At 39.3% G+C, this 213,210-nt stretch overlaps 1 protein-coding gene across 1 annotated transcript; it reads left to right on the plus strand.

Annotated features, from left to right (window-relative positions):
• Positions 1–25,481: 25,481 nt before the first annotated feature.
• ADAMTSL1 (ADAMTS like 1) lies at positions 25,482–206,142 on the plus strand. The gene is given in 30 exon segments (XM_034072780.1): positions 25,482–25,838; positions 43,638–43,765; positions 57,769–57,814; positions 68,055–68,291; positions 82,589–82,715; positions 88,195–88,269; positions 91,234–91,391; positions 102,593–102,704; positions 103,616–103,754; positions 113,116–113,166; positions 117,857–118,061; positions 119,337–119,484; positions 123,386–123,467; positions 133,338–133,359; positions 133,361–133,643; positions 136,662–136,791; positions 149,110–149,320; positions 157,385–157,564; positions 162,798–162,951; positions 164,330–165,467; positions 171,152–171,279; positions 174,256–174,384; positions 181,147–181,326; positions 183,157–183,291; positions 194,955–195,155; positions 196,219–196,399; positions 199,078–199,285; positions 202,794–202,903; positions 203,858–204,078; positions 205,568–206,142. Coding segments are annotated over 30 exon segments (5,283 nt in total). The 5' UTR covers positions 25,482–25,781; the 3' UTR covers positions 205,675–206,142.
• The last annotated feature ends 7,068 nt before the right edge of the window (positions 206,143–213,210 follow it).

The following is a 213,210-nucleotide window of genomic DNA, read 5'->3' on the forward strand; positions in this document are numbered from 1 at the left end:
GCCTCAAGTTGCATGAGAGGAGGTTCAGATTGGATATTAGGGAAAATTCTTTACTGAAAGGGTTGTCAAGCATCAGAACAAGCTGCCCAGGGAAGTGGCTGAGTGGCTATCCCTGGATGTATTAAAAACTTGTAGATGCAACACTTAGGGACATGGCTTTGTGGTGGAGTTGGCAGTGCTGGACTTAGAGTTGGACTTGATGATCTTAAAGGTCTTTTCTAACCTAAATAAATCTGTGAGTCTCTTCTCTTACATATGAATGTTTAGTTAAAATTTTCTTATTTTACTAAAACCTGTGGATCCGCTGCCTTTCAAGGGCCAATCCTGATTGTCCTGTTTTTATTAAATGATATTATGCTATATTTCATGTAGTGTTTGAGTCTCCTCTGAGTACATAATTGTTTTTTCTAACTTTTTCCTCTAGAATTGGTGAGGGTAACAAATAAAGGGTAACAAATTTTATCAGCTTAACTGTTCCAGAATTTTTCAGCCCAGTTCAGAAATTTTCAGTGGGATCATATTTAACTGATGACAAATAAAGCTCAGAATCACACAATACTTCTCTGTAAGTTCCTTTTTAACATTTGAGACTGTGGAAACTGTGTACATCTATAATACTTAAGCACAAACAGGTACAATATGCTCAGTTTAAAATTGTTTTGCCTACAGAACTAAGTTATTTTTAGAACTGCAATGAATGAACACGTGTATAAAAAATGTTTTGGTACATAAGACTAACATTATAAAGTAAACATTATAATTGTTGCAGAATTGGGTAGGCATTTATGACTTCAAGGAACCACAAAAACCAAAAGGAACATTGACATTTGAATGCTGAGAAAAAGAAGTGGATAACAGTTTGGGGTTTTTTTCTGTCAGGACAATATTTGCTCTTTTTTTCTCCCTATACATATATGATTGATATACAGTATCACACTCTTTTGTGTTTCCCATTATCCTGCACTTCAGTGGTTTTAGACATTCATATCAGTAAAGCTTCAGGTCAGGATAGACAAGGATTACTCAACTAGGTGGAACTAATGCGGAACAAAAGCTCATAAAGATCCGTGATCTCAAATTAATAGCTGAAGTAATATAAATGTGAAAAAAACCCACCCTGAATTAATCAGCATATGTGCCTATAAGAGTCAGTTTTTTGTTTTTTCACATCTGCAAGCTGAATCATGAAGTACAGCATGCGCAAGCATTACCTGGATTTGTGATGCTCCTTGCAGGATGTCAGTCCTATGAACAAGAATGGCGTATCTCAAGACATGAATATAGATTTTTCTTCTGTGACAGATACAACTTAGTCTTATGTCAAAGCAAACCATGCTCATTTTCCTCTAAATACAAGCACTTCTATATCTCAATATATATCTATATCTGTTATCAATGCAGATATGAACTAATCAAAATTCATGATGTTTTATCTGTCATAATCGTTTAAAGCTTTCAGGAAGAGCAGACTGAGTACTGGTTTACATCTGTGGTTTTACAGCACCATGTGTGGGCAAAAAATGTAGTAAGAGATTTACTAATTGAAAGTAGGAGATTAATTTCGCAAATACTATGGCACATATCACACGTAACCTCCATGTTAGAGATTAAATATGACAATGAAGTAAGTAGCATTCACAAAATTGCACAGCAAGGGAGAATAATTTGCCAGAATTATTAGGCAATAGTCTTTCCCCTCAGCAGCCCATGTCTGAGTTCACCACTGTTCAGAATTACAAGATGAGGTAACTAGAACATCCCGAGGAAACTCTTTTACCTAACTTTTTTGTTACCCTGCTCTGCTGGGGCTTCTGGGACACAGGCAGAAGCCTGCAGGCAACTCTGTGGTAGGCAAGGAGTCCACATCCAGGGGCAGCATACTTGGTAGGGCTGCCCTGGGACGACAGTTTTAAGAAAGATACGATCTTTGGTGCTCAGTTCTGGATGGCAGGACTTCCTCTAAGGCAAAATTTTAGGAGTCCAAGCTCATGACCAAGCTCATGAAATAAGCAGGAAGAATCTAAGTGTCAGCTGACCATTGATGGAATGACATTTTTAATGAAGATATATTCCTGTGTTTTCCTACTGATACATTTTGGTATCCATAGTGTATGCATTTCTCCACACCCCAGCATCATAGGGTCATTTATAACAACATGTTACTTTGTATTATGTTATGTTGAATTGTAATCTGTTTTCTTGAACTTAGAAGTTTCACATAATATGTAAAAATGTCACTGTGCCTGCTGTTCTCCAAATATAACTGAAAAGATAGGTATGCTAATTCAAAGGATTAATATTTCAGCTACTGCTTTTCTCCATTAGCTCTGTAATATGCATTTCTTTGAGTCTTAAAACTCTGTCACAATAAATCAAAAGCAACATACTTTTTTGTAGAGGTTTGCAAATAATTTTTCCCTGCTATATGTTGTACATCAAGTTCTGATCTCATCAAATTGCACAAAAGTTTACTGAAAGAAATTTTCCGTATGCATATAAGTAAATAGTTTTGTGTCCATTCCTGCTAGAGTGCCGGAACTATTTGGGGCACTATTACACAACTGTGCTTGGAATTCACAAGTTTAGACTTTCTAAATTTGACTTAATGTCTTTTGCAGCCTCCACCACATATTGTATTACTTTTTGCAAAAACTTTGTTTTCCTTACTTAATAAATGACTGCATTGTGGTATAATGGAAATTTCTACCATCTTCAAAAAAGCGCTTTACATTCTTCCTTGGGAGGAATTTTTGTGTGGTGGGGGTAGGAAAAATGAATGTTGGATGGGGGGAGGGGGGGGTGATGTATTTAAATTAAATTACATATCTGCTTTCCTAGTTCTCTAGCCACTATTTTATTTAAAGCTGAATCACACAGAAGCCTTTAGGGTAGCTCTTTCAGTTCTGTGAAGTAAGGTAAATGCTTCAGGTTTCACATGAAAAAAAAAACTTTATGGGCTTTACATATCCTTTTGGATTTGCTTCTGTGAGCCTTTCATATACTAAACTTCAACTGATGTGGATGGAAATTCCACATATGGAGGCCCTTGCTTTTCACATGTTTTTCCCTCTCTTTCAAATATGCAGGAATGTGTGCATTGTACTAGTGTTTTATGAATTTTATGACTATTTCCAGAGCTAGCTCCAGACTTCTCAGCAGTGAAAGTAAAACCTTCCCTTCCCCCATTCCTCATGGATAAAGGCAGAATTATTTTATTCTCATTCTTAGGTCAGCAAAATTTGATTATCTCATGGCATCCATGTGGCTTCTGGAAGAGGGAAGAGGAGGAGAGCCATCCTGGGTCAGTCAGGGAGCAAGGGACTGCAAAGGGTCAGTGGGTCTGGTCACGCCTTGCTGTCTCCCTTTTTCTCTCTCCTCACACTCTCCTCCAGCTGCAGCATTCCTCCCTTCTCAACACCCTTGATTCTGCTGTATCTGGAAAAAAAAAACCCCAAACTATAGAAAATCTCTATAATTTGAGACACAATAAAAGGTATAAGGAAAGTGAATTAGTAAGAAAAGCAATCTAATGATAAATAGATATATTAAATAATTATTTAGGGAATTTTTTCAGAAGACCAGTGAAAGAATATGTGGAACTGTGTCAAGGATTAAAAAATACAGACAGTCTAGATTCTTGATACAGACAATCAAGACACTTCTTTTGAATGGTCATAAAAAAAGGAAAACTGCAGTCATTGAAAAAGGAGGTTCACCTTAAAATCTGTATTCAAACAAAAATATTGGAGTAGTGAATTCCTAAAGCTGGTGTGTAGCAGTCATAAATTAATACTGTTGATGACTTGCACATCACCGAAGTCATAGACATTCTTTAAGTTTTTAACATTTTATATGGGTGTTTTTTCCACATTGTTTCTCACACTGTTCAATACCAAATTGTTTAGACATTCTATACATACGTTCCTTGTTTGCTTTTATTAAGCTAAATGTTTTATAGTGATGCCTCCCACAAAATTTCCTCATAATATGCCATCAAGCAGAATTTTACTTTAGAAGGGGATAGGCATTACATTATGAATATTCCTTCAAGTATATATCATGCCAGTTCAACACATCAGTTGTCATTTAAAATAAATCTGTAACTATAGGATGTGAGTAGTCATGAAATAATAAAGTTCCTGTTCATTTAAAGAGGCTCTGCATATACTAATTCCCACCACATCTCCAGAGCAACACCATAGTAAACTGGCTTCTGAACAGCACTGCCAACTTTTAACCCCAGCGAAGGGGGCAACACATGACCAATAGATGTGTTTTGAAACAGCTGGAAAGGACTAGCATTGAAAAGAATTGTATTCATGCAGAAGCATGAAAAATGGCTTACTTGTCTCTCCACTCTGAGTTTTAAATCTTTTCCTCATTGTTCCTTTTCTCTTTTCCTTTCTTGAGCTCTTCAGGGAAACAAAATGAAAATCTGGCAAAATGTGACAGTTGCTTTGGAAGTATCTGCTGTTTTGGTTAACACCTGAGTAATAATCTGTAAAATATTTTCAGCTAATTTTGATTTAGGGAACAGGAATTACAGTATCTAGACTACTAAATTAATGTTAATCTAACAGGGGTATAAAAATATCTCATTGTCCTTATGTGTCAGCAGCCATTCTGGTAAGGTTAACATTTATCCATCATGACAGGTGATGGATTTTATTTTTGCACTTTTCTTCATAGGTGTAAAAAGCAGAGGAACCTCATAGATTATTTTATAGAGTAGGTAGGTTTGGCCTCGCACTCTTGTGTGTTGTATACTGAAAGCACAATAAAGAAGAGGCACATCCCATAAACCAGTATTTTGTAGACTTTCAAATTAAGAATACACCCAGGAGCTGCAGTTCCTGTGAACAGCAAATATCTCATTTCTATTAAAACCAGTTGCATGCTGTGAGAGGATCTCATTTCCTAAGTGCATACTCTTGGAGCTCTCTTCAGCTGGGCAGTAAGCAGCACAAGTTCCCCAAGCTGCCATTGGATTCTGCAGGAGCTGATGAATTTATGTCTGTGTCAGCCAAGAAAAGAATCAAGCTCTTTCTTTGAGGGTCTCAAGAGATTAACAAAATATGCAGAAAAGTAGAATAATATTTGCAATAAGTTTACTCTGCTTACTTCTTTTTTTAAATTTCTGCTTTGATCTAAGCAGAAACAGCAGGCAAACCATCTGTATCTAGCTATCCAGTTATCAGAAACTGAGGGATCCTGACAGTCTCCCTTATTTTTTGTGGTGATATTTTTAGTCATTAATTTTTCACTGCTAAGTATTGATTTCTCTGTGAATTCAGTTGAGTTTTTCTGTAGCAGCATGACCATTAGAAACCATCAGAAACTAGGCTGGAGAGCCTTGTTCTCTCAGTGCTGCTTACAAAAATCATTGTAACCTTTGACTTTAGACTGGAGCCTTAGGACTCCTGCTTTGTGCTGTAATCCCCATTTTTCCTGCCCAGTATCTCGTTTTGAATGTTCAGCTATTTTCTTTTGTGAGAAGCCAGCCTCCTTCCCTACAGGCTGTTTTGTCTTCGATGGAGAGGTCTTGTAGCAGACTCCTTTTTCTAGTCTTCTCCAGCCAGATGATGATCCCTGATGTTCCCTGGGCCTCCTTGATCCAGCACTGCCACCTCTGTCTAGAGGGCGGGAAGGAGGAGTGAAGAGTCACTTCAAGTGGTATCAATTTGTTGAAACAGCCGGACTAGGCAAAGTCCATCTTTGAAAATTTTGCTTTCCATCATTTGCTTGCCAACAGATGACCTCCATTTGCAAAGAGTTAAGATACTAGCAAAGATCACTCATTTCTGAGGTCTTGAGTTTTGTTTTGGTGTTTGTTTCTTTTGCTGTTGTTTGTTTTTTACTTTGTTGTTTGTGTTATCTGGAAACATTAGACAGGTATTCTGTGAATCTCTCTGGTTTGAACCAATACAAGTCCTCAACTATTATGCAACATTGATTCTGGTGATGCAGATGATCTAATGTCATGCTCTTGTTTCTGTATGAATCCCCACCTTTCTTCTGTTCTGTGTCAGTGTCTTTAGAGGAAAAGAAGGAAAAAAAGCAGAAGAATATTATAAGGAAGCTTGAAAGAGTTGAAGCATGCAAAGAAAGACTCTGCCTATTAGAATACTAATCAAGCAGCAAGAAACTATTATCTTACAAAAATACTCCTGCAGATTGGCTTTATTTCATAAATAACTGTGAAGGGGTTTTTTTTTGTGAGGTGATGGGGTTGTACTGAATTTTCTCTGTTTACATTTATTTTAGGTTTCTTTTTCTGGTTTTGTTCTTCTGAGCAAAGAAAAGCATAACAAAAACAGAAGACTTTTTAGTTGAGCTTACAAATGAAACTGTATCAGTATAATTATCAGCAGTCTGTAAACTTGCAGTCTGTGTACTTGGCATTGCAGGCAGAGAACAAAATGTGCTCTGCTCCAGAGCTTTAGATATGGAGTGCCTCAGGTCTTAAATGAACTGTAGTAGTAAGTCACTGGAGTTGAGCAAACGTCTGTGAGGCAGGCTTTTCCTACTTCTACAAGTATTTTCAAACTCCTAGGTCTTCAACAAAGAATGATGTCTAAGCAGGAAACTACTTCTGTTGACTAGGACAAAATCTGTGGGTAGGGTCCCTATGCCTATTGACTTGATTTAGGTTCCTCTGAAGTCAAAAACACAGGCTACTCTTATCACTGAAAATTGACATTGAAAATTACATGCTCCCAGCTGTTAATTGTGCTACTCTCAGAGAAGGGAACGGATGCAATTCTCATGGTACTTAACCACCTTCTCTGGAATCTTGAATTCTTTGAAAAAGGACAAGGGTAGAAGAAAAGGGCTCATTAAGGATCCCATTATAAGAGTTTTGCTGTCCACTTTTCAACTTGAACCCTTTTGTTGTTTTCACCCGGGGAAACAAATGTGCAGACCTTACCAAGAAAGCCACCTGGGCTAGCATAGTAGCTTGTCACTCATTTTAAACAGCTGGGATTAATCCAGTCCAGTAAAAATAAATTAATAAAGCTATTTTCACTTTCTTAATGGTAGGGATACATTCATCTACTGCCTATCGTCTTTCTGCTCCCTCAGATGGAGCAGATCTCTAACAACTTTTGCCCTTCCTGAGGTACCGAGGGGACATTTCAGGGTGGTGGTGGAGCTTGACTGCCAATGTGCCTGAGGGCACACCCCTTCACAGGGGTGAGTCTTTCTTTCTGTCCAGTAGGACTTTGGGGGTTCATTCTTGACTGTCTCTTTAGTTTTTCTTCCCTATATCCTCTCCGCATTGTTTCATGTCTTCTTGTTGTTCTCCATCCGATCTTTTTGACATAACCTAGAGGAGGCTGCTGGCCTCTCTGCAGTGGTCAGCTGCTAATCTGGATACTGAGCCACGCCATCAGCATTATCAGACAATTGCTCTTTCCTCTGGCACATACTTCAGAAGTACACCTGCAGAGAGAGATGCAGTATTCATCCCTGACTGGCTTAGTAGTGGCCCATTTCAGGACCATTGTGGGAATGAGGGAGTGTAAAGCAAAGTAGAGTGGCTTAAAATTTCAAATTTACACAGATAAGCTGCTTCTTATAAACCAGCAGTTGTGCCTAAAAGCATGTGCAGTCTGTATGAGAGAACATGCATTAACATAACGTGGATCCAACAGCATTTCCTACCTAGCAAATGGAACACATACCTTAAAATGTATGAAAGCAATCACCATGATGACTCCTTGCTACAACTCTGCGCTGTGCTCAGAGCTCCTCACTGTCAATAAGGAATGTTGCTTCTTACAGGCATGCCATTAAATATCTTGTAAGTTTTTAAACAGTTCTGCCCACAGAACTTAATATGCAGACTTCATGGCACTAAAAATACTGATGATGTAGTTTGCAGATTACTGGATGTTGTGGTTGTAAATCTGTTGTCATGCAAATGCCTAGTTTATCCTGTTTACAAAAGCAGTTACTTTTTCATTAAACTCTGGGGCTGTATTCTGAAGATAAAGCATTCTTTCCAAAGAAGCTTATAACTGTAAATATTTAGCAAGGGTATAACAAGTGTATATAGCCTGATCCTATGCTGTTCAGTGCATTTTCAGAAGAATTCAGTATCTCATATCCAGGCATTTAGGCAGACATGTCAGGTCAATGAAAAGAACGAACTGTGCAAACACAGGCCACCATCTCTTAAAAATCCACTTTACAGAGATGCATTTCAATGCCAATGAATATACCTTTGCAAATCCTCTGGGTCAGGCACCAGCATGTGTCAGTTACACGAGTGTCTGATATCTTGGCTCAGGACTTTTTTGGGGAATACGGCTTGTTATGTTCCCTGAAGCTGTATTAGTTTCTCCAGTGGTGATAGACAGGAAGGAAGCAGGATAAATCCCAGCAAGCGATGACACACACACACATTGAGAGAGCATATATTCATACGCTTTCAAAAAATAATGGAAAGTTTTCAGTCACACAAGACACTTAAAAAGTCTTGTGGTGTAGAAGCCAGTAACTGTGTCTCTAATGCTGGAAAATCTGGTGCTATTTATTCCAAGATGTATTGGTTTATGGTTACCAAGTAGATGCAACTGAATCCTCTATATACTCCTCTACCTCCTGGGTCGTCTTTATGAGACTAGTAAAATTAAGATCAGGTCAGTCAAGATTACTTAAACTGCTGGTTTTGTCCATTATCCTTGACATAGAGCCTTATGTCTTCTTCTTATTAAGGATCAATTAATGATCCTCTGAAGTGCAATTGACCATACATATTCCTCACAGATCCAGTGAGTACTACTGTTTGGAAAATTCTCATTGTAATGGAAATAGAAAGAAATTTTAAGATACTGGACATATTTGTGCAGAATATTATCATCATCTCACATGATGTTTAATTAAACTCACAGTTGTTTCTCCCTAATGAAGCTGCACTTGAATTATTTTCTCTTCTGGCAATAGCCTTGAATAACATGTGAGTTTTTTCATGTGTGGTTCAGTATATCAGCAAGCTCTGTCTATCCAGCTCTAGCCCAGTGTTTTGTGAAACAATGGCAGTACAGTGTACATGTTGCATGGTGATGTTCAGGCAAAATGTTCAGACTCAGTGTTCCCCACAGTAGAAGGAAACATACAACAAGCAGAAGAAAAATAGAGGTGGAAAAGAATGCCTTTTTCCTCAGGTAGTGAATCTCTTCTGAAGAGTAGGACTCTGCCCTGAAGAATACCCACTCTATTCTTACTAGGGAAATTTGGCAGGCCAGAGAGCACTGCTATTTTTTATTATGCAGTAAAAAGTACTTTTCCTTCTTAACTCTTCTTAAAATAGAGGGGAGACTTAATTATTTTTCTTGCACAAGGGAAGTGGTAAAACTACTGCTGTATTCACGTTTCAGGAGAAGAAAATAAAGCCAAGGCGGAGAAAATTCAAACCAGTAACATAACCAGCATTTTACCAAATGCTGCATGAGTTACCAGCTTCCTAAAGGGAGATCTGGGTACCCGTTCAACATTAAAAATTTTATCTTGATGTTACACACATTTAAAATTAATTTGTTTTTATTTTATCCCACCATGTCACTACAGAGGGTGTAATGGTAGATTTTACCTTCCTGGATATCAGACAATAAATAATCAAAGCTGTCATTTAATTAAAGTACACTTGACCAGAATTACTTCAAACACAAAGTATATGACATCTGGACATATGGTTAAAAGAATTTTCTGTATCTCCCATTAAGCCAGTTAGGCAGAGAGTGGTTTGATGAACACTGACCAGCATCTTGACACTTTCAGAGAATCCTCATGTGATTTTAAGCATACTATGCCCCTCACTTCCCTCTCATATTCTGACATCTGAAAGTGGAAAATAAAAGATACTTCTGAATCACATGGTGGTAACCAAGCTAATGGGTATGCATACCTGTAAATTTCAGTTTAGTGTGACTCACACCAAAGAAACTGGTTAATTTTGTAGTTTGTCGGACACTTGGCACAGCAATCCTAAAATACACATTACATTCATCAGATGAGCCTCACCAGTATGTGGTCTCTTTTTCATTGAGGTGGATGTGTCTTTGCAGGAGCTGCCCCTAACTGTGGATATCACAATATCCCAATAGTGGGGTTAATGGCATACAGTTCACTTCTCAGCCTGCATTTTAAAGACCAATAAAAGACTGCCTGTCAGTTAATGGAAACAAAGCTGTATTAGGCAAAAAGACCTTATAAATTTAAAGCCTAATGATTAAAAATGGCACTGTAGAAGATGTATTAAAGACATGTAAAACCTTTGGTGTTATCGCCTCTGCTGCTAAATCATACTACAAAACATGATACAAAAAAAATGATTGCTTTATCCTTACCTGTTGCTTTTGCACAGCATTTTTGAGCAGTTTTTCTCTCCCCACCAGATAAAGGTTTTAGTTAGTACATATCTTTCTGAATGTCCAGATACTTACAGGTTTTAGAAAGCTGAGCTTTTGATGTACTTCATACAGATAAGGAAACATATATTATAGTATACTCTATTAGGTATATAATGCTATATTGCTATATTAGTACGAAAGTTGTTATTTCACTTCTAGCTTCTTCCAGCTCACCTGCATTAGCTATTCAACTGATGATGGCATCATAGGAAGTTATTGAAGAGCTAACAGTATTTTATAATGCAGTAACATGTCAGTTACTCTTTGTCTGTATAGTGAAGGCCTGTGCTCATAAATGTTGAAGAATTATAAAAACAAAAAAAAAACTAAAACAAACAAAAAAAACTCAAAACCAACCTATTCTTGCAATTCACAGAGAAGATACAATGCAAACATGCAATACAAATGTCTGCTCTACTTTATCTTTTACTCTGAACTTTGACAGAAAAATAGGTCCGTACATATGTGGTGAAAATGGGGAAAGGAGAGAGGAAAAGGCAGAAGTAACACATAGTAGGGAAAGGTAAATCTTTATACATAAATAACACTGTAAAACCGCAGTAAGCATTTATGATTGGCTACATATTCTGTTGTATAGTTTAGATACAGTTCCTTCTTACTACATCAAAGCTTCCTATAGAAGAATGACTTTTAGCTAATAGTCCTGTTGTACTCTTTTGCTGTAAAAAGACATACCCCAGCACAAGAATATCTATTCTCAACTCCAGTGATGTTGTGCAGGCAAATAAGATTACAGACCCAAGTGGCCAGAATAACTGTTAAAGATATATAAAGGCAAATCGTATAAATCAGAACTCGACTAAAAGAAAGAAGATAAAGCCAAAACCTGCATTAAGATAACTCCATAAAACTCATTATAAATTAAATGTAGAAAAGATTATGTGGTGCATCATGAAGTAAGTATCCATTTCGGAAGATAAATTGCTTAAATAAAGCAAATGGTACCTGGTGACAGACAAATTATAATGATGGTTCTGAGAGAGCTGTTTTTAAAGTTATATGAAGATATTTTTGTTATAGCTATGACTTCAGATAAGATGCTAGATAGTGCAGAAATAAAGGCCTGTCATAAACTGTCATATGAAGTAGGTAAAAAAGCACCGATTCTCAGAGAATCTGTGACATACAAAAATTATGGGACTATAAGTTCCTCTTTTGCAAATAAAGGGAGTCCTTTCATTCTTTTGTATTTCTTGTAATTATTTTGTGCTTCAGGTTTAAGGCATTCATGATGAAACAAGATACTTGACGACAGGAGACTGTCATGAGAATTCATCTTGTAAATGGTGTTTGCAGCTAAAGCTCTGAATTATAGTAGGATGCAGGACTCAGTCTTACATGCTTTTCCCATGAAAAAATGTTGGCACAGCAGGCTTTGAACCATTGGCCATGTGAATAAATGATGGTTCTAAATAATTTAGTCCTGAAATTCAGTTAAAGAACAATTGTTCCCTTATTTGCTGACAGTTACTGGAAATCAGAGGTGCAATAGAACCAAATTGTTTGGCTTTTGATTCTCAGTGACTGCAGCCAAGTCTTGTGTACTTACCCAGGCAGCATTATATGCTGTCCTCTGAACATGTCCTTTCTTTTTTTTTTTGTTATGTATTTTGATTAGTTTGATCAAAACAGACTTTGTGTGGGATTTAGAAGTGGATACTAAGATCTTGTGTGACTGAGAAGCTTAGTTTTTTACTGATTAAATGTGATGAGGTTTATTTGTGAATGCTCCTTATATTCCACTGCTCAGAAATTTGTCTCTACTGCAGTAATTGATTTGATTGGAGAATCACATCATTCTCATTCAAAGGGGCAGTTTAATACACTTAGTCAAGATAGTTGCCTTCAGTTCCTCAGGAAGTATTTGACATATATAGTGCTATGGTCATCATGAAAGGCTTTAATTTTTTAATTCAGATTATATGAGCATACATTGGATTACATGATAAAACAAATTATGATGTTGACTAATTGTCATACAAATTAAGATTTTTCTCCAATTTTTATCTGGTTTAGTTTGTAAAAGACCCTGTTGAGTTCACTTTCATTATCCCTGATTTCTTCCATGAATTAGTGAAGGCTTAGGGTCCTTAAGATTATACCATTTAACCACCTGCCTGGCTCAGTGCAAGCTACTCATGTGTTTACTGGCCATGATTGCTCTTTAAATGTTTTTTAAAGTAGTCTTTTCTGTGAAGGTTCAGTCCACATGTGGATTTGAATTCTGAGTTGCCAACTGTCATGAATTCAAACTAGAAGGTCAGTGCATCCTACCAGATGTAAATCCAGGAAATAAAAACTATTTCTTTTTTTTTCACCTGTTTCTCTGATAGTGAGAATATTTTCTGCTTAGCTTGAAAGGAGAATACTATCTGTCTTGTTTCACTTCTTTCTGTATTTCTACCATTTTGAAACTGTTTAATCCATCAAGTACAAACTGCTGCTCTTTGCATCATGAGCTGCAGTACTAAGAAATTTAATATGGAACACGATAGCCTACTAGTTATTAACATTATAATTTCTTCCAGTATTTTACTGGATGCTTATAAATACATTTTTGTTACAACATAATAGTGCATTCATGGTCACGATTGTATACAGATAGGAGCTGTTCACTTTTCTCAAGTATTTGCAAGAAACATAAACAAAAACCATATGTTTCAAATATTTCACTGAATACTTTTTTCCACTTCTGTGCATGTGTTGCAGCCATTTGAGCCCTGTGCTGTTTCAAAATCCGACCACTTACCCCCATGTTTTTAACATATTCTGTATCTTTCTATAGTTTTAAATGTGCTTATATTTTTGAATGTGCTTTGTGCTCTAAACCAGAGATTTTTTTTTCCAAAGCACTGATCCTAAATTCTTCTCCATCTCTGTGACAATCATGACAACAATATTACTTCCAGCTTTTAAAAATATCATTAGGTGGTTTTGTGCTATAATCCTTGATGTTTGTCTGCATTGTCTGTTAATTAACTTGGCCAACTTGGGGGTGAGTACTTTGTGCCTTTGGCTTGGAGTACCCCAGTGTGACTCAGTGGGTGCTCCATCCACATGGCATCTTCACTAGTGTTTTGATATTCAAAACCCTCTCGCTAAGAAATAAGGTTTTCCCCACTGCTTAAATATCTTCCTGGCTCAATGTTTCAAAATATGCTTTGTGCTGTCCAGACATTCTCATTAATTGCTAGCACAAGAGATGGGCCAAAACCCAAAAACTTTGAATCCAACTTCTCTCCTTCTTCCACATTCCTCTTCTTCGAAACTTTGGAAAACTGAATCCAGACACACAGCCGAGTATCAAAAATTGGCCAAACCCCAATCCCACCTCCTCCACCTTAGGTGTTTTCCAAATCCTGATCCAAACTGTACTTCTTCGCTTTCTTTTCTTCCTCTTTTATTCATAAGATTATTAAGACTTGCATATTCTTTCCTTGATGACAGTTTCACCTAATTAATTTTAAGTTTGCTCAGAACAGTTTAAGACTGCCAGTAGAATCTGAATTTTTTATAAGAAAAGGAAAGTAGAATCAAATCCCATTTTCATTACAAAAGCTAAAAGCTATGTACAAATGGTCTATTGCCATAGAAGTAAGATAAGACAAGGCAAAAGCCTGGTGAATTAGAGATCCAAAGAGGTTAAAAATTGTGTGAGGTTTTTGTCTTGTTTTGTTTTGTTTTGTTTGGTTTGGTTTGGTTTGTTTCCTTCATAAAGCTCCAACTGACTTCCAGCTGGAGTGGTTTGCAAAATTGTAGTGCTGCTCCTGCAATATTCAAAAGCAGTATCATAGGCTCCAAGTGTTGCTGTGTAATATCTCTAAAATAAGAAGCTTCATAGCTCAAATTATGAGACTTCCAACAATTGCATGCAAAACTGTTTGTATCTGCTGTGAGTATCTAAGCCTTTAGAGATCGTGTTTTCTCATTTTTTGCCAATGGTAAGCCCAAAACTTGTTATGAAAAGTGAAACTCACATACTAACCTGATGTCTGAGGCTCAGCCTGTGAGTTAAAAACCCAGTCATGACAATGAAACTGGTCATGGATTTGCAAGTGTTCATAGAGTCATAGAATCACAGAATGGTTTGGGTTGGAAAGGACCTTAAGATCATCTAGTTCCAACCCCCCTGCCATGGGCAGGGATGCCTTACACTAAACCATGACATGCATGGTTCAACTGGCCTTGAACACTGCCAGGGAGGGAGCATTTATCATCTTTTTGGGAGCCTATTCCAGTGCCTCACCATACACATGGTAAAAAGCTTCTTCCTTATACCTAATTTGAACTTCCTGTTTAAGTTTGAAACCATTACCCCTTGTCCTATTATTACAGTCCCTAATGAATAGTCCCTCACCAGCATCCTTGTAGGCCCCCCTTCAGATACTGGAAGGCTGCTATGAGGTCTCCATGCAGCCTTCTCTTCTCCAGGTTGAACAGCCCCAACTTTCTCAGCCTGTCTTCATATGGGAGGTGCTCCAGTCCCCTGATCATCCTCATGGCCCTCCTCTGGACTTGTTCCAACTGTTCCATGTCCTTTTTATGTTGAGGACACCAGAACTGCACACAATACTCCAAGTGAGGTCTCACAAGAGCAGAGCAGAGGGGCAGGATCACCACCTTTGACCTGCTGGTCATGCTCCTTTTGATGCAGCCCAGGATACGGTTGGCTTTCTGGTCTGCGAGCGCACACTGAAGCCAGCTCATGTTCATTTTCTCATCAATCAGCACCCCCAAGTCCTTCTCCACAGGGCTGCTCTGAATTTCTTCTCTGCCCAACCTGTAGCTGTGCCTGGGATTGCTCTGACTCAGATGCAGGACTTTGCACTTGGCTTGATTGAACTTCATGAGGTTGGCATTGGCCTGTCTCTTAGACGTTTCAAGGTCCCTCTGGATGGCATTCCTTCCTTCTACTTATCGACTTAACCACAAAGCTTGGTGTCATCGGCAAACTTGCTTAGGGTGCACTCAATTCCTCTCACCATGTCGCTGACAAAGATGTTGAACAGGATTGGCCTGAGGGACACCACTCGTTCCTGGTCTTCAGCTGGACATTGAGCCACTAACCACATCTCTCTGTGTATGGCCATACAGCCAGTTCTTTATCTGCTGGATGGTCCATCCATGAAATATTTGTGTCTCCAGGTTAGGAACAATAATGGCTGTCAGTGTAGAACAGGGCTGTTACTTGCTTGCAGTTCATTCCAAGATCTCAGTGTGTTTTCTAAGGTAATGGAAGCGCTCTGCTGTTAATGTCCAATTTATTGAAATATTGCTCACAGTGTATTTCTTTTTTTGCCATATGTAGTTAAATGAAATTTACCCTAATGTGATTTCTCATGGAACTAGCCAACATATTGCCCCATGTAGCTAAGGCTGCAAGTTTGCTTCTTCAGAGATATTGTACACTTCTGTGCCCTGTTATGTAAAGTCATCAGCGAGTTGGTTAATGTTTCTGTACCTTCAGAGCCCTGTTTGTAAAACATAAAACCAATATTTCCTGTATTTTGTGGGCTGTTGAGAGACTATGGCATGCAAACAAATATTAGAGCAAGTAGAGACACAGCTGAATGGGAGGCAAGAGGTACAAAAACACTGGATATACACAAATTTCACAGGCTTCTGAAAGCAGACTTGAAAAGGAATGTGCAGTAACACTACATAAGGGTAATGGGTTTTGTGTGAGGGAATAAAAAAAAAGGAGATTCGCATTCCAGTGTGAGAGTGTAAGTGGCCCAGAGCCATGTGTGAGCCCACTCACAGACAGGCACTTGGAAAGTTCTAAAAGTAGGATTCCATTTTAGTCTTATCACAAAAGCATGTTCAGTGGTTGAGGGCTGAGTATCAAGGGTATGTAAGTGGCATCATGGGAAAAGAATATGCCTGAGAGAGAAACAGTTTTTGAAGAATGATGGGTATGTACTTGTCTGTCTTACCTGGGATTCTCTGTCAAAACAGAAAGAGGAAGCAATTTTGCATATGCTGGTGCAGATTTTTGCTGTTGTAAGTCAGATCTCAAGCATGTCAGTTCAAGATCTTTGGCTCATCTGCTAAATTACCACACCCTTCCAACAAAAAAAAAATATGAATATGATGTTAAATCATTGTGAAAAACACTTCAAGAGGTTTTATTTTTCTGAGATTTTAGTTTAGATTTTTCTGCTGCCAGAGGGCTTTTACTGAAGAACAACAGGTATCTTAAGCTCAACAAGAGCCAGCAGTATGTACTTGCAGCCCAGAAAGCCAACCATATCCTGGGCTGCATCAAATGAAGCATAACCAGCAGGATGAGGGATGGGATTCTCCCTCTCTGCTCTGCTGTCATCAGACCCCACATGCAGGACTGCATTCAGCTCTGAGGCTCCCAACACAAGAGGGGTATGGAAGAGCTGGAGCACCTCTCCTGTGAAGACAGATTAAGAGAGTTGGGTTTATTCAGCCCAGAGAATAGAAGGCTCAGGAGAGACCTTAGAGCAGCTTCTAATACCTAAAGGGGGCTTAGAAGAAATCTGGAGGACATTTTACAAGGGCATGTTGGGATAAGACAAGTGGGAATGGCTTTAAGCTGAAAGTGAGTGATTTAAATTAGATACTAGGAAAAAAATTGTTTACTATGAGGATGGTGAGACAATGGCACAGATTGCCCAGAGAAGTTGTGGCTGCCTCATCCTGGCAGTGTTCAAGGCCAAGTTGGACAGGGCTTTAAACAATCTGGTCTAGTGGAAGATTCCCTGCCCACAGCACGGTGACTGGAACCAAAAGATCTTTAAGGTCCCTTCCAACCCAAACCATTCTGTGATTCTATGGTATGGCCCAGCACAAGCAATCCAGGAGGTTTCTCGATTGTGTAGAAGACAACTTCCTTCTGCAAGCAATAGAGGAGCCAACAAGAAGAGGTGCCATGCTTCCCCTCATGCTCACCAACAGGGAAGGGCTTGTTGGAAATGTGACTCTCCAGGGAAGTCTTGGATGCAGTGATCACAAGATGGTCGAATTCAAGGTCCTCAAGACAGTGAGAAGAGCGTGCAGTAAGCTCACTGCCCTGGACTTCAAGAGAGCAGACTTTGGCCTCTTCAGGAACCTGCTTAGCAAGGTTCCGTGGGATATAGCCCTTGAGTGTAAGGGGGCCCAAGGCTCTTGGTTAATATTCAAGGTTCACCTGCTACAAGCTCAGGAGTGTTGCATCCTGACTAGAAGGAAGTGCGGCAGGAGGGCCAGGAGACCTCCTTGGATGAATAAGGAGCTGCTGAGAAAAATTCACAAGACAAAAGAGGCTTATAAAAGGTGGAAACAAGGACAAGTGGCCTGGGATGAATACAGGGATGTTGTCAGGGTAGTTAGGGACCAAGTTAGGAAAGCTAAGACCCAATTGGAGCTAAACTTGGCTAGGGATGTTAAAGATAACAGCAATGGATTTTATAGGTATGTAGCAGCTAAAAAACAGACTAAGGAAAATGTAGGCCCCCTCCAGAAGCTTTCGGGAGAACTGGCTACACAGGACTTGGAGAAGGCTGAGGTTCTGAATGGCTTCTTTGCCTTCGTCTTCACTGGCAAAGGCTCTGACCGCAGCACCCAAGTCTTGGGAGGCAGATGCAGGGACTGTGAAAATTTAGACCTTGGGCCCACTGTACATGAGGATCTGACCATCTTAAGAACCTGAAAGTACACAAGCCCATGGGCCATGATGAAATCCATCCACGGGTCCTGAAGGAGCTGGCGAATGAAGTTGCAAAATCACTGGCCATCTTATTTGAAAAATCATGGCAGTCAGGTGAAGTTCCTGATGACTGGAAAAAGGGAAATATAACCCCCATTTTCAAGAAGGGGAAAATGGATGACCCGGGGAATTACAGTCCAGTCAGTCTCACCTCTGTGCCTGGCAAAATCTTGGAGCAGATTCTCTTGGAAGGCATGCTAGGGTACATGAAAAACAACAAGGTGCTTGGTGACAGCCAGCATGGCTTTCCTAGGGGGAAATCCTGCCTGACCAATTTGCTGGCCTTCTATGATGGGGCTACAGAACTGATGGACAGGGGTGGAGCAGTTGATGTCATCTACCTGGACTTCTGCAAAGCATTCGATACTGTCCCACACGACATCCTTGTCTCTAAATTGGAGAGACATCAATTTGATAGGTGGAACACTCGGTGGATAAATGACTGGATGGCCGCACGCAAAGAATTGTGGTCAGTGGGTCAAAGTTTGGCTGGAAACCAGTAAGGAGTGGTGTTCCTCAGGGATCGGTGTTGGGACTGGCCTTGTTCAACATCTTTGTTGGTGACATGGACAGTGGGATTGAGTGTGCCCTCAGCAAGTTTGCTGATGACACCAAACCGTGTGGTTTAGTTGATTTGCTGGAGGGAATCCAGAGGGACCTTGACACGCTTGTGAGGTGGTCTGATGCCAACCTCATGAAGTTTAACCATGCCAAGTGCAAGGTCCTACACCTGAGTGGGAGCAATCCCAGGCACAGCTACAGGTTGGGCAGAGAAGAGATTCAGAGCAGCCCTGTGGAGAAGGACTTGGGGGTGTTAGTCAATGAGAAAATGAACATGAGCTGGCTTCAGTGTGCACTCACAGCCCAGAAAGCCAACTGTATCCTGGGCTGCTTCAAAAGGAGCGTGACCAGCAGGTCAAAGGAGGTGATCCTGCCCCTCTACTCTGCTCTTGTGAGACCTCACTTCGAGTATTGTGTGCAGTTCTGCACACAACATAAAAAGGACATAGAAGTGTTGGAACAAGTCCAGAGGAGGGCCACAAGGATAATCAGGGGACTGGAGCACCTCCCATATGAAGACAGGCTGAGAAAGTTGGGGCTGTTTTGCCTGGAGAAGAGAAGGCTTCGTGGATACCTCATGGCAGCCTTCCAGTATCTGAAGGAGGCCTATAAGGATGCTGATGAAGGACTCTTCATTAGGGATTGTAGTGATAGGACAAGGGGTAACAGGTTCTAACATAGACAGCAGAAGTTTAGACTGGATATAAGGAAGAAATTCTTTACTGTAAGGGGTGGTGAGGTACTGGAATGGGTTGCCCAGGGAGGTAGTGAATGCTCCATCCTTGGCAGTGTTCAAGGCTAGGTTAGATGAAGCCTTGTGTGGCATGCTTTAGTGTGAGGTGTCCCTGCCCATGGCAGGGGAATTGGAACTAGATGATCTTAAGATCCTTTCCAACCCTAACTATTCTATGATTCTACAATTCTATGATTCTATCTAAATTCACAAGGTAAATGGTGACAGTCTAGCATGGGAAGTGGGTGAAGTCTTTGTAGCTCATCAGTGACTGCAGTTAAACTTCTAGGTAGAAGCAGTTCTCACATACAAATTCACCATATCTGTTCCCACAATTCCTGCAGAGGAAGCAATTGTTCAGCGGTCAGCTTCAATGATGAAAGCTCAAAATTCATGTTTCATGTGAAAGCATCTCATCAGTTGGATTTCTGCCCAGCTAAATAAAATTGGTTAAGCAGTGTTAATCTTGAGACCTGAGTGGTAGTCTCCTCAAATGATAAGGTTGCTGTTGTTGCTGAAAACAGAGAGGTCACAGCACACCAGTTCTGAGGTGACCCCAATGTGCTGCAGTCCTCATGGCAACCAGTCCCTCATGCATGGCAAAGACTGAATGATTCCGAAGGCTGAAATATCTGTCTATTGACCTTCTAGGTGTGAATGAGGATGTTCATGGTGCTCAAAACTATGTTGTTCCTGCTATCATATGCTTGAATTTTATCTCAAGTTGGAGTTGTAGGTAAAGATTTTGTGTGTATCAGCACCTTAAATTTTCAGGAAAGCACTTTCATAATCATAGGTCATGTACATCTGGGTGAGTTTTACCTAGGCAGTACAGAATATTGCAGTCCTTATATTTTTTTTTCAGGCTCATAAGAAATAAAACCCCAACCAATCAACCAAACAAAACAAAAACCACAAGGAAACAAAACAAAACAAGATCTGTTAACTGAAAATGTAAAAAGAATAAAAAATCCTACAGACCTAATGGAAAAAGAGGTCCAACCTCAAGGAGACAGGTGGCTTCTGAGTGAAAACTGTAATATATTATCCCCAAGAAGATGAGCTCCAGAGTTCACTCTTTCCTGCCACAAAGCATATAGATGTTAACAGTTTTCTTCTGCCTACACCTGTGTTTTCCAAATCAAGTATTGTTAAATCTGTAGAGCTTAAAATACTGCTTCAGACACTGTCCTTTCTTTACATTCGTATAATCTGCCGTAGGTGTAGCATCAATAACCAGCCCTGCTTCTCACAAAAAGATTTAATTTAAACACCTGGCAAGGTGAAGAATCGGAAATAATGACCAGTTCAGATAGCTGAAGGGGTAATTTTCAGGACAGGGTGTAGCATGTATTTACTCATTTGCTCTCCCCTAAGATGGTGAAGGGCTTATGTTTGTACTATAAGAGTTTGAAGGTGACATATTTGCATATCTATAACTCACAAGGTGATATTGGATGCAATCCTGGACTCACCAATCTCCAGTATCAATCTTGCAAATGATCTTAAAGGACTCAGGACTTCATCTGTAGCATTAAGATTCTACTGACAACAACCTCTATTACTGGTGAAACAAAGTGCTGGGTATAGTAGGCACCATTCATATAAGCTAACACATCATTTAAAGTTTCAGCTATTGCTTCTGCTGCAGTTAGAAGTCTTTTATTGCTCTGAATTCTTGCATTCATTTAGGGTTCATGACAGAGAAATTTTGCAGATGAACAGGGCCTGGGGCTTTACACCTTTTGGGCAATCTTACCAGAAGGGCATATTTTCCTTCTTACCATAGGTTTTATCTTTCAGTATGTATGCAATCCAAAAAGAAATACACCCACCCCCAAACTAATATTCCATATCTAGAATGACCTTTCAGCAAGGTAGATTTGCTCCTTGCAAAATGCATATGTACAGTATAACAAAACCATGGATCTGAACAGCAGTGTAGAGGAATGGTAAGCTCAAGAACACTTGCAGGCACTTCATGCCTTAAAGTAATTTTTCAGTAAAACTATACTTCTTTTTCAGTTCATTTTTTTTCAGTTCAGAATAATTCAAATGAGCCTTTAAGTAGATGCAACACTGCACTGTAGAAATTGGCAGACATTGGGCATGACTACTCATTAAAGCTATATGCAAGAATTTGAGTAGACCTTTGCTTTGGATTGATTCATGTGAGTTTCCATTCCTTGAATTTCACTTTGATTTCTAGGTCAAATATGTGCAGAAAACTGAAACCCAAACTCTTCAAAGTATTACATTCATGTGGTTTCATTAAAAAATTACGGGGTTTGCATGAGTTTGTTGTGAAAACAAAATTCAAGCTGCATTTTAGAATCTGGCATGGATTTTAAATGTGTAACAAAATGTCAGGTCTGGTGAATTTTGTAAAACTTACAAGGCTATTATGAACCTCTTACTGCTCTGCTCCCAATTAAACGTTACATACCTTGAATAAACAAAGGTCCTTATAGCTAAAACACCTTTTCAACATGTCTGAACATTTCAGGTCACATAATTTGGTAACATTACTGCAAGACCTTCAACTTGCTACAAGAAAGACATTAAAGTGTGGGAGCATGTACAAAGAAGGGCAGTGAAGGTGGTGAAGATTCTAGGGAACAATTCTTATGAGGAGCAGCTGAGAGAACTAGTATTGTTTAGTATGCAGAAAAGGAGGTTGAGGGGAGAACTTACCAATCTCTCTCTACAACTATCTGAATGGAGATTGTAGCAAGATGGGTGTTCATCTCTTCTCCCAAGTAACAAGTGGTAGCACAAGAGGAAATGGCCTCATGTTGCACCACAGGAGGGTTAGATTGGTTATTAGGAAAAATTTCCTCACCAAAAGTGTTATTAAGCATCGAAACAGGCTGCCCAGGGAAGTGGCTGAGTGACCATGCCTGAAGGTATAATCATAGAACCATAGAACAGTTAGGGTTGAAAAGGATCTTAAGATCATCTAGTTCCAATTCCCCTGCTATGGGCAGGGACACCTCACACTAAAGCATGCCACACAAGGCTTCATCCAACCTGGTCTTGAACACTGCCAGGGATGGGGCATTCACTACCTCCCTGGGCAACCCATTCCAGTACCTCACCACCCCTTACAGTAAAGAATTTCTTCCTTATATCCAGTCTAAACTTCTGCTGTCTATGTTAGAACCTGTTACCCCTTGTCCTGTCACTACAGTTCCTAATGAAAAGTCCCTCACCAGCATCCTTGTAGGCCCCTTTCAGATACTGGAAGGCTGCCATGAGGTTTCCATGAAGCCTTCTCTTCTCCAGGCTGAATAGCATCAACTTTCTCAACCTATCTTCATACGGGGGGGTGCTCCAGTTCCCTGATCATCCTCATGGCCCTCCTCTGGACTTGTTCCAACTGTTCCATGTCCTTTTTATGTTGAGGACACCAGAACTCCACACAATACTCCAAGTGAGGTCTCACAAGAGCAGAGTAGAGGGGCAGGATCACCTCCTTTGACCTGCTGGTCACGCTCCTTTTGAAGCAGCCCAGGATACGGTTGGCTTTCTGGGCTGTGAGCACACACTGAAGGCTCATGTTCATTTTCTCATTGACTAACACCCCCAAGTCGTTCTCCACAGGGCTGCTCTGAATTTCCTTTTTGTCCAACCTGTAGCTGTGCCTGGGTATATAGATGATGCGTAGGTGTTGTCCTTACGAATGTGCTTTCGTGGTGGACTTGGCAGTATTAGGTTAACAGTTGCACTTGATGATCTGACAGCTCTTTTCAACCTAAATTATTCTATGATTAGCTTCCTTCTCTTATCATTATTCTCCATGCAAAATTCTCACCAGCTGCAATGAGAGGTGCATGAGCAGAACCATGGCAGGATACATGGAATCAAAGTATTATCTAATTATTCCAGCCTAGATGATTTAGTTGACTGTTGAGACTTCTGTGCTGATAAGAAGAATCTCCAAAATTTCCTTTAAAGAACCTCACAATTTCCAAAGTTGAAGAAGACATGTTGAAAATCATGAGATCTGAAATGAGCTCATGTTATGGGGGGGGGGGGGTGGGAAGGGGGGGAGGGATGGAGGATGGGAGGTGTGGGATGTAGAGAAAAAGGAAAGCATATTATGAAAATGTTCTTCCGAGTTGTTTTAGCCACTGTAAGTCACATGATCACAATTGCAACATTTTAGTTCTTAAAAATAAAGCAGTCATATCAACAGTGTTCTTGGGGCAAAAGAACAGAGTAGAGAAAAGACACAGCAGTGGTCAGCAGATGTGTGGAAAAAAATCCTTTTGTGCAACTCTGAGGTGTGTATTGATACTGCTGGTGAAGAACAGAATTTGGGGACTTTGTGTGGTGATGGTGGTGGTGTTATTTATAAAAGGTGGAATAGACTTTTCATAGATTCATGTGTTTAGTTTCCTGAGTTTTCCCTCTTCTGAGCCATAAGGTGGTGCAAAGTTGTCCATCCCTCCCTTCGCTTCTGGGAAGTGATCTCTGAAGTTGCTGTGTGAGGGGATTTGGACTCATAAAGGACTCACTGATAGCAGAGAAAACTTAGTACCCATTTTAGGTCTTCCTCACCCCAGCTACATTCAGTCAACCTAGCTGGTTTTTCACTGTAGCTTTTTTGCTACACTGAGCCTTTTCAGTCTTCCCGTCCCTGTTTCCTTGCCTGCCAAATCCAAAGGTACCCAACCAAGATACTTCTGGCCTGTGCAAGCTGAAATCTCTTTCTCCACTGTTCCTAACTACTTTCATTTCTTGTTCCAAATTTTTCTCTTCAGCCTAATTAATTTCCAAAGCCCGTGTGGAAGAATGCCAATTTCATTTCCCAAGCCCAGCTCTTTCTAGTTTATCTCTTTCCTATCTTGGCCTTCAGATGTCTTTAGTATTTATTTTCTTGATTCTGTTATGCCAAGACAGACCCTCTTCTTCCCTCCTATCTGATTTCTCAGCATAGGAAACTCCCTTTTTGTCACCTCAATTCCTTCCCCCTTGCAAACTTTGTATCACTCTCCATCTGCTTTTCCAGCTTTTCCTCTAGGCTATTTTTCATTTCAACTGCTGTGCAGTTCTCTTAAATGGTCTGTAGTCTACACTTACTCCCTTTTCCTTTCAGTCCCCAGTCCTGGTGCCCTTGTCAGAGTTCTACTTTCCTCTGCTACCCTCTGACTTCAGTCACTTTTCAGGCTCATTGCTAGCAATCTGTTCTCCACCCCTAAAACACATGTACGTTATTTTTCTCCTTCATTGCCTGAGCTTACTTGGGTACCACAGTCAAGAGCTTAGGAAGACAGGGCTTTTTACATGTCCATCTGGATGTAGCATGCTCTTCAGCACCGTAATGTTGCATCTGCCAGAGATGTCCAGCTCACCCCCATGTGGGAGAATGCCCACGTTGAGAAAGATTTCTTGGATGCAGTTTGCAATTTCTACTTCAGAAAATAAAATTAACAGACACACACACATAAAAAAAAAGAAAAAAAAAAAAAGAAAAACTGGAGACCTCAGGTAATGCAGGATGATAGGCAAGAATCATGAGCAGAATGAGAGCAGTGATTTGAAACTCTTGTCTATCAAAGGCAGAGTTCCTGGCTTTCCTGAAATCTGTGGATCCTTGTCTTTCTGTGAAAAATTCTTCCTCCTGTAAGCTTACTTTCCTTCTGATAGGGAATAGAGTATTTTTAAAATTTCCTCCCAGAATAAAAAAGTAGTGACAGAAAGACTATAACTTTGTCCTGTTAGAAAAATTCCGGCTTTACAATTTCAGAGCAGGGTCAGACTCCCTTACTGCTAAAAGAATGGCATAAAAGGGTTCCAGAGAACATTTTTCTGTCTTTGGTGCCTTTTATGGCATATGCTATGTATTGATGCAGATTAAATTTCCCTCCTGTCTGGAACAATGCACACTCAGGAGGAGAGCTACTGACCTAGCAAGCGAGCAGCTTACGGCAAGTGGTGGAGCAGAACTCGTGGAGGGTGGCTAGCTGAAGGCAGAGCACTCTGTTCAGCTGTGCCATTCTGCCTTTCTCCTCCTCCTTCTTCTCCTCCTCCTCCCTCTCTGTGTCTCTTTAGTTCCCCTCTGTCTTTCACTGCTATGCTTTCCCGGACCCCTTGGCTTTGTTGTGCTGCATGTCTGACTAGCAGGAGGGGAATTGGCTGCTCCTCGGCTTGGTGAGCGCTTCCCCGCAGCTCCAACCCACCCACCCACGCCTGGGTCAGGAAATGTGAGCAGGGCTGATAGAGGCGGAGAAGCGGGGCTGAAGGTTCGCACCAGCGCTGGATGTGACAACAGGCAGCTGAGCACTTCGCAGCTTGTGCGGTGTCCCCCAGGGCCGGCAAAGACCCAGCCATGGAGGGCTGCCTCTGGACAACTGCTGGCACGCTGCTTCTGGCTTCCCTCATCCTGGTAAATGCCATTTCTTTCCTGCAAAAATGTATTGCTTGCAGCTAATACTGTATCTGTGTGTATATATGTGGATGGGTATGGTTTTAAGCTGTAAGATTGCAGTTTTGAGAAACACTGTTTTGAGAAAATCATGTAAATCTTATCCTATCTAAAGCATTACAGGCTTGGAGCCTTGATATTGCGGGTTGCTGCAGGTAGAACCAAGTTGACGTTGGCATCAGCTTTATAAAGTTGAAAAGCAGCGACCTGTGAATGGCGATTTAACCGCTTTGGGTTTAGAGAAGAGCTGTTTCTCCCTCTTTAAATCAAACTATATCACACTGTAATGTTCCAGAAATTTTCTTCCTTCCTAAAAAAATAATATATATACAAGTGGAAAGGAGAAAATATTTTTCAGTTGTGCATATTCAGAGAAACCATGTACAGCATGTACTGAACTTTTTCCTGCAGTCAGCTTAAGTGAGCCCTCATTACTGCTGTGACTCATTACAAGAAGTTTATACCAACTTTTGGAAGATATGTAATGTGATATCTGGTATACGTCAGGGCTGTAAAGTTGATGGTTACTATACTATTTTCTTGCATATTTCCCATGATTATATGGATAGGATGCTCTGTAGCTGAGAGCTGTAGCTCTGCTCTTTGATTGATATTAAATGTGCCATTTTGACTCAGACTTAATTTTATAAGTATGGGCCATGTTTGCTATCAGAAAATCTTCAGTAAGAATATTCATATGCACACATCTGACACCATAGTCATCTTGGCATATATATATATATATTGTCTTTTTCTGAAAATTTGACTGAGTGTAGTAATCCACATAGCAAAGAATCTTAAAGAAGTGTATGAGCTTTATAGCAGCTTATGTCTTCTTATTTCTCTGTGTACAACAATCTATGGTAATCACTGTGAACTAATCTTAGCACATTTTTTAATAGCCACATGGGGACATAAACACTGGAATAACCCTATTTAAATTGCTTATTAAAAGTTATTGTATGATTAAAAAAAAACGCAAACCCACTACTTTTTGAATTAAGAATCACTGAATACTAATTAATCACTAGAAATAAAAATGCTATCTGGATTGATCTTAAAGTTTTTTTTCATTTAAAAGTCTATTTTCCATTTAAAATACTGAATTCACACAAAATGGCATCAAGTTAACATAGATTCTCTTTCACTTATGAAAATTAGAAGTTTATAGCCTGATGACTGTAATATATTATGAGCCAAACATGTAGTCATATTTAAGGGAATATCAACAGGACATACGACTCAACAAGGCTGTGTAAGAACTGCAGCATTTGGCCTCATATTCAGTTCATACTTATAACATTTGTACTTCAATCTACTGCTTCTGAATTAAGTTCTCAGTCCTAATTCACGAAAATAAATGGTACATTCTGATGCCAACTATTATGCATTATATTCCATACTATACTATTTTGTATTCTTATGACTCACCCTGCCTCAGGAGATTTCCCCCCCACACCTCCCAACAAATCTCTTTGCGCCTTAAGAATAGTGATGTGAAGCAAGTTTAACTTTTTTTTTTTTTTTTTTTTTTTAATCAGGCCATTCTTTTTGCTCCTTCCATACTCAGGAAAATCACTTGCTTTAAGCAGGAGGTTAAGTAAACATGCAAGAACTTGACCTAGAGCCGGGGTAGAGATAAGTTGTAGGATAACTTGGTGCACATGTTACTATTGCAGTTTATTGCAACATGAGTTCACACTGGGCATGGTAGGATGTTTGTGGATGTTTTTGAGACAGAAAAGAGGCCTTATAGCTATTAGCCTTTAGTCAAGTAGGTGGAATGAGTTTGACAACTATGACAATCAGCATTTGGATTTATGTGTTTCACCTTGCATCTCTAAAATCCCTGTCTTACACTGAGCAACACAAGCAGCCAGCAGACGTGTAGCGCTCTAGTAACATCAGCAGAAGTTCATAGTTGTAAGCTCTAAGTCTAGGTAACAAGCATTTACAGGATTAGTCACAATAATTTATCTAACTTATTTAACTTATTTAACTCTTCAGTAAGACACTAGAGCAAAGTAGCACCTAAAGTCTTTGTTTGACATCCTTGCCCCAGTAAGGAAGATGCATAGCCCAGACACATACAGAGCCCATGTACACATTATATAAGGGGGGGTACAAGCCTACAGGCAGCATCAGCAATAGCATCTCCTGCTCCTCTTGTTAGCCAGCAGATACATTGACTTCAGGGCAGACTGCCTGGAGTGCTGCAGTAGTTAGTATTGCTCACTTCTCCACCAGGGTTCTTAACCTTGCTCAGGAGAAATTGTATTCATTTTCACTATGAGTGATGCTCGAGTAAGGTCTGGGGAGTCAGTAGTTTATTTGTTAACTATTCTAGAACTTACTCCATTCTCAGACCCCTGTTTCCCTGATGTAAATGGCAGTTAGGTAAATTCACAGATAATTTTGAAAATTTGAGCCATAACATGGTACACCTGTCTTGAGAAAGTAGCATTAGACAGAAAGCAACTTGAAAAGACAGCTTCTCTCTTTCCAAAATGGGACTTGGTTTTTGGAGACTTTTGCTTATTGCTCTGTGAATTTCTTCATGCTACAGACCTGTTAGCACACAACTTTGAGGAGAAACAGAAGAAAGCAGGCATTCTGTTCCGAAGATTTCCTCTTCTAATGGTTTAAATATATATGTTATATATTTTTTTATTTATGTTGCCTATATATACATATTTATATATTTTTAAATATATATATAAAAGTAAAAGCCTAACACAAGCAAATCACAGTTGTTCAACAGGAAATGTAGCCAAAACTATAACCAGCCATGTGTTCATCTGAACATAACTCAAGTCACTTCACTTCAGAAGGGCATTTAATCACATGTGCATTTGTTATTTGCATCTTTTCCAGCAGCTTTTTTTAGCTCTCTCTCTTGCCATTGCATTATTTACAGAAATAACACTAGGAACTGTAATAAAGTACATGTGTTTTTCTGCAGGATTTCTTTCTTTTGCTGTGCTAATTTGTACATGGAAAATAGTCAAATACAATAGTCCATTCCTTCCAGGCTCTTTGGCGTTACATCCCCCTATTATCTAGCTGGGTCTGTCTTGGATGACCACAAGCACAATTAGAAAGTGGAATGAATACAATGTTTCTTGTTTACATCTGAATGTACAAAGCTTGACATTTTTTCCTTTCATGTGTAGATAGGTCTACTTTCTGCTGTATGTCTGCTCCTGTTTCTATAACTGCAGCTGTATAGAGGAAAATATTTCCTGTACAGATCCAATGTGCACACATATATTTCCATCCGTTGTCAAGTATATGTACAGACTGACACTTGGTCACATCAGTTGGGTAAAGATGAGCTAAAATACAGAGTTCAGCTATACAAAGCTAAGATATATTCATGTGACAGAGTGTAAAATTTCTCACCATTGTGATTTGTGACTGCTGCTGTACTTCTGATGCTTCATGTGTATAAAAGTAAATGATTTAGTATGTGGAAGTCTAGATGCTACTAGGTGTGTATACTTATGACATCTTACATGAACCTCAAATCGTGTGTTTGGACTTAATTTACTGATCTCTTGCTTCAGTTGCTTGGGTTTTTTTAAGTACATCATTAGTTTACTCTTTTTCTACCAAGTGCAAAGGCATGGATGAGCTGAGCTAAGATTGTGTGATGGAATTTTTTTCTTTTGGACTTTATTCAATAGAAGTCAGTACTTAATGTAAGTTGTTGACCTATTGGTCTGCTTCATCAGTGTCAGTAAAGTTAAATACATTTTGTTCTAATGACTTTTATTGGATTCACACGTCTGACAGCATGACAAAAAAAGTCTGAAATTAAACACGATGATGAGTCTGAAGATTAGAATACACTCATATTCATTATAATATGCTCAGTCATGGATCTGTCAGATGGACAAACTCATATACTCAGAAGGTTCATGACTCAATGTAAAGCATAAGTAGTCCACATGCCCAGACAACTAAGTCTTAGAAGAGGGCTATCAATCTGTCCATGCCCGAATTTTCACTGAAGCAAACAAAAACTTAATCATAGAATATTTAGGGTTGGAAAGGACCTTAAGATCATCTAGTTTCAACCCCCCTGCCTGTGGGGGGGACACACCTCACACTAAATGTGTAAATGTGTTGTTAACCATCCAAATACAACCTTGTGTTTTCTGTTGTCTTGTCAAATCTACAGATGGCACTGTTGTTTCTATTCCTTTTCATAGCCACTTTCTTAAGCTTGTAAGAAAATTTAGAGCTGTAGTAATAATTATGTGGATGAAAAGTGGGAAATTGAAATTTGTTGCCACAGTCATGTGTTCTCTCCTATGAGGAAATAAAGCAGAGTAATAAGATCATCCTTATAGAAACAATCAGAAAGCTGAAGATAGTTGAAAAACAAGTAAGTACACATCAAGCACCAGATGCTATGGTATCAGGATGGGGAGCAGGAAAAGGAGGAAATTACTTGTTCTAGCCAAGTCAAGGATAGTTATGAAAAAGGTCTTCTCATGCAGTGTACAGCACCTAATCAAAAGCTGGCATGGAATGCCTAATTCTATCAGATATCAGATACTCTGGTATGAAACACAACTTCTTCCTAACTGATACAGGAATAGATAACTTTAGCTTTCAGCATCTCCATATTTTCATATCAGCCAATGGACAGTAGGCTTGTCTTACCAACTAGCTGGCCAGCTTTGATTATTCAAGGTCTTATAACATTCCTCAAATGTATGTTCAGATAAAATAGAGGAAATAAGCAAGAGATATACATTTTATGGAGTGATGGAAAATCTTCTCTAAGATTTTAGCCCTGTGTACTGTTGAATACGAATCAATACTAGTCAATGCTTATTGCAGTCTATTAATTTAGATATTTTTTTGTCTAACAGAATGTAAAGCATTTCATCGTAGGTCTGAGATTTTCCATCTCATAAGAGACACTGTACATGTTCAGACCTACTTTAATTGGACTAAATTTTTCTTTGTGCACACAGGACAAAGAATGAGGGTTGTCTATTGGGCATTATCAATACTAAAAAGATTTAAGGGCTGGTATCATGGTTTGAAAGATGCTACTTGCAAATGTTTTGCTTGTTGTTCACAAATTATTGTATGCAGTCTCTTACCTGTTTCTGTTGAAGGCTTTCTCATAATTGTATGAGGACATCAGCCTTCAAAGTTCTTGCCTTTCTTTTTGGAAGTGGGAAATATCATTCTCAGGATACTGTTATTACAAACATAATGGTTCATAAGCGCAATATTAACTGAGATTTAAGAGCAAACTTCTCATCTATATAAATTGATTTGCCTCTGTTAACTGCAGTACAGCTGTAGCAAATTTCACCTGCTTAGACTTTGTATTAAAGTCTTTGTATTTAAAAAGTTTCCATTTTGATCTTTTACATGTCATGCACAAGAGCAATTAAAATACCTCCATAAAGCATTGGTCATTAATATCTCCTTATGAAGCCCCTGAGTGCCCAATTTATCTTGCTTTCAAAATAAGACCTTTACTGGGTGCTGTGGGTTTGTCGTGGCCTGAATCTGAGTATACATATTAAAGCTTACTATAGGCCAAGGTCTTCTCTCTGCTTCACTGACTGAGATGTTACCATATCAGAAATTACTAACTCTAGGTGCATTTCCAGCTTCTTACTTTTTTTTTTCTCCCTTTAAGTCCACTGGTTAGAATTTCATTTCATATATAAGCATTTTTTCTTTTCTGTATGCTGCCAGAACCCAACTTTTCCAAATTTCTTATAAAAGTAGCTAAAGTTGTGGTGAAATTGGAAGTCTGTGTAGACAGGGTACCAGGGAGGGGAAAGCTCTGTGTATACTGGGATTTAATCTGCTTCCAAGGCAATCATATGTAGAAATCTTAATAGTTCTGCCACCTGTGAATTATTTGGACACTGCTTATAGGCTTATTCTACCATACATTAATCTTCACAGTTTCCATTTTCGTTTTCACTGTCTTTATACAAATTCCTTCCAAAGCTTCAAACTTTTAGAGATTGCCCTGAGATTTCTGCCTTTCAGGGGCTTCTTGTAGAGCAAGTTCAGCAGAGAGGGTGTCAGGGCAGAGGGGAGGGGGTGTGTGATAATGTAAGACATCCTGAAATAAATTCCAAGAGTGCTCAAGAAATGAGACAGGAAATTACATGCAACTTATTATAAATTCAAACTGTCCCATAAAATAAATATAACTCGTTTCCATATGAATGTACTGTACGAGTGTCAAGTTTCCCCTTCCAGCTTTGTTGGATATAATCTCAGTCCCTGTTTGAAGTTTGCTAGTGTATTGTTCAGATCCTGCGCTGTATCAACAGACTCAGATATGAAAAGGAATAAAGGAAGCAATAAGGTCCCCTACTGTTCTGGTGCTGGCATTTGATTAGTGGATTATTTATTTATTTACTTACTTACTGGCTTATTTAAATCCCAGTATTTCTTTCAGCCTGGACTGTTAAAAGCATCCGCTGTTGAAGACAAGTATAACTGCCCTTAACAAGCTCAGGGCTGCCTTTTATTTTTTGATTTTGGTATGTGGGTGGATTATGATTGTAAATGTGCTTTGGATATAACATTTTCACGGTTTCTGTAACCTTTTAAAAGAATGGGGGATTTTCAAGTTACTGTGCTATCACAAGTATGTTCCTCAAAAGCCTAGCTAGGGCCATGTTTTGAAGATAAAAGATCTGATTTAGCTGAAGGGAAGAGGGAGGTGATTCAATAATAATCTCTGAAACTGAAAACTTGAGCTCCCACAGTTTAATTATGCTTTGCTAATCCAAACTTTAGCAGTGTCATCATTCTACAATGGCCTCAGTCATCCATTAGTGCTGATGAGCACCAGGACAAGAGGGAGTGATTTATCACAATTTATCATAACTGAAGACTGGCATAGAAAGGAATGCATACCATTTCTGTGCAGCATACTGGCTCCAAAGTGTTTGTGTATCTTTTATTTGGTGAAAGCAACAGAAACATTAATATTTTCATCACCTGTGATCTTAGAGGGCAGAGGAAACCAGCAGCAGCCTATATCCTGAAAGTGCTTAAGTCCTTCTGGAGCACCTCTCCTACAAAGACAGGCTGAGAGAGTTGGGATCTTTCAGTCCAACTTCAGTAGAGAAGAGGCTCAGGAGAAGACCTTATAACAGTCTTTCAGTTCCTAAAGGGGACCTACAAGAAATCTGGAGAGGAACTTTCCACAAGAGCATCTAGTGACAGGACAAGGGGGAATAGCTTTAAAGTGACAAAGGGGAGGTTAAATATTAGGAAAAAAATCTTCACTTTGAAGATGGTGAGGTGCTGGCATGGGTTGCCCAGAGAGGCTGTGGCTGCCCCCCATCCTTGGCAGTGTTCAAGTACAGGTTGGGTGGTGCTTTGAGCAACCTGGTCTAGTGGAAGGTGGTTGGAACTAGGTGATCTTTAAAGTCTATTCCAACCCAAACCATTCTGTGATTCTATAATTTTATGAAAAGAAAAAAAAAAAAAGGAAAAAAAACCCAAACTCTACCCTGGCACTACAAACTCAACAATTGAGTGTATTTTCTTTTAAATAAACATAGTAATTAATTTGAGATCAATTGCAGGGTGATAAAGGGGGAAATAAAACTGTCAGATAAATTCTGAATTTTGTAGTTAATTCCTAGGGGTCCCATGATCACTTTTCCTGTCTTCCCTATATATTTTGTTATGAGATGGGATCTTGATCTCTCTCCATAATTTATTTACTTATTTACTTCTCCTTCTTCCCTTCTTCCCTGTTCTTTCCTCCCCCCCCCCGTCCTTTCCTCCCTCCCTTCCTCATTTCCTCCCTCCCTCTCTCCCTCCCTCCCTTATTTTCCCCCTCCTTCCCTCCCTTCCTTCCTGCTTCTCTCCCTCCCTCCCTCCTGTTTTCTCTTCCTTTCTTCCCCTTTTTCTCTCTCCCTCCCTGTATTTTTACATAAATATTTCCCTTTCAATTTTCAGTTCTCCTGACTCCACTGAGGCTTAATGTTTCAACCCTTGATATGGCCCCTTATTGTTAAAATAAACACATACACAGCACCGTGAGGTAACTGAGGGAGATGGCAGATCATCAGAAGAGGCTTCATTTATTTTGAATATAACTCATAATTGCAGATGTTTATCTGAAATTACACAAATCTTTGAAGAGGTCTTCTCTCTCCTCTGTAATGCCTTCTGATCAGAGCGCTGTATTCCTGCTGCAACCTAAGGCATCTTTACATAATGCTCTGAACTGTTCATGAGGAGGCTGAGCCATCTTACTTCTTACAAATCTGTTAAAGTCTATGCTGTTGTGACAAGGTCTTCTAGCTCAGACTTTCAGAGAGTTTCTAAATCCAGTCCACATGGGGGTTTAGTGCACATAAGATGACCCACTGTTGGATGTTGTGACCTGCACAGGGAGGTAAGCTGCATGAATATCTGAACCTTAAGGTCTGTTTAATAAAGCAATAAAAATATGGCTAATATACTATTAATATACTTAAGTATATTACCCTATTTGTGGAGACAACGGCTCACCTGTGGAGACAACGGCTCACCTGTGGAGCTGGAATTGTCAGCTGCACATTGGCTGTTTTTTGTTGAAGCTGACAAACACAGCCCAGCCAGCACAAAGTTTCACTCCTCACCACTTAGAAAACACTTGGCATGCAACAGGCCTTGTCACAGATAGCAGTTAACAGTTTTACTTTTCTCTCTTTTTCTTTCTGTGTGCCTTGCAAGCTCTTTCCGCAGCTGCAGTTCTTGCTATGTGGAAGACAAACCCAAAGTCCTCAAATGTGAGATGCACTTTTAAACCCGTGTTGTTGGGTGGGCTCCGAATTCTGGAAAGCGATTTCACCCATTCTGCCTCTTAATCAGTCCTAGCCTCAAAAACCTTTCTGAAGTGAATTAGGCAACATATTCTGAGGCTGAGCCAGCTTGGACCTGCTCTGTATTGGATCGCCCATGCCTGGTGTTCACACCAGCACAGCAGGATTTAAATACAACGGGGTGTTGTAACTCGGGTCTGTGAAAGCAAGAAAGCAAACCCTTGTATTCACATCACTCTCCTGGTGTATATTTTCATATGGGTAAGTGCAGTGAGAGATAGGACTGATCTGAGTTTTATAAGGCACTGTTATAAAATGTTACAGGGAGTGCAGTGTACAGCGTGTTTAAGTGATATGGTGTCAGCTCCATCCTCTGCCAGCAACCCATACCCCCAGCTGGCTGCTGCCCTTTTAGAAGAAGAAATGAGCTCACGTTTGGAACATTTCTCCTGGGATACAACTCCCAGTCTAGGTTTAGGAATGGCTGTTCAGCTCCTTTAGCCCTGAGATGGCTGTACATCACTGCTTCCCAGTTTCATTGCAGATTAGAAGCTGTGTATTCATTATAAATTTTAAGAGACTGCGTATATACAACTGTAGGACTTCCTTCAGAGCAGAAAGAATCCCATGGGACTATGGGGAAAGCGCTGGCAATGTTTTTATCATTCAGAGAACACTTGATGTGCAGAGCTAATGACTGTCAAACGGTATAAGTGTCCACTACACTGAGACTACAGATATTTCTGTTTTCAAGAGAAAATAGTGTTCAGTGTGACACTTTGTCCTTATTACTTGTGCAATGACCATATCAGGTCATACATGAGTAGGAAGGTAGGAGTGATTATTTTCCCCTGGATGAATCTTTGCTTTCCTGTGCAAAATGAAAACATGCTGTAATTTTCCTTTTTCTGTTCCCTTAGTAATGAGACTGACTCGCATGACTGTGCTTGTTAAAAGAAGACAAAAAAGAAACTTGGTGCTGACAAGGACTAACACAGCAAAGTTTTACTTATGCCCCTGGGAACCAAGCTAGCTGCATGCATGTCAGGTGTCTGTGTTCATGGAAGCTGAATAAGAACTGAAAAACTGCGAGAGAATATCTCAGTGAGATTTCTTCTTCTCCCCTTTTTAATCAAGGTGTCTTCCCCTTTTGTCTAAATGATGGATCCTGAAGAAAGGGTAAATTAAAAACTACCCAGGAGGAGATTTTGACTTTTGTTTATTCCTTTTTAAGAGGCTGAAAAAGAAAAAAAAATAATCCTGGCCCATTTATCTGCACTAGCAAAGCCTAAGCATACAGTAATTACCCAAAGTACAGTATATACCCTCACATGTGTGTGCTCCTGTGCCAGCACCTTTCTTGGGGTGTGGAGTCGCTCAGATCAATGATTCCTGTGCCAGGGATTTTCCATAGGAAATACACACTTTATTCCCCCAAAGGCCTTTTTCTTGGTCTTGCAAGTGCAAACGAGGCAAAAATTCCTCAGTTCATTTCCAAGACTGTGTAAAGTGGCCAATGGGCACAAGCCCCCACACCCTGTAAGAGGGAGCTGCTTCTCCCCAGGGAGCAGGGAAACCAGTGTACAAGGTATAGCTACTTCTGCATCAAAACATCTAGTGCTCATTGCAGCTACTTTTCTTTCCAGGTTGTTTGCCAGAGAAATCAGTATTCTGTAGTTTGAACAGCTCTGTAGACATCTTTTTGAATTGGCCACATGGAACAGCATGCAGTTCATCAGTAATTGCACTTGTGGTTGCTGAGCATCTCATGTGCAATAAACAGCTTTGGCAACTTGGGCACAGGGGCGTTTTCTTTCTTCATCTTCTTTTAACTTCTGTGAGAGCAGAACTCCCATTACTTTGTTAAGAATGCCAGGTAGGCAGGTTTTTCCAGCTTGAGTGGTCCTTCTGGAGGGTGGCAGGTCTGGAGGCTGAAATCCTCTTTCGTCTTTACAGTGACAATAATGAGAAGTCAAGCTATCTACCACAGTAGCTAAACAGTGTTTTTTCATCCGGACTTGGAACCAGCCCCTGTGGTAAAAGAAAATAGGTCGGTGTTCATTCCTGTTAAGTCCTTGGTTATATTGCTAAGGCTGGTCAGGGACCTCTGCGTTCAAGAGGTGCATGAAGTAGGCAGATACCTGTTTGGAGCGGAGGACCACTATTGTCATGGGAATCCCAATGCTTCCAGGGAATTATGCTCCTCACAAGGATAAGGCTTATTTTAACAAGCCCTTTCTTCAGTATGGTACAGTTATTTTGGAAAAGTGGATGTGCTCAGTCATACAGTACTGGTTAAAAAAATGTACAACTCTCTGACTAGATGTTTCTAGTACATGTTTCTTGTACATTGCAAACTGGACGTGTCAGAATATTTTGCTTATGATGTTTCCAAGATATTCACTCTGAAAAGTTTCAACAGCTAGTCAGGAATGTCTTGCATGTTAACATTTTGATAGTAATTACCAATATTAATTCAACTGGCTGTGATTTTGTTCTGCCTTGCCTTCCTTCAAAAGCCAGAGATTTCCAGGCAATTTCCCATATGAGCTGTAGTCCAGCTGTTACCTTGGATGAAATGCAACAAAGATACACAACATTGTGCAAATGAAATCTTATAAACCATATATTTACACTGGTTGAAGTTTTGAAATAAATGTTTCTCAAAAAGAGATGAGGTCTCTGGCCTTGTCTCCTGGTGTTACACACCTACTACGTAAGTGCTGAGAGCAGTTTCTTCTGGTTTGTTGCAGACAGCATTTCAGTACTGTGTGAAGTATATATTTGTTGTCAGTGACAAACTAACATCAAAGAATGATCAGGGATCACTCAAAGAAGGAGAACGTATGGATTGGCAAGAATTCATGTAGGGATACACTTGGATGTGTCTGAAAAGGGAGAGCAGAAAGGCCACATAATAAGGAAAAATACTGCTTTTCTGTCTCTAATATCATTTTCACAGTAGCAGAAGACAAGTTTAGGCAATGGCCTCAGAGGAGCCTTGCATATTGTCACTGACAGTTCATCATACCCCTGAACAGTGGGAATATGATAAGAACCAGATGATTTAAATTTCTTAAACAAACCCAGTGTTGCATATCATCTGAGAAATAGCTGTGGCTTAAAGGCTGTATCAATTCCATAGTCCAACAAGAGGTTAGCTGCATTTTCCACTATCAGTATTGCTGTTTAACCTAGGGAATATACTTTGTGCTTGAAAAAATACTACTTTTGCAATGTTTTGCTGAATGGGGAAGAAGACTGGAACCCTCAGAAACTGAGAGGCAATTAAACAACATGAACTGCATTTAGACACATTGCATATATGTCACAGTGTGACAGTGCCAAATAGTTAGATTCTGTAAGGATACCACAGTTCGAAACAAAATTTTAAATTCAATTCCAGTACATGTCCAAGACTGATTTTCTTAAGGCTGCACTCCTTTCTTAAGTCCCAGGAAACGAACACAGGTCTTGCTACTTTTCATGTTCCTCCCTCTGTGCAGCCACATGTGTACACACAGGGTCTTAGAAGAAACATGGTTCTTTCATGAGAGATTCAGCTCCTGAATGGCCAGGAAGCTGTTGTGATTTTAGCAGATGTGACAGTTATCGTGATTTTTTACATACTCTCACAGAGAGTTTAAATTATTCCTGTGTACTGTGTGTTAATGGTGAGGGTATGAAAGACCTGTTGTTCATCTCCTGGTCTGAATATAACATGAATGCCTGACAACTCTTTAATATAGTCATAAATCACTATTAGACACTGATGCAGGATTTATTTTTTTTAGCATAAAATTGGATACCATGCTCTTTTAGTCTTACGTGATTATGTCAGATTATTTTAATTTATAAAAAATCCTCTGTTCAGTTCACAGTTTAAAGCCTTTTTTTTTCCCTGTTGCAAGCATCTTAACCTGAGTGCCCTAACCACTGACAGTAATTTCATTTTGTACACATGATCCTTTTTTGCTTTCTTATCCAAAAGCAGAACATGTTCCTTCTCTTTCCTATTAGAGAAATCTTTCGGGAGTTCTAAAGCTCATTTCTTCCAGAGCTGCTGTGTTGCTTGGTAGCGGATCACCCTCAGGTTAGGTGTGTCTTAGTGGGTAGAAATTATTAATTTGTCATATAAAATACTTTAGAAAAATCTGTTCCAGACAGTGACTTCTTAGCTAATAATGGTATATATCTTCTGAAGCTGCAATAAACAATCTTCATGTTTAAAATGATTTTTCAGGCATTGGTAGAATTTCAAACTCAATCTTAACTGTGTAGTTTACAGGAGGGAAAACCACTCTATTTTCTTTAACATTAAACATGGATGGAGTTGAAATGAATTATGTTTATTCCACTTGTTAAAAGAAAACTTGGAACCTGTTCCAGCTTGAGATCACATGCTTTCTGGGAATATATGGGTCTTATAACAAATCTTGGAATGCAAATAACAGGCACATGGCTCTCCTCCGGGTGGGAGTACAATTTATTTCAGAAAAAACTGGACCCTAAGACTGTCTGGCTTTGCTGATCCTTATAATTTGTGATGAGGTAAGAGTACTTGGTTCACATGACTTTACCTTGCAACCTTTTTTAATTATGTCTTTGGGCTTCCAACCAGTGGTGAGTGATCCAGACAAGCACCCATTTACAGTTTGAAGATATTTGTTTCCATATAAACTAAAAGCACAGACACACATATTCTTTTTAGAAGACTAAAAGTGCAAACACACATTTTTGTTTTATAAACAATACCCTTCAGAAAGCAGTCAGCTGAAATAACCTCAGTAAATTGGTTTGTTGTTCCTCTTATCTGACACGTTAATGTTAATGAGATTGTGTCCTAGAAGGATGGATCACATCTGGCCATAGTCAGAATTTGTTCATTTATGTTATTTGCATTTTTACATTTACCCTTGCAATTATTGTGTTGAAGTGAAATTCTTTTGCACTTAATAAAGGTAGGATAATCTGAGAGTGTAAAATAATTGTTATACACTTATTAGGCAAATCCAGTATCATCTTTCACAGTCTAAATTAATTTAAATAAAATTAAATGAAACTAAATTATATCATACTAAATGTTACAACAACAAGAAACTAGTTCAGTTAACCCATCTAAACTATTTTCCAAAAGCTGTTCTTCAGAATGAAGTACTACATGTGTTTAAAATGCTACTGTGAACTGTGTACCATGAAGCAAAATGAAAATGGAGGTTAGCTACACCATAGAACAATCATTTTATGTAGCATATCTGGCAACCTCCATTTGGCAAATGTGCTAAGATAAGACAGCATGAAGTGCTTCAGGAGAGCTCTTTGAAGAAAGCTTGCCTCCTGCATGCTTCATTTAGTTCCCTTCTCATTCACAGGATTTATTTAATTAATAATTAAAAAAAAATCTTTACAAATTGTGTTGGGTGCTCTTTTAATGTTCTGCTGCTGAACCTGTTTAATTTGATGGAGTTTACGTTTGACCTCAGCATGCTTTGGACCAGATCCTAAAGGTCTTTCAAACTGGTTGACCTTCTTTGTGTCAGAAGGCCAAATAGACTCAACTCCACTTACATGTCATTTCTGTATTTGCCTTTTAAAATACTCTGGTTTAAAAAAAAGAGCACTTGTACCATTGAAGGGTCCATGAGCAGGACATGAGCAATACAGCAGACCATTGTGCAATGCTGTTGAGATGTGGCTGGATGGCCAGTCTGGTGTGCTGTTGGCCCTGCACCTGACCCTTGCCACTCACTGAGCATTTCCTTTCAAAAGAAATAACCATATTTGGTGTGTTTGCCAAGCAGAAAATCCTTTCTTTTTTAACCTATCCTGCCAAAGAAACTGATTCATTTTTCAAGATCAACTTTATACTGTACCTCGATGAAAACAATAATGGGAAGAGAGGGAAAGAAGACAAAATGGCTGGACAGGTGACCTGCACATCTTAATTTTATTTTTTTTTCCTTTAAACAGTACCTCCAAAGAAATTTGCCAATTTAGCCCACAGTCTGAGACGACTTAAGCAGATTTAACATGATCATCTTTCATTTAGTTACCACTAATTCTTGTACCAGTATTATCTCAGAGTAGTATCAAGCTTTTGGAAGGAATATAATGACATAATTGCTCTGTCAACTTGAGTAAGGTAAATACTGATCCATGAGCTAATGACTTACTTCAGGGCAGGAAGAATCCCATGTAACCTTGGGAACAGCATTGGCAACGTTTTAATCTTTCAGATATGTGAAAATAGGGACCAAGGTGCAAATGTATATAACACTGAGATTACGGGCTTTCTGTTTTCAAGAGAATGGAGTTCAGTGCAAGACTTTGGCCTTCTAATTGAGTTGAGTAGAGAGACAGCTAGTAACAGACAGGGGCTTTAACTTCAGCTAGTCTTATGCCTAGCTGTTTATTCAGTGTCACCGATTACACTAGTAGGTGAACTGCAACTCCCTTGCAGAATTTTATATGAACAAATGGTTTCCACATTCTCATTATTAATGATTATCATATATAATGCATCCTGGTTTCTTAAAGTATACTGAATAGTTAACCTTTTACCTTGGTAAATCCCAATTAACACACATTTCTTATGCTAATGTATCAGACTTAGTCCTTCACTCTACAGACACAGGCCGTAGAGTACCTTGTGTGACAAATTCAGTATCTCCCATAGACAAATATTGAAACTCGTTACAGCCCTAAACCATTGCTGACATTTTCTGGTTTTGCCTGTTAATAACAACATTCAAGGCTGGTATATTTGACCAAGTTTTAGATTTAATGACAAAACTTTTAGAGAGCTTCACTGAAGGGAAAGTTGTTTCAGTTGAGCTATCTCTGTGTCTCAAATAGTATTGAAAGTTAAAGTTGATTCCTTTAATATTGGCTAACAATAATGCCTGCTGATATCTATCTGTTGAAGATGTACCATGAAAGTCTCCCTCACATAGTTGTTGTGCCTTATTTATTCCAAATACATACAGTTAGAAATGCTATTTACCAGATGCTGGTTCATAGTGCAAAACAGGTGTGAAGGAGAGCACTGCCTTTTCTCCATCAGATACAGGCATTTTCCATGCACCTTTGCATGCTTCTGTATGTTATTCAGTTTCTTAGAGCAAAATCATATTGTCTGCAAGAGACAATATCTATCTAAATGGTTAAATAACTTGAGACCCTATAGATCTATGTTTCTGATGTGCATTTGCATGCATGAAAATGAAATGCTGAATATATGCATGACTGCATTGTTTGAGACAGGTACTGCTGTACATTTATGAGCTAATCCTAGAAGAGCTGCTGCTTCCTTATAAAATTTGGTGCTTCTTTATAGTTCTTTAACTTAACTTCTAAAAGTTCTGTGCACCCAGCCACTAGCATTAAGAATAGCACTGCCTATGTCTGTGACTCACATTGGAGAACTCCAGCTCTTCAGGTAGTGTGCATTTTCTTTTGTAATAAAATACACTGGTTTATCCCTAGCAAATAGTAGTAATAAAACAATTACGTATTCAGAGGGACCTTGACACACTTGTGAGGTGGGCTGATGCCAACCTCATGAAGTTTAACTATGACAAGTGCAAGGTCCTACACCTGGGTCAGAGCAATCCCAGGCACAGGTACAGGTTGGGCAAAAAGGAAATTCATGGTAGTCCTGCGGAGAAGGACTTGGGGGTGTTAGTCAATGAGAAAAAGAACATGAGCCAGCAGTGTGCGCTTGCAGCCCAGGATACCGCTTGCAGCCCAGAAAGCCAACTGTATCCTGGGCTGCATCAAAAGGAGCGTGACCAGCAGGTCAAAGGAGGTGATCCTGCCCCTCTACTCTGCTCTCGTGAGACCTCACTTGGAGTATTGTGTTCAGTTCTGGTGTCCTCAACATAAAAAGGACATGGTGCTGTTAGAACATGTCCAGAGGAGGGCCACGAGGATGATCAGGGGACTGGAGCACCTCCCATATGAAGACATCCTGAGAAAGTTGGGGCTGTTCAGGCTGGAGAAGAGAAGGCTGCATGGAGACCTCATAGCAGCCTTCCAGTATCTGAAGGGGGCCTACAGGGATGCTGGGGAGGGACTGTTCATTAGGGGCTGTAGTGATAGGACAAGGGGTAATGGGTTGAAACTTAAACAGGCGAGGTTTAGATTGGATATAAGGAAGAAATTCTTTCCTGTTAAGGTGGTGAGGTACTGGAATGGGTTGCCCAGGGAGGTAGTGAATGCTCCATCCCTGGTAGTGTTCAAGACCAGGTTGGATGAAGCCTTGGGTGATTCTATGATTCTATGATTCTAGGTAATCTTTGTCCAGAAAGTTTTATAGGAGATCTTTGGACAGATATATAATGATAGTTTCAGTGCCTTATGGTGAGTGCATGAAAGTTGCTATGTTGAATGCCTTTGTGTCATGGTGATTCACTACAGAATCATAGAATCAATAGTTAGGGTTGGAAAGGACCTTAAGATCATCTAGTTCCAACCCCCTGCCATGGGCAGGGACACCTCACACTAAACCATATCACACAAGGCTTCAATCATGTTGTCATTCTGTTTTTCCTCAAGAGCACCTTAGAAGGCCCTTTCACAGTTCCTAACACAGCAACAAAACTTTGAAACACAATTTCTAATGTTTAGAGTACGCCACCTCTTCCTTTTAATCAGGAAAAATCCCATGCCTCACTATTGTCCAAAGTGCTCTTTTGTAATTATCACCAGTCTCGAACTGAGACAGAGTATGATACTCAAAGGATGAAAACAAATTCATATAGCAACTCCTACTACAAGAACTGGCTGCCAATCAGTAGGAATGTCAGAGAATAACAGATCTATTTGGTGCTTTCCATGACCAAGATATCCACTAAAAAGAAAGTTTAAACTAGCCACAGTATTTTTTTTTTGTCCTTTAAATGACTTTTCCTGATTTTTTGATTTCTTCGCTCCTCAGAGCTCCAGAACAACTCGTTCCGAGGAAGACCAAGACTCACTGTGGGATGCCTGGGGCTCGTGGAGCGAATGTTCACGCACTTGTGGAGGAGGGGCTTCATATTCACTGAGACGCTGCCTGAGCAGCAAGTAAGTGGGTGAATGCTTTTTACGTTACTGATGGGAGAATTCAACTTACTCATATGTGCCCAACTTACTCATATGTGTCAGACCATAAGAAGTAATCAGTTGAGGTCCTGAGCTAAATTGAAATTTCCAGCTCAGTGCCAAAAACTTATGGTAGCATGGTTCATTATTTATTCAGGCAAGCAGCCAATATGTTTGATAAGGAAACACCCTTTTAAAATATAGTGAGAACCTATGGAGATACAAAAGTTGCTTGGACAGCTTGCAAGGCTGCCAGCTACTAAAAAGTGAAACTCCCTACAGTTTCACTATTTAAGCAGTAAGACTTTTCACACTTGTACCAGATTACAGCTAATTCACTTGGTTTAGGCCTCCATTAAAACAACACTGAACCTATGAAAGTATCAAACAGACCCAGCATGGCATCCTGAGCTATATAACAAAGAAGGATAATTATGCTGAGGCTATCTTAAGAATTAAATTTCAGGCAGGAGGTCTTCCATACCAGCAAACCCTCCCCAGCAGGCAGAAGCAAAATTGCCCAGTACAAAGGTGAATTCTGGGTACCCAGACAGCCACCTGAGATTTTATTTCCCCCCAGTTACTAGCTTGAAATAGAACATGAACAAGCCATCTGACATCATTTCCACCTTATAGTATATGTAAGTTTTGCCTGCAAAATATTTCTGACAAATATTATTTCTGTCTACTTTAGCTGCAGTAAACATGGTATATGTGATGTTAACAGATTTCTGTTTAAGAATAGGAAAGAAAAGTCCAGGCCCAATCTTTGTGGCTTACTGACATCTCTGATAATCTTATATATCATAGTGTTAAAAATGTAATGCAATTTTTCATCCTGCATGTTTCTTTTGTATTTTCTTTCATGCGCTTATAAAACTATTCTTAATAAAACAGTACACTCCAAATTGTTTCCTATATCTGACATTTTAAAATGTGATGCTCTTCAGTGAGGACAATAAACAGCACAAGCCATTGAGCCATAAGATCAGAATAGAATATTATGTTCCTTAGCTTTAACTGTGGACAGTTTGGAGTCCTAGTTTCAGCAATTATTAGTGGACAAAAGTCTGCTGGAAGGAGAAAAGATAGGCAAAGACATCTACTGAAACCAGTGGAAAAAAAGGTATTTTCCTATTCCATTCCATGGAAATAAAAGTGCAGTAATTTGGGTTTTAAATGTGGGGACAAATTCTCATCCCTTGTTAGTTCCTTTTTATGCAGTGGTTTTGCAAACACTTTGAAATCAGGAATTTCTGTAATAAGAACTGCCAGTCCTTTTCAGAGTTGGGAAAATAAGTGACTTTCTGTATGTTACTTTAATGTAAACATGAATCGAGGCATATCAGGAGATCTGAATAATACAAGAGCTTGCTGACTACACCTCTGCTCTCTCACTGACAGCTGTTTGTAGAGGAGAAAAATACTGGATCCCCACAACACTAGCAGTAGTAGTAGTCATAGTGCTCTGTAGTGTGTGAGTATAAACCACTCCCTCTGGGCAAGGTTTCCCCATCTGTTTCTTTTTGATTCTTATATTATTCAGGATGTCCCTGAAGCTACCCCACTGAAACAGGGAATAAACTGATAATTCATTGTCCCATCAGTACACAAGCAATGCTTCCTGCCTTAAGAAACTAAATGCAAATTTTGACCCATTCAGACATGGAAGCCCCATGTCCAGAATAGGATGCAGGGGCTTTATTAGGTGCACAAGTCCTGCTAGTTAGTAAATAATAAACATCAAAATTTGTCCTGGAATTAGCAGAGTACCAAATGTGTGATAGTTTTAACTTTTTCCTGGTCTGCATGCAATTGCTAATTAAGTAAAGGTTTTAAATGAGTAATGTATGTACTAGGCAAACATTTTAAGTCACTAAGAAAAAGGCACAGAGGGAGCAGCGAAAGAAATCCAGACTCTGAAGGTCTGTAAATAAGCCTGTACATATGAGTATGTCAAACCTGGCAAGTTTAGAACAAAATGTCCACCTCTCTGGGACAATGTGGTGATTGGTACAGTTTATCCTTGTATTTGCTGTGTATAATTTAATGTCAGCATGAATGAAGATACTAGATGCTTCTGGCAAACAAAAACTGGCAACATATTTAGATGTTTTGGGACAAATTAATCCTAAACATTTCTCAGCCTAGGAAGAATGTTCATAATGTCTTCTATCTTTTAGTTCTCTATGAGGTGACGTTCAGACTGCTACATGAAAAGAGAGATGTCAGTGTATCTACTTTGAAGAAATGCAAATTCTAATTGTCCATTCCTAAACACTATTAGTGTAAGCAGCAAAATAAAGGAAACCAGTTTTCTTTCCAGCTCTTGTTTGCCAAAGTTATGTTAGTGCTTGTGTTGTTTGTTTTGGGAAGATGTTTTGTGTTACGCCTTTGCAGCTGTGATGAAAGAATGGAAAGTGTTAGCGAGAAATTCTATTTTCTAGTATTTTAGATGGTAAACATTTAAGGGTAGGGGCTGTTCAGCAGTACATTTCATTAGAACAACTCATCTTGATTATGCTAGGGACATTTAGCATGACAGCGATATATGTAAATATAAATATTAAATACAAATAAATATGACAACCAGAGTTGTCAGCCCGAGTAAACCATGCATTCTGGTATCCCATACTGACAGCAAGAAGCACAGTGTAACTCTGGTGGCAGAATAAGCCCCAGGAAAATAAAGTTTTGCTAATTAGTAGTTAAAGACAAGGCTAAACCTCAAAGCATGAGACTTCGTGCTCTTTGTCAGCATTAGCTCTTTATAACTTCAGATATCCTTGTTATTTACACAAAAAGACAGACCCCCTTTTGATATTACAGTTGTTTGTCTCAACTCACTTGGAAATTAATCTCCAAAGTTAATTATGTATTGCATAAAAGAGTATTTAGTTCTATCATTCCAGAGTTTTGCCCTTCAATTTCAGGGTCGGGTTGTTTGGTTTTGGTTTTTTTTTGGGGGGTGGTGGTAGTAGGGTTTTTTGGGAGGCAAGGAGGGAGGCTGGAGATTTGAGGAGGGGGGTTTATACAAAGCTCAGGAAAGAGTAACTCCTCACCTGTCTCCTCTCCACCATGAGCTACCATGAAGCATTACTGTTCTGCTATTCAAAACCTGTAGAGAAGAGAACCACAGACCATTCCTGTTTTTCTTGAGGGCCAAACACCAACTGTTCTGCCTCAACAGTGAGATGAGTTTTGTTAGCTACTGGATACTTTGGCTGTAGGGATGCTGGAAATACATAGATAGAGCATGTGGAAAGACACTTCAATACGGTTTTTACCCTCTTCCTTGCAGTCTGGATAGTATTTGTTGTGGTCTGTCTAATGCACAGCACACCTGGAATTTTGCATTCAGAATAGTAATTGATAGTACTCACATACCTTCAATCCAGATATTAATAAATACATATGTTGGTTCAAAGAAACTTGAACAGAGTAATAAGTAGCTGATTGCTTGTTACTTATACAAAATTCATGTGCATTTATTTCATTTCCTTGTATCAGAATACATTTTTAAATCATAAAAGAAACTATAAATTTTCATATGCTAAGTTCACCCATCCTGGTCCTAAAAATATTCTCTGTGTGCTAGAATTGCGCTTTGCATATTGACAAGTACTGCAGTAGCATCAGTGGTGTTCTACTGTCCCTAGTCTTTTAAGCAGGAAGATAATCGTGATTTTTTTTCCTATCATCTTCCAAACTATACATCACTTTCTAGTAAAGTAACATTGTAGGTAGCATATGAGCAAGATGTCCTAGAGTTTTGGAAATTATTTTAGCAGGTAACAAATAAGTAGCCTTATTTCAATCTGCTTAGAATCCTTATCTGTTGCTGCTCTTCCCAGCTGAAGCATGAATCAGGGTACAGTTTGTGTGAGTTGATAGAACAGTGCTAAGGTGGCTATGAAGTCTCATGGATACTTCATCTGGCTAAAGGGGTCAAAGTCTGAGATCATCACTCTTACCTCTGGAAAACCATGTATAAACTGCTGAATAGAGTGGAGGTTTTTCTCCATTAGATGAGAGATGTATGTTTAGTAGCAGAAGAAAGTCAGCATTAACAAAAAAAAATCCAAAACAACAACAGGAAAACCAAAACCACCCCCCCCCCCCCGCCAAAACAACAACAAAAACCAAACACACACACACACCCCCAAAAAAACCCAAAACAGATAAACAAACAAAAGCCTACAACAACAACGAAACACCAAGAAAGGAAAAAAGAGGGAACATGCATGGGAGAGTCACAATGATACAATGCCAGATTTGTTTAGATGCTTGGTATTGTCTCTATTACTTGCTGGAATACATTTTTTACCCCACTTTTCAAATGCCTCCTTCTTTCCTTCAGCTCATGGCTGTCTTTTGTTAATGCAAGCAAGTTAATGCACTGGTATGGAATATACTTTCTACCAACTCTGCTTGCTAAATTAGCTGAAGTAAATGATTCACTAGCTGGGTTTTTCACCCCAGTGTGACTGCATTGTGCAGGACGAAAACAGTAAACCTGCATGAATGACTCTCAGTTTTACTGCTATTTGACTTGGTTGATCAATAAAATAGCCACCAAGACGTACCTTTGGAGGTTAGGCTTAATAAACTAGCTAAACTAGCTTGATTTAGGTCAATTTTATGCTGTGGAAATTTCACACCATCAAGACCAGTGTTGTAATCTGTAGAGTGATTGGGTGGTCTTTGGAGAACCAGTTAGCCACATTGTGCTGATTCTCCTAATTTCAGGCTTCTGCACCTCAGTGAAGTAGCTAAAAAGATAGAAATGTTTTTCTAGAAGTTTTCCCATGTAATCCATTTCTACAGATGCCGCTGGGTTATCTCACCCAAACAGTCTGTGTTCGACCAAATAGTAGTTAGCTTTCCTAACAAAAAAGTTGATTAAGCCTTCTTCTGGATAATTGCCATTCAAAGTCCAGGTTCACTGGAAGAGCTCTTGTATATTCATTATTCTTTCAGTAAATATGTTCTGGAAATTAAATGAAAAAGAATTAAATCAGCCAGGCCTTTGCATGATGAATAGTTCTTGAAAGCCTTACTATGTATAAGAAAGAAGATAAGGTGTGATTCTCTAAAGGCCCAAGCAATAGATTGCACATAAGAAAGCAGAGGCATTTCAGTAGAGCTGGTCTAACAGGCGATTCAGACCCGAGTTCAAGCTTTCTCAAAACATGGGGAACTTAGGTTCCTCTTCAGCACATATTTTGTTGGGTTTTGGGTTTGTTTTTTTGGGGTTTCTTTTTTTTTTTTTGTAAAGACCGGCTGCAAAACTTGGACCCAAATCTGAGCTCAGGCATGTTCCAATCTGGGGTGTCAGTACTTTTGGGCCTGCAGTATGTTCTAGATGCTATCTTTCTGATACAGCAGGCCAGGTGAGATTTAATAGTGTATTTTGTTTCCACCTGGACCATAAAGAGACCTCTTGCTGTTGTTTTCTGAAAGGCAGCTTTTCAATTCTTGCTTTTTTTTCTGCCTTTCCTAGCTAGTGAGCAACTGAAAAACATTTACAAATGTAATTGCTTTCTGTATATCTACAATATGTGTTAAATGTGCAAATTTAAAATTACTTTTAATATCTTAAGGAAACAAAAAATACTGCAGTGACAAGCAAACATAAGAGACTAAATGCATGAAAATAAACAGTAGTCAAAAGCATTCTAAAAAATTTTTCTTGTTCTCTTTTTTTTTCTCTAATTTGATTTTTGTTATTTTCACTGGACTAGACAGTCATCTTTTACTGAGAGTTTAGGAAGAATCATTTAATGCCTAAGCTGTTTCTAAGCTGTTAGAAAATAACATTCAGTGACTCTGAATAATGCAAAGAAGAATTTGGAAGCAAAAAATTATAATAAACTCTATTTTGTTGAGCAATTTGTACAGCAGAAGTCCAATATCTGCCTTATGTTCCAGTAAATATAATGTCAACCTTAAATTCCAAGGTTAGCAGAAGCTACCCAGAGTAAGGGCTTTGAGTGTTGGAGCACTGCTGGAGCTGAAGCTGATAATTTTTGCATAATATTCCCAACAAAATTCTCAAATCTGAACTGTTCCACTCATCAAGCTTTCAGAACTAAAAATGAAATTGTGACATAAGCCTAATCATACCTTTAGAAGGAAAGGCTTATCTCTGTGAGACCAATAGATTAGCTTTCTCTAGGCCCTAGGGTATTTTGGATCGACTGCTACAGATAGTCAACTTAGTATCTCAGAAGCTGAGCTACCTACCTTTAGGTTACTTTAGTTATTTCTTGCAGCATAGCTTACAGTATAAACAAAATCTTGGAAGGGATTCAACACAATTTCAACAATAATCAGGTAGCCATAAACAAGTAGCTGTTCTGTAATTATATCACCAAGAAAGAGACTTAATCTTTAAGAAACACTATTTACTTGTCCTTCAAATTCCTAAACAGTCAGGTTGTGATTTAGGCTAAGTATTAAACAGACTTTTTTTCCTTTCTTTTTTCTAACACCATCCCTTTGATATAATGTGTAGAATCATAGAATCATAGAGTGGTTTGCGTTGGAAAGGACCTTAAGATCATCCAGTCCCAACCCCTGCCCATACACTAAACCTTGTCACCCAAGACTCTATCCAGCCTGCCCTTGAGCACTGCCAGGGGTGGAGCATTCACAACTTCCTTGGGCAACCTGTTCCAGTGCCTCACCACTCTCACAGTAAAGAAATTCTTCCTTATATCTAACCTAAACCTCCCCTGTTTAAGTTTAAACCTGTTACCCCTTGTCCTATCATTACAGTCCCTAATGAAGAGTTCCTCCCCAGCATCCAGTATAGTCATATTCCACGTGTGTATAGCCATATTCCATTTGTTTGGTTCCAATGAATTTACTCTAGATACACAGCAGAGTTTCAAAGACTAAAGTCCAGTATGATGACTTTTCGTTACCTTCATACACATCCTATTTATATAAATGATGGCCAATATTTATTTTATTATAGAATCATTGTACAGTTTGGGTTGGAAAGGACCTTTGAAAATGATCTAGTCCAACCTGACCTCGAACACTGCCAGGGATGTGGCATCAACAACTTCTCTGGGCAACCTGTTCCAGTGCCTCACCACCTGCACCGTAAAAAACTTCTTGTGTCCTTATGTTCCTTATCCACCCTCTTTCAGTTTAAAAACATTGCCTATTGTCCTGTCAGTACAGGCCTCAGTAGAAAGTCTTTCTCCATCTTTCATACAAGCTCCCTTTATCTATTAAAAAGCTGCAGTAAGGTCTCCATAAGCCTTCTTTTTTCCAGTCTGAATCATAGACTTAGAATCACAGAATACCTCAAGTTGGAAAGCACCCATAAGGATCATCGAATCCATCTCTGTTAAAATGAGGACTCCTTAAAACTAAACCATACGACTAAGATGATCCTTGAACTCTAACAGGTTTGGTGTCACAACCACTTCCTCAGGAGCCTATCCCAGTGACCAACCACTCTCAGTGATGACCCCTTCCCTAATGTCCAACCTGAACTTCCCCTGATGCAGCTTCATTCTATTTCCTCATGACCTACCACTGGTCACCAGAAAGAGAAGATCAGCATCTCACTCTCCACTGCATCCCTTGAGGCTGTAGACAGTCATGTGGTGACACCTCAGCCTTCTCCATGCTGAACCTCAGCCACTTCTCATAAGTCTTGCACTTGAGACCTTTCACCATCTTGGTCAAACTCTGGACAAACTCTAATAGTTTGTTGTCCTTGTACTGAGGCACCCCCAGCTGCATTCAGTACTCAAGGTGGGGCTGCACCAGGGCACTGCAGACTCGGACAGTCACCTCCCTTGATCAGGTAGTGATGCTGTGCTGGATGCACCCCAGGACACAGTTGGCTCTTTCAGCTGCCAGGGCATGCTGCTGCCTCATATTGAGTATGCCATCAATCCAAACACCCATGCGTCTTTCCATGGGGCTGCTTTCCACCCTCTCATCCCCCAGTTTTACATACAACTGGGATTACTCAATCCCGGATAGAGAATCCAGCACTTGCTACTGTTAAATTTCATATGGTTGGTGATTGCCCATCTCTAGTCTAGATCTCTCTGGAAGGCATCTCTACCTACTAGGGATTCCACAGCTTCTCCTAATTTAATATCACTGGCAAATTTACTCCATGTACAATTGATTCCTGCATCCAGAGGATTTATAAAAATGTTGAAAAGCACTGACCATAAAATTGAGCCCTGGGCAGCACCACTACTGACTGGTCACCAACCTGATGTGACACCATTTTTATACATCTTTTCAAATCGTTGTCAATTGAGTGGTGTTGACATGAAATTGGGCAGAACCAAACAGACAGTTTGGAAACCTAAACTCATAAAGTCAATGTAATCCTGATATGTCTTCCTTTTCCATAGCAATCTGGTATCTGTGGCCTTCCCACACATTTTCATTATAGGAAAAAGGACGTACTGAACGAAGATTTTTTTTTTCCACAGACAAGAACTAAACCAGAAATTGTACTGACATTCAAAGGAGATCATAAAACACTGTGCAACATTTGGGAGAGAGATTGAGGAAGACAGATACAAGATGGTATTACTGTGTATGTATCACAGCTTCATGCCTGCTGGCACCCGAGAGAGGGGAGGACTGACACCTCCTGCCTAAGATCTCCTGGGAGGAGAAAGACCCACAGCATACTTTTTCTCACAGATACAGTGCAGAAACCAGCACGTATCCCAGAAAATGACTGTCAAGGGCTGTGAAAATAAAGAAGATTAGGATTGTTCAACATTATGTCAGCTTTCAAGCCCCTGTAGCAAACAGTTGCATCAAAATTCACATCCACAAAAATAACCTACCTCTGCTCATAGATGCTTGGGGACTTGTTTTTTAAGAAAAGCATTTCAAACTTTGATGACTGCTGAGAGTGGCAGGAGTTAATGAAGTCCTCCTCTGCATATTCCTTTCATCGTCTTTGGTAATTACAGATAAAGACAACTTTGGCATGGGGTTGCTATTCTTTCTGTCATGGATTATTGCAAGGCTTCTAACTCTAGCTGAGCACAAATACACATCTACTTTAGACCTTTGAGGGGGGAAACTTGAACTAAGCCACTCTACAAACCAGAGCCTGGAGAAATAAATACCAGAAGTTTGGGTTGTTTACATTAAGGAGAAGTGAATATTTTAATATATTAAAACTTGTTAACCTGTTTAAGAAACTTTACTGCAAAAAAAGTGACTACATTTGAAGAATGAAATATGATTCCAAATAGCTTGCTTTTCTTTCATATTCACATTATAATAATTACCTATCAAGGCAAAATTTCAGCTACTTTTTTCCTCTGCAAAATCCCCTGCAGTTTATAGATAACAGAGAGGACTAGAATACCTCTTACTGCTCCCAGTCTTTGTGTGTTTTCCAAGATTAATTTTCCATTTTGAGTGACTTTTGACTTTTCTAACTGGCTATGTTCTCTTTGATTATCTGAATTCTCATTTAGACCCTGAAGAAGGGATGTGTAGTGACTGTACCTCATAACATGGTCTCACTTCTCTGCTGTGGTTCTTCCCCTTGAAATGCTCTGTGCCGTGGCATTCTGCCAATACCCACACAGAGATACGGGACTTGCCTTAGGAGAAAACCTAGCCTGGCCTGGTGTCGTGTAAGATGCTGTGTATTTCAGTCAAGCAGGATTAAGTTCACTAGGTAATTTCAGTTTACATATTTTGAGCATAGACAGGGTCAGAAACAGAATTTATTTTTAGAAATCAAAATATATGTCCCTGAAAAGCTGCATTTTTTTTCCCTCCTACAAGTCCATGATTTTGAATCCAAAATCTGTACTTGAGCTTAAGAGAATCTGCAATACTGTCCTGATGCAGCACAGTTCTGAAACACAAGCAGTACTTTGCAACTCTATTATGAAAATATGTCAGCTCAGGCTGAAAGAAGTTTGCCTGCTTTTGATTGACGGTTGATAACTGGGAAACTAATGATATTAAACAACAAAACCCCAGAGTTTGATCTTGGAGGGGTGACAAGTAAAGTTTTGCAAAAGTGGTTCCTAGTGTTCATGAGTCATCACACTGCTAGCTGCATCCAGAACTGCCCACATTTTTCTGGAACAAACCCAGCTAATAGCCAAAAAGGGTGAATTGGAATTAAAAATTGGAAAGCTCTGTGGCATTATTCTAATTAAAGTACCTATTCTTTTCCCTAGTGCAAAGAATAAGTCACAAGCAAATGTTATTTTTCATTTCAAAACAGGCAATATAAAGAAATTGAGAAAAGAAGAAAATGTGAAGCAGCTGATATAAAGGAAGTTTAAATTTCCCTGGCAGTTCAGTGGTTCTGAGATTAATAAATTAGAGTACTTGAAATAGTGCTAACAGCAGGTCTGTGTGAAGCAAAGAGATGTCTGTTGGGTTGTATGGCATTATTGAGAGACAGATGGGACATGTATCAAGATTCAGCAAGCTGTTCAGTGTGATGCACAAGGGCTGCAGTAGGACTGCTTGAATCTGCATAATATACTTTTTTTCTCTGCTACATATCAGTGTAAAACAAGAGTAACGCTGTTGAATGTAGTAGAGGACAAACAGGTTTGGCCTGCACCACAGTAGTTGTACCAGCTTGCCTGTATTGCTTAGAAATGACTGGGATAGTGGTGGTGGAGGGGGTTCTTGGGGATTTTTTAGAGTTTTTTTTTAATTCAGAGCCTATTCTGAATGCAATTTTTATAATTGTATTGTGTCGTGGTTTAAACTAAATCTGCACAGTTGCCCCTTTGTTTCCCCTCCCCCCCTCACCTTCCCACTCCCGGAGGGATGGGAAGGAGAGCCAGAGGAATACAACTCCCATGGATCGAGGTAAAATCAGTCCAGCAATCAAGGTATAACAGAAATCACTACCGGTACCAATAACAAATCAATGTTAGAGGAGACAAACAGAGAGGGAGAATACGATACCACCCGCCGCCACGAGGCCGGCCCGGAAGAGAGAGCGAGCTTCCCCCCTCCCCTCCTAGCCAGCTTCCAGTTGCCTCTCCGAACCCAGCCCGGCGTGTTAACCCCTTCCCTTCCGGCCAGCTTCCAGTACCCTCCCCGAGCAGGATGTGCTGTGGTATGGAATACCTCCCCGACTAGCCCAGACCAGGCACCCTATCTCCCCCTCCTCCCTGGCAGAGCATGAGCTGAACCCATGACATATTGCTAAGTGTTTTGTTTCCTAGCTTTTCTGTTCACACTTTTCACTCCTGCGCATGTTTGCAATAATTAGAATTTACTTGAATTAATTATATAACATTACGAAAGCATTGAATTGGTGGTATTTCTATCATGCTTTTAGTAGCATCCGTTATATGACAGATAGTGCATAACAGAGTATGTTATATTTCTGCTTATAATTCTTCTGGAAAACTGATAGAGTTTATTTTCTCATTTATCTTTTCTTGTGATCATTTACATAGAATCATAGAATAGTTAGAGTTGGAAAGGACCTCAAGATCATCTAGTTCCAATCCCCCTGCCATAGGCAGGGACACCTCATACTAAACCATGCCAGGCAAGGCTTTGTCCAACTGGGCCTTGAACACTGCCAGGGATGGAGCATTCACAACCTCCCCAGGCAACCCATTCCAGTACCTCACCACCCTAACAGGAAAGAATTTCTTCCTTATATCCAATCTAAACCTCCCCTGTTTAAGTTTCAACCCATTACCCCTTGTCCTATCACTACAGCCCCTAATGAACAGTCCCTCCCCAGCATCCCTGTAGGCCCCCTTCAGATACTGGAAGGCTGCTATGAGGTCTCCACGCAGCCTTCTCTTCTCCAGCCTGAACAGCCCCAACTTTCTCAGGATGTCTTCATATGGGAGGTGCTCCAAACCCCTGATCATCCTCGTGGCCCTCCTCTGGACTTGTTCCAACAGTTCCATGTCCTTTTTATGTTGATGACACCAGAACTGTACACAATACTCCAAGTGAGGTCTCACAAGAGCAGAGTAGAGGGGTACGATCGCCTCCTTTGACCTGCTGGTCACGTTCCTTTTGATGCAGCCCAGGATATGGTTGGCTTTTTGGGTTTAAGCGCACACTGAAGCCAGCTCATGTTCATTTTCTCATCAATCAGCACGCCCAGGTTGTTCTCTGCAGGGCTGCTCTGAATCTTTTCTCTCCCCAACCTGTAACTGTGCCTGGGATTGCTCCCACCCAGGTGTAGGAACTTGCAATTGGCATGGTTAAACTTCATGAGGTTGGCATCAGACCACCTCACAAGTGTGTTAAGGTCCCTCTGGATGGCATTCCTTCCCTCCAACGTACCAACCGAACCACACAGCTTGGTGTCATCGGCAAACTTGCTGAGGGCACACTCAATCCCACTGTCCATGTCATCCACAAAGACGTTAAACAAAACCAGTCCCAACACCAGTCCCTGAGGGACACCACTCATTACTGGTCTCCAGCTGGACATTGAGTCATTGACCACAGCTCTCTGCTTGAGGCCATCCAGCCAGTTCTTTATCCATTGAGTGGTCCACCTATCAAAATAATGTCTCTCCAATTTAGAGACAAGGATGTCATGTGGGACAGTGTTGAACACTTTGCACAAGTCCAGGTAGATGACGTCAACTGCTCTACCCCTGTTTGTCAGTTCTGTAGCCCCATCATAGAAGGCCACTAAATTGGTCAGGCAGGATTTCCCCTTAGTGAAGCCATGCTGGCTGTCACCAAGCATCTGTGATATCACTGTGATATGTTTGCAAAACTGTAGTTTGCCCTGATTTTTGAACTCAAATGTGTAATTTACTACCGGAAGAATTTCACAATAAAGTCTTGTGGATAAAGGTGAGAGGAAGGATGACTTCAAAAATTTAAAGGACTATTCAGTATATTTTAGGGTTAACTCAGTATGGGAAAAAATCTTTTGAATAAAGGAAAAGAAGGAAAAAAGAACAACACAAACGCATGCTGATCTTGTCCTTTCTCTTGGATAGTTCAAAATGGTTCAGATTCAAAAATTCAGTCTTGATAGCCATTTAGTCCTCAAGAAATATGTGCTTGTTAAAACCTAGCAAAAAAAAAAAAGAAAAAGAAAGGGGGAAGGGGAAGTTGTGAAATTAAGAATTTAAGAATGTAAGGAGTTCTGTTCTTTTGAAGGATAATCTTTAAAATCAAAACTCTGCATTCTGAATTAGATTGAGTACCTCCTCAGAATATGCTGCCTAAACTCATAAAACACATGAAACTTCATGTCAAATGGAGGTCAAATACTCAGAATACACACTGCTGAACACTAAAAAGATAGCTGGGTGTTGACCTTTCTTCTGGGAGTCCTGCCAACATCAAGGATGGTATGGGTCTGCTGGGGGTGAAAAGGAGGAGAGCCATGGAGAACACAAGTCAGGGCAGTCCTCTCCTTGACCTCAGCTGGGCTCAGCTTCTCTTTGGATGTTGCTGGGCAGCAGGGATCTGGGAGTTCATGGGGCTGGTGCATTGGAGAGAAGTTTTATGCTTTCCTCCTTCCCTCATATCAAATTGGAAAAAGTCAGTCCTGCTATTGCTGCAGACAGATTTCCTTCCTCCCAGCACGGTGCTCCCCAGCAGGCAAAGCCTGGCTGCTCAGACTGTCATTGCTAACTTGTGTGCCTGGGTAGATGTGGAGCTGTGCCTTGTGAAATCAGTGTGGATAGCTGGGAGGCATGGAGCATTGGTAGTGTGATTCAGATGTTGATTTCCAGCTAAATTCCATTGTCCAACATCATTGATAATCTGATGCCACCTTCTCAAAAGTAATTTTTAAAGCAAAGGTCAGAAACTGAGGAATTATAGAATATAATTGTATGCCTGTATAGAGACAGAGAGCCTTTTACTTCAGAGAAAATGGGGGGGGAGGGGGGGACAGAGATCTTTGTAGGAAAGATGCTGACACAGTAAGTATTATGTGTTTGCATTTCATATTAAGCTGTTAATGGTTTGGTTTTAATTTTTGGACACAGGATCTGTGAAGGGAGAAACATCCGGTACAGGACGTGCAGTAATGTGGTAAGTGAAGTATAGCTTTGATATGATACAAATAATCACGAACAACAGTCATAGCCATATTAATGAAATAATTTGGTAACATGACAATGAGAATATTGTAGCTACCTAAATTGCCTTCGTGCCACAGGACCTTTTGTCAGTGTATTTTAAAAATGGAGAGATTATGGCATAGCATAATGCTAAAACTGTTTGGGAGGAATTGCAGTCACAGCCTTTCCAAATAGAGAGAAACTTCAGAGTTGCTCTTTACAACTTCCCTGGCAGAATCAAGACCGCTCATGTTCCCAGTACTACTTTGGTAACCAGCTGGTTTATATTGGGCAGTCTGTCAGGCTGGAAAATTAAGCTGTTAAAGGACTGAAGACAAATCAGTAAGTATATGTTTCTGTTCACCTGTGCCCTCCCAGCATTGTTATTTTGTTGCAAGTCTTAGAAAAGAAATTTTAAATAGCCTGCACCAGCATTTTGGCCTTTCCAAAGGCTCTCACTTGGGTTTATATATGGTGAATATTGTTTTCAATACAATAAAATAAGAAACTTTAACTTCTGTGCTCACAAAAGTGAAAGTGTGTTTTCACTGGTGAAAATGGAAATAAAGATTTTCATGCGGAAAGCTTTATTGGGTGCCAAGAATAATAAAAGCTCTCAAATTACATGGAGAAATGTCAGTTTTACCAGTAAAGATGGAAAATGAAATCAAACGTGCACTGGGCCAAACTCTCTCATGCCTGATGGGGACATATTAAGAAGCCTTTCAATAGATGCTTTGTCTAAAAAAGTTTTAAAGTTTAAGTTAAAAACCTGAATACATTCCCTCATATTTGCCTTATATTTTCTTCAGTAGACCACAGTTTGCAATGAAAGAACCTGCTTCTGTCCGAGCTGTAGTCTCCCATGCAGCAAGATTTCTCACACTTCTTTCTCTGAAATTTCTTATGGGTGTAACCTCTGGCTTCCTATCAGTCTAAACATCTGCTTCACTTACTGACAACAGCTAGAGGAATCAATAAATGGGTCTTCTGGTTGATTAATAGTCTAATTACATCTCTGAGGCACTAAGGCTACACCACAATTGTGGAGGGAATATGAATGTTGATTTGTGCCAGTCAAATTGAGTGTTGTAACACACACACACACAAAAAAACAACCAAACCAACCAAAGCCAAACTGTTAAAGGCTAATTGGACTAAATTAGACTACAGTTAACTGATCAGTTCTGTTTGAGTTTGTGAAATCATATGTGTTGAGACAATCACCTTCCCATTTTGACCTTTGTGTATGCTAAAAGCAGTGAGACAAACAAGCATCCTTTTCTGCTGCCAGTTTCTGGATGACCCTGGTTAGTGGACAGAGTTTTACCTGTGTTACAACACCTATTTTGTAATCACTGAACTTAACTTTCCAAGATAAAGAACAGTTTTTAAAATGTTATTTTTTAGCTCATGTTCTGTTTTGGAAATGTGCATCTGAACAGTTTTCCTTCAAAATAAAACCTTGCATAGTTTTGTCAGGCAATTCCTTTACATACCTTGTATTTGGCAATACTGGCTCCAGACTTTCCAATGTAGCAGTGAGGCATGCAGCTGTAAAACTCAATTACTTCGTACCAAGTTTTCTTGGGTCCAGTAATCAAAACTGAAAATTCAAAAGTGCTTTGCTGTGCTGAAATCAGTGACAGTTGTGCTGCTGATTTATGAAGACCCAGGACAGCATTTAAGATTTTAACCCCTTTTTCAGAGAGGGTAGATTGTGCTACATTGTTCTTTTCCTACATAAAAGAATTAATTCTTAATAAAAGGATTAAATGAGTTTTAATTTCTTCCTTTTAGTAAATTTGCAAAACTAGCAGTAAATCAAACTAATCTCAAGCTTATGACTGCATCATACTTTGACCAGGCCCTCCAAATTCTGTTTTATGTCATGGGGAAAGTACTTGATTGTATCCATTTCATAGACATTTGATTTCAGAGGACAGTATTTGCTTTTTTAAAAATATGATTGAGATGTTCTGCCTTTTCACTTATCATCTTTACTAATCTGAGATAATGTGCACCAGTACTCAAAACATCAGTCGGTGCGAGGGCACTGCCACCATGACCTGTATCAGTACTTGTGGTAGGATCCTGCCACAGCCATGGTGATTCTCAGCCCATGTTTCTGGGGCTAGGCACCATTTCAAAATACCTTGTGCAGCACCAGTGGAAGCCTTAGGCAATTTGGGAATCCCAGATGTACATCTCTGCTGAAATCCATTCTGTTACTGAATGGTGTAGCTGTACTACTGAAGTACTATTTGTCTCTTTCAGAATAGTAAAACAAAATCATATGCTTTCTCTTTAATGGAAGTCTGTCTTTGTCTCCAGAGTCCAAGGATACATACACACAAATTGGAGCTTGAAAACAACTCATTAACCCCATGGCTTGTTGTAGAATTCTTCAATGAAGAAGACATAGAATACTGTATTTTTGTTAACTCAGACTTTGCCTCTTAAGATTTCATCCACAAAGACTCTGAAAATCAGCATGACAATAATTTCAGGCTCAGTGAGACCTTCGTTTTCATCTGTTAGATGACTTGTCTGTTACATGAAAGGAAAATGAAAGCAAATCCCCCCACTCCTCCTCTGTAAATAAAGCTAGCTATCATGCATTGTGGAAAATTTCTTCTTTATTCTTGTGGAAATCATCAAGTCCTTAAATAAGAGTTTTCATTGCAATTAGTTTGTTCATAACTTGAAGACATTATTGTTCATAAAATAATCAGTCTTTTCATGTTCTGAAAACTGTCTTTCTTTAAACTGACATGTTTTTATTTACATGACTGTCCTCTTAAAGAAAGGATGTGGAGTCATACTAAAAGCAAACTCTTTATTTCAAAGGTGAAATTGGAGAATGGGAAGAATACTTCTTGGAATCTGGCAATGAACACATTTTCATAGACACTATCATTTGCAAGATTTTGCTACAGCTGGTTTTAATTCATCCTGAAATTAAATTACAGGGTGGAGGGGAGGAGAGGAATGAGATAAAGAAAAATGGAAGCAAGGGGAGAGAGTGGCATGTCTGTTTCTTCAGCAATCTATGTTATTCTAGGGATTCTGAACCATTTTAAGTAGTACAGACTGTAAGAGGGGTTGATATTGCTGTCTATAAAGCTTCTGAACAGTCCTTAAAAGAACAAATCCAGTCCAGTATCTTCACCACTTGCATTGCCTGGTGTTGATCAGAAACTGGAAACACTTTGGGTATGAAACCACATGTGTAAATAGTAAAAGAAGGAATGAGGGAATCTGAAGATGATTTAGGGTTGAATTGCATCTGCTTTTTTTCTTCTTACTTTTCATATTGACTCCAAGCATGTTTCCAGCCATTTTAGAATATATTCATGGGATAGAGAGAGAGGGAGTAATTTGTTTTTCTTTAGAAAATTACTCTGAATACAATAAAAATATGTTTTTGCATCTAGCTGTGTTGTTGTGCTAAACATTATTCAAAACAAACAAAAGATATTTCCAAACTGCAAATAGGATTTTTCAAGTGGTTTGTTAGTTTTTTTTTCAAGTTAGAATGCTCTATGTTCCTTCTTCTGTGCACGTCCCTAGTCACCAGATCTTCTCCAGGTTTTGCACCAGAATGTCTTGCCATCTCATCTGCACTTTCTTTTCCTATTTACTTGCTTATACCTGCCAGCATGATGATGAACGCTACATATAAAGCAGCTCATGAGATTTTGCTCTTTGACATGAAAATAAGCAATGCTGGAGGCTGCACAACATTACTAGCTCTTTCAACAAGGTTTACAGCAGTTAGCCTAAGATAAAATTTGTAGATGCTACATCACATTAATCAGACCACCAAACCTCATAAACACCACCTGCAGCTCTTTTTCATATATACCTCACTTTCTTCTCACTTGGCTGAAATACCAGCTGTGATGACATCCTCCATTTTTTGGCTTGCATTCAGACAAGCTACTTCCATCCCTGTTTCTAATCAGCTCATGCTTCATTTTATACACAATAGCCCTGATACTTGCAACCTTACTTTTGACAAAATGACACTATCTTCTTTCCATGACACTATCTTCTTTCCATGCACTGAAGGCTAGCCTGTTGTAAAGTGTCAAACTTTTTATAAGTGTGTAAATCTCTAGAAACATTGTCTTGTGCATATGAAAAGCATTATCACCAGGTAGAACTTTTTCAGAGACACAAAAATGATTATCAGGATTTAATTTTCTACCCTTTGGTACTAGAAATACCATCTGAAGTCTTCTGCAGTCAAACCTCAAACACCACAGTTTGCATTTTGCAATTAAAAAAAAATGGTATAAATACTACACATATGTTCTTAGGGACATCAGATTCACTTCACATCTGGTTACTTTATAAGTGACAATTCTTCCAAACTCAGATCACTTATTGTAACTACAGTCGGTTTATAAAAATGCTGAATTTTAATATCTTTACTAACTACAATCTCATTTCCAAATGGGTGCATTTTAAAACTTCAGTGTGTCATCTAGGAATTATTTATTTGCATTGAAAACCAAATGATTTTAGTATATTCCTAATGTTAGCAGCCTTGACTTCTGGATTTTCTATGTTTTCAGCAAGCAGAACAAAAAAATACCCTAAAAACTACTGCAACTTTTTAATGTAAATACATAAAGAATCTTTGTAGACCAAACATCTGTATCACTTCCATCACAGTGGCATTTCAGGACTCGGCTCAGGATTCTTCAAGACTGTGGATGACTCACAGATTTAAATTCGATATTACTGATAATAATAATTTTTATTATTTTAATATCTCTTTTCAGTCTGCCAGTGTGTTACCTATGGTGCTTTTAGGGAAGTGTAATCTAATATTTGTATTTGTATTAGTTTTTGACTGAAATATTCAGAAGTTTTTCAAGCCAAAATAAGTTATTCTATCTGCTGTCAATGTTTCACTTACTATTTAGAAGATATGAACAAAGAAAATTTTAAAATGGCATGAAGGGCTACATATTGAATTATTTGCTCTCTAACATGGGTATATACTTTAAAAGAAGAAAATAAGGTGCTTTTTTGTCAAAATTCTTTTTATAAACATTTCTAACGACAACTGTTCATGGAGGTTTAGATTTATACTTCACTTGACTGTTTTAGCCCTCATCTCCACTCCATGTTTATTTAATACAGAGTGGAAGCATCTGCTGGCATTCCCCCATTTACTTTGTTCATATTATTTCTCTCATACTTCTCTCTGTCAAATATTGCAGTGTCTTGGGGTTGTCGTAGAAAGCTATAGTATGAGCCCCTCTGTATCTAAACAGCTAAGCATCATCCTAACCTATTTAGAAGTTCACAGGAATACACTAGTGAAAAATCTGGCTGCAAAAAACTTTATTCAAGCAGGGCTCTCAACAATGCTTCAAGGTCAACTGGAGTTAACATTAAAACCATATATCTCCTAAGTCTCTGTATTTTCATCTTAAGTTCTTATTTAGTCTTGGTCAAGCCTCTACTGGAGGACCTCAGGCTTTCTTTCCCAGTAGGGAAATTGGTGCAGCTGAAATGCTGTGTGTACTTCATGGAACCGGTTCAATAAGCTGTTCTGTCAGATGCTGCACAGAGTAGTCCAATTGTAAGTCATTTTTTGAGCAGAGGAAAAGCTCCAGGTATAGTAAATCATTCTTGGCCTCTGCAAATATACAAGCACATATATTGTAAACTGTTTTAAGGTTCCTCGTCTGTTTCCATCTATAGCAGCTTAGATATGATCTTCCACATTTCACCCTCTAAGTAAACTTTAAAAAGCCTGACCCTCTTTGTCCCGTGAAATTTGATCTACCTATCACCATCAAAGGACATCTGGGATTCATCTTATCTTTTCCACTGGTTTGTTGATTAATAGCAATTGTTTTGAATGGGATTCAAACATGGCAAAACTCTGTGGACCTTATGAATTACCATAGGGTCAAATAGGAGGTCAAGTTAAACAAAAAAAACCAACTAAATGTGAGGAAGCAAATGAAGCTGTAGTAATATGACCAACATTAGGTTCTTAAGAAGTGAAGATGTAACTCCTGTGTTTATTTTAAAATAGGTTTCGTACCTCAAAGGAGTTTCTGATCATCTTTAAAATGACACATATCTTCAATCCAGAGGAGGAAATCTTGTCCCGATAGGATGAATGGAGATTATAGGTATCCATCACAGCTTCAGTCTTTCAGGAATATCTCATGAGCCTTCATGCTAAAGGTCATGTAGCAGCTGTCTAGGACTCCTGGGGTTAGAGGAACAGTTGTTTCCTATTCACTGGAAATTTTCTTCCCTAAAAAGTCTCAATGAATGAGAAGCTTGAAGATAAATGGGCTTAGACAAGACTTTCAAGATGATCAGTTCTTTCTGATTCTTCAAGGAGTGCAGTGACAATGGTTCGTCATGTCTGCAGGGGCCCATAGATAATTTCAAAAAGAAAACAAAACCAATAGAATTTGAATATAACACCAAAGCTGGAGTAACCTGAAGCAGAACTGTATTGCTTTTGTGGCGAGGTACCAGTGCTGACACATGCTCTAAGCCAAACACAGGCTATGCAGATGTGGTTAGCAAAATACTTTGCAGAACTACATAACCCATGCAAAGATATGCTACACCACTACACTGACTTGGCCCATAACTTCTGGTTGTCTCAAAGTGTGGGCATACTCTTGTCTATCAGTCTGCTGTGCAGATAGACAAACTACATACTGTTAGATAGCTTCCAGGATGAGACCCTTAGGTGGAGTAGAATGTAACTTCACTCACATCAATTAAATAGTGCTAGCTGGCAGCTCTGAAGGATACCCTTCCACCAAGACCCATGTGAACATTGAAAACATGCTAATTTTCTTAATTTTGGGGGTTTTTTTCTTTTGTTTTTTCTTTTTTTCTGACTTTCTTCTGTCCATGAGCCAGCACTGAAGAAACAAGGCATGGGAAAAATGCCTCAAAACAGCAAAGCTCTTATATAGAGGCGTGCGAAGTGTTTTGTAGAAAATAGAAATTTGCTGCTTGAACAAATACGCAACAAAACACTGGCTTTGCCTTATCTGTTATTTCAGCAACTAGACTATTCATTTATAGATTGTAAGCTTATATCTGTCTTTCATTATATAATTGCACAAAGAAGTTCTGATCACTAGTGACATACAGTATAAACAATAAATTGTGAGTTTAAAAAGAGAAAAAAAAACATGGAAAGAAATTAATAAGTAGTGCTAAGTTCTATACAGTTTCTACTTTTTCAGTCTCAGTGACCTGTGTCTAATGATGGGTACTTTTTTTAATATTGTCCATTGGTATAAAAAAATATATGTTACAAAGTCTTATGCAGCTATTATGGATGTAGGTGCAAGTACATGTGCTCTCTTAACTGAAAGGAAAGTTCTCCTCTTGAGGTAAAGGGATATTTAAGGCCTTCAGATAGATCTAGGACTTGGAATTTCAGCAGGAGTAAAGTGGTAGGCCAGGCTGTGACCCTTTTTCGTATCTGCGTGCCAAGAGAAGTATGCATGTCTGCATTTCTGACTGCTTGAATGTATTCTTCGAATGGCTTCAAGTTTCACATGAAAACTTTTTTAAACACAAGGTCTACTATTTAAATCCATTGTTTTATTTTGATCATGATATCAAAGACTGGAAGTATTTAACATCAGTCCTGGTCACCTGCCGTGTCCTGAAAACTTGTTATGTTGACGGTACATTTTTTTCTTTCTTTGATTTAAAAATAAAATCCAATACAACAAACATAGTATTGAATACTGCACAAAGTAGGATTATGAACTCTTTAGGTTTTGTGCTTTACTGGGTCTTTCTGTCTTTGTAAAAATAAAGCTATTGAAAGCCAGGAAGTTTTGAAGGTAGAGCCAAGCTTGAACCAAACAAGAGGATTGGCTTGCATCTCCGCAACAAGCCTAAGCCAAGCCAACAGACCTGACTGTGTTCATTTATGGGGAGTAAAAATCAGAGAAGGTTATGCACCAAAGATTTTGTGGGAGGAAATGTGGCCATATTGTTCTTCTGTGTCTGTTCCCTTCTCTATTTGAAAATAGAGCTAAAACAGATACTGGGTCAATATGTAACTGTCTTGTTCATTCTGTTTAAAAGCAGAACATAAAGACCACTTCTCCTTGAGTTAATAGCTATAGAGGAATAATGAATTTCCCACATAATTTTCTGTTCTCTTCACTCTGTGCTGCTGTCCATAGTTTGTCTCATGTGAACAGGTTGCCCAGATCAGAAAAAGGACCTGATTGCCTCAAAATTTTCCTAGAGATTTTAAAATCAAACTGAAATACTTTCAGTTTCTATTTTGCTTTCTTCTTTTTTAATCTTCCGCAACATATGATTAAAAACCTGTCTGTCATCTAAGTCCTCCAGCACTAAAATTCCAGTTATGAGCTTGTACTTTCAACCTCCACTTTCAAGAAGGATCAGTGAGCTCTCCTCAAAAATCAGGATTATTGCTCTTTGATACATATTCTTCTATGACAGGATTTAGCCCAGATTTATTTATGTATTTATTTGTTTCTCTTTTATGCCTTATCCATTTAACCTTTTGTAGCAGGAACACTGTTACCTTGTACTTAGACAGCAGAACTTCTGACTGGAGCCTGACCCACTGGTTTTGGCTTGTATCCCATTCAAATATAAGGCAAATTAACTGAAAATTTGCTCTGATGGTACAATACAAATTGGGCTTAAAGCCACATTGCCACTACACGGTGAGCGAGAACCTGGATTGGTTATTGTGGGTTTGAGCCAAAGGTATACAAATGGAAAATTCATAGCCAAGACTTCGACAATTTATATCCAAAGGAGTCTTTGAAAGCTCAGTTGTTAAGGCAGGTTTTATTTTAGACTTTAATGCTCAACAACAATCCTTTGATATCATAAAACGTTATGCAGCCCCCATGCCAGTTGTATTGAAAGCTGTAATAGTCTGCCCTATTAGAAACAGCAGAAAAGTGTTAATGAATGAAGGTGTAGAAAAAGGCCTGAAAAATAGAAGTGATTATTTAAATCTCAGAGGACATATTTTGTCTCAGTAGCAGCAAGACTTTCCTAGCTTAGAGTATAAGAAAACCTGTGAATGAAGTCGTCACTAATAATACTTGAATGTCTATAGGATGAAGTAGTTTGAGGATATAGAATACAAGCATTGTAAAAGGATATTGTCTAGTTATGTGGTTGTATATACATACAAATACTTCCCTATCAAGTCTATAGTAGACATCTATGACTCTCTAAAAATAAAAAGAATGTTACAGTCCTCAAGCAAAGTTTACAACAGGTATTCATTTCACCTCATATTTGACCAGGTATCACTGAGGAGCAGATTTCCTTACAGCAGCAAGGTGGAGGACTATGGGACTTCAATAATCTGAGGCAGCCATATTGCCAATTTTTACATTTTTGTCACAGTTCATATTCTTTTAATGCTTTTACTAAAGCTTACCTTCTCTATTCCTGTAATTGTGTAAGAAATTCTGGTTATTTTAAAAAAAAAAAAAACAAAACAACAATTAATCTCTAGTCTTTGTGATTGCTTGTACAGGAAAACTTGAAACGCTGTTCTTCAAGGATCAAAAAATAGAAAGGAAATAAAAAGAACTCATGTTAATTTTGCCTGAAGCCTATTGAGAACTTGACTCATGGTTTTCAATGCCAAACAATGGCAAGTGGGGACAAGAAGGGCTTCACATTCTCATCAACAAGAAACTATGCAGTATGAGTGGTCTTTGGTTTTTGTATCAGGTGTACTGAGTTCAGAGTAGGGTTTGTATGTCTCACAAACCTCCTGAAGGATTAAGAAAGGGGCTTTTTAACAGTCCTCCCAGGAAAATAATAGTAAGTTGCTAGTTATTCAAATTATGAAAACTTAGGTTAAAGAAATACAAACATGTATCACATTTTTTGGTTCTTGTTACTCTACCAACTGATGAAGCAAAAAAAAAAAAAAAAGAAAAACAAAAGCTAGGGAGGAGATATGCTCAAATAAACAAACAAATAATGTAATTCTCTCTTCTTTCTCTTCAGTTGCAGAGGAAAATTTGTCTGGAAAAGACTGGCTGTGCACACACATTTCTCCACATATGTGCACAAGTGGAGATTCAGGAACAGCATGTCAGGGCTGTGGTTAATACACCTACAGTTCATTACGACTGGCTGTCCTAACATACCTGCTAATCTTTTCCTCTTTTCTTTAGGACTGTCCACCAGAAGCAGGTGATTTTCGTGCCCAGCAGTGCTCTGCTCACAATGACGTCAAGTACCAGGGACAGTTTTATGAATGGCTTCCTGTCTCTAATGACCTGGACAACCCATGCTCGCTGAAGTGCCAGGCCAAAGGAACAGCTCTTGTTGTGGAGCTGGCACCAAAGGTTCTGGATGGGACCCGATGCTACACTGAATCACTGGACATGTGCATCAGTGGCTTGTGCCAAGTAAGGACAGAAGCCCTACCCTAAAGCCTTTCCTCATGACCTTCCCCCCTCAGTTCTCTCATGTGCCTACTCTCCTCCTTCATACTTGTATCATTTTAGCATCTTCATTTTAATTATCTGTTTTCATTCTCTTAAGTTGACTTCTGTCTTGCTTGGAAGACGTGTACAAATTCAAATGTTATTTTCTCATTTTATGCTGTTTCCTTGTTTCTTTCTGTGGTTTTGGTTTTTTGGGTTTTGGTTTCTTTTGTTTGGGGGGGAGTGGAGGGGGAGGTTGAGGAAAGTGTTATCAGGTTTTGTATTATCAGCAGCAGATCTCATTTGAAAGCACCATAAAAAAATAATGGGTTAGCATCTAGTTTGGATATAAGTTTTGTAAGCCCATGAAATTACATTATCTTTGAGGATTATTGCTCCCTGGAAGTCCCAAACCACACAGCAGAAGATGAAGTACTAAACTATGAAACTGGAAAATCTGCTATTGATTTGCCATAGGATTAAGTAAGCTGCTATGTCTTTACACCTCAGCTTCCCTGTTTGCTGAACAGAGTGAATGGAAATCTACTCATCATTCAGCCAATTTATTTGCATCCTAATGTGTTTCTATATGGCTTTTGTGCTTTTAGTTATATTTTCTTCTCTTTTGAACCTATCTGCATCAGAGTTTAGTCATCTGAACTACATGTAGCTGTTGATGGAGGGAAGGAAATCTGCATCATCTGCTTTTAATACAGAACACAGCCGAATATCAATCAGAAAAGGCTGAATCTAGATTCATGTTTTAGTGCCCTGTCTCTTTCCCATCTATGTAGACTTGATGTGGTTTTGGCCTTCTATTGTATTTTCAGCCACTTTTTATACCTTTAGAAGTCTTTCTCCCTGTTTCTTCTCTTTGATTTTCTGTTCTGAGCCAGAAGCAGTCCTGCAGTAAATGAATCAGAGTAGACAGTTACAGGGGCTAATCTCACTTGTGATCTGAAGAAAACAATCATCTAGACCTCTTGACCTCAGCCAAGTGCACAAGTTTCCCTAAATTCTGGATTGCTTAATGACCCACTCTAATTATAGCTCTAATAGCAGGATTAGATCCAACGATGAAAAAGTTGGTCATTTCTGAGATCTTTAAGTAAGTTTGCTACTACAAAAAGGTAGTTCAGGAATGGAGAAAACACTTTTGTTTCTTCTTCCAAGACTGTCCATCTTTCTCTATTGCATTCTTTCAATTTTACGGGTTGCTAGTTAAACACAGATGTATACCAGAAATGCCTATCTTAATGTCTCCTATTTATGATAATATTATATTTCTCTTTACACATCTACTACCAAACACTACTAGAGGTACTTTTTAACTTCTCTGATTTATCAGTTCTTAAAGATTGAACTGCATAGTCGGTTCAAGTCAGTTAGTAATAAACTTAGTTTCCTTAGCAAATTTTTACAGAGAGTGAAAAGTACTTGTAGCAAAAGCAGTCAGTCTATGGACCCCAGTATATTATGGACAGAGCATGAAAATCAGTGATCTAAAAAAAAAAAAAAAAGAGAAAGGATGATTTCATAAGGTGCAATGGCTTGCTACAGCATTGTCTTTGAAGTCAGCATGGCGATAGAATTGTAGCCAACAATACTCAGCTGAATTTCGAAAGCTATTGTTTGTATCAAGCTGAGGCAGTGAATGCATTGAATATTTTGCCAGATAGTTTCGTGCAGCTTGTTCACAATAAAACATGGGCTTTTTTCAAATCTTAGCTTTAAGTTTTGTTGCTTACTATGTTGGTATTACTTATTTGTGTGTGTTGTTATAAATCTGTGATAGGTAAAGAAATTGATTGTCAGTTGAGAATCACCAATTCTAAAAATATTTTTAATGCAAACTTTTCTGCAGTGAAGATATATTTTGTTAAGTGATTTTTGTCACTGTGTAGTTACCAAATTATTATGTTATATACATATATATACTTATATGTCTATATATACACACGTGTGTGCTTCCAGTTTTATTTCATGAGAAATAAAAGCCACACTGGCTGGTGCATAATGTCAGAAGAGTGGGAAAAATCCTCTCTCCTTTAAATAGTTGACTGTGCTATATTGTCTGTCTATCATGATTTCAGCATGGATAGTTTCTCTTGTCCCTTCTGTTTATAAGCATTGTTGTATGGATCCTTTCCTGTTTACAGCTCAGCCCAAAATATACAACTAATCAGGTTACAGTGTCACTTAAACCTGTGTTCAGTGTGTGGCTTTTGTACTCACTAGCAGAGAGAACTTGCTTGATACAAGTAAAATACATATTTTAAAGAACATAGACTAGGTTTCCACCTCAGCAGGCTCTTAAAGTCCCATGAAAGTGCCTTGGTCCTCAGACGTCTCTGTGGGATGTGCCTGGAGCACTGCTGCAGAAATTGGCCTAGGCCTATGGCCATTCCTAGTCATTGCTTAGCCTGGGAGATGATTTATTTGCATGACCTCCTTGCACCGTTCAGGTCAACTCCAGTTTTGAGGAAAGAGAAGGCAGGAAGTCTTTCCCACTCTATCTGAAGTTCTGGAAGCAACTGGCCTACATTACTCCACCCTGCAACACTCATTGCTGTAATATTCAAGACTGTTCTTATCTGTGCTTGCCACCAGTAACACTGAGCATCACATGCTTATTTTGACAAGATCCCACTTCCAGCACTTTAATTTGTCATATTATATAACAGTGAAAACTCTGTCAGAAACTTCTAGAAGGAGATTTTTACCTGTGTTGCTGTTTTACATTCACACAGGAGGACTGAAATTGCCTGTCATTTGCCTGTTTGATGGCAAAGTAGAGAATCAAATGCCTTTATTCTGTTAATTCTCTACAAACAAGCATCATTTGTGTTTCTACCAATGTGTATTCATTTTCAAAGGCGTTTAATCTCCCATGACAGCTTCTAAGAATGATCTTTTTCTTCTACCAAGGCTATGTTGGGGGAGGGGAGCATCATTCCATCCCAACATACCCGGTCAGTTGCTAGCACCTATAATAAATACTCTGAGCAATGTAGTAATATTCTAGCCACTCCAGCCACTGAGCCGGCTTCATTTGGAGCTCGGATCAGATGCCTCTATACAAATGCCAGTAGCATGGGGAATAAACAAGAGGAATTAGAGATGTGGGCACATCTACAGGGCTATGATATAATAGGCATCACCAAAACATGGTGGGATGGCTCCTTTGACTGGAGTGTTGGAATGGAAGGTTATAGGCTTTTTAGAAAAGACAGGCCCGGTAGGAGGGGAGGGGGAGTTGCCCTTTATGTTAGAGATAGGCTGGAGAGTATGGAACTCTCCTTGGGGACAGGTGATCAGTTAGCAGGAAGTTTGTGGGTCAGGGTTAAGGGGAAATCGGTGATGGGACACATTACTGTGGGGATATGTTACAGACTGCCTGATCAAGAGGAACCTGTGGATGAAGAACACTACAGACAAATAAAAAAAGCCTCATGCTCACAGGCCCTTATTCTCATGGGGGACTTCAACCACCCTGACATCTGTTGGGGTGACGGTATGGCCTGGCACAAGCAATCCAGGAGGTTTCTCGATTGTGTGGAAGACAACTTCCTTCTGCAAGCAATAAAGGAGCCGACGAGGAGAGGTGCCCTGCTTGACCTCGTGCTCACCAACAGGGAAGGGCTTGTTGGAAATGTGACGCTCCAGGGAAGTCTTGGATGCAGTGATCATGAGATGGTCGAATTCGAGGTCCTCAAGACAGTGGGAAGAGCGTACAGTAAGCTCACTGCCCTGGGCTTCAAGAGAGCAGACTTTGGCCCCTTCAGGAACCTGCTTAGCAAGGTTCCATGGGATATAGCCCTTGAGTGTAAGGGGGCCCAAGGCTCTTGGTTAATATTCAAGGTTCACCTGCTACAAGCTCAGGAGTGTTGCATCCTGACCAGAAGGAAGTGCAGCAGGAGGGCCAGGAGACCTCCTTGGATGGATAAGGAGCTGCTGAGGAAAAATTACAGGAAAAAAGAGGCTTATAAAAGGTGGAAGCAAGGACAGGCAGCCTGGAATGAATACAGGGATGTTGTCAGGGTAGTTAGGGACCAAGTTAGGAAAGCTAAGACCCAATTGGAGCTAAACTTGGCTAGGGATGTTAAAGATAACAGCAAAGGATTTTATAGGTATGTAGCAGCTAAAAAACAGCCTAGGGACAACATAGGCCCCCTCCAGAAGCTTTCGGGAGAACTGGCTACACAGGACTTGGAGAAGGCTGAGGTTCTGAATGGCTTCTTTGCCTTCGTCTTCACTGGCAAAGGCTCTGACCGCAGCACCCAAGTCTTGGAGGGCAGATGCAGGGACTGCGAAAACTTAGACCTTGAGCCCACTGTAGGAGAGGATCTGGTTCAAGACCATCTTAAGAACCTGAACGTACACAAGTCCATGGGCCCTGATGAAATCCATCTGCGGGTCCTGAAGGAGCTGGCGAATGAAGTTGCAAAATCACTGGCCATCTTATTTGAAAAATCATGGCAGTCAGGTGAAGTTCCTGATGACTGGAAAAAGGGAAATATAACCCTATAACCCCCATTTTCAAGAAGGGGAAAATGGATGACCCGGGGAATTACAGACCAGTCAGTCTCACCTCTGTGCCTGGCAAAATCTTGGAGCAGATTCTCTTGGAAGGCATGCTAGAGCACATGAAAAACAACAAGGTTCTTGGTGACAGCCAGCATGGCTTTACTAGGGGAAAATCCTGCCTGACCAATTTGGTGGCCTTCTATGACAGGGCTACAAATGTGATGGATGGGGTGGAGCAGCTGATGTCATCTATCTGGACTTGTGCAAAGCCTTCGACACTGTCCCACATGACATCCTTGTCTCTAAATTGGAGTGTCATCCATTTGATAGGTGCACCACTGTGTGGATAAAGAACTGGCTGGATGGTTGCACTCAAAGAGTCAATGTCTGGCTGGAGACCAGTAACGAGTGGTGTCCCTCAGGGATCGGTGTTGGGACTGGTTTTGTTTAACGTCTTTGTGGATGACATGGACAGTGGGATTGAGTGTGCCCTCAGCAAGTTTGCCAATGACACCAAGCTGTGTGGTTCGGTTGATACGCTAGAGGAAAAAAATGCCATCCAGAGGGACCTTGACACACTTGTGAGGTGGGCTGATGCCAACCTCATGAAGTTTAACCATGACAAGTGCAAGGTCCTACACCTGGGTCAGAGCAATCCCAGGCACAGGTACAGGTTGGGCAAAAAGGAAATTCATGGTAGTCCTGCGGAGAAGGACTTGGGGGTGTTGGTCAATGAGAAAATGAACATGAGCCAGCTTCAGTGTGCACTCACAGCCCAGAAAGCCAACCGTATCCTGGGCTGCATCAAGAGGAGCGTGACCAGCAGGTCAAAGGAGGTGATCCTGCCCCCCTACTCTGCTCTCGGGAGACCTCACTTGGAGTATTGTGTTCAGTTCTGGTGTCCTCAACATAAAAAGGACGTGGTGCTGTTAGAACATGTCCAGAGGAGGGCCACGAGGATGATCAGGGGACTGGAGCACCTCCCATATGAAGACAGGCTGAGAAAGTTGGGGCTGTTCAGCCTGGAGAAGAGAAGGCTGCGTGGAGACCTCATAGCAGCCTTCCAGTATCTGAAGGGGGCCTACAGGGATGCCGGGGAGGGACTATTCATTAGGAACTGTAGTGACAGGACATGGGGTAATGGGTTGAAACTTAAACAGCAGAGGTTTAGACTGGATCTAAGGAAGAAATTCCTTACTTTAAGGGTGGTGAGGTACTGGAATGGGTTGCCCGGGGAGGTTGTGAATGTTCCATCCCTGGCAGTGTTCCAGGCCAGGTTGGATAAAGCCTTGGGTGGCATGGTTTAGTGTGAGGTGTCCCTGCCCATGGCAGAGGGGTTGGAACTAGATGATCTTGAGGTCCTTTCCAATCCTAACTATTCTCTGATTCTATGATTCTATGACTGAAGTCAGGTTAAAACAAAGGAAACCATTACAGGAAAAAAATACTAGGTATTTAGATGTTGCTGGGATTTCAGTCTCCTGTAGTTCACCTAGTTCTGGCTCCTATTTGTTGCTTTTCTTTTTTTAAGTACTAAAACACCAGAAGAAAAATGCAAGAGATACAATAATAACTTTATTATTTAGGAAAGATGGTGGCCACTTTTCTTCAGACAGGTAAAAAGCATTATAACAGGATGAGTTCTAAGTTGACTTTCAATTTAGCCCAGCCCTTTGGCATTATGATTAAAGTAGCTTTTCAGTTTCTGATGTCTTCATCAAGCTTCTTGGCCTAAATACTCAAAAAGAGTTATTCTTTTTTTTTTTTTTAGAGTGTATTGAAACCTTGATGCCTTCTGGGGACATAACATTTCAGAAAGTACTGAATTCTTGATTTCTGATGGTCAGGTCCTTTCAAACTGTGTCAAGCTGAACAGCTGAACTGCTGTTTCAACTTTTTGTCTAATACTCTCCATCCTCTTCTATCTCATATTCTGTGAATAATAAATTTTTATTTTGTTTTCTTGTTGATGAGTATCATTGTAATGCAATGAAAGAAATAGCATTACCCCCACCATATCTTTCCATCACACAGAAAGGAGTGGGGTGGAAGACATTATGACACATAAGTGTAATAGACAAATGTTTAAATTGCTATCTTCGTGCCAGGTACCAACATTTTTGTGTCAGACAGTGGTGAGGAAACAGGGATATGTCTGTTGTATGAAAGAATCTGTATTTGCATTATTAGACCTCCACTCCCCTGCTCGGAGCCATTATTTTTCTGCTTTATGGTACCAAGGAGATTGGCACCACTGAACAGATATTTGTCCTAGTCTTTCAGCAGAAACAATACCTGCTGTTACTCCCAAGTAGACAAACTGTCTATTGTAGGTATGCCTTTGACCAGCAGCACACAGAGCACCTCCCTTTGCTGGGGTGGGAAGCACATTGTGATTTGGGAGCTTAGCAAAAAGAAGATATTCCAAAGAGCAGTTTGGACACTCAAGAGAGCTCTTTTACAGTTACCATGAAGTCCTCTGTGTACATGTGTTTCCTTAGCACACCGAAAAATCTAAGGTATGTTGAGTGGCACAGAGAATTTAGTGCTGCAAGATGTTAGCGTGTCCACACTTGGCTGGGCATTTTAAGAGTGTCCCCCCATGCCCCAAATAGATGTGTTGTTCTCACTGAAGACTGTGGCAAAGCTTTCAATTAGTGTGCAAATCCAGAGCATGGGGGCCACAGGCATTTTAACTAGTTTCCCCTGTCATCCCAAGTGTCTTCTCATCGAGCCCGCATGCATTCCTCTTACACTGGTTAGAATACCACACAGACTAAGCAGTTTCAGCAGGGGGCTGGGGACATGCAGTCTCTCTCAAGTATTTGAGCTGTGGGTGAAGTCTGTTCCTTGATAACACAGATTATGTGACTGCCCTGAATTACCAGCAAGTCTGTGCTGGCACTGTTAGTAGGAAAGCACTGCAGCTGCATCCCCATTGATCCAGCCGACAGAGGACAGGCTCCTGTCAACAAAAGAAGCCTGTCTGAGAGAAGGAAGCTCGTACACCCAACACAAGAGAGGTCTGAGTGGCAGTATCAAGCATGTCATGAAGTTACCAGAGCTAACAAAGAATCATAGTCAAATATAATGTGTCACAAGTGCCAATTAAACGCTTTTACAGTCTAGTGCTTCATCATTTAAGAGGATGGGTCTAGAGGGCAGACTTCATTAACTTTACTTTTGCTTTCTCAAGCACATTGTTCTGAGGGAGCTGAGTGAGAGCTGCCTTGATGAGTTTTGACTTATAATGGCTTTTGCAATCACCCTCTGTTGTAATATTTTCATATTCTACAAAACCTAGCAAATCTTTTCCCTGGCAATGCTAAGTAAGTGATCTGTTTAGACAGTATGTGTGACTTTATGAGAAAATCAAGCATTTCAATAAAAACCTGCTATAGAGCACTGACTAAAGAAATGAGGGATTTTTGGTTTCTTTCAATCACAACACACAAGAATAAAGCAGAAACTTTTTCTTACTCTGACAGAATATGGACATGTGAACACAAATCCAGACAAAACCAAATAAAACTGTGAATTGGATAGGTGAATATAAATAATCACAAAAGCCTCTTTTTTTCCTCTTGTCATCTGTTTATAAACTCTTGAAATTTAATTCTGTTTAAATGTTGCTCCTTACAGAACAGCAGCCTTTTGATTCCTATATCATCAGAGAGTGAAATAGGTATGGCTTTGTTTCCACATCTGTGGGCTCCTGTGTTGGCCCAAACAATAAATTGGTTGGTTATGTATGACTGAATCTGAAAAAAAAAATCAATCTTTTTTAAGTAAGAAGATTCCTTCTGTCAAAATTTGCATATAAGGATAAGACTTGCATTTTTTCCACATCCAAAATTTTAATGCCTCTACAAATCCTCATTTAAAAGTTGTAGCTTTTAAGTTTATTTGTTTCTTTTTAAATTAAGGGTTGTTTCAGAATGAGGTTACAGTTACCCTTTTCTCTGAGGAAAACCTGAGAAATTCTGAGGAATTTCTCTTGAGTTCCTTCTGCTGCTGGGCGTTCGCAGTTTGGTTCTAGAACTTTGTCCGAAACACTGATTCTTAAAGTACTGTGTGAGCCTCCATGAGGGTTTTTGTCTGGGTTTAAAAACAGTAGTAGCAGACAACCCTGTCTAGCTGGGAATATTGGGTATGGGGCAGATACCAAGCAGGATCTGCATTTCCAGTGGATCAGTGGTACATAAGGCAACAAGCAAAGACAAATCACTGAGCTGGCCAGCCACACAGTGTGTTGGAAGGTGGATCTCTGTCACTCCAGTCGTTCTGTTTAACAATTAGGCTACTTATCAGTGACTGAAATTTGTTTACACTGCCTGAAATGGTTGCAGGTTTTGTTTGGCTTAAGTGCCAAGTGAGTACATTGATTGCATATGTCACTGGGGCTACTGTTAACAGCACAGTCGCAAATTGCCTTGACATTGTAAAAATCATCTTATGGTCTTCAATTACAATTGCTGACTATGGTGTGCTTTTAACTAAATTCCTTGGGACATAGGAGGGTCCTGCCCAGCTGCACATGACTGCCTGTCACGGAACAATGTCAGTAGGCTGTGCCAAAAAAATACTGAGGCTGTGAACTCTCGTCATAAGGTGTCAGTGAATTGAAGGGCAGATATCACTTCAGCAGGAGTTGCGAGTCCTTTCATCACAGACACCAATCCAATTCCAGTTTGCTGTACAGCTCATAGCTGTTCTCTCCACAGTAATTTAAGTGTACAACAGTAATTCGTCCTGATTATAAAACAGGATTTGGACCCAGTTGAAACAGTGGCTCTGATCCAAAACTTTCTTCAGTTGAGTAGTGGCAATCAACACAAGTTCCAGATTGAGCCCCAGATTGGTATATGTGTGAAGAGCAACTTTGTTTTCTTCGGATTCTCAGAATTTCTTCTGTTTGAACTGCAGACGTGCCCTTTGAAAACCAGAGAGATTTATTTATAATTGGCTAGATTTGCAAGCTTGCTTTATTACATTATTTCCTGCCCAGAGTTTCTTAATACTGAATAGAAATTATTATGAAAACTTCTTACTTCAGGGCATTTCTAGGCTAGCAGGGCTGAAGCAAAACCTGTCATTGCTGGTCCAGTTTTATTTCTGGAAAAATCTGCTAAACTGAGCCAGAGTTCAAGGGGAACACATACATACATAACATTCATGCACGCACTCAGTAAGTTAGTTCCAACTCCTGTTGTGAGACTTTTAACTTAATGTTTTTAAACTATACATGAACAGCTGCTTTGTTAACTTGACGAACGTCTTTTTTCTTGCAGTGTCCTGTAAAGATTATTTTGCAAATGTATGTCACAGTCAGGAATGTCCCTATTTTTCTGTTTTCCCAACTCACTGGCTGCTAGTGGAGTAAAAGTGTTTTTGGAGGTCGGAATCACAGTCAGCTTGAAGTGTGGGATTTCAGCCTAAAATGTAGTATGGAATCTTTACCTCTGAGCAGAACTGTAGCATATAATGCCAGAAAACAATTCAGGCTTGGCCAAGCAGTGATTAGCTGCTATTATTTTGGCTTTTGTTACCAACTTTTTATGCTAAACCAGTAAGAAGAATAAAAAAAATCAGGTCATTCTAGAGAGGATAAAGAAAGTGAGGGAGCTGGTACTTACCTTTGATTTCATGGTACTGGATGTGTGACATCTTCCATATACTGAGAGATCTCCAGAGCTCTGCATGATCTTCCTTTACTATTGTAAGGGCCTTTACCCACAACAGCAACAAGCTTCACAGGCACAGCTTTAGAAATATGCAAGAGCTCCATCCAAAGCCTATTGTGCATTTTCTAGATGTTAATGGGGTTTCGATTAGATTGTCAGGGAACTTAGTGAAGCTGCTTCTGATGTTTTGTGTGGTAACAATCTGCAGGTCAAGCCTCTGACCGCACTTCAGCAGTTTGAAACTCTAAAGGTCTCAGTGTGGAAAGTCTGTGCTCAATTAGCCTGCTTTAAGGGGAGGAGGCTTAACAGGCAATAGAAATGAGTATAAAACTGCTTACTTAAGAACATTTCTAGGCACAATTTGTTGCAGTAATCCATTTTTTGTTCCTGTTGGGGGCTTCCTTCCCAGCCCTTTATGGATTGAAAAAGACTTCATCTCCCTAAGCCCTGCAGGATAAATTAAGATCAGGACAAGAATGCATTGGAAAAGGAAGTTTCCATCCCACAGAAACTTCAGAATTTCAACACTGGTTCTAGTTTCAAACCAAGATGAGGAGTTGACATTTCAAAGCTTTACAGAGAGTGAAATATTCCCCAGACCTCTGATTCAAAGATGTCACTATTTTGTTTCAAATTGTGTCCACCAAACCTTTACTCTGAGCTGCACATTAGAGATACAATATCCCTATTCACTCCTTTGCTTAGCAAACTGATGAAACATTTCCTTCTGTGGTGCTTACTTTCATGACGAGTCCTTAAGCACCCCCCAGTCAGATGAGTATGCCCATGGGTTAGAGTCTCAGCAGGCTTTCCTACCTCTGCAACATAAGCAAATCTACTTTTCCTGATGGCTGGGTCTCCCCTAGAGTGTCACATCTTCAGCATCCCTGGTAACAGGCATTCCAAAATACGGAAAATCTAAAAATTCCTTCCTATGTTTCATGCATTTTTCAGGTGAATGCTGAAAGAAAAAATTCTGCCTTCCTGCTCCTTGCTAACTCTGTGCATATTTCTGGGGTGATGGTGACATATTTTCACCCATATATTAATCTTCTGAAGCAGTTCTCTACAGCCTTGAAGGAGAGGGAAAATAATATAATGGAAATTATATATTCTGAACTCAGAAAAACACATTTCTTCTGCTCATAGAGACGGAAGTTACTATTCTCATAACTATTTTTTTTCAGGAGCACTTTTATATTTCCTTTTCTGATCTTTTACTTTCATAAGGGTCCGTCCTACATAATGTTTCCAAGTGAGAGCTACTACAAGGTAATATAAGAGATTTAGAGCAGGGATTTTCATTTTAAAGAATCAGTGACTCCATTGCAAACACTAGCAGCCTTTTACTAAATGTAGTTACCCCTAAAAGATGGAAGAAATATTTCCCTAGGTAGTGAAGAAAAGAAAAAAAAACACCAGTGATCTTGGAAACATTGTTTATTTAGGAGTTGATTAATCATTCATAAGGATTTTATTTTTAACAAAAAAGAGAAAAAAGCTCTGCAGAAACCTTGGGGAGAAATAGGAAATTTAATTAATTTCATCAAAATTTCTAATAGGATAAAATGATCTGAGAGACTACCAAGTACAGGAAGATTAAAACATACTTTGTTCATACCACTCAAGTTTTGGTGTTCATTAGAGGTCTTCATTTTGCTCATTTTTCCATTTCAGCAAAAGAAATATTTTTATACTGTACACTGGCAATAAGTGTCCAACTCAAAATGAGCAATGAACCTCAATATAACTTCCTTTCACACCTGAGACTTTCCTGGCAGTTTCCTCCACAAGTTGTGACTTAGCTTCAAATTACTCGATTTATAAGTTAACTTTAATCAGACTACAGCTTATGGCAACATGTTAGCTGATGATTCATAAAGTTAAAAAGGCTTTAAACTAGTGAAGGCTGGCTTTGAAATTGGTGGCCTCATACCTGGATTTAAGATTCAGCCCTTTTTGTATCCAGGCAGTTCATATGTTTTTTTCAAAATAGGCAAAGGCATACAGATTTGTGTACAACTCTAGACTAAATTGCTTAGTGAACATAAAATATGTTATGAGCAGATATGAAAGGGAATTCCAGCCTTTCCTCTGATGCCTTGGTGCCTCAGCAAGACCTTTCTCACTGTGGGTGCTAGTAAGCTGTAATATGCTGAAGGAAATAAAGCTGATTTATAGGTATTATGTCATAGAGTTTTCAAATCATGCAGGTGACTTTTTATTCACGTCTTGTCTATACAAGGATATTCATAAATTTTAAAGCCAACCAGTCTCTGTATACCAGCTTCTGTAGGGGTATTCTTATTCAGAAAAAAACAGACCTAAGTTTTACATGGTATCACTGATGTAATTTATGTATCTGTACTTGGAAGCTCTGTATGGAGTACTCACAGTCAGGATAATCTTAACTTTGCTTCAGCTATCTAACCATTATTGTAGTGCTATTTCTGATATGATAAAATGTCTCTTGGAGTCTTGATATGACTAGGTTTTCAGGGAAATGTATCATTTATGCATGACCATTAGTCCATTCACCCTCATTAATTCCCCTGGAGACACTATACTATAATGCAGAAGCATTGAAGACTGACCCAGTTCTGACCCAGTAGAAGTGGATAAAGTTGAAGAATTTTGATGATAGCTTTCATCGCGCCTGAGACTAAACCTATAATGATTTAAATTAAATTTATTATACTATCAACATAACAGATAACCAAAGAAAGGGCTATTGTGCCACTAGTAAAATAATGATGTTAGAAATGGGTATTAAATTGCTAAAAGTAAACACTGGGTATTAATCCAAGCCTACATTTTCACAGGCAAGTGAACAGCAAGTGTCAAACTCAGAAGTACGTCTCACCCTAGCAGAGGTGTGCAGCTCTGCATGCTAGATTTGCACAAATAAGTAATATTGGTCTCAGTATTTAAGTAGGCAAGTTACACATGCAGGTTTTATGACTCTGCATAGTAAGTATTCTATTTGTTCTTATAAGTTTGTAGGACTCAACTCTCTGATTTAACTGAAACGCACAGATGCAGGAAAACTAAAGCTGAAATAGGCACTTCATTTAAAATTCCCTGTCTTAATATATACTTTGGCTTAGAGTCCTAGAGCAAACTCCTCAGAAGCAGAATTTATACGCAAATATTTTTTCATTACTTACTGTGTATGCCAGAATGTTAGAAAGCCTTTTATTTTCCAGTGTATATGTAAATAATTATAACATTATCTCAACTTGCTGAATTTCTTGGTTTTCAATTATGTGCAAAATTCATAACTTCAATACAGAAACCTAAGTTCAAACAAAAGGCCTGCATTTAGTAATATGATAAATGTATATTCAATTTCTTTAATTTTAAATTAATTTAATTATAAATTTATATTTTATTCTCCTTAGAACTGTATTTTTTGCAAACTGGGAAGCCTAGTTCATCCATTCAACTTTTTAAGTTTTGAACTGAACAATATGCATATAAGCATAAAACCAGTTTCAGAGCAGATAATTGCACTTCTGACTTTCAGTTCTTTGTTTTAACCATTCTTTCCTATTTATCATACCTTTAACAATGTCAGAACACAGGCAGTGATAGCGTGGAATAAGATTATTGTCAAACATAATTAAAACCACATGATTTTCCTAACTGCAGAGCAGGTAAAATTTCACTGAGATCTCAGCCATGTTGCCATTTATCTGTGCTGCTCTTTATTTTTATCTGTCCACTCTATATCTGTTATTTATCTCAAGCATTTTTCGTTTTGAAACTATAATAAATGAATTTTTTTTTGTGTCTGTCCAATAAATGTTCACAATGCCCTAAAAAACAATCTCAAACAATACTCTTTCTCTGGACTGCAAAAGCCATTGAGTACTAACCTGCTCGCTACCTCACATCTGAGCTCAGTTCAAACTCCCAGCCAGATTCGCTCAGCCTCTTTCATTGCTAAGGCACTTTACAGCCACCCAAAGATGCCTAGAGAGTTTAGTGGCAAGTAGTTGCAGAGATGGCTCGAGCAGTCAGTCAGTAGGTGCTCACGTTGAACTGCACATCTTTCTTTCTTGCCAGATCGTTGGCTGTGACCACCAGCTGGGAAGTGCTGTCAAGGAAGACAACTGTGGGGTCTGCAATGGTGATGGGACCACCTGCCGGCTGGTTCGAGGCCAGTATAAGTCCCAGCTCTCAGCAAATAAACGTAAGCTGTCCCTTCTGGTCAAGTGCCATCTTCCCCTCAGTGAAATACACATTTCCTGCAAGTTACACTTCACTCTTTCTCAGGCAGTTGCGTGGTCATGGTCAGTCTGGTTTTCCCCACAGGTTCTTCTCTCATGGGTTAAATTAGGCTTGCTTAGACTACAGCTCTGGCTGTGGGGGTGGACACAGGATTGTGGGAAGATGCACCAATAAATTTCCCATCTCTGTTAGCTAGTTGCTTTGCAAGGAGCTGCGGAATGAGAAGAACTGCCTCTACTCATTCTGGTCTGGCTGTACAGCTGGCTAGGCATAGGACATAGTCAACACTGCTCTAAACAGTGGTTTATGCTGCTCTGTGGCAGAGGGGCACCCTGAGGGGGGTGCTGCCAACATGGCAGAGTATTCCCTCGCAGACCTATGCCCACAGCATGTCTGCTGCATGCTGAGTGTACTGACTCAGTTGTGGGGTGCTCTGAGGTGCCTGAGTTGTCAGGAGGTGGCTACATGGGCGGGTATCTGCCCAGACAGATATGGGCTTACCTGCACACTGAGACAACTTCAACTCAGAGTGGTAAAGAGCATTAGTGTGCCCCAGTGACAGGGTTAGTGTATCCTGGACTCCAGTCAGGCTTTTCTCCTTGGTTACAGCACCACAGATGGAGCTATAGTTTTAGGAGGAGAGATGGGACACGTTTGGGTAGTTTGAAGGAAGGGTAAAAAGATAGGAAGGAAGGATGGAAGGAAGGAGAGAAGGAGGCAGGGAGGGAAGAAGGGAGGCAGGGATAGTTCTCATAAGAGTTCCTTTGCTGAGACAGAACTGCACGTTAGAGGGAAAAGGAAATATTTCACAAAGATTTAGGAATGTAATTTCACCTCATTGTTACTGTTTCTGCAATGTGAATTGATTCAGAAATCTCCAGGCTATTTGAAAGAACACAGTATTTGTGAACTTTCTTGGCAAATATGTCTTCTTATAAGAATAATTCATTGCTTTTCAGTTGCTTTGTGGTAGGAAGGTGCTCCTTTCTCCTCTACTGAGGATAAAGACACTAAATATTATGCACAGTACTAAAATTTTAGTAAAATATAGTCTCTACATCGAATGGTATGTCATATAGCTAGAATGGTATGTAGAGGTAGAAGAGCAGATGGCAAAAAGCATGGTATTAGAGTGAGACAAATGTGAAAAAAATGTCAGAGAATGAATAGTTTAGACATATTTGCATGCCTAATTGTTAATCAAAACTGACGTAGCTAATCAGATTTTGTATGCACCCTGTATAAAACCCGTGGCATTATTCTCTCCTTTGCTGTAGACATACATGTACTTAGGCAACACAGTACAAATTTCAAATATACCAAAAGTAAGTGCTCATTTAAATTGTCTTTTTACAGTTTTAAAGGCAAACTTATGGATTTCCTTCACCTGTATGAATTAATATGAACTCTTTTTGTGTTTTGCTTTCAAACAGTTTATAGAATCATAGAATAGTTTATATACATGCTGTGAAAATTTGAGATTTTAAATTTCGAAAAGCTTTTAAAAATCTGTTTATTTTCTGCATTAATCTTCACCAGGGTTGTTTAAATACCTGTCACTTTGGCACTTTTTCTGTGTCAGCATCTTGCTAATTTGTCACTGTAAATGTAGCTACATTAGCATATCTGGGATCAGAGCCTGATATACTTTTTGGAATGACTGGTTTATGTTTGATGAGTCAATAGTTTAATTCCCAGCTATCTCTACAATCCTCATTTCTCAAGAATTAATGTTATGTTTTGTCCATGGTGTGAACTAGGCATTAAAAGTCTATGTGAGCCAGACTGCCATTCAACATAAGAAAAATCAGAAGGGGTATATGCAGCAGTGACCAGATATCAGTGGAGGTGTTCTGTGGACTCACTTGGAATTTTTGTTTGCCTAACAGAGCACAGCATTCAAGTTTGAGCACTGTGCGAATGAAACTGGACAGTGACCTTTATTCCAGTGCTTTCCCAATAGTTTTTAAGTTGTTTGTATCTCAAAACCACCCCAGGTACAGGGTTGAGCTCATCAAACTCAATTAATTTTCTCTTGGTGGCATTATCCAGTTCACTTCTCCATGCTGTTTACGTGAGAAGGATAGGAGCATAGGAGAAGAATACTACTAGAAAGAAATTCAGAGCTTTTAAACACTTAACATTTGCTATGGGAACAGCTTCTTCAGTATTTATAAGCGTATATATCTCTCCCAGTGGCCTCAGAAAGAGTAGCATAGCAGGGCAGGAGGCAATGTAATGTTGAATTTTCTCCTGCATTTTTGTGAAAAGGGAAGCACCTCTGTCTACGCTCTTTTTTCTATTAAATAAAATAAAGTAAAATAAAACAGAAATATAATTTTTTCTTAGTTCTAAACTTGTGTGTTTCAATCTTTTTAAGTCAGCAAAAAGAGAATCTTTCCTTTTTTTTTGTATCTCCTTTTGGAAAGAGTGTATGTATCTTCCTATGGAGATAAGCTATATTTAAGCATGCTTCTCTGTATTCACCAGGGATCTGGAGAGCTTATCCCACAAGTGGTGGGTGAAGTCTGCTAATAGCCTTGTGAAAAGCTACTATTTCATTAAAAAAAAAGGATTGATATCTACTACTGAAATAAATTACATTTGAAAGAGAATTATCGAAATAACTATGCTGAGATAGAATAGATTCTTACCTGATTAGTAATCAGATTGTCATGATTTTCAAAACCAGATACAGTTCCAGATTTCAGTTGAATATCAGTAGTAACGGGGAAATAGAAACAAATCCATTTTTTATCATTAAAACTGACAGACCATATGGACAACATCCATATTCAAAATCCCAAACCAGAAGAAGTTTATCTGTCATGGGAATCTGATGTATGTACCTGACATGTAACCTTTACCTTAATTATTGCACTTTCTTCGCAGCCCTAGGCCACTGTTCTTTCAGTTATCTGGGACTCTCCCTCACCACCCTGTGCATCCCCTTGAGAGAAACCGACCACCCATTAATAATTTGTGCCTTTTCTTCAGAGTGCATCACACAGCTGCTCCACAATCTGCCTGTCTGCTTATTGTTAGAAGGAGCTGTGACTAAATATTACCATGCTTAATTCCACATCTCGTCACGGGAAATGTCTCCTTCTTATCATTGTTAACCTCTGGAAATCATCCTTCAGTCCCTACTGCTTCTGCTTGTAAAAGCAGGAAGCACTGTGATAAGCATAAATCCCACTGAGATTTACATATCGCACAAAGTGTATTAGGATTTCAAATGGAGAGAAATGACAAAATCAGGTGAAATATAGTCCCAGCAATACCCTGGAGCAGAAGAGACATACTACAAATACGTAGTATATAAGGTGCATGATGTGCGTATGTGACATATCAGTGAGTGGTTAACTCTCCAGCACAGAGCTCATAGCTGAGAGACAGTCAAATACAATAATGACATGAGACTGTCTTTAAATAAGACTTGTAAAAAGACCATTAATATTTTTTGAAAAATTGAAGTTCCTTTTTTTTCCAGGCTCATTCCAATAAACATGATATATATATTATGCAGAAAAATGATGTGTCACACTCACGGGTTTTTTTCCCCAAAATGGATAAAGTGTATTTATCCTACTAGGTATCTTGAATGTGACTGCCAGAATGGTACCAATGAAATCAGCATTAGAATAGTAATATTTAAAGAATTTTGTGAAACTTGAATATTTGTCCTTTCAAAAGGAAAATTCAAATTCTGTGTAAAAATGAAGGATGGCTACCTTGGGCAATCAATATAATACCCAAGATGTGCATAAGCAGAATGTGTGCTGAATAGAGTTCAGGCCCAATGCTATAGAAGTCTTAGGAGATGCTGAAATTTCTGGATATATTAGGGAAACCTCTCAAATCAGATTTTGAAAAAGGTGACAAAACTCAGAAGAGCCTGGGCTTCATCTCTATGCAATTCTTGTGACATTCAGAGATTTATCAGACTGCTTACATTTACCCCTTCACTTCTAGGATATTAAGAGGTCACAAAAGTATAGCTATTTTATCCCACAAAGCTCTCCAATATAAAAGTGGCAGAAATAAAAGTGGCAGAAATTCCTATGGCACTTGACTGAATTTAAAATTTAAAGGGTTTATAGTTCACATTTTCAAGACATAGGGTTGAATGAATGAACGTAGGTTTTAGAAGTCCCTGTTTCCTGTAGCTTTCATTTTTTTCTGTTGTCTCAATTTTTTACATAAAATGACAACATTAATAACTATTTTGCTGGTAATTGAGAATGCTGATCTAGCTAGGCTGGAACAGTTATGCCAGTTTGGTCTGATCAGAAACCGAAGGCCCCATCTCATATGTTTGGATGAAAGATAATATGTTTTTATGGGTTGAGTTAGACTTACCTGATGACAAAGCAATGCATTGCTTTGGGAAGAGAGCTATAGTTCTTGCTAGCAGTCATTGCATGACAGGTGTGAGCAGCAATAATGAACAGATAACAAAAGAGGCTTAATTCCTCTCATACTTATCACCTCCCCCCCAAAAAAAATCCTGTTAGGCGTGCATACTTTTTCTTTCCCAACTTCTAATTATAGGAGAAGGCAAAAAGGATAGGGAAAGGTGAGTGTAGAACCTAGGCATGCTGGGTAATCTAGGTCAGTGTTCTGTGGGTACTAACTCCACAACCCAGGCAGAGAATTAGGAACATTTTCTAGCATCTATCCACACCTTTCTTTCCTGTCTCCCTTTGGGAAATTACTGAGGTTGCTGTCTCTTTAGAATTGCTGACCAAACCAACTTTTACAGCAGCATGTGACCTACATTCTAATTCACACCTCATTTTAAATCCAATTGGCAAAGCTTCCAAGGACTTCACAGGTGCAAGATCCTTCTCTAAGACCTGTTTACAGTCTAATGGGCTTCTGTTTTTCAAGGGACTTTCTGTTCATGATGTGGAAAAGAAAGGAGATTTATAGCACTTCTAAACATTAAAATAAAAGGTGTGAAAGGGAAGGCATGCCTGAGGGAAGTGGGAGATCATCACAAAGCATGGGCAGGGTTGTGAAGAAGCTGTAGTGTTCAACTGGTAAAGAGTCCAATGAAGGAATGGGCGCTTCTGGTTTAACATCAGAATAGGCTTACGCTTCTCTACTTCACCAGAAACATCAATTCAAAAGTCATGGAAGAGATTTAAGTGGACCTATGGTGAAATGGAAAGCTATTGAGATTGAAATCCAAAAATGATTGTGAAGGAGTTGATACTAAAGAAAACCAACAGGTTTGGGTTTTTCCAAGTAGAAGGTTCTTATCACGTTTAAGTTCTTCTACAGATTTGTGATGTTCTCTCATAATTCATAGAGTTGTTTAATTGGTCTAAAAGCTTTACTTTTGACTGACTTGTAAACACCTCTTTCACTGCTTGTTTGAAAACAGATGAGAATTTCTTTGCTTGTTTACTCCATGCATTTTTGTCTTCCCACAGTGGATGATACAGTGGTTGCTATTCCCTATGGAAGCAGGCAAATTCGCCTCATGCTGAAAGGACCCGATCATTTATGTAAGCAGAGGAAGTTAGTGTACATTTTTTTATGAAAGTCTTGCTAACCCGCAATGTTCTGTTTTCACTGTGGTATCTGATTTCACTCTCTCAGATCACTGATTTTGACACAGGGATGAATCCTGCCCTCAGAAGTTCTCCAAGGACCTATTTACATCAGTGTTACACGCTCTTCAGAGCAGAGCTTAGCCAACATTGCAGAATCATTTGTCCCTACATAATTTCTCAGTCATTTCTGTTTGCTTGTCCTTCGGCTGGCTCACTTGGTGCCAAGTGCTTTTGTTACAAATTAATAAAATATATCCTACTGAGTAAAGAAATATTGAGAACAGTGAAGTATAAGCTTCCCTACAGCTGAGCTTAGCCATTAAGCTGCTCATAACTTTAACATACGTTTCTGTTTTGATAATCTCTCTTACTCCGTAGATGGACACAAATGCACACATACACAAATGTGATCAGAAACAGCGTGCAAAAGACAAACCCTGCTCCTTAGTAGTGATGCTGCTTATTGCTAGAGTTAAGACCAATGAGTGCTGCTAGCTCATCACTTCATAGATATAACACTTGCCTGCTTTGTCTGACAGGGAGCTCTATAGCCCAACAGTTGTGTATGCCTCTACTCCAGGAGAAGGGTTGCAGGATTTGAGAACACTCCAGGAGAGCTGAAGGCAGATTCATTTATTTCATTAATAGAAACTCCGTGAATCCCTCTCTCTGACTTTATAATGCAGTAGCTGCTCACAAGCTGCTCCTTATTTCATCAGCAGCAAATGGACATTACAGTGTTGGTAAATGGGGTTTACTGCCAGGAAAGACACAAACTGTACTGCATAACCTCTTAGAAGCACAAACTATTGTAAGATAAGCAGGTTTCCTGTTTTCTTTTTCCAAAACATAATAGCAGTTTCCTGTAGTACAGACCAGTTAGAGTCCTTTAACCTTGTCAGTATAAATAAAAACATTAGTGTCAGAAAGGAGGTGAAATACCAAACTATTTCCACCCTCTCCAGATTTCTTTCACCCAAAGAGCTTCTACTGAGTGGCAAAATGAGGGTAGGTTTATCAGTCCTGTTCTGTAGCTCACTGCTTGTGTTAAGGAAACAGTGGGCACACCATAATCTTTTAATGGTTCTTTAGATTTAGGGCTATGAATAAAGAATAGCAAATTACAGGTTATAAACTAAGAAAAAAAATATATTATGCTTTTCTTACAAGTTCAGTTGCTGCCTGCACTTCAATTTTTGAGTGGCTCTTTGGGTATTCCTGAGCTGCTCTAGAATGGTTGTTACTACTTTCCCAGTAAATGACTTGCACTAATCCTTTCTCTCCTGTCTTCTTTCCCAGTATAGATGCTCTCTTCCAAGTTAGAAAAATTTCATACTTTTATTATTTTTTCAGTGAAATTGAGCTATAACACAGCTTAGAGAGAAATGAGGTTTTAGAAGGAGAGATAAATCTAAAGCTGTCTTCACTCAAGCCATATCACATTTTACAACAAAAAGATTTGAATGAGTGAGGTCTGCCCGAGACACAGATTGAGGTTTAGATTAACTGCTCTGTGTAAACATTAATAACTACAAATACATCTCTTTCTTGTTTCAGATGTCTCCATGAATCTTTCTGTTCACCCATCAAAGGATTTTATATATGCATGAGATAAAATAAGTTGAGGGGGAGGGAGTATTTTGCCCTATGAACTTTGATTGTGGGAGAAGTTAACAGGAGGCCGACAAGTCTTAAAACCATCTTTATTCCTGATGCACGCAGTCTTGTCCAGAAATAAATATATGGCCGAGTACATCACAAAAGAGGAGACTAGCCTCACTGAAAATGAAAGAATTCATTAACATGGAGCAAATTCTAAGTGTACTGCCCCAGCAACTTCCTTCATGAAATAATTCCCATAAGCCATCCTGAAAAATAGTCTCATTATTGCAATTATCTTTTTCCACCGAATTAACAACTTAATAGGTGCTAATAAAAACATTTTTCCCACTTACTGTCTCTGAAACTATTATTCCATAACAGATTAATAGTATGTCCACATCTAATTAAGATTTTGCCTTAGCTTCTTCTTTGTGTGGGAGATTTTATGCATAATTTCCCAGATATATGTGAAAACATTAGTTTTACAATCCTTCATGATGAAATGTGTTGTCGTTTTGAAATAACTACCAGAAACTGGTCATTGGTGAACATGCTGTATAACATAATTTGGAGTTTGTGAGGAGGTTGGCTAGGTGATAGAACAGATCTGTTTTCAGTTTCTTTCTATTTAATCAATTATTTAATATGGTTTTTATGATTTAGCAATCAAAAGTAACTGCCACAAAGCAGTATCATAATGAATGCCTAGTTTTGGGGATCTGTGGATGCAGAGAGATACAGAGGGAGAGCTCAGGAGCGTTCAGCACTCCCTATTCTGCTGGAATGGATCAGACTCTTTCTGGAGAGGGGAAAGGATTGCAGTCATACTGATTTTCTTTCCTGGCTGTCTTGCTTTCAGTTAATTGTCTACCACAGCAACACGTGGGTAGTGACTGACCTTTGAACTAAAAGAGGGAACAGCAAATTAACAAAGACAGCACTCGTGGGTGAAGGTCTGAGTCATGATCCACATAGGAGAGTGACTTACTAAGAGTGAGTTAAATAACCGCAAATATGCCTAACTAGGAATGGATTAATATGTCTGGAAGAAAGTAAAAACATGACCTGTTGGTGAGAACATGAATGTGGATCTAGAAACTAAGGGTTGAACAAAGCCAAAAAGCAGATGGAGAAGAAATAATGAACATGGAAGTATAGAAATGTGAATGAACTGTGGAAAAGAACAAAAAAGTTGCATTATCACTAATTTAGGAGGCAAATCTTTACCATTCCTGTTTTGTGTTGGGGCTCTTTTCTGCTCTTACTACAAATTATAATGCTCTAGTTTCCAGTTAATTTGTTTGCATTTGTCAGATTTGGAAACCAGGACTCTCCAAGGTGCAAAGGGTGAAAATAGCCTCAGCTCCACAGGCTCCTTCCTCATGGAGAATTCTAGCATCAACTTCCAGAAGTTACCTGACAAGGAGATATTAAGAATACCTGGTCCTCTCAATGCAGACTTCACTATCAAGGTAAGGGTCATTGGTCATTGACCTCTTACAGCAACAAAAAATAAAACAAGATGTATAAGAATGATTAAAGAGATTTTCCTAGACCTTCGTTTTCCAGTAGACATTTACCAGAAAGCCTAGCTCTTGAACTCCGTGAAATTCTTTATAGTTAAATATCTGATAACAGTCCTTGGGAAAAAAAGACTGAGTTTATGCCAAGAAAGGCATAACCAATGTGTGCACTAAAGAGGAAAGATGAACTCATTACAAGAAAAGGCAGATACTTTCTGTATATGCTATTGAGGTATATATAAATCAGTGACATACAGCTTGCTTCATCTGTGCAAGTAAAAAGAAAGAAACCCTGTGTCTTTGTCCCATAATTTCTGGGGTTTATACTAGTGTTATTGCACAGAAGACTGTAAGGGAGTGGAGACTGAGGTCCCCAAGCTCAAAAATAAATGAGATGACTTTGCTTGAGAAGTCATGGTGTCATTTTGAAGTTCTGCTTTGTGTTGTACTGGCAATAAAAATAAAATTGTTTCCTCCCGTTAAAACATTTCTGTTCTTCCAGGTAATATAAAACACATTGCTGGAAAAAATACACACATTCTGTGGGAAAACACACATACAAAACCGAACATTTGGGAATTACAATAAAGCAAATCCTTTTCCAGTAGATCCAAGGAACTTGAAGGTTTTCACCTGTAAAACTCTAAAACCTGCATCATTTCCAGGACTACATACATTTTTCACTATGGGCCCCAGAGATAGATGACATTTGGTTTAACCTAGAGCTGATGGCAGCTAGAAGTTTAACAGTAAACTGAAAAATGCAATACATGATTATGTTGGGTTAAGCTGGTCTGGGCTGGAATGGGTTAGCTTGGGAAGCAGCAGAGCCCTATGGACTGTCCCTTACTCATCTTGGTAAGTTAGCAGCACAAAATGCAAGCAGATGTTATCTGGACTGGTTCACAAGGAGAAGCCTGACCTGAAGAATGCATTCCCTTCTCTTTGAAGGTCATAATGAAAATGCCTTAATAAAAGAGATGCTGGTCAATTCAAAGTGCCTAAACCACTTTTACCTATATTACAGATGATGTACATCAGTGAGATGTAATCAGAATTGTTCACTGTCTACGAATGCAAGGTAGCCTGGTTCATTAGAACATACTTGTTGGGGACGGATGGTCATGTATACCAATGGCCCTGAAATGGTAACATCAGGATTGGGCTGTGTTCCTGTTATTTCTACTGTTACCTTTTATGACAAGGAAAAAACCTTTATCACTTGGTCCTTGCATTTCCTTCTCTATCTAGCAAGGTAAGAACTATTGGTTGAACTAAAGGCAGTACCCTACTTGTATGATGACTACATGGTCAATATGAGAGAGCAAGCTGGATTAGGCACAGGTGGAAGAGACACTGCTGAGTGAAGAGTAAATTATTTTACTAGTTCTGTCATGTGCTTGCACCTTTTCAAAGTCAGATTAGCATGCAACAAAGATATTCTAAGCTATTTAGTGGGATTTTTTTTAACAATTTTTTTTCGCTTCTGAATATTTTGCTAGATTTTTTTGGATATAGAAGTGTACATACAAAAAAAGACTAATATAGGAGAACCAAAATGCATGCATATCTCTCAGTTATGTCAGGCTTGTCAACTGCTTTCCATCCTTACTATAGCCTTCATCTTGTGAAAGTGAATAACTTTTAAAAAAAAAATTAAATTAAAGGCTTTTCTGTAGTATTAGCAAGTTTTCCTTATGGAGTGGAATCTTTCTGGTTGTCCAGACTTAACTTCCTGGGACAAAGCAGTTTTTATGAGAACAGATGTAAATGAACTTGTAGGTGTAACGAAACTCTAATTTTAGGATCATTGTCTCTAAAATGACTGCTACAATGATTTTCAATTGACTCTGAATGCTCTTATTCAGAGATGTCAGCTTAGACACCTGGATATAATTCAGAAGTAGAAAATTCATGTGGGACTTGGCATTTGAATTTCTTTATTGGTGACATGGAGTGCTTCAAAATTGCATTAAGAAACCTCATGCTGTTTCTGTATGAGCTGAGTTGTATAATTTCTATATTTCTGACTTTGTAATAATCAGTGGTACATTCCTCATGTGCTAAACTCTTGGCAATCTTTTCACAAGATATGTAAATGAAAAAAATATCAGTAAAACAGCTCTCATTTAAAAAAATTAAGATGTTATCTCAGAAGAAGAACTGGAGTTTTTATATTCATAGTTTGACAATTATATATCCCCATTATAAACTTCTAATGTTTGAAAGGCAGAATAGCTGGAAAAAATGCCAGCAAACTTAAATTCCACTTGAAATTTGTTCCTACATCCTGAGTATTTCCCTAGTTTGAGGTTTTAATGCAAAATTCAGATTCACGTACATAGAAACACCTTGTTTCTACAGAAAAACAAAATGTTATGTTTGATGAAATCCTTGTGAAATTAAGGTCAGTTTCACTTGGAAATCTTTCTGGCTGACACTGTGCTCTAGAGAACAAGGTGGTAATATCACACAAGGGGGCCTTGTCCTTTATTGGCAGAGCTGCCACTGATCTGCTGTGCTGCCAAGGTCACATATTTACCTGCCTGTGCTAAAAAGTCTCTTCTTTTGATAATGTCCATTTCAGACACAACGTAGAGAAACCTTGAGGAATTGTTCCATTGCATGCATTTGCACTCCTCCAAACAGGATGAATCAGTACTCTAAGCTGGGTCTATACTGGATAATGTAATGCTGACAGTCAGCCCTGGTTGTCTGTTTAAAGCAAGTAGCACTGCAAATATAAATGACTTGAGCTAACAGTCTTACTGAAACAGCTGGTAGGAATTTCCAGGGAAGGGTTAGGGCTGGCAAAGCACAGCCTGTTAAGTTTTGCTTTACATGCTGTGCTTTTTGCATAGCTAGGGCCCTTGCCCTATGGCTGAGGTGTGAGTCAGCAAAGACTAGTGGATTTAAGAGAAGGTCTAGAAAAGGGTGTTGAACATACTTGGGGCTGGTTTGGAGCAAAAGCCACTGCTGGCCTAGATATAGACTAGACTAAATTAGGTTTATGTTGATTTTCAATCCCTTATATCATGATGAAGGTTTGTTCATAGGACCTGCATGGGCCAACAGCTTTGCATCAAGGATGTATAGGGTTGGATTGGATAAATGTTTCTCTGGATGATGTCAGAGGTATTTGAATTAAGATTGGATTTGTATTGATACTGTCTTTTGTACTGCTAGGGCTGACAAGCTTTGATTAAGGGCTGCTGCCAGAAGAGACTGGTTTTTTTTTTCATGCTGTTGGCTGGAGATACTGCTGGCTGATTTAGAAATGGTACAGACTGGGTTCCCATGAGCAGTTACTGCTCAGATTAGGATTTTGACCACCTGTTGTCCAAAAAGTCATAACATAGACCTCAAAAATGTATGCTAAGTTATGCAGTGCTCTACAGTGAGCCAGACAATTCTTATCTCTGTTGTGATCTAGCACTGGCAGGAACTGCTGGCAAGAGAAATGCATTTACTTAGAGTACAGGTTAACAAAAGAAAATAAGGTTGGGACTAAACATCCTGGGATTTGCAAGGGCAAGCAGGAGATAATACATGTGCAGGCAGCCAACTGGAATAGAGGTTCATGGGCCATATCAGACTGGGGCCAGGATTGGATTTAATAATCACTTCTGAACAAGGACCATACAGCGATTTACCTTGTGGAGTAAAATGAGAAATTATTTCAATACTCATGTTAGGGCAGAAGCCAAAAGATGCAAATCTTCTCTAGCAGCAAGGGCCTACTGTTCATGGCTGGCTCACTGTTGAATTTTAGAGAGATTATCATATGAGGATTGGGAGTGATGACAGTGTGGGTCTTTGTAATTTACTTCTGATACTGGCAAGGGTTTCCAGAGATTATGCCTTGTATTTGGGAGAAGGCTGCAGGTCAGGCAGGAATTGTGAAGGATCTAGTCTTGGAAGCACTGGCAGATCAGGGTTTGGATGGGACTCCAGAAGCAGGTGAGCTGAAATTAAGGCTGAGCACACAGAAAAGTTTAGTTGTGACGGAGTCAGTTTTTTGTGTTATCAAGGTCAAATGACCAAAACACTTTGTTTAATCTAGGAGGCTTTTGCAATATAGTCCTTTCATCATAAAATAATACTAGTTCTTGAGATATGTGTCTTCCTGAGGTCACGTCTGTAAAGTGCATATTGAACTTAGCTGGAAGTACTTCTGTAACATGGTCTGTGTCACTAGCTTTTATCAACCTATGGTTGCATCCAATACGTTGTTTTTGCAGTAGTCATAGAAATCACCAATTCTGATTTCCTGATTCACAAAAACTATATAACTGTTGTAATAATGTCTAGGTCAAGCTCACAAGTAATGACCAGCCTGAAAAGAGACCTAATCATTATTTATCTTGATTAGATCTTGTGACAAGTTCAGAAAAATTCTACCATTTTTCTTGGCAAATGTAGTAAAACTTATAGAGAGCCATGTAGTAGTCTTTTTGAAAACAATATACAGATTCTATTTCATATCTACTTTTTTTTTTCTTTCTATTCCATAATTAGGATTGGAAAGGACCTTAAGGTCACCTAGTTACAACCCCTCTGCCATGGGCAGGGACATACACACTAGACCATGTCACCCAAGGCCCTGTCCAACCTGGCCTTGAACACTACCAAGGATGGAGCATTTACCACTTCTTTGGTCAACCTGTTACAGTGCCTCGCCACCCTCACAGTAGAGAAATTCCTCGTTATATCCAATCTAAAATTCTCCTGCTTAAGTTTGATCCTATTACCCCTTCTTCTGTCATTACAGCCAGCATCCTTACAGGACCCTTCCAGATACTGGAAGGCTGCTATGAGGTCTCCATGCAGCCTTCTCTTCTCCAGGCTGAACAGCCCCAACTTTCTCAGACTGTCTTCATACAGGACGTGCTCCAGCCCCCTGATATCCTCTCAGCCCTCCTCTGCACTTGCTCTAACAGTTCCATGTCCTTCTTATATTGAAGACACCAGAACTGCAAACAGTACTCCAAGTGTGGCCTCATGAGAATTTCAATTAGTAGTTCTTAGAACATGATCATTCTCTTAATCAATGTGTTTCATCTATAAATGCTGTCCTCCAGTCACTTTAGTAATTTGAGCCTTTGTGGTCAGACCATAACTAATTTAATTTGCTTGTTTGCGTGAGCACTAGTTCAAATGCATTATTCAGATTTTCCTTCTCTGTTAGGTCTGTTATTTGTCAGGTGTTTCACTGTAAGTTAATATTGTATAAAAAATACTGCTTTCTCTCTACTTTCTACCTTGTATTTAAAAAATAAATTAAAATCATTCCTTCAAATTGAATATAGGTTAGATATTTCCCTGCTTATTGCAGAGGGTGTGGACCAGATGACCTTTGAAGGTCCCTTCCAATTCAAACTATTTTGTGATTCTGTAATAAATACATCAGAACCGCTGTATTAGGTCAAGCAATAGTCTGCTTCACTCAGGTTTCTATTACAGAGAGGAACTGATTTCAGATACTGAAAGGAAGAGTACAAGAAACAGGTTAAGGTTATGCTCTGTTTATGGGCATTGCTTCTTTATTCTCATGTTGCATTTGTACTTTTCTGTCTAATGATTCAAATGAGCCAGTCTTCAGGGTTTTCTGTAAGTCCATTTTGTGCTATATTTGGCCTTCTGTCAACATTTAGCTCATGGGATGAGTTCCACAATGAACTATGCACTTTGTGAAATAAGGAATACATCTCATTTTTAAAACATTGGTGCAATATTTTTACTGATGTTTTCTGGGTGGGAAAATATTCCCACTCTGAGAAACAGGGAATTATTGCCCCTTTTCCCCATTACTTCTATATTTGAGATCTCTGACATTATCATTAGCTCTTTGCTAGTGTCCTACTTTATCTAATCTTTACTTTTATCATAGATCGTCCATACAAGGTTTATCCTTATTTCACTTCTCTGTCCTTTTTCTAGTTCCATTGTGCTTGTATATTCATCACTTTTATAGCATACATAAACATGTAATCTGTGACTAATATTGAAATATACAAATGCATGGTTTGAAAATATCCAATTCCTAGAAATAAGTGTACAGTTTAATAAAAGGTAATTAGATTATTTAATATTTATTTAATATAAATTGAATAATTATATTATATATAAATATATATGTTGAACAACAGTTAGCTACACATAATGATCAATACACAAATGTGTTCTCCTTGGCTGTGTTCTCTCCTTTTTTATTCTTTTCTGTAATATTCTATTAATTTTTTTAACTGTTGCTGCACACTGAGCTGATCATTTCAAAGGAATTCCTATAACAACCCTACTACCAGCCTGAATGCTGGTAGCAAATGTGGAGGACATTTACATGTATAACTAGCATATAAAATTAATTCTTTTGTCCCACAAGCCTTAATTCACTTGAATGTAGTCTGCCAAAGTTTCAAGTACTTTCAAAGGCAATTTCATTTTTAGTTATCATTTATATATAATTTTTCACTTTAGCAAGCTTGGTCAGCTCATGGTTGACCTTTTATCCTGTTCCTCTGGGGATCTGGCTAACAACTCGTGCCCTGGCAAACATCCCTTAGGTATTTCACATGTCCTTTTTTCATTCCAGGAACAGGTTATAGGACCATTCCCTGTTACCTAGTCGTTTGTCCATAGGAGGATCTTCTTAACTCATGTGAATTTTGTCTAGGACTTTTGATAAGTCACTTAGAAGAAAAATGGTACCTAAGTTACCTTTATCAGTATTCCTCATGAACCTTCAGCAGAGCAAGCTACAATGCTCAGAAAGCATAGCCCTTCTCAAGCACCCAAATTTGAGTTCTGTTCTTTATTTTCATTTTATCTACTGACTCCATAACAGACATAAAGATTATTGGTCTGCAGTTTCATGCATCCCTTCTAAAAAATGTGAAAGTAAAAAAAAAAGTTAAATATCTAAAAAATTTTCTATCTATTTTCTTGTGGCTTGAAAAATAGGCCAAATATGTTCACACATGATTTGTATTCCTGCGCTCTTCATGCTTTGAAAATACTGGGTAAATTCTTTTTGGATGTGGAGATGTATTACCATTATTCTTACATACTTCTTTAGAATACTGCTGATCTGAAGTCTACTGACAGGTTTTAATTTGAGGCAATAGACACAGTTTCATAGGTATATGGTTTGTTTGTTTGTTTTAATGCTCTGGCAAATTGCTATTTTGAACTTTTTCTGCAACTTTTTTCTAGCATCATATATGAATTCCCCAAGTCTATCTAATTCAGAAATCAGTCAGTTTTAAGGACTATGAAATTTTGATGCCAGGTTGTTCAGCATTCATCATTTTAACACATATTTCTGTTATGAATTTGTTAATGATTTTTGTGTCAAATGTTGCCTTTTTAGAATCACAGAATCATAGATTGGTTTGGCTTGGAAAAGACCTTAAGATCATTTAGTTCCAAACCCTTACCATGGGCAGGGGCACCACACACTAGAACAAGTTGCTCAAGGTCCCATCTTAACCCCAGTTTATTTTTCTGTCATTTAGAAGATTTCAACACTGAACTACTCATTAATAAATCAAACCTGATGATTTGGGATTTGGCATTTGCAGAAATCATTTGTGCTAATAACATGTAAAAATCCATTATAACATTTTAATAAGCATGGTGGCATGGCTAAATCATAATATACCAGATCAAAGTTTGCAAGACAAAAGATGGTATGCAATAATAATTCCCTTTTCCTAACCCCAGTCTGGGACACACACAAGAAAGAAGTGGTCTTTCCTCCTCCTCCAACACACACAATTTCATAAGATTAGAACATCTCATTGAATACATTTTTATGGCTTAACCCTACAATTAACGTTGATGACTGCTTGATTATCACTGCTCATTAAATTTCACAACTGCTGCCAAAATCAAGCATGAAATGGTTGGGCTTTAGAGGATTTTGCTTGTTTGGTTGATTTTATGTGAACTAATCAAATTTGTGTCTATAAGAAAAACAACATAATACAAAAGCAAAGTCATATACTGCAGTCTGATAGAGCTGACAGATCAGAATATTTCAAAATGTTTATGGTGCTTTCATGTTCAAATTATGAGTCTGCTGTTTTTATTCAAAATTCTGTAGTTATCCCCCAAATCAATACTGCATTTTGTCAATCCCATACCTGAGCAATAGCTTGTGCCTCTGTTGCACCATCCCAGACAGCAATTTACAAAATCAATTTTAAAAAGCAGGGTACAAGCAATGTTTTTTTTTGTTTGGCTTTTTTTTTTCTGAGGTTTTTCTACAAAGAAAAAGGATTTTTTAGTGACTGTAGGACAGACAGTTAATTTTTGGTGGATAGTCTGAGGATTCTAATTTTAACCAACTCTTTATAACACTGGTGGTATCCTCTTGGCTCTTACAAAATGGTGAGGGCTGCTCTGATGTTTGGAATACTCCAAACTCCCCTGAAACCTAAAGGAATTCAAGGATACTCTCTAGGAGGCTGCAATGCACACATGCAGGGTTGAGTGCTCTGCAAGTCTGTGGTACTTCTGCTGTTTGATACTGTAAACCTAGATAGGATTTTATTTGCAAGCACAATGAAAAATTGTCACTTTTTCTGAGTCAGTGACAAAAATGACTACTAAAATTACAGTTAGAGAACTAACTAAAGATTTTCAAGCATTGACCATCTCTTTTTATAGCTCTGGCATTTCTCATAACAAGCAGGGTATTGCAAATGCTACAAGAGTAAAAAAATTCACCATACTCTAGAGCAGGGAGTATTTCAATGTGTGGAAGTTGGCCCTGTTCAGCAAATCCAGGGTACTTCTTAAAGCATTTAGCTATCAAGTCTCACTTCGAGTTTTGCGAGGCTCAGGCAGCCACTAATATTTTCTCCTGGATCAAGATGTTAGCTTTAAGAAACTGTCAAACAAAATCAAAAAGAAATTTTTGCTGTGTGGAGTCACTATATATTGTTCCTCTTCTGCTTACAGTACTCCTTAAAAAAATAAATGAAACTGTGCCTGCTTCTTTCATTTGCATGTTTTGTGCCATTTTAGCTCATGGCTGTAGCTCATTGTAATTCTTTCCCACCTATGTTGTTATCATGGCTGCATGTGTGACTTCAGGCTGAAAAAGATGCACATCTGTCTTTTCTCTGTGTCAAAACAGGCAGATAATTCTGCAGACATGCAGGAATAGTCTGGAGGGGGAGAAACTCTTCCATCCTCCTGATTTTATTTTTACCTTTTTTTTTATGTGAATGCTTTTTCCTTCTCTTCCTTTTATAGTAGGCTCTATGTGAGCTCTTGTTCTGTTCTTCATGATTCACTGAAGATCATACTGCTGAGTAGATCTTCTGAGTTTAAGAATCACTGATGATACTTGAAAAACAGAGTAAAAGCAGAATTCCCAGTGAATATTTTTCTGCACATTCAGATCAGAGACCTCCCTGAATGGCTTCCAGCACAACAGAACATTTTTCCCAAGAATGCGTGAGGCTTTCATAAGGCCAGAAAGACCCTTCTAAAGTGTGTGACTAATGCACTATCCCTGAACAAGGAATAAGATATCCTGTTTTTGGCACACAGTCTTAAATGATACTAATCCATGCAAAAGGCTTCCCATTTGCTGAAGATGCTGTATTGCTACAGCTGTATGTTTTTTGTGTTGGGAATTTATGTCACTGTTTACTCATATTAGAAAAGGGCAGCCTTGGTCTCAGTGGGCTAGATCTCTTACAGACATCAAGATAACCTGCATTATTTTTTCCTTCCTCCTTCTTTTCAAGACATAGTTTGATTTGTAATCATGTTTCTGTCCATCTACAGAGGAAAACAAAACAAACAACTCAGATTATACTGTTCAGCTCAATTTGTTGTATTTTTGCTTCTGTTTCACAGTCTGCTCTTTGACCATGTCTCTTGGTGTTTGGAAAGACAGAAAAGGAAACACAGATTGAAAAATAGTGTTCCCAAAGCATGGCAATATGTTCCAAACATCGGAAAAGAAAAAGGAGGCAGTGATGAAACATTTTAAGCTACCGGAAAAAAAAAAACAACAAAAAACAAAAAAAAACCAGGGAGGGTTGCTCCTCAAGAAGGTTCCATCTTTTCTGATTGTGGTTTGGAAGTTTTTTCTCCAGTAATAGCATCATGCCATTGATGTAAAAGTGCCCAAGCAACACAGATATATTATATACTAGGGCAAATAATTGACTAGAAGAGGCTTTTAGTAGCAGTATTATTGTTTCTCCCTTGCCAGCTATTCATGCAGAGTCTTAGAGGTAAAGACAAGGGATACCCAGCAGAGATTTTAAAGTCCCCATAACTGTATTAATCAGCACAGATATCAAATAGGAAGGTGTTTTTTCCTGGGCCAGGTACAAGTGGTACTGCTTTAGCAGTGTGAAGGTCTTTTTTCTTATTGCATTTCTTTCACTGCAAACTCTTGTTTACGTGGGAATTCCATTCAGAATACAAAGCACTAGAAGGTCAAGTGACTAGTAAGATAGAAGTGCTTGTAAGCTGTAAATAATGCTATTCAAAGATGTACAGCCAAAAGTCCATGCCTATGACTGAAAGAAGCATTTTTGCAGCCAGAATTAAGTAAGCAGAAGGATTACTTATAAGTACCACAATAATGAGTACCACAAAGAAGAATAAAAGAGAGACTCACCTCAGAAACAAAGCATCATAAATTAGAACTTGTCTGTTTTTTTATTTCCCACAGTGCAGCCTCCCATTTTTCACTCTGAACTATCTAATATATTATACATGGTCTCAGAAGGTGTTTGGGCAATATTAACGATCTAAAATCTATGTCAATGTTGCAGGGACAGCAGGTAGTGGTAGTTTCTGATGGATTAAAGAACAGTCCGTATCATCTGTCCCCATAAAATTATTCAGTAGCACTAACTATGTGTTTACCATGCATTCATTGTTTCAGAACATGGTTTCTGAATGGTCAGAAATGGCATTGATTATGCCGAGAGATTTATTTGGCTGTTTTGAAGCTAAGATTTTGACAGTAATCTGTACTCTGGTTTGTGCATTTCATTTTTATATTGCAAAATAACTCTAGTATTTCACATGTTTCAAAAACTGCAAGATGCATGTGGCAGAATGCTTCCTTGTGATAGTTACGTCAGGTTCACTCTTTGGCATTACATCTCTTTCAGATCCGCTATGCTGGTGCTGCCGACAGTTCAGTTCAGTTTGTCTTCTACCAGCCTATTGTTCACCGATGGAGGGAAACTGATTTTTTTCCTTGTTCAGCATCTTGTGGAGGAGGTAATGAATTACCACCATATTCCAGAAACAGTCATCTGTGTACAGGTTCTGTCCCAGATTCTGCACTGAGATTTTCACCTTTAAAAGGGCAAAATCAGAAAATGAACGTAGTTACATCTAAACTAGAGAAGGAATGTAGCAACAGTGATAGTAGCTTGTAGATTTTTTAGCATCATACCAGGCTCTGTACATAAAACATATTTTGATATTCATGACTGCATTTAATGCTACTGTTGTTAAACATAAAGGCTGATGGGATTCAGGGCAACTTTGTAATCAGAAGATATCTCCATTTGTCCCTGTTCCTGTGAGCAGCTTTATTGACTATTGAGGTTAAACTCCAGCTGGTAACTCAGCACTACATAGCCACTTGCTCACACCCCACCTACTCACCTCAAGTTCGGGATGGGGAGGACAATAGGAAGAATGTAAAACCCATGGGTTGAGATAAGAACAGCTTTATAGCTAACATAAAGTACAATATAATAATATAATTATGATGATGATGGTAACAACAACAACAATAATAATAATAATAATAATAATGGAAATAACAAAGAGAGAGATATAAAAATAAAAAGGCAAAGAAAAAACAATAAACATGAGTGATGCACAATGCAGTTACTCACCACCCACTGACAGATACCCAGCCTGACCAGAACAATCATTGCTCCCTTCCATGTGAATCCCCCTAGTTTATATACTGGGCATGATGTGCTGTGGTATGGCAGACCCCTTCAGCTAGTTTGGGCTGCATGTCCTGTCTCTGCTCCCTCCTGGCTTCTTGTGTCCCTCCCCACTGGCAGAGCATGAGACTGAAAAGTCCTTGATCACAGAACTTACATGTACTGCAGAGAGAGACAGGAAGAATACCATCACACACATATTATTTTTTTCACTGTGTATTGCAGGTTATCAACTAACATCTGCTGAATGTTTTGATTTGAGAAGCAGCCGGGTAGTAGCAGATCAATACTGTCACTATTATCCTGAAAATATCAAGCCAAAGCCAAAACTTCAAGAGTGTAATCTGGATCCTTGTCCTGCAAGGTCAGTCAGCTCTAATTTTAAAAGAGACTGGTATCTAAAGGAAGAAGTAGGAAAAGATTCTGTTGCTATTGCTTACAGTGTTACTTAGCCTATGTATTTCAATGTCTTTCTCATCCTGAGGATGTACTGAGTAGGAAAAGACCTCTGTTTAGCACCTCCACATTGCACAAACTGATTTGAAATGGTTGTTTCTTCCTATCAGATGCTGGTTTGCCTCATTGAGCATTATAAAGTGTGAGAAAATGAATTATACCATGCCATGATCAATGTAGGTCTCTAAAACGTTAGTGAGACAAGAAAAATATTCTTGGTGTAAAAATGTTGTGAAATGGTTTTTATCACAATTAGAGACATTATTTTTATGGGGTATTTTAAATTTTCTCCTAATAAAAAGAATACTTGCAGTCATGGCAGCAGGTAAGAATGTAGTGCATGAATTTTTATCAATAATGTTTGGTCCCTCAAATAAGATGCCTTTCTGCTCCCCTGCCAGGCATTCTTCTTCAGAAGATTAATAGTAAAAATAGTGAGATCACAGAGTGAGATTTCTCATGAATAAGAAAAGGAACAATATCACAAAAACTGCCAGTCCTTTCTTGCACTGATTCCCTTTAACTTCACGGGAAGTCAGTCTGAGGCCCCTCATAAACCACAAACACATATTTGTAATCTAAACCTTTTGGTCCTCTTGTGTGGCTTTGGTAAAAGATGGTCAAGTGCAACACAGCAGTCATGCATGCAAGGGTGCCCTAAAGCCATTTTTTCACCTGTTCTTTTCCCTCTGGACTAGTTTTGATAAAGTGAGTTCAAGCAAGTGTCACCTAAAGAGTTGTGATGGCCATTCAGATTGGTGGAAATTGGCACAGGGAAAAGTCCTAGACAGGACAATGTTGCTTTGGGGATCTATGTGACTATGTATCCACCTGACTGAGCATGATTACTTACCAAACCAGGTATACCATCCTCAGACTAGCTAGGCATTATCAGAGCAAAACAAATCATGCCAACCCCAAGATAGTTTTTACCTCTTCTAGAAAGTTTCATTGAAGTTCACTGACCTTTCATAACTGAAGTTAACACTCAAGTTTCTTTGTCACTGAAGACACATTTACCCAGAGCACATGGCATTTGCAATACTTCTGTGTTTACCAGAACAAAGGAATTACATAACAGTAATTTTGTTTCCAAATAATTAAAAGCCAGAAATGTTTCTATAGAGTTTTAAATTTGAAGTGAAAATGTCCCATAATTAAAAAGTAGAAACATCAGATCTCAAAATCCAACTTCATTTCAGCTGTATTGTAAATTCTTTAAGTTATAGACTTTATCATACAGTTCATTAGGATGCATTAAGGATATAATATGAAGAATGCAGCTTCACTAGCACTTTGTGAAAAGTGTTTCCTGTTGAGAATCTGCTCAGAAGTGATTTTTCAACTTAGAGATTCTTTCCCACAATTCAGTAAGACTGTGTTTTCCTTTAGCAATACTTTTTCAAGTTCAGTATCTGGCTTTTCTTGTTCTAGTACTTTCTACAAAACAAAACAGAACAAAACAAAACCAAACAAACAAAAAAAAACCCCAAACCACCACGAAACAAAACCAACCAAACAAAACAACTAGCTGCAGCTACAAATCTTACCATAATAAAGCTCTTGCATTTTTTCTTCAGTGATTTTCTTAGATCAAAAGCAGTTTCTTTGAATTGTTTGAGACTTAAGTCAGCAAAGTAGAGGCCAGGTATGATCAGATAAGAGGCCTGAATATCAGAGTCTCAATGGTGTGAATTGACATGGAACCTGTCTGTTAGATACACTCTCACAGTACCAATGAGGAAGTAATTTTATATAGCTGATTTTTTGTTGGGGTTTGTTTTGGGTTGGTTTATTGGTTTGGTTTTTTTTTTGGGGGGGGGGGGATGGGGTAAGGGGTAGCTTAATCTGCTATTTAAGAAAAAAAAAATGTTCTGAGTTAAATATGCAATTTATCTTTGGAATTTGTACTGTGAATATTTTCCATACTTCTCCCAATAATTTTAAATGACATATTCTCAAATGGTAAGACAGATGTCAGGATGGTACATGGAAGGAAAAGGGGAGGAAGGTGAAATAACAGCTGGAAAGATGTCAGGAAGAAATTTTTGTTTTATATAAGACATAACAAGGCAAAGTTGTTGATACAAATACCCTGAGGGGAGGGAGAGTTATTTAGAAGTACAGCTATGTTGTCCCATGGTACAAGCTGTAACAGAGGGGAACTGGCTCTTTTTGGAAACATCCTCCCAGAATGCCAAATTGCAAATTATTATTTTCAAAAGTGCCTTTACAAAGAATTGCAAGAATCAACAACCCAGACAGAAAACCAGAGGAAATCTGTGGTAACTTCTGGAATTCTGATGCTTTCTTATGGTCAGGAAGAGGGTAGGTGAAGCAGAACGGGGTCAGAAGTGTGAGTGAGCAAGCTCTGCAATGTCTTTGCTGTGCAGGAGCCACTCTGCTCTGCCTGTATAAAACAAAGATGTTAATTTTTCCATTGAGGCATAGCTGATTAGTGGTTGCTGACTGTTCCTATAGTATGTCAATGAACGCCACAGAAAATAATCATGGAAATCCACAGTGGCACTGACTAAAGCAACTGAGAGGGGTTACTAGAGGAGAGCTTACAATAAAATTTTCAGCAAAGAGCAGGCTGAAAGAAAAGTTTAAATGAATACCAGGGGTATTGTGGGGCCTGCAATTATTTGCCTCTTCAGCCTTAGTGCATAAAAACATTTTACTTTTTTACGGTTATTATGGCAATAATTAGCATCATTGCTGGCCTCATGAGTAGCAAATAAAGCTTAGAATGAATGAATGTGAAAAATTAATCAATTTTTTTTTTCTGGAAACACAGTTTCTTACATACTCAGAGGAGACTCAGTGGGTGAAAGGTTATTTCTCAAACGTATATGGTTTATACATGTTCCTTTTCTGGGTTAAGTAAAGGTGGCCTGTCCACCTAAGTAAGGCCAGTAATTAGTGTCTTGCACTTCATGACACCAAATCCTTTTTCATCCCTACACACTAAAAATGCCCGGTCCAGCCTCTCTCATTGACCTTCCTTGGGATCCATCTCCTGCGTTAGAAAAACGGGAAAAAATCTGTTCTGTTTATTTACAGTCCATTAAGATGTTACAACAGTCCATATTCAACTGGCAAATATATGTGTAATATCTACTAATGTAACGCCCAGTTTGATCTAGTCCACCCACCTTCTATGTGGCAAAATCAAATATTATGGTTTCACATGTTTAAGTAACTGCAAATCTTTTAACAATCCAAAACTTCACAGACTGATATCCTAATATCTTCTAATGAAAGGTCAGTAGAATTTTTTCCTGCTTTGAGAAAATGTCTGTTTAGATTTGATTTAGCTGGGTATTAGGACAACTCTGAGGTGCTATAAGCTGAAGATACTATTTATTTCATAACTCAAAGACATTCTTCAAAAAAAACCAGTTTTTACAAATCTGAAAAAGGCTTTTACCCCACTCGTCATTCTTCTACTCACTGGGATATTCTCTGAAGCAACATCAGTGCTGCTTCCAGAGTTCATCTTTAGCTTCTAACTGGCATTCCAAGCTGCACTGTTCTGCATTTTTACCAATTTCCTCTAATTTTGCATATCTCTGCTGCATGTTAATGTGGGGTTTTCTTAGTCACAAAATCTCCTGGTGTTTTTACCAGGAGATTCCAATGGTGTATGAAGATTTATAAAAGCATCTTCAGCAAAGATTCTAACTCCATGAAGCAGCTGTATCAAAAGTTTCATGTTAGCAAGCTTCTAACATGTGGGTTTCTTTTTACCACTTTGCCAATAATGCCAGTCTTGCCTGCACAGGCAAAAATCTTGGAATTTGCCTAGAGCATTATTTTTAAGCCTACCACCAGAAATAATGTTAGTACCCGTGGAAAATTCTTGGAGAAAATCTCCAGTTCAAGCAAGACTTTCAACACTTAAGAACCTGAAAGAATTCTCAGATATCCACAGTTTATTAAGTTTTTCGGGAAAAAAAAAAAAAAAAGACTCCTTATTCATCAAAGTTTTTATTTTGGCATCCTCTATTTTGGCATTTCACTACTCATGCTGATTGATGAGGGAGGCAGGCATCAACAAAGAGAAATTTAAATTAAATATGCTTTGGGGTTGTTAATTTTTAGTTAATCTAACAAGAATAATGAATTACAAGTAAAAGCACAGAAAAAAACTGCTAGGCTATTATGGCCATTCAAAGTACTCCTGAGCAGTAGTAAGTCCCCTGTGTATTTGGAGATGTCAAAGTGTACACAATTTCCTGAGCAAAGGAACACACGTGCATTATAACTTTTGTACATTTCCTGCAAGAGAGAAAGAGGTAGTATTGAGTAAATATGCATGATTAAAAGACAACGTAGAGTATCCTCTTAATAAGTAACAGATGTCTCTTCACTGTAAATTGGCAGCTGAAACAGGAAATTGCCAAACACATACTTTTTTTGTTTGTTATCTGGTTCCCTAGAGGTATATTACATAGGGGATATAAACCAAGTATCACATCAATGCAGCATTCTCATTTTCAGTACATTTTTTCTGGAAGATGAACAGAACTGGAGAGCTGGTATGTTCCTGAAAAGACAAGCTGCACTTTCTGATTTACACAGTAGCAGGCATGGATCTGCAGTGATGAGAGGGGTCTGAGACACAGTGACTCATTTATTGTTATTGCCCTCTATTGGACCATATGATAGATTTAAACTTTGTTTTGGATGCCCTTTCACATAAAATATCCCATAGATAACACAGATACTGGGCCTTTTGACAGTATCCCAGCATGGATGTGGGTCACTGGTCATGACAATGACAATGCCCTTTCCTCATCTCTGCTTCAGGCAAATAGTAATTTCTGTAGATGTGCATTTTTTTTACTTCAGTTCTTAATTTGTTACAGGGTGCTGAGAAAGCCTCTCTGAACCTTGGTTGCCTCTGATTGCTGAGCCTGGTCTCAATTTCTGCAGAGAAATTTAAACTTAGCCAACCATAGGCACATGGATGATCCTAAAGACAGTGAAAGATAGACATTTTGGGGAAGATTTTAGGCATCAAAGCAGGAGGGTGAACAAACCTTTTTCATCAGCATGGTTGAAGTTGCATGTGCTGGAAAAGTGAGACAGCTATTAGCAAAAAGTATGCTGCCTGCAAATGAAAAAACAGTCAACAAACATTAGTAATCCCAAATGTATATTTATGGAGGGTGTTTTTGAAACAGTTCAGAATTTAGCAAGGAACTACCATGGTTGCCAGAGAAATAAGCTGAAGTGATGTATTATGCATGAAAAAGGGATGTAAAAGGGAGTTTAGGAGGCCAAGAACAGTTCAGAAGAGCAAGAAAGGAACCATCAGACAAATTATCAGGAAGGCTGAGTTGGACATCGTGATACATTCAAGTAGAAATGGCAGTACCTATGCCTCCAGGTACAGGAGTTGTGGTTAGAGAAGGAGCTGACAGCAGATGCTGCCTCAGCTGTCAAAATCTTATCTTTTGTGATGATCTTTTTCAGATCTTCCAAAAGTTTCCTTTCACTTAATGAATTAGATGTCCACAGCCCACTTAGCTGCTTCAATTTTTTATTATTATTTGCTGATTGCTATTAACATCTTGGGCATACTCTGGATCATTGCTTAGATGGCATAGTCCCTGCCACGGAGACCTTCACTCTCAAGATTGACAGATTTCAGTGAGCCACCATCAGGAAAGATGTATAGCAGCTTCAGCCACCTGGGAGTGCTGCAGCTGCAGCATTGCAGATATGAAACCCCCAGGAAAACAGAGCCCATAGCAGAAGTGAAGGCTATGAGCCAGAAGCATGCTAGTGTCCTGTAGAGGCTAGGTATTGGCATGGCAGTGTGCAGGAGCACCAGCACCTGAGCAGCAGGCTGCCCTACCCACACCTGCCCATCCTCTGCACATTGTCCCCAGGCAGGGTTAGACCACTCTGAGGCATCTCAGGGGGATATGTCCTTTCTCTCTGCTGACTCTTCTTCCAGCGGGAAAAGTTTCTTGGCTCAGCAGGTGACTGGCCTGAGAGCTGTGGAGCTGTGAGCATGCAGAAGAGGGAGGTAGGAAGTTCTGGCACCTTGTCTGAGGCAGTCATTGAGGAGATACAGGAGAAAGGCATTTGCGCATGTTGTTTGTGCTAAAAGGGTAGTTTACAGAGGAAGAGGAGCTACTACCAGGGTCTCATGCCAAGTGCTACTTTCAAGGAATTCAGCGGTGGGCATCCATCCCATGGGAAAGCCAACTCTTTGCAGAGATGGCAGACCTGATTGCAGCACACCCATCTCTGGCATGTGTGGTTCCTGCTTCAGCTGGACATATGCCTTGGAAGAGCAACAGTACTGAAGCTGCCAGCACTCCAGACGAAAACAAGCCAATCTGCAGAGTATGTGCTACAACTTGTTGGTCTGAAATGCATGGAAGATTTCAGATATATGAGACTCAGCATCTCTTCAGAATAATTTGCTTTGTACTCCTGCTTCTGCGAGAGTAGATTTACTCATAGTTTTGTGAGAGTGAGTCCTGTTATCTACTCCCTCATCAGCCAGAAATCTCAGTGTAGTGAGGGAATTATTATTTGCTCTGTTCATTTAGCACACCATCCCCTTTGCATTGTCTGAATAATGTACAGTGAACAAAGTCCATAGATTAGATCTTTTTCAGTCTTATAAAAGTATGTTGGAATGATAGACTCATAGAATTTAAACAACTTTTTCCAGTCAGAAAGTACAGGTTTATACCAAAGTAACCTCTAAGATGTTTTCAATGTAATCTCTAAAAGGTTTTTTACATAAGTAACTTAGTCTTGGAGTGGGGTTTTTTTTGGAACACACATCAAAAAACACACTAGACTAGATTGGAAAGATGCAGTTGCTGTTAATGGTACAATGACCATCTGTTAGGTTGTATCTCCAAGATGACTTTTAAAGTCACAAATTAAGCCATTTTGTATTATTGTGGAGGTCTTTTTCCTCTCTGTGACTATGGGACTTATGTTGTTAGGGATCATTATCTGGCACTAACAGAATGAGAGCCTTTGGCAGCCCCTCTTATATGCACAAGGCCAGCATCAGTAATTCTGTAGATCTCTATACCATTTACAGAAATGCAGTTTATGTTTGCAAAATTCTTTGAGAGTCAAACCTTTCCAATGACAATATTAATCTAGTGCTTTGTAAACGTTATTTAATCTTCACAACAGTGTTTGGATGTGGTATGGTTATTTCCATTGGAACGGCCTTAGATATTATGCATTCTAATGCATGTAGACCTGGATTATGCATACAGATCATGCTTATTAGAAAGAAAACATTTCTCACCGCAATGAGTGAGAAATGTTTTGAAATCTGTTTCTTTCTTAGGCAGTAGATGCTTTTATAGTATAATTATTTCATTTCTGAATGTGGTGGTATATTAATCTTTTTTCCAACTTCTCTTCAGCAAGCTGATGAGCTGGAAAGTGCAAAAGGCTTTGGAATGGAACTTCAACAGCATTAGTTGGAGAATCAGGGAGACAGCAGAGATCCCCAAAAGCATGACCAAAGAAACCTCAGGAAAAGTCCTCTTCCATCTTAAAATACTAGTACCTCATTTCTCACACTTCTTGAGGCATTTACCCATCAAGCTAAATCTGAAAAGACTTCTTCATTGGCTATACTCTAAATAACCCATTTGTCTTCTCCAAAGTTTCTGAGTTCCAGAATTGCCTCTCCTAGATTTTTGTGGAGAGGCAGCTCTCTGAAGTGCAAATATGTATACTCATGCAGAGTCCTCCTGTGATGACAGAGGCTGCTAATCTTAAAGCTAACTGTCTAGTCCCCATCACACACTCCCAGGGCTCCAGTGTCTTCCCTTGCTTTAGCTGGAAAATTCCAGCACATTGAGCTGGCACTGACTCCTCACTGTGAAAACACAATGGGATCCATTCTGCTATCGTGGATAAGTTATGCACATAAAAACTCTATTGACTGAAAGGAGAATAGACCCCTTTGCCGTTAGGATAAGAATTCTTTGAATGCATACAGTGTTTTTCAGTGAACTGTACTGAGGATGGTGAGTGCTTTCTCCCTTCCTTCTCTTTTGCTAATTCCCCCTTGCAGAAATATGTAGCAGCCTCTTCTATCTGTAGAGCTTCATCTCTCTGTAGCTTGGGTAGGGACACAGTTTGTATAGTCATGCAGTTGGCATTCACTCTTTAATGATTCTGCCCACCTGCCCCATCCAAGTCCTCTGTTGCACAGTGGCTTTGATGAAACGATGAAACTGACAGATGAGGTCCTCTGGTGTCATTTATTCAATATTAATAGGTATGCCTGATTGATAACTTGGAGACAACATGGTTAGAGGTACTTTGAGTCAAAGTCTATGAAGCATGCAGACAAAAGATGAAATTCCAGACTAGCAATTCAGGGAGACACTGTTGCTGCCAACAAGTCAAGTGACATCCATCTCACACAAACTGGCATGATAATGGTTCAGATAATTGCTACGTCTTCTCTATGCTATAGCCTTCTATAACGTTTAGATGTTACATTATTTAGATATTATACCAATAAACACTACAGCAAACCAAGCTAACCAATCACGACAACACCAAAAAAATCCAACCAACTTCACATGTTACTCTTCTCTCCAGTTCTTTCTTTCTTCCAGAAAAAAAAAACAAATAGAGGCAGGTTCTGAAGATGAATGAAATTGGACTGATTTAAGGTGGAGAGACAAAAATTAAAGATTTGAACTCTTGCACTGTGATTCTTCAGATTTCTAATCCCAGCCGGTGTAAAAGCAGAAATTTTTATCTGGTGGGCAGAAACAACCATAGATAAATTAGGAAAATATAAATAACTCGATATAAAATAAACATAAATAACTTGATCTAGACCTCTTTGAAGCAGATAAAAGTTCTATTGTCTTCAGTGACTTTTTATACAAGCTCCAAGACAGTATTAAGTATAGACTTTTTTTTTAATGGCAGATAGTGACCTCATAAATTTAAATTATATTTGAACAACTCATTTGGATCACTTCTGGTAATGGATTGCTACTTAGTCAAACAGTAATATAGTCATAAGAATAAAGGATTAATTGGTAGTTTATTCTTTGAACAACTCATAAGCAGTACGATAAGATCACAAGCTTTGGTTTAAATGTGATAGCAACTTAGGTAAAATATCTTGTTTGGGCTTTTTTTTTATATTGATTAAAAGAACTTGAATAATGTAATCATTTAGTGTTTATTTTATTATGTATACCTTCTACTCAGAGGGTTGGCATTATTGTTCCTAACAGTGATGGATACAAGCAGATCATGCCCTATGACCTCTACCATCCCCTTCCTCGGTATGTAAAACCGTCAAACAAATGCTAGGATTAACAAACACATTTTCTTATTTTTTCCTCTTCTCTGATTTTCCGCTTTGCTCTCAAACTAAGTTAACAGATGCTGCTTTTCTCTTGCTCTGAACTCCTGCAGAATAACTAGAGATGTTCAAGTCTTGACCTGTTATAAATTTTGTGGATGCAGAACTGAAACAGTATTCTAGCTAAAACAGCAATGCAGACTTACTGTCTGGTCCCTTTCTTCCTCTCCCCATGCTCCATTCCCAACTCCTCTTTTCTCTCACACCTTTCCTTTTTCTTCCCTTTACACATTTCTGAACAGAACTGTAACCATTGATTTTGTAATGAGCTATCAGACTTTCTGTCTTGAATTGCTGCTTCTTGCATGCTTATAAATTGTGAGATTTTGGGTAGTATCAGTGTTGTGTTCTGATCCTGCAAACCCGTGCTAATGCATTCCCCAGGTGTATTAATCCATTAGCTTTTCTAAGAAATCAGAGATCAGGAATAGGGTGAAGGCCTGTTTGTATCATTATCTCACAATTAAAATGCCTTTAATCAGAGAATCGTAGAATCATAGAATTATTAGGGTTGGAAAGGACCATAAGGTAATTTAGTTTCAACCCCCCTGCCATGGGCAGGGGCACCTCACACTAGACCATATTGCCCAAGGCTCTGTCCAACCTGGCATTGAACACTACCAGGGATAGAACATTTACCACATTTTTGTGCATCCTGTTCCATATAAGATTTGAAATTCTCATGAAAATAATCTCATAGTAATTGCTCTTACAGCAGTGAATAAGAATGATGCTGATAAAAATGCTTGGTATCTGAAGGATAACAACCTTTTGGTTTTGAAATACCACCTGGATGTGTATTGTGCTGTGTTTTCTTCTTCATGAATTTATTGTGTCATAGAGGATGAAATCACAGAAATAACCCCCTAGGCAACTTGTTTGTCTCATCCTCAACATAAAAAGGACATGGTACTGTTAGAACAAGTTCAGAGGAGGGCCATGAGGATGATCAGGGGACTGGAGCACCTCCCATATGAAGACAGGCTGAGAAAGCTGGGGCTGTTCAGCCTGGAGAAGAGAAGGCTGCGTGGAGACCTCATAGCAGCCTTCCAGTATCTGAAGGGGGCCTACAGGGATGCTGGGGAGGGACTGTTCATTAGGGGCTGTAGTGATAGGACAAGGGGTAACGGGTTGAAACTTAAACAGCAGAGGTTTAGATTGGATATAAGGAAGAAATTCTTTACTGTGAGAGTGGTAAGGTGCTGGAATGGGCTGGCCAGGGAGGTTGTGAATGCTCCATCCCTGGCAGTGTTCCAGGCCAGGTTGGATAAAGCCTTGGATGATATGGTTTAGTGTGAGGTGTCCCTGCCCATGGCAGGAGGGTTGGAACTAGATGATCTTAAGGTCATTTCCAACCCTAAATATTCTATGATTCTATGCTAGTGAGGAGACAACCTCCCTCAAACCATGGTGAGGCCTAATGCAGAGATCTTTCAGCATCAGTTTGCAAACGCGGCATATTTCCCATTCAAGAGCCCCAAGCTAAATCATGGACCCACCCCAAACTATGAGTGAGAACACAAGGAGGAGAGCAGCTTACTTGACAAGCTTTGCCACTGCCACTCATATTCACACCCATTACAAATGATCCATGTCACTTGGATTAGGCTTTTCTCTTCCTTAGTTAAGTGCTTATGATTATGTACACGTGGTCATTATTACCAAATACTCACAAGATACATTTAAAAAATGTATCCCTGCATCTAATTCCTTTTCTTTGGAAAACATTTTTCTGTTCTTTACTTTTTAAAAAATCACATACATATATCCTAACCTCAAAAAAATAAACCTCTGTTAGTAAGGAGTATAGAGGCTACAATATTAATACAGGCTTTTAACACTCTAGCTTTGAATAAAACAGATTTTATTACAGTTGTGTACAAAGGGTATCTACATTGACAAAAGACAGAGAACAATTTTATATCAGAGAATGTTTCAGCAGTACTTAACAGTGGATGAACTGTATTTAAGGAAATGCATCCAGAGCTGGCAGCTAGGCAGAGTCTTTTTTACTGCTGAACAAAATCCAAAATAAAGGATCGAAATGCCCTGAGGTATTTGGCTTTCAGTACCACTGAAAGAAAAAGAAAAAAATTGTTCCCTGAAAATGATCAAAAGGCTGAGACTGTTTCTCAAGCTGTTCTGGATTTTGGTCTCACCCTGTTGCAGTTCCCTTACATCCACTCCTGACGCTGTACTATTCACCTTTAACACCCCCTCCCCACAGAATCAATTGCTCAGGCTGCAACTTGCTGGCTGGGACCTCCACCCTCCTTTTTCCCTCTGCTATTTCACTGTTGCTTCCCCATATCTCTTCTCCAAACCTCAGAGGCAGTGGAAACTGAGCAGTCCACGAGGCTGACATGAGCCAGGGCTAAGTCAGGGGGATAAAAAAATCATTCCTCTGCACCTGCAGAGCTTAGGCAAAAAAAACCCAAACAAACAAACAGAAAAACCCCAACCAAACCAGAGAATCCCTGGTTGCATTACCTGCATTATGTCTGAGACTGGCACCTAATACAAATGACAAAGGAGAGCAACAAACACCACAGAAGGGGAGAGCAAATCTGGCAAGACTACTTTGCAGGATTTCCAGGCTGCAATCTCTCAGTCCTGAATTTTATCACAAAGAGTGAAAGGTATGGTTCAGAAGATACAGTGCTTCTTTTTAATACATCATCAGTTCCTTTCACAAATTCTTGGTCAATGTTGCAACTTTCATATCTAGAGAGGACCTGAGACACCTGCTTTAAGAGTAGTGCAACAGATAAACTTCACCTCTATCCTACACTTGCATAAAGACTCAGGACCAAACCTGCCTGCCTACGCTTCAGCTGCTCGGTAATGTCAAGGTTGCCTAGGGTATTTGGAAACTTGTCTCAAAGACTCCAGGGAGTCATCACTGTTTATGATTGGGAAAAGCTGACTCAGGCAGGCTGCAGCCATATCTGCTGTTCATGGGTTTCAGTCTGAGACCTCTTCATTTAGATCTGTGGTAGTGAAAAACCTTAGCTGTATGCTGGGAAACTTGTTCAGCAGAGCCACAGGTAACACACATGAACTAAAAACATTGCTAAAATTACTCATTTGTGACATAATGTGGCTTGTGCTGGGCACATAATAATGGATATGGCTGGTGTAAATATTGTTTCACCACTTGTGATAAGTCATAGAATTAATCAGTGGCTTTACCATTCATAAACAGCTATTAGCATAAGCCATTTCACGTGAGTTTTATGGCACTTCCAGCCAGTAGCCAGGTGTGGATAGTGCTTACATATACTGGAACTGATAAGAAAAAGATAGATTGATATGATGAAAAATGAGAGGGAAAAATATTTTTTTTCATATTGCTATACAATCTTTGAGATCTTGTAACTGTTACTTAATAAAAATAATTCCTTTAATTGGGACATAAAATATCTCACCTTTCACATTTTTTGCTTTTGCCTGAAAGAGGAAACAAGTAGGGTTTTTCTAAAACAAACAAACAAAAAAAACCCTGAGACTTCCCCCCTAAACTAAACAACCAAAAAAAACCCCGGTTTTTAAGGAAAAAAAAAAACAAAAAACAAAAAACAAAAAACAAAATCAACTTATGAGCAAAATAATTGTTTTAAGCAGTATTTCTAAAGACGTTATGAAAGGACATTTTTTGGGGGGAAAAAAAAACAAAACAAAAACACACAACAAAAAACACCACCACCAACAACAAAAACTACAAAAAAGATTTTGTGGAATATTTTTAGGAAGATAGAACATGCATTTTTATACCATCAGACCATCAGGCATGTGCAGGATTACAATGATCCCAGATCTCTGTGTCAATGGCTTGAATATAAGAGAGGAAATACCAAACTACTTTACGTGGACAGACATGTACATTTATGGAACAATACATACATTATGGTATATGCATCACTGTAATAAAGGATTATTCTCATAAGTATGCATACCTCTCAGAAAATGCACATTGTTGTGTGGGTTTGTCATTACAATCTCAAATGGCATTTGTAAAGAAAATATGGTTCCTCAGTCCCCCTCACTGCCTCAACTGTAAGGAAACAAGATCCATGTGGTTTATCCATTGGAGGCCACACATCCCATCAGTATAGTCATGTCTTCTTTTTAGTAATTTCCTCCAATCTTTTCCTTTTCCTCAACTAACTCAGTTGTTTCCCTGGAAAGAAATGCCGCTGTTTCCCTGTATGTTCATGCAAAAGGAGCATTAACTTCACAGCACACTGAGTTTCCAGTGATTTGTTTCAAAGATTCCTCAGAAAATGACAAATTGTGAAGATACTAAAATCTCATCAATTGAAAAAAAAAAAAAGAAAGAATGAAGTTAAAAGTATTTAGAATTTCTGTGGTCATAGTCACTGGGTTAGTGGGAGAGAGATTTCATATTACTAATCTGTGACTTGAAGACAGAAGCCATGAGAGTGTTTTGCTGTTATGGCCACTTCTGAAAATACATATATGATTAAATTTTGCTGGCATTAATCAGAAAAAAAATCCCTCCTACAGACAGCAGTTTATGCATTTGTGGGGTGCGGGTGGGGATGGAGGCAGCAGGTATTCCTTTTCCTGATGCCTCTTTGTTTTCCCAGATGGGAAAGTACACCCTGGACTGCCTGTTCCTCATCCTGTGGAGGGGGTATTCAAAGCCGCAGTGTCTCATGTGTGGAAGAAGACATTCAGGGACATATCAGCCCTGTGGAAGAATGGAAATGCATGTACACTCCAAAGATGCCTGTTGTCCAACCTTGCAATATATTTGATTGCCCGAAATGGCTTGCTCAGGAATGGTCTCCGGTAATCAACTTAGCTTTGTTGGTTTTATATTCAACACAGTAAGAATACGTCTTAACTTACAGTTTACTGAGCTTGTGGAAGTCTGAACATTCACTACTTTCATTCCTTATTACTGTAACCTCTCTTTTAAATTAGGTAATTTGTCTAACCACAAAGTAAATACTTAGGAATAATGTAGTTGTAAGATTAACATGATTAAGGAGAACGATGAAAAAGAAAACAGATCTGTAATGTTAATTAGTGACTTTCTACTAATAACAATCTGGGAACATAAATGGCATGCACAAAACAAAATCAGTAAGCATGTAATAGTGTATCTTTATTACAGCTTTTCAGCCATAAATTGAACATCATGAGTTGCTGAGAAACTTCTATGAATACATAAAGCCACAAATGGCTCCGCTGTTTGATGCTTGTAGTTGTCCCTAACTCATCTTTCCTTTTGCACAGAAGTAAATGCCTTTGGGATGTCTTTCTACAAAAGTAGAAAAGTACTTTGAGTTCGTACATAAAGACTTAATCTTCTATGCTGATTCTTACCACTGCAGTTTCTTAGCAAATTAAATGAGTTTCAAAAGCTAAATTAGCTCACCTACAGATGAGGGGTTTTTGACTGATTGCCAAGTGTTTTTAATTTCCAGATAAAAGCCACTAAGGGCAAGTAATATGGGTGGTATCTATAGCCCTCCTCACTGTTTCATAGTTTTGAATCCTGTACAGGCGATCACTTCTGAAACAAAATGTATAAGAGATATGGAGAGGGGACTGAATTTATGTCCCTTACAAAAAACAACAGCAAAAAAAAAAAAAAAACCTTAAGAAATTGTCTGAGGGAAGAAAACACAGTTTCCCATTCTGTTTGGTGCCATGTTTCAAAATAGGTAAGTATCTCCCCTGTTAACCCATAAGCCCAAGTACTTTGTCCAAGCAAAGCAAAGTGGTTCCAGATGAAACTGACAGGGAGTTACTGAGCATATCCAATATGGGACGGATGGCCACAAGCCAAGTACCAATGCTGCAAGAGTGACAGTGAAAGAGAAATCCAACAGCAAAATGTCCAAACCAAGTTAATGTGCAGAGCAAAAAGGCAAAACTTACAATTTCATACTGGATCCATCACTACCAAATACCATGAATAGTTTATATTCAAGGTTGGGTGTTTCTGCCTCATGTTTTGGTCTCTGATATACACATACTTCTATATGCATATTCCCTTTTATTTATCACTCCTGTGAGATATCACACACACCTTTTGTTTTTCCTTTTTTTTCACAGTGCACCGTGACCTGTGGACAAGGCCTCCGATATCGTGTAGTCCTTTGCATTGATCACAGGGGGATGCATACAGGAGGCTGTACTCCTAAAACAAAGCCACACATAAAAGAAGAATGCATTGTACCCACTCCTTGTTACAAACCCAAAGGTAATGAGGCAATGGGTTCTCATAAATTTTTCAGAGCTCCTTCACATTGAGCAGTTGGGGCTTTTTTGTTGCTAGTAGCATTGTTTCCACCTGCACTAAGTTGTTAAATTGCACCTTTATGGCCTGCCATTCCTATTCCAGTTTGCCTGCTAGCAACTTGGAGTGAATGTTGGCCCTTTCCTCTTTCTTGCAAGCTCTAGATCTTTCCCTGGTAATTTGTGGTCCAGCAGACCAAGAAGTAGAAATGTAAATTTGACCGTAGTGTAAGCAGGTTTCACCTCACTGACTGTGTCTGGGCTAAATTTACCCTGTATTTTAAAAGGAATCAAATACATTAGTAACATTTATGGTAGATAAACCATAATTTTAAAGTACGTGTTCTTAACTTTGAGCTTGAAACAAGTCAGAAACAGGCATGGTATGTCCCAGCATGAAGTTCCTCCTACTAGCAAGGCGGCAAAGTTTGAGAGACTGCTAGACTTGAAGCATCTTATTGGCAGGGGTACTCAGAATTTGTATAGAAATGTTTTTTGACTTGGGCCTCAGAGAGTAATACTGGGGTAAATCCTCCATATTTTGTTGAGAAGGAGAAAATACATCTGCAGCTGTTTGGAGGTTCTTATGGAATGTTAGTAGAAGTCCTGGAGACTGGATTGGACTAATGGGCAGTGGCCAGGTGCATAAAACACAGGGTTTTGACTATTTCTACAGGTATATAACCATGCATATGTTTGTGCATGTATACAGTTCTATTGATAGAACCACAGTGTCCATGCGCTAAGTTATAGAAACTCTGGGATGCAGCGATAAAGATGAACTTAATTTCCCTAAAGTAGAGACTTGAACCCCACAACAAGAAGAAATAAATTCCTTTTTAAAAATGAATTGCTATCCTGATACTTACTAAGAACAGTTATAGTGAAGCCTTGTGAAATAAGAGTGACCTGTGACCTTGATCTGATAAAGGATGCAACAGTGAAATCAGGAATTTTAATTTCTCCACTTAGTGGATGGTGATGGGCACCCTTGCCAAGTTTCAAGATTTTAGTTTTTCTGGGCCATGAGAATTTGCTGTCTCTGCCAGCCACCAGAGTGGTGAAACCCAGACACAGGTCCTCTGGGGAGCAATGGGTATGTTTGCACTGTATTTTGCTGTCCAACATGAGCTCACTTGGTCCACCTTCCAAGATTAAAAAAAAAAAAAGTCCCTGTGGCTGTGTTAGCATGACTGAGCCTCCTACAGAGATGAAGTGGGTTTAGGCTCAGTCAATCAGCTTCCCTTATGGGGCTTCATCTGTTTATGGTGTTCAGAGCACAGGTAAAGCAAGATCCTATCTGCCTGCAACATACAGCGTAAGTAAAATGTAGTAAGACACAAAAAAATCACATGTTGCAAACCTGCAACTAACTTCTGACTGGGGAACCTGAGAGGGGTGCAAAACCAGCTAGAAAATCTTTGCTTGCCTGCATCTGTCAAGTCTTTTCCAATGGGGCCTGTCTGGGAACAAAGTAAATTGCTGTTTGCTGGAAGCTCACCCTTGAAAGAGAGTGATACCTTTACTCTCAATAACCGCTTGTGCTGCTCTTTGCACTACATACATGATTATTTTCTGATTGTGCATAATTTTTTTTTCCATGGGATTGAAAGTCCTACATAAAACATACTGATTTGCTTTTACTCCTCATCTTGGTTCTGTAATGCTCTCACAGTTTTCCCTCCATAATGCAAGGGATAGTGTTCAAAGACCCATGTGCCTGAAAGCTGAGTCATACTTTCAGAAGTGAGTTGAACTAGATGATGTCCAGAGGCCTCTTCCAATCCAAATTATTCTATTTATGTGCTGGAATTTTGTCCTTTTTGTTTCACAAATCTAGAGTTAGAAATTTCTAGCACTAGGGGTAGCAAAGGATATCTCCCCCATGAAATGCTTGAAGCTTTTTTGTTCTGGAGCTGGATTAACAAGAAGCAGAGCAATCTTCCAAGCTGACTGAAGCAGCAAGACCAAAAATGTGAATTCTCTCTTCTTTTAACACATTGTGCTAAACAGAACTAGAATGCAAAGAGTTCATTTGATTTCTTTCATTTTACTTTATTTAAGCACTGAAGAACTTTACTCTGCACTAAAAGTGAGAAAACAGGATAGCTCTGGATTAAGCAGTGATTTTCAATTTTAATAGAGAAGGTGTATTCATCTAATACAAGTTTCTGTATAATAAATTATTTACATGCTCTTACTAGAACTGTTTTATAAAAGGAGATATTTCACTTTTATCTCCAAAGGTGAAAATTCCTCCTTAGTTTATATTAAGAGTGCTTTATGTTTTGGTTTTTTTTTTGTCACAGCACACTGCACAACATCAACATTTTTAATCCTCTAACAAATTTTACAGTGTAGAAAATAATTAACTACACCACTAAAAAAGCAAAGTTGTTAAAAAAGTCACATAACAGGCAATGGTACACAAGAGCTTTTGCTTTTTACAAGCATTTGCAACCAAGCAAAACAGCACAGAAGATCTGGGTTTCCAAAACCTATAAAACAAGCTACAGAACCTATAAATAAAAATATCTTCTACATATTTTGGATAACAAATGCAGCAAAATATAGAATAAACTAAGAGCTATGCTGGTAAATAATCATTTTTAAATGGCACTAATAAATATGTCAAAGTAAGAGCTTGGCAAGCTAGTTCCGAGACACATAGTAATCCTATTACTGTCCCTTTTTCCTCAGTGAATAACTTGCTCCAAGAAAATTTGCTTCACTAAAGTTGCAGTAGCTGTGAAACCAAGTTGTAAGCTGTTGCTCTTCTACAATACAACTGACAGATGGGAAATTTTGTGTCCATATGTGAAATGTTTACTGTTGTCCACAACACTCATAGAAACTTCCAAGTTATTGTGAGCAACATTAATCTGCTCCTGTTGTCACGTACAAATACATGGATTACATAAACCCAAAAGGCTTAGGTGATTTGTGAGTGGCAAATAAATCTGGCGCTGGTTCTCCTCAGTTGTCTGACTCTCATCCCCTTTTATTTGTGTTTTTTCCCCTGATTCTAGCCCAGAACATTTTGTTGAAATTTAGAGATCCTTCTCAAATTGTAGTGCCAAATTTGCTCTCACTTTATACCTCTGTAGAGCTAAAACAGCTCCACTGCCTTCAGCTCAAATACTATACTTTGACACTGCATGAAAGGAGAGTTTGGCTCATGTAGCAGCATGGCCCTGCACTCCCCAGAGCAGAGCAGCTCATTTATGCTGCATGCACATCCTGGAGGGGAAGAAAAGCAGCTCTACTGTTTTCCATCAGAAATGACATAAAAAGTATCAAGGTCATTCTTTTAAATCCACATAGCTGATGAAGTGATAAAGTTGAAAAGCATAGCTGGGTCATTTTATTACTCTTTCTCTGTTCTGTGGTATCACTCATCAAATCAGGGGTTTCTTCCTTTTGTAATCTATCAAAAACTAGCTTAATGTGTCTTCTGAAGTTCTAAAATTTAAGGGTAAACACAGGGATTTTATACATTTTGCCTTTGCAGGGTCAGTGGAGGCCTGTTACACTTGGAAGGCACCCTACAAAAAATACTTTCCAAAGTAACTACTTTTACAGCTCAGTTGTATAGTCTGAAAAGTGATTTAATTTGCCTTTCTGACTTAATAAGACTTTCTAGCTGCAACAATGAACTATGGGATCATATAACCTTGTAAGCATTATACCCCAGGTGACAAAAACTAGGCTCTTTCTCTCTCTCCTGCTCTCTTTTCTCTTTCTTCTTTATGCTCAGCCTCCATTTGGATGAAGGTACATGTGCATCACAGAGAGATGGGAGGCTGGCATATATAGCAGCATTACTGCATGCTTCCAACTTTCACATGCTTGTGTTTGTTCCATAGAGAAACTTCCTGTGGAAGCAAAGTTGCCGTGGTATAAGCAGGCTCAAGAACTGGAGGAAGGAGCAGTGGTGTCTGAAGAACCATCGTAAGTCTTAAAAATTCTCTTCTATCAGGTTCTCATGATGTGGGGTTTGTGGCTTGTGCTGAACTGAAATAGTCTCTTGAAATTTTATTTGGCTTTCATTTAGAGTGTAAAGGCTAAGCCAAGGCCTGAGGAAATCAGTGAGCTTAAATCTGTGTTACTTTCAGGTACAAGGAGACAGAATTCAAGAGGGAAAATGTAGATTTAATTTGAGCAAATATATGCATGTTTAATTTAAGGTCATTTACAATAATATTATAGTGACAGTCTGTCTACCTACATAGCTATATGCTTGCCAATACCACTGTAGCTCCACAGCTCAACACATTTATTTATTCTTCCAATACCCCTGTGAAGAAAGAGCTAAAATACAGGGCAGACAGGACAATTTCCCCTCTCCTCTGCCCAGCAAATATGTAGTAGCAGCAAATAAAATCAGCTAACTTTAGCAGAAAATAAACTAAAAACCTCAGTCCTATGGTTTGGATTACCTTACCACCTACCTCATAATTTCAGAGATTTTCTCCTCCCTGCTTTTCTATTTACTTCATGGTCTTTGCCCAGGCACCTTTGCAAGATCTCAGTCAGCACCTTGTACCCCCTTAGTAGCTTTTCCTCCTGCTGCAGACCCTCTTGGACGGCAGGTTGGCCTACATATATATGTTGACACTTCCTTTGCATGTGAGCTGCCTGAAATGATGGAAATTGTACATTTTCCTCTTAAATGCATAAAATTATCTCTTCCCTTAACTGTAAGTTTTCTCTTTCCTATTAATTTGTTTTCTGTTTTGTGAAGAAATAACCATTGAGATAGAAAGAGGCATAAGATAGTTAGAGGTAATCATGACAAAAAAAGTATTACAATAAAAAGCTGGAAAAGAGCACTTCCGCTTAGAGTTTAATACCTGGCATTTCAAGATATCAATAAGAAAATCTGACTGCATGAATCTGGCCTGGTGTAGTCAGGTTCTTCACACAGTGCCATTGAAAATGCAGCTTAGCAGTTCCTACTTGTGCTCCATTTTGTTAATAGCGGGACTGTAGAAGAAGTTTAAAAAAAAAACAACTGGTTTTAAAACACCCTCAGAATTTCATTCAGAGTTGAGTTTTATTGTCATTTATAGATAATTAGTCTTCCTCAGCCTAATAAAATTGCAATGAAAAAGAAGCTGCAGCAAAACTGGTGCACCATATATAACTTTAGCAATAAGACTGAGAAACTAAAAATAGTATTATTGTTATGCTTTGATTTTTTTTATTCTGTAACTGTGATAAATACATGGTGTAATTGCTATCTCTGTACAGAGCTTTAACCTGTATCTGGTTCATAGTGGCTGACAATACAACATCATTCATTGCAACTACAGCTGAGTATTGGACTAAAAGCATTGTTCATTATGCAATATAATTGCAGGTTCGGCATGGTTAATTTGAGTTTAAGTAATTTGAAACTGAAACATTGTAATAGAGCTAGAGCCATATATAATAAAGCTCTGAAAATAAAAATTATTTCAATCCAGGTGCCATACATATACATAAACACATACACACATGTGTACATGCACATATATACACATATATACAAATGCACATATTCATATGTGTGTATATATATACTAGTAGAGACATAGCATCTAATATGGGCTGTTTAACTGTTTCCAGTGTTCCATAGATTTTGTAAGTTCATTCATTCAGAGTCAAAACCTAGAAAATTCAGTATTTGTGAACATTAATTTTTCATTTGTAAATGTGGTTTATTTTCTTATGATTTTCTTCTGAAGACTGCTGAACCTCTTATCTAAATACGTATTTATCAAACTGTAGGCAACCCCTGGAAGCATACGTAAATTACGATGTATTATCAGGAAGTTTATTGAAAGGGATCATACTGATAATGTGCTCATTGGAACAATTTGTTACACAAGACAATTTTTTGATAAATTTTGTCAACAATGTTGGCAATACTGTAGAAAACAGATATAGTAATATGCATATATATATGAATACAGGTAGCTTTCAATTTTAACAAAAAGGGGGTTGTAGAGAATAGGCATAACATGCAGGGAAAGAAGAGGCTTTTATTTATCATGATGCGTATTTTAATAAAATATTCTGGAAAACCTGATGGGTTTACTTGTGATATTAAAACAGACACTGAGAGATATAAAATAAAAGGTATTTAAGAATTTTAGATGTTTTTAGTGCATCTGTGACACTTCCTTACTTTATAGTTCACTTCTCTGTTGCAAAAAAAGACCCTGTTCCACAAAGACATCCTCATCTTTTTAACCCATTTCATACAACATTTCAGTGATACCGGTGGGGTACTAATATATCAGTTATATGTATCCAACATCTAGTTGGACACAGTCCAGACTAGATTCCTTCTGCCATGAGTTGACATTTTATATATTTTTTTCTCTCTCTCTGCAAAGCACAGCTCTGGGAACATGTATAATTGTTATTTTAAGCTAATGAGAAATCAGCATGACATTAAATTCAAGTCTAGATTTTTATATGTGTTGACTAAAACTGAAATAAAGGGCACAAAGTCAAGATCTTTATGCAAACTTTCCCAGAGCTCGGAGATACCCATGCCTTGTGTTTAGATTCACATGATTTTAGTGATAAGGCATGAAACAGAAAGACCAAACAAAAACTTAGAAAACTTGTGCTGAAAAAGCCATCCATGCACTCCCCATCTATAAATTGTAATAGTCATCTGCATATTGTTCCAGAATATCTAATCTGTTGACAGTGACTTGAGAAGTGAACTTCCTCATAAAATTGGTTCTGGTGCCTCACTATTAATAGTGGTTTTCAGTAATGTTTGCCTTTAAACAGTTACTCATTTTAGGTCCTGGTTATCTGATTGTTTATATCATTACATACAGTTTTTTGTAAAAAAATGAGACAAAACATTCAGAACTCACCAATATACAATCAACAATCAACTTTGATGCCAGTTTTAGACTACTGTTTGTCTTCATTTGGCTGTGTAGGGATTTTGAATACACCAACAAGTTGAAAAGCAGGGTATATTACATAATAATGCACCTTTTAGCCCGTGTTTCTGCACCTCTGCAGGTTCAATTTAATATTCCATGGCCTACCATGCTGAGAGATGTCAAACTATCACCCACATATTTTGGATGAATAATCAGTCCAGAGTGTAGGTGCATGCTAGATTGAAGGTTGGAACAGTTTTTAAATGTTAGATCAAACACTAGTAGGTGTAAGACAGTGTGTCATGTGATCAGCTATTTTGCTGACTGTGAATTGTAGTAACTAGAACATGACCATCAATTTCTTACTGTCTTACACCTGCGTGTGATGTAGAATTTTCCTGGGTTCAGCAGTAGCAGTCATTTTTCTCCTTCTTAGTAGCTGGCGCAGTGCTGTGGTTTGGACTTTCAGCCTGGGAACAGTGCTGATAACACCAATGTTTTCAGTTGTTGCTCAGTAATGTTTAGTCTGACCAAGGACTTTCTGAGTCTCAGGATCTGCCAAGGAGGAGGGGAAGCTGGGAGGAAGAAGAGACAGGACACCTGACCTAACTAGCCAAAGAGGTATTCCTTACCACAGTACATCATGCCCACTATGTAAACTGGAGGCAGTCACCGAGAAGGGTGAGATCACTGCTTGGGTCAGGCTGGGTTTACATTTCCTGTTGTCCTTCTCTAAGCTTATTCTTGAGTGGAAGTTTAAAAGCTAAAGCTGAGAGTTTTCAGCAGATTTCTTCCATGCATTGAGACCTCACATTTGTGAATCTCTGCCTTGCTGTCTTGTGACTTCTATGAGTTTCTGTTGAACGCAATTTTTGACATGAAATTGCATACTATGAGTTATAAAGTTACACTTATTGTCCTTCTACCTCCGATTTGTGATCATTTTCTAAAGTGTGCTGCTACCGCAGCAGATGCCTCATTTTTATTCCATCTGCACGTACTGCCTTCCATTATTTATTTCTTCAGGAATTTCGAACAGAAGCAAGTCTTACAGTTCAATTTTGACTGTTTATGTCTATCTGTCAGTTGCCTTCCTCTTCTCTTAGTTATGTCTGAATTTATTCCAATTAGCTGAATTTGACAGAAATATAAAGTTATCCTAGAGAATTTTACCTCTCTGTCAAATTTCATTGATATACACCAGGAAATTCTGCAGAAGTTTTTTCCAAATATTTCACTGAAATAAATGACTAAGTAGAAAACTGACAACCTACAATTCCCCAGTTGAATAAAGGTTTTCTAAAAGAGTTTGGTCCTTTAGAAACCTTTAAGAGATACCAGAGAATCCATTTGGACACTTAGCCTTCAAATACAGACATGTGTTTAATTGGTCTTCACCAGTTCTGCTGCCCAAAGAATTAATCATAACTAGTCCAGCCACTTGAAGGCTAGAAGGAATAATTATGTTTGAGTTTTCTGACCTGCTGCACCCCTAGATGTGATCAGTTAAATATCAATTGCTAACATAACTACTATGAAATACTCTAAATTGGTTGGTTAAGAAAGTACTGTAATCTTTGTGAGGACAAAGGTTTAGAGTAAGGAGTCCTTGCTGTCCTGTGTTGTACAGATTATTCTCCTATTGCTCTTCACCTCTGAAGTTACCGTTCAACAGGCTATAGAAGTAGAGGGAGAAGCCACAGTATCTTTTTGTCTGACTCTGACTGGAGCTCTTTTTGTCTGACTCTGACTGGAGCTCATTACACCAGCACAGCATGACAGCCAGAGTCAGAAAGAGCAGCAGTCATGATTAAAAAAGTAGGAGTTTTTCTGTGTATAATGAGATTGGGTTTATGGGTGATAGAGGGTTGTTTAAAAGATTTCTGTCTCTAACTCTTGAAGAATTCTTTTGAATGTTAACATCACACCCAGCTTTTAACATGCTGCTATAAATAACCCTGGTGCTAGCCATAAAAAGAAGGAGGAGGGAAAAGAGCAAACAATAATGTCTGGATGCCAGATGGCACCATCATAGTAATGGGGCCAGTTCAGTAAAAAACAAAAGGAAATTCCTGCATCAGTGGGGGGACAAAGCCCTCAGGGAACTAGGTGTGGCAGAGTCACCCAGTATCTCTTTCATACTTTTCAGCAGGTATTTATGTTTCCAAAGACACATAAGCCATTTTTTTTTTGTTTTCCCTGTTAAATAGTTTTTATCACCATGTTTATATTTGCTTCACAAGTTAATAAGTAATTATAAAACTTCCTACAGATATTTTACTTTAAAAATAAAGCATGTTATAATTATTGGATTGCCAAAAAAGCCTGGGGACACATAGAGATACTGTTCACCTATTGCTTGTCCGCTCCAGTGTCAGGCAATGAAGAGGAAGAAGGAAGTTTATGGAAACTTCTCCATATTAAGGTCTAATGGCAAAAAAAATGAACTATGTATGCGATCAGTCAAAGATCAGCAATGCAGCAGTCTAACATGAGGTAACAATTTTTATCTGTTGATTCAAGGAACCTCTTTAGACAGTCACCTCTACTCAAGATTTATGTGTAATGTATACAGGGCAGAAGTAGTTACCTTACCCTGGGGAGAAAGGCAGTGGTGAATTTATGGAGAGCAGCAACAGTATAGAATGGTGTGACACAAAGCTGAAAGATGACATTCACACTGAACTGAAAAAAAGCTATAGAAGGACAGATTGTAATCACTCAGACTGGAACTGCATCTATGCAAACGGTGCTGATGCCTTTACTTTGTAGTTGGAGTCTTGAGATTTTATTGATGAGTGGGCATGACCTATTTCACTTCTTTGAACAACAATACCAGCAGCTACCCAGTGCTGTGTATGAGCGTCCTGTGATGTTATCCATACCTTACGGGTCCTGTGGAAAGGTGGCCTCTCCTGGAGAAAAAGGACTGGTTGCACTTCAGCTGGAGACAAGCAGTCTGGAAGTCTGAGCTCAGTTCTAGTTCTATTACAGAAAATTCCTAAGCCTTTGAATAAACCACTGAGCATTTTATTTCACCATCAGTATCTGTTTTTAGATGTCTTAATAGGTGGATGTCTGTGCCTTTGAACACTCAGTCTTACTCGTGTGTGCAGTTCTCAAAGCTTCAGTGTTTGTCTGAACCATGGATTTACCGAACAATTAATTTAAAAACAAAAAACAAAACCAAAGCATTAAGCAATAAAAATTAAGTGCAATATGTGATTAAGTAGCAATGAACAAAATGAACTATTTTTCTCCACAGCTCAAAGGACATCAGTCTATATACAGTTGGGTTTTTTTACTTCATCGCACACATTGTAGGAGCACAAGTCTGAGCCAGAAGAGGTTTTGGCTATTTACATTAAGTGTTCTGCAGATCTTCACAAAACTCAGCAGTGCTTTCCATGGGTCTCATCCTGAACCCGCTATAACCTACTGTGGGATATCTCCCATTGATAAGCACTAACTCTGTGCTTCTCCTTTTCTGACTTTCTCAATTCCATGTATGTGTCCATATGGGGGTGAATATACACCGGTCCTTAGTTGTGCCCAGAGATTTAAGAAAAAAGAATAATTTTCCCAAGGGTGTCCACTGCCATTGTAATTGCTGTTCACAAATTTTGACATCACTTTTGTTTGCTGCCTTTATGTACAGGTAATCATTGCATAGCACATTTTAGTCTACAATACCTCTTATATAATTTTAAAAGAGGACTTCTTTCAAAAACACTAGACACACTATTGTCTAAAAGGGGCATTCTCTTGTGTAAACATGAATAATAATATATACAAGTGCAAATAGTCCTTGCAAAATTGAGCTAGGCAAATGGTATCTACTCAGTTTTCATGTGTGGATGAAATTCTGTGGACAGCTGCAATTCACTTGTATTTGCAGGTTTATTGGCTGTGAAGCCTGAAGGCTGAACTGCTGTGCATTTTACATTTGACCAATATTTTGTATTATATGCTTTATGTACAAACACGGTAAGCTGGTGTTTCAATCATATTAAAATTTCCTTAAAATATATTTCCAGTAATTTTAGTACACTACAAAATAAATGAGCCAAAACTAGCTCAGTACCACACCTGAATAACTCCTGCAGAAATTCAGCAATGTCAGTAGCATTACATTTCTTCTGTTCCTAGAACACATTTTGCAGCCCAGCATACACTAATGTGCACCTGACAAATGATGCAACAGTAGTCCCTTCAGCTGAACAGAATCTTGGGCAAATTGTGAAACCTTGGCAGCTAAGAAAACCCACTGAAAACTACAATGCCTTTTTGAAATTCAGAACTCCCTATTTTGCAAGGATGTTCATACATGGGAAAAGATTGCTGATCCACCACTATAAAAGTGCTCACAGGCCAAGAAACAAGTATATATGTTACAACTGTGCTGTAACATAGTTGGCACTCCAGCAGTTGAGCAACAGCAAACATGGTTAAGTCAGTCATAAGAAAAAAGGGTTATGATCCTTATTGCAGCTTTCACTTTTCCACCTTGTAGTGATCTCTCTAAAATAGGAGCAAATATTCATCAGAACTACCAGAAGACACACTGCTGTTCTTTTCTCCTTTGGGGAAGAATCATTATGTCTGTTGTGCAGAGGAATAAAAGATGATCTTTGATGTAACGGGAACATGCTAGTCACTGAGAAGTACGCTAAGAGGCAAGAGGCACATTTTTATTTTTAATTTTCACAGCTGTTAGCACAATTGGGTTCTGCTGACAGCTCCTACTGTCACATTCTAGAACTAGTTATTACCTTTGTCTTAGTAGGGTTGTTATTATGGGGGCTATTATTACAGTGGGAATTAATTAAACAACATGCAATAACAACTGAAACACCTCCATCATTTCCTGTTTTCTAAAAAAGAAATTACTTCCCAATGAATCTATTCCACTACTTCCATTCTCAAGAAACTGAGATGTTAGTTTACAGAAAGCACAATACTGTGCAGTGAATGGTACACTATCTGCAAATAAACTTAAACCCATTGAACTGACTGCTTTTTAGTCACATACTTTTTGTGTTTCGTGCTCACCATTTGGCAACAATCATTAACAACCCCAAAAATATATTTGAGAGCATATGCAATTTCCTGGGTTTAGGATGATAGAAAATTTAGAACCATTGATATTATACATTCACATTGCATAAATGTTCAGTATGTAATGTCAAGTCCTACATAAAGATTTAGTTTGCAAGGTCTTCCCCCCTTTTTTTCTGCTTGCAATTCTTTTGATTCTATCAATTCCCTCATCAGCAGCAAACAGTTATATTGGAATTAAAATACATTTTCCAATTTATTGCTTAAAATATAGAAACTAGGCCTAGAAAGCTGAATAAAATATAATTTCCTGAAGGTATTTCAGTGTTTTCATTATGACTAGTTGCTGACTAGGGTAAAATAATATGTGGCATTTATAGATCAAGCCTCATTTCAAAAAGGATACAATCTGCCTTAATAATGTCCCTACTTCCCTTTTCTTTCTTCTTTCATTTGTTCCTGTGTTTGTATACGTGATATACATAATGTGTAAATATTCTGAATATACAATGTATTCCTGGATTTCTAAATAGGCAATTTTAATACCTAGCAAAGTATCATCCCTCTTGGTTTGGAACACAGCAGCTCTTCAGCAAAGCACAGATACAAACCAATTCATAATGTTAAAAAAAAATATAAGTAAGACTGCGTCTGATGAAGACCAGTGCTTTTTTTCTACCTCTAAGTTTGTCAATTTAAGAAGCTATACATTTAAAGTAATCAAAATATCTAAGTCACAGTGGCTGATATAGACTGTAACAGATTTCCCATTTCAAAATAATATTGTGGCAGTTGCTCATCTTTAGATAAACAAGAGGAATAGCCCACCTATACTATTAAAGAGTATAATCCTTTCAAAATGAAGGGTATCATCATTGACCCATCTTTTCACCTAAGTTGTCACAGAGTGGGGAAATGGCATTACTTTGTATCATTAGTGTCTCAAGGGCTTTGCTCCAGAAAGGATTTTTGCAATCTTTGTAGCAGCATTATAAACATTTTGAAATGTTCCAACAGTACATGCAATCCATTTCTATTACTTCCTGTTTATGGTGCTATAATGGTGTATATCAGCTTTATAGCAAGATGTTACTAACACCCACAAAAAGTGGGTAGAGTGATGCATATTCTCTGCTCTAGGAGGCTGTGCTGTTCCAATCTGGGGTCCTGGTACATACACATGCTGGTATGTGGGTGGAGTGCATATTGTAATGGTTGCTGTGCGGTGCTTTAATTGAAGTATGCATGGGCTTTCAGAGGCAAATATAATTTGGAGCATGTAAGAGTTCCTAATTACTAAGAAAAGAGCAACAGCCGGAGAAATCCAGAGTAGAAATGGAACACTCTTTTTTATTGAAAAGAGAAATTAGATGTCCTAGGGAAGAAAAAAAAAAAGTCAGCTAAAGAAACGCTGTTTTTTTTCTTTAAGGTTTAAATGGTTACTGCAATACAGGAACAATGATTGAATTTATTTTCCCTGTAATACTGTTAGCTAATAACAGCAGCATGCTCAATACTTACTAGTGATATAACTGTGATATTAACTAAGACAAAGATGATTTGTGTTGAATACTAGCAAAAAGTAGCTAGTCAAATCATGATGCACATTGGGAGATTGCAGGATGCCTTGCACTGAGACCTTCTAGGATCACAGCAGGTGCCCTAAGCATGTATATTTCTTCCTGGATACTTGAGAATGTTTCCACTGTTCAACACTATGGCTTTTATGTGTATAATTTAATAGGCCTATGATGATGTGAAACATTTATTTCTCATTGAACAGAATTTGACCTGGACAGGAATATATTGCTTTTGCTTGTTTGGCTGTTTCTGGACACAACTTGCCTTGCTCTCTTCCTCCCACAGGTTTTATTCCTGAGGCTTGGGTCCACCTGTAGTGTCACCTGTGGAGTGGGCAGCCAAGTGCGGCTTGTGAAATGTCAAGTGCTCCTCTCTTTCTCTCAGTCTGTGGCTGACTTGCCTATCGATGAGTGTGAGGGTCCCAAGCCTGTGTCTCAGAGAGCCTGTTACAGTGGTCCCTGCAATGGGGAGGCCACTGAATATACCCCAGAGGAATCTGAGCTGCTGTATGGCAGCTTGCAGGAGTTTGATGAGCTCTATGACTGGGAGTATGAGGGCTTTACAGAGTGTTCGGAGTCCTGTGGAGGAGGTAAGTGTGAAACATTTCTGTGATGGATTTGATTTCCCTCTTCAAGCATGTGCTTTTCAGTTAACACCCATAGTCATGCTGCTTTGCTATGCTGTTTACATTCATAGAATCATTTAGGTTGGAAAAGACCTGTAGGATCATCAAGTCCAACCACAAGATCATTGAGTCCAACCATATTTGGAAAACTGTGGACAAAAACTGTGGGAAAGAAAAAAAACATGTACACAACATATTTTATCCCAGGACTTTCAGGGTCTATGCTCAGGCTGCCACCAAGTGATCAATGTATTACATATTTCTGTTTCTTTACATAAGCTTATTACTTGAAAGGCACTCATGCACTCAAGCAAAAAAGCTGAACGTTAAAGTGGTCTGGTGATACAGGCTAAGAGTCACCTGCCATTTCAGGTTTTATTGATTGATTTCTACTGTGTACGTATAAACATGTGGAAATAAATTTTCCTCTCATAGCAGATGTGTTAAATTATCGATATTCTAAGGGCTCAGCTGGTTCCCTAACTCCTAAGTGCCATTATCTCCAATCCCAGGGAAAAAGAAAACATATGGTAAAAAAGCGCTAATGGTGTGATTGTCTGAAACTAGCAGCCTTGGATCTTGGAGTTTCTCAAAGTTAATCAAGGTCTCAGGTTCCACATGTTACAGACTATTAATGCACAGTTCTCTGATATCTTTTTTTTTCCCTATCGTTTTGTTTAGCTAATTCTGAGAAATATAAACAATGCGGTATTTTTTATATTGAACCTGGACTTCTCCAGCTTTTTACATTACAAGTTGTAGTCTATTTTAAAAAAGGATTACTATAGATAAATACAGAATAGATACTGTAGAACTGGAAACCACTTAGCACTTTAGGAATGTCTAGTAGTGTGATCTGTACAGATTCACCAGTTACAATCAGTTACAAACTTAAAAACCACATATAGTAGAAAATTATGCAAAGATTTTCTGTTCCTCTTAGCTTGATGGCAGCGGCCTGTGTTTAGAGCAGGTCAAAGAGGACTGTCAGATCACTGCCACTATTGTTTCGTTTCATACATTAAAAATACAGCATTAGTGTATGCTAAGTGGTGACGAACAGTGACTTTGCAACAGGAATATTTGTCATACATGAAGGCTACTAGTGAGGAGTAACCATTTGTTCCACATTGTGAATACTGAAACCTGAATACCTTCTGCAAATATTACCCTGAAATGAAGTAACTTCTTTGAATATACTGGCTGTGTAGCTTTCAAATATAACTCACAGAGGTGTTATGACAGGGATGTTTTGCTTTGTAAATTTAATCTCTTTCAATTGCTAGCAAAAATTATTAGCTAAGATTTCTTTCTGTGTGACATCAACCTCCAAAATTTCCAGATTAGCAGATATTTTTTGTAGCCATCAGTGAAAGACTGGTCAGACTAATTTCATTGGGTCTGGAGTCTCCAGAGAAGACACTAGACAGATGCAGAACTAACCTTTCACCTTCCAGAAGTAGCAACCAGAAGGAATTAATCATTTCACTATGCAGATGGTGGCTCCATTTCCCAGAGCTGTCATTGAATATCATGTGGCATTTATTCTATTCTGATAAACACAGAAAATCTCAGTTGATGGCATTTTGAAAGTAAACTTAAACTGCCTAGATTCATGTCTCACCTTTACACGCTTTTATTCTGTGATTTCCTATTGAGACCTGATTTCTTTTTTTCAGGGAAAGCAATTCTAAAGCAGGCAGCTTTTTGTTCTGTTAACACTGTGTAGTAAATACTGTTTAGAATTCAGTTACTTCACAAACAAATTTCCTGAAGTTCATACATTTTTTTAAATTATCTCTGTATTATGAGACCTTGGAAGGATAATTGAAATTCTTATGTTCTCTAAATATTTACGGATCCATCCTTCATTTAAAGCTTATAATTGTTTGATGCGTTGACCTGTCAAAACCAGAGAGATAGTTGTTATCAGCGTGCTGTGACATGCTCAATGCAAGATTCAAGGAGAAGCTGAAGAAAGAGATTTGGAGCACTCTTTTTTCTTCTGGAGCAAGCCACTGGCTCATGTGCTAGAGCCAGAAACTTCTGTCAATACACAGTCCAGCAACTGTTCAATTCAGGCAGTAGCCTTTTTCGTCAATACCCATCCTGTCAGGCAAGATTATGGGTTCTATGAGTACCTTTAAGAGATTAACAAATTTAAGATCATGGCTATATGCATTTGATAAAACAAACCATCAGTGACAGAGAAATTGAGAGGATGCTGAATTTAATACCTTACAGGTTTGTGTCTTCAGTTTAGTTGCAGGTCTGTAGATGCAAAAGTGTAACAGAGCAGCTGACTTGCCTGACCTTGTTGACTTTACTTTTGCAATCATTCTGTTGCTTTAAAATACAGGATGCCAAAGTCAAAACCATCTTCACGCTTTAGTCTGTGTGACTGACAAATAATCAGCCTCACTGCTCTTTATTTGTCACAGGCTCATTCATAGTGAGAGGATGAGTCACTGGAAAACACTGGACAATTTTGTGTGAATGAACCTAGGGACTTTTCACTGTAATGGAGACACCTGGTGAGACTGACAGCAGGGATAAATAAAATCACCAAATCTTGTATGATGTTTTGATCAGGTGATATCCTAGCTGTCTGAGGAACAGGATACAAAAAAGTGCAGTAAGCAAGAGTTAAGAGATTAGAAAGAAGAAAAGAGATGTGATTTTCCACACTCGGGTACACTGTGCCATGAAACGTCCCCCTTTGGCAGGCACTCATACGATACTCCCAAAAAGACCGCCAGGCAGAGCACTTAGATGGGGGCAGCAAAGGCTTCACTGACATGTGGGAAGCAGCCTCCTCCCTCTCTGCAGCAGGGCTGCAGACCCCGAGCTGGCAGCGCTGGGTTTGAGGCTGTGCTTCCCTGCATGCCACAGCCCCAGTGCAGCGCCACTGGCCCATTGCTGCCCGTGGCTGCCCCTCCAGGTACATAGAGCTGGCTGTGACTGTGTATTTTTTGTGTGCAGGTGTCCAGGAGGCTGTGGTGACCTGCCTGAACAAACAAACCAGGGAGACTGCAGATGAGACGCTGTGTGTAACCAGCCGTCGTCCTCCACAGCTGCTGAAAGCCTGTAGCCTGGATCCCTGCCCCCCAAGGTAAGCTTCGTATATCTTAGGCATATATGTTTTTTTCCAGACTTAAGAGAGATGTGATCACTGCTGAAGCTGAGAAGCTGACCTTCAAGCTCCCCATGAATCTGAGACATTGGTGCCAGGGATGCTTGGATTTGGATATTGGATCTGGGCATTCTTGAAATGATTCCTGGAGTAAAATGCTCGGATGAGCAATAGTATATAAGGAGTTAATGCTTTGCAATAAATGGCTTTTTGTCTGATCATATTGGTCTCTGACTGAGTCCGTTCCGTGGCAAATGAGAGCCTGAGATGCCTCCCCAGGTTGCAGTATCACAGACTCGGCTGTCTGAGCTCAGCAGATCTGTGTCCAGTATGTTGCCTAAAGCCATTCAAACAACACTAGCAGTATGAAGAAAGGAATTTTAAATAAGTTGTGACCCCAGACTCAAAGGCTTTTTCTTCTGGATTCACAGACTGCCTCGCACATGCTTTGTGTCAGACTTCAGGGGCTTACAGCCTCTCCGCACCTCTGCCATGTTGACCGAGAAGTGCAAATTGATGGTAAAACCAAAGTGCAAACTTCAGACCGCTTGCCTATTCAGGTTCTGTGGGCAGACAGTTTAAGAATAGTTTTGTCAAGTTTAAGGAGACTTCTTCAACCTCCCCTCTCACAAAGATTTTGCAGAACCTGTTCCTTCCTGACCTTAGGCAGCTTTCAAAATCCTGACCCTAAAAATAGCAGATCTTTGCCTCCAGAGATTTATATCTCTACTCTCTATGATAGAAAATAGCTGTCATGAGGTTCCTATGGTTTATTTAAATAGACCTGTGCTTGTCAAGACTTCGGGTTATACTGTATACATATTGTCTTTATCCCCAGCCATACACAGGTGCATTCACTCTCTTCTGGTAGTGCAGAACATTTTAAATTCATTGATTTATAACTCTGGCTTATTTAAAACACTCAGCACCGCCTAGTTGGTATTTGTTAGAATGTATATTGGTAGGTGTATTTATGCTTTAAATGACAGCAGGCTATGCAAAGGTTTATCATTATGAATATTAGTAGATTTTGGGTACACAGAGAAGGTTTGCAGTAGAAATCAAACATGGCATCAAACACATTCAGCATCCATGAATGATAGTGAATGATAGTGAGAATTAATGGTTTGATTGAATGATCAAGATTTTGAATTTGTGTCAAGCAGAGCCAAATAGACTGACACTTTTCACCAAAGCATTACAAGAATTGCTTACAAAGATATTGCAACCCTGATTTTCTTAAATTGTCTGTAGTGCTGGCAATAACACACAAATATTATATTAATGCTTAAAAATAATGTCATAGGTGAACATCTTGCTGTGATTGATGTGTAGCAACATCACTGGATCTGAGAATTCATGGTGGGAGATTGATCACCTTTTGAATCTGACATGGAAAATAAATATTTCCTGGTTAAGAAAGCGTAAGACACACTCATGTAGGCCAGGATTTATGTGAGTTGTGTTACAAAAGTAGTCTGAGAAACTGGGTGAATACCTTTTGAATTAGTAAGTGTGATAATCCATACCACTGTGGTAACCTCGCTACCACGGTGGAGCTAGTTTAATGCAACCTTGGGCACGTAGTTCACTCAATGGATTAGAAGATGATCATGCTGTAGGTGATACTCAGGCTGTTGAAGCAGAGGTGAAAGGGGATGGAGGTGGTGGTGGGAGACATCTCTAGCGCTGCAGTTGAGAACAGGAGATATTGCTCCCTTCCCTGTATATACATCTCCTTTTCCTCCAGCCCCCTCAGTTTGAAGGAAATTGCCTGTCTGCAGAGATTTAATTGGCACAGGATGAAGAACAGCACGTGTTCTGCAAAATGTTTCCTCTCTTCAGAACAAGGAGGCCTAAAACTCAAGGCTGAAGACAGTGGGCAGCTTGGCTAATGGAAAGAGAGGCAAGAAGGAAAGTTGTTGTGTTTCCCAGGCAGGCTGTGACATGAAAACTTCCTTATTTCCTGCAAGCTTCTGAAGTGCTATATCTGCTAATGCCACTGAATTAAATACAATTAAACTGACGGTATTTAGTGTATGAAGAAATTCTAATTCAAGAAACCTTGATCCAGGAATCTGGTGGAAATTTAGGCTAAAATCCTGTCGTTATGAATGCTGATGAAGGCACTGCTATTGACTGACAAGTCCAAAACTTGTAATACATCATAGCTGTGAACTTAGATCCCTGTTACAGAAGTTTCCAAAATGTGATCTGTGAACCATTGATACATCCCAGAGCTTTCACTGGTGGCTTATTGAGAGAGCTGGCTGGTCTCATAGTGTTGGCTCTTCTCCCTGTTTTCCATCTGCTAAAGTGCATTAACAGAAGCTAAAAATAAAAAAAAAAAAACACTTTCCTAAATTGTCCTTGATGTTTAAGTTACTGTTGGAGCATGCAGTTGTGGTGGATAGATGAGGCAGTCTGCTGAAAAGGCCACTGAGGCAGTGATGACTGTCACAGTAGACATAAGAATGTTGTCCACAGCATGAAGAAAAAGCTAAGAAGTCTTGCCCAAAAGAATGAGAATCTCTTTCTAGTGTATTTAGAGAAACTATTCCTGTGATGGTTCTTGAACAACAACAGCCCAGCATGGTTAGAATTTAATGTATATGCCTAGAATTTAAGTTCAAGATTTCATTTAGATGAAGAGGAAGAATAGTGAAAATGTGTTCTTTCCAAGCTTCATGTTGCTTCTGCTGCTGACACTAATGGTTACATGTGGTCTTCTCCACCGCATCTCAAAGGGCTGGTTGTGTAAGTTTCTCCTGGTAAACAATTGATTAAGCTGGTGTAATACAGATAAACAAACACATTGAAGCAATAATCTAGTCAGCCTTTCTGGAGGATCAGAAGGCACACACCTCAAGATATATACTGTAGAAGCAGTCAGTGAAGAGTAATTTCATTCTGGTTTTCTTTCATCATTCATTTGGGGCACTTGCTAAAGGGATTTTCACTTTGCTGTTCTTTTTTCTGCTTAGTGAGAGTAAATTTCGATAGGCTAGAAGACTTTATTATTCACTTAGTGCTTCATCTTTAAATTCATCTGTGGTATTGTCATCCTCTTCAATTCTGAAGTGCTCTGGTCTCTGCTGGAACAAAATATGGTAAAAGCTAGAGCATACTGGCAATACTTCAGATTTATGAAAACACTGAAAGGTGATTGTGCTTATATAGCAGCTGAGAGAGCTTTATAATTTCCCTTGAAATTCTGGCTTAATATCTTAGTGCATTACTATCCTGAGCCCATTGTAGAAAGACAGAAATCTCTCTTCAAACCATAGAAATCTGTCTTCAAATATTTGCAGCTGTATGGAGTCAGCAAAATCTCATCCTTAAAGTTCTTACCGAAGAAAGAAGAGTTGCATACAAAAATTGGAAGATTTCATTCACATTCAAATCTCAAGAAACTGAGTTTCCTGTGGTTTCTCACTTTATTGAGAGGTTTTTGCTTATTCCTTCAAGAACAATAGCAGAAAAAGAGTCTATTCCCTTTTGTGCTGAAAAACAGTATTACAGAAATTTCCATTTTGTGCTAAACTAAGAAATGGTGAAACATTGTGGAGCTGATTGCTAAGCTGAGATCTAATAATTGATTTTCAGCACAATAGGTACAGAGTAAAATTTTGTATCATTAACTTGGAATGCCCTTGTTTGATATTTCTATGAAAAGGATAAAGCATGTTTCGAAGTTTTGACCCAGCATGCTTTCTCCAGAAAAAAAAAAGAGGAATGAAGGCTATAAACATTTTGATTCAGTTATTCAGTTATTTAATTTGTGTCAATCAAGCTATAATCTATAATCACTTCCAAGATTACATAGCAGTACTTGAGCAAATCACAGTCTTCCCAGGAGTAAATGCAGAAAAGCTGTTCAATGTCTAGAAGTTTCTAAGTTCAAAAAAAGGAATGGCAGATCACTTAGTTTTGCTAATTGTTATGTTTGTATTCTAAATTGCTCCAGAAACAGTCAGAAAGAAAAGAAAAACAAACAAACCCTGTTTCAATGTTGGCTTTACTTTTGTTGTTTTCAACAACTAAATAACTCCCATCTGAAATGTCTTTTTCTCAGCCTCCACAACCCAAAATACAGAGGCAGTCATCATTTAATCAGATATAATTGCTGTTGTTTGTAACAGCAACAGCATGAGCACCTGGTGAGGAGCCAACAGATTCTACCAAAGGGGTGAAAGAGAATGTTGTAACTGTGTCATTAATTATAACTTCTCAATAGCTTGGTCAATGTGTGTTGAAAAGATTTGGTAAACATGTATGAAGGAGTAGCGAGAGAATCAGAGCAATGAAATCCAGATGGCTGAAAATGGAGGAAATTCAAGGCAATTTCTACAGCTTTGTTCTTGCATATTTTGAAAACTGAACTTTATTCCTGTACAACAAATAGCTGAATGCTACAAAACAAAAAAAAAAAAAAACCAAACAAAAACCCACACACCCAAACAAACAAAACAAACCTGAAAAAAAAAACCAAACAAAAGCAAAACAAGCAAACAAAAAAATCCCCTCACCACAGTGAAGGAAAATGCACAGTTCTAAGAATAGCATACAATTTCACCCCAGCACTCTCCTGTTACTCCTTCAAACTGCTGTTAGTAAGAAAAGACAGGAAACCATCTGAGTGGTCCTAACTGAAGTATCAAGATAGCCTGAGTTAGGCTGGAGTCTAGCCCCTTCTTTTTGTGTTCCTTTTTTTTTTCTTCCTTTCCCCTGCATCTCTTTGAGTTTGCAATAAATTGCTTGTTAGTATTTTAATGTTTATTTAGTGAATGCAGCATTGTCCATCCCTTTTGTTCTATTTAATTTCCCAGATGAATTCAAAATATAAAGGAGAAAAAAACCTGAGAAGTTTTTGATGCTTCTGGGGACGTGATAGGTCAGACTCAGTGTAAGGTATGCTCCCAGTGACAATCTGAAATTAATGCAATATGTGTGGAAGGCCAGAGCTTTCTCTAATCCGTTAAAGACGACCTCTGTGTCTGGGAGGGTGTCAATGCATATGTGTCATGCGTCACTCAAGTGAAATATTAGAGCATCTCTGTCTAGCTCATGAAAAAGGTTAGAAGATTTGCAAGTCATTATGTCTACAGATACTGCAGTATAGACTTACTGGCAGGAGACAGCTGTTCTTGTTTTGTTCTTACACCTTTTCTCAGAGGTGTAAGTTAGAATTAGCATTAATGAAGCAATGATGGTGTAACTATTTCTTCGAGCCACAGAAAGATTTTTAATCCCTCACAGACTCATGATTTTTATTTTATTTATTTTTTTAAATGAGATGTATTTAAGACTGATTTGAACTGAAGTGCACTGATAATGTGATTTACAGCCTCTTAAAATGTAGCCCACAGAGCCTCCTGGGATCTTGAACCAGTGCTGGAGTGAGCTGGAGAATCGGACATTCTAAGGAATATACTGTCAAACAGGGTAGATTCACCCTTATTTGAAGTCTTTACATTGAAAACCAGCTTAAGCAGGAGTCATGGGCAGAAACATAATCCCGTTTATTGCCCAGGTTTGCTTTTCTAAATATGGGACTGTACAAACATCTAAACAAGCTGCTATCCCTAGGCAGCTCTGTTATGCTGTAGCTGCATTATCTACATACTTACCCTGCATTACTGTAACACCTCCCTGGCCTTAAAATTAATTAATCTGTGACCTAGACCCATTTATCTTTATCTTTCCTTTTTTATAATATAACCCCCACCTTTGTACCCTCTCCAAATCCTAGCAGATCATCCAGGATGTATCTGACAACTCACCTTTCCCCTTTCTCACTGAATGCATCACCTGTGCTGGCTCAGTAACTGATGCTCCTCAGTAGTTCTTAACATCTGTTACAGTGACGTCACCAAGGGGATTCCATAGGTAGTAGTCCTTTTCAGCCATGTGTGTCATATCTAAATGTGAAGCAAAATAACTTGCAAGTTTCCAGGGTCAATGGAACAGCTGTAGGGCTGTCCTTCACAGTCTTCCAGTTCTTCTAGGTCAAAATTTCAGACTTCCTACCCAGCTGTATTGCTTTTTTATGTAATATGATTGTTCCTGCACTAGATTTCACTCATAAACATTTTCCTCCATTTCAGTTTGTATTCCATTCAGACTAGTACGTTCATAAAATATTAAAGCGCACTTGTAAACATTTATTTTATTAACTTCTATTTTTTTCTTACTTCAAAGAATAGTAGATCACACTTCTGATTCAGAATCCTATATACCCATATGATTTTTCTTCTACACAGATCTTCAGTTTTCCCACTGTACACTCTTGTGTTGAAATAATCTCACCATGCCCTACCACAGGTATTTTGTGTCTTGGTTTCTGATGAGTATGAGCTTAAAGTCATCGCAGGTGCTTAATGAGTCCTTCTGCAGAGAATGATTTCTTTTTTTCTTGGCATGTCAATTTGGGGAAAAAACATCTTTTATTGCAAAGAAAAAGTGAATTAATTACTAAATAGATTATCAGTCACAATTTCAAGATCTCAAAGAGGAAAATAAAAAGGAAATATTTGATCTGGATATACCCTTGGAACTTGCACTGTCTTACTAACAGCATGTTGCAAGAAGGGCATTGAAGGAAACTCAAACATAAGCAGGCATTGGGAGTTTCCTGAGTTCAGTTAAGGTACCATATAGATATATATATACACAACTTCGACTGTTCTCCTCTTCCCCTACCAAAAAAAAAATAGAGAAAAAACCTTGTATGCCTGATTTTGAGAGGCAGCCTGTTTGTTACCTTCTGCACTGGTGAAATAGTTCATGAACAGTTCATCCTAATGGAAATATTATCCCTGTAATACTGTCAGTTGGGTCAGATGAAGCTCTTGTTATCTGCTGGTTTTGTGGCAGCACTGCTCATAAAACTTGGACTTGCTAGAGAGTTACTTAAACCCATTTGCTGTTATCTGAACACTCTCCCATTCATGAATTTGCTTTCTTTGTCCATTCATTCCAGTGATACCTCCTCTGTTTCTTTCCTGCACTGATCATTCAGCAAAGGCATCCTTAGATTTCAGGAGAGTCTTGTGACTCTGGGATAAAATCAAATTTTCATTACTATTGTTATCTTACAGACTGTGAAGTCAGGCACCTTGTGTATTCTTTCAATGTCATCTATATGCATTTTCAACTATCTAATTTTTAAATGCTTCATTTTAGATGGTATTTCAGATTGCAGTCAATCAGTTCATTGCACATCTTTTTTACCTGTTGAGCTTTTTCTTTCTTTGTGTTATTGTGTCTGCAAGCTTGATTATTTCTCCTTTGGGAACAGCTGTTCTTCAACGTTTTTCATGTGGCCTAAGATGCTGGCTTGTGAGACAGTCCATCGTGCAGATCACCCTATATGTATTGCTTGAAGCATGTTAGGAGGTTACTCCAGCAACCAAAGTTGCCATTTATAGAGATGTTGCATACTTCTGTTCTTCTCTGACTTGTGAGTTCCTCCTCTATTTTCCCCTATTTGGCTCTGTTATATAAATACTGGCTCCCTGCCATGTTAAGCTATAATGAGCTGTGGTATTAACTGATACCATTAAGTCTACAGTTTGAATGCAGGCCACTTCTGCCAGCTCCAAGAGCACTCTCATTGAGCCTTTGATCTGTTTGCATATGTTGGCTGCTCAGACATTTCTCTAATGATTCCCTTCACTTGCAAGGAAGATGCTTTTTGAAGAAAAGCACCTCAATCTCTCTTGTGCACAATAATCAACTGAAACCTTTCCTGCCTGTTTAGCTTCCTTGTCATGTTGGTGATACTGAGCAGCTTTTCTCAGGCTGGTATTGAACAACAGCTAATTCTGAATTATTTTTCTGTCGCTAGTACTAATTTAAAAGTACTTTGCAGTTGTTTTTTTTCTTAATCTAGTACTCATTTTTTCAAAGCTTAGTTAAAAAATATCAGTTTTCCTCTGAGATGTGTGTATCCTGAACACATAGTTTTAATATTCCCTCTAACCCAGCTCCCTAACAACTGAACCATAGCAGGAGGGAGATCATTTCCTAGAGACACAGATCCATGTTTAAACACCTAGAAGGTCTTACTCTCACACTTCATTTCAAAGAATCAATCTGATTTTACTGTGAGTTACAGCTGAATAAAATATTAGCTGAATAAAAATTTCTTACTTATTATGCCCCTTTCTTTGGGAATGGTATGATTATAAAGCCAGGAACTGACCTGGGAGTCCTCACCTCAATCCTATAGCCTCACTGCAGCAAAGTATGCTATCCAAAATAATTCTCTCTGTAGTCCAGTGTTTTAGATCACAGTCTGTACGGTCTTTAAGACCTGAGGATACTTACTTCACCCAAGATAAATCTGCTTAAGAAGCCTCAAGAAATCCTTTCACACCTGTGAAATAAGAAGATTTGCTACAAACACAGCTCCAGATCACAACAAAAAAGGAAGGGAGGACATGTATGTGCCCTGAGTAGACTTCTTAGTCTGGAGGGTCCAGTGAAAGACAGGTTGACAGAGGACAAGAGGAAGCCAGTATTCACATAGCATGCGTTTTACTCATTCTGTTGTGTGTCCATACATAGCTGCCACCCAGACCTTGTGCACTGATGAATGTTTCTATGCAGGCAGGTGTCAGGTGTGAAGTAAGACAGTTCCAGGAAAACCTTTTTCCACACTCTTGAATGTTTATTTTAGAAATAAGAAGAGCTATTTTGTACCACTTTCATATGGTTTAACCACATAAAAATGACAACAATTTATTTTTTTTAGAATTAGTTTGGGAGGTCTTTCTACAGAAGGGTGTTTACCTTTCCTGTGCAGTGTTCACATTTCCTGGCAGTGCTTGAAGGGGCTCCGTCAGGATGAAATCATATATGTCTAGAAAATATATTTTAGTTATAGAACCTAACAGCTTAGAATGCTTTGTTTTTTACCATATATACTTTGCATACAGGGACTGATCCAAAGCTCTTGGCTCCATACTCTTTTGGCTCAACACTATGCATTTTTCAAGTTCAATCTGCAACACTTACTTTTTCCTGACAATGCAGGGACAAGAGTACTCTGTTCTGAAGTCTCATCTCTCCACTAGGACAAGAATTTTAATTCTAGCAGCTTCTCCTGACATGAGTACCTGATTACTAGCTGGTATCACTTTCTGGTCTACCTATCTAGCAAAATTGTTATGTGGCCTCTAATTCTTGTAGCAGTGGGAGGGACATTTCAAAAGGCATTGTTGTCTCTGTTGTTATTCGTAACACACTAATGCCTAGACCATACTTCCAAGCTGAGAGTCCCATTGTGCTAGACAGTAAAGACAGACAGAGTAAGAGATTATAGAGTCATAGAATGGTTAGAAGGGAACTTAAAGATCATCTAGTTCCAACCTCCTTGTGCAAATTGATGACTTTTAGCTGGGTTATAAACAAGCAAGTATGGAGATTTTTCCCAAAGTCTGAACACAACTGTGGTGAGCTAACAAAGCTGTCAGTCCCACAAGGTTCCCTTAGCTTGATCCTGTAACTACCATATTTACCTTTTTAAGTACAGGATTATTTCCTACTTGAATTTTAATTCTGTTATTGTCAGATGCATGCAGGACATCATGGCATTCTTTTTTGTATGCCATACGTATTGGAAGACTTATTTCAGCTTGGCCAAAACACTCAAAACCAAAGAAGCAGAAAAAAGCATAAATAAGGACCACGTGAAATAAAACAGGAATTATTTCAGTTAGCATCACATAACAACATACAGTAAGGATAAAACTGTGTTACTTAAAAAAAAAAGAAACTATTAAAAAAATCTCCAACAGTACAAGTAGTTTAAAAATTAAATTGTAAATTTAGTAGGATAATCATAATTCAAAGTGCTGCAAGCACCTGTACCTGTTAGAAATAATCCTGCCGCCCTGTGATTTTATTCTCTAAAATTATCACTGATATTCTTGTGCTTTTTAGGACTTTGAAATTCTGCCAATCATATGTGTCATTTATGATTTTGGTTACTTGCACATGCCTACTCTACTTTGCACATCTCTACATTCTTTACTTTCTATGTATGAAAGGCCATAAAAGACACTGGGGACTATGAAAGTACAAGGGTAAGAAAGAATCTGACCTCATATTTCCTGAGCATTTCTAAGGAATCTCCTGTTTAAAGCAGCTGGAAAGAATTGTGAACAAAACAATGTTATGATTAGGGCAATAGATACAACCTGCAAAAGAAATTTCAAACACTGAAAAAACAAACCCTTTCTCTTTACTGAAATACACTATTTCATTCTGGAAGAAGAAACAGACACCCTCTTCTGCAGAAGCCAAAGAGTTTATGTGGCCTGCTAGCCCCTGAGATTTGAACTACCAACAGAAACAGAATTGTGCACTTATACCAGTAACAAACAAGTTGCTGGAGGCAACAGCTATTACCATCACTTGAATAAAGGAACTCTGGCAACTAACCATGTATCAAAATAGATTCTGAAATAAGAAAATGCCTTCTTTTCAGCACCTACTCAAGTATCTTACTTTGAACTGTGCCAAAACTGAAGGGTAGCTGATATCCACATTAATTCTAACTGACAACTTTATGGGAAAATCTGGGAAGACCTTTCCCCCAAGATCATTCATATGGAGAACATACTTCAGATTAGTTTAACTGGCTGCCAGATGGCACTCCTATTCCACCGCTAAACAGTTCCCAGTACATATATCAGCCTTTAGTGGCCTTTAGTGTATTATGGCCTGGAAAGTGACCAGGGCAACTTCTAAGTGCTTGTGGTGATGCCCAGAATATATCCTGTCTTGTTATAAAATCAGCAAATATCATGGGCAGATGGAGCACAGAAGGGGAGTAATGGCTTTTTTGGTCCATCAGCATTATCATATAGGGAGGAAAAAATACTGCGTACCTACTGGTGGTTTCAATTTGTTATGGGTGTTAATGAGAGGGAGGGAACAAATGCTCAAAATAACTTTATAAAATAGAGAAGTTAGAATTGTTCTGTGACTGTAAGATGGCACAATCCTGAATGATTATTTCCATAATATGTTTACTAACATGATGCATTTTAAACGTGCTGAACAGTTTCTGTTGACTGCTGATCTCAGACTCTCAGAGAGGTTTTCCTCTGCTTCTTCCACAATTTCTGCTTCATGCTGCTGAAGCATGCTTCATGCTCCATGCATGTTTCATACCTTTCCTGCATTGTCTGCCTCAATTCTGCTTGAAGCCTGAGGGTGTCTTTCTTCATGATCAGTCTCTTTCGTTTCTGCCTGACTTTGTTTCTTCAAGGGCAGGTTCTTTGAGCCTTCCTTGTCCTGTATGCTTAATTTGCTTCCCCAGCAATCAGTTTCAATAATGTCATGCACAAGAAGAATCTGTTTTTCAGAGTTAAAAAAGTGGCAATGTCTAGCTCTCACAATTTCATTTGGCATGTGTGAGTATTTCCAGGCCAGTGTAGCATTTTATGTAAAATTGATAGGAAGATTGTTTTCTTATATTCTCGTTTTGAACACAGGACTTTTTTGTGTACATATTTTTGCATATCTCTGAAGTGCATTCTTGTAGCGAACAAGACTGGAAGACCTAATATTTTAAAGAATTTTCTGTGTATGGCTGAAAGAATTAGAGGTTGTGTTCAATAGAGCTCATAGAGCAAAATCTGGTTTTAATGTTATAGACACTGAAATTCAGTCATAACAAGCCTGCTGATGCAGGATTTACATAGCTAAGGTAGAGAAGGGCCAGCTCAGTGACAGGTGTTCACCAAGGGGTTGAAGAGGACCTATACCCCTTCTCTCTCATTGCATCTCTTAAGACCTTAGTACTCCCTACCTCCACAGCAAGGAAAAGTCAGTCAGGAGTCCAACAATGGGATCTTCTGGGAGAAATTCCTGCTCAGCAATTCATTGATACATTTTCTGTATGGACTTTCTTAATATCTTCTTTTGTTGTTGTTGTTATTAAAAACAGAAAAAAAAGCCAGCTGATTGCATCCAATAAGTCTCGAAATACAATGGCCTGTCTCTTGCACACCAAAAACTTTTTATTTAGGACATAAGACTATTCCTGTGATATTGCAGGAGTCCCAAAGACTTGAAGTCCAAGAACTTTTGACAAGAACTGAAAATGCAGAGGAACAGTAAATAGCCTTAGCCTCATCCTGCAATTACAAGAAGGGTCATAGTGATCAGAGAAGAGTTCCCTTTCATTAACTGCTTCTTCTTGGCATCTGTCATTGCAAAAAGAGAAAATTTCAGGTAACTTTATTCTGTGCTTAAGGTTTTTCTCTGTTGACTCCTTCACAGATGGGAGATTGGGAAATGGAGTACCTGCAGTCTTACTTGTGGGGTTGGGTTGCAGACACGGGATGTCTTCTGTTCTCATCTGCTGTCAAGAGAAACTAATGAGACCATCATTTTGGCAGACGAATTGTGCTATAAACCTAAGCCATCCCTTGTGCAAGCCTGTAATCGCTTTGACTGCCCACCATCCTGGTATCCTACAGAATGGCAAGAGGTAAGAACGTATGTATAAGCTCATTTTATGACTATTAAAAGTAGCTACTAATGCATTATGGATGGAGCATTTTGCTTTAGTCCATCAAGAGGATTCATTAGTCACTCCAAGAAGCCATTCAAAAACTGAAAAAGTTTTGCCTTTTTACAAATGCATCATTTTCAGACATAAATAATGACTATACGTATTTCTAATGCAAAGTTAATGTAAACTATTCATATTTGGCTGTAGATTCCAGACAAAAATACCTGGAATATAAGTCTCAGCTGCCATGAGTGGATTTGGGTTAGCAATGTCAAGGTTTCTAGGAATACAAAGCTATACGGATCAAGAAGGAGAGAATCTCTAAAGTGTGTTGGGTATTCCATGCATTCTCAAATAATAACTCAGTTCAGGGTAAGAAATGCTCCTCTTCCTTCAGAGTCACAGATGAGTGTTAGGCACTTCCTTCTGGAATATAGATACCTTATTTACCGTAACACTGAAAGTTGTTGTCTACCCAATGGATCTGTACAACGATTTCCATCTTTGGAATGCAACCTGAAATGAGTTTGTTTGCTGCCATCTGATTGCAAATAATAATACTTGTATAATTCAAAAAACCTTAAAGATGCTTCTGTTGGATATAATATTGCACAGGAAGAGAGGATCCTGCCATGTCAAGAGTGAAGGAAAAATTTGCTGTGTGGTGGAGGTGCAAGCAAAAGGCCTATTTAAATCTTTGTTTCTACTGGATGCAAAGATTCATTTCATCCTATGAGAAAAATATGGTGCTTGCGTATGTCTACACAGTCTCCATCTATAAAATCCCTCCTAACAGCCAGGGAGATGTTAATGTACTCACTAAATGAAGTTGGAAAGTCTGTGAAGCTGTAATCATGGGTCTGCTCTGGGTTTGGGCAGCCAACCCAGTAACAAAGACTTGTGTCACACTGACATTCTGCCGAATCTGGATAGCTATCCTATGGCATTAGTCCTATGTTTAAAAGAATTCAGTGATATTTCATGCTTTGTCTGCTGATGTTCACGTACACATATTTGCTTAGTTGTACTTCTGAATATTTCTAGCTATACTCATAAATGCTACATTTGTAAATACCAAATAATATTCTACTAACACACAGCATAATAAAGGCAAGCATTTCAAAGTTAGTATATGCTAGCACGAGTGTCTATGCTCTTTAAAATCCTATAATTGGTCAAAAAGTCTTTGGAGAAATCAATTTTCTGTAAGTTTATGTGAACAATCAGAAGAGACATACACTACAGCTTGCTGAAAAATAGATTTTCCTCTAACAATGACCATTTGCTATAAGCCATTCTAGAATGGTACCAAAACAGTTACAACTAGAGCTATTGTAAAACAGACATTTTTCAAAATTTGAAAATCTTTCTCAACTATGTGAATACATATATTTCCTCCTGCCTAAAGTTAATTGTTTGGCCATTTTTTTTCTCTGCTCTCTTACATGCTCTTTCTGAAAGGTGTAGCAGATCCTAGGGAGGAGGGCCCTCAATTAATTATGAAGGCTTTAATAAGCATATTAATCATTAGTTTAATCAAGCTGCTCAGTTCACACCTTTTGTTTTAGCTGCTGCCTTCTCTGGCTGGTCAGAGAAGCTGCTGCCTTCTCTGGCAGGTCACTGCTGCAGCTTAATAAAAGTCACGTCTTAGCTCTGCTGCTCTTCCACAGGCTTTGCAAGCTGAACAGCTATGTATTTAGCTCCTCGTTCCTTGGGCACTGAGTATTTCCTGTGCTTAACTTTCACCAGGAGAAAACAGCACAAAAAAATTTACTTCTCTATTCACTGGGTTCTGCCTCTGTTTAGATAAGTATAGTGCAGAAAAAAAAACAAAACAAACAAAAAAAGCCTAATCCTTCAAAATTAAGTTCCATTTTCACAGTTTTTAAAGACATCTGTCTTCCTTCTTTACACAACCAGTTCTGTACAGTTATTTCCATCCTGTAGGAAAGCCAGGCCTCAAAGTTCAGTGTCACACAGGTTTCCCTTGGATGACCTCCATGTGAAAAGCTGCACCATCAGGATACTGTGTTGCACTCAAGAATTATTACAGCTGTTGGCTCCTGAAATGTGTGAGGGAAAAGGTCATTTGAACAAGATGGAAGTGGCTGAGACTTCTCACGGAGGTGAGCTCCAGCTATGCGGCAGAGCTGCCATGGATCCTCCAGCAGAAGAAATTCTTTGCATTAAGGGATCCACACCACCTCCGCTCTCCCTACATCCTTCAGAGGTTTTCCCACATATGCGGAGACAGAGGACCATGTACAAAAGTGCCCTCTTCACCCTGAGGAAGGTTATTTAAAACTTCACCAACACTGGAGGGTAACATCTGGTCGCCACACAGCCTGATTTGAAGCCATTTCTTTGGTCTCATCTGTGGAGTTTGTCATGCTCTTCAGAGCACTCTCTCACAATAGTTTCAAGCAAACAAACAAAACAAAAGATTTAAACTTAAGAAAGGGTTGTCTGAATTAAATGCCATTAGAAGCCCCAGTGTTCCTGCCAGATAAACAAATGATAATTATCAGTGCTGTAACATTCCAAGTGATTTTTTAAATATGTCTTTACAGAATCAAGACTATTTATTTTTAAATAGGTTTTTTTCTTAGCTAAATCCATTAGGATGTTTATCTTGCTTTCAGTAGTGTGCCTCTGGAGGGAAGTGGATATGATCTTTCCTTTTATCATGGCTTAAGCCCAGTTGGTAACTCAGAACCATGCAGCTGTTCACTCACATTCCCCTAACTGCCCCCTCCAGGCAGGACGAGGAGGAGAATTGAATGAATGTAAACCCCACAGGCTAAAATAAGAACAGTCCAGTAACTAAAGTACAATATAAAACTAATAACAATAATTACCATTATTGTTGTTGGTTTTGTTATGATTATTGTTATTATCATGATTTCTATGGAAATAACAAGGGGAGAGAATATAAAACTAAAAGGGGAAAGGAAAAAAAAAACATAAACGTAAGTGATGCACAATATAATTGCTCATCCCCTGCTGACCATTATCCAGCTCTACCTGAGCAGTGATCTGGCCTTCCAAGTGACTCCCCTCAGTTTATATACTGGTCATGATGTGCTGTGGTATGGAATACCCCTTTGTCTAGTTTAGGTTGAGTGTCCTGTCTCCTTCCTCCCAGCTTCTTGTGCCAGAAGCATAAGACTGAAAAGTCCTTGACCAGGGTGAGCGCCGCTGAGCAACAACTAAAACATTGTGTTACCAGCATTGTTCTCAAACCAAAGCCAAAACACAGCACTGCACCAGCTGTTGCAGCTGAACTCAGAACATCTTTTTACAAGTCCCTATCAATATCTACTCTACAAATCTTGAATGGGAGACACCCATTAGTAAATGGATGGTTGCACTCAGAAAGTTGGTCTCAACAGCTAGATGCCTCTACACAGATTGGTGACAATTGGTGCTCCTCAGGGGACATTATTGGCACCCATACTGTTCAACTCTTTTTTCAGCAACATGGACAGTGGGATTGAGTGCATCCTCAGCAAGTTTGCCAATGACACCAAGCTGTGTGGGTCAGCTGATACGCTGGAGAGAAAGTATGCCATCCAGAAGGCCCTTGACATGCTTGTGAGGTGGGCAGATGCCAACCTCATGAAGTTCAACAGTGTGAAGTGCAAGGTCCTGCACCTGGGTCAGGGTAATCTCAATCTCCAGCTGGGCAGAGACTGGATGGAGAGCAGCCCGGAGGAGAAGGACTTGGGGGTGTTGACTGATGAGAAACTGAATATGGGTTGGCTTGAGTATGCCTCGCAGCCCAGAAAGCCAACCGTATTCTGGGCTGCATCAAAAGAAGCATGACCAGCAGGTTGAAGGAGGGGATCCTGCCCCTCTACTCTGCTCTTGTGAGATCCCTGCCTGCAGTACTGCTTTCAGCTCTGAGGCCCCCAGCATAAGAGGGTTGTAGACCTGCTGGAGCAAGTCCAGATGAGGGGCACAAATGTGATCAAGGGGCTGGAGCACCTTTCCTATGGAGACAGGCTGAGAGAGTTGGGCTTGTTCAACCTGGAGAAGGCTCATAGAAAACCTTCCAGCAGCCTTCCAGAACCAAAAAGAGGCCAACAAGGAACCTGGTGAGGGACATTTTACAAGGACATATAGTGTAAGGACAAGGTGGAATGGTTTTAAGCTGACAGAGGGGAGATTTAGATTAGACATTACAAAAAAATATTTCACTATGAGGGTGGTGATGCACGGGAACAGGTTACCCAGAGAAACTGCGACTGCCCCATCCCTGGCAGTGTTCAAGGCCAGGCTGGACAGGACTTTGAGCAACCTGGTCTAGTGGAAGGTGTCCCTGACTGTGGCAGGGGGGTTGGAACTAAATAATCTTTAAGGTCCTTTCCAACCCAAACTGTTCTGTGTTTATACAATTCAACTAAATCTTCATTGTCCTTTGGTTTGTTATTAAATTAAGTGCCATAGTTTCAGTCTCCACATTTTTTTTAGCTGTTTGGGGATATTTTTGCTCCAAAAATAATTATGCTGCAAAGATAATTAGAACAATGGCTTGACAACACAGTCAGTGTGGGGAAACAAGTAACATTTTCAGATATTTCCCTAGTTATTTTTTCTCAAAATTGTAAAAAGTCCTTCCTAAATCTTCCAGTGTCAAGCCTTAGAAAGCAACTGGAAGACCTGCTGAGAGAAAAGTGTTTAGTCCCTCTGCAGATACTTTATCTTACTGTAAAATGGTAGCAGAGAATTCATTTTTGAGAGTAAGGCCAAAATTTGCATAGCTGTAGTCCCACCATCTCGAGCAGATGGCAGTGCAAAATAAAACAACCTGGGAGAGATGAGGAGTAGGACAATGCCTTCCTCAACTGAACTTGTAAGCACGATTACCATAAAATGACATACTTTCAAACATTCAGCTACTGCCCCAAACTGGTAACAGTTATCATGCTGAGAGACAGTTGCTTAGCCCATTCTTTTTCATGAATAATTGCCTTTTTTCACAAGTTTGAAAGACACTAGCTTCCCTGCCTCCCAAACAATAGAAATGGTGGTTCTGCCTGAATCCTCTTCATTATATGCATGTGTGTAGATGCTCATAGGCATGTTCTGAGGCAGAAGGATGTCCTGCTTTCCCTTTTTGATTTCAGTGGTGACCATCAGTTCTTAATTTTAATTATCATTCACACATCATTGTATGAGCAGAGCAGACACCAAAGGAATGACTGCTGTGGGAGGTGCCAAGGCCACTATTTCACCAACAGTTTATGATGGGTGCTACTAAATGAGAAAATAGCTGCTGCTGGAATCTCTTTCTTGCCCTTACAGCACCCATTCCTTCATATCTCCAGAAGTGCCTTGCAATCACACAACAGTCCTGGTTAAAGCTAGCCAGAAATATAATTAGTTTTAGCCAAGATTAATTTCCCACGTTTGTGTTCACTACACAGCCTCACAAATAAATGCTTATGCCAGAAGATGGGAAAAGGCAGCATGAAAGCAGGAATGACTGGCTAGCAGACTTGGATTTACGGGTTTTCATCTTTGGTGTCTGCTTTGCCTTATGTTTGCCTAACCTAATTTTTGAACTGGGGATAATCAGGGAGCATTGTGAGACGATGTCACTCTGGTAGTTGGCACCCTGCCAAAGTCTCAGATCCCTCATAAAGAAGTGTTAGGGGATACTGGGCTTGGCTCTGCTCAGAACCTGCAGGGAGCAGGAATATCAGAAGACATAGTTCAGCCACACTTTACCTACTTGTGTGGGTGAGATGCAACCATCCTGTGATACAAGCACCCTGTGATACAGTACTTTTCTCTATTGTAATGGTGCTGTAGAGTCATTTTGAACAGCAGAGAGAAGAGATTAGTCAGATGGGAAATGTTTGAGTGAGAATCCTCAAAATACTACTGTTTCATATTTCCTGTAAACACAAGCAGCTGTTGTTGTTATTGATTACCCCTTTTCTTGGAAAAAATGCGAGGGCTGGAAGCTTGCACTAGAGAAAAATCAGCAAAGACCCCAGGGCGGTGTAGGCTCCAGAGGTGAAATGTAAGCCCAGGCACAGCTCCAGTGCAGTAATCCAGGACTGTCCCAGAAGAGTATTCCTGCAGAAAGGATGAATCACATTGCTGGCATTTGGCTCTCTCTGGCACTTACCAATAGAGTTTGGTGTTGAGTAGCAAGTTATTCTCCACGGAGCAAAGCTGTGTAAGTGACTGAAGGACAAGAAGCAAGAAAAGAGGTATTTTGTCTTACCATTTTATCTAGTGGAGATGGAAGGACTTGAAGACTTCCTGGGATTTGACTGATTGATAGAAGGAACATTTGTTGTATTCATACAGTGACTAACCCATTTTGGCTCTCCTGTACGATGACAGTCCTTATGCAATCTTGCAGTAATACCTTTAGTCATATTTTTATTTATTTACTCTCTCCTTAGGAATTAATTATCTTCAAATGAAAGGTTGATAAATATTTTGTTGAAAATTAAAGTGTTGTTCTTCTTGCTTATTTTTTAACCCTTTGAACTTTGTAGCATTTTAAGTAAGCAGGAGAAAAACTGTTTTTATTCATTAGAGAGCAAACCCAACAGAACACTTTTTTCTGCCTTCCTTTTCTATCTTTCAAGGAAAATGCATATCCTAAATAAATAGGCTAGCATTAAGTTCTGTCTATGTGACAGAGAAGGACCCTTCATGACTGCAAGATTTTCTAAAACAGACCCTTTTTAACTGCTTGAGTATAAGTTTTAATACTTCTTCATACCATTTTCTGTTTTTCAAGCATAACTCCCATGTTGCAAGCTATAAGCAACTTCTGATCACATCACTGAAGTGGAAGCTCCCCCTTCTTCCTTGCTAGGAGAAAAAGAGTTGAGCTAGCTGGACAGAGCAGCTAGTCCAGTCCAGCTAGAACTGGGGAGCTTTTATCAGTCTCAAGAAAAGGATCCTCAGGAGAAAGGACTGAGCAATCAAGTTCACAAAAAAGATTCAGGAAAGCTATTAAAACTGCTTGTTCAAAACTTCCTGTCCTACTTGATTAGAAATGGATACAGAAAGGGATATCTGATTAAAGAAAGAAGGGAGGTGGGTTCTCTTGATATTAATAATTCCAATTCACTTTGATGCAAATAAACCTTCCTCCTTACCTTTTGGAAAAAGTACACACTGTCATGTCAGCCATAAGTATGAAAGAAGTGCATGGATATCTAGTGGTTTATTATATTAATCTTATAAGCCAGTTACTGAGATTAATAGCAGATTGCAGCTGACATACAGCTTCTGTATGAATTAAAAATCAGAAAAATGCCATAGCAAAAGAAGTGTTGAGGGACAGGAATTCTGGGCTGGACAGTTCAGTTTTGAGCTGCACTAGCAATAGAACCTAATCAGGTCAGAAACAAGAAATGAGGATATTACAAAAAGAAGAAAAGGCAAAGTGATAAAGTGGGGAAAATTTTTATTTATCACACTCTCAAAATATCAATTTGTTTTCTTGACAGTAGAAACCTTTTTTGAAAAGCTAAGTTTGAATATGTAGTTCAGGCTAACTTTTTTATAGGTACTGTTACCTAGTATTTTTAATCAAACCTTGGAAATGAAGGTCTTGAATCATCTGCTGCTGGAGACTACTTTTCCACTCTCTTCAGCACTGTCAGTATCACAGTCAGAACTCAGACAGAGATATTAGGATGTAGATCCTCCACATGATGTGCAAGTGTCCTCATTTTTCAGTTAGTGGTTACAGGAAAGGGCAACTTTTCCATGTCCGTAACTGCCATTTTCAACCTATTGTTTCCATGTCTTGTACCAAATATCTGAAAACAGAACACGTTCAGAAAAACTGAAGCGGTTTTTCTAGATATTAGCAAAATACACTGCTTCTACTGTCTAAAGTATTTTTGATGTTTATCAAAGAAGTCTGCTTTGACATCTCTGAATTATTTTTTATATATATATTTTCTACGTGGCTAAAGTTGACTGTTGATTTCTACCCAACTTCACAAGTGCAAGTTGCCATGGTGCAAGAGTGGTGTGGCTGACTTTGATCTCCTGCAGTGTTCACAGACATGTGGCAGTGGTGTCCAGAAGCGAGATATACTTTGTAAGCAGCACCTGGCAGATGGAAGCTTGTTAGAACTGCCAGAAACCTTCTGCTCCCCAGCAAGGCCAGTTACCCAACAAGTCTGCAAAAAAGAGGATTGTCCCAGTGAGTGGCTTCTCTCTGACTGGACACAGGTATGCTATTTGTATGCATGAATATTGTTCTGTTCTTGGTGATTAAGCTCCTCAATCATTTGGGATGGAGAAGCCAAATGACATTAGGCTGCATAAAGTGTGTTATTCCAATTTTGTCCTGTAATCTGTCCCTGTCATCCTGGTAGGGAATGTGACCACTGACTCAATGTCATTTTTTGGAGACTGCATCTGCAGATGTGCTTTAGCAATCCAGCCAAACCATTAAGACCTCCCTTCTGGTATAAACACAAGCCATGCTCAAAACAATAAATTCCTGCCTCTGTCCATGACTATGCTAATGTTCATCCAAGGTACCAATGAAGAGTACTCTTTACTCCCCCCAGGCTAAAATGCTTTTCTTCCCAAAGCCTGGCTGTTCTGTTGTCAATAGCTTTTTCCACTTGGGGCCTTCCCCTGTGATTGAGAGAAGAAAAGGAAGGGATTCCTGCAGTCTGCTATCAGTCTGCTATAGTCACATCATTACAGACTCCAAGCTTCTTTCATTCTAGGATACTGCTCTTGCAATGTTAGCTAGCTACTTACATCCTTTAATTTAGGGTTGGCAGAGCAAGCTCACTCTACTGAATTCTCTTGCACTTCCACAGGCTCCCTTTCTGGCCCCAACTGGCTTAAGAAAAAATTCTTTCATAACAGTGTAACTGAAAATATGATTTGACCTTTAAATGACAGTTAACATGAAAATCATTTCTCATCTTACAGTCTCTGTCATCTCTCCTAGTTCTCTTTCACGTAAGGAGGTGGAAATTGTATTAATTGTGAAAGAAACACCAGTTACCTACCAGAGCTATCCCATATGTTGATCTATTTTGACATTTTACACAAACAAGTAGATATTCCCATGAAGTCTGCTGCCAGGAGAAACATAGACATTCTGGCAGTGAAGATGGTAATTCTATTCCCAAGCTGTCTTCCTTCATAAGCAGTTGCAATGTGATTTATGTTCTTACCTTTAGTGTGTTTTCTCCACCTCACTTCATCTCCAGTTCCTGTTACCTATACCTCCTGCACCTACAGAAGTGCGTGTGTATAACAGAATCATAGAATTGTAGAATCTTTGTGCTTTCAGCTTTACAGTGCTCAACCCACTTTCCACAACCTTTACAGACTGCTGTCTGGGTACCAGTGCAAATGCGGTACGCATTATATACATATGATGCTGTTATTATTACATTATATACATATAGAACATATATGATGCTGTATACGTAAATATAAAAAGAAATAGGCATGCTGATTCCACTGAACAATGCCCACCAGTGCATTGTGCACCACAGGTTACTAGTAATTAATACTCCTTTCTGTATGACATGTGTGGTAACTACCAGCCTGAGATAACTCATTGGCATCTGAAACACTCATAGAATCATAGAATAGTTAGGTTTGGAAAGGACCTTAAGATCATCTAGTTCCAACCCCCCTGCCATGGGCAGGAACACCTCACACTAAACCATGTCACTCAAGGCTGTGTCCAACCTGGCCTTGAACACTGCCTGGGATGGAGCATTCACAACCTCCCTGGGCAACCCATTCCAGTACCTCACCACCCCTTACAGTATTACAGTCAATAATTTCTTCCTTATATCCAATCTAAACTTCCCCTGTTGAAGTTTTAACCCATTACCCCTTGTCCTATCACTACAGTCCCTAGTGAAGAGTTCCTCTCCAGCACCCTTGTAGGGCCCCTTCAGATACTGGAAGGCTGCTATGAGGTCTCCACGCAGCCTTCTCTTCTCCAGGCTGAACAGCCCCAACTTTCTCAGCCTGTCTTCATATGGGAGGTGCTCCAGTCCCCTGATCATCCTCATGGCCCTCCTCTGGACTTGTTCCAACTGTTCCATGTCCTTTTTATGTTGATGACACCAGAACTGCACACAATACTCCAAGTGAGGTCTCACAAGAGCAGAGTAGAGGGGCAGGATCACCTCCTTTGACCTGCTGGTCATGCTCCTTTTGATACAGCCCAGAATATGGTTGGCTTTCTGGGCTGCAAGCACACACCGAAGCTGGTTCATGTTCATTTTCTCATCGACCAACACCTCCAAGTCCTTCTCTGCAGGGCTGCTCTGAATCTCTTCTCTGCACAACCTGTAGCTGTGCCTGGGATTGCTCCCACCCAGGTGTAGGAACTTGCACTTGGCATGGTTAAACTTCATGAGGTTGGCATCAGCCCACCTCACAAGTGAGTCAAGGTCCCTCTGAATGGCATTCCTTCCCTCTAGCGTATCAACAGAACCACACAGCTTGGTGTCATCGGCAAACTTGCTGAGGGCACACCCAATCCCAACTCATCTATTTATTATTTCTTTATCAATTATTTGGTTCTTTATCAATTATTTGCAGGAATCTTCCTGCACCCTCAGGAATTTTGCAGATTACATCAATTTGGCTGAGAGTGGTGATCTGCTGGAGGGTAGGAAGGCTCTGCAGAGGAATCTGCAGAGGCTGGATCAATGGGTTGTGGCCAATGGTATGAGGTTCAACAAGGCAAAGTGCCAGGTCCTGCACCTGGGTCACAACAACCCCATGCAACGCTCCAGGCTTGGGGAAGAGTGGCTGGAAAGCTGCCCAGTGGAAAAGGACCTGGAGGTGCTTATTGATGGAGCTGAACATAAGCCAGCTTGTGCCCAGGTAGCCAACAAAGCCAATGGCATCCTGGCCTGTATCAGCAATAATGGGGCCAGCAGGGCCAGGACAGTGAACATCTCCTGTACTGGGCACTGGTGAGGCCACACCTCAAATCCTGTGTTCAGTTCTAGGCCCCTCACTGCAGGAGAGACACTGAAGTGCTGGAGTGGGTCCAGAGAAGGACAATGAAGCTGGTGAAGGGACTGGAGCAGAAGTATTACAAGGAACGGCTGAAGGAACTGGGGTTGTTTACTCTGGAGAGGAGGCTTGGCATGGGGGGGGTGGGTATCTCATAGCTCTCTACAACTAGCTGAAAGGAGGAAGAGCGAGAATGTGGTTCATCTCTTTTTCCAAAGTAACAAGTGATAGAACAAGAGGAAACGGCCTCAATCTGCACCAGGGGAGGTTTGGATTCTCCATCATCTTTGGTAAGTTGTGGGAAACGGGAGAAGTGCCTGAGAATTGGAGGGTGGCAAATGTCAAGCCAGTCTATAAGAAGGGCAAAAAGGAGGACCCGGGTAATTATAGACGGGTCAGCCTTACCTCCGTCCCTGGAAAGGTGATGGAACAACTTATTCTTGACTCCATCTCTAGGCATATTAAGGATGAGGGGGTTATTAAGAACAGCCAACATGGTTTTATGAAGGGGAAGTCATGTTTGACCAACCTTATAGCCTTCTATGAGGAAGTGACTAGGTGGAGGGATGATGGTAGAGCGGTAGATGTGGTTTTTCTTGATTTCAGTAAGGCATTTGATACTGTCTCCCACAGCATTCTCATAGATAAGCTAAAGAAGTGTGGGCTTGACGATCAGGTAATGGGGTGGATCAAGAACTGGTTGAAAGGAAGAAGGCAGAGAGTTGTGGGCAATGGCACAGAATCTAGCTGGAGGTCTGTGACCAGTGGAGTCCCTCAGGGGTCGGTGCTGGGACCAGTGCTGTTTAATATTTTCATCAACGACCTGGATGAGGGAACTGAGTGTACCCTCAGCAAGTTCGCTGATGACACTAAACCGGGAGGAGTGGCTGACACACCAGAAGGCTGTGTTGCCATTCAGCCAGACCTGGACAGGCTGGAGAGTTGGGCAGGGAGAAACTTGATGAAATTCAACAAGGGCAAGTGTAGAGTCTTGCATCTGGGGAAGAACAACCCCATGTACCAGTACAGGTTGGGGGTTGACCTGCTGGAAAGGAGTGAAGGGGAAAGGGACCTGGGGGTCCTGGTGGATAGGAGGATGACCATGAGCCAGCAATGTGCCCTTGTGGTCAAGAAGGCCAATGGCATCTTAGGGTGCATTAGAAAGGGTGTGGTTAGTAGGGCAAGAGAGGTTCTCCTCCCCCTCTACTCTGCCTCGGTGAGGCCGCATCTGGAATATTGTGTCCAGTTCTGGGCCCCCCAGTTCAAGAAGGACAGGGAATTGCTTGAAAGAGTCCAGCACAGAGCCACAAAGATGATGAAGGGAATGGAACACCTCCCTTATGAGGAGAGGCTGAGGGAGCTGGGTCTCTTTAGCTTGGAGAAGAGGAGACTGAGGGGTGACCTCATCAGTGTTTACAAGTATGTAAAGGGTGGGTGTCAGGATGATGGAGCTAGGCTTTTTTTCAGTGATATCCAATGATAGGACAAGGGACAGTGGCTGTAAACTGGATCATAGGAGGTTCCACGTTAACATCAGGAAGAACTTCTTTACTGTAAGAATGACAGAGCACTGGAACAGGTTGCCCAGGGAGGTTGTGGAGTCTCCTACATTGGAGATGTTCAAGGCCCGCCTGGACAAGTTCCTGTGTGATGTATTCTAGGTTACCCTGCTCTTGCAGGGGGGTTGGACTAGATGATCTTTTGAGGTCCCTTCCAACCCTTGGGATTCTGTGATTCTGTGATCAGGAAAAACTCCTTCACCAAGAGGGTGATGAGGTATTGGCACACGCTGCCCAGGGAAGTGGTGGAAACACCGTCCCTGGAAGTGTTCAAAAACCAGGTAGACAAGGTGCTTAATGACATTGTTTAGTGATGGACTTGACAGTCCTGGAGTAATGGTTGGACTTGATTATCTCAAAGGTCTCTTCCAAGCTAGCTGATTCTGTGATTCTATGATTCTATAATTCTGATACATCTACAACAGTAAAGCTCAAATACTAAGCTTAGGCCAGATTTTAGCAGGACAGGATGTAGCTGTGAAGTACAACTCAATGTGGTCTGCTCTTGGCTATGAGCAGGAGATCTTCTAGCCAGCACGTGCAGACATAACAGAAATAAAATGCAAAGACAAGCTTTGTACTGTAGCACGATACCATTGACAAGGGCACCATCTGAGAGAAAAAGTACTAAACGGAGCATGGAAAGATTCAAAGCCTCAGAAGACAGAAAATACCTGATATTTTGTCTCCTTACTCTGCCTACACTGTTTGTAATTGAATGGCTGGGTGCTGCTCTGCCTCATTTCACTCTGACATTGTGAAAGCTGTAACAAATCTATTCCATGGTATACGTATACAATGTGGATATGGGAGGTGAGGAGCTGTGTGTGACAGGAGCACCTTTTGCTTTTAATACAGCTTGTTCCTAATATTTCTTATTCTGTGCCTAGTGTTCAGTGAGCTGTGGAGAGGGCACCCAGAGTCGAAATGCTATTTGCAGAAAGATGCTGAAAACCGGGCATTTTGTCATCATCAATTCTTCACTGTGCCCACCTTTGCCATTCTCATCCTTGATTAAGCCCTGTGTTCTAGGCACCTGTACAAGTAAGTGGAAAAGATGTGTAGAAATGCCTGGGGAAAGGGGGCTTGAATGTCCATCGCTAAGAAATCCATGCTGTCACCTGTTCCAAAACCTTGCTCTAGTTTTTCTGTCTATGAACAAGTATGTTTTAGCAATAAGGCAAGCCAGTGGATGAGAGCCTTACATTTTACTGTTGGAGCTAGGGCAGAGCCAATATGCTGGAAGGGAGCTACTAGTTTCTGGAAGAACTGGCTCAAAATTCTGACCCAAATCTAAGTCTAAATTTCACAACTGTAATGTAGAGGCTCAGAGATACAGCACAGCAGCCCGAGGGCAATTGCAAATAAACTCTGTTAGAACAGCTGCAAACAAAATGTTTGATAAGAGATGTTGAAGATATTTAAGAATGTATTTCATTATGTCACTTGAAACCCTTTATGACCTCTATGAGATTTCTAATGAACCATGCAACCTAAGTTAGATGTATTTTATGTTGCTATTTCATGCATTTTTGTTGTCCTTCACAAGAGCAGTAGTTTCCCTATATGCCTTTCCCTGGCTCACAATGATCCAACTAGATAGGCAACAGCTTGAAAGTCAGCCTAGCTCCAGCTAAAAGGTGGCTATGAACTCTGAAACTGCTAAATGCTGGGTGTTTTAAGGAGAAAGGAAGATATGACATTCAGAAGCAAATCTATGAAAAGATGTTGCATGGTATTTACGAATAATATATCTATGCTGCTTTATTTAGTGCTTCATAACAAAGATCTCTGTCATACAGATCAGGAAACTGGAAGGACACACTGAACTATTATTTAAATAACTTTAATATTAATATTATTTACATTAATTTATTATTTTATATATTTATATAAAATATTGCTATATTATATACTTATTATTTTATTTAATAATAATATTTAATTTTTTTAAATATTATTTAACATGTCTTTAAGCCTAATCCAGACACTTGTATTCTATTCAACATTACTCCTTGGGGAAGCAGCACTTTCACTCTCCTTACTGCTGTGTGCTGCAAGACCATATTGCCTTCGAGGGTTCAGATGGTAAATCACAGCATACTTGTCTTTGCAATGCATTTATTAAGAGTATTCATTTAAATACTTCAACAAGAACTACGTTTCCACCGAAGTATTCTCCCTCCCAAAAAGATTTTGTTTCTTGCTTTCTGGTTTCTGCATGTACTCTAGGCAGGACTACTTTTGCACTCCTAAAGGCACCTTTTTATTCCTGTTATTTTGATTGCTTCAACTTAATGTTCAGCAGCTGGTGGCCAGTTTCTCCCACTATTGTCTGATAGGTTGAATGCTGCCAGCGCCAAAGTAAACTGCTTGTTTTGTTTACTGGTATCACATACTAATAGAATTAATGATATTTCAGGGCACAACAGGCCAGTTCATAAGCAAAGCCCCCACATTATGGCCATAAAGAAAGTTTACATCCAGACAAGGAAGCAGAAGAAACTACACTTTGTTGTGGGTGGGTATGCTTACCTGCTGCCCAAAACTTCTGTAAACCTCCGATGCCCTACAAGGAGGTTCCGGAAATCAATGATCACTTGGGAGAAGGATGACAAAAGGCTCATCAGCTCAGCTCACATCACCATTACACCCTACGGATATATCAAAATCAACCGTCTGAAGCCTTCAGACACTGGGACATACACCTGTACAGCAGGACCAATCCAGGAGCATTTTGTAATTAAATTAATTGGAAGCAACAAGATCATTGCTCTGCAGCCGGCTGGTATTAGGGAAGAAGAGACTATGAGAAAACCCAGCTTAAATGAAGCCTTAAGAACAGAGGAGAAACATATCAACGGAATTCTTTTCAATGGGAGCAAGGCTGAAAAGCAAGGGCACCTTGTGGACCCCAGCAGATGGTATGATTATATTGTCTCAAGGCTGATGCAGTACAGAGGCTGGCCAGGGGAAAATCTGGAGTCCTGGGAAGCCCAGGTGTCCACAGAGAGAAATGCATCCTCAGAGGAGGACCAGAGCCGGGAGTATAGCCTACCATTTACTCTCATCACAGAACAGAAACGCTTGGATGATATCATACGTAATTTGTCTCAACAGCCTGAGGAACTTAAAGATGTCTACACTGAGCAGCTTGTTGTGCAGCTGGCTCACGAGGTTTTCAAGAGCCACTTAGAGCACCAGGAATCTGTTATCAGAGCATCAAGGAAAGGAGGAGATTCAACCTCAGTGGAGCACCCTGTCCACAGACATGTTTCTGGATTTACCAGTTCCCTGAGGACATCATCTGCTGAAGCATTCCTTCCTGCCTCTGTAGACCCAGTAAAGGGCTTGCGCAGACCTCATCAAAAGCCTGCCATCCTACGAAAGATTTCAGCAGCACAACAGCTTTCTGCTTCAGAGGTTGTTACCCATCTGGGACAGACAGTGGTCCTAGCCAGTGGCACACTGAGTGTGCTGCTTCATTGCGAAGCAGTAGGAAACCCAAAGCCCACCATCAGCTGGGCTAAGAATGGAGAGGAGGTGAAATACAATGATAGGTAAAACATATTATTTAACTTCTTAAAAAATAACTAATGTTTTGATGCTTCAATTTTCCTGTCAGTCCCCCACACAAAAGCATATTTTGCTATAGTTTGGTTTCATAATTGAAAGAAGGGCTAACACATATGAAGTGGTAAACAGGGTGCTCTAACTCTTAGCAAGGTCTGGATACTGGATCAGTCTGGCAAACAAGAGCGTTACTTATAGAATCACAGAATAGTTAGGGTTGGAAAGGACCTTAAGATCATCTAGTTCCAAACCTCCTGCCATGGGCAGGGACACCTCACAATAAACCATGTCACCCAAGACTCTGTCCAACCTGGACTTGAACACCACCAGGGATGGAGCATTCACAACTTCCTTGGGCAACCCATTCCAGTGCCTCACCATCCTTACAGTCAGTAAAATGAAGAGTTGCAAAGTACTAAAGTAGATAATGCCCAGTGCAGTCAACTCCGCGTCTGGAGGCTGTGACCCTTAGTGTGTTTTCCCATCTGAAGGTGCAGGTTTCTGCTCTTGAGATTGGTTTTTGATGTATAAAAATTATTGCTTATTACTATTATCCTCTGGGTACCTCCTCATTAGGGATACAAATTTCGCACAGTGCTTCAGCAGGGTCTGTCTGATATGGCTGTGGTAGCAGAAGATGGAGGGAGCAAGCCTTCTGCCTTCCGCATGTGTATCAGTGTTTAAAACCACCCCAAGATAAATCCAGGGGGACACTTCAGTCACCATTCCCTGTGTATGTTCTGTTAGAGACTGGAAATTGTGGAATCATACTTAATGGCTATTTGCAGCTGTGCTGTCATCTCAACACACCGATCTCCGAGCATTAGTCTTCTGATATGAGTTGGTGCATCCTGGTTTGTTCAAACTCATGTGCTTGCCTCAGGTGTACCCTGTAAACCTGAGTAACAAAGTGCTTTAATCAGCACACCATAGAAATTTTGCTGGTTTTCCTTCAGGTAGATTTCAGTTGTCTGTCATTCCACGTTATTTATTTGTGTGCAAAAGCACACAAAAAGAGAATATTTTCAATGCTAGTTGTATGCATAACTGTGTTGATAACATAACATTTTTCTCATGTGTATACTTGAGATTTTATAATTTAGTTCTGTTCTGTGAGAAAGGATAGGTAGAGAGTTTAAACTGCCTCTTACAAGGCAGTTTTATTAACAAACACAGTATGACAAAATAGTCCAGGGATCTGCTTTCAGCTATTTCTGCACAAGATACTTGACCTCAGTTAAGATATGTGAATTTACTCATAAGATCAGTTTGTGAAATGAGAAAAGGTGGAGTCAAGGGAAAAAATTCCAGTGTGTTATCTGTGGTTAATCCCGTAAAGTCTTGACTTTACTACAACCGCTTGTTCTGCCCAGTTACACAATTGGCTTATTGGCTCCTTTCTCGCTTTAGCAACTGAATCTCTCTGAAATCATTGGGATTTTTGAATGTACTGAATTTCCTGGTTCTTGTCTCTCTCTCTGTGTCTGAAGGCTAGTAAGCATGCTGGGTTTCTCACTTTTTGTGAATTGTAAATTTTGCAGGGGGCACACTTAAAGCAAGAATGTATCTCTTGTGGAAATCACATGCAGTCTTAATCAAGACTTGGGCCTGTAGTATCCCTTTATTTGGCCATATTCCTGTTGAAATATCTTCATGGCCCCCCAAAAGTTTTACATATAGATTCTCATTGCCAGTGAATTCTGCCATTAAAGGACTTTATTTTTCCCCTCTACTTGAAATGACTTTGATTTCTGTAGTATGCTTGAATGGGAATAGAAGTTAAATAAAGTCCACATGTGGTTAATGATGGCACTTATATTGCACACCATATAAGCAGCCATGGTGTAGCAACAGGCAAATTCATTTAGCTCGCAATAAAAGCCTTACAGTTTCTGAAATTCTAGTTTAGATTTTATTTATTTTATTTTATTTTACAATGTCTTTCAGCCATTTTTTTTCCATTTAGTTTGGCTGAAATATTATTAAATGCTATGTTGTATTTCTGAATTTTCAGGCAACTATGTGGTTTAAAATTTCTATCAGAAAGATGCAAGGAATTATAGTTTGTTTGCTAGTCAGTAGTGTTGTTCATTGACAACTTTTCTTTAAATGTTAAGGCAGTTTCCACTTTATGAGCTTCCTTCTGTGTTCATCACTTATGGTTCCTCCAGGTTTGTAGGTGGGGAAGGAAGTGAGCAGTATTGTAGGCTCCAGAGATACTCAGCATCTGTAACATTGGAGTTAATGTTTAGCAATCATGGTGCATATATAATTGCGTTGTAGATGTTTTACTGGGTTCTTAACAACAGTATTCTGGTTTTGGCTCAGAAAGCTCTTGCTGGCTGCCAATCAGCTGTGTAGATGGAAGCCACAGTTTAAGCAGTCTCACAGTGTACTGCGTATACTGCAAGGCCATCTGGATGCTGTGGTGTTTGGTATGCTTGAGCAGTCTTTCAGGTCTGCAGCTTGTCTTCATATTTTGCCAGCCACTGAATGGAGAAGAGAAACCAGTTTTCCAGCCTATCTATCTCTTAGTGGGAATAAATAAAATATAGATGGGCCTTTCACTACTAGTGACAAAGAGGGACACTTTCGGTGAGGAATGTCAGAGTTTTGTTGAAGTCCTTTAGCTTATGCCCTACTCAATATAATGAGATTCTCAATGTATCTGCTTCGTATTGTGACTTTTAGAATGTAGGCTGCTGGATTTAGGTTGTGTGATGGCTATCTGTATTGTGTATTAACAAATATTGAGATAAGGGCACCCACATTTATGCTTTGTGACTGTGGACTTTGTCTAGAATAGTGATTTGTTAACAAATGGCTCTATTTCTATCACCTCCTTCTATGAGCTGTTCTACTCACCTGAAAGTATTTATGACTCCTGCTATGTAGCTCCACTTGTGAAACTTACTTAATTTCTTCAACTTTAGTCTAGGTATTATCACTAAAAGATATAACACAGGCCCCCCAAAACAGTGTTTCTTACTCAATAGAATGAAAACATATGACACAAAAAGCTTCAGGAGTTAAACATAGCTGTGTGATTGCAGTAAAGGATCCTTGACTTGAGTCTGCGTATTCACCCTGCTTACATATTTAACATAAGTGTCCATACTCTCTCCCTAAAGTGTCAGATTAATACCAGCATGGGTTCTGAGTGCAGCTTCAGAGTCTAGTATCTATACCAAAGTCTGAAGACTTCTGAAATGATGGAAAATGTTTTATTTGAAAGAAAATCCAGATTAACTTCTTTAGGAATCCATTTTAAAAGTTAAATATCTTTGAGGGATTTATGCGTTATTTAGTAAGCCTTCCAAGAATGCTGTAGTTTTCGTAACTATGAACCCATTTTTACTGGATAATTCAACCTTTCTGAAACAGAAATGCATTTTATAAGTGGGCACAAAGCAGATTGAAAACAGTAGGTGATACAGAGTTAAGTGTTTGCATGGTGCCATTTGTATTACTCACTGATGTATGTTCTGTAAAATACATTTTTGTCTTGGAAACAGTGCAGTGTGAAGCAACTGAGATTAAGCTGATTAAACATTAAGCTGTATTATTTTAAGTACATAAATGAGATTCTGAAGACAGGCTGCTGACAGAAAGAATTGCTACAGCTGGTATTTTTTTCACCACTGACAAGCAACTCAATACTTAACAAAAACAGCACTCAATGAGCAAATAAGGGATCCAGCCAAAATCATTCTATACAAACACAGATAATAAAATTTCTGCTTTCAAGAAAAGCAGCTATGCCAAATTGTGACACAAAAATATCAAAAAGAATTACAGAAAAGAAGAGGACACTGGCTTTGTTTCTAGAGAAGGACATTAAAACTTGGGTTGAAAAGTTAGGAAGATGGCCCTGTGTTGTAGTTATGGTCTCTTGTGTTTTACAAGGTGCGATATTAAGCAAGGTCTTTCCTCAACCTAAAGGAGACAGAAGCAATTCATAAAATCTATTTTTAGGGGTTTGCAGGTGTTAGTTTGGTGTAGAACTGACTAATCAGCTTACATACTATATTTTCACACATGCAGGCAGAACACACACACTTTTAACTGTTACACACTAGTATAGTTTGGGACAAATTTTGAAGATCTAATGAATTCCATGTAGAAATTGAATCAGTCAGTGTTAAAGATTTATGTGTGAGATAGTGAGGCATACTAAGACTAGTTTTGTAAATAAAGGACTTGTTAGCTGCTGGCTTTATTAACAGTGGTTAAATAGAAGCATGCCCTGTTTATGAATAAGTCGTAAGAAGGAAAAGACCCTTGAAAGCAGAAGTGGGGAGGGAATTCTTTCAACCATTGTTTTGTTGGGGGTTTTTTTTTGCTGTGCAAGCAAAAATGCATTTTTAAAAATGGTTAATGTTTATTTAGCAAATATGCATTTTTCTAGGCACTTGCAAAACTTGCTTGACAAAAAGCAGCTCTTTACTGATTATTATTATTATTATTATTATTACTCAAAAAAGGTCAAAAAAACAAATTTTAACTCTGGAGTTTTTCATATAATAGATTCTGATGGGTGGCCCTAACCTGGTTTGTTTTAGAGATCTACCACCCACAGTGTTGTGCAAGATCAAGTATCTGCTTCTTTCTGGTCCATGACACACCAGTTTTCACTGGGAGGTAGGACAGGGTGGGAATGGAAAGAAATTAATCTCATCTCCTGAAACTCAAATTTCAGGATCTTTGAGCGGACTTTTATTGCATGTGTTTTACAGGCATATCCCTCTCCCACTTTCACCTTTGTCACTATCAATCACAGCTTCAACTAAGAGTTTGCATACAACAGCTACTGAAAGCTGCTGATGAGGAAATTGATTTGTTGTTTGATCTGAACACCAGTTTCAGCTAAAAAATTAATAATTTTTAAAATAATTATGAAATGCACTATACTGGAAGTAAGGGTACATAAGCATTCACAAGAGCCCATGTAATGAATTCTTGCTTAAACAGGTATACATCAGGACCTGATGAAGTTACACCACTGCAGAACTAGGCTGTGAAAAGAAACAATTCATTAGACCTCTAAGGCCATATTCATCCCATTTAACCATGAGCAATACACTGAGATCACAGTAGGTTTCTCTTACTGGCAAATGAAAGTAACAGTTGGTTCAGCCCAAGGAGGAGCTCTGTCTCCACTATTAGGGGAGCAGTGAGACTGCTGAATTTGTGCCAACTGCAAAGCAGTCAAAGAATTTGGAGCCTATTTCAGGCTTTGACACTGAGACTGTGGTTCACTTCCCTTCTTTCTACCTAGCTTCTGCAGGTTTTGTGATTCCTCTGCAATAGTTCAGCTTTTTTTTTTTACTATTACTACTCGTAACTTACAGAACTGGGAGACAGGAAAGCTAGGCATCCCATTTGACATAATACAGGTAGTGACACAGCAGAGGAGGAGGTTCCACAATCCATGGGCAGATATCCCATGTACTCAGCAACCTTTCTCTAATACACACATGCTGGGAACAAGACTAAAATTGAATTTAACTAATCACAGCTCATAGTCTCAATGTAAGACTAAATGTCTTCAAAGACTTTTAAACATAGCCCAAAGGCCTGAACAACAGCAACAACAACAAAAAAAAAGTAAATGTATTCATGCTTACACAAACTAAGAGACCATTACATCTTTCTTTCTGCTTTACTCCAGGATACTACTTCAGCCTGATGACTCCTTGCAGATTCTAGCTCCTGTGGAAGCTGATGTGGGTTTCTACGCTTGCAATGCATCTAATGCCCTGGGGTCTGACTCCGTCTCTATTGCTGTTACTCTAGCAGGTAACAGTTCGCTTTCTGTGATTGCAGTATGATCCCTGCCACTTTCGTGATCCTGGGCAGAAACTGTGGGGGGAGAGATTGCGCTTGATGCTGGGTGGGCAAGGTGTGTCAACATATGCTGATGAAAACACAGGGTGTGAACTCTGGAAAACCCTGAGCTATAAAACCCAGCTTTCTCAGATGGTTCCTGAGATTTGTGCATTTCTGCAAGAGATGAATGCTTTTTCTAACTTTCTGCATCTGATATGCTCCCAAGACTGTTTATGCTGGTTATTCACAGCCTATATAGGCCGTGCAGTGCAAGCCACATAATTTGTATGCTTCAATTTAAACCTATTGTTGATCTCTTCAAGTCTAAGTGACTGATTGAAGGACTTGCTCAGATGTACATCAGGCAAGCCTAAAAAATACCAGAGCTAAAGAGCTAGTCCCTTGCAAGATCAAGCCCTGTACAAGCCCATGTACAAGCATGGCTGACACTGTTTCAGTTGCTGGCAAATAGAGGTTCACAAAAAATTAACTTCTGCGTTTATGTTTCTCTAGTAACGGTTGAGTTCTAAAGCAGACTAAATATCTTTTTTTAGTTTAGATTTCAGTTCTAGAGAAAACTCACCTAAATAAAAGCCAAAGGAAATGGGAGGTAGTGCATGAATCCAACTTCTTCAAGGTTTGTTGGTAGGGAATATCAGCAGGCTCACAACCACATCAGGAATAGTAGAAGGAAAAAGCAGCAAGTGGAATGAGGAGATGTTGAGTAAGACAAAGGGACAGAAGACACATATAAGGATGGTGACAATGCAGAGGGCTTTCAGGAGGATGCTGTTTATCATAAAAGCAAAAGGAAACACATTACAAATGCTAGAAAGCTTATTGATTTTTCAGCCCTCTTCGTTTCACTGATCCAGAATGTGGAAACATTTGGAAGCCTCCAATGCGCAGGCAGTGACCATCAGCTGCCAACTTATACATGTATGTTTAGAAGAATGATTAGATGTTGACGAGCTTAACATTTTTACACGAAATACAGCGAAAATTTCAGGTAAGAGGAGGATAAAGAAAATCTAGGAATGCAGCAATGGCCAGCAATGAAGCTCTGATGATTAGTAAACCAACTGGAAAGAGACTTTTTGTGTCGCTTAGAAGGAGAGCCACTGAATCCATCAGAGTGGAAAATGAAGCTCAGCATCACAGCTACATATTACATGCAGGCAGAACCAAAGAGTCTGATCCTGATTACACTACTGCAGATCAGGAATATCTTTGATGAATCCCCACAGTGAAGCAGAAGTGCTGCTGCTTAAGACAGTATAGTGTTTTATAAGGAACAACTCCAAGGTAAACCTACTGGGTTGCACCAGCAATAAACTGAACATGAGCGAAAACTGCTAATCTGTCTATATTGCTTCAGTAAGTTTAAAAGCCATAGTCTTTGTACAGAATGATTTCTGGAGACAATTTTCTGTGAAACTATAGAAAAATAAACTGGCATCAGGTATATGTGTGACACACATATATAAAAAAGCCTAAAGAAAGGCTTTTTAGTTAGAGTTCATTATCAAGGTTGTAGCTTAAACTTTTTAGTTGAATTACATTCATGCATCCCATACTCAAACTGAACTCTGCTTAGGAGCTGGTACTCATTTCTATCTCATATCCAAGGCAAAGAGCTGAATATCCTATAAAATGGGGCCACAAGTATGAGTCTCTCAAAATGAGATACTGAGCATTTTTTGGAACAAAGTAACAACCTTTTTGGCATAATGGAAGTACTTTCTCAAAAAAAAAACCCTGGAAAGCTGAAACCACCTTTAGAGGGATCAGGGACGGGGCTGAAAGCTTATTTCATTGAAAAATTTTCTGATTAGTTTAACACACGCATGGAAAAAAGACAGTGGAAAATATATCCACTTTTCTCAATGATTTGCTTCTCATTTGTGGGCTGAACAGTGAAAAGATTTTTAACGTTTTTATGTGATTGTGGAAACCAATCAGGAAAATAAAAGGCTGATGAATACCCAAAGAATTTTACTTTCTTATCTTTAGGTCTTCGTTCAAAGCATCAAAAATTTTCGAGGTATTTCAACAGTAAAATGTAATATTTTACTTTGTTATTCTTAGGCATTAAAAGCATCAAAAGAAAATACCAAAAAAACCTGAATTGATATGACAGTAATTCCAGATGAAAGGCATCTTTTCAAAGCCCTGGAAATATATCTATATGGAATAATTCATAGTTATGGCTGAATTAGATTTTCAGGACTCTCCATGAGCTCAATAGAACCAAATTATTTTTATTTCTTTCATCTTTTCTTCCTTGATCACCTCTAGCTCAACACACTAAAAAAAAAAAAACATTGGTAGACATTAGCCTAAAACTGTGGCTTCTACAGGCAAATGATAGTATCTGAACCTGTTTCGTGTCTGACCATTTATTTAAAGGGGAAAAAAATTGTGTTTATAGATTTTCGGAGAAAGATGAGTTTGCAAGTTTTCTTACACTGGCCATTCTAATAAAACTTTATGGTTATTGTCTGGTCTTCCCAATCCAAGTGTTTCTCCTGTAGGTTGAAGAAAATATGATGGATTTGTAGAAACAGCTGCATGTTGCTCTAAACCTCCTGCAATATTAATGTGCCTGTAGCCATCACTCCTGCTTCTTTTTCTTGCGTTTGGCTTTTGGCAAAGAGTGGTATTTTGCTTTCAGTACCAGGCAAACATCTTGCTGCAGTTCCAGTTATACCAGTGTTTATTGATTCAGCTGGTTCTCATGTGCCTCCATACGGCCTTAATGCTATTCTGCTTCTGCTGTAAGAAGCTTTTTCTGTGGACTTTGGTGACACTGTAATATTATAAAGCAAAGGTTTCCTTATACTTCAGCATTTTCCCTTATTCACCTGTACTGTGTAGGCACTTTCACAAAGTGTACCATGAAAGTCCAGTGTGCTTGATCTGATAACTGGTGCTTCTTTTATGCAGGAAAGCCACTGATAAAGGCATCAAGAGCTACTGTGATCAACACTGAATTACCTGCTGTTACTGTTGATATTGGAAGCACAGTGAAAACAATCCAGAGAGCAAATGTTACCATTAGCTGCCAGGTAGCAGGTGAGAAATTTTTTGATCTCCCATGCAGGTGCCTTTGGCTATAAATTTCTGTAATGTTCTTTGCTCAATTGGTGTCTCCAGAGGCAGCTGGATGAAACTGAAATTTTTTCTTAGGACCTGGGGAAACTTCATTGCTTGCATTAATTCTTAGCATAGAAATAGTCCTCGTTTTATCAATACCAACAGGAAAAGTGTAGTGGCTTAAGAAAATTGGTCTGAGACAATATGACAGACATTTGTTAGACATTTGTTAGAGATATACAGTATGATGTAAATACAACAAATCTGATACACATTCCTACCTGTTGGGGATGTTTGGTGAGAATATATAAACTGGGACTTTCAATGTTGATTGAGTTCTCAAAATCCACTCAGGTTATTTGCTTCTTTTCCTGCCAAACTCTGATTTTTTTTTTTAATTAAGGACATGTTAACACACTCATCTTCTGATTTTTCTTTTTTCATCTTGGGAGTGCAGGAACTCAGGGCAATTCTGCTGAAACAGGGTTCTCCTTGAAACTGTTTTCCAAACAGAGACTGAATGTCCCTCAATCTCATAACGGTAGTTTGCCTCTTTCCAGTGGTGACCAATCTGCATGTTGCAGTCCTATGGCTGTTGGTGGCAAGGGACTTTGTATGGAGAGGAGTGTGAGGGAAGAGAGAGAACTGGGAAATCTCTAAAAACCCAGGGACAGATCTTTGATTTGTTATACTTTCGTACATAGTATGAGTGGGAACAGAAAGGGGAGGAATCAGCTTATAAAACACAGACTGAGCCATGCTGAGAGTTACACGAATATCTGCATACGAGATATGTATGGAGTCAACTACTAGACTGATATCAAGTCCCTTAGACCCTTGCTTTAGCTCCTTTTCCTTAGCAGCTACTTCAGATGACTGAATAATCATCTGCTCTGCAAATACACAGATGTCCTTCTCTTTTACACTTCCTCATCACTGTAATCACTTAGTGGTTGTCAGTTTTCTTCTTCAAGTGCTGCCAACCCCACCCCTATGCAAATTCTTCAGTGCAAAAAGTATTTGGCTCAAGTTTCTTTGTTTGTTCATCTGTTTTTTAACAAAACATGCACAATAGCTGTACAAACACTAGGCTGGGATCCCAATTTACTAATTAGGCTCAGTGGGATTAATGAAAGAAATATACAGTATTATTTTTCCTAGTAATTCACTAGGGAGTTAATTCAATAATTCTCTTGTCCTCTCAGCACAGACACTAGACGCTTTCTTGCAATCAGACCGATGTCCAGTGTCTTTCAAGGAAGAAGGAGTTGAAAGCTGTTCTATTTTTCCCCAGGCCCCTAAATGGCCAGGTGCACTGGCAATGTTGAAAGAGACTAAGTATTATAAGGACATAAATTATTTTGGATTTCTGTCTTTGAGTTCTCTCAGCTGCAGATGGGGAGGCCCCACAAATGTAGACTGTGATTACTGATTTAAGTGCAGTCATTTCCCATCAGTATAAAGACATAATGAAAAGAACAGGATACGGCTGAGCAAAGCTGCTGTAGTTCTTATAGAATCAGAGGACTACAGCAGAGGTCCACAGTATGGTAATTCAACAGCAGTCATTAAAAACAAACAAAAAAACAAAAACTGCATTTGGGAAGAGATTCAGAACAGAGTGATTTTGATCAACTCTTTCTCCTATGCCTGGAAAATATACCATTAATAAAACCTGTTAAAGAATATGACAATAAATGTCATATTCCTTTTGGTTTAAGCACTTTTTGGTTTAGCATCTGGGTTTTGATTATTCAATCTTTTAATATGTTTTTACCATTCTATTTAGAATGATCAACTCTAAGGAGAAAAGTAGCATGCACTATTGCTTTAATCAGCAAACATGTTGTATCCTAGCAACTTTTTCAGAGTAGATGAATTTTAAAGCTATATGGTTTGCCAGTTCCCCAGAAGGCATTAACAAAGAAATAGCCATCAAATCACTGTAAGTTAAAATGCAATAGTTAATGCAATAACATATCTGACAAATATGTTATTGCATATATATCTTCACAAAAGAAATTGGATTGTGAGAATGAATTTAACACAATTCAAAAGCTAATATATCCAGTAATTATGTGGAGACTATTTAGATGAAAAAACTCTTCACACAACTTTGTAAAGCTGTTTTCTTCTTCCTAGTACTTCCCCTCTAGTCATATCAGGATTCCCTGAGACAGCACAGCAACTGAGAGTTGTTCCAGATCAGAATTTGGTGCCTGTTAATCTCATCATAATAAGCGGTGTTGCTATCCCTGTGCTCTATAGTCTTGTAGCACAAGATCATTCATGTACTGGATCTTGATGTCTTGGCTCATATAAGGACACATATTTACTGAAAGTCAGCAGGACAGCAGAATAAATATTTATAAGAGAAATAAGTAGTATAAGGATCAGTTATAACATTTTCTTAAAGCTGCTTTTGCTGTCAAGGGACAGAAATATACACTTGCTGCTGACAGGTGTTGATAAGCCTGGGGAAGGTTTCTTAAAAACAAGAGATAATGAAAGAGAACATTACCAGCGCCTAGGAAGTAATTATATATTGCTCTTTAACTTCTTATGAAAGCCATAAGCACTGCCAAAATCTGTGTACTGAGCTGAATTCTGTAGATATTAGCTGTAGGATAAGTGAAAATAAAATCATTCTGAATGTATTAGAGTTCAATTGGCCCCTGATATAAATAACGTCAAGGATGAAACTCTACTTTGGTTATACCACAAAGATGGTGCTGTGGTTTTCTTTAAGCTTGCAATCAGTCATATTTCACTTGACATAATGTTACCATTTTGTCTATAGAAGTGAAAGAATATTTTGTGAACATGGTTAAGTGATTGTGGTCAATCCAGACTTCTCCAAAACTAATCCTAGAGGAACTCCCATGCAAAAGTCACTCCGGAGTCTTACAGGTGCTTGTGACAGCCACCTGGAGGTTTTTCTCCAAGCTTCAGAAAGCCAGAATCATTTCTATTGTGGACAATTTGATTGCTGTGTGCAGCATCACTTCCAGATGGGAGATGGGAACAATTTGTATCACATCAGTATCACTAGAAAGCTTTCTGTTACCACTTGATTGTCAGGCCCTCATTCAGATACCAGAAGCCTTAATCAATCTGGCCAAAGCTGTTGTTGAAAATACAGCTGGACATGAAAGGGCGAACCAGTTTTTAAAATCTAGCTCTGAAGACATTTCTCAGTGGTATCATTCAGGCTGTAAAACTTCTAACAGAAGCACCTGTATGCAAAGTGTCATATGTATAGTCACTGTTATATCTTGTTGACACTATATATTGAGACTATGCTATACAGTGTCATATATTAAGTCACTGTTGAGTCAGAATACATTTGGAAGTGACTTAAAAGGTATTATCATCCTACCCTGTATATCCTCCTCTCTCTGATATTTCAGCTTGAAGTTTTTTCAACTCTCCTAAATATTAATTTCCTTTGTATTTAATCTATATGCTGGGTGTTATATTTTTCTAGTTATTACCTTGCTTTATGACCCATATTTGTTCATCAGCTAGACCAGATTGTGGCGTGCAAGTCACTGTTTCAAGAATATTGTGGCACTGAAAACAAGTCAGCACTGCTAGATACTTGTATTGTTATACTTCCTTTCTCCGAAAGCTCCTAGTTTAACAAAATTATCTTAATTGGGATATACAGTTCTGCTTGCTACATATACCAGGTAGCCTTTTTGTGCTGGATACATGCACAGTGATGGAGGAGAAAGCTGAAGAATAGCTTTAGTAACTGTTTACTACTTAAAGTCTTGGCTGCCTAGCAAGGTGAATTTTCTTTCCAGCTGGCAGCTGTCAGAGTTTCAGTCTCTCTGTTTCTGTAAGGCAACACAAGCAGCCGTCTGCCCCCTGTCATTCGCCGTTACCCGACTGATTGAAATGCTCTTGCTACCCCTTGCGGTAATTCTGTGCAATGATGCGTTTGCTCATCCCTCTGCTGGCTGCTTCCTGTTCCTGTCTTGCGGTTTATTTGTGTCACTGAAGGCGGAAGCAGAAAGGAAAACGAAGTTGCTGCTTACTGACATATATTGCCTATCTTCCACAGACCAAACTCTAGGAACAGCTGTACAGGTTTGTTTTAAATAATTTCCTGTTAGTGTGAAACCTTCACATTTAAAGACAGAGGAGCAACACGCGTTGTAGAGTAGCAGTCAGAAAATGGTATTTGTAGAGCTGCTGGATATTCTGTAGATACAGTGCACCTTTCCTAGACTCAACAGTAATACCTCAAACAGTAAGAAGTCTTACCTTTAACCTCTTGTTGCTACTTCTGCTAGTGAAGTGTATATAAGAGGAACCTGTCTTTCTGGACTATCTGAGCAGCTGTTTTTAAGAAACAAATCCTTTTTTCTGTCTCTCTGTATTTATTCATGTATTTGTTTTGAGTCCCTTTTCTTGAGGACTGTGGTCATATGAAATCCTCATTGTCTGTTTCACTTCTTCTATACCCTTCTCAGCACTCCCCATCCCTTCCTTTTCTCCCACTATTTGCATTTACCTTCCATTATTTTCAAAAAGAACTTGAGACTTCTACCCGATTTTAGCCTTCAGAACCAAAACAGAAGAAAAGCCCTGGCTCTAGTTAAAGAAAGCTTTATAATTTTATAATCTTGGGATTATTTCTGAGATACTTTTCTTTATATTTCCATGCCTAAGTTCACAATAGCCATAATGTGAAAATCTGTGTGCCCTAAGTAGGTTGCAAGAGAGAGGGTATCATCCCTTCTCTAGGGAGGTACTGGGAGCACTAGTGCTGTGATGTGTGTGTTTTTGTGTCTGAGGGACTGCAGAACTGGTACAGTGTCCATTTTCTCTTCTTTGTTCTAGAGAGCTCACCTCTCAAAATGCCTTTCCCCACAATGGAAGCACACTAAACACTCAGGCTTGAATAAACCCAAGGGCTGGGCTTGTTTGCTACCCAGTGGTTTTCTAAACTACCCTGAGGACTGTGTAGATGCTCTGGAAGAAATCTGAGTAAAGTTTAAAGTGATGGTCAGCCCACCCACACCACATAGGTCAAAGGGCAGCAGCCAGATGGGGAGCTGTGTACTGGTCCTGTCCCAGCAGGTGGTCAGAAACAGGCCAACAGCTCATCCTTTTTAGAAAAATGAGTTGTAGCAGCACAAAAGCGAGTAAGCCTTTGGAAAACAGTGTCATAGACAAGAATGATTAGTTCCCTGGGTATGCTATGGAAATCCAGATTAGCATGTGCTGTTAACCCTTGGACAAAAGAGAGAAAAATCCTCCAGTCTTTTACAGGCTGCTTCCTGATACTTTCTGAATATGGACAAGACCCTCTGCCCTTACCGGGCTTCAGTTCTCCTTCCTCACTGTCAAGCTCAGACGTACTTATTCCAGATGTCTTGGCAAAGTCACCAGGTTACTCTGGGAGAGGAGGAAAAAAAGGCCACAATGCTTTGATGTAGAAGAATACAGAAAATCTCTTTTTCGCACTTCCATCTGCACATTCTTAGCAAGACACCTGCAATCAGGCTGTCACTATTAATACAGAAAAATGGGTGGTTGTATTCAGTGAGCACAGCCAGCTAAGGTATTTCTGATGCAAGGGCCACACAATTGGCAGAGTAGGTTTGGGGTTTTTTACATGGAAGCTCAATCAGAAAGGTACTGGAAATGGGCAGAGGAACATGTTGCTGTGACATAATGCAGGTAAGGATTGAGGTAGGTACCAGATACTGAAGAGTAACTTCCTGTATGCATGCATATGTACTGCAGACACAAGGTAGCTGCATGTTTGTGTGAAAGAGATCAACTGCTTCCACATACAGAGGGTACCACAAATGGGGTATCATGCACTCCAGCAGTTACCAGGATTAGTAACATTCTACTCCTTACAATCATGGGCCCACACAGTATCTTCCGAGGTGCAGGTCTATAAGTCTGTCCCATCTGTTGTGACCTTCAGTACCGTTTTCACATAAGCCAATTTTTTGGTAGCTAGTGACACTAAATTACCTGATCCAGTATGCATTTAAATCAAGGTAGAAATCCTTATGTAAAGAAAATGCTATCTACTGCAAGACCAGGAGTCTTGTCAGCTACACATCAGAACCTATTCCTACAAGAGATTACTCAAAAGAGATAGCTAGACCTTATTTCCAAGCACACAAAAGGAGGCAGTTCTTCCTATAGGGGATTATGAATCTGAAACAATCTTTTTTGAAGTCTCCTGGTGAGACCAGTGAAACTGCTTTTCTGAAGATGTAAATTCTAATTGTTTACATAACAAAAATGGAAGATTGAATAAAGTAATAAAAGGAAGTCTATGGAGGGCTCCTAACCACAGAGAAAGTATCTCTGGGTCAGAAAGTTCCTGACCTGAAACTAATGTGGGGCTGGGAGAGGCACCATCTTACGGCTTCTTCCAAAGACAGGATACTGGGATAGATTGAGCCTGTTCTGATCCAATAGAGGCTTGTTTTTAAGACTGATGAGTTCAGAGTTCACTTGTACAATTCTGGGACACTATAAGGGAAAACTTCAATTTAGTCTTAACTTCTCTGTCTCAGAGGGGCCTAAGAAAGATAAAGATAGGCAATGTGAAAGAGCTGACTAAACACTTCTGAACTGCAGAAAATGAACATCACTTCCTTGGAAGTCATGTTAAAATCTCATTTTATTTGTTCTCTTTTAACAATTTTGTCTGTGGTAGCCATAGTATCTTACTTGTGTTATGTTTTGTCAATGTTTTTCCAGGTGTTCCTGAAGCAGAAGTTACTTGGTTTAAGAACAAGGTCAAGCTGTCCTTTGCTCACCATCTGCATGATGGGCTGCTGCTAATTCCAAATATTTCTCTGTCAGATCAGGGGTTGTACTCCTGTAAGGCAGCCAATCTTCGTGGGGAGGTAACTGAAAGCTCCCAGCTGTTGGTTCTTGGTAAGTCCAGGGTATCTTGCACTTGCAGCAATAGTAAGATGCCTGCGGGCACATCTAGCCTGCAGAACTAACCAGAGAATGTGAAGGAAGGGACAGCATAGAGGGAGCCATGTCCTAAGGAAGTAATCAGTCTGCATTTGTTCTCTGTTGAAACAACATGATGGCAAAAGGAAGATAGATAAGGAGAAAGTGCCTAACCACAGGGACTGCATCTCCCAGTCCTGAAATAGTCAATTTCATTCTTATAGACTTACTACTTAAGAAAAGCATTTATTAACCATTTTCTAAAGTGGCTTGAAATGAGAATGATGCCACTTTCTTCCCTGTGAAGTTCTATGCCTCTACTGAGCAGCCTTTCTGTACATGGCTGTGTGATACTGGTGTTTCACACTTATAAGGTGCATAAGCCAAGTGTGCTTTTAAAAAGTACTTCCCAGGTCCAGTGAATAGTGAAGTTTACTTTTCTTGGGTTTGTAAACAACAGACAGAAAGCATAGCTGGGTGATCTGAAAAGGCAATGTCAGCTGTGAAGTATCGGTGGAAATGTTTTCTGGTAGTAATTGGATGTGTGGGAAAAGGCTTTCCTTTCCTAGTAACTCATCTATTATTTCTCCATGCCTGGCAGATGGATGATCCAACCAGACTATGTAAGTGCTTCTGTACATTTGGTAGTAAAGTATCAAATTTTGAAACCTGGTCCCTGTTATTGGTGCAACACCATTAAAGCATCTGTTAACAGCTCCCGTCTTTCATCACTACAGTGAGCACAGGTTCTATGGATGATGCAGCTTCCAGAGGAAGTTTTAAAGTGAGATTTCTCAGTTTCACAGACAACACTAAAATCCCTTTATGGATCTTCACATGATTTCCCTGTGAATCCAGACTGGCTCTAGAAGTTCAGTTAAAAAAAAAATCTTGGGAAAAATATTATCATCTGGGTTTCCAACTATAAATAAGCACTCCCACGAGATCTTTAAATACTTCTCTGTTCTTTACAAATGGCTTAGTTTTTAAAGATGGAAAGTTACTTTGAGTTATGCAAGCTGCTTATGTTTGTAGGCAAATGACATCTTTAGTTCCTTGATGGAAAGAAACAGTTCAGGCATCCATGACTCATACTTGTGGTGGTGTGATCAGCAATAAGAAACTTGCTTAGTGTCTGCCATGATTTAATTGAAAGGGGATGAAGCCACCATTCACTTAGATAAAATATCCCATAATTTCCATGACAAACAGAATTGGGAATTATAAAAACTATGTGATTTTTAAAACAGCATGATGGATAGTAAAGAACTAAATCTTGCAGCTCTCAGCATAGATTGATCCTCTTGAGCTCTGAACTCTTAAGTCCTTTGGAGTTTTGCCTAGGTATACCACAGAATTTGGCAGAGTTATAACCATATATAATCAGGGCTTGATCCAGGTTGTAGCAGACATTAAAAAGTTTCCCACTGACTCTCATGGACATTTGATTTGGCTTCTATGCTCTATAAATTCATTCTTTCATCCAAGCTGCTGTATCTCTTGATACCATGCGCCTTCATCATATACAAAGGTCAACCAGAATGTCATGATAGCCTTCAGAGAGAATTTATTTTGTGGTTGTACTGATCCAGATGTTATTTTAATGATTTCTCTAGTGCCTTACCTAACATGAGGCAAAGCACACCTCCTGTAGTTGCCCAAAGCTGCTCAGACTGCCCCTCTGAAATGGTAATATTGCAGCATAGTAAATAATGAAGCAATAGCTGGCGGTGGTTTTGTTGATGTCCCTGAGATGTTTTCTGCTATTGTGTTGCTCATCACTTCAGTTTCCCAATCTGTTACCAGAGCCTCCACGACCTCTTCCTCACCTAAAAGACTTAACAGCAGTGCTTTCTAGTGCTGGGATCAGCACTCGTTCAGTGCTGACCTCTCCTTCAGGAACAAACATGACCATCAGTCCAGGAAGCTCTGCTCTCATAGGTAAGTCAAGAGTTCTACTTTTTTTTTTTTTTAAATTAAAAACTGTTTAGAGTTTAGATTATAGTTGTGCATCTGGTTACACATTACAGTTAACCCTCTGGTTACCCAGCCATGGAGCACTGGGACAAAGGACATCAAACCAACAGAGCACTGTCAATCAGAATCACTGTCAGATTGTTCTCAGAACTCAGAAGCTCATTTAAAAAAAAGGAGGCCCTCTTATTAGTGTAATACCCAAAGCAGCATGCAGAATAAGGGCTCCATTGTGCCACGCTGTTACACTTTGTTACATGACAAAATCAATGTCTGCACAAAGACATATAAAGAAATAATTCCTAGAGAAATGCTTTTCATCCTTTTCTGCCTTTGATAGAGGTTTCTCCTCTTTACACTGCAAGTTCTGTTATGTGCTGTAAAGTCTTTTCAGATCTGTGGGCATGATAAGTTTGCAAGGAAATCTCAGCCTTTTCTAAATTTTTTTCTCATGCTGATCTTGAGGCTCTAGTATCTGTCAGGCTGAAGCAGGCAAACAGCTTTTCTAATGGCCTTGTTACTGCATGCAGTGAAACCTTGTAGAGCAACGCAGTTTCAGGACACTCCTTTTAGAGGCAGGGATCCGAAACTTTTAGCAAAGGGTCTGTAGATGGCTTGAGTGTTATAGCTCTAATCTCTGTACCTTCCAAAATATCCTTTGCTTACATTTAGTAACAATTTTAAGATTTGATTTTCCCAGTGCAGGCTTTCTCTTTCCGTTTTCAGATTTGTATGTTTTACTTTTCCCCAGTGCTGACATATTTGCAATGGGTTTTAGTGTGCAGCTCTGGATTACATTTCTGCTTGCACAAGAACTACACTGAAATAGTCCTTATTAGGGAAAATATCTGAAGGTATTTATTAGCATCAAATAAATCATTTTGAGTATGGTTTTATTGTACTTACTGTTGTAAGACTGTGTCACACTCCTGTTACATCCATTTCCCCTCAGGTTTCCAAAAGAAGGCTTTTGTATTTGTAGGGATATTTTTCTAGTTTGAAAGCAGTAATTGAACCACAAAGGGTATTCTGCACTGCCTGTATATAATTACCTCAAAATTAATTTAATTTGGCCATGACACTCTGCACCCTGCCATTCCACTTCAGGGACAAGGAAACTCCAGGAATTGTAATAGGAAAATAGCAAACCAGTCTCATTCTTGAGGCAATTCCTTTCACTTGACTGGAATTTTACTGACCTGCGTTTGCGGCCTATTACTACTAATACCTACAGAAACCTCCTGGGAGGTTTCTTTCTAATGAAAAATCAACATGGAGTGGAACTATCTAATCAATTAGAAAGCTACAGTCTAATGTGCTGCATCATGTTGTATCATCAAAACAAACACACAGACTGTTCAGCTTCCATGTATGGTAATGAAAGAAAGGACTCATCTCTCAGATATTTTCTTTTTAATCAATATCTAGTTCACTCTGTATACTAATATGAGTATGAATTACAATCAAAGACTCTATATTTACTCTCAAATTTAGCCTCAAATTATATTTACTCTCAAATTTAGCCACAGTTCAGTAAGAGTGCCTAAGGTTACCTTGGACTACTCTGATACCTTCATAATCAAGCTTTGCTTGAAATGTTGCTACACTGGAAATAATATCTTCATGTATTTCTAAGCACCAGCTGCAAACACCAGTTTGGAACATCTTGTGAACTTTTTAACATGTGACCGATGTCTGTGTCTGTGTCTGTGACCCATGTCTGTGTCAACATCCACAACATTCCCTTCAAACTGTCCACTAATTCTTTCTATTCTGCCACCCAGCCAATTGACTTTAATCCTGTTAAGATTTCCATCATTGATTATGTTCAGATGTTTGCTCTACATGCCCTGGATGCCCCATACAAAAACTGAAAAATTTCTACGTAAAGGGTTTCTTGTCTGTGCTACTCCTGCCAGGTAACTGTATCTCTTGGGACTCAAAATGGCCTGAATTAGACTTGATATTTGGAAAGCTGAGGCTATGAGGATTTGTTGAGTAGAGAAGGAAGATAGAATATGTGCAAAGGAACAGAGTGAAGTGTGGAGAAAATGAGTGATAGCTAAGCTTTGGGGAAACTTTGTATTTTAAAGGAGCTAAAAGGTAATTTGAAAACATGTTAGAAGCAAATTCAAGTACGGCTTCACTGTGTTTTAAGAAAAATGGGAATTAAAACTGCATTAAACACTGGATTTGTGCCTGTGGATGGGGGAGATAAGGGGAAAATAGAGGAACAACAGAAAATTAAAGGTGCAAATGAAAACTTGTTTGGAAATTAACAACTGTATAAAATATAACAACAATTAACAAGCTGAGTTAAAAGAAGAGAACTATCGCCTCCAGATTATCATACATCACATGAACATTCTTCTACAAAGTGGAATTGTGCAGTACTTTCACTATCTTTTCAACAATTTGAAACAATGAACTTGCTATCTGGAGTCAGGTCCTGTGTGTTTCTTCTATACAAATTTCAGGGGCTTACATAAAGATCAGGGCCATAACACAAATACCTGATTTGGAGGTCTTCTCATTAGTGTCAAGGGTCACTGAGTGATCATTTGTGTGCCTTCTCTATGGAAACAGAGGAAAGGATCTGTTAAGGACCCATGCCCTGCCCAATGGAATCGTCAGCTTACCTATTAAGATATAGTACAAATGCCTTTTTGCATGAATTTACAGGAACATTTTTTGTCTTATGTACCTCTTCCTTCTAAAGGGTTGAGATTTTAACCAGCTTTCCAGGCCTAACTCCTCACCCAGTTAGAGAGCATGACAATGGTTTACACAGATCATTGTAGAGCACTGCAGTGGTCCCCAGCCCTCACATTCATTGGCAGTTTGTGTAGTAGACACTTCTGTGTCATCTGAAGGACAGGACTTCCCTCCAAGCAGAAGCTAGGACACCTGTGAGCTTAGGAATATTTCTGTAGTGCAAACTGGCAATCAGTGATGAGCAACAGACCAGCATGCACTTTCTGATGTCCTTGATTTATGAAAAGTCACAAGACTTTATACAACACATAATATAGAACACAGTAAATTTCTGAAGTAACACCAATTTCTGTTTCTTTGGGAAGCTTACATGTTAGGCCTTAGTCTTTGCAAGGTTTCTGTCTTTCAGACTTTTATTTTTTTAATACAGGTTTCCTCAATGTTGTTAATGAAAGTGTTACAAGAGCTTACATCCTTTTCTCAGAAGGAAATCCTTTTTGTTACCTGATAAGACATTTTTTTTCCAGCAATATTCATAACCATTTGACTTCTATAAGTGCTGATGACTTTGTGGAATTAACTTTTTAATTTAAAGGAATGTCCTAAGTTCGTGTATTTTCAATAGTTTCTGTATTTATGCTACAAGTATCATGCTATGCTACAAGAGTTTTTTTTACACAACTCCCTGGATATATTTCCATGAGTCTTGAGCTTTGTAAATGTTAATTTTGGCAAAACTGAAGTTGTAGGACCTGGTGTCCCTGACTTCTAACACTCAGAAAGGGCTTTTTCTGAGCCTTTCAAGAAGGCCTATCAAGAATACTTGTTTTCATTTGGGTTCAAACTTGAACCCTGTATTTGAAGACATTTCAGTGAGAAAGTCTGAGATCTTAGAAATCCTAGTGGAGATCCACTTCAGTTTCTTATATTTACTGTGACCTTCCTGGAAAATTCAGCAGACTTTTCAAAAGATACAAAATACAGTATAAAGATGTCACCTTAGCACAGAAGAATACTGTGTTTATTGATATTTACCATCGTGAAGCTAAAGCTCTATGAGTTTGACATACATTTAAGTGAGGATTCTTACAGGAGCATTGGAAGAAGGTCAAAAATTAATACTTCTAGGAATATAGAAATGTGGGACTACCTATAAAATGTCACTGTGAAGGAAAAAAATGTAGAAGGAGAATGTACTTTGCTTGTAACAGCAAGTATTTCTTGGCATCTGTTGCTTTGCTTAAATGTTTTGTGGCACATGAGCTCTGAGTAGCACAGAAAATGTCTGTGAACAGAGTTGATAGATTTTTCCCCAGAGCTTCAGGTCCATGTCCTGCCTGGGTTTTGGCTGGGTTTTGAGGGGGGGGGGTTGGGATGGGTTTTTTTTGGGGGGGGAGTGGGTTCAGAGATCTTGACTGTATGTGATTTCTGAAAGCATAATGTGCACTTGAGGATATGCATAATGAAGGAATAGGGAGAATGGGGATTGCTTAATAGCACAATATGTATAATTAAATAATGTCTTTGGACTGTATGAGGCACCCAAGAGAGGAGATGCATTTTCATTTTGGATTGCAGCACAGAGCCATGAATTTATTGAGAAATGAGAGCATTAACTGTTAAGATGGCTAGGATCTGAAATGAACTGAAAATCTAAATCCTACTTAGCACAGTGCAAAACTTAAGCAATATATTTAAAAAAGACAAACAACAAAAATTAAATATTGAGATAATAGTAGCTGTTGTGTGTAGCTGCAATGAATATTCTTAAGGCTCACTGTATCCTGATCAAACATTCATATTTTGGAAAAAAAAAAAGCAATTTTTTTGAACAAAATAGGAGGTGTCATCATTATATAAAATTTTGGCCTTTATTCTGTTTTTAGTCTTTGGATTAAATGAATGCAATGCAAATCCTGGATTATAATGGTTATTCTAGTGAATCTGAAGATATGACTAAGCCTATGGGGAAAAGCTTAGTCAATTATTTGGAACCTGGTTCTCCCCCCTTTTTATCACTCTGACTACATATTCTCCAGTTTATTCACTGGGACCTTGTTATCCCCAGCATCGAACTCTGAATCTTTGGTTTCCAAGGCTACACTGCATCTATCCAGTTTTGTACATTTAGCAAGAAAAAGCCCTTATTTGCAGGAGATTCTGAGAATAAATGTAAAGTTAGATAGTAAAGTGTACTTTTTATTACCAAAAAAAAAAGTACAGTCAATTGTAAAAAAAAGAGAAAATACTGTTGTTCCATATTTATTGTATTCTCCCTGGTGACTTCCATATCAAATATATTCACAAATAAGAACCTGGTTGTACTAGCTGCAAGCACTGCAGGAACAGTTCTAGGAAGCAGACTTTCTGGTTTTATACATTATCCGTAGTGACCACAGAGTTAGAGAAGCTTCATTGCCAACTTCATTGCTGCTTCAGAAGGTGAAGAGCTGGACTACAAATCGCTGTTCTGCAAACACCACTGTTATTTGGCGATGAAGCTCTTGTTAGAACAAAGTAATACAAAGCCCCCTTTCATATAAAAGATCCAGAGGATTCCCTTACCAAAGCAAGTATTTCCATCTCATTCTTCTTTTATTGTCAATAGTATATCCCCCTTGTTTTCTTATAGAGTAACTTAGGTGTCCAGATGCCACTTTTCTTGCAATGGCCAGCTTTTGCAGTATGAATAAATGACTTATTATGAAAAAGCCCACTGCATTAGAGCCAAAGCCCAAAGGTAGGAGGGTTTTCAGTCTCCTTTTTCTTTATAGGGAACCATTTCAAGTCTATGGCTAGTATTTGCCTATCTGCAGATTTAAAAGTTAAAATCACAGCTATCTGAGAAGTGATTTTACACATCTTGTTCTTCCTCTTCACTCTCTATAAAAAATTGGCCATCATGTTTAACAAACAGTTCTAATGTTAAATAATATTTTTTAGAAACTTTATTTTACACTAATAATCCACTGTGATGAGGATAAAGCTCCAGTTGCATTCATGGGATAACCCGTTCTGTTAATTGTATTTTCTAATTCCTTCCATTTTTGTCTCAGTGAAAGTTCTGCCTTGTCACACTAATTTATGAGAATTCCCACTTAAGTGACATTTCTACCAAAATAAGAAATTAAATTAATATCAAGAGTATGATGTTATCATTGCAATTAATTCACCAATCATATTCTAACACATTGACTACATTCTAAACACTGTGTAAAGATCATACAGTATTGCAGGATCTTCCTTCCACATCAGACTACACAGTAGCATTTCACTGAAATGTGTGGCTTTTCATTTGCACAGGCATTCTGTGTATGCATACTGTGTATGCCTGTGTACAGTGTATACAGTATATGATGTACAAGCAGATACCCCTGCTTGGTTGAACATTTTGACCACACTGACAGAGTGGGGGGTTTTCAGACAATCAGACACTAGTCCTAGTGTTTGTTTTCCAGGCAATCAGACACCAGTCCTGTCTCTTCCAAGCTCCGAAAGAACAGTCAAAAGACCAAGGTCCTCTAGGCAATCTGCTGCCTTGGAGTTTTTTGCTCACTGCTGTTTGGTGCCATGAATGAGCTAATCTGAGAACCACTGATCTACAGCAGTGGTCCAAATGCTGCCACATAAAATAACATCACTAGCCTCTAGGCAACATCTGTTTTAATTTTGGGTTTGTGGTAAGAGTTGCAGCCCTTGAACTTGGGTCTCTAAGCTTTTCCACGATAACTGAGACTGATTCTTTTCCAACATAGATATAAATGATGCAGAGCTCCACCAAGGCAAGTTTTGGTGAAAAACTAGGGGTACTGGATTTGCCAAAAGTATCCCAGGCTGGAGACCTCTCATTCTGCCAGCTCCTTCACAGAAAAGATATTTTAGCCTCTTGCACAGCTTAAGCTTTGCTCTAGAGTGTTAAGGGAGTTCTCAGATACTGTCAGGTTTTGACCTATTGACAAAAGGACTTGCCCATTCTAAGTTCTGAAGCACCCTCTCTCTCCATGTTGGTTCTTAAAACCTCTCCCAAATGGCTAAAACATTTTGTTAATACAACAGAAGTTACAGCCTCTCTGAAACAAGCAGCACTGGCTTTGCTGAATCTATCTGTCCTTCACCACCTCTGCTCTTAGTTTCCTGAGCTGCTGATGCCTTAGGATGTAGCAAGCTGATATTGGCTCAAGAAATAAAGAAAGCTCTAACTTTTGCAGCTTGGATTGGAAATGGTGTTATGCGTTACCTCTTGCTCTGTCTTTTGTTGAACTCCTTGTGTGGTGTTGCTTGCCCTGTACACCTCTTTTGAGTGTTATTTTTCTCCCATGAATGTACTTGTACAAGCTGGAGCTTTAGCAATGATGGGGCAAAAATTTAGGTTTACGGGTACTCCTTTTCCATTTTTGTTATGCTCTGAATAAACCAATCAAAGTTATCTCAGGAGGTCATTTCAGCATGCCATATATATTCTCATAGCCTTTATTTTCATGATTTTCCATTGGTGATTGTCTTCAGAGTGCAGTCCTCATTAATACAAGTTTCTCAGCATGTAGGATTCCTGTTGTCAGGGTAATTTTTTGAAAACAGTATTACTACCAGAGCTTGAAAATTCCTTGCTTTTTTAATGGGCCCACCATATGGTTGTATATTTGGGAACATTTTTTTACAGCCGCTGTGTGGCAGGGAGTGGGCCTAACTCAATTTTTGTTGAATACGGTGTAAATTTACAATGTTATGTAAATGATATCCAATAACAACATGTGTGGCATTGGGTAACTTGTTTAGGTGTTTTGAAAACTGTTTAAAAAACTTGTCATATGTTTAGCATAGTAAGTTTCAACTGCTCCTTTGGAGCCATAAATAGTTCTTTTAATTACTTACTTTTTAAAATCCTACTGTCATCAGCCATATTGACCTATTTCAGGAATTTCCAAACACATGGCTTTCCTTGTCTAGCATAAATTCATGTTCATTTAACCTCCTTAAAACTATTAAAGGTTAGACTTACATTAACATTCATTCTTTCTTTTGGGGGTTTTCATGATCACATTACTTTTTATAAGCTTTATTTCAGTTAGTGTATGAAAGCACTAAGAAGTAATCTGTATAACATCCTGAGTTAAGTGTCTGTTTAAATTAACACTGTACTATACTGAAAAGTCTTTCCCCATAAGACAAACTGTAAAAGCTTTTCTCTTAGTTTTGCCATTTCAGCAAGATGGGTTTAAATAAATATGATTTTCAGGCATGATCTTACCTACCTTCATTTGGTTTGAAAGTATTTTTAAAAGCTGAATACATCCTGTCAAATTTGCTGTCTTATGTTACGTACAGGATGGAATTAAATTTAACTCCATTAGGTTTAACACTCATTTCTCATTTGAGTTACCTAAGGACAAAATCAAGTATGTCAGGAAACTGGGAAGTATTTCTCTGTGCCGGTTTGATCCCACCTACATAATGTGAACACAGTAGTACAATATGAACTACACATAGTAGTTCCACACCAAGCTTGCATCTATTCAGATTGATCTATGGTTTCTCTGCATTTTGTTCCAAGCATTTTGTTCTTCATTTCATCCTTAATCTTATTTCTATTATTAAAGTATATTTCAACTCTTTGAATGTAGAGATGAGAGTGAATATACTGTTAGGTTTTTCTGTATCTGCATTATAATTTATCACTTTAATCCAGTGAACTTGTGTCTACCACATTTTTCTGCCAGGGTTCACTAAAACACATACAGAAGCACAGAATTATGGAGGTGTTTTTAGCTTGCTTTATTTCAGTTTTAATATAATTAATAATTCTGCTACCAAATCCCTTCTTTCCTCCTTTGCCATGCATTTCAGATAGTAGTCATCAGTCATCTTTCATCTACCAGTTTTATGTTTGGACTGGTACATGTCTGTGACTTGCAGAGGCAGGGACATAGGCCTTCTGGTTTCTAAGTCTATCTGAAGTTCCCTGTAAACTTCCTGTGCTACATTTATTGTATTTTGTGATATCCTGAAACATCCAGTCCCTAACCAAGATGCTTTTTTCAAATTCAGCCTTTTTTCGTTGTTGATTCAAAGTACTTTAAACTAAAGTGGCACAAACATTTGCCTGTTTTGCAAGGAATTATCACTGATGAATAGCAAGTGGGTAAAACTGGACTACAAGCACATAGCTGAACATTAATACCAGTGAATACAAACTGCATACAAGTGCATGCTTATATCCAGGCTATGCTAGCCAGAAACAGGAAATAATTTCCTAAGATGAATGTGTTAGTTAGTTAGTTAATTAGTTATTTATTTACTCTATTTCTCATTTAATATGCATAAAATATTATCCCACAGCTTACATATCCATACATGTGGAAAACATATAGGAAGTGTCACTTGTGAAATGTGTTTGCTAGGAGTTAGTAAAATTTTATTGTAAATGTTAAAAAAAGTAATAATTACTAGTAGAATGTATCTATCCCGGGAATAGTGTTTGAGGGGTTCCCCCATGTTATTGGTTGCTGGCTGTTTCTTTAGCTCACATTTTATATACATCTTGGAAGAAGAAATAGTATGTAAAGCAAATAAAATAGTCAGTTCTAGGAAGACTATGTTGTTTTGCCTGACAATAAACATTTTAAAGAAAAACAGGTATGAATTAGGACTCTTTGCACATTGAAATCAATTTCAGTTCCTCCTCATCAAACTGACCTTTCTGCTTTCTTCATTGATTCTGTGCAGACTGTTTGCAAATACAAACAGTAAAACCAAGCTCACAGCATGTCTTTGACAGTTGTCATGACTATATGCTGACATATAGAAATCACTGCAATCATCTTAAAGGACAAGCCAATTATAAAAAATTAGCAAATTCATACTGCCACTTATTAAGTTTGTCCGTTTCCTGAATACTCCTTTGTTTTCCATTGGATTTAACTTAGGCAGCCTTAAGCCTGTGCGGCTGAAATCTTTTCATTGCCTTATAAATAAAAGTGGAAAAGGGAAGAAGGGAGACTACTGTGAGAAGTGTGCACTCTCATGTTCTGCCTTTTACTTCCCATTTTCCTTTTTCAACAGTCATGTGCATTAACTATTTCTTTGCCAGTGAAACACTGTCATTGCAACTGCAGTGCCTACTGTGTGCATCACTTGCCTCCCACCCAGGAGACCTTGCTCTCTGTAATACTTATTGCACACAAAGTGAACCAGCTACAAAAGACAGCTTTATTCAGCCCACACCTTTCCGGGCAGGCAGGGCTTGCCCACAACAGGGGACACAGCAAAGAGCTGTGTAGCCACTGCAACAGCGAGAGGCCCGGTATTTATCCTCCCAGTGAGCAGATGGGTTCTCCCTAGTGCTATGTATCTACCTCTTAGCATAAGAATGGCTGGAACATGCCATGGGTAACCACTTTTTTCATTTTGTATGAGTTGTTCATATGAGCAAGAAAGCTGAAGTTCTCGCGGGCAAGGCAACATCTTCTGCCATAGGAATAGTGTAATTGGAGGTATGCTTAGGGGCAACAAGCAAACAAGACTACAGCAGCCCAGTCCCTAGTGTTAGTGATCCAAGTCAAAAGGGTAGCAAGGATTCCTAAACAAGGTAATGTGATGCTCAGGTCACAAAGATCTGCTCTTTACAATGGCTGGAAATCAAATTGTTCAGCCTTTGTTGGTAGATTAATGAAAACAGTATTTTTATTCTTGCAGTGATCGGCACCTCAGAACAGTATAGAAAAACTTTAAAGGGAAATTGAAATATTTGAATAAAGTCTTGATTGCAGTAACTATAGGGCATCTTACTTCTCTTTTAGGAACCATACTTACTCAATACCTGTTTGTTGAGGATCTCCTCAGGTGGACAGACAAGAATGAAATGAAAAACAGTAACAAAAAGTCACATTTCAGTGTCTGTTCATCATGTAAATCAGCTGCAAAGGCATCATATTGTTTGTCTTAGTGAATAATAAATAATAATCAAATGCCATGGAGATAATGAAGAAATATCAGCTGATGTAATTCTTCCTTCATCTTAGAACACTCTTCTATTTCTAGTATTTTGACTCTGTGCTCTTCCTTTCTGTATCTAATTCTTTTTGAACAGTGTTAGTGTGAATGTTCATGCTAAATTTGTTTATATAATATACTTTTGTGTTTATTTGTTTATATAATAAACTTTCAGAAGATATTTTGTATACAATAAAGTAATTCATTACACATACATACTAATATAAACAAGAGTGTAAAGCTGCAGTATAACAAAATAACAATCAGCATAGATTGCATTCACAGAACATTAGTTACATTTTACGTAGAAGTGAGATGCATGGAAGTGAAGTACTAGCTTAAGCCACAAGCAGTGCAACATATACCATCCCTTGCACATGGATTTTCTGGCTCCCCATCCGTGCAATTGGTGTGGATGGACTGCACCACAGAAATAGCCTAGATTTTCTTTTTTCCGCAGGAAATAAGTAAGGCGACTTACAAATCTTTGCCAGGATATGCAAACTGTGCATACACCTGCCTTATCACAGAAAGGAGTGAATAAATTCCTTGTTTTCCTTTGCTTGCATGCATGGCTTTTGCTTTCCCTATATAATTGTCTTTATCTCAGCTCATGAGTTTTCTCATATTTACCCTTCCACTTCTCTCCCCCATCCCACTGGAGGGGAGTGCACAAGAGGCTGTGTGTGTTTCATTGCTAGCTGGGGTTAAACCATAACAGGCTCATTAACTGGCTTTTGGGTAATTGTTTTTTCCAACTGATGAGAAGGTACTCATTATCACAATATTCCTATTTCTCATAGTGAGAAAATGAGGAGAAAATGGGGTGGAATTGATCTTTTTCCCATCATTTTGACTGCTTTGAAGCATGTAATTTTGGAGCATGTTCAGTACTTAGCAGGTTTCTTTCATGTCCCTCTTTTTAGGTTGTGCTGTGGATGGTCATCCAACCCCAAACATCACGTGGCTTTACTCTGGTAAGCCACTCACTCTGCAGCATCGCCTCCTGGCAGCAGGACAGATTCTTCAGATACTCAATGTTAGTGATGCTCCAGATGGTGAATTCAGCTGCCTTGCTCAGAATGAAGCTGGGTTGCTTACGCAGAAAACATCCCTGGCTATAGAAGGTAACTTAACAGTTTCAGTGAAGTCCTGTGAAGCTCTTGACATGGACTTCCCTGCGCTGCCTTTCTCATCTTGGATTTCTCCTGTCTGAAGCCAGGACTGTCATATACAGCAGGAAATAGATGTTTTGATGTTTTATTGCCGTTAATATAGGTTTGCAGGACTACCAAGTACCTTAGAGTCTCTTAGGTTTTATTTTACCAAAATCATACCTGATATTTCTGGCCTGCTGAGCATAAAACATAACATATTGATTCAAGATATGCTTATGCTTCTTGAGTCTGAACAGCTTTCTTGTCCAGAAATTCAAGATAAAAATGTTATAATTTGAACCCCTAAAATTAAAAAGCTTGTGTGTTTATCTGCTAAAGTCACTGTTTCACAGTCTTGTCTTGCTTGAAAACCCTTCACCTGTAAAAATGGTGCAACTGCTGTGTTTACTGTAGAAATAAGCTGAAGGTGATAAAGCCACAGAACAGAGCAGTGCAAATGGGTTGGAACAGAGAATGCATCTTCCATGGCTCCAGTTATCAGGGATGAATGATGGTGAAGAATTTAATTTTTCCTTTCATCATAAACTTGTCCTTTTTGTCATAAAATTGTGTTGCAACTGCCTCATTCATCTTCAGGATGGATGATTTGTATGATCTACGTGGTGAGAAGCATACTGTTGTAAGATCACAGAATCACAGATACTGCTGGTAACTGCAATTAACCACATCTTCACTAAGTCACATCCCTTTAAAACTATAGATGTAATGTCCTGCATCACTGGCCTCTGACTTCACTTAAATAGCCCACCATATCATTCACTTTCTATGCCTGATGCTTCTAAGCACAAAAAAAAAAAAAAAGGTGCATTTTTTACATGAAGGACAGTGGCTTACATCATCTGGAATTCTGTTCCATCTTGTTCATTGTCTGATGCCTTGTACGCATGGGTAGCTCCCCTTCATTTGAGTCCAAATATTTAATCCTGGAGAATGCTTATAGCTCTCTTTTTTAAGGGCCTCCTGATGGCAGTTTTAGAGTGTTTTAGCATGCCTCCTCCACACTTTTTGGCAGAATACCAGTGGTCAGTGGACAAACTGATGGCTTGTTCAGCTTCCTGCGGCCACAAAGGCATACAGCTGCCCCAGCTGAGGTGCTTACTGGATGGGGCCGAAGTCAACATATCCTACTGCGAAGAGAAGCCCAAGCCAGCCCTGCAGCCCATCGCATGCAACAGGAGAGACTGCCCTTCACGGTTTGTCTGTCTCATGTTAAAATGTCATGAATACTTTTAAGATGTGCTTGAAGAGTTCTTTGAACTGGGTATGATGCCATTGCAGCCTCTCTGGTGCCTGTCTGGAGGAAAGTCATGGCTAAAAGGCAATATATGAGTGCTTAACCTGATCAGCTGGGGATTTGTAGGAACATTTGTGGAAAACTGGCAGTACATGGTAGAAAGAGGGTTTACTCCTTCAGTAATTAAGTTAGAAAAAATAGAGGACATATTGCCTACTCTTCATTAGCAAAGTTCACAGCTTGAGTTGTCTTGGGTGATTCCAACCTCAGCCTATGTTGCATGTGAATATCATGCCTATTCTGGGCTGCATACATGTGGGTATTGTATGGTCACATCTTTTTTGTGTTCCACCTGGCTTCATACCAGTTTATCCCAACCATATAGCAGATAAGAAGCTAGGTTTAGGAGCTATTCTGGTGCTTTATTCTGAGTTCTCATGGTGCCTGAACATCAATATGGGCAGGACTATAGCTGCAGCTGCAAAGAATTTTCTTGGTGGAGTGGAATATATTTTGTAAAATGGGCACATCCCATCAGATCTAGAAGTCATGAAGCAGGATCAGACTGAGTTTTGCCTCATTTTTGAGATTGCTAGCTTGTGGTTTCCTTGGGATTTTGACTCTCTGCCACTGTAATCCCCTGGTTTTCAGTTACTGTTTAACACAATGGAGGCAGGACAGCTTGAAAGATTTACAACTACACTTTAGGTCTTCCTCTGATGCCTCTTCTCCATGCAAAACACTTTCTTTCTTTGACACCCTTTGGTGCAAAGAAAAATACATCCTGAATGCCTATCCAGAGAGTCAGTGTAGTGTTATACTCCCTACATGTTAAAAATGTCCTACTTCTACAATTCAGTGGCTCCTTAGCTGAGATTTGTAAACATGCTTTTACATATTTTTCTGGTTTTTCTTCCTCCTCTCCATTATTTCCACTGTGGACATGGTGTGTTTCAGTATACAAGCATTTAAGAGTAGTCAGGATCTCAAGAGAAACTCAGTACAACTTCAACAATGATTTTGGACTCACATTAAGAAAGAGTCTAAGCTAAGGCAAGGAGAGGCTAAGTAACCCAATGAAAAGTGGTCAGATTTACCATTCTTGCTGTGTCTCGAGTATATGGCAGGGCTCTGTTTGATTACCTTTGAAAATATATCCTACCCCTCTTTTCAGGCAAGTGTTTTCTGAGCTGCCAGCTGAGTCATAAGATGGAAACCAAAAGAGATTTGATGAAATATGAAACATGCTCATTAGCAGCAGTTTTCCTTGGTGATGGCAGTAAATTCCATGGGAATGGTTTATGTCTTTTTATACCTTCCCTGAATTGTAATGCAGCCCACAATCCTCCCTCAGTGCCTGAGAAACTGGTGAGATGTAAGCTTGGAAATAAAATTTGATTGAGATGCAGAGCAGAGCTTTATGAGGGATATAGAAATTTCAGATTCCACCTCACCAAACTGCATGAAAATAGCAGCAGTGTTTTTGTTTTCCATACTGGGAATGTGTTTGTTTATATACTTGTTTCTGTGACCATGGGAGTTAGTCACCTGCAGAAGACTCAGAAATAGTAACAGATGTCTCTTCATGGGACTGGAAACCACCTACTGCCTATTTTGTAGAGTGATCATAAACATTGCTGGTGAGAGATGTGACAGGAACTATTTTCCTCCTAGTAGCACACAAATCTTGTTGAATTTCCTGAAACTTAATGAAGCAAACTGCTGACTTGACCATAAAACTCTTCAGGAAACTGAAGATCAGTTATTATTAATTAACCAGTTGCATCCTTCCTGTTCCTACCTACTGCCTTCCCAAACCCAAATCATGAGTGTTTCACTTCATGATCCTTAAAGAGACAAAATGCATTGTCCATCTTTGTAAGGGTTTGGATCTGGACTATTATTTTCTGCTGTTACAGGCTTTTACTAGTTAGACTGGGTTTTTTTAAACCCCAGCACATAGAAGTTCAGAGCCTTAGCTTCAGATGGCAAATGCATGGTCTGAGCTCAAAAGAAAAAAGAAAGGTGTCCTTTGTCCCTTAGCTCACTGTGCACCAGCCCCATCCCTGAGCAACCTTCAGGCGTTTCTGGATTATCCTAGCTGTAGGGGCATAACAAAGCAGACAGATGCCAGCAGGACTCAGCTGGCTTTTGGCTATCCTGTCAGAAGCAAGTTCAAAGTGGCCTGTGAGCTACTCCAGCGACTTTACAGACATAGTTTTCCATGCTAAGGGGTGTAAATAGACTAGTCAGTGCTATCATTGTGACTGTAGCCTGTGGCAGAGGCCTCTGTGGCACACAGTGTAAAAGCAGCCATGCCCAGCTCCTGTGCCTGAGCTAGGAATGCTTACTCAGCCTTTATAAACAGCCTTAAGAGCTAGAAAACTAATTCTGGGCCCAAAGAGCCTTGAGAGATAGTGTAATTAAAAATGTGCTCTTCTCAGCTTTCATCCTCTGAGCACTTTTCAGTGACTACTATGGGAGGCTGAGGTACTCAGCACTTTGCAGGATTGCACCGTAAATGAACTAGCCATTGTTGCCTTTCTTTGGTCTAATAAATAAAGATCTGTTGACATCTGTGATCCCACAGATGGTGACATGTATCTGCTTCCTGACCTATTTTTCTTTCTCTCACAGATGGATGGTAACGTCGTGGTCTCCTTGCACACGGAGCTGCGGCGGAGGCATCCAGATTCGGCGAGTGACATGTCAGCGCCTGACAGTGAAAGGCAACTCTGTCCCAGTGTCAAGTGAGGCTTGTGCCCAGGTGTCAAAGCGCCCTGTGGACACACAGAATTGTAACAGGCAGCCCTGTGTTGAGTGGTTTGCCTCCTCCTGGGGCCAGGTAAGGAACAAGCCAAGAGTCCAAGAACAGCCTCATTAGTGTGGGCTAGAAAAAGGCAGAAAATGAGGAGTGATTTTCATCCTGGTATCTTTAGCTTACAGTATGCAGGTTTTTCAGGAGCAGCTAAGCTACTCAGCTCTTTGAGCTCCATGTCTGATGCATGGCATGCTTGGATTTCTGTAGCTTCCCATGATCCCTAGAAATGCTGCTTGTATACAGGACTTTTACTGGAAATCCCTGTATCATCCCCAGTGGAAAAGTTTGAAACTCGTCTTTATATTGACAGGTGACACATCTGGGAAACAGTCTTCTCCAAGTTTTCATTTTCCTATCACCTAGTGAGTGTTCAGTTTTAGCTGGCAGAAGTCAGGACGGATTACTGTGATAGGTTAGGGGTAGGGAGCTGTACAATACCCAGTTTTACAAAGTTGCTGATGTTGCCTGAGAATGCTAAAGGGGAACTTTTCTTGGTTTGCTTTATGACAAACAGCAGAATGGAGGGCTAACTGCATTTTCAGGCTACTTCACGCTGTTTCGCAGATGTTCAAATTCTCTCCTTGTAGCTTCATACAATGATCAGATGTTAAAAAGCTTCACTCCATAAATACCAAGTGTTATTAAGTATTTAGAATTAAATAACTTTACTGTGAGAATCCACAGAAGAGTTATGTCTTTGTCTGTCTGTGAGCTATGAGATTTCCTGTAAAGATGCTTGTCAATATGTTATCAGTTATAGCCTGGGACCAGTTATTACTATGTGCTTTCCTCCCTTACTCTCCACTCCAGCTTGACTGAGCCATATGTGAAAGTTGATGAGTCCACTACAGTCCAGACTAAGGGGTAGAAATTCACAGATTTCAGCCCAGAGATTTCCAGAATGGTGATTCACATGGGGCTATAGCATTCCAGGTTGAACAAGAAACAGGGTTAAATCCATAGAAGCCAATTTTACTTGAGGTTACACCAGACACCAATACTACTTTAACATCACTTCTGGTGAAAGAAAGTGTCATGGTTTGAGCATGTTTTGAGGGTGTTTTTGTTCAAGGTTTTTTCCAGCCAGGTGGAGGAGGGGAGTCCGGGAGTAAGGAGAGACAGGACACCTGACCCAGGCTAGGCAATGAGGTATTACATACCATAGCACGTGATGCCCAGGATGGATACTGGGAAAGAGAGGGCTGGAGGAGTGGAGCTCTGGAGGAAAATGGAGGAAGGAGCACGCGGTGCTCGGCTGGGCAGGGTGGAGTGAGTTATGGGTCGGTGGCTGGTGGGTGTTGTATTCTTTTCACTTGCTGTTTGCTGTATCATTATTATTTGTAGTGGTAATGGCAGTGGTGATTCTGTGTTATGCCTTAGCTATTAAACCGTTCTTATCTCAATCCGTGGGGGCTACATTCTTTGGATTCTCCTTCCTAACTCTCCGGGAGTAGGGGGACTTGGTTTAAACCACGACAGAAAGGTTTTTGAAGGGAAGAAGAAAAGCAGTTTGTCAAAGCAAAAGTAGTCATACATCTAATTGAAATGATGAGTCAGGTAAAGATACAGAAGCAGGACTTCTTGCTTTTCAAGAAGAGGCTAAGTATTAATTACCCAGACTAATAACTGTAAGTCTCAACATACAGCAAGCTATCATGAAATATTTTGCCTCCTTTTCGAATAAGCATGTGTAAATTTGAAAACAATGGCAAATGCTATATCATTTTATTAGAGGTTAGAGTAATATGATAGTTTGTTAATAATAATCACATACATTCTATATTTGTTTGGGCTGATATGCACAACACATTGCACTGCATCAGGATCTTTTACAATGTTGGTATTAAAAAGTGTCTCCAGCTAGTAGAACTTGTTATGTTCACTACTTGAAAACAGCTTCATTTCACTCTTGCCTGTATATACTGGAAGTCTTTCCCATGAAAGGTGAATGAGTTATTGTATTATATTTATTAGTAAAGCTTGGAATTATCCTTTTACATGAAAGAAGCAAATTATTTAATTCCCTGTAGAATTCCAGGTAAGGACTGGATTATCCTTGGAAAAAGCCAGTTACATCATCCTTATTTTGTAGATCATTATGGATTAAATTGTTCCCCATGACAGCATAGTCATCTGAGACAATTAGAGAGGTCTGAATTAATTTGTTAGACCTAACAAATTGTAATATTTCTTCTTCCTAGCTTAAAAAAAAAATAAAAAGCCCCAAATGATTCTGTACAGCTCCGTCTCCAAGCCAGAAGACCGCTGTTTAACTACAGTTAGGAACATATCACTGACTCAATGGATCAATGACCTTGTAGTATCATAGGGTATCAGGTCTGTTTCTCAGGTTTACTGACCAACTTTCCCAGCTCACAGAGAAAATAAAGGGACTACATATCCTACCCCCACTTCTACAATGAATTCCTTTCCTTCATTTAATGTTAGTGTCATTTTGATCTCTGCTATGTAATCCCACATAATGTTGTACAGCTAGTGACTCAGGCTTGCTGGTGATGAAGGATATAGCCTTTGCAGATACAAAAGGACTCTACATACTCCAATGAAAGATATTTCCATCCACACTGTTTAATGAGGGGATTGACTAGGAGCATCTGGAAATCTGGCAGTAACTCTCTGACGGTAACTGCTTCAGTTGTCAGGGAGGGAAGAAGCATCAGCAGAAAGGAAGTACCATGTGAGGAGTGCATATGAAATCAGGCTCCCACTTAGGGAGGCAGAGGAAGATGTGTCAGCATCCTCCACCTGGCAAAAATTCCTTCCTCACACTGAAGTCCCTTTCTTCATCTCTCAGTCTGTTCTTGAATATAATTTCCAGACACATAGAAAACAAAAAAAAAAAACAGAAAAAAAACACAAGAACTTTTTCTTAACAGTTGATACAATTTTAAAAGGACACAAGTACATGCTTCATACCTATAGCTAATTATCATTTAATTGAAGCAGAGGATTAGAAGAGTTAAACAGTATCATGTGCTTGATAAGCTTGAATAGGTTAGGGTGACCTCAGTACTGTAGCAACCTTGCAGATCTGCTGTGTTTGTCATGCTTGCTGCTTTTGATTATTGTCCTGCAATGCTTTTAAATTATTAAATGTAATGGAATATGACCTTGGTTCAGAGTGTTCTTAGTTATTAACTTTTTGCCCATAAATTGTGATAGTACAAGCTGCAAAATACACAATAAAAGGAATGCATTGAGATTTCCTATATGAATCATAGCCTCTTGGCTAATGACATGGAAGTATTTTATCTGTCCTAACAGATGTATTTAAGATTGAATTATTGAAGAGAGGTAATGAGTCTACAGAGCAGATCTAGAAATGCAATTTTAATGCTGCTGGAAGAGAGTGAGGTGGGGCAGAAGATGGGTGCTCAGCTTTCAAAGCCTGCAGAGTTGCAGGAAGTGTTCCAAAGCTCAATGGCAGTACTCAATTTATTTCAAGCAGTCTCACAAAAGGGGAACATGTGCTGCCTTTTACCTCCCTTAAGTGATTTTTCTGTTTTCTTAGTGTAACAGGCCTTGCATTGGACCACGACTGGCTGTACAGCACAGACAGGTGTTTTGCCAGACCAAAGATGGGACTTCTCTGTCATCTGATCAATGCAGTTCCTTACCAAGGTAGGATGGGAATCCCTTATGTCTGAAACCACTATCCTTTGCAGAGATGTTGGATGAACTAGTGGCTTAACTGGCAACTTTTGGGTTTCCCTCATGGAACAAAGAGGTCATGCTGCAACCCATACAGTTACATGGTATGAATCTCACCAGGCTTAACCCTAGGCTTCACTATTTGTTCCTACAAGCCCCAGAAAAAAAAACACTAGTTGGCCAGCAAGTGGAAAGTCTTCTACGCATGCTAAATCCTAACTGAAAGGTTGTGCTCTGTCTTCTTAAGCTGCCATTCTTCTTCTCGCTTATTTAAACAAACACTGTAATAGGGAACAAACAGACTCCACAGCTTTTGTTTTCCTGAAGATAAACTCCACAGTCAATATTGTAAAGATATATTTACATATAGCTCATGCCTGATCATGACTGAAAATTAATAGAATTGGCTCTTTAGCTCCCAGTCATGTATTTTCATTAGCTGTGTGAAAAACAGGTGGGAACTACGTATGCCTATGCATCATCAGCTAGATGGCATAGAAGGAAAAAAGAGGGTTTCAGAGAACTGGTTTTGTTCCCACTGGCTGCAAAGCCATGAAAAGGTTACAAAGCCCTTCTGGGTCTTACTGATCACCACTTTACTCATTGCGTCTTTTCAGTGGTTTAGCGCTTCATGGAGAGGACATTTCAGCCAAATCCTTAAACAGTTCAGATGGTCATTTAACTCCATTAGTGCTAGATATGCCTGCTGAGGGTATGGTCCTTGACTGCAGTTACAAACTGCTTTTCAGAGCACTGGAGTTACCCTCACCCCATGAAGACCTGACCCATATGGTACTCTGAGTGAATTACTTCTGTGATAGGCAAGGTTTGCTGCCCCCAGAACTTCCATGGCACCTGGAGCAGTGCGCATTTGCTCCCTGAGCAGCATGGTGACAGTCCATCCCTCTCTCCCCCTGCCCATAGGCCGTTGAGCACCCAGAACTGCTGGACCGACCTCTGTGGTGTGTACTGGAGGGTCAGTCTGTGGACTGTCTGCACAGCTACATGCGGAAACTACGGCTTCCAGTCCCGGCGTGTCGACTGTGTGCATATCCGCACCAACAAACCCATGATGGAGCATCACTGCTCTTGGAGGCCACGACCAGCCAACTGGCAGCGCTGCAACATCACACCGTGTGAAAACGGTACATTGCTGAGAGGAGGGGAGCCACTGCAGCAAGGAGGGAGGAAAGAAGGCAGAGCCATCTCTCAGAAATGCAGCAGTGGACCTGTAGCTGGGCATCCTGCGGTACCTCCACCCCAAATGTGCATAATGCAGTGTCCAAAACTCAATGCCCAGCAGGGAATGGTGCCTATTGTGGTTTGTTGGTGATGGTGCTAGTGCTGTGATTACATCCCCTTGCTAGTAGTGTGTGCAATGGCTGGTGCAGTCTTAACTTTCCATTGATGGTACAGACAGAAAGAAATGCATGAATCACAGACAGGCTGCTGGCTATAGCTAAAATACATTAAGTCTAAACCCAATGGCTGGGTTGATTATGGGAATTCCTGGAGTTGAGGCTGCTTGCTTTCAGCAACTAACTGGGCCTGCCAAAGACTAGATAAGTTACAGGTATTTTTTTTAAGGCAAAAAAGGACAGATAGTGTGCCTGTTTGGAAGCTATGCCCACTATGGCAGCATCTGCTCGGGAAACACCAGACAGCACAAGTTTAAACTGCTATCTTCTCATTTGCCCTGTCTTCCACTTCACTGTCTGATTTTGATAGGCAGATCCCATCCTCAAGCACACAAGACAGCTGCGGTGCAGTCATCACAGAAATAGCAGCAGAACCCGCCTGTGCATGCCTGCAGCCACGCTAACTCTGAGGCTCCATCTCAGTAGAGACAAAGCAGACTTTACATGTCCAAATGTGTGAGCTGAGTTTGGGGTGCCCTAATGGAAGTGGAAGGGCTTACAAATACCAAACATGACCCTTGCTGTCACTGCAGCCTCTTCCTGCTATGTATAAATGTCCTGTGATGATCCCCTTTCCAGCCTTAGCATGGGAAGTAGGACTACCTAAGGCAACAACAGCCACAAGGTCTTGCAGGGGTGATGGACTGTTTTCCAGACTGGAGCTCCAAAGCAGGAGGCTGTGGGCCTCCAAAATTGTTGAAATAATACCAGGACCAAAGTCCTAGGGGAGCTCAGAAAGTGTGTGAACATCCCCCTCCCAAGCTGTGCTCTGGAATGCACTTGTAGCAAACACACAACACCTGCTCAGCTGAGGTAAGACTCCCACACACTGTTTCTTCAAGTGTAAAAGGCTGGCCAAAGTGCCTTTGAGCTACTCCATTTAGCTGGGTTTCCAGTTTTATTTACTACTACTTCTCTGGTCTAACAACTGTTCTAAAGCCTCCCTAGAATGCTGGTAAGTAACAAACTGACAGTGTTAGAGAAGCCTCAGAAGCCCTCCCCATGTCTCTGAAAGCAAAGGCTTGCACCACATTCTCCTTTGAGCCTTTGGCTGCTTGAAGTCCTGCTCAGCAAGTGAAATTCATGCTCATAGTGAGACCTCCCAACACAAAGCTGTCTTGGTGCTCCTCTCAGCCACCCCAGGAAATGTTTTCAGTAAGAAATCTTTCTTTCATTGTTTCATCACCATTTCTCCTTTTTGTTTCCCCTTTGGCAGTGGAGTGCAGAGACACCACAAGGTACTGCGAGAAAGTGAAGCAGCTCAAACTCTGCCAGCTCACCCAGTTCAAGTCACGTTGCTGTGGGACTTGTGGAAAAGCTTAAGACAAAAGCAGTGGAAATGGAGGAACAAGGGGATCACAGACTTTGCTTCAATGATGCAAGGACTTTTACAGAAAGTATAAATGGAATGGAATTCTTTTTTTTTTCATTGTATTTATTTATTTCCCTAAAAGAAAAAGTAAAAAGCAAAGAAAGAAAGAGAAGAAAACCTTTTACCAAATTATTGTTCACAAGTTTTCCCTTTTATGAATCTGGGAAACCCTGCAGTGAAACATGATCATGAGGGTAGACCACAAAGAGTCAGCAAGCCCCACACCACCAGCAATGGGCCTGAGAGAAGTGGGGCTACCCCATAATCCATGTACATGCCTGGAGAAACACTAGCAGACAGATGGGGAAATGGATCAGTATAAAAACTTCACATTGGATCACCACAATATGAATCAGATGCCCAAACAGCTAGACAGGTCATGGGCTACTGCAGGGGAAAAAAAAAAAAAGAAAAAAAAAGGCAAAACTAAACATTGAACTATGAGCTATATAGATACTTCATCTATCTTAGATACTTCATCTATCTTAGATGACTCTGAGAGCATAAGCATATGATTTTGCTTTATAAATCTGTTACAGATGAGATCAGATTCCTTTCTGTCTTTCTAAATCCCTTTCTCCTTCTCATGCCAGGCCTTCAAACTTTTTCAGTGGGAGATCCCGGTATCTTTGAGGATCTGGTGCCTGGGGAAGTTAAAAGCAGTGTGTAATGTGAGCCTGAAGTACACCAGGTGGTGCATGCGAGGGAGGATTAGGGATAGGAGGGTTGCCCTCAGCACAGAGGTGAGGTAATGGTGATAATTATAGGAGATAAAGTATGATCTACTATTGGCAGACTGTAGTACAAACCTGCAAATGCTGTCCTGTAGAGAGCACACGTAGGAAAGATAGAAATTGTCTGTGGTAACAGGAGCTACTTCGCCTACTGCATCCTACTAACACTTGAAAAGAGAGGAGTACTAGTTCCCAGTGTTCAGATGCTTTCAAACCTCGGGTTTTGGAAAGGTTTCATGCTAACATGACATTTCTCTCTTCTGGCAGACAAGCAAGCATAGGAAAGAAGTAGAAAAGAGATGTATTCTGATTCCTTGCCATTCTTCCTGCTCAGTAGAAACAGAACGGATTCATCATCAGGCCCAGAGGACTAACTCAAATAATTTTTAACAAACTTGCTTCTCTCCAGTTGCCTTCCACACAAAACAGGTGCTCTCAAGCAGCACATTTTTAAGCCCATGTATAACACTCTGCAGATACAATCTATAAAAGTATAAAACCCATAGCATGATTTTGCATGCTATCTGTAAGTCTTTCTCCCTGGCCAACTGCAGTAGTTATTCAACCAGTGATGTATTTCATGCTTTTAGTTCTTGGGCCCTCTCTGCTCTGCTCAGAATAGGGCCCTAAAACTAGAGGAAATCTGCGAAGTACAGCATTTGAGCATTGTGACAATTTAAAGGAGATCTATCTGGACCTGAGACTTTGGTTCGAGACCATCTCTAAATTAAAGGCTTGTCTGTGCCTCTCCTGTCACCCCCAGTGGGGCTCATGCCTTGTGGTACATTACTGAAATGCTGTTTGAGTACTGCTGTGTTACGGCTTCCATGACATGTAGATTTCTCAGCAAAGCTGGGAGTCTGCTTTTGAGGTCAGTGCGAGGTTCATGACATTAAGCTGCCTCAAGTTGGGTTACTTCAAAACACATCTGGCAGTGAATGCTTTTATTACAAATGGGTCTTCAAGAAATAGTGTTGCTAAGCATCAGTGTAAGTTGTTATTTAATAAACGAAGAATGTCTTTCAATGTATGTAAATGTAAATCTTTTCTGTATATTTATTAGGATTTCTTGTATAAAAAGTGCAATATCAATAATAGTACATTATTTTGTCCAGATAAAACTATTTGGTTGTTTTTTTTTTAAATCTCCCTAGAATTTTGTTCCTCTATAATCAACAGTAATAGCATACTTCTTTTAATTCTAATATCACATGCATCTAATTGGGGATCTGCTTCACTGTGCACAGAGTGCTTTATAGACTATGACATGAGGAAGGGATAGTGGTTTTAGCTTGTGAAATAATAATTATGCATGGAATGAAGGGTAGTTCCTTGATAACAGTAGTAACAACAATGATGATGATGTGGCTATTTCTAGTACAGTAGTCAAAAAAAGCAGTACAGGGAAGTATTTTCATTTGCTTAATAACAAAACATATTCAGATGCTCACATGTTGAATAACAGCTGTGCAATAATATACAGGATAAACACAAATGATTAGACCCAGAGGGGTCACTATTTTGTCTCTGCACAGTGTAGATTTATTTACATGTGTCTGTCCTCTTAATTGTGAGTTGGCAGCATCTCAGTAAGGATTGCTGGGTATTTTATGAAAGAATGCTTTCCTCTTCTAAAAAGAAAACAAAGCTACAGACTTGTATTTATATAACTTTTTTTACAAGTAATGCAAGTTACTGATTTAACTATTGCTATCTGACGTGTTATTAATCTTAAAAACAAAAGCCAAACAAAGTAGCAATGCTGTTGGAGTACTCTGTCCTTACTCTGTATTATGATAACAGTACACAGCTGTTACACAAAGTGAAAATGATCTACCTGCCTTGGGGAAAGAGGATGTCTTAATTTGTTTTTAAAAGTCTTCAGCCATTAAGATTCTCCATCCTGTCTTACATATCTGTTTTAATTCCTTATTTGCCTTGCTTTACTCTTTTTTGCTAATAGCTTGCCTCTATTGCACTTGCAGAAGTATAAAGCCACCACTGCTGGTCCTAGAACCATGAAAATCAGTAAAAGTATACTCCTGTCTTTCTATGCAGCAATACTTAAAGACATCTTGTAATTCTCCTCAGCAACCTATGGCATGAAGCAAACACTACTACTTCAGTCTTTCCTTATAGGATGCTTCTGCCTTCAGCAATGGATCTTCCAACTCCTCGAAGCATCAAGTGTATGTGTAGAAGGAAACCTAGTAATAGTCAGAACTACTAGGAGGAGAGAAATAAAAATAAATAAATAAATAAATAAAAAGAAATAACACTTTCTCTCAACAATGATAAAATATCTCTCCTAAAAGGGAACAGTGATTTTGCTCTAATTAATTGGCAGTTATTTCCCTAGTATGGTGTTCCTTCATATGCTGTTTAGACACCTACACTGCAAATGTAGACACCTCACACACACATAAACACACAGATGCCAGACAAAGACCAGATCTGAGACATCCAAGCAACAGTACTGAAGGCAATGTGAATTCAGTCATTTATTTTGAGTAATACAAGTATAGAAGCTGGTGTTGATGTAAAATGAACAGCAGGCCACCTTAGGTTCTCAATAGAATAATTATTTTATGTATATGGGTCTGGTTACCAGTCAAACCAAAAGCTTTCAAAACCTGGTAAGTAAGCTTCCAGTTTTGTTTTCCCTACTAATTTTCCTGAAGGAAAAGAAAAAGAGTTCTGCAGCAAGCAGAAAAATGTAGTGCTGAAAGGTTCCCCACAGGAGATTTAGTCCTCCCCCTTGTTACAGGCAAGCTAAGCACAGCAAAACTACTCCAGGCACGTATGTCTGCAAACACAGAAGCACATAATTACTTGAGATAGAAGGGACTTTAAAGATAATCTAATTCCAACCCCCTGCCATGGGCTGGGATACTTTCCCTTTTAGACCAGGTTGCTCCAAGCCAAGTCCAAGCTGGCCTTGAACACTGCCAGGGATGAGGCAGCCACAACTTCTCTGGGCAACGTGTGCCAGCGCCTCACCACCCTCACAGTGAAGAACTTCTGCCTAATGTCTAATCTGAATCTACCCTCTGGCAGTTTAAAGCCATTCTCCATTGTGCTGCCACTACATGTTCTCAGAAAAAGTCCCTCTCCAGATTTCCTGTAGTCCCGCTTTAGGTACTGGAAGCTGAACAGAGACCAGGCAGGAAACTCTCATGTGCTGGCAGAGCGAGTGGTCTGGGAAGAGCAGGTAGACACTTCAGCTGCCTTGAGCTAGGGATAGGGTTTATAAAACTCTGGTAACAAGGGCTTTTAAGCCAAAAAACAAAGGGTGTGCTGCTTGTCCAGGCTGCAGTTCTCTACCCTTCCTGCTAACACATTTCTTACCTCTTAGAAAGTGGAAAAAAAGGCACAAGTGAGTGTTAAGCCTTTAAGACCTCTACAAAGAAAAGTTTTATATTTGTGCAGGTATAAATAAAAGTATGCAGTTTTATGTGGCTAAAAGTGAAGGGAACACTGGTGGGTTGTAGTCTGGCTACATATAAACACTTTGTTTAAGTAGTGTCAGGATGTGAACAATTTCATAGTAAGCATATAGTTATCCACACATGCTTAGAATGACATGGGCATGGAAAAACACTGCCTACTATCATCTTTAATATTATAAAGTAGCCTGCTGCTTCTAGGTCTTGGATGAGGTTTGAGCCTACTTCATTTACAAACTCCCGAGGGCTAGTGGCAGAGCACAATAATGAAACCTAAACCAAAAAGATCACACCAGACAGACTCTGAACAGCTTGGTCTCCAAGTGAGGAGCTAGGACAGGTTTCTCTTAAAGAAGTGCTTAATGGCTGGGCTGAGGAGTAATTTGATCTGGGCTATAGGGAGACTTCCCTCCACCCTTTTCAACATGCTGCCTTTTTTAAAAAGCATAAATTACTAGTTTAAATAAATAGCCCATGAGGTTGTTGGATGCTTGTTAATACACTTCACCTACTGAAACATTGATGGAGTCAATTTTTAACTAATAGCATATAACCTAGTGATTTTATTACCAAGAATGAAAAATCTGCCTGTTAACCCACTACATGCAAATCACAGCAAATCAAATCCAGCTGTGCAGGGAGGATCCCACAGGCACTTTTCTTCTTTAGCAGAGGGCAAACAAAGCAGGGGCCTGCTCTCCCAGCAAAGCAACATGCTCAAACCTGTGTAATGGCACATGGTAGTGCCATGTGAGCCCTCCTGCCTGTCAGGGGATAGTGCAGACCAACAAGCACTGTGCTAGTGAGCTAGTAGAAGCAGGGAATATAGAGCCAAACATGCTGTGTCTCCGTAAGAGTTACCCTGTTCCTTACCTGCTGAATGCTGCTTAAAATGTGAAGGACAGACATGCAGCCGGATGGAGAAGTCAAATCAGGTTGCCCCAAAATATTTCCACACAAAAGCAAGAAGAGAGGCACAAATCACTGGGACTACTGCTTCCAGTGTGGGAAAGAGACAGAAGACATAAGTACAATAGGGAAAGAGGGACTCGCAATGTGATCAGCCAAAAGCAAACACTGCTCAGAAAATTTGTTAGGGAATTTTCCTGTCCCAGTGAAACCAGACCACAGTTCTCTGCCCAAATGCCTCTTTCCAACTGAGAAGACATGGCTTCCTTAGGGAGGTCTCAGCCATGCCCCAGGAAAGTCTTTTTTAATTTTTCTGCCTTGCAAAGAAAGGAATTGCTTTTTCATATGTAAAGTTCAGTTGCCTCCTGTCTCTGGAGTACTATGCCCAGGATCAATATTCCTTCCTTCTGTGATATGAACATCCTCAGCCCATGCTGAGACATCCCACTTACCGTTCAACACTTTCTTCATAGCCCTGAAACACTTGAGGCTCTGACAATTTGCTCTTTCTAGCAATCTATAGCACAGGGTGCAGCCCTTTTTAGAGTCTGTAGTAGAAAAGTTTCTAAACTTTTCACAGATTTGCTGCCTGTTCAAATTTCTAGACCATAAGTGTATGACTTACTGATTGCTTTAACCTCTCACCTATTGCCAACTGCAAATCTTGTCCAGATGGAGGAACTGTCTCCTGCAGATGTGAGGCAATTGGGTTTGCTGTCTTTGCAGGCACAGGTGGTTGAAAGGCTGGTGTCATACGAGTCAAAACTGAACTGATTAGTTATCTCCCCATTATTCTGGATTACTTAATACATTTGAGAGTTGGTTTACATTGTTTCTTGCTAAGGACTGGAGAATAAAGTATTTTTGCTTAGATTTTTCCCAGGTGGGACCCACGGTCCTCAATGGTTGAGCAGACGTTCAGGACCTCCCAGGAAGCTGCTACCCTTCTAAAATTTAATTTGATGTGTTTCCTTAACTCAGCTATTGTGCTTAAGGCTTGCCTAATAGATTGTGCTTTGCCCTGGAGATCAGTAGCACAAGTGAGCTCTGTGTTGTTAGGGACTCATGATGAAGCTATCTCTCTAAACAGGCTCTGTAGTGTACATACAGGGAACTGTCCCTGACATGTATTAGCAGTGATTACAGTAATTGATACCAGTGTAGTAACCTGCTCTGACAATGACAGTTTTCACCTATTATTGCTTAGCACAATCCTCCTTCCTCTTTTTTGCATCCCCTGGAAACCTTTTTCAACCCTGCCAAGGACAAAGTCCTTGGCTTTCATCCTTGAGCTTTGGCTTTTAAAACATTTTTTCGGTAGCATTCTTTGTATTTATGCCAGTGTTTAGGTATTCATACCATTATCCAGTCTTAGAAAGTACCAATTAATGAAATAGGAGGTTGATTACAGCTGACTCCCCCCATTCCACACATTTTGTCATAGGATGAGAAGTGTTATCTTGTGCTGCATCGTAAGTGCAAGGTTCATCATCTCCTCCGGGTTGTTCTGAACACTGGAAGTTTGCCCAAAGGCAGGTAGTCTTTTTATTCACTCATTATTGCCTCACAAAACAGGAAAGGTCACTGCAGAACATCTGACAGGCTTCTGAACAACTCCTAATTCATCTAGCACTAGCATCTGGTTCTGCCCCACACACAGGTGTAGTTTAATTTTCCTCCTCCTATATGTACCTTCAAAAACTAAAGGTGTGATTCCTTTTTTTTTTTATTATTACACAAATAGTGACATTTTAAGCTCTTTTACAGGGCTTCTTACTTGTACTCTTCTTTCTGAGATTGTGACCACTCTAAGAAAAAGTTAAATTTCATTGGCACAAACATAAGGTAAATTCAGCTTCTGTTCATCTTTCTCCATAAATTCGTTCTGCATGAAAACAGTTACTCAATCCTGTGTACTGCAGTGCCGCCCATCTTTATTTTCTGTGTTAAACGCCTTAATTCTCCTCCAGATTATAATTTTCTATTCTGCTGATTTTCTAATGACACTGACCATTTTAATCAAAATTGAACTGCAGGCTGGGAAGACAGTGCTGTGTTGTAGAGCAAAGGGAGGTCTGCTGCCTGCACAAAAGGCCAGGAGGAGAACAGCAGCCGTTCCATGCAGTAGATAGATCACTTTGTGATCATCAGTCCTCTCAAGGAGAAGAAGAGGAGTCTGACTGAGACAGGGTTAAACAAACCCTTATTCCAAGGCAGGTCAGGCAGCACACGAAGGCTGTGCTTCAGGGCGAGCACTGAACAACTTACTTGGGAAGGGAGAATGCACTTCAACAGCAGTTCCAGCCAAGCTAAGTCTGAGCTACCTGAGTGTCCGGTTTCTTTCTGCACTGACCTTCTGCACCCGATTTGGTAACTGTGCAACTCTGTGATGCACTGG

Source organism: Melopsittacus undulatus, chromosome Z, assembly GCF_012275295.1.
Source record: "Melopsittacus undulatus isolate bMelUnd1 chromosome Z, bMelUnd1.mat.Z, whole genome shotgun sequence".
Lineage (NCBI taxonomy): Eukaryota > Metazoa > Chordata > Aves > Psittaciformes > Psittaculidae > Melopsittacus > Melopsittacus undulatus.